The sequence below is a fragment of the Nomascus leucogenys genome, chromosome 13, assembly GCF_006542625.1.
Source record: "Nomascus leucogenys isolate Asia chromosome 13, Asia_NLE_v1, whole genome shotgun sequence".
In the NCBI taxonomy this organism is placed as follows: domain Eukaryota; kingdom Metazoa; phylum Chordata; class Mammalia; order Primates; family Hylobatidae; genus Nomascus; species Nomascus leucogenys.
The window spans coordinates 36,113,055-36,355,520 of NC_044393.1; the positions used below are offsets into that span (position 1 = coordinate 36,113,055).

The following is a 242,466-nucleotide window of genomic DNA, read 5'->3' on the forward strand; positions in this document are numbered from 1 at the left end:
TAAGGTACTTGCACTCAAATCCTTACCTTAGGTCCACTACTGAGCAGCAGGAGGAGGGGGACTATGAACTAAAACAGATAGAATAAGAAGTAATATATACCATGATTATTAGAATGCTCGTTACAACGTTGATTCTTTCCAAGTTACTCTGTGAATTAAATGCAATTTCGAACAAAATCCCAACAGAATATTTTAAAAGGAACTTTAAAAACTGATCCCTGGCAGGGTGCGGTGGCTCACACCTGTAATCCCAGTACTTTGGGAGGCCGAGGTGGGCGGATCACCTTAGGTCGGGAGTTTGAGACCAGCCTGACCAACATGGAGAAACCCCATCTCTTCCAAAAATACAAAATCAGCCGGGCGTGGTGGCACGTGCCTGTAATTCCAGTTACTCGAGAGGCTGAAGCAGGAGAATCGCTTCAACCCCGAAGGCAGAAGTTGCAGTGAGCCAAGATTGTGCCATTGCACTCTAGCCTGGGTGACCGAGCAAAACTCCATCTCAAAAAAAAAAAAAAAAAAAAAAAAAAGAAAAAAACCCCCTGCTCCCTAAGGTCATTCACAGGAAAGTTATTTGTGGAAAAGATGAACAAGGAGAGAGAACTTGCCCTACCAGATAGCAGGATTTACTATAAAGCTATTAGCAATTAAGATTTACTATAGGCCGGGTGCAGTAGCTCATGCCTGTAATCCCAGCACTTCGTGGAGGTGGGTGGATCACCTGAGGTCAGAAGTTCAAAACCAGCCTGGCCAACCTGGTGAAACCCTATCTCTACTAAAAATAAAAAAAAATAGCTGGGCATGGTGGCAGGTGCCTGTAATCCCACCTACTCAGGAGGCTGAGGCAGGAGAATCACTTGAACCCAGGAGGTGGAGGTTACAGTGAGCCGAGATCGCGCCACTGCACTGCAGCCTGGGCAACAGAATGAGACTTTGTCTCAAAAAAACAAAAATAAACAAGAGATACGATTATACCCATTAATTTGAGAAAATAATTTTAAGCTTGATATTTAATATTACCAGGAGACCAGCTTGGCCAACATGGTGCAACACCATCTCTACTAAAAATACAAAAATTAGCTGGGTGTGGTGGCGGGCACCTGTAATCCCAGCTACTTTAGAGGCTGAGGCAGGAGAATCGCTTGAACCTGGGAGGCAGAGTTTGTGGTGAGCCATTGTACTCCAGCCTGGGCGACAAGTGCGAAACTCAGTCTCAAAAAAAAAAAAAAAAAAGGTCAAATATACAGAGATAGAGAATAAAAGTGGCTACCAGGGATAGGGTGATGAGGAAGAAATTGAGAGAGATGTCAAAGGATCCAGAGTAGCAAATATGTAAAATGAACAAATTTCAAGATCCAATGTGTGATTCCATAAGGAATATAGTTTTTTGGTTTTGGGGGTTTTTTTGAGACAGAGTCTCGCTCTGTCACCCAGGCTGGAGTGCAATGAAGCAATCTCAGCACTGCAACCTCTGCCTCCAGGGTTCAAGCAATCTTCCTGCTTCAGCCTCCCAAGTAGCTGGGACCACAGGTGTGCACCACTATGCCCAGTTAATTTTTGTATTTTTACTAGAGACAGGATTTCACCAGTTGCCCAGGCTGGTCTTGAACTTCTGGGCTCAAGCGAGTCTCCCCACTTGGCCTCCCAAAGTGCTAGGTTTACAGGCATGAGCATATGCACCTAGCTGAGGACTATAGTTAATAATTTATTTTATCAGGATTTTTTTTTTTTTTTTTTTTTTGAGACGGAGTCTCGCTCTGTCGCCCAAGCTGGAGTGCAGTGGCGCAATCTCGGCTCACTGCAAGCTCTGCCTCCCGGGTTCACGCCATTCTCCTGCCTCAGCCTCTCCGAGTAGCTGGGACTACAGGCGCCCGCCACCACGCCTGGCTAATTTTTTTTTTTTTTGTATTTTTAGTAGAGACGGGGTTTCACCCTGGTTCAATCTCCTGACCTCGTGATCCGCCCGCCTCGGCCTCCCAAAGTGCTGGGATTACAAGCGTGAGCCACCACGCCCGGCCTTTATCAGGATTTTTGCTAAATGTGTAGAGTATAGTAGCTCTTGCCACTGTGGGAAAAATGGGTAACTATGTGAGATGATGGCTATGTTAATTTGTTTCACTATGATAAATATTTTACTATATATATATACATGTATCATAACGTTAACGCTGTACATCTTAAATATTCACAATAAAATTCATTAAAAAAAGAATTAGGATAGGCAATTCACAGATGAAGAAACTCAACGTATGTAAATATGCTCAATATCATTAACAATGAGGGAAAAGAAAAGTTAAAACAATGAGATGCTGCCCCGGCGTGGTGGCTCATGCCTGTAATCCCAGCACTTTGGGAGGCTGAGGCTGGTGGATCACGAGGTTAGGAGTTTGAGACCAGCCTGACCAACGTGGTGAAACCCTGTCTCTACTAAAAATACAAAATTAGTTGAGTGTGGTGGCATGTGCCTGTAATCCTAGCTACTCGGGAGGCTGAGGCAGGAGAATCACTTGAATCCAGGAGGCAGAGGTTGCAGTGAGCCAAGATTGCGCCACTGCACTGCAGCCTGGGCGACAGAGCAAGACTGTCTGAAAAAAAAAAAAAAGATACCATTATACCCATTAATTTGAGAAAAGAATTTTAAGCTTGAGATATTATTTAATATTGCCAGGATATGGAATGGGAACTCTCATACACTTCTGTAGGAAGTATAAATTGGTACAACCACTTTGGACAGCAATTTTATAATATGTGAAGTAGAAGATACATTGGCTGGATGTGGTGGCTCATGCCCATAATCCTAGCATTTTGGGATGCTGAGGCAGGAGGATTGCTTGAGCCCAGAGTTAGAGAGCTGCTAGAGAGCAGCCTAGGAAACATAGCAAGACCCTGTCTCAAAAAAAATTAAAAAGATACATATATGTCCCTAAAACCCAGAAATACCACTTCCAAAGAAACTCTCAGCTGGGCGTGGTGGCTCATGCCTGTAACCCCAGCACTTTGGGAGGCCAAGGCAGGCAGACTGCTTGAGGTCAGGAGTTCGAGACTAGCCTGGGCAACATCATGAAATCTTATCTCTGCAAAAAAATACAAAATTAGCTTGGCATGATGGCATGTGCCTGTGGTCCCAGGTGCTCAGGAAAATAGTTGGAGCCCAGGAGGTCGAGTCTGCAGTGATCCGTGATTGTGCCACTGCACTCCAGCTTGGGCGACAGATTGAGATGCTGTCTCAAAAAAAAAAAAAAAAAAAAAAGAAGCTCTTGCATATGGGAGCATGTGAAGTAAAACCAAAGATGTTTATCCATGTTCTTTGTAATAGTGAAACTGGCCGGGGGGTTGGGGGGAGGGATTTAATATCCATCAAGGGGGTCTCAAATGTGAAACATAAATCAAACATGGAAGAGTTATACAATGTAATATTATACAATTAAAATGAATTAATACGGTTGAATCTTAGAAACACAGGGTTTAATGTGCTATGAAAGAATATTTATAATTTGACACCATTAGTATAAATTAAAATAAACATAACCAGAACAATACTATGTATATAGCAAAGGTATAAAAACCATGAGTGGTTGTTCAGACTGGGAAGGTGAACTCAATAAGTACATTTTCATCTGCAATTTTTTATTATTTAAATTTTATTTATTAATTTTTTTAAGACACTGGGTCTTGCTCTGTTGCCCAGGCTGCAGTGCAGTGGTATAATCATAGCTCAACAAAGCTGCCACCTCCTAGACTCAAGCAATCGTCTCACCTCAGCCTTCCAAGTAGCTGGGACTACATGTGTGCACCACCACACCTGGCTAGTTTTTAAAATTTCTGTAGAGATGGAGTCTTGCTATGTTGCCCAGGCTGGTCTTGAACTCCTGGGCTCAAGCAGTCCTCCCACCTCAGCCTCCCAACATGCTGGGATTACAGACGTGAGCCACCATGCCTGGCCTCAATTTTTATTTCTTTAAAAACAGGTTTGATACAAATATGACAAAAATATCAACATTTGTTCATTTGGGTGATTGGTACCCAGGAGTTTGTTATATTGGCCTTTTTTCTTATCAGCATATTTAAACTTTTTCAAATAAAGGAGTACTTCTAAATCACTACAAAAATAAAAACACCCCCATCAAAAATGGCCAAATGATACAAAAAGCTAATTTGTTGCTAGAAAAAGGGGTCTTGATACAGACCCCAAGAGAGGGTTCTTGGATCTGGTGCAGGAAAGAATTCAGGGTGAGTTGTAGAGGACGGTGAGAAAAGATCATTTGTTAAAAGCTGCTCTGTTACAGAATTGGGAGTTCTCAGGAAACAGGAGGAACATGCTTACTTTTAACCTCTTTTTATATAGGAGTCTTGTCTATGTAAAAGCTAAACTAAATTATGGTTATGTGCAGGTGGGTTGACAGCATGACAAAATTTAGTACTTTGCTGATTTTAAAGAAGGCTATCCTTGGCATTTTAGTGCATCATTTAAAAAAAATATTGTTATTTGATATTGGGAAGTGTGTACATTCTGCCATTGTAGGAGTTTGTCCTTGCAAAAAAATACAAAATTAGCTTGGCGTGGTGGCATGTGCCTGTGGTCCCAGATGCTCAGGAGGATAGTTGGAGCCCAGGAGGTCGAGGCTGCAGTGATCTGAGGCATTTTAAAGCTTTCTTTTTTTTTTTTTTTTTTGTTTTTTTGAGATGGAGTCTCGCTCTGTCACCAGGCTGGAGTGCAGTGGTGCGATCTCAGCTCACTGCAACCTCTGCCTCCTGGGTTCAAGCGATTCTCCTGCCTCAGCCTCCTGAGTAGCTGGGACTACAGGTGCACGCCACCATGCCCAGTTAATTTTTGTATGTTTAGTAGAGACGGTGTTTTACTATGTTGGACAGGATGGTCTCGATCTATTGACCTCTTGATCCACCGGCCTCGGCCTCACAAAGTGCTGGGATTACAGGCCTGAGCCACTGCGCCTTGCCCATTTTAAAGCATTTTTAAGCTGTTTCCTCAACTGTAAACATCTTATGACCACCGGCCGGGCGCCCACCACCACACCTGGATAAGTTTTGTATTTTTAGTAGAGATGGGGTTTTGCCACATTAGCCAGGCTGGTCATAAGAAGCTGTGATTATGGGCGTGCGCCACCGTGTCTGGCTAATTTTTGTATTTTTAGTAGAGACGGGGTTTCATCACGTTGGCCGGGCTGATGTTGAACTACTGACTTCAGGTGATCCACCCGCCTCAGCCTCCCAGAGTGCTGGGATTACAGCTGTACTTTGCTAGTTTTAAGATGGATTTGATTATTAAACGGTGTCACCCTGGCTCCCTTATGCTCCTGTTTCCCGAACAGATTTATAGAGGAAGAAATACAGATGTCTCAGGAAGAGAGGAAAATACATTCAACCTGACTAGACACCAGGAGAAAGAAAATGGAAACAGCAGTGAGCTGTCTTTTTGCTTATTAAGTTGACCCAACCAGGCCGGGCGTGGTGGCTCACGCCTCTAATCCCAGCATTTTGGCCGAGGCGGGCGGATCGCCTGAGGTCAGGAGTTCAACAGCAGCCTGGCCAACATGGTGAAACCCTGTCTCTACTAAAAATACAAAAAAAAAAAAAAAAAAAAAAAAAAATCAGCTGTGCATGGTGGCTCATGCCTGTAGTCCCAGCTACTTTGGAGGCTGAGGCAGGAGAATTGCTTGAAACCAGAAGGTGGAGGTTGCAGTGAGCCGAGGTCTGCACTCCAGCCTGGGCAACAGAGTGAGACTCCATTGCAAACAAACAAACAAAATTGACCCAACCAAAAAAAAAAATAGTAACTAATGTGGAGAAATGAACACTGATATCTACTAAATGGAGTATAAATGGGTACAATTTTACGAAAGGGTGTTTTGGTAAAATACATGCAGCAGGTTCTTAAACTTATTTTCAATCTGTCTTAAATATTGGATTGGTTAGGATTACATTACTCTGTAAGTTTTACCTTGTAAGAGTTAATTAACAATAATTTGACGCAGGTAGAAGATTGTACCTTTCCATGTTGAAGGCGTGGCGACTGGGGTTCACAATGACCTCAGAACCAGACCCCTTTTGGACTGTGGCCCTTTTGGCCTTCACTCTCCAGATGACCTCACAGTTCTGTTCCTGCTCCAGCCATTACACATGCATTCAAGCCAGCAGGATGGAGGAAAGGGAAAAGAAGGGGCAAAGAGTAACACCAGCTGTCTCTTAAGGAAAGTTCCCGGAAGCTTCCATGTGATATGCCTGCCTTCATCTGGCGTCTAGAACCTAAATGTATGGCCCTGCTTAGTTAGAAGGGAGTCTGAGAAAGGTAGTTTTGATTCTGGACAGCTAAACTATCTTTTTTGTTTTTTTTCCAGGTGCAAGAAGGAGAGAGTTGACCGGGCACAGTGGCTCACGCCCGTAATCCCAGCACTTTGGGACGCTGAGATGGGTGGATCACTCGAGGTCAGGAGTTCGAGACCAGCCTGGCCAACATGGCAAAACCCCATCTCTACTAACAATACAAAAATTAGCTGGGTGTGGTGGCAGGTGCCTGTAATCCCGGCACTTTGGAAGTCAGAGACAGTCAGATCACTCGAGGTCAGGAGTTTGCAACCAGCCTGGCCAACATGGCAAAACCCTATCTCTGCTAAAAATACAAAAATTAGCTGGGTGTGGTGGTGGGCACCTGTAATCCCAGCTATTTGGGAGGCTGAGGCAGGAGAACTGCTTGAACCTGGGAGGCAGAGGTTGTAGTGAGTGGAGATAGCACCACTGCACTCCAGCCTGGGTGACAGAGAGAGACTCTGTCTCAAAAAAAATTTTTTTTTTAAAAAGTAGGAGAGAATGGATATTAGGAAATAGCAGTATTTGCTGTGGGTGTGTACTTTAATTTTGGTCTGATCTTTCATGAGCCATATGTATAGCAGAGGTCCCTAACCTTTTTGGCACCAGGGATCGGTTTCCTGGAGGACAGTTTTTCCACAGACCAGGGTGGGGGGATGGTTTCAGAATGATCTAAGCACATTACATTACATTTATTGTGCACTTTATTTCTATTATTATTACATTGCAATATATAATGAAATAATTATACAACCCATCATAATGTAGAATCAGTGGGAGCCCTGAGCTTATTTTCCTGAAACTAGACGGTCCCATCTGGGGGTGATGGGAGACAGTGACAGATCATCAGGTATTAGATTCTCATAAACAGCACGCAACCTAGATCTCTCTCATGCGCATTCATAATAGGGTTTGCACTCCTATGAGAATCTATGCCGCCGACAGGAGGTGGAGCTCAGACGGTAATGCTCGCTCGCCTGACACTCACCTCCTGCGTTGTGGCCCGTTTTCTAACAGGCCACAGACTGGTACCGGTCTGTTGATGTTAAGGCCATCCTGTCCAGATGGTCTTAACCAGCCAGGGTGTTAACCCCCAGCTGTTGTGAATTTTAGTTGCTCTCAGATCACAGCTTCCCCTTTCTCCAGGGAACTGTTCTTGGTCTACAGCTGTCTGTCACCTTACCAAGAAATGTCGGGGAGGTTATACCTGTTCTGGGGGAGAGGAAGACAGCCAATGACTTACCAACACAAGGTCAAAAAGCCCAGCTCTTGACTCAAGGGAGACATCCCTAGAGTACAATTCTTATTCCAATTTCCCGCGTGATCAGACTAGATTCCAGCTGAAACCACATTCTTCACTCCCTCCCTGATATGTATGATTCATTCCTGTTCCTTTCCTTCCTATTTTCTATACTTGTCTCACTTCTTGACATGTTCCTCTTGAGAACACACTCTTCATAAATTATGTACACAAGAATCCCCAAGACAAGTCCCCAATTACTGGGTAGCAAGGGAAAAAAAGTAAGTTTCAGTCCTGTCCAACGACCGTAGTCTAATACTAAAATTTGGTCAGTCCTTTAGGTAATGCCTAGTCTCTGTGGTAGATTGGATTATTGTTCCCAATTCTTCACTCCCTCTCTGATATACATTATTCATTTCCACCCCATTGAGTTAGAACTTAGCTCTAAGACTGACTTTGACCCATGGAATGTTAGTGGATGTGATGTGAGCCGAGGCTAAAAACGCGCCTGTGTGGTTTGGTTTGGCTCTTGTAATCCCATCCTCTGTTATATAAAGAGCATGTCACAGTCACTGCTGGTCCTAGAATGAGAAGACTTGTGGAGTGGACTTGAATCCCGCTCACAGCCTCGAGCCAAGCCCAGCTGATTCTAGTTGAAGCCAGAGCGGGGCAGCTGAACCTGTAACCTATGAGTAGAGAATCAAAGCTTGTTGTAAGTCCTTTTATTTCGAGGTAGTTATGCAGGAGAAGCATGACTAGTAGAGTATTTAAAAACAAATACTCAGGGCCGGGTGAGGCGGGTGGATCACGAGGTCAGGAGATCGAGACCATCCTGGCTAACGCGGTGAAACCCCGTCTCTACTAAAAATACAAAAAATTAGCTGGGCGTGGTGGCCAGCGCCTGTAGTCCCAGCTACTTGGGAGGCTGAGGCAGGAGAATGGTGTGAACCCAGGAGGCGGAGCTTGCAGTGAGCCGAGACTGCGCCACTGCACTCCAGCCTGGGCAACAGAGCGAGACTCTGTTTCAAAAAAGTAAATAAATAAACAAATACTCAGATCTTTGGGTTTTTGTACTGTCCCATTTTCAGACGGTATCTGGGTGAACAAGGAGAGGTGGGTTTATGTGTCTAGCTCCTACTTGCTGACATCTGTCACTGAGGAGATCCATCTTTTTCCGTTTGAGCTGGGTCTGATGACTTAGCCTCTCGTTGGCTTTCGCTTGTCCTGTGGACACCTCTGAGTCCTGGTTCTGCCCCCTCTGTTCCTGTCCATGCTGATCAGTCCACTCAGCACCCTCTGCAGCCCCAGGACAGACCTACTGACTCTCAGCATTTGCTCTACCAAGGATCATAGCAGGAGTCTAGTCGAGGCTGTAACCCTGCTTAGCCATTCTGCACATTACTCTTAAATGGATTCAAGCAGGGCCATTCTACATGGTGGCCTCCTTCCAGAATCCCAAATATGGAATAAATCAAATGCCTCCTTCCCTTGAAGCCCAGTTGAATTATCAAACTACCTCTGCTTCTTCATGATTCAGTCTAGAACAGAGCGACTAGGGCCCATGTATTCCATATTCATTCTCTGCTACCTCTCTTTCATTTTCTTCTCCATAATACCCTCAGGCTTACGCCTACGTTTTGAAAGCACACTATGGAAGAAATGCTCCAACCTGAGAGTCTTCATATGTCAAATGAGAACTAAAGGAATTTAGAAAACGATTTTCCTCTTGACAACATCTTGCTTTGGAGCCTATTGATTTGCAGCAAGACTCCACTGTGACTGTCCAAAGCTGCAAAAAAAATTCCTCTTTGCTTATCCCCTGCAATATATCAAATCCTCCCCACCACCCTGATGGAATGGATAAGTTGTGATAGACATAGAGATATGCGGCCCAGATCTCCCTTCAGGGAAGAACTTGCTACCCGACTGCAGAGAATGTGGTCAGTCCCTCCGAAGGTAGCCGGTGTGCAATGACTGAGTCGGGTGGAGGCATAAAGGCCCCCCTCTTTGGGGTCAACATGGGACACTTTAATGAGCAATTCTCACTCAAAAACTCCCTGCCGTGTTGGCTGAGGCTTTATTAGGCCTGCATCACAGTTTAACTTCTTCCTCTCCCTAGTTTGGCTTCTGCCCCCTTCTTTTCCATAATAAGCGTGTTTTGTTTGTTTGTTTGTTTGCCTGCTTGCTTGCTTTTTGAGACAAGGTCTTGTTCTGTCACTCAGGCTGGAATGCAGTGGCATGACATGGCTCATTGCAACCTCGACCTCCTGGGCTCAAGTGATTCTCTCACAGAGTTGGAATTACAGGCGTGAACCACTACACCTAGTCTTTAAATCTTTAAAGATTTGAAGTATAGACTTGGAAAAGAGGAGACAAAATTATCTAGATTTTCAGGGGATATCAACATATACTTGTAAACTCCAAGAAAACCTCGTGGTGGATAGAAAATACTCATTTCCACCCTCTCCAGAAGCCTCACTAAAATGGTGGTAAAGAGTTTTCTTAAAGATATAAAAGACAAAGATAAAGGATATGAACAAGGTGTACACATAAATAATGTTGAGCTGAGTGTAGTGGCTCATACCTGTAATCCCAGTACTTTGGGAGGCCAAGGCACGTGGATTGCTTGAGCCCAGGAGTTCAAGACCAGCCTCATCAACATAACAAGACTCTGTCTCTACAAAAAATTTAAAAAAAAATAGCTGGGCATGGTGTCATGTGCCTATAATCCCAGCTGCTCAGGAGGTTGAGGCAAGAGAATTGCTTGAGCTTGGGAGGTCGAGGCTACAGTGGGTTGTGTTGGTGCCATTTCACCCCAGCCCAGGTGACAGAACAAGATCCTGTCTCAAAAAAACAAAAATTAAATGAAAAAAGCAAGATGGAGAACACTTTACCTAGCATGCTATCATTAGTATAAACAAAAGACAGGTACAGTCTGGATAACTGAGGGGAGCAGGAGGTCCCCAGGAAGGCCTGTTTTCCAAGGAAAGAGGAGAAGCTCCTGCTGGAGGAACAGAGAGGACAATGAGGGTGAGGGCATCTGCTGTCCCCTAAATCTGTCACCTCCCCTTCTCTGCTTTGGCAGCCATTATGTCCATAGGTCTCTGGCTTGTCTTGTGCAATATACTTCCTTGTGTTAAACTCCAAGATATCAATGGGCTGATGAGAGTTCCAGCGTGAGCTAGATGACTGGATGGGTGCTTGGAATAAGAATCCCATGCCCCAGAAAGCATGACCAGCAAGACAATACTGACTAAGCCACTTTCCCCTGTAAGCCACCCTAGACCCACTTCTCAGTCCTAAGGAGAGAGAGATTAATGACATAAACTGGATGGTGGTCACATAAAAATCTTGGTGAGATGCTAGAAGTCTAAGGTGGTCCCTTTGGGATCATAATGTAAGAAAGTGGCTTCAAGGCATATTTCAGCATAGAGTAACCTTGGCATTGGAAGCACTTTGCAAAAACACAAGAGGCCATGCTAACTCTTTTCATACAACAAAGCCCTGGCAGGTGACATTTCCAGATGGAGAATGGAAGATTCTGAGAGCACTGCACAAGAGTCTCCCTTAGACACTTCTAGAACATATAGGAGGCTGTGGTAGAAGGGAACTGAAAGTTCAAAGTGTTGATCATGTGCACTGACTAAGCCTTTGTATTTAAAGTCAAGATGACATCATAATGACCTGATTTTCTTTCTTTCTTTCTTTTTTTTTTTTTTGAGACAAAGTCTCGCTCTGTGGCCCAGACTGGAGCGTAGTGGTGCAACCTCAGCTCACTGCAACCTCTGCCTCACGGGTTCAAGTGGTTCTCCTGCCTCCCCAAGTAGCTGGGATTACAGGTGTGCACCACCGTGCCTGGCTAATTTTTGTATTTTTAGTAGAGACAGGGTTTCACCATGTTGGCCAGGCTTGTCTCAAACTCCTGACCTCCCAAAGTGCTGGAATTACAGGCATAAGGCACCACACCTGGCCAACCTGATTTTCTTAAAAATAAATCTGGGTTCAGATTATTGGTAGAAACATTAAGTGATGTTGTATCTTCTCAGTGCATCACACCAGTCAATTTGTCACATTGATGGTGATGCTAAGTGTAATCTGATGGTCAACGTGGTGACCTTCAGCTCTCTCTGTGGTAAAGATACCTTTTCCCTTTTGCAATTACTAAATAGCCTGTAGGGTGATACTTTCAAACTTTATGAATATCATTTTTTCCAACCCCTTTCATCCTAATGGTTTTACATTCCATTGCTGATGCCTGCCCGAATCAATTATTAATAGACTGGTCATAAAATGATGATTTTTCCATTTCTGTCATTCCATCTGCACTCACAATTTGGCATTCTTTTATGAAGAAGAGCTTTCTTTTCTTTTCTTTTTTGAGATGGAGTCTCACTCTCTCGCCCAGTCTGGAGTGCAGTGACGTCATCTTGGTTCACTACAACCTCTGACTTCCAGGTTCAAGCAGTTCTCCTGCCTCAGCCTCCCAAGTAGCTGTGATTACAGATGGGCATCAGGACGCCTGGCTAATTTTTGTATTTTTAGTAGAGATGGGTTTTCGCCATGTTGGCCAGGCTGGTCTCGAACTCCTGACCTCAAGTGATCCACCCACCTCAGCCTCCCAAAGTGCTGGGATTACGGGTGTGAGCCACCTCACCTGGCCCTCTTTTCTACCCCCTTTAAAATTTTTGGTGTTGGCCAGGTGCAGTAGCTCACGCCTGTAATCCCAACATTTTGGGAGGCTGAGGTGGGAGGATTGCTTGAGCCCATAAGTTTGAGACCAGCCTGGGCAACATAGCAGGACCTTGTCTCTATTAAGAAAAATAATAATAAAATAAAATACCATTATTGGTTGTTTTATTTATTTATTGTGCTGGTTGTTGTTTTGAGACAGGGTCTCTGTCTGTTACCCAGGTTGAAGTACAGTGACATGATCATAGCTCACTCTAACCTTGAACTCTTGGGCTCAACTGATACTCCTGCTTTGGCCTCCCAAAGTGCTGCGATTACAGGTATGAGCCACCACACCTGGCCAAAATTTTTGGTGTTAAAATCAATACAGACACATGGATTCCTTTTGATTCAATATATAACAATCCATTCCTGCATTATTCATATGAGGCTGAGATTGTCCCAGATTTTGTCATGAGGCCCTCTGTAAAAATGTAAATTCCAGGCCACCTTCTCCTTCTCCTGCAGTGGGGCCTGGGATTCTGCATATGTAACTAACACTAAACTGAAATCTGAAACATCCACTAAATCTGAAAAGTTGAGGCAAAGCCCTTGCCAAGGACCAGCTGAGGAGTTTATGTTAAGAGTGGTTTCACACCCACCAGGCAATACAGCTAAAACTTGACAAGGGCATCCTCTGAGGCAAAGAAGGCCAGAATGCCAGCAAAAGAAGATGTGTCTTCTGGAGGTGGAAGGGGGTGAGGAAGAAATGGAGAGGTCAGGGCTGGAAAGGAGATGCTTATGGTTTTTTTCCTGCCTTGGGAAGACTATAGCAGACAAGATACCTACTAATTCTTGCAACATTACAGCAATGGTTTTTCTGAGTAATAGGAACAGTTTGCTTCTATCCCCAAAGGTGGAGAGCTCTTTGCTATTTGGAACCAAGCGTTGATATAGTTAGGAAAAGACCTGGATCAAGGGAGTACATAAAACACACAACTGTACACTGTCACTCTTGCTGAACACTCCCGGTGAAATCCAGAAAAGACATGAAAGAGGGAAAGTAATACATCTACAGCAGCATCAGGAAACTGAAAAGCCAACAGGCCAGGCATTTGATGAAAGTCCTGGACAATAGAGAGCAGGAGGAAATGTGGGATCAAAAAAGCAGAATTGGGCCAGGCTTGTTGGCTCACACCTGTAATCCTAACAATTTGGGAGGCTGAGGCAGAAGGATTGCTTGAGGCCAGAAGTTTAAGATCAGCCTGGGCAACATAGTGAGACCCTGTCTCTACCAAAAAATAATATAAAATAAAAATTTTTTTAAAGTGGGGAGTTGAGTTCATGCATTTGGGCCTACATCCTCTCCAGACCTCACTAAAATAACAGCTAAAAAATAAAAAGGACAAAACTCACAAGGACAAAAAGAACAGACATTGAAACAAGATTGAGCTAGTGATGTGGAAAATAAATATTTCAGATGTTCTGGACCAGGCATGGTGGCTCAGGCCTGTATCTCAGCATTTTGGGAGGCTGAGGCAGGTGGATTGCTTGAGCTTGGGAGTTTGAGACCAGCCTGGACAACATGGTGAAACCCCATCTCTACAAAAAAAAAAAAAAAAAAAAAAAAAAAAAAAAAAAAAATTACAAAAATCAGCCAGGCGTGGTGGCACACACCTGTGGTCCCAGCTACTCAGGAGGCTGAGATGGGACAACGGCTTGTGCCTGAGGGGTCAAGGCTGCAGTGAGCCATGAACGTGCTGCTGCACTCCAGCCTGGGCAACAGAGTGAGACCCTGTCTCAAAAAACAAAACAGAACACATATTTTAGACGTTCTTACCTGACACAGGTATTAAAGAGGAAATGATTCCACACTTGGGAAAATGGCAAAATTATGATTGCCTAATTCCTGAGATCTTAGGGGAACACTTTTTCAAACCCTTTTTCAATAAAAGCAGAACCTGCATCCTGGGAATTTACCCTCATGGGACACACAGGGGAATGAAATTCCATTGCCACAATGTATGTAATCAATCCATAATTATTGAAGAAACAGACAGTTTTATGGTTCTATAAAGTTATAGTTTAACTTTAGAGACTCATAGGTTCTATGTTTTTATAGCCTGGTTGTGTGGTTAAATACAATGATTTTATTGCCCTGTGGAAAATTAATCAGTCTTGAATTTAACCCAGCAAATTGTCCTTGGAATTCCTTTAACTCTAGCTCTGTTCATTTGTGCGAGCACGCGAGGGTACACACACACACACACACACACACACACACAGAGTTTTTCTTTTTTTTTTTTTTTTTTTGAGATGGAGTCTCGCTCTGTCACCCAGGCCAGAGTGCAGTGGCGAGATCTTGGCTCCCTGCAAGCTCCGCCTCCCGGGTTCACGCCATTCTCCTGCCTCAGCCTCCCGAGTAGCTGGGACTACAGGGGCCCGCCACCACGCCTGGCTAATTTTTTGTATTTTTAGTAGAGACAGGGTTTCACCATGTTAACCAGGATGGTTTCGATCTGACCTCGTGATCTGCCCACCTCGGCCTCCCAAAGTGCTGGGATTACAGGCGTGAGCCACAAGTGCCCAGCATACACACAGGAGTTTTTCAAGCTTGGGCAAACCACCTTCTTTTGTCTACCTGATAGTTCCTTCCTTAATTAGTTAAATAAAATTTTGATAAATGCTCAGAATCTCTTGATTGCAGAATTTCAAATATTTCTTTCAGTTTTCTCAGTTCTGTCAAGGAGACAAGGGTGGGAGTCTACAAAACGAAAACCAATTCGTGCTTTGGTGCCCCAGAAAGGCTGAAAGATAGGATTGGAGATACCACATAGCTCTGATGTCAGAGGTGAGGGCTGGTGCTGGAACAGAAGGACATAATTGAAAGTCTTGGTCCTCTTCTACCTGGGCAGAAAATTAGAGTTTGCCATCTGGAAAGGTTGGGCCCCAGAATTCTAGGCTTAGGGAGATCAGACATGGCTAAAGGTGAGGCTGCTGAAGCAGACATTGGGGGACTGAGTGAAGTCTGCATTCTGAACAGAGCCCCTGGCATCATCCCCTGCCAGAACCAGGAAAATTCCATCATTGTCCACTACCTAGCCACTTCCACTTATGCTCAAACCTCCTCCCACCAGGCAGATGATAGGAAGAGCCTTATCCAGAGAAGTTGACCAGTACAGAGAAAAGGGGTACAGAAGAATAGCTAACTGAAATCACGGTAGGGGGCTACCCAGCAGGAGATACACCCCCTGCCACAGACACCATCCAAAGTAGATAGAAAGACCCTCACCTCCACTCTTTCTGCCTTTCAGTCTCCTGCCAGTGCTTCCCAGAGGCCAAGAGAACCCGAGAAGCCTGAGTCAGACCCCTGTGAACACAGGAGAGGGAGGCAGAGTGTGGACTGTGAGGAAGCCCACACTTGACATGCCAGCTGTGATCAGACAGAGGGAGGGAGAGAGAGAGACAGAGAGAGAGGAGAAAATGAGGGAGGAAATTGCCAATAAGATAATCCCAATTTCCCAGAATCCTAGTGTTACCAGAAAAAGGGGTCTTGATCAAAGACCTCAATTCACGAGAGGGTTCTTGAATCTCATATAGTAAGGAGCTCAAGGTGAGCTGCAGAGTGCACTGAGAAGAGAGAGTTTATTGACGGCTGCTCAGTTACAGAGTAGGGCATCCTCAGAGAGCAAGTGGAGGAACATACCATGTTTGTTTTAAGCTTTTCTTATACAGCGGTCTAGTCTGTTTAAAGACTAAACTAAGCTGACTACATGCAGGTAGGCTGACAGCATGACAAAATTTATTCGTCTGTTGATTTAAAGAAAACTCTTCTTAACATTTTATTTTATTGAGATAAAGTCTTGCTTTGTCGCCCAGGCTGGAGCGCAGTGGCACAATCTTGGCTCACTGCAAACTTTGCCTCCCGGGTTCAAGTGATTTTCCTGCCTCAGCATCTGGAGTAGCTGAGATTACAGGCTCTCACCATCGCACGCAGCTAATTTTTGTATTTTTAGTAGAGACCAGGTTTCACCATGTTGTCCAGGCTGGTCTCAAACTCCTGACCTCAAGAGATCTGCCCACCTCGACCTCCCAAAGTGCTGGCATTACAGGCTTGAGCCACCATGCCCGGCCTCCTTGACATTTTCATGTGTGAGTCCATCAGAGCATAACTGTTATTATCTTTCTTCTCTTTTTTTATCTTTGAGATGGAGTCCTGCTCTGTCGCCCAGGCTGGTGTGCAGTGGTGCAATCTTGGCTCACTGCAACCTCTGCCTCCCAGATTCAAGCAATTCTCCTGCCTCAGCCACCCGAGTAGCTGGGACTACAGATGTGCGCCACCATGCCTGGCTAATTTTTGTTTTCTTAGTAGAGAGGGAGTTTCACCATGTTGGCCAGGCTGGTCTCAAACTCCTGGCCTCAAGTGATCCGCCCTCCTCAGCCTCCCAAAGTGCTGGGATTACAGGTGTGAGCCACCATACCCTGCCATAACTGTTATTATCTTGAAAGCGTGTGTTTTTATGGGTACTGGGACATCTGAACTCTCTGACGGAGGAGTGCATCCTCGTAGGTGTCTTTAGGGTCTTTCCTCAACTATAAACATCTGTGATCATGGGTAGTGACTGGCGAGGAATGTGCCCTGTTAGTCTCCAGATGGAGCTGAACTTTTAGTCTGGCTCTTCTAGGCTCCTGCTTCCCTAACACAAAGTCACAAGTTTCTGCATTGAAAGGTCTTACCAGGAACGCAGAACAATGAATTAATTAAAAAATATCCACACAGGCTGGGCACAGTGGCTCATGCCTGTAATCTCAGCACTTTGGGAGGCTGAGGTGGGAGGATCCCTTGAGGCCATGAGTTTGAGACCAGGCTAGGCAACATAGAGAGACCCCATCTCTACAAAAAATTTAAAACATTAGCTAGGCATTGTGGCATGTACCTGTAGTCCAAACTACTTGGGAGGCTTAGGCAGGAGGACTGATTTGGCCCAGGAGTTTGAGGCTGCAGTGAGCTATGATTGCGCCATTGCATTCCAGCCTGGCAACACAGTGTGACTCTGTCTCAAAATACATATATATACACACACACACACACACAGAGAAATTAGTATGAACTCATATTTATGTGTGTGTGTGTGTGCATATACACACACCCACAGATGGATAAATACAGAAATAACTTTAGAAATAAATGTGTGTCTAAATGGATTAGTATACACATACATATTCTAACCCTCTGCTAAGAGATCCTAAGAGCAGCGACACCCAATAAAACAAGCATATCCAGTGCCCAGATCTTGGTTTCTAAACACCATCCTCTGATTTTAAAAAACCAGGGCTTCTTGAAAAAATGACTGAAGCTATTTCAAGGCAAGGAAAATACAAGATGAGCCCAGAGCACCTTATAGACCAGAAGGCAAGGAAGTACTCAAGAAAAAAAAAAAGTCAGAGGGATACCAGAGCCAACTTTGAGGAGTTTCTAATGGCCAAAGCCGGACCAATTTGGGAACCAAAATAAATAATGTGGTATTGGATTGTAACCCAAAGTGTAAATAAGTATAGATGAGGCCATATTTACATAGAGAAAATGATTGAAAAATAAATGACAGAACAGGGACAAATTTCCTTATAGAAGAATTTCAAATGACACAAGTCGCTATGCTCTCCACCTTGCAAAAAGAAGTTTACTTCTTCTCCCAACCCCTTTGAGGGTAGGCTGGACTTTGTAGCTCACTTCCAAATAACAGAATATGGAAGTGGGAAAAATGGTAACTGTGTGATGGAGAAACCTGGCAAATACCACCTTAACCAAGTGATCATGGTTAACATTATCAGTAATAAGAGTATATTACTTGTGCTATTCTTCTCGAAATCCCATAAGCCCAGTCTAGTCCTGAGAAAAATACCAGACAAATGCAAACTGAGAAACATTCTACAAAATGCTGGATAGTACTCCTCAAAACCATCAGGGCTATGAAAACAAAACAAGACTGGGAAACTATCACAGACCCGAGGAGACTAAAGGGACATGATGAATAAATGCAGTATGGTGTCCTGGATTGGATCTTGGAACAGCAAAGGGGCATGAGTAGAAAAACTGGTGAAATTTGAATGAGGTCTGGAGTTAAGTGAATAGTACTATACCAATATTAGTTTTTTAATTTTCACAAATGTACCATAGTAATCTCATATGTTAACATTAGGGAAAACTAGGTGAGGGGTATACAGGAATTCTCTATATTATCTTTGCAACTTCTCTGTAATTTTTTTTTAAAATAGAGGCAGTATCTCACTCTGTCACCCAGGCTGGAGTGCAGTGGTGCCATCATAGCTCACTGCAGCCTCCATCTCCTGGACTCATATGATCCTCCTGCCTCAGCTTCCCAACTAGGTGGGACTACAGGCATGTGCTACCACACCTGGCTAATTTTTCTTTTTTGTAGAGACATAATCTCACTATGTTGCCCAGGCTAGTCTTGAATTCCTGGGCTCAAGTGATCCTCCCATCTTGGCCTCCCAAAGTGCTGGGGTTATAGGTGTGAACCACCACACCCAGCTGTAAATCTTAAATTATTGCAAAATAAAATGTTTCTTCACAAAAACATTTAGTGGCACAACACATAAAATTTCAGAATATTAGAAACAATGTATTGTATGAGCTTCCAGAGAAGAAAAAAAAGTAAGTCACATAAAAACAATCAGGAAACAAAATGGCATCAGATTGCCCATCAGGAACCCTGAAGCAATCCCCCCACAACCTGGGAGAAATTAGTCACCTACTTGCCTCAGCCTTGAACAGGGCAACCCTGTCACTGCATAGGTCACGTACTGCTTAGCCCCAGAGGTCACCCTGGACTTCTACATTAGGGCGGCCCTGGCTGTGAACTATGTTTGCATAATGATAATAACATAAATGCTAAATACCAGCATAATAATATATATTATAACTATCATTTGCTGGGAGTGTGATTGTAGGAGTAAAATTACGTGAGTATGTGAATGTGTCCGTGTGATAGGGAATAAGATAGTGCAAATTAAGTTTATATGGTAAGGAGTCAGATAATATTTAAGAATGAAAAATAAAAAAATAGGACTTCCATATCTGGTAGAAAAGACGAGGTAATTGAATCAATTTTATAATGAAACTATTTAAAAATGCTTAAGTATCTGTATCTATTTGTCTCTAGTTTTCCATTTATCTATCAAACTATATCTATCTATTTATATCCCTAAAAACATTGAGCTAAAAACATAAGGGGAAATACTGAGGTCAAATTTTTCTGTTTTGAGCGTAATATCAGATTACCAGAGCTGCTTCTGTCTTGCTAATACTGCATACTTGGGCTTTTGTTCAGTGATGTTGGGAGACAGGGCAAATGGATGAAAGTAGAGACTTATGCCGGGCACGGTGGCTCACACCTGCAATCCTGGCACTTTGGGAGGCCAAGGCGAGTGGATCACCTGAAGTCAGGAGTTTGAGACCAGCCTGGCCAACATGGTGAAACTCCGTCTCTACTAAAAATAGAAAAATTAGCTGGGTGTGGTGATGGTCGCCTGTAATCCCAGCTACTTGGGAGGCTGAGGCAGGAAAATCGCTTGAACTCAGGAGGTGGAGGTTGCAGTGAGCCCAGATGGAGCAACAGGAGTGAAACTCTGTCTCAAAAAAAAAAAAAAAAAAAAAAAATTTAGAGGCTTAGGGCTTGTTTAAGGCGGGTAGCCTCAAAGACCCTGTTCAAATCAAGCTGGGACCCCCCCACCAAAGGCCTATACTCTCAGGATAAGGGTAAATCAGAACCAAACTTGTTTCCTTCCACTACCCCAGAGGAGTTTGGAGAAGGCCGTCTTGGTCCTGAACAAAGAGAAAAAAAGATAGGAGAAACAAACAAACAAAAAATCTGTCTTTGAGAATTTGTGGCTACCGATCAGTCCGGACTTGTACCCGGAACAGTCTGTGCTACCTGGAGGGGACAGCTGTGAACTTAGTTTGAGGAAGTCATTGGGTGATGAAACAGAAGCAAAATAGAAGGTCTCTCTGGAACTTGATATATCCATTCTGGGCCTTAGGGAGCACCTAAAATAAATTTTCAAAGGTGATGACCAGCAGGAGGTCAAAGATAATAAACAAGAAAATAAGATAACATGAGAAAGAAACAGCAGAAACAACCAACTCTAGAAACAGATTCACACAGGCTTAGGATATTAGAATTGTTAGACAGATTATAAAAAGTACACTTACAATATTTAAAGAAATAAGCAAAAAGCCTGAAAAATATCTATAAGAGATAGCAAATGCTAAAAGTTGACCAACAAGTTTTAGAAAAATGCCAATTAAAGTTTCTAGTAAATAAAAACTAGAATAACTGAAGTTATTCTAATAAGTTATTCTAGTAAATTTTAGAATTTATAATAGTAATATTTATAGTATTATATTAGTATATTCAACATTATATTAAATATATTATATTTACTAGTAATATAATATAATATAATTATATAACTAGTAATATACTAGAATAATAATTTTCTAGTAAATATTAGTTTACTAGAATAACTGAAGTTATTCAGTTATTAGAGTTTCTAGTAAATAAAAACTGGAATAACTGAAGTTTAAAGCTCAATGAATGCTGGGTGTGGTTCATGCCTGTAATCCCAGTGCTTTGGGAGGCCAAGGTGAGAGGATCCCTTGAGGTCAGGAGTTTGAGACCAGCCTGGGCAATATAGCGAGACTCCATCTCAAAACAAAACAAAAAATTAGTCAGGTGTGGTGGCACATGCTTGTAGTCTTAGCTACTTGGGAGGCTGAGGTTGGAGGATTGTTTCAGCCCAGGAGTTGGAGGCTGCAGTGAGCCCTGATTGTGCCAATGGACTTCAGCTTGGGCGACAGAGCGAGACTCGGTCTTTAAAAAATAAAAAATAGAATTCAGAAACAAATACTTTGTCACCTATAGACCATAACTAAATGAAAGTATAAGAGGTGTGTTTCTGGTAGAAAGAAAATGACTCTAATATAGAAGACCAGAAATGCAGAAAGAAATAATGAGTAACAAAATGGAACATATGTGGGTAGATATAAGTGTAAATTGTGGGTAAATATTAATGTACATTGGTCATTTAAAATGATAGTCATGATGTTTTGTTGGATAAAAACTATATGTAGGCCGGGTGTGGTGGTTCATGCCTGTAATCCCAGCACTTTGGGAGGCTGAGGCGGGCGGATCATGAGGTCAGGAGATCAAGACCATCCTGGCCAACATGGTGAAACCCTGTCTCTACTAAAAAAAATACAAAAGTTAGCTGGGCGTGGTGGTGCGTGTCTGTAATCCCAGCTACTCGGCAGGCTGAGGCAGGAGAATCGCTTGAACCATGGAGTTGGAGGTTGCAGCAGTGAGCTGAGATCACGCCACTGCACTTCAGCCTGGTGACAGAGCGAGACTCAGTCTCAAAACAAACAAACAAACAAACAAACAAAACTATATGTATATGTGCAACAATGGCCATATGTCAAGTGTGTGTAAAAGGACTTAAAGTATTCTAAGGTCCTTGCATTGCCCAGGAGGAGGGTTAATGGATCAATTCACATTAGACTGAATGAGTCAATGATAAACATTATAATTTTGAGGGTCACTGCTAAATTACTAGAAAAAGATTGTTTAACATTCAAATTAGCAGAAACAAAAAAATGGAATAATGAACTATATTAATCAGTCAGAAGGAAAGAAAGGAGAGGAAAAGGTGTTAGAAAAGCTGAGACAGGCCAAGCACAGTGACTCACACCTGTAATCCCAGCACTTTGGGAGGCTGAGGCAGGAAGATCACTTGAGGCCAGGAGTTTGAGACCTACCTGGGCAACATAGCGAGACACGGTCTCTATATATTAAAAAAGAAAAAGAAGAAGAACTGAGACAAATATAAGACTCATAATTCACAATGATAAAATGTCATTTTGGCCGGGTGTAGTGGCTCACACCTGTAATCCCAGCATTTTGGGAGGCAGGTAGATCACTTGAGGCCAGGAGTTCAAAACCAGCCTGGCCCACATGGCGAAACCCCATCTCTGCTAAAAATACGAAAGTTAGCTGGGAGTGGTAGTACATACTTGTAATCCCAGCTACTCAGGAGGCTGAGGCATGAGAATTGTTTGAACCCAGGAGGCAGAGGTTGCACTTTGTGGGCCGAGATCACACCACTGCACTCCAGCCTAGGTGACAGTGAAAGACTCCGTCTCAGAAAAAAGGCGATTTTCCAGGAAGATGTAATAATTCTAAATTTGTAGGCACCTACTAATATCGTCCTCAAAATAAAATGCTAAATCAACAGAATTAGAAGTAGAAATAGATGTGTCTATGATCACGGTGAGACATTTTAACATATTTCTTGCAGAAACTGACAAAATAGATCTACAGGCTTGTTGTTTGCCATTCTTTCTTTCTGCCTATTCTTTTCTTCCTTTCTCTTTTCTACTCTGAAATACAGGGAGCTGCATGTCCTAGACTTTGGTTCAGCTGATAGGGGCGTTCTCAGAAAACTGGCAGGTAGGGGGGGAAAGCCATTTTCTCTCTACTTTGAGTGGTGTGTGTGTGTTTTCTCCACAGCCCCAGCTTCCACCTGGAAAAAAATTAATTAACTAAAAAACAAGCATACAAAAGAGAGGATTAATGAAGCCACACATTGGTTCTCTGAAAAGACTAATGAAATTGATAAACCTTTTGAGATTCTGATCAAGAAAAAAGAGAACAGTTTCAGGAATACAACAGAGGCATCACTTCTGATCCTATAAATTCTAAAAACTAAAAAGAGGATATTATGAACATATTTTATATCAATCAATTCAAAAATTAAGGTGGAAATCCTAGGGAAAATACAAACGATACAAGAAAAAATGGAAAACTTGAAAAACTCCTATAATTTTTAAAGTACCTGAATTCATAATTTAAAACTTCTCTTCAAAGAAAATTTAAGGCTCACATGGCTTTACTGGCAAGTCATATTAACATTTAAGGAATAAATAATTTCAGTCTTACACAGACTCCTTCAGGTAATAGAGAAAAAAGCATTTCCTTAATCACTACAGTAATGGAGCGTGATATTGGCTCAAGGTGGGACGACTCGTTCTACCAGATACCAAGACTTACTAAAAAGTTAGAACCTGGGTGTAGTGGCTCATGTATGTAATCCCAGCACTTTGGAAGGCCAAGGAGGAAGAATCGCTTGAGCCAAGGAATTTGAGGCCAGCCTGGGCAAAATAGCGAAACCCTATATCCACGAGAAAAAAAAAAAAACCGGCCGGGCGCAGTGGCTCACGCTTGTAATCCCAGCACTTTGGGAGGCCGAGGCGGGCGGATCACGAGGTCAGGAGATCGAGACCCTCCTGGCTAACACGGTGAAACCCCATCTCTATTAAAAATACAAAAAATTAGCCGGGCAAGGTGGTGGGCGCCTGTAGTCCCAGCTACATGGGAGGCTGAGGCAGGAGAATGGCGTGAACCCCGGGGGGCAGAGCCTGCAGTGAGCCGAGATTGCGCAACTGCACTCCAGCCTGGGTAAAAGAGCGAGACTCCTTCTCAAAAAAAAAAAAAAAACCAACCACAAAAATTAGCTGGGCAAGATGGTGAGTGGCTGTGGTCCCAGCGATTAGGAAGGTTGAGGTGGGAGGATCACGTGAGCCTGGGAGGTGGAGGCTGCTGTGAGCCGTGATCACATCACTGCACTCCAGCCTGGGTGACAATGCGAGACCCTGCCTTAAAAAAATAGTAGTAATAAAATAAATTTTAAAAAGTTAGTACTCAAGAACAGCATGGTATTGGTGTTAAGATAGAAAACTAGACCATATATAAACAATTTGTGATGAAGATGGCTCTGCAGAGCAGCAGGGAAGGAGAGCCTTTTCGGTTAAATGGTGCTGAAACAGAAAAGTTGGTATAAAGAAGTGGTTAGACAGGTGATGGAAATCTGAAAGATCAAAAAGAAGATAAGGTAACTCAGAGAAAAGTAACTCCAGTCTCTTCTAGCATTTAGGGAACAAATGTAGGGGAGGTGGTGCCACCAGAATCTAAGAGTGCAGAGAAAGGAGCTGGGCCCAGGGAGGAGAAGCATGTTGCCAGAGCTTCAACTTTGAAGGAGGGGCCTCCACTTCAAAGAGGAAGAAGGAAAGAGAGAAGAAAGGAAAAAGAAGAAAGACTTCTTTCTGCTGCCTTCTGATCTCCTGCCCATGTATTTCTTCTTGGAGAGCCTAATGGGAAACAACCAACAAGGAAGGCTGAGAAACATAATTCACAGGCCCCTGGTCCCAGTGTTCACAAGCAGAAAATGGAAAGGTAAATTATCAGCACTAGTATCCATATGGAGAAATGAAAATTGACTTCTTTCTTATACCATACACACTATAACATCTAAATATTAAGGGCAAACAATGAAATGTTCAGAGAAAAAAAATGTAGGAAAAATGTTTCACTGTCAAACAGTAGACAATTTTTTTTTTTTTTAGATGGAGTCTCTCTCTGTCACCCAGGTTACAGTGCAGTGGCACGATCTTGGCTCACTGCAACCTCTGCCTCCTGGGTTCAAGCGATTCTCCTGCCTCAGTCTCCAGAGTAGCAGGGATTACAGAGGTGCACCACCACACCTGGCTAAATTTTGTATTTTTAGTAGAGACGGGGTTTCACCATGTTGGACAGGCTGGTCTCGAATTCCTGACCTCAAGTGATCTGCCTGCCTAGGCCTCCCAAAGTGCTGGGATTACATGTGTGAGCCACGGCGCCTGGCCTGACAAATATTTCTTAAACAGGTCACAAAAACCACTAACTATAAAGGAAACAATAAATTCAAGGCCATAAAAATTAAGAATTTTTTTTTTTTTGGAGTTTGGCTCTTGTCCCCCAGGCTGGAGTGCAATGGCGTGATCTTGGCTCACCGCAACCTCCACCTCCCAGGTTCAAGCAATTCTCCTGCCTCAGCCTCCCGAGTAGCTGGGATTATAGGCATGCGCCACCACGCCCAGCTAATTTTGTATTTTTAATAGAGACAGGGTTTCTCCATGTTGGTCAGGCCGGTCTTGAACTCCCGACCTCAGGTGATCCGCGTGCCTCGGCCTCCCAACGTGCTGGGATTACAGGTGTGAGCCACTGTGCCCGGCTTTTTTTTTTTTTTTTTTTTTTTTTTTTTAAGAGATGGGTTCTCATGTTGTCCAGGCTGATCTTGAGCTCCTGGGCTCAAGCAATCCGCCTGCCTCAGCCTCTCAAAGTGCTAGGATTACGGCGTGAGCCACTGCACCTGGCCCTGAAAATTAAAAACTTATGTCCACCAGAAGATGCATTGAATAAAGAGGTAAGCCAGAGAGTGGAAGATATTTGCCATATATATGTCTGAGAAAGGACTTGTATCCAGAATACCTACCCATTTTTCTATTGAGTTGTTTGCTTTTGTCTAATTGATTTGTTAATTTATTATTTATTAATTTTATTTTTATTTTTATTTTTTGAGATGGAGTCTCACTCTGTCGCCCAGGCTGGAGTGCAGTGGTGCGATCTCGTTTCACTGCAACGTCTGTCTCCCGAGTTCAAACGATTCTCCCGCCTCAGCCTCCCGAGTACCTGGGATTACAGGCGCATGCCACCATGCCAAGCTGATTTTTGTATTTTTAGTAGAGACAGGGTTTCACCATGTTGGCCAGGCTGTTCTCGAACTCCTGACCTCAAGTGATCCACCCACCTCGGCCTCCTAAAGTGCTGGGATTACAGACATAAGCGACCACATCCAGCCAATTTGTTAATGTATTTAAAAGTCAAGAATTGGCACTATAGGCCAGGCGTGGGTGACAAGAGCAAAACTCTGTCTCAAGAAAAAAATTGGCGCTATAAGCATGTTCCTTGGAACTATGGATGTAAATGCAAGGAGAAATAATTTTTTTTATTAATTTTTTTTGCACACAAAAACAATAAACATTTTCTAAAAATACATACAAACAAAAAGATGCGTATCAAACATATTAGGAAGGTTACACATGGGAAGTCGGGGAATAGAAATGGGGGGTGGGAGTTAAAATAAATGAGAGAGGGACTTTATATGGATCAGTGATAATAACTCAATCCTCTATTTGACAAAGAAGAGGGAGAAGGAAGAGGAAGAAAAAGAAAGTGGGATAAAGGATCAGAAAGGGAGGAAAACAGAAAAAATTAGAGTATGACTCCAGGGTAGACCTGTTTTGTTGTCACTGAGTTGGTTGGTTGGTTTGTCTGTTGTATTTTTCATGTTTCGCCAAGTTGGCCAGACTGGTCTCGAACTCCTAGCCCGAAGTGATCAACCCGCCTCGCCCCCCAGAGTGCCGGGACCACAGGCGTGAGCCACCACGTCCAGCCCCCACATTGCTTCTGGCCTCCGTGGTAGACCTCCCAGACGGAGCGGCCGGGCAGAGGCGCTCCTCACTTCTTCCCAGACACGGGGCGGCCGGGCAGAGGCGCTCCTCACTTCCCAGACGATGGGTGGCCGGGCAGAGGCGCTCCTCACTTCCCAGACGGGGCGGCCGGGCAGAGGCGCTCCTCACTTCCCAGACGATGGGTGGCCGGGCAGAGGCGCTCCTCACTTCCCAGACGATGGGTGGCCGGGCAGAGGCGCTCCTCACTTCCCAGACGGGGCGGCCGGGCAGAGGCGCTCCTCACTTCTTCCCAGACGGGGCGGCCGGGCAGAGGCGCTCCTCACTTCTCCCGGATGGGGCGGCCGGGCAGAGGCGCTCCTCACTTCCTCCCGGACGGGGCGGCCGGGCAGAGGCGCTCCTCACTTCCCAGACGATGGGTGGCCGGGCAGAGGCGCTCCTCACCTCCCAGACGATGGGTGGCCGGGCAGAGGCGCTCCTCACCTCCCAGACGATGGGTGGCCGGGCAGAGGCGCTCCTCACCTCCCAGACGATGGGTGGCCGGGCAGAGGCGCTCCTCACTTCCCAGACGGGGCGGCCGGGCAGAGGCGCTCCTCACCTCCCAGACGATGGGTGGCCGGGCAGAGGCGCTCCTCACCTCCCAGACGATGGGTGGCCGGGCAGAGGCGCTCCTCACTTCCCAGACGGGGGGCCGGGCAGAGGCGCTCCTCACCTCCCAGACGATGGGTGGCCGGGCAGAGGCGCTCCTCACTTCCCAGACGGGGCGGCCGGGCAGAGGTGCTCCTCACTTCCCAGAGATGGGTGGCTGGGCAGAGGCGCTCCTCACTTCCCAGACGATGGGTGGCCGGGCAGAGGCGCTCCTCACTTCCCAGACGGCGGGTGGTCGGGCAGAGGCGCTCCTCACTTCCCAGACGGGGTGGCCGGGCAGAGGCGCTCCTCACTTCCCAGACGATGGGTGGCTGGGCAGAGGTGCTCCTCACTTCCCAGACGGTGGGTGGCCGGGCAGAGGCGCTCCTCATTTCCCAGACGGGGCGGCCGGGCAGAGGTGCTCCTCACTTCCCTGACGGGGCGGCCGGGCAGAGGCGCTCCTCACTTCTTCCCAGACTATGGGTGGCCGGGCAGAGGCGCTCCTCACTTCCCAGACGATGGGTGGCCGGGCAGAGGCGCCCCTCACTTCCCAGATGGGGAGGCCGGGCAGAGGGGCGGCCGGGCAGAGACGCCCCCCACCTCCCAGACGGGGCGGCGGCCGGGCAGGGGCTGCAATCCCAGCACCCTGGTAGGCCAAGGCAGGCGACTGGGAGGCGGAGGCTGCCGCGAGCCCAGACCACGCCACCGCACTCCAGCCCGGGCAACACCGAGCACCGGGTGAGCGAGACTCCGTCTGCAGTCCCAGCACCCCGGGAGGCTGAGGCGGGCAGAGCACTCGGCGTTAGGAGCTGGCGACCAGCGTGGCCAACATGGCGAACGCGCGCCTGCAGCCAAAGGAGAAAAAGCAGGCAGCGGTGGGGGGCGCCGGCAGTCCCAGGCAGTCCCAGGCAGTCGCGGCGCGGGCAGCAGCGAGCCGAGTAGATTGCAGCCTGGGCCACAGAGGGAAAGAGGAAGGAAGGAAGGAAGGAGGGAAGGAAGGAAGGAAGGAAGGAAGGAAGGAAGGAAGGAAGGAAGGAAGGAAGGAAGGAAGGAGGGAGAAATAATTTTAGCACTCACCTTGGGTGGGATTGGGAAAGGGAGTTTTTCTTTTCTTTCTTCCCCTCCCCCTCCCTCCCATCCTTGTCCCTTCCTTCCTTCCTTTCTTTTTCTTTCTAATAGGCTCCTGCTCTATTGCCCAGGCTGGAATGCAGTGGCATGACCAGGGCTTACTGCAGCCCCAACCTCCTGGGCTCAAAGAATCCTCCTGCCTCAGCCTGCTGAATAGCTGGGACCACAGGTGGGTGCCACCATGCCTGGCTAATTTGTCATTCTTTTGTAGAGACAGCGTCTCACTTTGTTGCCCAGACGGGTTACTTTTCAGTTTGAGCTTCACAGCACTATTTTACTTTTTAAACCATTTTCATTTGTTGCTTTGGTAAGAATTAACAATTAGAAATCAATTTTAAAATTATTGAAAAAATAAAGAAAAATTGGCAGAATCAGATTAATGGAACACAAGACCAGAGAGAATCAAAATATACCTGTTAGAAGTTTAGGATCAAGTAAAAAGCAGGGCTTCCCAATGAAGTTAACCAATAATCCCAGCAAACTTTGGGAGGCCAAGGCAGGCAGATCACTCGAGGTCAGGAGTTCGAGACCAGCCTGACCAACATGGTGAAACCCTGTCTCTATTAAAAAAAAAAAAAAATACAAAAATTAGCCAGTCATGGTGGTGTGTGCCTGTAATCTTAGCTACTCAGGAGGCTGAGGCAGGAGAATGGCTTGAACCCGGGAGGAGGAGGTTTCAGTGAGCCGAGATCGCACCACTGCACTCCAGCCTGGGCGACAGAGCGAGACTCCATCTCCAAAAAAACAACAAAAAAGAAGTTAACCAATATTTAAACAACAGGGAATTGTTTTTTTTTTTTTTTTTTTTGAGATGGAGTCTCGCTCTGTCGCCCAGGCTGGAGTGCAGTGGTGCGATCTCAGCTCACTGCAAGCTCCACCTCCCGGGCTCACGCCATTCTCCTGCCTCAGCCTCTCCGAGTAGCTGGGACTACAGGCGCTCGCCACCACGCCCGGCTAATTTTTTGTATTTTTAGTAGAGACGGGGTTTCACCGTGGTCTCGATCTCCTGACCTCGTGATCCGCCCGCCTCGGCCTCCCAAAGTGCTGGGATTACAAGCGTGAGCCACCGCGCCCGGCCAAACAACAGGGAATTGTTACATGCATAGAAGAACAGATCAGTGGAGCAAACTGCATAATCAAGAAACAGACGCACAGAAATGTAGAATTTAGCTTTAATGAATGCAGCATTTCCAACTGTTGGGAAGAAGAGAGTACTCAATATATGGTTTGGGGACAATAGGTTTTATATATGGGAAAAGAATTAAATTAGGTTTCTACCACATACCATCAATAAAAATAAATTCTAGGTGAAATATAGATCTAAAATGAAAATATCAAAAATTCTAAAAGCAAATATGTGAGAGGATTAAAAATTAAAATTTAGAGGGAGGAAAGTTTTCATAAGTGAGACACAAAAGGTTGAGATGAATATGGCAGCTGTTCAATACTTACAGGCTTTTCCTTCTTTCATTCTTCCATGACAAAACTCTTCTGTCTCGTGTGGAGCAGCTTGAGTAGTTTGAAATGCCTGATCCAGACACAGGAATGGATATACGATACATGTCAGTCAGAGTGCCCAACTTGGTTCAAAGACTCTTCTGGAATTCCTACGCCCAGTCTGTCATGATGGTCTCTCTCTTTCCCTTCCTTTGAAATCATGAAGTATAAGACTATGGGCCGTATTTCCAACAAGGTGAAGGGAACTTCAACAGAAAAGAAGCCCAGAGAACTGAGAGATTCAGAGACAAATAGTTCTGTTTTTCTTTTTTTTTTTTGAGATGGAGTCTTGCTCTGTCTCCAGGCTGGAGTGCAGTGGCACGATCTTGGCTCACTGCAACCTCCGCCTCCCAGGTTCAAGCGATTCTCCTGCCTCAGCCTCCTGAGTAGCTGGGACTACAGGCGCCCGCCACCACATCGGCTAATTTTTGCATTTTTAGTAGAGACGAGGTTTCACCATGTTGTCCAGGATGGTCTTGATCTCCTGACCTCATGATCCACCCACCTCGGCCTCCCAAAGTGTTGGGATTACAGGTGTGAGCCACCACACTTGGCCCTGTTTTTCATATTTACATATTTATTTATTTAGAGACAAAGTCTTGCTCTGTTGCCCAGGCTGCAGTGCAGTGGCCGATCGTAGTTCTCTGTAGCCTCAAACTCCCGGGCTTAAGCAATCTTCCTCCCAAGTTGCTGGGGTTATAGACAAGACCCACCATGCCCAGATAATTTTTGTGTGTGTGTGTGTGTGTGTGTAGAGACAGGATCTCACTCTGTTGCTCAGGCTGGTCTCAAACTCCTGGCTCAAATGATCCTCCTGCCTCGGCCTCCCAAAATGCTGTGATTGTAGGTGTCAGCCACCATGCCCAGTGAGAAATAGATCTAATGATATGGTTGGAATTATGATTCTGGTTGTGGCTTAATGCTAAATAACTCCAGAATTCTCAATTTTGTTACAAAAATTGTCTTTTTATTCAAATCAGAATGAGTTGGGTTTCCATCACCTTCAGCCCAAAGAACCACATCTGATAAATGCAGAAATGATGTGGGTTAGCTTGTCAATTTAGACCACATAAAATTACAGCCTTCTCAACAGTGAAAAATAGCAATAAACAAAGTCAAAGGTATGAGATGGAGTGGAAGAAATTACAGCAAACAATGGACAGAAGATCAATGTCTGGGCCAGGCATAGTGGCTCACACCTATCATGTCAGCACTTTGGGAGACCAAGGTGGGAAGATCGCCTGAACCCAGGAGTTTGAGACCAGCCTGGGCAATGTAGGGAGACCCCATATCTATAAAAATTTAAAAATTAGCCAGGCATGGTGGTGTGTGCTGTAATTCCCACTACTCAAGAAGCTGAGGCAAGAGGATTGCTTGAGCCTGGGAGATGGAGACTGCAGTGAGCCGTGTTCATGTCACTGCACTCCACCCTGGGCAACCGAGCAAGAGCCTGTGTCAAAAAAAGAAAAGGAAAAAAAAAATCAGTGTCCAGAATATATACAGTACCTCCAACTCAACAGAGAAAATATAAGATGACTCAAAGGAAAGACGAGAAAACTAAAAGGGTATTGTGGCTGTCAAAGCGCTTTCCTTTAGGAATGACAAAGCTTAACTCTTACCCTTTTAATGTTAAAAAACAAACAAAAAAAGGTGGTGGGGAGTGGATTTGTTGGTTCAATAATTGAATGAGAACCCAAGGGAGCAATATGCTTCAGAAACAGCAGGATCCTTGTTCTTGTTCTGACACTGCTCACAGCTATTGCTTGCTCTCTCTTCCTCTCTTGGTTCGAATTCTTTCCTTTTTATGAGTAGGTTTTATTGTCACCCAGAGTCTCTCCACATGGCAGTAATGTATTTTCCAGCAGCTTCAGGCTTGCCATCATTGCCGTCTATCAGAACTGTTTGGGTTGTGAGTGTTATAAAATTCATCGTAAATTAGCTTAAACAAACAAAATAAGAGAACTTACTAGCCTGTATAATCAAAGAGGTGTAATCTAGGATAGGGTTGGCTTGTAGGGGAGCTTAAGCTAAGAGCTCCAGCAATGTCAACCATTTGGGCTTATTTCACTCCCTTCATTAGGAGCCTGCCTACTGCTGTGTTTGTTGGCTTCATTCTCAGAACAGTCCCTCATGCTACCTTCCAGCAGCCCTAGGTTCTTCTCATCCTTGATGCTCTTAGTCCAGGGAAAAAGAGTTTTTCTCTCTCTTAACAATCCCATATTTCAATGGCTCTCATTGGGACGCAAGGCTATGCTAAACAATCTCTGTGGCCATGGGAACATGATTAATCAGATGTGGGTTACATGCCCAACTGTGGGCTCAAAGAGAATTCACCTCCACTCAAAGTAGAGGAACTGAGAATGAGAGGAAGGTAGATCCCTCCCCTTTCCTGCACAATGGGTGTAGTGTTATCAGGGGTGAAATATATGTTAGCGAGTAAAATTAACATACACCTACCACAATTTTCTTACATGTAGCTCATAACCTTAGAAAGAGACAAACCTGCTTCTACCCAGAGGCCATATCAACGCTCCAGAAGGCTGTAGCTATGTTGGGGTCATGTGTCTTCCTCTGGGTCAAGCCATCATTGTGTCCTACTGAAGCGGTGTCTTTGGCTGGGCATCTTAGAAGCAGAGCCTGAGACAGCAAATTCACTGCCCCTGATTAATGGAGGGAGTGCTCTCAGGAAAAACCTGTAATGGAGTGAGGGACGGATAGGGCAGGGGAAGGAGTTAGGTGAAGATGAGTCCAACTGAAGTCTAGCTTCAGCCTGATCCCTAGGAGAGCTCTGAAGCATCAATTGCTCTTATCCTTGTCCCCCAGTGAGGCAAAGGGGGCTGCCTTTTGTACCCCTTGTCTTTGGATGTGGAATGTCCCCTTGAGGGATGATCTTTCAAGCAAAGTGACCCTCTCCTGCTGAGGGCAATTTTCTGATGAAAGGTGCATCTGTGAGCCTCTAGCGGCAGCAGGCAGCACTTAGGGGAACTGGGGGCTGTGTGCTAGGGTGAGTAAAAGGGATCTGGCTGGGCCTCCAGCAGTGCCTATCACAGTGAACTAGCGAGATTGAACTGCTGGGGACATTTGTCAGTCTTGTGACAGAGGACGTGGTTCTTTTTGTTTTATTGTATATATTTAAGATATGCAACATGATATTTTGACATACATGCAGATCAGGGGTGTCTGATCTTTTGGCTTTCCTGGGCCACATTGGAAGAATTGTCTTGGGCCAACCATAAAATACACTAACACTAATGATAGCTGATAAGCAAAAAAAAAAAAAAAAATCGCAAAAAAGCTCATGATGTTTTAAGAAAGTTTATGAATTTTTGTTGGGCTGCATTCAAAGCTGTTCTGGGTCACATGCAGCCTGCGGGCCGTGGGTTGGACAAGCTTACTGTAGACAGTGAAATGGTTACTATAGTCAAGCAAAGTAATATATTTATCACCTCACATAATTACCCATTTTGTGTGTGTGTGGCAAAAGCAACTAAAATCTATTCTCTTAGCAGAAAATCTCAACTACAATACATTATTACTAACTGTAAATCTCATGCTGTTTGTCAGGTCTCTGGACTACTTAGTCCTACGTACCTACTCTTCGTATTCTTTGACCTACATCTCCCTATTTCCTCCTCCTTTCCCCTATAACCACTGTTTTACTGTTTTATTCTCTATGCATTCAACTTTTTTCCCCCCAGATAGGGTCTCTCTCTGTTGCCCAGGCTGGAGTATAGTGATGCAATCAAGGCTCACTGCGGCCTTGACCTCCTGGGCTCAAGTGGTCCTCCCACCCCAGTCTCCTGAGTAGCTGGGACTATAGGCGTGCATGGCCACATCCAGTTAATTTTTTAATTTTTTCGTAGAGATCAAGTTTCACCATGCTGCCTGGGCTGGTCTCAAGCTCCTAGACTCAAGCGAGCCTCCTGCTGCAGCCTCCCAAAGCACTGGGATTACAGGTGTGAGCCACCACCCTGGCCTTGCCTTTTTTTTTTTTTTTTTTTTTTTAAGATCCTACATATAAGTGAGATCATGCAGTATTTTTCTTTCTGTATCTGGTTTATTTTACTTAGCATAATGTCTTCCAGGTTCAACCATGCTATTGCAAATGGTAGGATCTCCTTTTTTTTATTTTTAATTTTTTTGTAAAGATGGGGTTTGCTATGTTGCCTAAGCTAATCTCTAACTCCTGGAATCAAGCATTCCTCCCGCCTTGGCCTCCTGAAGTGTCAGGATCACACTGCACCCTGCTGCATTTCACTTCTTTAACTGCCTGGTATTCACACATGTGTGCCTATCAATTTCAAAAATGCTAAAAAGTCCCCATTTAAGATAACATAGCTAGTTCGCAATTGAAGAAAAGCTCTCCCCCTTCTTGCAATAAACACTGTCATTGCTCTGCCTATACCCTTGTTCTTGCCACTTTAGTGCATTCTGGGCTGATTTCCAGCTGCCAGTATGTGCATTTCTTTGCCTAAAGGCTTTCTCTGACTGTTCCCTACTTTGCCACCTGCACAGCAGGCCAGAAGCACGAAGAATGAATGTTTCTCCCTCCTTGGGAGCTACTCTTAACCAATGGCTGATGGGAGTTGATGTATAAATACCGCAGCCCCCTCACTCCTTGTAGTGGGATAACACTGTGGCGCGTGTTCTATGCAGGCTCCCAGAGTCCCCCATGAGATTGTGCTCCAACTGTACACAGTGGTAACTGGCTTGATAATGCGCCCTATATTAGTTGTCTTACTTTCCCCCTCTACCATCAGTGTTTTCCTTTACCTCCCAAATAAACTCCTTGCAATGGATTCCTTGTCTCAGAATATGCTTTTGGGGACACACAAACAAAAACCTCCCCTCCCCAAAATGAAATAGCTCAAGTCAGGCCATGTCTGCTGTGGGAGGGAATGTGTATGTGTGAGGGGGTGGCTTCCATCACTTGTGTGTTAGCTGCATTCTTTTTATTTTTTTAAAACACATTTATTTTAAAATTTTACATAATCTTTGGGTAATTCAGAATTAGCTTGCAGGTTTCAGAAGTTTCTGAGACTGGTGTCTCAACTTTAAAGCAATAGCATACTCTAGTTTCTCTTCAGATCGTATTAATCTTTCATCTTTTACTAAAAATAAAGATTGAAATACACCAATAGGCTGGGTGCCGTGGCTCATGCCTGTAATTTCAATACTTTGGGAGGCCGAGGCAGGTGGATCACCTGAGATCAGGAGTTCAAGACAACCCTGGCCAACATGGCGAAACCTCATCTCTACTAAAAATACAAAAATTAGTCACAGTGGTGGCGGGCATCTGTAATCCCAGCTACTCAGGAGGCTGAAGGAGGAGAATCACTTGAACCTGGGAGGCAGAGGTTGCAGTGAGCGGAGATTGCAGCACTGTACTCCAGTCTGGGCAACAGAGCGAGAAAAGAAAGAAGGAAGAAAGGAAGGAAGGAAGGGGAGACAGAGAGAGAGAGAGAGTAAAGAAAGGAAAGAAAGAATGAAAGGAAGGAGAGAAAGAGAGAGAAAGGGAAGGAGAGAAAGAAAGAGAGAGGAAGGGAAGGAAGGAAAGAAAGAAAGAAAGAAAGAAAGAAAGAAAGAAAGAAAGAAAGAAAGAAAGAGAAAGAAAGAGAGAAAACACCAATATAAATAGCTTATCTGATTTGTGGAAGGATTAGAGAGGACCCCATGATCCAGTATGCATGGATGGCTATTGAAGAAGAGAGAACCCCATAGACAAAGGAAGCATTAAAACGTAATTTTTAGGCTGAGCGCAGTGGCTCACGCTTGTAATCCCAGCACTTTGGGAGGCTGAGTCGGGCGGATCACTTGAGGTCAGGAGTTCAAGACCAGCCTGGCCAACATGGCGAAACCCTATCTCTACTAAAAATACAAAATTAGCTGGGCGTGGTGGTGCATGCCTGTAATCCCAGCTACTCAGGAGGCCTAGGTAGGAGAATCCCCTGAGCCTGAGAGGTGGAAGTTGCAGTGAGCCAAGATTGCTCTACTGCACTCCAGCCTGGATGACAGAGAGAGACTCTGTCTCAAAAAAAAAAAAAGATGTTAATTTTAAATTATCTGCCGCAAATATTAAACAGCTCACCAGACCAACAATAACACCCATATCTTATTTGTATTTTACCAAAGTTCCCACATACAGATAGCATAGAAGTTCCAGAGCTAAAAGTTTTATACACTTCAGAATCATATTTAATCTGATCTCTTATATTAATAATAAAAACTAAAAACTAGATTCCATTCAGTGTAGTCTCAGTCTCCACACCAACATGTATTTACTACTGACAGAATGCCACCTTCCTCTGCACTCAGTGATCATGATTTATGATCTGATGTGTCAAATCAGAACATAAAAGAAACCAGGAATTCACGGGCCCAGAGAAGGGTAAAGAACTCGTCCCATCCAGCAGGTAAGCAGCCCAAGTGCTCTGCCCATTCCCAAGCAGAATCAGACCCGAGCAGCAGGCAGTGAGGAGGAGAGCACGTTCTTCCTTGTCCATTGCCTTGGGTGGTTTCTTGAGTGTCCCAAGTGGGGTAGTTGTTTCTTAATAGGAAAGTTAACTCTGTGAGGACAGGACCTCCTCCCACCTCCCTCACAGCAGGGTCCAGCCCAAGTGTGAGGAGAGAGCAGGTCCTTAATAAAAGATGGAAGGAAACCAGCATATACTGAGCACCGACTAGGTGCCAGGTACAGAGCCAGGACAGGTGCGTTCAGGTAATCCTCACAACAGCACGGGGGGTGGGATCGTCATCCCTTCTTTACAGATGTGGAAACAGAGGCCAGGGAAGGGAATCTGCCCAAAATGGCATAGCTAGTAAGTAGGGGAGCATCAATTTGAAAACCCAGGTCTTCTCACTCCAGGGCTCTTTCTCCTGCCTGTATAAGCTGAGAATTTGGCAGTAAATGAGGATCCCAGCTCCAAGGTGGTTGCTTTGGAGCTCAAACATTAGATCCCCTTGAGCGCATGGGGCCAGCCCTGAGAGTCCAGAGGCCTGGGTCCAGGAACCCTGGCTCTACAGCATGACTTCATGATCTTGAGTGAGTCCTTTAACTTCTCTACACCAGGGCCAGACTAATCCAGTGGGGTTCCCTACCAGGGAGAGGGGATTCAGGAAAACCATCGGGGGAGTATGTTTGCAAACCACAGGGAGCCAGCCTCTGCCCACAGACTCTGATGTTGTTCCCTTGCAGGGAGTACGTGGTGTGCCATACTCCACTACCAGATTGGCATAGCAATCTGATATCACACCCCTCACACCTGTTGAGAATCAGTTATGATCTCCATGGTTCTGACCTCCGAGAGTGTCATGAGTCCTAGGGAAGCACAGCCCCCACTCCCTGAGACACCTTTTGCAGGAGTCCCATGAGGTCAAAGACATTGGGGTCAGGATACTTTAAAGCCAAAAATGCTTAAAAGTAATTTGGGAGGGGAAGACAGGTTTCAAAGGGAAAAGAAAGGTGATAGGAGGAGGTTTGGGAGTGGGTATTAAAAAGAAAGGGTTGGAGTATGGTGTGCAAACCCAGCTGGTAGGATAGGGTCAGGCCAGGCTGAGCCTAGAGAAATCAGGTTTTAGGGATCTGGCTTGCCTGTTGTCTGCTGTGAGGTTGCACTCGCTACCTCAGGCATGGGTAGGGGGCTTTGTCAAAAACGTCTTGAGGCTGGGTGCAGTGGCGCATGCCTGTAATCCCAGCACTTTGGGAGGCTGAAGTAGGAGGATCACTGCAGCCTGGGCAATATAGGGAGACCGCATCTCTACAAATAACAACAACAACAACAACAACAACAACAATAGCCAGACTTTGTGCTGCATGCCTGTCATTCCAGCTACTTGGGAGGCCGAGGCGGGTGGATCAGTTGAGCCCGGGAGGTCGAGGCTCCATTGCACGGGGGCTTGTGATTGTGCCACTGCACTCTAGCCTGGGTGACACAGCGAGACCCTGTCTCAAAAAACATATATATAGATACATAGGTATATCCATATCCATCCATCCGTCCATACATACGTACATCTACTTGAGCCTCTAAGTTCAGGCAGGTCTTAGATAGTAAATATGGGAAGAAAGAAAAACACAACTCACACCTACTCAGACATAATCTGCTTGCCATGTTTCTCCTCTTCCTCTAAGACACACTCAAACGCCCCAGTGCTATGAAGCCTTGTCTGACCCACAGACACAGTAAGTGTGTGGCCCTCCTGGGTGCACTGACAGCAAGTCCATCCCTCTACAAGCCCCCGTGCAGTGGGCACTCTGAATCCTAACTGCCTGTTTAGATGTTGGTCTCTCACACTGAACTGTGAATAACTAGAGGGAAGGTGGACTAATCAAGCCCTTTTGCTTATAAGCACCCAGGCTAAGGACCAGCCCAACCAACCAGAGTGACAGGACCATGTTCCAGGGAACATGTTCAGGAACATGTGCATGGGACTCAGGAGCAATTTTGTTCTGGAGGAGTTGAGCATGTTTCTAATGCCTGTACTGTTTACTTATCCCCCAAGAGCCACCCTACAATGGGCATAATTGTAATTTGGGAGAGTTTCTTTAAAACATAAAATCATTTATTTACTTATTTATTTAGAGACAGAGTCTCACTCTGTCCCCCTGGCTGGAGTGCAGTGGTGCTATCTTGGCCCACTGCAACCTCCACCTCCCGGGTTCAAGCATTTCTCGTGCCTCAGCCTCCCGAGTAGCTGGGATTACGGGCTCCCACCATCACATCCAGCTAATTTTTGTGTTTTTAGTAGAGATAGAGTTTCATCATGTTGGCCAGGCTGGTCTTGAGCTCCTGGCCTCAAGTGATCTGCCCGCCTTGGCCTCTCAAAGTGCTGGGATTACAGGTGTGAGCCACCGCGCCTGGCCCACAACATGAAATCAATATCTAGGTGCAGATTTCAAGCAATATAGAGAATTGGTTTGTGAGAATGACAGCATTCAGTTGGAACAAAGTCCAGCTTTGGCAGCCCTGCTGGGAAAGGTAGATCTGGCATCTACCTGTGTGGAAAGCAGGGAGGATGCTGTCTGGAAAGAATGCTGGAGTGTGTGTGTGTGTGTGTGTGTGTGTCGCAGGAGGCTCTCGGCTCATACACTCTTTGTGACTATAGGGGAGGCTGGGCCTGACTTCTTGCCCTCAGGCTCCTGAATCCCCAGAGATCTTGCTGACAGAGGTCCCTAGAGTGCAAGAGCAAGCTGGGATTGTTCAGGAAAATGGGCTTCCCAGGCTGGGGCGGCCAAGAGACCATCCATAAAATACCAGGGAGCCCGTGCTTAGCAGTGAATGGCCTGGAAGCCAGGCAGTGTAGCTTTTCCAAGTAGGTAAGTGTCCTCATCTGTGCCCTCATTGAGGCACTTCACCAAATACAGCAGCAGGTGGTGGGCGCCCATCGTGCAGGTGCTATTGAAGAACTGCTGGTGGTAGCAGCCCCAGTCTGTCTCATGCTTGGATGGGAGGAACTCATAAATATCTACCTGGTCACACAGCATCATCATGATCATGACACCAAGTATCCCAGATGATGGGGGTGTCACTGAATCTCTTCTGAGGAGATTTCTTGCAGGATGTCCCACAAATCCCAAGGCACCTGGGGCTTGAGGATGTAAAGGGGCTGATTGGGGTGCAGCTTACGATAGCTCATGTAGTTATTAAAGAAATTATAGTCTGGATTCTGGTACCACTTTGAAGTATCTGAATGATATATAGATGCGTCCCATACAATCAGGATTCCTTCATTGTACAAACTGTCTTTGAGGAAATGCCTTTTTGTGGTGACCAACTGAGAGTTCAGCAGGTGAATGGTAGTTTTTGTGGCTACATCTTGACGGAAGTTGGCTGTGGGTGCCTCATTAAACCTCAAGACTGCATCATGATCATCTAGATCTCTGCCCGGTTGCGAGGACTTCAGAGATCCTGCTGATGAGAAAACAGCACACTTGCCCCAAGACCTGCCCTTGGTCCTAATGCTGTCCTTGGGCAGGTAACCCCCCTACTCAGAGGTACTGAAGAGAAAATCTGTGGTCTCTACTGTGGATACGTTCACGTGGTCCAGGAGGTGGCAGCGTGGGGCCTCTGCACTGAACTTAATGGTGGGCCCTGGCACCTTGTAGGACACTTTGTACTTTTTCATGCTTAAATAATTCTTCCAGATGGTTTGCAGCCTGGGGATAAGGTTTTTGGAAAAGCTGTCCTTGTTCCACACCTGGAAGGAGGCCTCTGGATAGCCTTGGCTGGGCCTCTGGGGTTGCTGAGGGCCTGGCTGCCCCTGTGGGGGTCCTGGGTGCTGCTTGAGGATGCAGATTGGGAATAAGACCTCATGGCCACTTTCCCCAGACTCTTCAACATCTGGAATTTCTTGGTTTGAAATTTAAGGGAATCATAGTAATTCCCTTTCTTCTTTTTCTTCTACACACAGATGACCGCAAACAGGAGAAAGGCCAGGACACAGCAGCTGAGGTTTTTCTGCAGGTTGGTGTGAGCCAGGAGGAAGATGTGTTCAGGTAAGCCACTTTGTTCTGAGAAGGAAAGCAGGAAAGCTTCTGGCTAGTTCCCCAGGGCTGTGGGCCCTCCAGGTCCTCAAGAACTAGCGCTATTCTCTATGGGAGAAAAGTTCGCTTTATTTGGCCTGGAGGCCAAGGCTTATTTTTCTCAAGATGATCAAAAACATCTCAGCTCTGGGATAGAACTCTGGCACCAGGGCTTGGGACAGGTTCAAGAGGACCAGTTCATTTCAGCTGGGCTCCATGACATTCACTGCTTTTCTCAGGACTGCTGGCTGCAGGGCTCTGCAAAACCAGTTCTGCCCTTGCTCCCTGCACTCTGGGCTGCAGAGGCTGCCGTTGCTCCACCCCACTTGGTTCTTGGTGGCTCCCTATGTTAACACTGGGAAGTGCCCCAGACGTCTTCCCCTGCCAGGCCCTGCCCAGGACTTCCCTTCCCCAGGTGCCTGTGGAATACGTGCTTGGCAGGGGCAGGAGAACCCGGGAGCTGGGCGCCCCAGAAGGGAATCCCAGAGAAGGGGTCTGCTGGGGAAGAGCTGCGCGGTGGAGAAGACCAGAAGACTGGGGAAGGAGGAGAGGCTGGAAGAGGGGAAGAAGAGTGAGGCAGAGGGGCAGGAAGCCAGCTGCATTCTTCTAATTTAGGTCCAGATGTGACTACCAATGGTACAGCAGATAAATAACACTCTCAGAAAAAAAAAATCAAATTGTTGAAAGAAGGATGGAAGAAACTCAATAAAAAATAACACTGTAACAGGAGAGAAGGAGAACATCAAAGGGTGGTCATGAGTTCACAGCACACATTACGTCCCTGCAACACAGGAGCAGCAAGCATAAGTGATTTTGGCTTGGGCAGCAGACACTGTTCTTTAGTTAGCCCATCTCATTGCCTCTGGGCTGCTCCCTTTGCCTATCTTCCTTGTCCATTGTCCATCTAAAGTGTACCTGGGATGGAGTCCCCTTCTGAATTCTGCACAACTTTAGCAGCTCATTTCCTGTTGATGCAAGATCTGAGGGCTGAGGATGCCTTAAGGTTATGCCGGCCATACTTGCCTGGTCAAAAGACTCATTTGGAGTGCTTATTAATACTTCAATTCCCAACACTACTTTTTACCCTAATAAAGGAGAAGATCCTGGGAAATTGTCTTTGCCTGGATTCCCTAGAGAACAGAGCAAGAGGCAAAGGTTTCATGGTAGAGCCTTAATGGGAGGCGCAATCTTAGGGTGACAAAACTTAGGGACCAGGGGAAGGAAGGCAGGCAAATGCAAGATGGTGTATTACTGAGCTGACCACAGCTGCACAAGAAAACATAGCTTGTTGCAGCCGGGCGCGGTGGCTCACGCCTATAATCCCGGCACTGTAGGAGGCTGAGGTGGGCGGATCACGAGGTCAGGAGATCGAGATCATCCTGGCCAACATGGTGAAACCCTGTCTCTACTAAAAATACAAAAATTAGCTGGGCGTGGTGGCACGTTTCTGTAGTCCCAGCTACTCAGGAGGCTGAGGAAGGAGAATCACTTGAACCTGAGAGGCGAATGCTGCAGGGAGCCAAGATTGTGCCACTGCACTCCAGCCTGAGCGACAGAGCGAGACTCCATCTCAAAAAAACAACAAAAAAGAAAACATAGCTCGTTGCTTACAGAGGCGTCTTCTTAAAAAGTTATGTCTTGGAATGTTCCACTGAGGGGTGAAAGAGAAAGATTATTTGCTGGTTCCCTCCTGTTTCTTATCTTGCACTGTTCAAAGTTCACCCATGCAGTGTTAACTCCCTTGTGGCCTAGCATTCTTTTCCACTCTTATAGAAAGGGATGCCAAGTTCCTGACTGACAGGTTACAAAATCATGGGTGGTAAGAGAATAGCAATTCCTCAAAATGAGGGAATGCAGGCAGAAAACAATTCACAGAAATTGAAGGTCATAGGGTAACAGGTAATGTTCAAGATATTTAACAATCAAGACATTACGGACACAGGTCAGTCAAAAATTACTGGCTGGGCACGGTGGCTCACACCTGTAATCCCGGCACTTTGGGAGGATGAGGCAGGTGGACCACCTGACGTCAGGAGTTAGAGACCAGCCTGGCCAACATGGTGAGACCCCGTCTCTACTAGTAATCCAAAAATTAGCTGGGCTTGGTGGCAGGCACCTGTAATCCCAGCTACTCAGGAGGCTGAGGCAGGAGAATCACTTGAACCTGTGAGGCAGAGGTTGGAGTGAGCAGAGATTGCGCCACTGCACTCCAGCCTGGGCAACAAAGCAAGACTCTGTCTCAAAAAAAAAAAAAATTATTATAGGTATGGAGGGCCGAGTGTGGTGGCTCATGCCTATAATCCCAGAACTTTGGGAGGCTGAAGTGAGAGGACTGCTTGAGGCCAGGGAATCGAGACCTGCCTTGGCAACATAGAAAGACCCTATCTCTAAAAAAAAAAAAAAAGTAGTGGGGTGTGGTGGCACATGCCTGTAGTCCCAGCTACTCAGGAGGCTGAGGTGGGAAGGTCGCTCAGTTTGAGCCTATGAGTTCAAGGACGCAGTGAGCATAATTGCACCACTCCACTCCAGGCTGAGCAGCGGAGGAGACCCTGTCTCAAAAAATAAATAATTAATTAATTAAACATTTTTTTCTAGCTCTGCATGCTAACACACAAAATACAACAAAAACAAACAAATCTCAAAAACAATGACCAAGACAATAAAAAGTATTACCCCTTAGCACCCAGATATAGTCTTTAAATATAATTTTTCCCTAAAAGGAACCATAGCTACTTGAAGAGATGTTAGATTTCATGTCTGGAGCAGAAGATATACAGGATGAACCTGAAACATCCTGTTGTATTAGAACTTTTAAAAAACTATACAATATGGCTGTAGAAGCCCACCTACAGTATGGGACAATTTGAGCAACAAGAATAGTAACTGCAGGCCGGGCACGGTGGCTCATTCCTGTAATCCCGGCACTTCGGGAGGCCGAGGCGAGAGGATCACATGAGCCCAGGAGTTCAAGACCAGCTGGGCAACATGATGAAAACATAAATACAAAAAATACAAAAGAGAGAAATAGTTCTGTTTTTCTTTTTTTTTTTTTTGAGACAGAGTCTTGCTCTGTCGCCAGGCTGGAGTGCAGTGGTGCGATCTCGGCTCACTGCAACCTCCGCCTCCCAGGTTCACGCCATTCTCCTGCCTCAGCCTCCCGAGTAGCTGGGACTACAGGTGCCTGCCACCATGTCCGGCTCATTTTTTTGTATTTTTAGTAGAGACGGGGTTTCACCGTGTTAGCCAGGATGGTCTCGATCTCCTGACCTCGTGATCCGCCCGCCTCGCCCTCCCAAAGTGCTGGGATTACAGGCGTGAACTACTGCACCCGGCCAATTTCTTTAGTTAACAATTAGAATACTTATCTGTTCTTATTAGGAAAAAAACCAATGTCTTCCTCTTGAGACACTCTCTTTTCTACTTAATAAACCCAATAAATCTGGGGCTTATTAAGTCTAAAGCAGCCAGTCCAGCTTCCAAACGAGTCAGCCAAGCCCGGGTTGTGTATCTAACTTGTGAAAAACAGGTCACCTGGAGGGGACACTGTCTGAGAGCCACCTCACATCTACATGGAGATGGCGCAAAGGAATGTTGCCAGTTATGGCAACCGTGAAAATTCATTGTTCAACTCTCCTGCTGTGGGGAGCGGAGTTGACTGGCAGCCCCAGCTGCTCCCCCTCTGGGTCCCCCACTGCATTTGTGCTAATGCAGGCTGATTCCTGCAAGATGCTGCTGCTCTGACAGACAAATCTGGCTCCAGGACTCCCCACTGGCCTGGAAGAGCCTTCACTGAAACTGCACTGAGATCTGACACTCTTCTTAACCAATGTTTTCTTCCCACTTCCTTCACAGCTGTCAGATTTTTATTCCTGTCTGAATCCTCTCTTGCCATTTCCTGTTTGCGTCCCCTTTATCCTTCACAGACGTTTCCCCCAATAAATCCCTTGTATGTCTAATTTGGTTTTGGCATCTGTTTCTCAGTAGACCTCCCAGGCATACATGGTGCTGGAGCTGGTTCCCACTGGCTTGTGAGGGCTGAGCCTATGTCTCTCTTTCCAATTCCACACTCAGTGACATCATGATGGGAGCTCGAAATAGGTCATGGTGGGAGTATTTACACCATAGAAATCAACTAGTGCTACGCATGAAGGCTTTTTCTTCTCAGTGAGCTGGTTGCTAAACATTTATCAGCAAACCTCTGGTATCTACCCAATAGAAATGTATGTATACTCACCAAAATACCTGTATTTGATTTCCAGATGATCATAGCATCATGATTCACAGTAATCTCAAACTGGAAACTGCCCAAATGTCCAGCAGGAGAATTAATCAATAAATTGTCATATCATGATGTGTGTATATAAGTTTCTATTTTATTTTTTTTAGACAGGGTTGCCCTCTGTGGCTCAGGCTAGGGTGCAGTGGTGTGATCACTGCAGCCTCAAACTCCTGGTCTCAAGTGATCCTCTTGGCTCAGCCTGTCAAGTAGCTTGGACTATTGGTGCATGCCACCATACTCTGCTAATTTTTATTTTTACGTTTGAGACAGCTTCTTGCTCTGTTGCTCAGGCTAGAGCGCAGTGGTATGATCATGGCTCACTGCAGCCTCGATCTCCTGGGCTCCAGAAATCCTCCTCTTTAGCGTCCTAAGTAGCTGGGACTACAGGTATGCACCATCATGCCTGGCTAATTTAAAACAATTTTTCTTTTGTAAAGACAGGAGTCTTGCTATTGTTGCCCAGGTTGGTCTCAAACTCCTGGCCTCAAGTAATCCTCCTGCCTTGGCCTACCAAAGCATTAGGGTTACAGCTGTGAATCACCATGCTCGGCCCATAGTACTTTTTTTTTTTTTGAGATGGAGCCCTGCTCTGTCGTCCAGGCTGGATTGCAGTGGAGCAATCTTGGCTAGCTGCAACCTCCGCCTCCTGGGTTCAAGCAATTCTCCTGCCTCAGCCTCCCGAGTAGCTGAGATTACAGGTGCCCACCACCATGCCCAGCTAATTTTTGTATTTTTAGTAGAGATGGGGTTTGGCCATGTTGGCCAGGCTGGTCTCAAACTCCTGACCTCAGGTGATTTGCCTGCTTCGGCCTCCCAAAGTGCTGAGATTACAGGCATGAGCCAGTGTACCCGGCCCCATTGTATGTTTATGCCACATTTTGTTTACCCATTCATCTGTCCACAGACACCTGAGTTGCTTCCACCTCCTGGCTCTTGTGAATAAAGTTACAATGAACATGGAAATACACCTATCTCTTCAAAATCCTGCTTTCAATTATTTGGGAAATATACCCAGGAGTGGTACAGCTGGATCATATGGTAATTCTATTTTTAACTTGTTGAGGAGCCACCATACTGTTTTTCATAGTGGCTGCACCATTTTATATTACCACTAACCGTGCACAAGGGTGTGGTTATTGGAATTTCTCCACATCCTCACCAACACTTGTTATTGTCTGTTTGTCTGGCTTTTTTGTTTTTAGGATGGGATCTTGCTATGTTGTTGCTCAGGCTGGCCTCAAACTCCTAGGCTCAAGCAATCCCCCCATGTTCGCCTCACGAATAGCTGGGACTACAGGAACACACTACCACACCACCATGCCAGCTATTGTCTGTTTTTTTCATGTGTTTTTTTTTTTTTTTGAGACAGAGTTTCTCTCTCTTGTTGCCTAGGTTGGAGTGTAATGGCGCGATCTCAGCTCACTGCAACCTCCGCCTCCCGGATTCAACCGAGTCTCCTGCCTCAGTCTGCTGAGTAGCTGGGATTACAGGCATGCGCCACCACACCCAGCTAATTTTTGTATTTTTAATAGAGATGAGGTCTTGCCATGTTGGCCAGGCTGGTCTCGAACTCCTGACCTCAGGTGATCCACCCACCTCAGCCTCTCAAAGTGCTGGGATTATAGGGGTAAGCCACCATGTCTGGCCTGTTTTTTTTTCTTTTCTTCTTCTTTTATTTTAAATACAGGCTATTCTAATGGCATGAGGAAAGAGGAATTTTGATATCCTTTTTCATTTCTGCCTCCCAGAACATAGATCAGTGTCTGGTATATAGCAGCCACTCAAAAAATATAAGTTGCTTAAATGAATACATTGAATGAATTGACTGCCTTTTTAGTGCGTGAAGTGGGCTGAATGGTGGCTCCCCCAAAAGATTTGTCCATGCTCTAATCCTTGGAACCTCTGGATGTTACTGTATTTGGAAAAAAAGGTCTTTGCAAATGCTGCCGGGCACGTTGGCTCATGCCTGTAATCCTAGCACTTTGGAGGCAAGGCGGTAGGATCACCTGAGGTCAGGAGTTTGAGACTAGCCTGGCCAACATGTGAAACCCCGTCTCTACTAAAAAAATACAAAAATTAGCTGGGCGTGGTGACAGTTACCTGTAGTCCCAGCTACTTGGGAGGCTGAGGCATGAAAATCGCTTGAACCCAGGAGGCAGAGGTTACAGTGAGCCAAGATCATGCCATTGCATTCCAGCCTGGGCAACAGAGTGAGACTCTGTCTCAAAAAAAAAAAAAGAAAAAAAAGTCTTTGCAAATGTAATTAATTAAGGAGCTAGAGGTGAGTTCATCCTGGATCATCCAGGTGGGCCCTAAATCCAATAAATGTCTTTATAGGAGATACACACAGAAGATGGACATAGAGGGGGACGTGATGTGAAGGTGGAGGCAGATATGGGATTTGTGACCACGAGCCAAGGAAGCCAAGGAATGTGGACAGCCACCAGGAGCTGGAACGGGCAGGGAAGGGTTCTTCCCTAGAGTCTCCAGAAGCCTAGCCTGCTGATACCCTGACTTCAGACTTCCAGTCTCCAGAACTGTGAGAGAATACATTTCTGTAGGTTGGTTTTTGTTGTTGTTTTAAAACTTTTATTGTTTTTAGCAATAATCTTGTGTGTTCATTTTAGGAATATGGAATACACAAGTAAGCAGATGAAAAAAATCTTTTATAATCCTCTATAGAGGGATTGTACCTTTTATCTTTCACCCTTCACGAGTTTTTATGTGCATATATGTAATATCTAAATGTACTCTTACCTTTCAAAAATGTTATTCACAACTGGGCGTGGTGGTGTGTCCCTGTAGTCCCAGCTACTAGGAAGGCTGAGGCAGGAGGATTGCTTTGGCCCAGGAGTTTGAGGCTGTAATGTGCGATTATCACATCTGTGAATAGACACGGCACTCTAGCCTGGGCAACGTAGCAAGACCCTGTCCCTAAAAACTAAAAAATTAAAACGATATTAACATATTACTTAGTAACCCTTTTTTCATTTTATATCCTATCGGGAACCTCTGTTTTTTTTTTTTTTTTTTTTTTTTTTTTACAAATGAGTAAAGCTCTTCTATAAAAGAGATTTGAAGATTGGTTCAAATATGGTAAACAATGAGATGTGGATAAATGATGCATCTAAAACCACTAACAGCAACAGGTTAAAAGTAGAAAGATGGACAAAGGTATATCAGAAAAATGCTAATAAAAAGAAAGTTATATGGCATTGTTAATATCACATAAAATAAAAATAAAAGTAAATTGCATTAAATAGAGGCAAGGATGGTTTTGATCAACCTTCCAGTACATCCCTGTAAGTTTGTTTCTTACTCTCCTTATCTTGTCTATTTCACCCACTTCTCTAAACATATCTTCATTGCTTAAATGCCTCTTACGTACATCTTTATATTCTGGAGAGATGGAATTAGGCTTTCTCTAAAAGTTCCTTCTGCATTTTCCTCCTCCTCTGGCTTTTCCTCAAAATTTGGTTCACTATTTTCTGGCCTTCCTTCCATTTTTGGACAGGGTTTCATCTCATGTCTGTGGGGCTTCTCTTTCTTCCTTCTATTCTTTCTTTCTTTTTCCTTCCTTCCTTTCGTTTTCCTTCCTTCCTTCTTTCCTTTCTTTTTTCCTGCTTATTCCCCTTTGAGTGCAATAACTTCTGACACTGATCAGGTACGTTTCTTTCTCCTCTTTGTCTAGCCTTGGATTGTGCTAAGAACAACAGACCTGCAAAATTCTCACAAGTTGACTCTTCCCTTCGTTGGCCCCCAGCACCTTGGCCTACACTGCTGAAGGAAGCTGGTACCCAGATGGGAACGAGAACCAGACCAGTAGGACTTCTGCACTGTCAACTCTTAAGTTTCTGTAGTTTTGTGCCACCAAGTTTGTGGAAATTTATTATGGCAATCACAGGAAACTAATATGTTATCTGTAATTAGGAGAAATTATAAGGGATTTTAATCCAAAAGGATGGCTTCAGTTTGGGAACTTCTCATTTGAAGTCCTTCATGGCCATATTTAGCAAAGTCATTTGTCTTTTAACAGTAGTACTGTTTTCATAGTATCTTATCTATACACAAGAGAAAATTTTTGTTCTCTGTTGTAGAAATTTGGGGGAGGGGGCATGAATCTAGCTCATCCAATAGAAATTTCAAGCCTTCTGCCTTTAAATTGATGTGCTCATCTCAGTGCAGGGTCTTGTCCCTTGAGCTGATATAAAGGTGAACTCCTGTACCTGTGGGCCTTGTCTGAGGAGGCCACCAGGAGCTCTGTCAACAGCTCAGAGGTATAACTTTATGCTCCCAGATCAGGGACTCCTAAACACTTTCTCTTACAGTCTGCCAAGGACTATTGGAATCTTATGCTGGTTGGTTGACAGTGGGATATCCATTGGAGCTTTCAATGCCTCTTTATTCCTACCTAGAACCCTCTCAGTTGTGTTTGTTCCAAACCTTCAGGATCAACCTCTTTCACAGGCAACATAGTACCTTACCTTCTAGGTGAGATTTTAACATCTATAATTAGAGAATTGCTTGGTCATACATTGACTAAAAGTATAAGGAGAACTTTGGGACAATAAACTATATCGATGTTTCAAATAGTACAGAATGAGGACCGGTGATGTTTGGGGGAAAGTCAGATGGTCAATCAGATTTTACTTGAGCAGTATTCAATCTTTGCTATCTAGTAGGTATTTGATAAACAAACATTTGTTATATGTATTACACATACATGGAGCTATCTATTTGTATCTATTGGTACCCCTCCCAAATTTCCTTTATAGGATCCTTCTTATTGCTGTGAATGTTGTCTGCTGAAAGAGATGTGTGTACAAAATGCTGCTCCCTTACCTCAAAGTGGAATCAATTCTCTGGTACAATTCATGCTCTAGGGCTCTCCATAGGATCAGGCTGAAGCTCAACTCTAGATAAGACCAGACCACATCTTTTCTCAACCCCCTCCTGGGCTCTATCTTTCTTCCTTCACTGTGTCTCTTCCGAGAGCAATCTTCCAATAAATTATGCACTCAGATCCTGTTTCAGGCTGCTTCTAGGGAATCAGACCGAAGACATTGCATGAGTAAAAGCCAAAAATTATAAAATCCATCTATGTCCATGACTTGGAGACAATGCAAGCAAAGATACAGGAAGGGATGACATGAAATCAGAGAAAGGGCCAAGGTGAGTAAGATGCCTTACTTGAGTGAAAAAGAATAGGCACAGGCACCGTCAAACCATCCTGCACTAACCAAGTGGATACAAACCCTTTTGGTCATGCAGTTGGCAAGAACTATGTTATTTTAGTGTCTGGACTTAGAGCAATTTGTATCAAAGCCTGGGTATTCTTTGCCACTGGCATTACAGTTTCTGGGACCTAGAAATGACCACCATGACAAAGACCGGTGGAAAAAAAGGGATTTCAGGCAGAACAGCTGCAGAATCTTGGTGATAAGGCATGTGGGGTCCAACAGAGGCACTTCTGAAGCTACGGTGACTACGGTGACCTCCTTCATGAGAAGCAACTGGACAATGATACTAGTGTATTACATATAGATGACTGGTTGTAGATTATATATTTATATACAGTTATACTGTCATTCTTAATTCTTAATCAAGTCCACATCACAAGACTTATTCTTGTCCTTAGAGGAACCAGGGTACAGAGTGTTCTGGTAATTTATTGTTGTGTAACAAACTGTCCCCAGTTGGCTCATGGCTTAAACAAGTACACTCATTTATTTTGCTTATGTATCTGCAGTTTGGGGTGGGTTCAGCAGGAACAACACCCCCCTGCTTCGATTGTCTGGGACCCCAGCTGGGAAGACTTGAATGGCTGGGGGCTGGCTTCCTCACAGCATGGTGGTCTCAGGGTAGCTGGACATCTTTTATGGCAGCTGGCTTTCCTAGAGCAAGTGTTCCAAGACACTTCAGGAGGAAGCTGCAAGACTTCTTATGACCTAGCATAAGGTCCCATTTCTGGGACCTCAGAAATCCCAGTATATCACTTCCACCATAATCTATCAGTCAAGCAAATCACTAAGGCCAGGCTAGATTCAAAGAGTGGGGTGGGGGTGGGGGTGGGGCCAAGGATTAGACCTGATCTCTCCATAGAAGGAACGTAAGAGAATTTGCAGCCATCTTTAATCTATCACACAGACGTAGAATGTGTAGGGGACTTTTTGATAAACGCAGTAAAGGAAAAAGAAGATAGCAGGTAAGATTTTGTTTCTTTGTTTATTTGTTTTTAGGGGTAGGGTCTTGATCTGTTGCCCAGGCTGGAGTGCAGTGGTCCAAAAATAGCTTACTGCAGCCTCAAACTCCTGGGCTCTGTGATCCCCCTGCCCCAGCCTCCTGAGTAGCTGGGACTACACGTGCACGCCACCACATCTGACTAATTTTTTAAAAAAATTTTTGTAGAGACAAGGTCTCACTATGTTGTCCAGGCTGGTCTCAAACTCCTGGCCTCAAGTGATCCTCCCACCTTGGCCTCCCAAAGCACTGAGATTACAAGCATGAGCCACTGCACCCAGCGTGTTTGTTTTTTAAGGACAAAATAATTTCACCATGTTTGAAAGCTAAGGAAAAAGAACCAGAGAAGGGAGTAGATTAAGGAAGAAAGAATGTTTGCTGCAGCAAGATTCTAAGGCTTCAGAGTAGCAATATCTAGTCTAGGGACTGCTGTTCTTCAGATGCACACCTTTTCTGTTATCCCTGAATGTTGGTAAAATCATGTGAAACTTCACAGTCTGGGTTCGGTCTTGCTGTGGGGAGGGAAGGGAAGGAAAGGGCTGGTTCACTTCTGGCCTGGAAGAGTAGGGGGAGCAATGTCTCCTATAGCTAGGGCATGGCCTATGCCAGCCTCCCCATCTGATGGGGTCCTGCCAGAGGGTAGGGCCATGTCTTCAATTTCAAAATCCTACATGGCAAAAACATAACCTACAAACCAGAATGTCAGTGCTAGGGCCTAGGCCAAACAATAGTTTTCCTGTAGGAATGGGGAGTATGTGTGGATGTAGAGCTGGGGGTAAGGCTTTTGTGCAATTCAGCTTCACCAGGCTTGAAGAAGATGCAGTGAGGACAGTCAGGACCTGAGTATGAGAGTGGGACCTGGGTATGAGTGTGGAAGTCCATCTTAGAACCTTAAAATTCCATACTCTGAGGTAAAGCTGAGAGGCTCCACAGGTCTATGAGGGATTTTCTTTGTTTCCCAGGGACTGTAAGGTGCCCAAATTCTGAGGTAGGTGCCACAGGAATATTCCTCATAGCATAAGCGTTATGTCGGACAATGTTCTGCTTATCTATTACTGAGCAACAAACCTCTCTAAAACTTAGAGGCTTAAAATAACATAAATTATAATTTATGAAAAATTGTAAACAATTCATCATTTAAGGGTTAAATGATAAATAAGTTATTTCTTAGGATTTTGGATAAGTCACAGTTAGGAAAGACCTGTTACTGTTGTGGGTAACATGGAACAGCCCAGATGGTTGGAATAACCCAACCCAGATAGCTTCTTCACTCAATGATTGATCCCTTAGCTAGGATGGCTCCACCAGCCCGAGTGGCCCAGCTCTCCAAGTCCAAGTGGCCTCTGCACGTGGTTTCTCTCCAGCAGGGTGGCTAAAGGGGTGCAGCTCATGACCACCAACAGCTCAAAATCAAGGCTGCCAGGTCTTTTTTTTTTGAGATGGAGTCTTGCTCTGTCCCCCAGCCTGGAGTGCAGTGGCGCGATCTCGACTCACTGCAACCTCTGCCTCCTGGATTCAACCGACTCTCCTGAGTAGCTGGGATTACAGGTGCGTGCGACCACGCCCGGCTAATTTTTGTATTTTTTGTAGAGACAGGGTTTCACCATGTCGGTCAGGGTGGTCTCGAACTCCTGACCTCGTGATCTGCCCGCCTCGGCCTCCCAAGGTGCTAGGATTTCAGACGTGAGCCATCGTGCCCGGCCAAGGCTGCCAGGTCTTTTTTAAGCTCGGAGCTAGAAACAAGACATTGATGCTCCTACCACCTTCTTCTATTGGTTAAATTGAGTCATGGTTTCTCATGGTCTCAATCATGACCCAGTCCAGATTCCAGGGTCAAGGACCATAAAAGGCTACATTGATGGAAGACATGTCTCATTGAGGGACACCAGAGTAACAACTACCAGACCAGAAGGGGCAGGTCTGTGTGAGCGCCAGTTCCTAATTCAATATTGCCCACTCTTCAGAGAAGATGGTTGGAGGGCAAATTGTGGGGAGAAAGGTAACTCCAAACTTTTACAGAATTAAAGGTAGGGGGTCTGGTCAGCTACAGTCCATCTGTTATCAAGAGGTCTGGCTGTGTGTCTTCATTCAGTCTATTAGGCATTTACTGAGCACAGCCTACATGCCAGGTTCTTCATTTCTTGACACAGGGTCTTGTGTTGCCTAGGCTGGAGTGCAGTGCTGCGACTGCGGCTCACTGCAGCCTTGACCTCTCCAGGCTCAAGCGATCCTCCTGCCTCAGCCTCTGGAGTAGCTGGGGCTACAGGCGCGCACCGCCATGCTCGGCTAGTTTTTGTATTTTTAGTAGAGACAGTGTCTCACCCTGTTGGCCAGGCTGGTCTCGGATCCCAGAGCTCAAGTGATCCGCCTGCCTCGGTTTCCCAAAGTGCTGGGATTACAGGCGTGAGCCTCCGCGCCCGGCCTATGCCAGGTTCTACATGTGTTCTTTCTTGACTCTTGTGTTACAGAGGCTCGAATGAAGCCTGGCTTCTACAGTACCGCACCCAGCACCACGCTGAGATGCAGCCTCCTGTGCCCTGTCCGTCCGGCAGCTGGAGTTAGGGCAGAGCGCCAGGTCTCTAGGAGGGCAACACTCAACGCGATCGGCTCCTAGGCATCCAGTGGGGCTGCAACTCCGCCGCCCGGGGCGAAAGGCGAAGTAGGAAAACTAGAGCTTTCGCCGGCCGGGACAGCGCGGCCGGGTTTCAGTTAGTTCTACGGTCCACGTCAGAAGACCGCCCCCCGCGCCGCGCGCGCCGGAGACCACTGTCTGCGTCCCCGCACGCACGCACTCGCGCACGCGCGCGCCGGCCCCGCCCACCGCCCTGCTGTGGCCCTTTGTGGACCGCACGAGCCACCGTCCGCACAGCCCCGCCCCGCACGGCCAGGCGAAGCGGAGCCGGCCGTGCGGTGTGTGTGTATGTGTTCGCGGGGCGCCGTCTCAGCCCCGAGAAGATGGTGGTTGCAGCGGCGGCGACTGAGGCAAGGCTGAGGAGGAGGACGGCGGCGACGGCAGCGCTCGCGGGGAGGAGCGGCGGGCCGCACCGGGACTGGGACGTGACCAGGGCTGGGAGGCCGGGTCTGGGGGCCGGGCTGCGCCTCCCGCGGCTGCTGTCTCCGCCGCTGCGGCCACGGCTGCTGCTGCTGTTGTTGCTCTCGCAGCCGCTGCTGCTGCTGCAGCTGCCCTGCGAGGCCGAGGCCGCGGCGGCGGCGGCGGCGGTGTCGGGCTCAGCCGCAGCCGAGGCCAAGGAATGTGACCGGCCCTGTGTCAACGGCGGTCGCTGCAACCCTGGCACTGGTCAGTGCGTCTGCCCCGCCGGCTGGGTGGGCGAGCAATGCCAGCACTGCGGGGGCCGCTTCAGGTGAGTGGCGGGTGGTGTCGGAGGGTCGGGCCCAACCAGAGGCTGGGGCTGAGGGGCGTTCGAGACAGCTCCAGGCCAGAGGGAGATGCTGGACAGAAACTGGAGAGGGTAGGGCCGCCCCATGGGGTTTGAGGGCCATTTGCTTCCGGGGAGATCATCGTCTCTGGCCTGGGATCTTCCTCTGTTGGAAGGTGAAAAGGTGTGGGGCAAGGGTGGGGGCACCCCGACGGTATTTGGGTGCTTGGGTTAGATTGGAAGAATGCTGAGGGACCCAAAGAGCATCAAAGCCGATCGCTCTAAAACTCGGCCTGTTTCAGCTAAACGAGGTATCCAAGGAAAGGTGAACTAGCCAGGTTTGCTTGAACATCTCCTTTTAACATCCACATGTGCTCTAGGACACGATGAGTTCCCCGATGCACTGGAGATGTGGGGTGCTCTGAAGAAACAGGGCCCTGGAAATGCTTTGTTGGCTGGAGATAAAAGGGAAAGGGTAGCATTGTTAAGATATTAGGGATAGAAGGACCAGTGGTCCTTCTAAAGGAAAGTGAGAAAACTAGTCATTTGGCGAAAGCTCACTGGAGGTGGCAGATTGGAACAGGGTCTGTGGTGAAGAGGGAATGGAAGGAGATTCCTATTTGCCTTGGTTTCTGGACAATATGAAGTTCTGAATTGGCCTGGTGTGGGCAGTTCCTCTTGGAGAAATCAATAAATTAATTAGCAGTTATCGTTATTTGCTTCAGTTGTGCAATGATTTTCCAGATAATACAGACAAATAGCCAGACTTTGGCCTGGTCCACAGGGAGTTTGGAATATAGCAAGAGAGAGATAATGTACGCACATAACCCTAGTCATAAGGGTTACAGAGTCATTCACGCCTTTGACAGGTATTTAGTTTAGTGAACACATGTCTGATGTGGGGGAGTGGGGAAATGTGAACAAGACAGACAGGGTCTCTGCTTTCATCGATCTTAACATTCTAGTGGGAGCAACAGGCACTTAACAAGTAAATAAATGAGAGAAATGAACATGGTAATTTCAGGTAATGGTAAATGCTATCAAGAAAATAAAAACAGCGTGGTCTGATAGAGAATTATAACCAGTGGTGACTCTTGGAGAAGGTTCTCATTTGAAATGACATTTGATCTGAGACCTGAATGAGGCAACAGGGAACTTGTGGGAATTCGGGGATGGAGAGGTTGTGGGTAGCTGGAGGGATGCAAGGAGGACTTTGAGGAGGCGGTAACATTGGATTTGAGCGTGTAAGGTTAAGTAGGATTTGGAAATGTGGAGCTGGAAAAAAATTACAGATGGAAAGAAGGGTGCAAACAAAGTTGTGGAGGCTGGAAAGTAAAGTTTTGCTGCTACCTATGTGGAAGAGAGTTGTGAGAGAGGAGTTTGGAGTAGCAAAATTGTAGACTTAGGTAATGTTAGGTCTTCTGAGGAACTCAGAGCTAACGTTGAGCAGATGAGCTCTTTAGTTTTATGGATGGAGAAACCAAGTGACTTCAGGACCACTATGCAGTGAAGCTGCTTTTGTAACTTAGGGTGTTCTGATTTGTGAATTCCATTAATCTACATGTATTTGTTGAGGGCTCCTGTGTTTTAGGTTGTGAGATACAGTGGTATACAAGACAGGCACAGTCCTGCTCTTATGGAGCTCACATTCCAGCTTGGGAGTAAAAAAATCCAACAAAAATTTTATTGTAATTTTGTTTAAGGCTGTGGAGGTAAAGAGCAGGAGATAAACAGAGGACTTGACTTAGCCTAGGGGTAAGGTAAGTCACTGAGGAAGCGATGTGAAGTCTGAGGGGTGAGATGGTACTACCTACGTGAGGGGTGGGGTGCTGAGGGGCCAGCAGGTACAGAGGCTTGGGGTTGAAGGGGATGATGGCAGCCTGAATGGAAGACCAGGTGGCAGGAGCAGAGAGAGCAAAGGGGAGCTTGGCAAGACTGGAGAGAAAGGCAGAAGCCAGGCCAAGTAGAGATGTTGGATTGAGAATTTTGACCTTTAGCCCAAGAGCTGTGAAATGGCGTAGTTCACTCCTATTTTCATGACATTATAGGCTTTTAGATTGGAGCCAGAATACAAATGGCCTTGAAGGTGAGGCCAGGGCATTTTCAATTGAGAAGCTTCCAAGATCACGTGAATGGGTGGTTGAGTCAGATGAGGATCCTTCAAGTTCTGAAAACCTGGGACACTGTGGTAGGCAGTGGGGACCCACAGTGTGGGAAGGGGACTTCATAGCAAGATCAATCTGTAATGTTCAGAATAGGTAGACTCACTTTGGGCATGAGAGATAGTGGGCAGCTAGGTGGGATCTGTTGGCATGGGTCAGAGCAGTGGTAATGAGAGCTTGTAGAGGTGAAATGGACAAGTCTTTTGTGTAAACTGGTTTGCTCTTGGAAAGGTGGGGGATGGTGAGGGAAAGAAAACTAGATCCTATCTTGGGTGATGGAGAGAACAGTGATACCATTAACAGACACAGGGACACAGGAGTAGGTGTTAGACATTTAATTGCATGCATGCTGAGTTTGGGGTGCTCTCAGAGTACACACCTGGCAGATGTTAAGTTTGGAGTCATCGACCTATGAGGGAGATTGCCAGGGAGCTCTCTCTGAGAGTCCACATGGAAAGCCCAGAGGATTGGAGAAGAGCTACTTGTTGCAGGGAACAGGCAGTCCTGACACTGGTTGTCTCAAATGGTGTCACGAGTGAGTGAAGGGACTCCCCTGCTTATTGTGGACATTCCCTTTGAGCTGGTTCTAGGTGATGTCCGTGCTGTTTCCTGGGTAGACAATTATGACTTTGGTCCTGATACCATTATATTTTGTGGGCTTTGGGATTTTGCATTTTTAAAAATGAAAGTAGGAGGAACTTATGACTCTGGTCCTTTAAAAAAAACTCAGTAGGGTGGGCGCGGTGGCTCACACCTATAATCCCAGCACTTTGGGAAGCCGAGGCGGCGTATCATGAGGTCAGGAGATCGAGACCATCCTGGCTAACGTGGTGAAACCCCGTCTCCACTAAAAATACAAAACATTAGTTGGGCATGGTGGCGGGTGCCTGTATTCCCAGCTACTCGGGAGGCTGAGGCAGGAGAATCGCTTGAACCCGGGAAGCGGAGGTTGCAGAGAGCCGAGATTGTGCCGTTGCACTCCAGACCACGCGATGGTGTGAGACTCCATCTCAAAAAAAAAATGTATATATTTAGGCGAAGTATTCTTTTGGGGGCAAGAGTGAAATGTTGGTTTTGATTGCAGTGGTTTGTATCTTGATTTAACTTACAAACCTCTTTGTTATTAAAAGACATTAAATGAATACCTTTCTGATTTAGAATGGCAATCAAGTTGGAGTGTTTTTTGAGCTTTTTAGGCCTGTAAATCCTGTGTTATAATTGCCGTTATAGGGTTTTTTCATTAATTGAAGGGAACGTAGGCTAACGAGGAGTGGATTTCCCTGAGGTTATCACTGAATGCATACCGTGTGCCACAGAGCATTTTCATGGACATTGTATTATTTAATCCTCAGGACAACTCTGAGGGTGTTATATAAAATTTAGATTATTGAAGTATTGTAGATAGTAACTTTTTTTCTAAATAAAAGATGACATAGAAATGACTGATTTTAAAGGATAAGTTAAAGGATGTCAGTTTAATAAAAATACCTATAGAATCTTTGGTGTGTGATTTCTAAGGCAGTACCACTTTCATTCATTCTTATGTGAATCTTCATAATTCAATGATCGTTTTTTTCTACTTGTAATGTCACCAGTGTAATTTTTCTTTGAAGGATAAATATGCCCATAGGATAAATTAAGCTCATTTTTGAATTTAATATGCATTCAGTTCTTTTAAGTTCCTGCTGTAGAAAATGTTTGGGAGAATTGAATAGAATAATCTGGTGAATTGGATTGAGCCTGATAATGTTAAGATGTACCTTCTGTAGAAAAAAAAGGAAATAAGCATTTATCAGACATCTGTTTTGTGCCCAGCACATACAGTAATAATAGTAGTGGCTGAGTATGGTAGCTCACACCTGTACTCCCAACACTTTGGGAGGCAGAGGCAGAAGGATCACTTGAGCCCAGGAGTTTGAGACCAACCTGGGCAACAAAGTGAGAGCTCCTCACTACCAAAAAAAAAAAGAAGTTAGCTGGGTGTGTTGGCATGTGCCTGTGGTCTCAGCTACATGGGAGGCTGACGCAGGAGGATTGCTTGAGCCCAGGAGGTTGAGGCTGCAGTGAGCCATAATCATGCCACTGCATTCCATCCTGGGCAACAAAGCGAGACCCTTGTCTCAAAAAAAAAAAAAAAAAAAAAAAAAAATATATATATATATATATATATATATAGTGCCAACTGCCTATTAGAAATAACTCCCTTTTAGTCCTTAGAGTGAAGTTACTCCCATTTCACAGATGAATAAACTTGGATGTACTGAATAACTTGTCCAAGGTCACAGAAGTTGTGCAGAATTGAGATTTGAACTCAGGGTTGTCTAATGCCCAAACCTGTGTTCTTTTTATTATACCATTTGGCATCTCATTTTTCTCTGAGTCCAGTCACTCTTTATGGATGCTCTTTGAAGGACTGACCTAATTCCCACAGACACTTTGAGAAACAAAGGAAGGAAAATAGATTTTTACAATAGGAAAGCTAACATTTTAAAAATCTTAAATTCACTTCAATCTCTCTGACTGACGATCTGAGGACATAAATACCTTTTTAACTAGTGAAATGAAAATTCTTGCCTGGGCGCAGTGGCTCACGCCTGTAATCCCAGCACTTTGGGAGGCTGAGGCGGGCGGATCGCCTGAGGTCAGGAGTTCGAGAGTAGCCTGACCAACATGGTGAAACCCTGTCTCTACTAAAAATTCAAAAAATTAGCCAGGCATGGTGGCGAGCGCCTGTAATCCCAGCTACTCAGGAGGCTGAGGCAGGAGAATCGCTCAAATCCAGGAGGCGGAGGTTGCAGTGAGCCGAGATTGTGCCATTGCACTCCAGCCAGGACAACTAAAGCAAAACTCTGTCTCAAAAGAAAGAAAGAAAGAAAATTCTCGAAAATAAAATGTGAAGAAGTAAAAAGTTAAAACATTTTTTTCTTATAGTAATTACTAAGTGATGTTAACCTCAAGCCGTAAATTTATGTTCACAAGTCCAATTTAGGCTTATCTGTTTTCCCCAGTACAATATAAGTTCCATGAGGGCAGGGGCCTGGAGCATAGTGAGCAGTAAATATCTGTTGAATGAAGGAATGAAATTCTGTAATTTACTTCTTATGACTTTTAAAAAAGTCATCTTTACCCACATGACTGCCATATATGTCTTCTGTCCTTATATTGCTCCTGAACTCCTCTGTCTTCCAATGTTTGGTGGGCATCTTTGCTGAAATGTTTTATTGTCACCTCATACTGAATCATGTATAACACCAAACTTCTATCCTCATTGAAAATAATAGTCTTTTTCTTTGTACTTCCTTATTTGTTTTAACTAAATCTAAATTTAGCTAACCAAAGGTCAAAACTTAGGAGTAATCTTTGGCTCTTTCTACCTGTTTGTTTTTTCTGCTCTCACACTGTATAAATTTGTTTCTTTCCATTTCTTCTGCTGCCATTCTAATGTACCTAACCCTTCACCTCATTGCTGACCTGCTTCTGTTGCACTTTTACTGTTTTCTTACACCTGCAGAGTCTGTTTCACGCTTTGTCATATCAGTCTTCTAAAAACGTATGTCTCTATGCACACATATGTTTATTGCAGCACTATTCACAATAGCAAAGACTTGGAACCAACCAAAATGCCCATCAGTGGTAGACTAGATAAAGAAAATGTGGCACATATACACCGTGGAATACTGTGCAGCCATAAAAAAGGGTGAGTTCATGTTCTTTGCAGGGACATGGATGAAGCTGGAAACCATCATTCTTAGCAAACTAACACAGGAACAGAAAACCAGACACCGCATGTTCTCACTCGTAAGTGGGAGCAGGGAGGGGAACATCACACACTGGGACTGTCGGGGGGTGGGGGAATAGGGGAAGGATAGCATTAGGAGAAATAGCTAATGTAGAGCATGGGTTGATGGGTGCAGCAAACCGCCGTGGCACGTGTATGTCTATGTAACAAATTTGCATGTTCTGCACATATATCCCAGAACTTAAAGTGTAATAACAAAAATGTGTGTCTCTTATTTTGCTTCTTTTATTACCTCTAAAATGATCCTCAGCAGAAGGATCCCATTCCTTTCACATCCCTTTTTTTCCTAACCAAATCTTTCTACTTCATAGTTTTTCTGTGTTTGCTAAATTCAGCACCTCCCTCCTCACTGCTCCCCCATTCTTTCTTTTCATCTCTACTTACCAAGGCCCACCTTCAGTTCTCTATGATCTATAATAGTTAGTTCTCCCAAATCATACCCTTTTTTTTTGAGAGACAAGGTCTTGTTCTGTCATCCAGGCTGGAGGGCAGTGCTCCTGGGCTCAGGTGATCCTCCCACCTCCGCCTCCCAAGTGGCAGGGACCACAGGCCAGGGTGCCCAGCCAATTTTTAAATTTTTTGTAGAGATGAGGTCTCACTATGTTGCCCAGGCCAGTCTGGAACTCCTGTCCCCAAGAGATCATCTTGCCTTGGCCTCCCAAAGTGCTGGGATTACAGGCATGAACCACTGCACCTGACGCCTATTATCTTCTTTTGAAATGAGTCGTCCGCTAATTCACTTCATAAATATCTGCTGAATATTATGTGTTAGGTACTGTGCCCTTCCTTGAGGATATGAAGGTGTGTAAGAATCAGGCCTTGCTTTCCCCTCAGAGGACTTATAACTATGAAGGGAAGACAGCTACGTGCACAGCAATTAGAACTTCATAATAAAAATACAGGCAATATGTGGTGCTGGACTAAGATGTGATCGACTAACTCTTTTGGGGGTTCTGGTGGAAGACAGCACAGAAGAGAGGACATTTGGGCAGGTCTGAGAGGTTTAGAGTGAGTAGACCATCTGGGGGAGAAAGGCATTCCAGAAGGAATGAAGAGTTGATGTGCAAAGGCAAAGAATTATGGATTATCATACTTAGTTTATTAATTTCCAATGGCTGTTACAGTGAAGTGCCACAAACTCATGGCATAAAACAATAGAAATTTATTCTTTCATAGTTCTGGGGACTAGAAGCCTGAAATCGAGGCACTGGCAGGGCCACGATCTCTCTGAAGACTCTCAGGGAGGATCTGTTCCATGCCTTTCTCTTTACTTCTGGAGTTGCCGGCAGTCCTTGGCATTTTGGCTTGTAGATGCATCACTTCAGTCTCTGCCTCCATCCCTTCAATCTCACATCACACTTTCCCTCCCTTTGTGTCTCTGTCTTTTCTCTTAAGGGTACCAGTCATAGTGGATGTACGAGCATGACATCATTGTAACTTTGTTGCATCTGCCAAGACCCTGTTTCCAAATAAGGTCACATTCACAGGGACCTAGGGTTAGGACTTTGACATATCTTTTTGGGGCACACAGTCCAACCCACAGCAGCTGGAGAACTGAATGAAGATGCATGTTGTTGGAACATAACTTGTGAGGGGTGTAATGGAAGGAAGATTTTAAGGTTATAATGGCCTCTTTTTGTCCCTTCCCAACAATCTCCAGCTTCCGGGTTTATGCTTGACTAGGATAAGCCCTCAGGGCATTCCAGTTTCTGGCCGTGCTGATTGTTTTGAAATGGGCTTATGATTGATTTTAGTGGACTCAATCAGAGTGAATCTCCGGACTTTTGTCGGAGATCCCTTTCCTCTGTGGGCGTTTAGAAGGACATATGTTGCCTTCTTTTCTGTGTGGCGAGGCCATAATGCCTAGAACTGTTAGAGTTAGCATTGCTGTTGTGAGGAATTCACCTCAGGTCAGAACAACTCCCAGAAGATGGAGGATGGCAGAGAAATGGAGCTGGAGACCTGATAACTTTCTGAATCTCTGGATCAAAACTTGCCTGAAGGTGTAATTTTTGGTTTGTGAAGTACTGCAGTCCATGTTTTTCTTAAGCCGGTTAGAGTTGGATTTCCTTCCACTTACAGTAGAACAATTCCTAACATACAGAGGGAGGGAGGTAGAGTCAGCTGACTAAGGTTAGTCAGTTAGGGCTTCTGTAACAAATTAACATAGACTTTACCTCTATGAAAGGTTCCCAAGATGGGCAGATGCTTTTTATTTACCACAGTATAGAGCAGAGGTACGTATGTAGGAGAAAAAGGAGAGTGTGTTTATGATCAAAACAGTTTTGATCATATAAATGTGATTAAGTGATTTAATACATTTGTAGGATATTTTTATCTTAAGAAATATGAAGTGAGTACCTAGTGTTATGATTGAACAGAAATCTTACACTGGTTTTTCTTTTTAGTACAATCATATCTCCAAAACTGTAATGAAACTATAGTTGTACTTTTTGAAATACTTGTGTCTGGAAATTGATCAGCCATTAACTTACTATGAAACTTGTTTCCCACTTAAATAATACTGTACTATTTTCTGTGAATTCCCAAATGCATTTTGGCAAGTGACTTCCATCTGTATACTATGTACTATTCTCATCTTTCATTTCATTAGTTTGTTCCTTCCATTTTCCCTTTTCTTTCTATACTTTCAAACTGCTCTGTTATTATTAATGTGACTTCCTTCTTATGATGGCTTTCTTATATTTGTCTTGCTTTTTTCCACTTTTCATTTTCTTTATGTCATATCTCTTTAACTGCTTTTCTTTTTATCACTGAGACCATGGTTCGATATCCTTTCAATTAAAACATTAAAAAAGTTTTTTTTTTCTTTTTCTGCTAGTGGATTGATCTTCGAGTATTTGAGACAGGGGCTTACCCTGTCACCTGTGCTGAAGTGCAGTGGTGCAATTGCTGCTCACTGCAGCCTCGACCATCTTGAGCCTCTGGGCTCAAGTGCCTCCCACCTCAGCCTCTTGAGTAGCTAGAACTGCAGGTGCGCACCACCATGCCTGGCTAATTTTTTGATTTTGTAGAGACAAGGTCTCACTGTGTCGCCCAGGCTGATCTCGAACTCCTGGGTTCAAGCAATCCCCTCATCTTGGCCTGCCAAAGTCTGGGATTACAGATGAGAGCCACCATGCTTGGACCCTTTAAATTTTTAATTCTTAAGTTTTCAGTTTTTTTCAGTTTACGTTTTGGGTGGACTTCAGTTCTAGCTATTTGTTTACATGCTTACCTATTGAGAATTTTCTGTTTTTCACTTAGAGAAGTTAATTTTAGTAATGGGTGAATTTCCTTTTTTTTTTTTTTTTTTGGAATTTGACATTAAGAGTATACAATTATTCAATGAATGAATTTTCCAATTAATTTCTCTTGGTCCTTTTTGTATTCTAAGAATTTTTTGATTGGCTTACTAATAAGCCAGTAAACATTAGGGGCTGGAATTCTGTCAGTTGCTGTTAAGAGTCACATAAGTAACCTCCCTTGACCTGTGTTTTCTAAATTTTTAAATTCACAGATCCTTTCACAAAAATGTATAATCTTATGGACTCTCGTAGGAATTAAAAAATAATAATCCTTTAAAAAATGTATCCTGTTTTTAAGATAATTTTAAATAAAGTAAAAGTAGTTTGTTAGTAAAGATTACAATGTATATTTTAAATATAATTTATAATGATATTCAAAGGAAAATTTGACCTTACTCTATTTAAAACATGGTGCATATATATATATATATATATATTTTTTTTTTTTTTTTTTTTGAGACGGAGTCTCGCTCTGTCGCCCAGGCTGGAGTGCAGTGGCGCAATCTCGGCTCACTGCAAGCTCCGCCTCCCGGGTTCACACCATTCTCCTGCCTCAGCCTCTCCGAGTAGCTGGGACTACAGGCGCCCACCACCACGCCCGGCTAATTTTTTGTATTTTTTAGTAGAGACGGGGTTTCACCGTGGTCTCGATCTCCTGACCTCGTGATCCGCCCGCCTCGGCCTCCCAAAGTTCTGGGATTACAAGCGTGAGCCACTGCACCTGGCTGGTGCATATATTGTTTTATGTACTTTAATTATGTAAGGAAAAGCATGAGTTGTAGACAAAAAAAAGACATTAAATTTTGGGATAAAATGTATATTAAAATAGAGATTGAGTTTAACTGTGTTTTGTGCTATTAAAAATAGTTTTCCTGTCCTAATGTTTGATATTCATAAATATGTGCTTTCACAATTATTTTTTAGAATTTTTTTGCGTGTTTTGATTCTGAATGATAAAATGATAGCAATTTTCAGCTATTTGTAAGCATTTCTCTGCAAATAGCACATTTCCTATTTGGATAGTTTTTCTCTAAATTGAATGAAAAGGCCAACCTGGCAATAATTGTCACTCAGTTTTCCCTTTTGAACACTCTTTTTGAAGCACTGGAGATATCTTATCAAGGATTTTGATCAGAAGGTTTGGCAAAGATGACCTTGAGACAGATCTGCAGAATTAGATTCATTTTATGCCTTCTCATAACTTATATATAAATATCATTGCGTCTTATGCTTCTCTTTTGATAGATGCCATGACTGTCTTTTAATGGGAGCAGTATTTGGACAACTCTTTGAGAAACACTGACCAATACTGACAAAATGTATAACTCATTTCTTTGAAGTGATGATATGTTTAGTAAGCTGGTTCAGTCTCTGAACTAACTATAACTTCATATTAATATGAAATATTTGAAGCCTATGGAAGAGATGCAAGGAATATCTCTGTACTTGCAACCTGGTTTTTCTGAATTTTCTTCATATTAATGTTATTCTAAAAAATAAAATGTTACAGATACTGACCAAGGTCCCCGTGTTACCACCCCTTCTTAATCCTGTTCACCATACCCTTTCCCCGGAGGTAACTAGTATGGTGAAGTTGATGTTTATTATTTCTCTTGCATGTTTCTACTCTTATTACAGAGAGTACAGAGAGATATTTCTGCAAACAATATCTTGTTCCCAAAAACATGTAGCATTTTTTAATCTTGAGATGAGATATGCTGGAGATTTATCTGTTGATAAATGTAGTTCTAGTGGATTCATAGTTAATATTAATTACAGAAGGATTCCAGTTTACTTACCCATTTTCCTGCTGATGGGCATTTAGAGTTTTCCAACTTTTGCTGTTACAAACAGTACTACAATTACATTTTTTGTTGTTGTTGTTGTTTTTTGTGACAGGGTCTCACTCTATCACCCAGGCTAGAGTGCAGTGATGCAATCACCGCTCACTGCAGCCCTGACCTTCAGGGCTTAGGTGATCCTCCCACCTCATCCTCTGGAATAGCTGAGACTACAGGCATGTGCCACCACACCCAGCTAATGTTTTGTGTTTTTAGTAGAGACCAGGCTTCACTATGTTGCCCGGGCTGATCTTGAACTCTTGGCCTAAGCAATTTGCCTGCCTGGGGCTCTCAGAGTGCTGGGATTACAGGTGTGAGCCACCATGCCCGGCCCAATTAACATTCTTTACCTATCTCTTTATGCATACATGTGTGATTTTTCTCTAGGGTAGTGATCTTCAGTCTTTTGAAGCACCTCCAAAATAACTGAAATTCTTTTTACTTCCTTGCTTTCAGGTTGACATGCAGTTGACACATATTATTAAAAAAAAAAAAAATGAATTTATAGAGTTGAAGAGATACAGTTTCTGTATGTTATAAATAGAGCTGCCGAAAAAAATCCCCTTTATACAGTATTACTTTAAAAATATATATTGAGTAGAATCCAAATTCCATAGCAGTTTAATAACCATTCTCATTTTAAAAAATACATGAGGCCAGGCCATGATGACTCACATCATAATCCCAGCACTTCGGGAGGCTGAGGTGAGAGGATTGCGTAAGCCCGGGAGTTTGAGACCAGTCTAGGCAACATAGTGAGACCCCATCTCTATAAAAAAAATTTAAAAATTGCAGGGCATGATAGCACATAACTGTAGTCTTAGCTACTTGGGAAGCTGAGGTGGGAGTGTCACTTGAGCCCAGCAGTTTGAGGCTGCAGTGAGCTAAGCTCACACTACTGCATTCTATCCTGCATGACAGAGACCTTGTCTCTTAAAAAAAAAAAAAACGAAAAAAACAAAACCCATATGTAGTAAATGTTATTATTCTTTTCCTTTATGGCTTACCCTTTTTGTGTTGTATTGTAAAATTCCTTTCCTGTACTGACCTTGTAAATATACTCTTCTATATTTTACTTCCTTAAAATTTAAAATTTTTGCTTTATTTCATTCTGATCTTTATCCACTTGTAACTTGTTTCTGTGAATGATTTGTTATATTGACCTAATTTAATTATCTTTATATGGTAAGCGGTTGTTGCAGTTCCATTTATAGAACAGTTTTGCCCCTGCTCCCCATTTGAATTGAATTGTGCTGTAATCATTTAAAACTTCAGACTTGTTTTGATTGTTCTTAACTCTTGGCTCCTCTAATTTCAACAAAAATCCCTGTTGATATTTTGTTTAGAATTTCACCTGATGTTGAGATAAGCCTGGGGAAATCTGTCATCTTTATAATAGAGGGTCTTTCCATCCTTCGCATCCTTCTGGAAAGATGCTTTATATTTCTAGTTATTTAGGTCTCTTGTATCTTTCAGTAAATTCTTATAGCTTTTTTCAAATGATCTGACACACTTTTATTAGATTTACTACTCGACGGAGAATTTTGTTATTACTAGAAACTAATTGATTACTATAGTACCTAGGAATGGATTTTAAAACTATTATTATTGCACTGAGTAATATTTAGCTCATGAGTATCTGTATTTATCTGGGTACCTCTCTGATGTCTAGTAAACTTATTCACCTGTCTGGATCTAGGCAGGAGGTTGACTGGGCTCAGCTGGTGGGGATGGGGGTGTCACAGCTGTCACATCTCTTTGTACCAGAGGCTGGCTGAGCCTCACCATCATGGTGATGGCAGAAGTGCAAAGGCAGAATTGATTTCCTTGTATTTTGAATTTGTATGTCTATGAATCCTTCCTAAGCTCTTGTAGTACTGGTAGCTTGTGCGTGGATTCTCTTGTTCCCCATGTTGATAGTCATACTGCCAATAAGTTGTGACAGTTTACTTCTAAACTGTATACACCTTCTTTCTTTTTCTTGTGTAATTAATGAGCTAGTTCATGTTGTTGAATATTATCATTGTAGGACGTTGTTGAATGGTCTTGATCCTGACTTTGAAAAGAATCCTATGGAATAGTTCCCTGCACATAGAAGTGGCCTGTGATCATATTGATTTTTGTCTTTTTATCTGTTAATGTGGTAAATTACACTTATATACTTTTTAATTGTTAGACCATCTTTGTATTCCTGAGTTGAACCCATTTTGGCCATGATATGTTTTTTAATACAGATTTTTATATTTGATTTGCCAATACTTTTTTTTGAGTTTTTTTTTGTTTTTTTTTTTTGAGATGGAGTCTTGCCCTGTTGTCCAGGCTGGAGTGCAATGGTGCAATCTTGGCTCACTGCAACCTCTGCCTCCTGGGTTCAAGCGATTCTCCTGCCTCAGCCTCCCAAGTAGCTGGGATTACAGGTGCCTGCCACCATGCCTGGCTTATTTTTGTATTTTTAGTAGAGATGGGGTTTCACCATGTTGGTCAGGCTGGTCTCGAACTCCTGACCTCATAATCCTCCTGCCTTGGCCTCCCAGAGTGCTGGGATTACAGGCATGAGCCACCGCACCCGGCCTGAATTTTTGAACTGTGCTTGTGAGCTTTTCTTTTGGCAAGCATGTCAGATTTTGTCTATTGTTTTATTTTGTCTTCACCGTTGAATGCTCATATAGCTGGGGCTGGAATTTAAGATTGATCATTGTTTTCTTTGAGCAATTTGAATATTTTTTTCAATGTCTTCTGATTTTTATTACTGATGTTTCAAAGTCAGCTGTCAGTCTAATTCATTCATAGGTAATTTTTTTTCTTTCTCTCTTTTTTAGCTTCTTATTCTGGAAAATTTCAAATAAACAAAAATTGAAAGTATAACAAGTCTGACGTGTCTGTCACCAGCTTCAACATTTGCAACTCATAGCCAGTCTTTTTCACTTTTACCACTGCCCCATTCCCATGCCTTCCCCTCCTCCCACCAGCTAGCATAGATTATTTTGAAGCAAATCTCAGGTGCCATTTTGTTTCCTTCTGGTTGTTTTTCTTTTCTTTTTTCTTTTTTTCCTTTTTATTTTTATTTTTATTTTTTTGAGACAGAGTCTTGCTCTTTCACCCATGCTGGATTGCAGTGGTGCGATCTTGACTCACTGCAACCTCTGCTTCCCGGGTTCAAGTGATTCTGGTGCCTCACCTTCCTGAGTAGTTGGAATTACAGTTGTGTGCCACTTTTTTATTTTTAGTAGATATGGGGTTTCACTATGTTGGCCAGGCTGGTCTCGAATTCCTGGCTTCAAGTGATCTGTCCACCTTGGCCTCCCAAAGTGCTGGGATTACAGGTGTGAGCCACCACACCCAACCATTCTGGTTTTTTATAAGTGCTCTTGCTTTTACTCATAGTCTATCTCTCTGTTATTTTTTCCTTTCCCTTTCTCTTTTGGTTAATTGTATTAATGTAGTATTACTATGATGTGCCCAAATGTGGATTTATTTTTATTTTGCTCAGTGTATGTGCATTCTTTATCTGAGGATTCAAGTCTGTCATCATTTCTGGGAAATTCTCAGGTATTCTCTTTTTAAAGCTTCCTTTACATTTTGTTATTTTCTCTCAGTATGACTCTTAGACAGACACGTGTCACCTATTCTTTTTATTCTGTTTACTTTCTACTTCTCATAATTTTTATCTATTTCCCTCTGTTGCATTCAGGATAATTTCCTCAGATCTGTTCTCTAGTTCACAAATTCTCACTTTAACTGTATCTAATTTGTGGTGTAACTTGTTAAATTTTCATTTTCAGTGATTGTATTTTTAATTTCTTGAGGTTTTATCTTTTATTAATAAAACTGGCTGCTTATTTTCATAGTGTTATTTTTTGATACTTTTGATCCTATTGTGCCTTTAAGCAATTTAAATTAATTAATTAATTAATTTTTTGAGACCCAGTCTTCTTGTTGCCCAGGCTGGAGTGCAGTGGCATGATCTCGGCTCACTGCAACCTCCACCTCCCAGGTTTCAGCAGTTCTCTACCTTAGCCTCCCGAGTAGCTGGGATTACAGGTGCGTGCCACCACACCCAGCTAATTTTTATATTTTTAGTAGAGACAGGGTTTCACCATGTTGGCCAGGCTGGTCTCTAACTCCTGACCTCAGGTGATCCACCCACCTTGGCCTCCCAAAGTGCTGGGATTACAGGCATGAGCCACCGTGCCTGGCCTTCCTTTTTTGTTTGTTTGTTTTGAGATAGGGTGTCACTCTGTCATGAGGAGAACCTACATTTAAAGGCTGAACGAAGGAACATATACTGGCCAAGGAGATTGAGATGCCCCATAGTCTCATGAAGATTGTACCAAGAGATGGATAAAGCTAGATCCCTGTAAAAGGTCTTCAGATGAGACTGGAAACACTGTTTTAGTGGCCCGCGTCGGCCTCCCAAAGTTAAATTTATGTTCTTTGTTGGATTGTTCTAGTAACTGAACTTTATAGGGTCTAATGCTGTTAGTTTGCTGATTTTTGTTCATGGTACATCGCTTCAATTTTGTCGAAAATTTGAGTTTCTCTTCAGTGAGACTTTATCAATGGACATATGTCTCTAGAGAGAGTTTGTAATTACTTCTACTAGATATCTTTGGGGGTATTCTGACCTGGGGCTACTTTCTATGTTAATTTTATTTTCTTATGGGTACCTAGAACCCAAGTGAGGGTAGTATGTATTAGAACTCAAATGGGTGTGGGACTCGTTATGAAGTCATTGGGAGGGATTTTCTCCTGCCTTGATCTATGCTGAAACTGCTTTCTTGTTGCTTTTCTGTGCCTAAGAGCTGGGTTTGGTTTTTAAAAGCTCTTTAAGGGTTCCACCCTTCTTGAAGGGCTCTCGATTCCAACTCACTGCCTTACATGGACCTAGGCCTCAGTGTCTTCCTTTTGAGCATTTAGATCCAGATTATTTTATAGAAGATGATATGCTCTTGGATCATGGGGATTGACAGCCTCTCACAGGACACTATGGAGTTGGCTAACATGCTCCCCGCTCTGATTTTCAGGTCTCTATTTTTGGCCTTTACTGATTTCTCTTACTTTTTTTCAGGTTCAGCTGGCAGTTAAAATGATGTTACGTTGCAGATTGCATTTATTTCTTGATTTTAACGTAGTGAAATGTGTTGATTTTTTTTCCCTTTTTGTGTCTTATTGAAATCTTTCCCTGTCCCAAGATCGTGGAGATATTCTTCTGTATTGTCTTCTGGACATTTCATTGTTTTGTCTTTCACACTTAAATCTACAGTCCACCTAGAGAAAGAGGTGTGTGTGTGTGGTGCGAGGTTAGAGTCACATTTATTTGCTTTATGCATATTCAGATTCACATTTATTAGAGTCACATTTATTTGCTTTATGCATATCCAGTCCCATTTTTTGACAAGACCTTTCTTTTCCCAGTGCTCTGTAGTGCTGCGTCTGTTATCAATCAGGTGTTTATGTATATATGATCTGTTTCTGGACTTTCTGTTCTATTCCTTTGGTCCGTTTGTCTGTCCTTATGCCAGTAATACTGCACTATCTTAATTAGTATGGATTTATGTTAAGTCACCTTACTTTATTCTTGTTCTTTTGCAAGTTTGTTTTGGCTCTTCTTGGTCCTTGGCATTTCCATATGGATTTTAGAATCACCTTGTTCATTTTTGACAAGAAGAATATCTTGAGAATATGATTAGGTTGGTAATGAACCTATAACTCAGTTTGAAGTGAATTGACAGCTTTTATAATGTTGAGTCTTCTGAACCACAAACATGGTGTGTACCTTTATTTATTTAAATCTTTTCCAATTTGTCTTAATGCTTTATAATTTTCTATGCAGAGGTCTTGTAGATCTCTTTCCAAGATATTTGATGTTTTTTTTTTTTTGAGATGGAGTCTCGCTCTGTTGCCCAGGCTGGAGTGCAGTGGCGTGATCTTGGCTCACTGCAACCTCTGCCTCCTGAGTTCAAGAAATTCTCCTGCCTCAGACTCCCAAGTAGCTGGGATTACAGGTGTGCGCCACCATGCCAGGCTAATTTTTGTATTTTTATTAGAGATGGTGTTTCACCATGTTGGCTGGGTTGGTCTCGAACTCCTGACCTCAAGTGATCTGCTTGCCTCGGCCTCCCAATGTGCTGGCATTACAGGGTGAGCCACAGATATTTGATGCTTTTTATACTTTTGTGAATTGTATCTTTAAATTTTTTTTTTGAACAAGGTCTGGTTTTATTTTTTGGCAGAATCTTTTAAAATATAAAACAGATAAAACACATCTCAACCCTGCAATCTGCCAGCATGCCTTGTTTCTACAGGATGCATGCTAGACCATGAGACTACGTAGCAAAGGGTCTTTAAGAGAATTTGGTTGGGAGACATAGAAAAAACAGATCTCGGAAGCCTGGGCTAGCCCAAAAGCTGAGCTACATCCCTGAACACTAGAGCAGTCCTTGTTTTTTCAGATCCTCATATGTCTTCTTATTCACAACATTCCCACTTGAGTCTTCATATTCTTCCTCAGTGTCAGGCTGCCATCATTCTGAAGCCTTCTGCAATTTGAGTTTGGCCCACAAGGAGACAGTATCTTCAATCTGTGTCACATTAGTAAAGTGAGCAGTGTTTGGGATGCCCAAACACCTCATGCCATGAGCATGATGCTATTGAGCAAAGTGTCACTGGAAGGCTTTGGGCCCTTGGTAGGTGTAGTTTCCACAGATCTCACAGTTATAGTTGGTATTTAGGCCATGAAGCTTATATAGCCAGTAGGAAATGTGTTTGCCATCCCAGCCAAGTGGCAGGTTTTTGGGGTTGTAAATGATCTCGTTCTTTTCATCTTCACTCTCACTGTCACTGATCTGCGCTTCTTGCTCTTCTCCTGTCCTTGCTTGCGTGCACTGTACATTTTCATGAGTGAGATGTTGCTGTTGCCCGAGAGTCAGAGTATTTATAGATCTGGGCTTCCAGAAAAGCAATGTCTTTGTTCCTCTCAGTGTCTCGCTTGGTGCCCTTTGATTTGGGATTTTTGGCAAACAAAGAGTTATCAAGTGACTCCAGGGACTTTCCTTTGGTGCTGAATAGTCTCTGGGCTTGCCCTTCTACGGTCCGCCACATTTCAAGCCTAAAGCTAAGAGAGCAGATTTCAATCTGTCCAAACCCAGAGAGGCCAACTCCTCCCAGAAGGAGAATGCGGAGAGGTCAGGATGGGCTCCAGCATGGGTCAGAGCGCTGCTTGTCTCTTTTGGCCATCCAGGAAGGTCCCATTCTCCCATTTCTTCTCAAACTCAGCCTGAATCTTCCCAAAAAGTTCATTCTGATCTTGGAGAGGCTTCACTCTATCTGTGTAATCCTGAAGTTACTCAAGCAGCATCTCTAGGTATCTCTTATACTCTGCATTCTTCCTTTCTTTAGGAATGTCAAATAATTTGTCAAAGATGGACAGGTATGTGATATAATCCAGCTTCTCAGATGCCTTCAGGTTAATGTACTTGAGGTACATTCGCGGAGATCGAGGTAACGACCATATCCTTCTTCATCTGTGAACTCCACCAAGTTTTGTGCCTCTTCACTTGGATTCTCTGAGCCTAGGAGCTCCTCAAATTCCACTGACGTTGGCACACAGATCTCGTTTGGGTGCTTCTGGTGGAATTCCTTTATTTACTCGAGTCTATTATAGAATTCAGCAAACTCATTGGGTCCTGAAATGGCATTGATTTCCTCCTTTCGTAATCCATCTTTATCATCATACAGATCCCTCAGGTTCCCACTGACCTCCATATACCTATCTTGCATGGCCTGAGTGCGGTGATCAGAATTGATCTGATCCCGGAGCGTGGACTTCTTAGTGAGCATCTGTTTGGCCATGACGTCCATGAGCGTTTCCTTCTCCTCATGATAGTGCTGCTGCTGCTCCAGTATTGTCTCCATCTTCCTTTAGCCACAGCCTCTCTTAAAAATGTTATGATTAGTTGTTTGCTGCTGGTTAAAGGAAATGCAGTGGACTTTTTGCACCTTTCCTAAAGTATTTTATTGATTCTAATAATTATCTGCAGATATTAGCTCTCTGGGGGAAAACAAAACAAAACAAAACAAAAAAAAACATTCTTTGATCCCCTGTGGCTTCTCCAAATGTGGCCTCATTTCTATGTTTCATTTTACAACAAAACTCCTGCAAATGAAATTGTTCTCTTGTTAACATCTCCTACTTCCTCACTTCCAATTTTCTCTTTACTTATGGCTGCCAGAGATCATAGGAGCAGCAGTGTCCACAGCTTGTTAAATCCAATGGTTAATTCTCTGGCCTTGTCTTACTAAACTTCATAACGTTTCACTGCTTCCTTTTTGAAAACTTGCTTCTGGATTTCTGGGACTCCATGCTCTCTCTCTTTTTTGCCATGCTTGACTGACTGCTCATTTGCAGACTTTGTCTTCTTCTGGCTTCTAAAAGTTAGAGTTCTTCTGGGCACTTGCTGTGCCTCTGCACTCAATCGTCTTCTGTATCTATACCTGAAACTCAGATGTTCTTCAGTTCTACAGTATTCTCTGGGGACTTCGAATACTGTAACATTGAACTTTTGATTTTTACTCCAAGCCTGTTTGACTCTCAGTTTTCTTAGCATTTGTATGAGACCACTCAGGCTAGAAACCTGGGTGTTTTCTTTATTCCCATTTACTCACTTGCAAACTATTATTAAATCTTGTCTGTTCAACCCCCAAAACTTATCTGAGTATCTGCTGGTATTCTTTTTTCTTCATTTGTGGGTAGAAGCAAGATTGTGTAGGTCTTTGTAGTCTTAAATAACCATAAAAAATTTCTGGAAAGTGTAAGGTTGTATGCAAATAAAAGGTATCAGATGGCTAAGAGGAGTGGAGTTAAATATCAGGATCCTTAAACTTCTTTTCTTTATCTTTGCCCATTGCCTTTTCTTTCATTGCTATATATTTACGTGGACTCTTTCAAAGAGATTATAGTTACAGAGACCTGATAGCCAACAGGTTGAATGTAAGCCTTATTTATGCTTGTTTTTGCCTAATATTCAGGGCCCTGTGAGAGATTCTGGTTGTTGAATATACGAGAAGGGTTGAGAGCATATTCTAGATAGGGGAATGTGTGTGTGTGTGTGTGTGTGTGTGTGTGTGTGTGTGTGTGTGTGTGTGTATGTGTCCGTCCTCCGGGCAGGGAGGGGGAATATGGTAGGAGCAAAAGCACCGGAGAGGTAAGAGTGGGCACTGAGTGTCTGGGGGACCATGAGAATTGGCTTCACAGGTGAGAGGAGAAGGATTGACATTCTTAATAGTTAGAATGTCAGGAACAGGAAGAGTTCAGACTTCATTCCACAGTCTGTGCAGAGTTATTCTAAATATTGACAAGGGTAGTGACATGGTGACATTGGTGCTTTAGGAATGTTGTTCTGCTGCAGGGTGCTTAGTAGGCTTTGTGGTCTCAGAAGCTGCTGAAGGTAGCCAGAGGTGTTGGCAATAAGACTACCATGAATTGTTTTTGAGCTTGGGGTAGAGTGGGAATGGAGATGAAGGAATACATCTAAGGAAGTCTTTGATGGCAGTTATATCATAAATTGTTCATATATGTGATGAATGGGATATCAAGTACAGGAAGAAACTAACAAAACTCACACCAACATTTTGCGCATGGGAGAATGGGGCTATTTTATCATTTCAGGTGGACTATAGTTGAATGGGAAGAGATAATTCTGCCATAAGATCAGGGTTGAGTTTTGTTGGTTCTGGAACTCAGTTTTTGCTGTTGTACTGTCGAGAGAGAGAGAGAGAGAGAGAGAAAGGGAGAGAGAGAGAAAGAGAGAGAAAGGGAGAGAGATATAACATAAAATAACTAATATATGAAAATACATATATATGTGGGTATATATATTATTTATTTATATATAATATACTATATAGATAATATATAATTATCTATAATTATGTAAAGTATATATTATAATTTTATGTTATCCATAATTACAATTATATAAAATATATAATATATATGTATTATATATTATATATTATATATAATTTAATATATATAATAAATATATATACATATGTAGGTACCTTTGTGTGTGTGTGTGTGTGTGTGTGTATAATTAAAAAAAATTTTTTTAGTGATAGGGTCTCACCCTGCCACCAGGCTGGAGTGCAGTGGCATGATCATAGCTCAGTGCAGCCTTGACTTCCTGAACTCGGGTGATCCTTCCACCTCAGCCTCCTGAGTAGCTAGGACTGCAGGTGTGTGCCATACCACACCTGGCTAAATTTTTTTTTTTTTTTTTTGGTAGAGATGGGGGTCTCACGATGTTGCCTAGGCTAGTTTTGAACTACTAGGCTCAAGTGATCCATCTGCATCAGCCTCCCATAGTGTTTGGGATTACAGGTGTGAGTCACTGTGCCCAACCTATTTTTATTTTTTTGTAGAGATAGGGTCTCGCTGTGTTGCCTAGGCTGGCCTCAAGCGATCCTCCCAGCTCAGCCTCCCAAAGTGCTGGGATTGCAGGCATGAGCCAGTCTGGCTAGCCTGAGTTTTTATTTCTATTTAGAAAAACATGAACAACCTTTATATGGCTGCTGTAAACCAATGGACTTTCTTTGTTCTTGAACCAAGCTAGGCATCCACACGGCACTTATTCATCTGAGGGGATAGAGTCAGTGTTCAGATGTCTTTGAAAGAAAGGTCCACCTGCAGTTCTCTAGCTTCTGAAATTTTTTTTTTTCCTATACTGTCATGGATACACATGAGATTGTTCTGGACTTCCTTTATAGTAAACTTTGCTCTTAATAAGAGCTTGAAAATTTTTGTTGTTGCAAAACTGTGTTAGAGTTGATACTTTATTTATTAGGCAACAAATGTTACTTGAATATCTACGATGTTTTAGGCACTGGCGAAAAAGAGGTGAATGAGATATATTCTTGAGAAAATCTTGGTAGCGTAGTGGGCAGAGATTATTCTCTATAACAGTAATAATCAAACCACATGATAAGTTTACCATGGAGAAGGCATTAATTAGCTTAGCACTGAAAACTTGGGGCACAGGTTCCCAGAGCTCCAAGGGACATTTGAAGTGAGATCTGAAAGGTTGGTTAGGAGAAAATAAGTTATTCTAGACAGAGAAGTCAGGCTGTGCTGAGCCACGAAGACAGTGCAGGTGAGTTGAGGAAGAAATACATAGTCAATATTGCCACAATATGGTCTGCTCAGTCTGGGGAGCAGTGGCTAGTGATGGAGCAGGAGGGGTAAGTTGGGGTTGGATTGTCACAGACCTTGCATGTTGTGCTAAGGCATGCAGAGGTTTCCAGGCAGGTTTTGACATGATCAGATTGCCCTTTATAACATTATAGAGAAGATGACAGGTGGCTCTGCAAAGAACTGTCCAGACGGGGGAGCTGAGCTGAGCCACAGTTAAGAGACTGTTGCAGTAGACTAGACTAGGAGGAGGAGAATTTGAATTAGAGCATTGGCGTTAGCAGGGGGATCAAAGAGGGAAAAAGATGAGATTGGTTTGTAGGCTGAATGAATGGAGGTGAAAGTGAAGAGAGTCAATAATTTTTGGAAGATAGGGTAGATGACAAAGTTGTTTAAAGAAAGCATATAAGAAGGGGATTTAATGACTTAAATTTTTGATATAGGGAATATAAGTCTGAAACATGGGTCTAGCCTTGAGCTGAAAATACAGCTTGGGCAGTTAGCAACATAGAGATGGTAGATGAAGCCATGGATGCAGATGGAATTACCTGTAGGAGTATCATGGAGACCTTGATCCAGCCAGGACAATTTCAGGGACAGCCCAGGATTTGAGCAAAGGACTTGTCCATTGCTTTTATTGAGTCTTTCAAGGTTGATTATTTTTTATTATTTAAAAATATGAGGGAGCCATATTATTTTATGGTTGTTTTAATTATCATTGTGGATGGGTATAGTAGAATCTCCTAAATATTAAAACATAGCATTCATTTATAATGTTATATCATTTATAATGGTTGTAGCTTTATTATTATTTTTAATAATTAGGACAAATGCTTAATATTTTACATTTTAGATCACTAGTATGAGTCAATATTCATGATGAATCTTTTTCTTTGTATTTCTTTTGAATTTAATAAATTAGATCAAAATTTTCTGATAGAGACGAAACTTTGGAATGCTGAAATATTTTTAGTATTGGTGCCAAAAATTTAAGTCACTTACTTTAACACTTAGAAATTACAAGATCATGTATGGAAAGTTTGTTATTGGTTTGGTGTATTAGAATCATTTGTGGAGCTTTTAAAGACACCAGTGCAGTGCTGGATTCCACCCAAGAGGGGTTCGTGTTAGGGCCACATCATTTGTATTTTTTAAAGCTCTGTGGATATTTTGATGTTAATCTGAGAACCCTGTATCAGGGGTTTGGGTAGGGGCTTTGTTAGCATATTTTGTGTCTTGCTTATATAGTTAACTTTTTTGTTTAAAGCTGTTAAAGCAAAGGCCAGAATACCAGCAGGTTAGCGATTTGGTAATCACAGTGAGACCATTTGAATTTTCATGTGAATTTAAACTATAAAACAAAATTCAATAGCAGTTCAGTCTGGGCTTGTATCATTAGAGGGCTGGTTAAATAAAATATGACATGTTCACAGAGCAGAGTACTATGTAGCTATAAAAGGGAAGGAGGAGTAGCTATATACTACTGTGGGGGAGAATATATTGTTAAATGAAAAAAAAAACCCACTGTAGCAGAACAGTGGTATTGTACACTATCATGTTTTAAAGAAAGGGGATCTATAAATCTATAAATATACATTGTTGTGCATGTATATAAACACACCAATGGAATGATAAACCAAAAAGTATAAAAATGATTAAGGAGAGAGAGGGAATGGGGTGGATAAAACAGGGATGGAGGCTAGACTTCTGAATGTACTTTATTTTGTGGATTACGTTTAGAACCATGCCAATGCTTTACCATATTATAAAATAAAAATAAATTAAAATGAGAGAAAAAGGCAATCTCTAAAAATCAAGTACAAATGGAATCAGTGAACCTAAATGTATATTAAGTTTGAGGCTGAAGCACATGATCTTTCAAATGACTTTGAAACATAGTAATTTGATTATACATTTCTAGAGGGACATATTCTCAAGGACAAAGAACTGCAAAAATATTGTAAACGGTTTTTAGTAATCGTATAACTGGTATTATTGGTATTGTTCTGGAAGCATGCATTGTTAAGTGAAACAAATGGATAATTATATTGGATTGGTGCCCTGGATTTTGGTGTGGAAAAGAGGAAATACAAAGGTAGAAACAGAGAAGTTGCTGATTAAGAATCTTGGGATCATAAATTTGAGTTGGAGATGTCCGTATGAACTCATGGTATTTTTTCTTTTTTGAAAATGTATTTTCTGGTTTTCTCTGCTGGAAAATCCCAGAAAGCAACCTAGGTAGCATTGAGCACTTCTAATGCCAGACTCTGTTCTGTAAGTACTAATTCCCACTACAAGGAACTTAGTGTACCTTAGAAAAATGGCTTATTTCATGTTGGGGTCAAGAATGCTATAAGATGATCCTGGAACATCTTTTTATATCACAAAACAGGCTACTAGGGAGATTTTCATTTCTGTCAGTGGTAGAATAGCTTTTTCTAAGCCAGTGCTCCAACTGAGAACAACTAGTAGAGAAGCTGGGAAATATTGTTTTAAAAATCTGCTTGAAGGCTTTGGAAAGTGAGCAAGGCAAAGAAGGGACTAGAGAGACCAAAATTTTGGAGAGAAGGTAAACTCAGGGGCGAGGGCCAACTTGTGGTACAGCTTTTCCCTTGGGGGGATTGGCCGATTTGAGATGTGCAGCTAAGAGATTGAGCACAAAGTAATGGCAGAGAGACTGAGATTCTAAGCAGAGTTTTGGTGGTTATGCAGCATCGGGGGACACAGTTGGATTTCAGGGGCTGCAAAGAAAGAAGGGGCACTGGAAAATATCTCAGGCTTTTAGTTGGGAACCCTGAAGGATGGGCTACACCCTGTGCTTAAGGGTGAACTCAAAATAGATCAGCTCTTACAAAGGCTGAAGCCCAGCTTTCACATTACCTCAATCCCTGATTGGATTAAAGAGTCTGCTCCTAGCCTTATTGTTTGCTAGAAGCAAATGTAAATCTGTGGAGGAAGACAGCATCAAGCATTGCCTCAAGTTATTATTATAATTATGTATAATATTTTATAACATGTAATAAATATTTACATATTTATAAAACTTAGTCTGGAATTCAATAAAAAAGAAGACTGAAAATTTAACAATTGACTGAAAATCAAGAGAGAAAACAGATAATTGAAACAGACTCATAGGGAGGCTTTTATTACAAATGAGATAATATAGACTCAGTTTTCCTGCTCTTCCTTGCTAAGTACAACTCTAAATCTTGGAATTGGTACAAAAGACACCCAAAGGAGAATTCTTGAAGTTTATAAGAAGAAAGTGAACTGACTTGGGATCACAGCATTGGAAGAACAACATAGTCATAGAGCATCTTGCATCCTCCCATCCATTACAAGGCCACCTAGACCCGGTGTTCCCTGACTCTCCCACCTAGCAACAGAGTGCAGGCTAGGTAGGTAGGCCCATTCCTCCCCTGAATCAAATGAAAGTCCCCCCGAAAACATCTGGCAAGGCCGACAGCATTGACAAAGGGGATCAGTTGGGAACTCTAGCCCTAATCTTAAACCTATAAGTGGTGAGAGGAAGCACATTCCTTCCTTGCCTGTCCTGAGATGTCCCTTTTCCACTGAGGCAGGTTGGCAGAACTGGTAAGAGAGACCCAACTATAGCTAGCAGTCCAGTTTGAGAAGACTCTTCTTCCCTGTGGATGTGAGATTTTCCTCTTCAGCCCAGAGACACCAGGGCAGGCACTGCCTGCAAAAAGGACATAGCCACAGCAAATGGCCTGGTCTGAGAAATCTTTGGCCATGTGGGCCTGAGCCTTTTCTCCCCTACCCAGAGATACGGGCAGGTAGGTGGAACTGGCAAGAGCAAGTGGCCCATTACAGAAGACCTCTTTGTCTCTGTGGGTTCAAAGCTTGCCTTTTTCTCTCCAGCGATACTGGGGAAGCTAGGAGTAACCTAGGACTACCACACCCTCTTCCACCGAGAGACAACTGGCAGCCTGGCTCGGGGAACTTCTTTACCCTCTCAGGCAGTGCCAGCAGAGACCAGTGGGAGCTCAATGGCACTAGATAAACAAAGCAGGCTAAATAACACTGCAAAAGCTGTGTAAATTAGTCTGCTATTGGAACGATAGCCTAGAAAAGTAGGCCAGGATTCTCGTGCTAAAACTAAACAGGGTGGCTAACTGTTAAAATAAAAGATTTAATAGAAGCCTATGTTAGAGACTTCTAACATAATAGACAAAATGTTCATGATATAATAGCAAATCACTTGTCATACCATCAACAAAGGAAACCACAAATTGAATCAGAAAAGACAATCAACAGTCACCAATACAAGATGAATCAGATGTTGGAATTTTCTGACAAGGATTTTAAAGCATCCATCATAAAAATGCTTCAAAATCAATTAAAATTATCCTGAAACAAAAGATATAAAAATCTCAGCAAAGAGCCATATAACATTAATTAAAACTAAATAAATGAAATACAAAAGCACCAAAATGGAAATTTTAGAACTGAAAAACAACAGGAAAAAAAATGCTTACTGGACAGGCTCAATAGAGTGGCAATGACAGAATCAGTAAACTTGAGGAAGGAACTATAGAATTCACTTAATATATTGGAAGAAAGCAAACTGCAAAAAAAATAACTTGTGGGGCAGTAACAAAAGACTTAATATTCACGTAATTGGATTTCCAGAGGAAGGGAGAGTAAGTAGGGCTAAAAGAGTGTTTGAAAGAAATAATAGTGGAAATCTTTTTTTTTTTTTTTTTTTTTTTTTGAGACAGAGTCTCTCTGTTGCCCAGGCTGGAGTGCAGTGGCGCGATCTCGGCTCACTGCAGGCTCCGCCCCCCGGGGTTCATGACATTCTCCTGCCTCAGCCTCCCAAGTAGCTGGGACTACAGGCGCCCGCCACCTCGCCCGGCTAATTTTTCGTATTTTTAGTAGAGACAGGGTTTCACTGTGTTAGCCAGGATGGTCTCGATCTCCTGACCTCCTGATCCACCCGCCTCGGCCTCCCAAAGTGCTGGAATTACAGGTGTGAGCCACCGCGCCCGGCCAATAGTAGACATCTTAACACCTTTGGCAAAAGAAACAAACCTAAGGACCCGAGAAGCTATGCAAACTTCGTACAGGATAAACCCAGTGAAACACCAAGATACATTATAATTAAACTCTTGAAACCTAAAGGCAAAGAGAAAGTCTTGAAAGCAGCCAGAGAGAAGTGATGCATTACCTATAGGGAACACCAATTCAAATGGCAGTAGATTTCTCATCTGAAAACATGGAGGCCATCTGAAATGTTGCATTACCTATAGGGAACACCAGTTCATATGACAGTAGATTTCTTGTATGAAAACACGAAGAAGGACAAGACATGATATTTTTCAAGTGCGGAAATAAAAGGACTGTCAATCGTGAAATTCTGTATCTGGTGAAATTGTGCCTCAGGAACTAGAGGAAAATAGAAACATTCTCAGATAATGGATACCTAAAGAATTTGTTGCTAGCAGAACAACCCTTAAAAATTGGCTAAAGGAAGTTCTTTAAGCTGAAAGGAAATGATAGTAGAAGGAATCTTGGAGCATTAGGAAGGAAGAAGGAACAATGGAAAGACAGAAATATGGGTACATAAAATAATAGACTGTCCCAGGCTGGGTGCAATGGCTCACGCCTGTAATCCCGACACTTTGGGAGGCCGAGGTGGGTGGATCACCTGAGGTCAGGAGTTCAACACCAGCCTGACCAACATGGTGAAACCTTGTCTCTACTAAAAAAAAAAAAAAAAAAAAAAAAAAAAAAAAAAAAAAAAAATTAGGTGTGGTGGCAGATGCCTGTAACCCCAGCCACTTGGGAGACTGCGGCAGGAGAATCGCTTGAAGCTGGGAGGTGGAGGTTGCAGTGAGCCGAGATTGCACCATTGCACTCCAGCCTGGGCAATAAGAGTGAAACTCTGTCTTAAAATAATAATAATAATAATAATAATAATAATAATAATAGACTGTCCCTTTCCTCCCAAGTTTCATCAGTCCTATTTGATGATAGAATAAAAAATATAAAACCATCTAACACTAAAGATGATGATATTTAAATCAAGATAAAGGACTTAAATGGAAGTGAGGTTTCCACACTTTGTTCAAAGTGGTAAAATGTTGTTACTAATAAGCAGATTATTATAAGCCGCATGTTTATATTGCAGTAATTGAAGTAATCACTTAAAAGCTATACAAAAAGATAAACCCAAAAACAATATAAACAAATCAAGCTGGAATCCGTGATGATTAATTTTAGGTATCAACTTGACTGGGTTAAGGAGGACCTAGATAGCTGCTAAAATATTCTTTCTGTGTGTATCTGTGAGGGTGTTTCCAGAAGAGGTTGGCACCTGAATCAGTGAACTGAGTAAAGATTACCCCTGCCTAATATGGGTGGCCACCATCCAATTGTTTGAGGGCGTAGATAGAACAAAAAGGTAACTCTCATTTCTCTTCTGGAGCTGCGACACCTGTCTTCTCCTCTCCTTGGAAATTGAAACTCCAGGCTCTCTGGCCCTCAGACTTCAGGACTAGCACGAGCAGTCTCCCAGGTTCTTGGGCCTTTGGCCTCAGACTGAGTTACACCACCAGCTCCCTTGGTTCTCAGGCTTTGGGCTTGTCCTGCACTGCACCATCGGCTTCCCTGGCTCTCCAGCTTGCAGACAGCCTATCGTGGGACTTCTCAGCTCCTGTAATTGTGTGAGCCAATTTCCCTAATAAATCCTCTCCCGTATACCCAATTTGTTCTGTTTCTCTGGAGAACCCTAATATAGGACTCTAAAAAAATGTTCAAGTGACCTATAGGAAGGCAAGAAGAGAAGAAAGAAAGACTGAGAACTTAAGCCTTAATGTATTGATAATTAACTTAACCGTAAATGGACTAAATATACCAATCAAAAGACAGAGACTGGCAGAGTGGATGAAGAAACATGACCCAACTATATATTGCTTATAGGAAAGTCACTTCAAATTGAATAATGTAGGTAGATAGAAAAGGATACAAAATTATACCATGCAAACATTGATTTAATAAAAAAGCAGAAATGGCTGTATTAATATTTGATAAATTAGACTTCAGAGCAAAGACAACTACCATAGACAAAGAAGGGCATAATGATAAAATGCTACATTAAGGGTTGCCAGGGCACAGGGATAGGAGGTATGCTGATTGCAAAAGGGCAATATGGGGAATCCTTATAGTGTTGAAACTATTCAGTATCTTGACTGTGGAGATAGATCCTTGAATCTATACAGGTGACAGAATTGTATAGACTTGACACACTGACACATATACCCACACACAAATGAGTACAAGTAAAACTGTAGAAACCTGAATGCAGTTGACTTATCAATGTCAATATTCTGGTTGTGATACTGTACTGTAGTTTTTTAAAATGTTGCCATTTGGGGAAACTGTTCAAAGTGTACAAGGAATCTCTCTGTATTGCTCCTTATAGCTACATGTGAGTCTGCTATTATCTCAATTAAAATTTCAGTTATTTAAGAAACAGACTCAAGGAGACTAAGAAGACATTAAAAGTAAACGCACTGGCCTGGCATGGTGGCTCATGCTGGTAATCTCAGCACTTTGGGAGGCCGAGGCAGGTGGATCACCTGAGGTCAGGAGTTCGAGACCAGCCTGGCCAACATGGTGAAACCCTGTCTCTACTAAAAATACAAAAATTAGCTGGGCGTGGTAGCAGGTGCCTGTAATGCCAGCTAATTAGGAGGCCGAGACAGGAGAATAATTTGAACACAGGAGGCGGAGGTTGCAGTGAGTCAAGATCATGCGACTGTACTCCAGCCTGGGTGACCAAGTGAGACTACATCTCAAAAAAAAAAAAAAAAGTAATGCACTGTGGGGTTCTGGATTGGATTTTGGAACAGACCAGAAAAGGCTGTTAGTGGACACACACACACACACACACACACACACACACACACACATACACAAGTCAGTTTTTAGAATGATCAGAAATAGACTTTAAAATAAATGATTAGTATCTTTATTAGCATGATCAGAAATAGACTTTAAAATAAATGATTAGTATCTTTAAGAATTTATATAACAAGATCAATAATTTCAGTAGAGAAATAGAAAGTATAAAAAGAAGCATTGGAAACTAGAAATACAATAATTGATTTTAAAGAGCCTTAGAAGAGAATTAGTTAACTATAAGATATGTTGGGAAAAAATACCTATATAGAAGCACAGAGACAAAGGAATGAAAAGTACTAGGTTGGTGCAAAAGTAATTGCGGTTTTTGCCGGGTTTTTTTTTTTTTTAAATGGCAAAGACCACAATTACTTTTGCACCAACCTAATATTTAATAATTGGAGTTAAAGGCTGGTCATGGTGGCTCATGGCTGTAATCCCAGCATTTTGGGAGGCCGAGGCGGGTGGATCACAAGGTCAGGAGTTCAAGATCAGCCTGGCCAAGATGGTGAAACCCCGTCTCTACTAAAAAATACAAAAAAAATTTAGCTGGGCATGGTGGTGGGTGCCTGTAATCCCAGCTACTTGGGAGGCTGAGGCAGAGAATTGTTTAAACCCGGGAGGCGGAGGATGCAGTGAACCAAGATCGCGCCACTGCACTCCAGCCTGGGACAGAGCGAAACTCCGTCTCAAAAAAAAAAAAAATTTGGAGTTAAAAAATGGTGAAAACTGCAATTACTTTTGCACATACCAAAAAGAGTGTGAATGATGTGGGACACAGTTGTAATTAGAACTCCAAAAGGAGAAAAAAAGAGTGGAGCAGAAGCAATACTTAATGAGATAACGTCCTAGAATGTTCACAAAGTGATAATATGCTTAAAGCTGCCAATTCAGGAAATGCAACAAACACCAAACAGGGTGAGGAAGGAAAAGCATACTCAGCATTTTTGCTAACAACCAAAGACAAAGTTAAAAATCTTTTTTTTTTTTTTTTTTTTTTTTTTTGAGATAGAGTCTTTCTCTGTTGCCAGGCTGTATCTCGGCTCACTGCAACCTCCGCCTCCCAGGTTCAAGCAATTCTCCTGCCTCAGCTTCCCGAACAGCTGGAACTACAGGCGCGCCACCACGCTCAGCTAATTTTTGTATTTTTAGTAGAAACGGGGTTTCACCATGTTGGCCAGGATGGTCTTGATCTCTTGACCTCGTGATCCACCCGCCTCGGCCTCCCAAAGTGCTAGGATTACAGGCATGAGCCACGCACCTGGCCAAAGTTAAAAATCTTAAAGCAACCAGTGGATTGAGACACATTATCTTTACACAAGCAAGAAAAAGGCTGGGTGTGATGGCTTATACCTGTAATCCCAGTACTTTGGGAGGCTGAGGCGGGATGATTCCTTGAGCCCAGGAGTTTGAGACCAGCCTGGTAGCATAGTGAGACCTTGTCTCTTTTAAAAATTTATTTCCTTATTAAAAAAAAAAAAAAGCAAGGACAAGACTGAAAACTACCTTCTTAATATAAACAATGGAAACCCAAACAATGGAATGACAGTTTTAAAGTGCAGAAAAGAAAATAAATGCCAGCATAGAATTGTATACCAAGAGTTGACAAACTTTTCTTTTTAAAGGGCCAGGTAGTACATATCTTAGACTCCTGGGCCATGTAAGATCTCTGCCACAGCTATTCTGCATTGTTGCATGAAAGCAGTCATAAACAATCATAAGCAAATGGGCATGGCTGTGTTCCAATAAAACCTTACTTACAGAAACAGGCTGCTAGTCCACGGGCTGTAGTTCCCTACCCTTCTATATCCAGTAGAAAATATACTTCAAAAATGAAGAACTAAAGATATTTTCAGATGAACAAAAACAGAGAGGATTAATCACCGGCAGCCTTACAGTAAAGGGAGTTCCGTAAGCAGAGGAGAATGATTGCAGAAGGAAATACAGAGATTCTAAGAGGAATGAGGAGCAGTGGAAAGAATAAAGTGTGGGTAAACTTAACTGAATGTTAATTGTGTGCAATAATAATGTCCTCTGGGATTTAGAATATAGAATTAAAATATACACCAACAAAGCACAAGCAGCTGGTATAGGTGGATGGAAGAAGTGAAGCTTAAGGTCCTTGAATTGCCCAGGAAATGGTGTATGTACTAATTTACATTAGGCCTTGGTAAATCAGGGGTGCAAGTTATAATTTCTAGGGTAATCACTAATAGTAGTAAAAGTAAAGGTAATAGCAAAAATAAAAGTAAATAGTAAAAGGATGCATAACATAATAGTTTATAAAGAAAAAAATGGAATAATAGAATATTTAATCCAAAAAAAGGTAAAACAAGATAGGAAAAGGAACATAGAGTAAGCAGGCAGATAGAAAACAAGTAGCGAGACAGTAGATTTAATCCCAGTTATGTCAGTACTGGAATGAAAACTGACTCAAGATACCAGTTCAATGACAGATTTGTCTAAGTGGGTTTAAGAAAACCAATGAACTATGATACAAAACTGTACGTAACTGTAATGAGTCAGAAATATTGAAAGCAAAAGGCTGGAGAAAAAGGTATATCACACGCTAACCCATGGACAGCTGGTTTATGTCTATATCTGACAAAATAGACTTAAGAAGGATTGCTAGAGGCAAAATAGGAACTTTTCATAATGATGAAAGCACAGTCTACCAGAAAGAATGATTCTAAATGTGTGTGTACCTAATAATGTAACCTTATGTTATATAAAATGAAAGATGTCAGAGTAAATGTTAACAATTTTTTTTTTTTTTTTTTTGGAGACGGAGTCTTGCTCTGTCGCCCAGGCTGGAGTGCAGTGGTGTGATCTCAGCTCGCTGCAACCTCCAGCTCCCAGGTTCAAGTGATTCGTCTGCCTCAGTCTCAGCCTCCTGAGTAGCTGGGACCACAGGTGTGCACCACCATGCCCAGCTAATTTTTGTATTTTTGGTAGAGGTGGGGTTTCACCACGTTGGTCAGGCTGGTCTTGACCTCCTGACCTCAAGCTATCCACCTGCCTTGGCCTCCCAAAGTGCTGAGATTACAGGCGTGAGCCACCACACCCAGCCACAAATTTTTTATTTGTAAATAATTTTAAGCTCACAGAAAAGTGCAAGAATAAAAACAGTGCAAAGCACAACTTTGTATTCTACCCAAATGCATTGTTAACATCTCGCTACATTTGCTTCACCCCTCCCTCCACATAAGTACACATACACAGATATGTGTGTGTATACATAATTTTTCCCTCTGAACCTTTCAAGGGTAAACTATATGTATCGTGGCTCTTGACCCAAAATACTTTAGTATGTATTTTCTGAGAATAGTGATAGTCTTAAGAGTCTTAAGGTACAGTTTTTACCTTCAATATATTTGACATTGTACAATGCTTTAATCTACTGTTTGTGTTTCATTCTGTCAGTTGACCTGCAGTGTCCTTTGTGTCATTTTCAACATGCAGTACAGGATCCAGTCTAGGGTTAGGTATTGCATCTGATTGCCACGCTTTAGTCTAGAACAGAGGTCAACAAAGGTTTTCTCTACAGGGCCTGATAGTAAATATTTTTGGCTTTGTCTGTGTCATAGATCTCTGTCACATCTAATCACCTCTGCTGTTGTAGAGAGAAGCAGCCATTGACTATAAGTATGTGAAAGGATACAGCTGTGTTTCAGGAAAACTTTATCTATATAAGCAGACAGCAGGCCTGATTTGGCCTGGCAACTGTAGTTTGCCGGTCCCTGATTTAGAATATTTGTGCTGCCTTTCTTTTTCTTTATTTTTTGTTTTTTAATGATATCGACATTCTTTGATTAATACATTTCCCCTCTTTTAATCCAGTTCCTTATTTTGCATTTGTTTTGTTTTCCCATCATTAGATTCAAGTTAAGAATCCCTGACGAAAATACTGCATAGGTGAAGGGGTGTTCTTCTTAGATCTGGAGGCATACGTTGCCCATCTGTTTGCTTTTTTTAATGTTGATTTTATTCTCCTGTTTGAGGTGCTGTCTTATTTTTCCATTATATAATTACTTTTTTTCCTATTTGCAATCAATAAGCAGTCTGTTGGGAGATGCTTTAAGACCATGCACATATGCTGCTGCTCATCAGAATTTCCTTCTACTTTTTAGCATCCACTGCTAATGGCAAAAGTAATTTTAATACTCTCTCAGTAGTTCATAGAACAAAAAGATTTGAAAACACTTGGCCTAATTGACATATACAGAACATTGCACCATATAGTTTCTGTATACTTCTAAATATTCATGAATCAAAGAAGAAATCACCTTGGAAATTTGAAAATGTTTTGAGCGGAATGGCAATGAAAGTATTATCTGTCAAACCTTTGAGATACAGCTAATGGCATTCTGAGAATTAAAATTATAGCTTTAAATGCATACATTAAAAAAGAAAGGTGAAGATCTAAGTTTTCAACTCCAAGTAGAAAAAGCACTGTGCAATATGTTCCTAAAGGGAAGAAAACAATAAGGATAAATTAGTTGAATATAAAACAGGTACAGTAGCGAGGATTAACAAAGACAAACGTTAGAAAAGACTAATAAAATTGATCAACTGCTGGAAAGATTGATAAAGGCAAAAAGAAAACAAATGACTGGTATCAGTAATAGGAAAGGGGAGATCACGGTAGATCTTACAGACACTGACAAAATCAGGAGGTTTTTTTAGTAGGTTTTTTTTTAATATAAGCTACATTTTCAGTTCATTTTGTTGTATAATTTTTAAACTATATGCCACAATACAGTAAATATTCATAGGAGGTCAATAAACTATACAAGAAACAATTGGAATAAATCTGGTAGATTGTTTCTATTTAGACATTAACTCTGTTTATCATTTGAGGAATTCTCCGTAGTTGTACCAGAGGTGATTGATTATTAAATCTATTAATTAGATACAAAATACTAATATGTTCTGTTCAAAAGAAGTCAACAAGGTGTAGTTATCACACAAATCAACAACGAAGAAAGACATGTTTTAGGACATTTGAAAAAATCACATGTAGCTTATTTTCTTGAGAATCTTTTTTTTTATTTTTTTTATTATACTTTAGGTTTTAGGGTACATGTGCACAATGTGCAGGTTTGTTACATATGTATCCATGTGCCATGTTGATTTCCTGCACCCATTAACTCATCATTTAGCATTAGGTATATCTTAATCATGACAAAACCAGGGTTTCACTGACTAAATATGAAATGTGTGGGGCATTTGTTTACTACATGTTTAAGCATGGTTAGAACTACAATCTGAAAAATGTTTTAATTGTACAGCCTTACAGTTATTTCAATCTAAATGTCAGAAGAGTTAATAACATCAATTAATTTCAAAATTATGCTTCTGTTTTTGTGAGGCCAAGTATAAACTGTTTTTGGCAAAAAGAAAAGCTAGTTTTACCTGACTTTTTTTTTTTTTGCAAGGCATGCCCTGGGTTATGTGTTCTTTTTTCTTTTTATATTTATATATTATATATATAAATATATATTTAGATATTATATATTATATAAATATATATTTATATATTATATAAATATATATTTATATTTATATTATATATAATATATAAATATATTTGTTATATATTATATATCATAGAACATATATCATATGTTATATATAACATAACATGTTATATGTTATATATAACATGTTATATGATATATAACATATATTATATGTTATGTATAATAATATATATTATTTATTATATAATATTTATTATATAAATATATATTTTATTATACTTTAAGTTCTAGGGTACATGTGCACAGCATGCAGGTTTGTTACATATGTATACATGTGCCATGTTGGTGTGCCGCACCCATTAATTCATCATTTACATTAGGTATATCTCCTAATGCTATCCCTCCTCCCTCCCCCCACCCCACAACAGGCCCGGGTGTGTGATGTTCCCCTTCCTGTGTCACCCCACAACAGGCCCGGGTGTGTGATGTTCCCCTTCCTGCGTCCAAGTGTTCTCATTGTTCAGTTCCCACCTATAAGTGAGAACATGCGGTGTTTGGTTTTTTGTCCTTGAGATAGTTTGCTGAGAATGATGGTTTCCAGCTTCATCCATGTCCCTACAAAGGACATGAACTCATCATTTTTTATGGTTGCATAGTATTCTGTGGTGTATATGTGCCACATTTTCTTAATCCAGTCTATCATTGTTGGACATTTGGCTTGGTTCCAAGTCTTTGCTATTGTGAATAGTGCTGCAATAAACATACGTGTGCATGTGTCTTTATAGCAGCATGATTTATAATCCTTTGGGTATATACCCAGTAATGGGATGGCTGGGTCAAATGGTATTTCTAGTTCTAGATCCCTGAGGAATCACCACACTGTCTTCCACAATGGTTGAACTAGTTTACAGTCCCACCAACAGTGTAAAAGTGTTCCTATTTCTCCACATCCTCTCCAGCACCTGTTGTTTCCTGACTTTTTAATGATCGTCATTCTAACTGGTGTGAGATGATATCTCATTGTGGTTTTGATTTGCATTTCTCTGGTGGCCAGTGATGATGAGCATTTTTTCATGTGTCTGTTGGCTGCATAAATGTCTTCTTTTGAGAAGTGTCTGTTCATATCCTTCGCCCACTTTTTGTTGGGGTTGTTTCTTTTTTTCTTGTAAATTTGCTTGAGTTCTTTGTAGATTCTGGATATTAGCCCTTTGTCAGATGAGTAGATTGCAAAAATTTTCTCCCATTCTGTAGGTTGCCTGTTCACTCTGATGGTAGTTTCTTTTGCTGTGCAGAAGCTCTTTAGTTTAATTAGATCCCATTTGTCAATTTTGGCTTTTGTTGCCATTGCTTTTGGTGTTTTAGTCATGAAGTCCTTGCCCATGCCTATGTCCTGAATGGTATTGCCTAGGTTTTCTTCTAGGGTTTTTATGGTTTTAGGTCTAACATTTAAGTCTTTAATCCATCTTGAATTAATTTTTGTATAAGGTGTAAGGAAGGGAGCCAGTTTCAGCTTTCTACATATGGCTAGCCAGTTTTCCCAGCACCATTTATTAGATAGGGAATCGTTTCCCCATTTCTTGTTTTTGTCAGGTTTGTCAAAGATCAGATAGTTGTAGATGTGTGGTATTACTTCTGAGGGCTTGGTTCTGTTCCCTTGGTCTAAATCTCTGTTGTGGTACCAGTACCATGCTGTTTTGGTTACTGTATCCTTGTAGTATAGTTTGAAGTCAGGTAGCGTGATGCCTCCAGCTTTGTTCTTTTGACTTAGAATTGACTTGGCAATGCAGGCTCTTTTTTGGTTCCATATGAACTTTAAAGTAGTTTTTTCCAATTCTGTGAAGCAAGTCATTGGTAGCTTGATGGGGATGGCATTGAATCTATAAATTACCTTGGGCAGTATGGCCATTTTCACGATATTGATTCTTCCTATCCATGAGCATGGAATGTTCTTCCGTTTGTTTGTGCTCTCTTTTATTTCGTTGAGCAGTGGGGTTTGTAGTTCTCCTTGAAGAGGTCCTTCACATCCCTTGTAAGTTGGATTCCTAGGTATCTTATTCTCTTTGAAGCAATTGTGAATGGGAGTTCATTCATGATTTGGCTGTTTGTCTGTTATTGGTGTATAAGAATGCTTGTGATTTTTGCACATTGATTTTGTATCCTGAGAGTTTGCTGAAGTTGCTTATGAGCTTAAGGAGATTTTGGGCTGAGACGATGGGGTTTTCTAGATATACAATCATGTCATCTGACAAGCCCCAGTGAGATGAACCCAGTAGCTCAGTTGGAAATGCAGAAATCACCTGTCTTCTGCATCGCTCACGCTGGGAGCTGTAGACTGCAGCTGTTCCTATTCGGCCATCTTGGAACCGCCCTCAGGAGGATATTATTAATGACTATTCCAATACGTTGAAAATTTTAGATGAAATGGCAAATTTCTAGAAAAACCAACTTATAAAAAGAAAACTCCAGGTCCAGATAGCTTCACCAGTCAGTTCTTCCCAACTTTTATAGGCATTTCGCCAATCTTACACAGACTCTTGCAGAGCATAGGAAAATAGGTGAAATTCTATTCTTGTTTTTATACAACCAGCATCATTTTGTTATAAAAACCTGAAAGAAAAGGAAAACAGCAAGTCAGTCTATCTTATGAACATAGATGGAAAAAATGTAAACAGAATATTTGCAGACTGTGTTTAGTGAAATACTGAAATCATGACCAAGTGGGTTTATTTGAGAAATTTAAGGTTGATTTAATATTTGAAAATAACATTTACAGCATAAATGATTATTTTAGTAGATAGGTAATTTAAAAAAAATAGAATTCAATACGTTAATGATAAAAACCTTTAACAAACTAGAAATGGAAAATACTTCCTTGGCTGGGCGAGGTGACTCGTGCCTATAATCCTTACACTTTGGGAGGCTGAGGTGGGAGGATTGCTTGAGGCCAGGAGTTTGGGACCACCATGGGCAACATAGTGAGACTCTGTCTCTACAAAAATAACAAAATTATCCAGGCATGGTGGTGTGTGCCTGTAGTCCCAGCTGTTGGGGAGGCTGAAGTGGGAGGATCACTTGAGCCTGGGTAGTTGAGGCTACAGTGAGCCATGATCCCACCACTGCATTCCAGCCTTGGTGACAGAGCAAGCCCCTGTCTCAAAAAAATAAAAGAAAAAAAGATACTTCCTTAATATATTCAGAGCTTGTACAAAGAATTTAGGATAACTATCACACTGTATGGTGAAGTACTGAAAGCTTTTCCCTGAGATTGGGAATAAGACAGGATACTTCCATCACAAGTTCTTTTCATTTTCAGTATTGTAATGAAGGTCTAAAACAGCTGCAGTAGGGCAAGAAAAGTACTAAAGTGATAAATGTTAGAAAGGAAAAATGGAATTTTTTAAGCAGATGTTATGCTTGCATTATTCCTAGTTTTTACTTGAAATAATCAGGAGAATGGTGTTACCATTCTAGAGATGAAAATTTGGTTGTTAAAAATGTATATAGGTGGTATGTAAAGCTTTGAGACAGTGTGAGATCACCTACCTAGTGAATTAGGTAGAGAAACAGTCTTTAGATACAGAAGCGAGGCTACATTTTAGAGATTGGGAAGGCAGGTAGATTTACTAAAGTGAACTGAGAAGAAGCTGCCAGAGAATCCAGAGTGGAGGGTTTTGGGGACCAGGTGAAAAGGGTTTTAAGAAGAGAGTTACTAGATTTTTGAATGCTATGAGATTTACCTTATGTACCTTAACAAAGGGATTTCAGAAGAGGGTAAGGGTTAAAGTCCAGTTGATGTTGGTTAAGAAATTTGGTGAGAGCGTTGAGTCAAAGTAGACAACTTTCAACAAGATTTTTTATATGAAAGTGAGAAGAGAAGTAGACAGTGGCCTGAAGAATATGAGCAGAAGGGGGTTTGTTTTTTAAGAAGAGAATGCAACAGCTCGTCTGTAAGCTAATCCAGCAGAGGGTAAAAGTATTGGGTGAAAGTTAGAATTGGGTTTGCTCTGGTGATGCCCTTGATTGGGTGGAGTTTGAGAATTCTGGACCCAGGTAGACGATGCAACTCTGAATGGGCTTAAACCATTTATTCTTTGTAACTAGAGGAGAGGCATAGTACATGCATTTAGTAGTGGGAAAAAAGTATATATAGTTCTCTCCTCATTAGTTATTTTTTCTACAACTATTCACTGAGTGCCATTAGAATGCCAGGCATACTTTTAGGCACTGGAAATAGTCAACAGAACAGACAAAAATCCATGCTGTTGTGAAGTTTACATTCCACTGGAAGAAAGTAGATATGAAACAAGTAAGATAATCCACTAATTATCAGCTAAAATTGAAGAGAGGGAAGAAGGTTTAGGAAATTGAGAGAAAATAAGGTGTAAAAAGTGAATTGACCAGGGAAATGAATTATTGATTGACCCACAGTGTGGAGAGTCTATATGAGATGTGTGTTTATAAGTGTGAAAAGAGACCAAATAGCATAATATTTTGTCTCTAGCCTTATCTAGCTGCTCGTTGGTATATAGAGTAAGCAGAGAGTTGGGCTCCTCCAGGTTTAGAGTTGCCATATGTATAACTGCAGCTTACCAAGGTGCCATTGAGTGTAAAATGCACTGTTATTTTGTGAACTGAGAAAAAACACTGTCATTTAAACTGTGGCATACCATAGATTTTATAATATATCCTGATTTCTGAGCTATTAGTTTTAAAAGTGTTCATTTTAGAATTGGTAAAATAAGTAGTTGGGATACTTTTGATTGGAAACAACAGAAAACCCAAACTCAGATGCACGTTAACAATAAGGAGGAGCCAAGGGGGATAAGAAGAAAATGGCAGCCTGAATGAGGCCTGCTTCCTTGACTCCCTCAGCTACCTACTAGTGCTCTGGTTCTCTTGAGCCAGCCTGCTGTGGGGCCCTACAGAAAACTGTAGGATCTGGTTCTGTAGTGATCCTTCCAAGCAGAGAGAACTGGTGTGTAGCTGGCCATTGTAGCAAGGGTCAAGGACCATGAAGCTGCAGATCCTGGAAGATGGTACATAGCGCCTATATATGTAGTGTATATGTAGGCCTTCTTGATCTCTACAAGGCCAATGTATTGCTGAATGGATGGGCAGAGTCTTAACCTGTGCTTGAGGCTGAAGCAGTACTGGGAGATCTGAGAACAGAGAAGATTCCTATAGGTTAACACACAGTGTACTCACAGCCTGTCTACTTGAATACATCCATGTGAGACTGGCTTTCCAATTTTTAAATTAAAAATCTAGAACATTTAAAGAGAGTTAAATATACTTTTTCAACCAAATAACTTTCTGGAGCTGAAATCTATGATTTCCTCATTAAACAATTCAGCAAATGAATTAAAAGAGGGGCAGTGCAAGAAATTTTTGGAGAGCAAATATATAAAGAGATAGAAATTATGAAAGCAAAGAAACTTGGAGGAGAAATTTGAGATGTCCAAAATTTGAATAATAGGACTTCCAGAAGGAGAGAAAGAAACAGATGGAAGAAAAGACTACATATTGTGTACAGTGTACACTGTTTGAATGATGGGTGCACTAAAATCTCAGAAGTCACCGCTAAAGAACCCATCTATGTAACCAGAAACTATCTGTATCCCCACAGCTATTGAAAAGAAAAGAAAAGAAAAGAACAGAAAAAAGGAAATGGATGGAGGAGTGGCAGTAAGCCACAGGAGAAAAAAAAGACAGGCATCACATTTCAAATTTGATAACTATAGCTAAAAAGCAGTGAATTAGCATCTAGAGCTACTGAGAGAAAAATGACTGCAATCCAAGAATACTGTACCCAGCCAAGGTATTTATCTGTACAGGTAAAAGAAAGATGTTTAGGGATCTATGTAAATTCAGAGTATACCACTCGAGTATCCTATTTGAGGCAAATAAATGAAGCAGAACAGAGACTATAAAATTGAAGAAGAGAGTGAAGAGCGGTGAACAATGAACTTGGTTTTATATTTAAAATTATACCTTAATGGATGAGGTTGGGCTGGGAATATATAAGTGCTACATTAGACCTCTTTAATAGAATGGACATAAGGAAAAGTTTTGAATGAGTATTGAGCTGTCTCTGCAAAATATAGGAATTAGGGTGCTCTGCAGAAAAAAATGTGCCAAAGATGTCATAGAGTAGAGAGGGAAGGGAAAGGAACAAAGGGTAGATGTCTCTTAGGAGTCTCATTTTTGGGGTTGGGAATAGGAAAGGAGTGGGTAAGTGTGGAGTATTTTTGTAGGGGAAATGTTTGACATCTTGTTTATAAATTATAGTAAAGACATATGCTTTCAACAGTGAAAGGCAGGAAAGGGAAGATAACCATGATAAGATGGAAAAGTTCAGTAGTATTTCCAGGTAAAGGGGGAAATTAAATGAATGACAACTTTTTTTTTTCTTTTTTCTTTTTGAGGCAGAATCTTGCTCTGTCATCCAGGCTGGAGTGCAGTGGTGGGATCTTGGCTCACTGTTATCTCCGCCTCCTGGGTTCAAATGATTCTAGTGCCTCAGACTCAGAGTACTTGGGATTATAGGAGTGTGCCACCATGCACAGATAATTTTTTGGTAGTTTTAGTAGAGATGGAGTTTCGCCATTTTGGCCAGGCTGGTCTCGAACTCCTGGCCTCAAGTGATCTGCCTGCTTCACCCTCCCAAAGTGCTGGGATTACAGGCATGAGCCCGCGTACCCGGCCTGCACCCCAACTTTATCACACTAGTAAAATAAGGAAAAAGAAAAAAGAAGATAGCAATGTAAACTAAGCAACAAACAAAATATAGATGGAAAGAACAAAATTAATATTTAGGTCATCTACTAAATGTGAATAAATTGTGTAGTCTCAAAAAAAGAAAACTGGAGTGGCTATATGAAGATCGAAGTCAACTTCATGTGAATTAACACAGGAACAGAAAATGAAATACCGCATGTTCTTATAAGTGGGAGCTAAACAATGAATACACGTGGACACAAAGATGGGAACAATAGACACTGGGGACTACTTGAGAGGGGAGGTTGGGAGGCGGGGTTGGGTTGAAAAACTACCTGTTAGGTACTATGAGTACACACAGGTCAAAGGAGAAATAAGGGAAATTAGAAAAACATTTTGGAATGAATGAAGGTGTATGCAAAGTATTAGGTACTTTGCGTACAAAGGATTCTTTGTACATCAGACCTCAGCAACACGCAATTTACCCATGCAACAAATCTGCACACATACCCCTGAATCTAAAATAAAAGTCAAGAGAAAAAAAAAAACCCCAAAAACAAAGTAGATTTCACATAAACAAGGAATATTAACAGAGATAGAAATATTTCATAAAGACAAACGTGTAAATTCATCAAGAAGACAGAACAGTCCTACATTTGTAGGTGTTTAGCAACAGAGTTCTAAAATACATGAAGTACAAATGGTCAGAACTAAAATGAGAAGGGTGCAAATCCACAATTATAGTTGCAGATTTCAACATTTGCCTTTCAATATCGATAAAACAAGTATACAGAAAAATAGGAAGGATATAGAAGACGTGAATAACGCTGTCAGTTAACTTGACATAATTGGCACTTAGAGAACATGATACATATCAACTGCAGATTACACCTTCAAGTGCCCTTGGAACATTCAGTAAAATAGACTATATGCTGGATAATAGAACAAGTATGCATTTAAAAGGTTTGAAACCATATGTCATGTGTGTTCTGTTTTGAAGACAGGGTCTCACTCGCTCTGTCACCCAGGCTGAAGTGTTGGGATTGTAGCTCACTGCAGCCTCTATCTCTGGGCTCAAATGATTCTCTCACCTCAGCCTCCTGAGTAGCTGGGACTACAGGTACACTGTACCACATTCAGCTAATTTTTTATTTTTAATTTTTAGTAGAGATGAGGTCTCACTATGTTGCCTAGGCTGGTCTCAAATTCCTGGCCTCAGGTGATTCTTCCACCTTGGCCTCCCAAAACGCTGGGGTTATAGACGTGAGCCGGAGTTTCTGTGGAATTGCAATATAAATCATTAACAAAAAGATAACTAGAAAAATTCCCCAAACATTTGGAAATTAAGCAACATCTAAATTAACATAGGTCAGAGGAGAAATAAGGGAAATTAGAAAAACATTTTGGAATGAATGAAAGTGTAAACACAGTCTGTTACATTTGTAGAATGCAGCTAAAGCAGTATATAGAGAGGAATTTGTACCTGCTAATGTTTTTATTAGAAAAGAGAAAAGATATAAATGATCTAAATTTCCGTAGCCAGATTACCTCTCTAGATTCCTCCTCTCTGATTAGGGCATCTCTGAAAGAAAGGCAGCGTCCCTAGTCCGGGGCTTATAGATAAAACTCCCATCATCCTGGGACAGAGCACCTGGGGGAATGGGCGTCTGTGGGCGCAGCTTCAGCTGACTTAAACGTTCCTGCCTGCCGGCTCTGAAGAGAGCAGCAGATGTCCCAGCACAGCACTCAAGCTCTGCTAAGGGACAGACTGCCTCCTCAAGTGGGTCCCTGACCCCCGTGCCTCCTAACTAGGAGACACCTCCCATCAAGGGTCAACAGACAGCTCATACAGGAGAGCTCCAGCTGACATCTGGCAGATACCCCTCTGGGATGAAGCTTCCAGAGGAAGGAACAGGCAGTAATCTTTGCGTTCTGCAGCCTCCAGTGGTGATATCCAGGCAAACAGGGTCTGGAGTGGACCTCCAGCAAACTCTAGCAGACCTGCAGCAGAGGGGCCTGTTAGAACAAAAACTAACAAACAGAAAAGAATAGCATCACCATCAACAAAAAGGACATCCACGCAGAAACCCCATCCGAAGGTCACCAACATCAAAGACCAAAGGTAGATAAATCCACGAAGAAAAACCAGCGCAAAAAGGATGAAAATTCCAAAAACCAGAACGCCTCTTCTCCTCCAGAGGATCACAACTCCTCGCCAGCAAGGGAACAAAACTGGATGGAGAATGAGTTTGATGAATTAACAGAAGTAGGCTTCAGAAGGTGGGTAATAACAACTCCTCCAAGCTAAAGAAGCATGTTCTAACCCAATGCCGGGAAGCTAAGAACCTTGAAAAAAGGTTAGAGGAATTGCTAACTTGAATAACCAGTTCAGAGAAGAACATAAATGAGCTGATGGAGCTGAAAAACAAAGCACAAGAACTTTGTGAAGCATACACAAGTATCAATAGCCGAATCAGTCAAGCAAAAGAAAGGATATCAGAGATTGAAGATCAACTTAATGAAATAAAACATGAAGACAAGATTAGAGAAAAAAGAATGAAAAGGAACAAACAAAGCCTCCAAGAAATATGGGACTATATGAAAAGACCAAACCTACGTTTGATTGGTGTACCTGAAAGTGATGGGGAGAATGGAACCAAGTTGGAAAACACTCTTCAGGATATTTTCCAGGAGAGCTTCCCCAACCTAGCAAGACAGGCCAACATTCAAATTCAGGAAATTCAGAGAACACCACAAAGATACTCCTGGAGAAGAGCAACCCCAAGACACATAATCGTCAGATTCACCAAGGTTGAAATGAAGGAAAAAGTGTTAAGGGCAGCCAGAGAGAAAGGGTCGAGTTACCCACAAAGGGAAGCCTATCAGACTAACAGCAGATCTCTCAGCAGAAACCCTACAAGCCAGAAGAGAGTGGGGGACAATATTCAACATTCTTAAAGAAAAGAATTTTCAACCCAGAATTTCATATCCAGCTAAACTAAGCTTCATAAGCGAAGGAGAAATAAAATTCTTTACAGACAAGCAATTGCTGAGATATTTTGTCACCACCAGGCCTGCCTTACAAGAGCTCCTGAAGGAAGCTCTAAATATGGAAAGGAAAACCAGTACCAGCTGCTGTAAAAACATACCAAATTGTAAAGACCATGGACACTGTGAAGAAGCTGCATCAACTAACAGGCAAAATAACCAGCTAGCATCATAATGACAGGATCAGATTCACACATAACAATATTAGCCTTAAGTGTAAATGCCCCAATTAAAAGACACAGACTGGCAAATTGGATAAAGAGTCAAGACCTATTGGTGTGCTGTATTCAGGAGACCCATCTCATGTGCAAAGACACACATAGGCTCAAAACAGAGGGAGGGAGGAATATTTACCAAGCAAACAGAAGCCAAAAAGAAAAAAAAAGGCGGGGGGGGGTTGCAATCCTACTTTCTGTTAAAACAGACTTCAAACCAACAAAGATCAAAAAAGACAAAGAAGGACATTACATAATGTTAAAGAGATCAATGCAACAAGAAGAGCTAGCTATTCTAAATATATATGCACCCAATACAGGAGCACTCAGATTCGTAAAGCAAGTCTTTAGAGACCTACAAAGAGACTTACACTCCCACACAATAATAGTGGGAGACTTTAACACCCCACTGTCAATATTAGACAGATCTATGAGACAGAAAATTAACAAGGATATTCAGGACTTGAACTCAGCTCTGGACCAACAGGACCTAACAGACATCTACCGAACTCTCCACCCCCAAGCAACAGAATATACATTCTTCTCAGCACCACATAGCACTTATTGTAAAATTGACCATATAATTGGAAGTAAAACACTCCTCAGCAAATGCAAAAGAGTGGAAATCATAATAGTCCCTCAGACCATAGTGCAATCAAATTAGAACTCAGGATTAAGAAGCTCAGAACTGCACAACTACATGGAAACTGAACAACCTTCTCCTGGATGGCTACTGGATAAATAACGAAATTAAGGCAGAAATAAATAAGTTCTTTGAAACCAATGAGAACAAAGACACAACATACCAGAATCTCTGGGACGCAGCTAAAGCAGTGTTTAGAGGGAAATTTATAGCACTAAATGCCCACAGGAGAAAGCAGGAAAGATCTAAAATCAACACCCTAACATCACAGTTAAAAGAACTAGAGAAGCAAGAGCAAACAAATTCAAAAGCTAGCAGACAAGAAATAATGAAGATCAGAGCAGAACTGAAGGAAAAAGAGACATGAAAAACCCTTCAAAAAAATCAGTGAATCCAGGAGCTGGTTTTTGAAAAGATTAAGAAAATAGACTGCTAGCTTGACTAGCAAGAAAAGAGAGAAGAATCAAATAGACACAATAAAAAATGATAAAGGGGATATCACCACTGATCCCACAGAAATAGAAACTGCCATCAGAGAATACTATAAACACCTCTATGCAAATAAACTAGAAAATCTAGAAGAAATGGATACATTCCTGGACACATACATCCTCCCAAGACTAAACCAGGAAGTTGAATCCCTGAACAGACCAATAATGAGTTCTGAAATTGAGGCAGTAATTAATAGCCTATCAACCAAAAAAAGCCCAGGCCCAGACAGATTCACAGCCGAATTCTACCAGAGGTACAAAGAGGAGCTGGTACCATTCCTTCTGAAACAATTCCAAACGATAGAAAAAGTGGGACTCCCCACTAACTCATTTGATGAGCCCAGCATCATCTTGATACCAAAACCTGGCAGAGACACAACAAAAAAAGAAAACTTCAGGCCAATATCCTTGATGAACATCGATAACGAGAATCCTCAATAAAATACTGGCACACTGAGTCCAGCAGCACATCTAAAAGCTTATCCACCACAATCAAGTTGGCTTCATCCCTGGAGTGCAAGATTGGTTTAATATAATGGAAATCAATAAACGTAATCCATCACATAAACAGAACCAATGACAAAAACACATGATTATCTCAATAGATGCAGAAAAGGCCTTCGATAAAATTCAACAGCTCTTCATGCTAAAAACTCTAAATAAACTAGGTATTGATGGAACTTATCTCAAAATAGTAAGAGCTATTTATGGCAGACCCACAGCCAATATCATACCAAATGGGCAAAAGCTGGAAGCATTCCCTTTGGAAACCGGCACAAGGATGCCCTCTCTCACCATTCCTATTCAGCATAGTATTGGAAGTTTTGGCCAGGGCAGTCAGGCAAGAGAAAGAAATAAAGGGTATTCAAGTAGGAAGAGAGAAAGTCAAATTATCTGTATTTGCAGATGACATGATTGTATATTTAGAAAACTCCATCGTCTCAACCCCAAATCTCCTTAAGCCGATAAGCAACTTCAGCAAAGTCTCAGGATACAAAATCAATGTGCAAAAATCACAAGCATTCCTATACATCAGTAACAGACAAACTCATGAGAGCCAAATCACGAGTGAACTCCCATTCACAATTGCTACAAAGAGAATAAAATACCTAGGAATCTAACTTAGAAGGGATGTGAAGGACCTCTTCAAGAACTACAAACCACTGCTCAAGGAAATAAGAGAGGACACAAATGGAAAACATTCCATGCTCATGCATAGGAAGAGTCAATATCGTGAAAATGGCCATACTGCCAAAAGTAATTTATAGATTCAATACTATCCCCATCAAGCTACCATTGACTTTCTTCACAGAATTAGAAAACACTACTTTAAATTTCATGTGGAACCAAAAAAGAGCCCATATAGCCAAGACAGCCCCAAGCAAAAAGAACAAAGCTGGAGGCATCTTGCTACCTGACTTCAAACTATACTACAAGGCTACAGTAACCAAAACAGCATGATACCAAAACAGATATATAGACCAATGGAACAGAACAGAGGCCTCAGAAATAACACCACACATCTACAACCATCTGATCTTTGAGAAACCTGACAAAAACAAACAATGGGGAAAGGATTCCCTATTTAGTAAATGATGTCGGGAAAACTGGCTAGCCATATGCAGAAAACTGAAACTGGACCCCTTACACCTTATACAAAAATTAATTCAAGATGGATTAAAGACTTAAACGTAAGACCTAAAACCATAAAAACCCTAGAAGAAAACCTAGGCAATACCATTCAGGAGATAGGTATGGGCAAAGACTTCATGACTAAAACACCAAAGGCAAAGACAACAAAAGCCAAAATTGACAAATGGGATCTCATTAAACTAAAGAGCTTCTGCACAGCGAAAGAAACTATCATCAGAGTGAACAGGCAACCTACAGAATGGGAGAAAATTTTTGCAATCTGTCCGTCTGACAAAGGACTAATATCCAGAATCTACAAAGACCAAATTTACAAGAAGAAAAGCAAACAACCCCAACAAAAAGTGGGCAAAGGATATGAACAGACACTTCTCAAAAGAAGACATTATGCGGCCAGAAAACATGAAAAAAAGTTAATCATCACTGGTCATTAGAGAAATGCAAGTCAAAATCACAATGAGATACCAGTTAGAATGGCAATCATTAAAAAGGAAACAACAGATGCTGGAGAGGATGTGGAGAAATAGGAATGCTTTTATGCTGTTGGTGGGAGACTAAATAAGTTCAACCATTGTAGAAGACAGTGTGGCGACTCCTCAAGGTTCTAGAACCAGAAATACCATTTGACCCAGCAATCCCATTACTGGGTGTATACCCAAAGGATTATAAATCATTCTGCTCTAAAGACACATGCACATATATGTTTGTTGCAGCACTGTTCACAATAGCAAAGACTTGGAACCAACCCAAGTGCCCATCGATGATAGACTGGATAAAGAAAATGTGGTACATATACACCATGGAATACTATGCAACCATAGCAACAAATGAGTTCATGTCCTTTGCAAGGACATGGATGAAGCTGGAAACCACCATTCTTAGCAAACTAACACAGGAACAAAACCAAATACTGCATGTTTTCACTCATAAGTGGGAGTTGAACAATTAGAACACATGGACACAGGGAAGGGAACATCACACGCTGGGGCCTGTTGGGAGGGTGGGGGGCTAGGGGAGGGACAGCATTAGGAGAAATACCTAATGTAGATGACGGCTTGATGGGTGCAGCAACCCACCATGGCATGTGTATACCTGTGTAACAAACCTACATGTTCTGCACATGTATCCCAGAACTTAAAGTATAAAAACAAACAAACAAAAAAACAACCAGAAGTCCGGGCATGGTGGCTCACACCTCTAATCCCAGCACTTTGGGATGCTGAGGTGGGTAGATCACGAGATCAGGAGTTCAAACCAGCCTGGCCAAGATGGTGAAACCCCGTCTCTACTAAAAATAGAAAAATTAGCCGGGCGTGGTGGCAAAAGCTTATAAATTGTACACATAAGTGGCTGAGGTAGGAGAATCGCTTGAACCTGTGGGGCAGAGGCTGCAGTGAGCTGAGGTTGCACCACTTCACTACAGCCTGGGAGAAGTGGCTGCATTTTATTATATGTAAATTACTTTTCACTAAGATTGATTAAACATTTGGTTGGAAGGAATCAAATTGGTATAGCAGTCATTAAACTAAATGCAAACAGATTATGTATTGTGCCAGCAAAATACTGTCAGGTTAGTTTAAGAAACAAAACCTAACCAAGTCCTGTTTCGAAGAAGCAAACTATTGAAAACTTGATGAGTAAAGCTGAAAATAAAAGAGTTGAATAAAGATCAAGGTACAGGAAAATAACCAAAAGATCAATAATTATAATAATATTAGACAAGGTGAAATTTAAATATCAAACTAGGTAAGTGGATTGTTACCATTGTAAAAGGCATATTTTATGAAAATCCAATGGCCATAATCTTGTATGGCTAAAAAGCTTAACACGTAAAGCAAAAATAATCTGAGTAGTGTGGTAGAGTAGGCATGGTATGGGATTTCTATATATATATATATATATATATATATTTTTTTTTTTTTTTTTCTTTTGGAGACAGAGTTTTGCTCTTTCTCCCAGGCTGTAGTGAAGTGGTGCAATCTCAGCTCACTGCAGCCTCTGCCCCACAGGTTCAAGCGATTCTCCTACCTCAGCCTCCCGAGTAGCTGGAATTATAGACGCTTGCCACCATGCCCGGCTAATTTTTTATTATTTTAATTTTTTTTATTTTTAGTAGAGACGGGGTTTTGCCATGTTGGCTAGGCTGGTCTCAAACTCCCGACCTCGTGATCTACCCGCCTCAGCCTCCCAAAGTGCTGGGATTACAGGTGTGAGCCACTGCACCTGTCCAGGATTTCAGTACATGTTTATCAGAATTAGGTCTAGTAGATGAAAATACGAGTATAAGGAATTGAATAGTGCATTTAATAAACTTAATTATATGTGTGTAGAAATAGTGTTTTAAATTCCTGGAATAGATCTTTTTTTAATGTCCAAGGAACTGTGGTCAAAGTTTAATGTCCAAGGTACTTGACCATAAAGAAAATCTTAACAGATGAGAAAAGTTGAGATTTTATAGGCTGCGTTGTCTGGTAATAATACTGGTAAAGTAGAAAGAAATAACTGTGAGAAGACTCCCTGGAAACCTGCCTCCTGTTCCCCTATTCTCTCTATATTTGTTTCCACTGCAGAATTACCTCAGTATTCTTGAACTAAGAAATTGGTGGTGGCAAGGTTTTTATTCTTCATATTTCTAGCCTTGCATTATTGAAATGCCTTTCAGTTTGATGCCTTTGTGTGACTGCCAGTGAACTAGGTTTTCCTAGGGTACAGGTGTTGCGCATGCCCACACCTAGATTATCAATGATACTGTAAAACTTGACCTGAAATTTTAGGTTGATATTCCTGGACTTTCTCTTTCAAATTCCTTTAAACTTTCAGTAACCACTTTTTGGCCATTTATTAGAACACAGGGAATTTTGAATTAAAAACTCACATAATTTAAAAGAAACAGGAACATCTAATGCTGAGAGGATGTGGGGAATAGCATATTCTCATACATTGCTGGTGCAAATGTGAATTGTTACAGGCTTTTGGAAAATAATTTGACAGCTTGGTTAACAATTAAAATTCATATTCCTTTTGGTCTAGTATACCTCCTCTTAAGATTTCTATTCGTAGAAATAAAAGCCCAAGTAAGGCCATATGTATAGGGATATTTATTGCAGTGATGTGCATATTGTCAGCCAACTGAAAACAAAATGAACATTAGTAGGGAAAGGCAGGAAAAATGATACCTTCATAGGTGGGATATTATGCTACATAAAGAAAAAATAAATTAGACTAATACCAGATTAGTTTGAGAAATTTCCATAAGGTTTTGTTGAATGAGCAAAGAAAGATGCAGAAAAGTATATAATAAGTTATGTAACCAAAAAACAAGAGAACTGTGCCTATATCATAGGGTCGTGAGTATGAAGAAAAGTATTTAAGAATTCCTCCTAGGTGGTTAAATGTTTACCTTGGTCAAGGGTGGGTCAGAGTAACTGGGGAAGTAGGTTAAAACAACAACAACAACAAAATTTGTGATCATATCTATGCATTATCTGTAAAATTATATAAGTATATATGTTTAAAGATACTAAGTAAACATTTAAAATAAAACTGACCTATTTCCCAGCCTGGGCAACAAACATAGCAAGACTCATCTCTAAAAAAAAATTAATTAAAATGAATTAGCTAGGCATAGTGGTGTGTGCCTGTAGTCCCAGCTACTCCAGAGGCTGTGGTAGGAGGATCACTGGAGCCCAGGAGTTTGAGGCTGGAGTGAGCCATTGAGCTTGCCACTGCACTCCAGCCTGGGTGTCAGAGAGATTCTGTCTCAAAAACAAAAAACAAAAAGCACAAATATTTGTTTTATAAAACTGATGCTGATTTGCAAACCTAAGTGTTCATGTGAAGTCCACTGAAACTCTTAGGAGCAGAAGAAGCACAGTGGAGAGCTATAAAACCTTTTATGTTAGGCCCTAAGACAAAGAATCAAGGAAGTGTGTACACACACACATGCAATAAAACAACCAGTGGGAAATTTACCTAAGAAACTAGAAGCCTAGAGTAAGGTGATTTTTGTGGGTGGTCGACACTGTTTTTCAGGGACTTTGCATTCGTTTGATTTGTCATTCTTGGTGTTGGCTTTGTGTTCAGGCATAGCACAGGCGTTGTGTTCAGGCTGTAGTACTTCCAGCTGTAAAATCCAGCCATAGCAAAGTCCAGACAGAGAAGAATGGTCTCTTCTTGGATGTTTATCATAGGTTGTTTTTTTAAAAGCATTTGCTAAGGCTGAGTTTGGGTTACAACTTGATTATAGTATTGTAGAGGAAGGTGTTATTGGAAGGAAAAGCATAATTAGGCAAAAGAAGAAGTTGAGCTCCAATGCAGGCCTGACAAAGGGGAACTCTGGGGACGGGATTGCTTATTTGAGTTGTCCCATGTTGGATTGAAATGCCTGGGCCTTTATACTCTTTTTTTTTTTTTTTTTTTTTTTTTTTTTTTTTTTTTTTGAGACAGAGTCTCACTCTGTTGCCCAGGCTGGAGTGCAATGGCGCGATTTCGGCTCACTGCAAGCTCTGCCTCCCGGGTTCACGCCATTCTCCTGCCTCAGCCTCCCGAGTAGCTGGGACTACAGGCGCCCACCACCATGCCCAGCTAATTTTTTGTAATTTTAGTAGAGACGGGGTTTCACTGTGTTAGCCAGGATGGTCTCGATCTCCTGACCTCGTGATCCGCCCACCTCGGCCTCCCAAAGTGCTGGGATTACAGGCATGAGCCACCATGCCCGGCCTATGGTATGGGCCTCTTTATGGTATGGGCTGCCATGGGAAGGGCATGACCTGCAGCAAGGCAGCCCCTGAATAAATTGATGTTCTGCTGACCACATTCCCTGCTGCTGCTGGCAGCAAGTCCTTCCTTGAAGAGGAGATCTAGGTGGCATGTCTCCCTGTCCACACACTTTCTTAAGAATAAGAAAATATTTCCTGGAAGTCATCCATCAGGTGTGCCCTCACATCTAAGTATTAGATTACATGCTGTGTCAGAGATTCATGGTTACACATCATCGCCTTTTTCTACTTCTCTAGTAAAAAGAATTCTGATTTTTTGATGGGTACGTGATCATCTGGGATAACAGCTACATTTTTCAGCCTCCCTCTACTTGTAGACATGTCAGTAACTTCTGACTAATCGAATGTAAGTTAAATTTTCATGTGCGACTTAACAGAGGGAGAGAGGGTGTACCCCCCCGTTTTCTTTTCCCCCTTCCTGCTGGGTAGAATTTGGGTATAATAGCTGGAGCCTGAGCCGCTATCTTGGATTATGAGGTAGAAGCCACATGTTGGGGATGACAGAGCAATAGTATAGAACAGCATTAGGTCCCTGATGATCATGGAAATGCATTACATGCTCTGGATTGCTTACCTTTGGATTTTTTTATCTTGGTGGTTAGTCCATTACTATTTAGGTTTTTCTGTCAGTTGCATTAAAGCCTAATCTTTTTTCTGCGTCTATGTCTATATATGATGTATATCTATATCTATACAGATATATATATTTTTAAAAATAGAGATGAGGGTGTTGCTGTGTTGGCCAGCCTGACCTTGAACTCCTGGCCTCAAGCAGTCCTCCTGCCTCAGCCTCCAAACTGCTGTGATTACAGGCAAAAGCCACCATGCCCAGCCCACACCTAATTTTAATTGATACACATTTCTAATCAGTCAGTGGCAAGGGGCATGAGAAAACATGATTGGCTTCGACTGACATTTTGGGGTGGAATGGATTTTGGGGAGTACGGCATGGATACATCTCTATCAGGCAAGTACAGCAGAGGGAGAGAAAGGCAACAACATCAAGGAGTTTGCAGGATATGATTCTTGTGATGGATTATGGAGTCTTAACTAGGTATGTGAGAAAGTGAAATGTGTGGATGGTAGGTGGTGAACAGTGAAGAAATGATAGTTCAGTGGATTGGTGGTCTCCATGGGGCCGAAGTCTCATTGGAAAGGGGAAAATAGGCTAAATGAACTGGAGAGATGAGATAGTAGTCAGAGGTTAGGGTGCTTTTTTTGTGGTAATGTTGTTACTGGTAATAGCAAGGGCCAGAGAAGGGGATGGCTAAAGAGGGGTGGAGGAAAAGATAGTGGTGAGGTTAAGAAATGGAGAGACTGGATTTTGGATGGAACATCTTAGATGTTGATGCAGATGAGTGGAAGAAAGTGAACGATTTGTTAATATCTTTAGTGCATTAGGAGTAGCTGGGAGATGACTCAGAAGGTAAGGGAGGCAGATGCAGAAGCGAGCATGTGTTCAGAGTGGTGATGTTGATGAAAGAGGGAAGAAAAATATCTGGAAACAGCCATGATGAAGGAAATAGCATCCTTCTTAAATATTAAAAATTTTTATACAGCAACAGATACTTGCTGGTTGCAGTGCTCATGCCTGTAAGCCCAGCATTTTGGGAGGCCAAGACAGGAGGATTGCTTGAGGCCAGAAGTTCAAGCCTGGGCAACATTGTGAGACTGTCTCTACAAAAAATAAATTTAAGAAATTTATGGCTGGGTGTGAAGGCTCAAGCCTGTAATTCTAGTGCTTTGGGAAGCCGAGGTGGGAGGATCTCTTGAGGCCAGGAATTTGAGACCAGCGTGGGCAACATAGTGAGACCTGTCTTTACCAAAAGGAAAAAGGATGACGTAAAATTAAGATAAGATTTAGGTATGTTTTGTTCATTCCTGTTGGTTTTAATATTTTTCTGTCTTCTTTTTTAATGTACGTGATAAGTATTTGTTTCATCTAAATTTATGGAATCTGAATATAACTAGTCATTTTCTACTGGTTATAGTATGTGTTAATGTACCCATTATGTTTAATTTGTATTATGTTAAGAATTAAGAAATATTAATATATGAAAATATATAAAATACATAGAAATATATGAAATTAATATAGCAGACTTAAGTTTTCTTTCTTGATTTAAATTACAGACTAACTGGATCTTCTGGGTTTGTAACAGATGGACCTGGAAATTATAAATATAAAACGAAGTGCACATGGCTCATTGAAGGACAGTAAGTAGAAATGGCTGACTTAATTTTTGTTTTTTTTAGCATAGAAGTCAGTGTGACATTAGTTTTCCCACAAGTAAAATTAACAATCTGTAGCATAAAGTTCTTAAAACATTACTTGATAACCTTTCATTTGACAAGTAAATTTTATCTTAGCCTTCATTAATTTAAAAGTTTCATGTTGATTTAATGCTGCAAATGAATTGTACACACCACAAATTTGTGTATTTCCAACTGTAATAGTTCAGAAACGGTTATATATATATATATATATGTATATATTTTTTTTTTTTATGAGACAGAGTTTTGCTCTTGTCACTCAGGCTGGAGTGCAGTGGCATGATCTCGGCTCACTGCAACCTCCGCCTACCAGGTTCAAGCGATTCTCCTGACTCAGCTTCTGAGTAGCTGGGATTACAGGTGCATGCCACTACGCCAGGCTAATTTTGTATTTTTAGTAGAGAAGGTGTTTCACCATGTTAACCAGGATGGTCTCGAACTCCTGACCTCAAGTGATCCACCCGCCTCAGCTTCCCAAAGTGCTGGGATTATAGGCGTGAGCCACTGCGCCCAGCCATAGTTAACATATTTTTAATGGTTTGCTTAAAGCATTAGAGAATTACAATATTGTGTTATTTTTCCAAGTATCTATTTTTGTTGTGGATAAGAAAATTGTAATAACTATTATTGCCTAAATGATCCCTTCTCTGGACCCACTGTGTCCCTCTAGCTGTTGGCCTTTTTTCTCCTTGTCTTCACGGGAGACTTTTAAAGCAGTACTTCTCAGACTTTTTTGGTCTCAGGACCTCTTTACACTCTTAAACTTTGAGGATTCCAAATAAGTTTATTTATTATTTTTTATTTATTTATTTTGAGATGGCATCTCGCTCTATGGCCCAGGCTGGAGTGCAGTGATGTGATCTCGGCTTACTGCAACATCCGCCTCCCGGGTTCAAGCGATTCTCCTGCCTCAGCCATCCGAGTAGCTGGGATTACAGGCATGTGCCACCATGCCCAGCTAAGTTTTTGTATCTTGTAGTAGAGAGGGTTTCACCATGTTGGCCAGGCTGGTCTCGAACTCCTGACCTCAACTGATCCGCCTGCCTTGGCCTCACAAAGTGCTAGGATTACAGGCGTAAGCCACTGCACCCGGCCCCAAGTAAGTTTATGTTTATCTATCTGTGTTCACCATATTAGAACTTTTACAACCAAGAAATATTATTTATTCATTTAAAAGCAACAATTATAAGCCATGTTAGTACAAATGATATTTTAATGAAAAAAAACCTATATTTAAAAAATTGTAGTGAAAAGAATGGCATTGTTTTACATTTTTGCAAATCTCTTTAATGTCTAGCTTAATAAAAGACAGGTGGATTATCATATCTTGTGCATTCACTTTGTTGCAGTATGTTATTGTGGTTGAAGCATGTCAAGAAGATGAGGCCTCACTTGAATAAGAAGTAGGAAAAAAGATATTTTAAGAGTACAGTATTTTAAAATGATTGTATATAGTCTTCTTTGATACCATATCAAAACTTAACAAGTAGTAATTTCTTAAAAGTAAATTGCAATATGGAATCTGAAACTATGTTAAGGAACTTTTGGTACTTGTTAAATTAAAATCCATTGGTTTTCTTGCACTGAATGGATCTTTTGCCCATCCATGTTTTGGTAACATGATATATATAGGTCATTTGGAAAACAACAGGTCATTGAATTATGCAGATCTTCCATATGTTGATATATTTATTCCATTACATAATATTTTAAAAATCACATTGGTTAGTATCACCATCAGTCTCCTCAAAAAGTTCTAAGTATGGCAGATAACAAATTTTCCAAAATTCTAATTACTACTTGAAAGCTTGTAGTTTATCTTTGGCAGCAAAACTGTCAGTTGTTTTCTTTGAAGTGGCAGGCTTGCTTTCCTCATTTTTAAGAAAATGTCTGCCAGATACCCAACTCTGAATAACCATAGTTTGTTGATTGTTCTTTCAAGTAAACGTGGTAAATGGTGTTCTAAGAAAAAAGTAGCTAGTTCAGCTAGCAACTTAAACAGTTGCAAAAGTGGTTTTCATTGAGAAAACCACTGTGCTTCTATTAGGTAAAAGAAGTGTTTTATATTTACTTTCCATCTTGTCGGAATATTAAAGAGATGTCTACTAATTGGTCAGGATTTAATAACATTAGAAGTTTTTAACTGCTTAATCAAGATATCCTTAAATGAAACTGGCAGTTTTTCTTTTTTCTATGAGTGGTTGGTGGTGAAGAATAGCAGTGATCACTAGTACCATTTGCTGCTGCTGTCTGGATTTGTTCTAAGATGCCCGCAGTTTCACCCACCATTTCTCCTTGAACCATTAGTAAATGCCAGCATGGTGATAAAATATATGCTATCTTAGTTTTACTGTGAATATAGTTTTGACCTCCTGGGACCTCCCATAAGGGTCTCAGGGCCTGTAGCATTTTGTGGACTTCATTTTGAGAACTGCTGCTCTACGAAGCTCTGCTGTGTCCTATCAGTTCATTGCCACCTGATGCCCTCCTCCACTGTTTTTCTGAATGTGCTCTCAATGGTTGTTCCTTCTCAGCATAAGTGAAAAACTAAGCAACAAACTCTCATTCCTCCTTTTCCTTATTCCCCACGTTTAGCCTGTCAGTAAGTTCTGTCAGTTTTCCCTTTAGAATGTCTCCCCAATCCATCACCGGACAGCTTTTCACCTCCATCTCTACAACTGGGAGACCTACCATCGTCTCTCTCCTGGGCCACATAATAGCCTTGAAATTGGCCTCCCGATTTCTGCTTTTGCCCCTTGCCCACCTCCCACTTCTCATCTCTTGAGGTGTTCTCTGTTTGCTGTGTTTCAGGCATGCTGATTTTCTTCATGCTGCTTGGACACATCAACCTCTTTCTCCCTTAAGACTGTGCTGTTCCCTCCGTCTGAAACGTTTTTCCGGCGCTTTTCACGTGGCTTGTCTCTTGTCATTCTCATATCTCCAAAGCTTACTGGCCTATCTCCCTACTACTTTTTGTGCTGCCACATCACCTTCTTTTAATTTCTTCACACCACTCATCACCATCTGAGTTTACTTGTTTATGTATTTATTTAGTTGTTAACCTAGAGATGTTAGAAAAGTGTGGGGTATAGGAAAGGTCTAAACTGGAGAAATAGAATTAGGCATAAGCAGGATATAATGATGTTGATATTCCCAGAGCTTTCTGAGTGGAGTGTTGGGCTGAAGCCAGGTTAGAGAGTGAAGGGGTGAGTGAGATAGAGGCACTGGAGAAAGCAAAGTCTTCTGCGAAGTTTTACCTTTTTAGGAGGAGAAAGGGTAGGGCAGGTATTTGGTAGAGGGAGAGTTGGGATTTGAGGCTTTTTGTTTTTATTTTTGTAAAATATGTGATACTTAAGCAGATTTAAATGTGGATGCAAAAGTTCCAGATGAGAAGAGATGTCAAATATTTGAGAAACAGAGAAGCAGATAGGTATAGAATTTTGGAAAATGGGAATTTTAAGGTTTTTTGTCTGGTTGCTGAGCATAAGCAGGGAGGTGGGACTGGGTGGTTTGAAGTAGTCATTGAGAGTAGCAGTTGTGGAGAGGGAGAGAGAATTGGTAGGACTGCTGTCAGAATCTAAGTGCCATTTGCAGTTGGAGAGCAGAGACCATTGCTGGAACCAGTCTACCCAGTGGTGTGGTATAGAAGTATGGCTTTCTTCAATACAGCTTAGTTTTTTGTTTTTTGTTTTTTTTCCCTCCACCGCCCCCTCCCACTTTTTTTTCCTGATTAAATCTTAGAGCAGATAACCGGTTTCCTGTAGAACAGAGCTTTTGCCAGCCAGTGTCGTGAAAAATCAGAGGGGCTGGCAAATTTAGAGGATTGGCAGGCATGTTTATGAGATGACGTAGTGTGGAATCTGAAGTTGAATAAGGAAGTGCAGAAATGGAAGGGCTAATGGGTTGGTTCAGAAGCCGTTAAAGAGTGGCCACTGAATGGACTGTAAGGCCCAGAATCATGGACCACATCAGTTTTGTTTCCCATTGCATGTTTAGTAGTCTCTTGCACATGGAGAGTACTAAATAAATCTTTGACAAATGAAGGAATACTGATGGGGCAGTTGTTAGACTGTGTTACATATTATTAATTTAAAAATCTGAATTTTTATATTCTCAAATGTCTGATAGTTGTGATAACTTTATTATAAATTACTTTTTTTTATTCTTTTCAGGCCAAATAGAATAATGAGACTTCGTTTCAATCATTTTGCTACAGAGTGTAGTTGGGACCATTTATACGTTTATGATGGGGACTCAATTTATGCACCGCTAGTTGCTGCGTTTAGGTAAGCTCAGTCTTACAAGCATTCTTTCATCATTGATTTCTAAATTTAAACATCTCTTCTGGATTGCATTCTTACTGGGTTCACCTTTATTATCACTTAACACATTTATTTAATGGAAAGAATACTAGTTCTTGAGTCCCATCACTTGTGTGTTAGTGCTAACTTGGTTTCTGTAGCCCTGGGTAAGTTTCTAGGCATAGTACTTGACTTCTCTTTTCAGTTTCCCGATCTGTAAAATTGTGATAGTTCTATTAAGTTCACCTGCTCCTTGTGGTGGTGGTGAAGTTTATCGTTACAAAATGTTTTGAGAGTGATATATTGAATGATACTATTTCTGTGAAAAATTTGAATCAGGAATAATATCCATCATGTTCCTTGTGTGTTGCCCACTGCATAGGCCTTCAGGAGTTATTTGTTGAATTCAAATATAATTGTGTGTGTGTGTGTGTGTGTGTGTGTGTGTGTGTATGTGCATCATGAGTGAGGGAAACTTTTTGGAACAGTACACATAAAATGAACAGTGGCTACCTGTGGAGAAATGAGGAACATACTTATTATATATATATTTTTTCAATAAGTACATTTACATTAGTAGTTAAACAGAAGCAGTTTAACACCAAATATATGGACTGTTATGAATTGTTTGGGTGTTTTACTTTTGATTAGCAGCAAGTAGCTGTGTTGTTTATTATGTTTTTGGCCACATGGGAATTCAAAACTATCTCTAGTTTTCTTCCTTTTACTTGATAGAAGAGTTTAAGATACAGTCATGTGTCACTTAGCAGCAGGAATAGGTTTTGAGAAATGTGTTATTAGATGATTTCATCATTGTGTAAACATCATAGGGTATATTTATACAAATAGATGGTATAGCCTACTGTACACCCTGCTTATATGGTACAGCCTATTGTACCTAGGCCACAAATCTGTACAGCGTCTTTACTGTACTGAATACTGTAGGTAATTGTAACCCAATGGTAAGTATTTGTATATCTAAACATATCTATACATGGAAAGGTACAGAAAAAATACAGTATTATAATCTCATGCAACCTCTGTCATATATGTGGTCCATTGTTGACCATATGCCATTATGTGGTGTATGACTGTATATTTTTCTAAAATGCATATCCCCTTAGGAAACCATAGTTTTCAGTTTTTCACCTGCAACTGGCTTTCTAAATTTCTTTGTCTCAAATATTTTATTTCCTTTACTTTAAAAAGAAATCAGTTCAATAAATATTTTTTGTATTTCTCACGTGGGGCTTGTCTCGCTGATGTCCCATGTGGGTGAGGGAGGTAACAGGGAGCAAACAGTACATAAGGACAGGAGATCAGGCGACTGTTGTGCCCTCGTGTTTTTCTACCCGCTTTGGCTTAGAAATCTCTCTGACATATCTTTGAACTGAGAACCAAGGCCATTTTCTGGGTTTTAAAGGTTCGCTTACAAGGCCAAAGAGCAGGGTGGCTGGCTATGCTGAGCATTTAAAATGGCACTGGCCAAGTGTTGGAGTGTATATCTTTATGCCAGCATTTGAAACATAACTTGTAGCAAAAAGCACCCCAAACTTTAATACAAGCCCCAAAACTAAGTGTGATGTTATCATAATAATACTTGTTGGGGATTCACTTGTTACTGTGTTTGTTAATCAGAATTCACAGAGCTCTTGTATGCCAGGCACTTTGAATCAGCTTATCAGGAGGCTTGTAGGAACATGAGCCAAGCAGGTAAACATCACTCTGTGGTTCACCTGGACTGTGTATTTGATAAACAGTGGTAGCGGTGGTAGAGCAGAGAGAGTGGTTGAGAAAATTCTTCAAAAGAACATTATTCCTTTTAGAGTTTTTTTTTTTTTAGGAAAGTTATATGCTGGTGGGGCAGTTGTTAGACTGTGTGATCTAGAGGAACCCTTCCCCTTCCCCCTTCCACTTCCCCTTCCCCTTTCCCCTTCCCCTTACCCCTTCCCCTTTCCCCTTCCCCTTACCCCTTCCCCTTTCTCTTCCCCTTTCCCTTCTCCCATCCCCTTCCTCCTTCCCCTTTTCCTTCCCTTCCCCTTCCCTTTTCCTTTTCTTTCTCCCCCCAGGCTGGAGTGCAGAGGCAGGAACGTAGCTCACTGCAGCCTCAACCTCCTGGGCTCAAGAGATGCTCCCACCTCAGCCTCTCCAGTAGCTGGGACCGCAAAAATGCAACACTATGCCCAGCTAATTTTTGTGTGTTTTTTTTTTTTTGTAGAGATGGGGTCTCACCATGTTGCCCAGGCTGGTCTTGAACTCCTGGGCTCAAGCAGTCCTCCCACCTTGGCCTCCCAAAGTGTTGGGATTACAGGTGTGAGCCACTGCACCCGGCCGAAGATTGCTTTTGACATACCTGTTTCCAGGTGGCCCGGATCTTGTCAGTACTTATTCCTTCTGCATTTCAAGGGATTCTGGTGTATATAACCAGTGAAAGCGTGATGATGGTTAACCCTTCATTTACATCTCCAATCAAATGTCACCTCTTCCAAGAGGCCTTCCTTTCACCCTTTCTAAAGTAGCACCTTCTGTTCTTTCCCTCTGCTCTCTTTCCCTAGATAGCATTTGTCTCTACCTGGCATTACGTATACACATACCTGTGTGGGGAGTATCTGGGCTTATCTGTTGTTTTTCTAATGTGAACTACATGAAGGCAGGGACATAGTCTTATTCACTGTTGTATTCCTGGTACCTAGAACAGTGACTCACATGTAGTAAGTGCTTAGTAAATATTTGTTAGTTGAATACACAGTAGAAAATGCATCAGTGTTTTGTAACTCCTGGAGCACCAGAGTTTCAGAGTTCCTAGAGTTCTGTCTTCATATTAAAAACTGAAGGGCCAGGCGTGGTGGCTCACATCTGTAATCCCAGCACTTTGGGAGGCCGAGGTGGGAGGATTGCCTGAGGTTAGGAGTTCAAGACCAGTCTGGCCAACATGGTGAAACCCCGTCTCTACTAAAAATACAAAAAAAATCATCTGGGCATGGTGGGGTGCGCCTGTAATCCTAGCTACTCAGGAGGCTGAGGCAGGGGATTTGCTTAAACCAGGGAGGTGGAGGTTGCGGTGAGCCGAGATTACGCCACTGTGCTCCAGCCTGGGTGACAGAGCGAGACTCCGTCTCAAGAAGAAAAAAAAAAAAATTGAATGAAGGGCCAGGCACAGTGGCTCAGGCCTGTAACCCCAACACTTCGTGAGGCTGAGGCAGGAGGATTACTTGATCCCAGGAGTTCAAGACCAGCCTGGGCAACAGGGTGAGACCTCATCTCTACAAAAAATCTTAAAAATTAACCAGCCATGGTAGTGTGTGCCTGTAGTCCCAGTCACTCAGGAGGCTGAGGTGGGAGGATTTCTTGAGCCCAGGAGGTCAAGACTGCAGTGAGCTGTGATCATGCCACTGCACTCTAGCTTGGGCTAGACCTTGGGTCTAGACCTTGGGTGAGACCTTGTCTCAAAACAAAAGAAAGCAAAACAAAAGGAACGAAAATCCCTTCCCCTCCTCATTTTCATTCCTTGCTTATGGACTCTTCCAGCCATTTTTGTATGCATTTATATAGGTATGTGTAAGTGTACACATGTACGGTCCATTGTTTTGCAGCTTGCTTCTCCCCCATGCCCTTATCAGAATGCCTGATGAGTTTCTCGTTAGTCCTGCAGACCTATGTAATATGCAGTGACTCATGCAGTCAGATTTCTGGGCATGAGCATTTAGATGAGTTTCAACCTGTTGCCATCTGAACAGTGCTGTGGTTAGTATTCTTGTATATTGGTCATTGTGTACATGAGCAAATATTTCTTCTACAAAGAAATAGAATTGCTAGGTCAGAGTGAATGAGCATGAGATTGTGTGTCTGGGACAGATTGTGTAGGGCCTGGCAAGGATCTAGGCTTTTACCAAATGTGATGGTGGTGGTGAATCAATAATGGGGCAAAAATCATGGACATATGAAGAAATGCAACAGCAGGTAGACATAAGAAAAACGATTAACCTCAGGAGTAAAAAGAACTCAGAACTACAATTTAAAAATTGCTTTTTACTTATTAAATTAGCAAAATTAAAATAGAACTAGTAGTCCTTGCTGTTGGCAGAGTGAAGTGGGATGGACCCTTCATTCTGTATTGATACGATTTCAAATCACATATCTCTTCTGGAAAGCAAGTTGGTATTATGGCTCTAGAGTCTTAAAGGCATCATTTAGACCCTTTTACTCAGTAATTTTTTTTTTTTTTTAACCAGTCACACAACAAATATTTAGAATCTGTCATGTGCTGGGTTGTGAGTGAGGTCCTAAGGAGAACCTAGGGAGCTTTTAATGATATAGAAAATGCGTAAGTTTTATTTGTAAAATAGAATATACAATGTAAATAATATCAATTAGGCTAAGAAAATGCATCAGAATACTAACAGTGTTGGAGTTATGGGTGTTTGTTTATCTAGCTTCTTCATATTCTTATATAAATACTTTATATAAAATATTTTGGGCGCGATGGCTCACACCTGTAATCCCTATATTTTGGGAGGCTGAGGTGGGTGGATCACCTGAGGTCAGGAGTTCGAGACCAGCCCGGCCTACATGATGAAACGCTGTCTCTACTAAAACTATAAAAAATTAGCCAGGCATGGTGGTGGGCACCTGTAATCCCCGCTACTCAGGAGGCTGATGCAGGAGAATCGCTTGAACCCCGGGACGCAGAGGTTGCACTGAGATTGCGCCACTGCATTCCAGCCTGGGCAACAAGAGCATAACTCTGTCCCAAAAAAAAAAAAAACTCATGTCTTTCAGCAATATATGTGTGGTATTCATCACTCATAAAATTTGTTACTTTATGTGATTGTGGAGGTTTATGTTTTCAAAGAAGCACTATAAAAAGTTTTGTAAGAAAAAGAATAGGGCCATTGATTTCAAATCTCATTAGAAATACAACTCAGAATAAAGGAAGCCTAGCAAGAGATTCAGATCTGTTCCTCAAGGATTCAGAACTAATAGGGTAGCACTATGTGTTTATCACAGGAATTTGCCTGTCTTCCTGGATGTGGTTTTTAAATTATAAGGACGGATTTGTTTTTAATTTCTGTCTGCTACAATTTGACATGTCTGTGCTTGTGCTTCCCTCTATAAGAAGTGTGTTTTCATTTCAGTGGCCTCATTGTTCCTGAGAGAGATGGCAATGAGACTGTCCCTGAGGTTGTTGCCACATCAGGTTATGCCCTGCTGCATTTTTTTAGTGATGCTGCTTATAATTTGACTGGATTTAATATTACTTACAGGTAAGATACTTAAGTCTAGTATTTGTGATTTCATTCAGGAGACTATCTACTATGTCTTAACAACAATAATGGCTAACATAGATTGAGAGCTTACAGTATGCCAGGCATAGTGTCAGGCAGTTTACATGGATTTTCTCATTTAAAATTCTTCTATAAATTCAGTGAGGTCTGGGCTCTGTTTTTCTACTCATTTATAATTGAGGAAACTGGCAGGAAAAGGTTAGTAGATTGTCAAAGTAAGTGATGGGACCACAATTTAAACCCAGGTGTTGCTGCTATTGAACTTCTCCTAGAAGAGAGGGACTTTTCTGCTAATGGACAAAAACGTTGGAATTTTACAAAGTACAGCTCAACAAATATTACTAGTTGTCATGTACTCAATAGCAGAAGAAATCTATGCTCATTAAAGTACCTTGATAGTCCATTTATCCCCCCCTTTTAAATTCTGAATTACATAGTTTCAAAGCACTGTCAGTATAATTATCTTGTTATTATGAGATGCGTTATAGTTCAATTCTTTTTTTTTTTTTTTTTTTGAGACGGAGTCTCACTGTGTCACCCGGGCTGGAGTGCAGTGGCATGATCTCGGCTCACTGCAACCTCCACCTCCTGGGTTCAAGCAATTCTCCTGCCTCAGCCTCTTGAGTAACTGGGATTACAGGCGCCCGCCACTATGCCCAGCTAATTTTTCGTATATTTAGTAGAGACGGAGTTTCACCATGTTGGCCAGGCTGGTCTCGAACTCCTGACCTTGGGATTCGTCCACCTTGGCCTCCCAAAGTGTTGAGATTACGGCTGTGAGCCACTGTGCCTGGCCATAGTTCAATTCTTACATTAAGTTAAACTAGCCTGCCTTCTTCCATCTGAAGTGAGTAGATAAAATTACTAAGGAATTTTAAATATACCAATCTGGGCAGTAACCTTAAATTCTATTAAGTACAAATTTTCAGAGACTATACAGAGGAATATGTACCATGAGGATGGTAGTTTATTGTTGGCAGTTTGTTTTATTCTTTTCCTTCCCAGACTTCCAAGCATGAATTCAGCAACTCTGTAAAGCTTATCATTAGGAGGCTACCAAGAAGAATAGGATAGTCCTCCCATCCTTGAGGAGCTAACAGTTCTGCACAAATCTCCTACCTCCTTGTAATTTCTTTGACTTTATGAGTTATTTATTCTTATCCTCTTATTATGAGAATCCACGAGGGTTGATTTGATTTCATTACTTGTACTCAGGCTCTAGCTATGCAGTATTGAGCAAACCCATTTGGACTGAATCCTTAAGTACTGCAGTTACACTTGTGAATGAACTGAGACAGTGAGATTCTTAAACCTGTGTGGGAGGAAGTTATGCTAGGTTAATCGAAGCGTTGCGTTATGTTAATGTAATTTTCCCTGCTATTTTTACAGTTTTGATATGTGTCCGAATAACTGCTCAGGCCGAGGAGAGTGTAAGATCAGTAATAGCAGCAATACTGTTGAATGTGAATGTTCTGAAAACTGGAAAGGTGAAGCATGTGACATTCCTCACTGTACCGACAACTGTGGTTTTCCTCGTCGAGGCATCTGCAATTCAAGTGATGTCAGAGGATGCTCCTGCTTCTCAGACTGGCAGGGTAGGAGCTTCTTTCATTTTTATTTTTTCTTCCATTTATAGAACATTCCCACTAAATAAACTATAGATTGACTTTATTCTTAGCACCTATATAATTCATATTAATCAAATACCCGGTAGCATTTAAGCTTGAAACATCCCTCTATCTAGCTGCTTATGAATTTCAGTTTCATACATGTGTGGTCGTGGTCTCTAGAATTATGGAGGGTCAGCCATTTTTTGCAACCTGTTTGTGAAAGTTGAAGAACTTGGACTCAGTCATAAAAGAATGTAGCAGAGAGCCAAGCTGGGAGATCGGACAAGAGCTGACAATAATGGTATTTCCTCAGAAACACACTCTAAGTTGAGAGAAAATTGGAGTCAGTTATATATTAGAATCTTAAAGGAGTTAGCTAATAGTATTCTCTACAGAAATAATTAAAGAAGCTTTAGGGAATTATTTAAGGGGTGAGTGATAATAACTGTTATTAATTTGGTGATCTTCCTTGTAAACTTACCCCTTCCTCAGAACCTTTTTATTTTGAAAGGAAACATGCTTGTTTAAATGCCTTAGTTTGTTGGGTTTGGCTGACATTGTAGAGTTAATAACTGAAGCATTTCAGTATCTACCATTGTACAAATATTGCAGCAGAAGCCAAACCTCCCAAGAATGGAGTCTGTCTCTTCAATTTGTTTAAGTTTCTTGATTTACCAGAAGATGGATAGTTTGTATGATTGCTCCCAGGTCTAGTTATCACACTTATTTCTCCATATCCATAAGTTCTGCATCTGCAAATTCAAACAACCATGTGTAGAAAATATTCAGGAAAAAACCACAATAAAAGATAATACAGATTGGGTGTGGTGGCTCATGCCTGTAATCGCAGCACTTTGGGAGGACAAGGCAGCTGGCTCACTGAGGTCAGGAGTTCGAGACCAGCTTGGCCAACATGGTGAAACCCTGTCTCTACTAAAAAATACAAAAATTAGCTGGGCATGGTGGCAGGTGCCTGTAATCCCAGCTACTCGGGAGGCTGAGGCAGGAGAATATCTTGAACCCTGGAGGCGGAGGTTGCAGTGAGCCGAGATCATACCACTGCACTCCAACATGGGCAACAGAGCGAGACTCCGTCTCAAAAAAAATAATAATAATACAAATAAAAGATACGCATATTAAAACAACCATTTCCATAGCATTTACATTGTGTTAAGTATTATAAGTAATCTAGAGGTGAGTTAGAGTATATGGCAGGATGTGTGTAGATTATATGCAAGTGTTACATCACTAGTTTATATTAGGGACTTTGAGCATCTGTGGATTTTGGTACCAAGGGGGTCCTGGAACCAATCCCCTGTGGATATTGAGGGATAACTGTATATTTTATCCTTAAGATTTTTCATGTGAGTTAATTATTTATTTATCTGTGCTTTCTCCTGAGAGTTGCTTAAGCAGGTATTTCATTACCAAAAAAACCCTAACCTGGATATAGTCAAGTCATCATTGGAAAGTAATGTGATTTACCCTTGGTCAATACCCTGAATAAATTAAAATAACAAATTAAAGGATTTGTCTGATATTTAAATTCTAAAGGAAAGACTATTATTTAAATATTTGTTACATTTAGATAATTAAAACTTGAAATGCAGTAAGCTTTAAAGTGTCTTTTGTGAAGCTAATTCATTATGTTTTTATTAGGTCCTGGATGTTCAGTTCCTGTACCAGCTAACCAGTCATTTTGGACTCGAGAGGAATATTCTAACTTAAAGCTCCCCAGAGCATCTCATAAAGCTGTGGTCAATGGAAACATTATGTGGGTTGTTGGAGGATATATGTTCAACCACTCAGATTATAACATGGTTCTGGCGTAAGTTGTTTTAAACATTTTTGCAAGAAGCTTAGTTTTTTTTTTTTTTTTGAAAATTTATAAAGCACAGATAAACAAAAATAAATCACCAGTAATTCTACTACCTAAAGAAAATCCCTGTTAATATTTTGGTAGTAGTCTTTCAAATTGTTTTGACGTATGTTGAGTTTTTAAAATTGAATGCTACAAAAAATTCATTGTCATGATAAGCATTCATTTTTTTCAAATACTGTCTCTGATGTTTTGCTTTAAGTATATGTAGTAAGTTCTATATAAGTAGGGATTATTTTATCTTTTAATTTAATTAATAGTTCCAAGGTCAAATGGTTTGAATTTATAGTTTGCTAGTGGAAATTATACCATTGTCTGATACGTCCCAGGGTTCAAGGTCTATTTGCTGATCCCGTGCTGCTCATTTTTTAGGGAGAATGTGTGTTGTCATAGTGGAATTAGCTATGGAGGTGGACTTGTAGAAAAAATTTATGAACATTTAATCTTGCTGATTTTATTATCTGAAACTTTTTTCTAGGCATTTTCTATTAATGAAGATTGTCAAAAAAAACCCAGCATCTGTTCATTAAAGGATTCTGGAAATATGGCAGTGGTGGCCTAGTTTCTGCATCCCCCCAAACATAGTCGTTAAAACACATCACACAACTAGTCTAGCAAAATCAGAGAAACATGAGCAACATCTATAATAAAACTTGGTCAGGCTAGGTGCAGTGGCTCACGCCTGTAACCCCAGCACTTTCAGAGGCTGAGGTGGGCAGATCACTTGAGATCAGGAGTTTGAGACCAGCCTGGCCAACATGATAAAACCCCATCTCTACTAAAAATACAAAAATTAGCCAGGCGCGGTGGCGGGCACCTGTAGTCTCAGCTGCTCAGGAGGCTGAGGCAGGAGAATTGCTTGAACCTGGAGATGGAGGTTGAAGATCAGATGGTTGTAAACGTGAAGCCTTATTTCTGGGCTCTCTATTCTGTTCCATTGGTCTATGTATCTGTTTTTGTACTAGTGCCATGCTGTTATTGTTACTGTAGCCCAATAGTATAGTTTGAAGTTGGGTAACCTGATGCCTCCAGCTTTCTTCTTTTTGCGTAGGATTGAACTGGCCCAATCTCTATTCCCATTGCTGCTGCCTTTGTTCAAGCCCTTTAATTTCTGATGAGACTCCTGCAATGGTCAGGTCAGGTTAGTAGTTTTCCTCCAGGTTCTTTTCTTTCCCCATACATAGATTCAAACTATTTTCTTTGCCTGGAACACAAATGCTTTCCTGAATATGAATTTAAAGTCACATCTTACTACAGTTTTTAGGTACACAGATTTTAGGCATTTTCATGTTTTTCATCAGAAGAGCTGTTTGCCAGCCCTGGGAGTGGCACAGGTGGCACCCAGAGATCTTGTAGGAGATTGGATCTCTACAGAGCTTTTCTTACACATCCCCCTTCCCTCAGGGAAAGAGAGCTGTCAGGCTGTATTCTTTCTTAGCTGGACAACCCAAAGGAAGCCCCAGAGTTGTTCAGGGGCTCATGCTCTTTCCAGACTCTACCTCAGCAAGTCATTTGTGTGGGCACCTCTTAGACAGTGTCATTATCAATAACTGCAGCCCCTCCATAATCTCATTTCTAAACGTTCCACATTCCACCCTGCTTCTTCTGTGGTGGACACTGTTGGTGCAATGCACCCAGTCACCTGATGCTGTGCAATTTGGCTGTTGTCAGTTCATAGCTGACCCTTTCTCTGAAGAATTCTCTCAGCAGATTGGAGCTGTCTTACCCAGGAACACCTAGAATACTATGCTCTATCCGCAGGATGTCCCCTAGTGTAGTGACCAACCAGTTTGCCTGGAACTCTCCCAGTTTTAGCACTGAGTCTTGTGTCCCAAGAAACCCCTCAGTACTGGACGAAATGGGATGGTCACCCTGGCCCCCAGCCGCTGACTGGCTGGATGGAGGTACATGAGTCTGACCCTGCTTCTACATGGGAAAATTCATGTTCCAGGGCTCCCCTTGGGATCAGGCCGAAGCTATACTTCAGCTGAGACCACCTTTTTGCTTATCCTCTCCTTCTTCCTACTACCTTGCTTGTCTCACTTCCTGATGTTTGTCAAAAGAGCATTCCCTCAGTAAATCACTTGTACAGGAATCTCTGTCTCCAGCTCTGCTTGCCCGGGATCTTACCTGAGACATTTTCCAATCTTTTCAGATCTTTCTCTCTAATACCCTAACAGTTTTTGATCTCCACGTGGGTCTATAATTCATTGATTCTTTCTCTCTCCCTCTCCTGTTCTCCTTCTTAACTCTAATATCTTCTTTTCATTTTTCAAATTCCTACCACCTTTTCTTCTGTTTTCATTCTCAGTTAATGGCCTTGCTTCCTGCTTCTCTTTTGAAAGATAAAGGTCAGAAAATGATTTCCACAAACTCCTACCACCACATTTCCCCTTCACCTACATCTGTGCTCCTTTATTGTCTTCTTTTCTGTAGATCAGTGCTGTCTCATAGAAGTTTCAGGCATCATGAAAATGTTCTGTATTTACCCTGTTGTGCCACTGGCCACATGTGGTTATTTCACACCTGAAATGTGGCTAGTGTGAGTTAGCTGAATTTTTTATTTTCCATTCTTAGTTCTCATCTTACTTGATCTGGCACCAACATTTGATACAGTTAATCCTTCCCTCCTCTTTTAAACACTTTCTTTAGTTGGCTTCCAGGACACCACATCCCCTTGATATTTTTTTAAATTCCATATTCTTTCTCAGCCTCTTTAGCTGGTTTCTCTTCAGCTGACTGACTTCTGAATGATGTCAGACCAGGGCTTAACCCTTGGTCCATTGCTGTCTGTTTATTCACTCTTTTGGTGACCTCATATAGTATCTTGGCCTTTATACTTGGTGACTCTCAAATTTGTATTTGCAGCCAAGACTTTTTACCTGATCCCCTATCTCCAGCTCTTTAATTGATGTCTCAACCTTCTGGCTGTGTACTAGGCATCTTATGCTCAGCATGTCCCACACTCATCTTTTTCTCAAGGCTGCTCTTCCCCCAGATGTCCCTATCTCAGTTAATGGCCACTCCATCCTTCTATTTACTGAAGGCAGAAATCTTGGGTCATCTGTGACTTCTTGTTTCTTCACACCCCATGTTGGTATATTTATTAGTTATCTCTCGCTACATAACAAATTACCACAAACTTAGCAGCTTAAAACAGTTGCATTTATTATCACCATTTCAGTTGGTCAGGAGTCCTTTGTAATCAAGGTGTCAGCTGGCCTGCATTCTCATCTAGAGGCCTGAGTGAGGAAGAATTCATTTCCAAGCTCACTCAGGTTGCTGGCAGAATCAATTTCCTTGTGGTTATAGAACCGAGGGTCCCAGCTTTCTGCTGGCTATTGACTTGAGGCTGCCCTCAATTTACGGAGGCTGCCTTCAGCTCCTAGAGCTTACCTCAGTTCCTAGAGGCCACCCAGTTTCTTGTCAGCTGGGCTTCACCAGTATAGCTGCTTACTTCATCAGGTCACAAGGAGAGTCTCTAGACTGAGTCTGCTAGCAGGATGGATGTCACAGAAATGATATCCTATCATCTTTGCCATATTCTGTTGGTTAAAAGCAAGTCATAGATCCTGCTTACCTCCTAGGGGAGGGGATTGTACATGGGTATGAATACCAGGAGGTGGACATCATAAGGACTACCCCAGTGTCTGTCTGACACAATAGGTCAAATCTTGTTAGCTCTACCTTTAGAATCTATCCCAAATCTGATCACCTCTAATGCTGCCACCATGAGAAGAGAAGGTAAAATTAAAGGCACGAAAGTGATTGTGCCTTCTGCTGTTATACTAGATGTTATGAAAGGCACATATTTACCATTATGTGATTTTACCCTAACATCCTCCCTGTCTCTTGAAGCAAGAAATCTGGGAGTCTTTAGATATTTCCGTATGTTCTCCTCTTCATACCATAATTTCATATTAAGCCCCCTCAACTCTGTCACCAAATACATGTCATATTTATTCTTTTATCTTTATGTACAGCCTGCTGTTATCTCTTACTTAGTCTTCAGCAGTAGGTTTCTATCAAATCTGTTCATTTCCATTTATTCCTATTAATCAAATTGCTAAACATGAATTGGGGTGCCATTTAACAATATAAATAATATCATTTACTACCTTCTTAAAACCCATCAGTGTCTTGCCTTTGGACTTAATGGCCCTGCATGATGTGACCACTGTTTACCTTCCCAGACTCAGTCTTTTCCTCTCCTGCCATCATTCACAGCACTCCTGCCCCACCAACCTGCTTTCTTACCCAAAACGTACAGTGTACATCATTACCTTAAGAGGCTGTGTGTTTGCCATTCCCTTGGTCTAGACTGTTCCTGCTGTTGTGCCTCAGGGCTGGTGTCTTCTTACCCTTTAGATCTCAGTGTGGTTTTCCCAGAGAGATCTCTGACCATCCAGTTCAGACATTTCTCCCTGTTCTTCTTCATTTTCTTTACGGCAGTGTTAGTGATTTTTTGTTATGTCAGTGCACGCTGTTGTACTTGCTCTTTGTCTGCCTTTGCCAAGTTCTTCAAGGTTAGGGACCTTATTTACTCACTGCACTCAGAGCTTAGCTCATAGAAGGTACTCAGATAAGTATCAGATAAACGGGGGAGTAAATGATTTATTTCCTTCACAAACATCTGTTCCTGGAAATATTAATATCACCTATTACTTTTTTTTGACTGATGTACTTCATGAGCCACATTGTTTTTTGATCATAACTTTTTTTCTTCTTGATCAAAACATGATTTTCTACAGCTTTATTTGTTTCATGTAAATATTAGCATAGTTCCAAATAATGAACTTTCATGAAAATTTAATTTAGTGATTCATTTTAGAAGTAGTGTTTCTGGAACTTAGATTACAGATTTTTATTTATTTATTTATTTATTTTGAAATGGAGTCTCACTCTGTCATCCAGGCTGGAGTGCAGTGGTACAGTCTCGGCTCACTGCAGGCTCCACCTCCCGGGTTCACGCCATTCTCCTGCCTCAGCCTCCCGAGTAGCTGGGACTACAGGCCCATGCCACCACGCCCAGTTAATTTTTTGTATTTTTAGTAGAGACGGGGTTTCACCGTGTTAGCCAGGATGGTCTCAATCTCCTGACCTCGTGATCTGCCCGCCTCGGCCTCCCAAAGTGCTGGGATTACAGTCGTGAGCCACTGCGCCCAGCCAGATTACAGATTTTATAGTCATTTATACTCTTACATAAAAGTATTTTAGGAATTGCTCTTCTTATCATTTTCCTCACAGTCCTGTTAACGCAAAACTTTTTAGTTGCATTAAAAAGCAGTTCCCATTTTGTTACCCAATGGTCCTCTTGTGAAATAAGTGGTCTTGGTCCCCTGGATTAAGATTGCCAGTTGAAACTTCATTACCAAGTTTCCTTCTCTTGAGCAGAAAAGTTTTTTTTTTCTTTTTTTTAAGTTTAAAAAAATATATTAGGAAATCAATCAGCGGTCAAACAAATAAGCAAAGTAGCATCACCGAATCCAATAAATGTTAAAGCAGACTCATGGAACACCAAGTGTGACCTGACCTCTTACGTACCCCACAGAAACCACACTGGGGGAGATTCTGATAATTCTCGGTGATAGCCCAAAATCTAGAAGGAAGCAAACTGAGTGAGCATTGCTGTTTTTGACTGTAACTGAAGAGTAGGAGACATAGTTGCTGGGGAGGATTAGGTGAAAGGGGGAGAAACTGACCAAGTGGCTGATTCCCTACCCAGAACTCAGGGCTTCTATTTAAATTAGAATATGATCTGAGCACTGTGGTAGACCACAAACAAAATCTCAGAGGCGAGTCTGGATATTTTATTCTAACAGACTGCACTCTCATTTGAGCCCTAACATTTCCTTAGACTTCAGAAGAGTAGATAGAACATAAAATACCAGCCCTCACACTAAAGCTATGGAAAGGATAGAAATTCAATAAACTTGTCTTAGATACGGTGGGAACAGAATTAAGAAATCACCCACACTTTGCAAATAAAATGTTTGGAGAGCTATGTCTAACCTCAAACAAGATGAAAGAAGTGGCATCGTAGCTAGTGCAAATATTCTATGATGAAAAAATAAAGAGGAAGAAAGACTGCAGCCTGTAAAATCTTAACAAGAACCCATCATGGAGGAAAAGCAGCTTCAAGGAGCAGAAGGAGATTCCTTCCAACTGCTTCATGCTGCAGATCAACTTAATGAGAATTTGAATTCAGAAAAACAAGCTAGAAGACAAGGTGATAATAACAGAAGAATTGGGAGGTTATAGGCCTAAAGAAATACGAATAAATTAGATACAGCAAAAATTAGAATGAAAATTTAATTACTGACAGGTTGGGATAATTGTAGTAATACATTGGAAAAATAAACAGAAAAGCAAAAACACATGAAGGACAGGAAGTGATCAAATAGAACTATAATTGCTGTCACTGAAGAAAAGAACCTAACACACGTAACAGTTGGATTGAAACAGCACAAGGTGTTTCAGAAAAATTTTATAGTTTCTTCATGACAAAACCTGATTTGATCAAGTTATTGAACTTTTTGTGCTTGGAGTGTATCCAAGAAAAATAAAGTCATTGAACTTTTGGGATAAAGGACAAATTATTATTTGGGAGGCCTCAGGTAGTTCTGTGCTATCTGCTGGCTGGGGTCATGTCTAGTCTCCACAGAGCCTTTGCCTTGGTCTTTAGGTGGCCCGATTGGGTTACCAGGCCATTATGGAGTTTGAAACCTGTACCCTGTGGTACATGATGGTCATTGGCTTGCCAGCCATCCTAGAGGGGTCAAGGGAGGTGCTGTCACTCTATGGAAGCCATCTTTTTCTGAATTTCTGGAATCTATCTTTGCTTATTTGCTTGCTTAGGTCTTAGAATTAGTTGTTCACGATTCTGTTATCTTGGATTCAGCTCCCAGAAGGAGCATTTATCTGGTACTTGGAATTTATGTTTTATTGCATCAGTATTGTTCTTGTCTTATGTTTTTTTTCTCTGTGTTGAGAGATGATTAACAGCATGTTGTTTAAGTGTCTTCTGATAGTTCACCTTAGCCAGATTATGGGGACCTGCCAGCACCTAAGTGTCTCTAACAAGCTCTTGGTCTGACTTGTTGACAGAAGAGGAGCAAAATACATTAAGAGACAGATTGGGCACTCTCCGTGCCCTTTGACAGAAATGTGGAGACCTGTTTCTGTGCTTCCTCTGTTTCTTTCCTTTCTTTGAAACGTACAGAAACAAGCCTCTGGCTTGAACATAAAGTCTATATGTGTAGTTGGAAGCTATATGAGTCCTTCTCAGGAAACACCTTTCATAGCCAGAATTCCACAAAAGCTTTGTAGTGGTATGCAGTCCATTTTATAAAAACATATTCCTGGATGGATTTATTTCTATTTGAAGTAAAATACAATATCATGTCATAAAAAAAATAGAGGTTGCGGGTAGGCAGAGAAGAGAGAATGAGAATGATTCAGAATTCTTCAGGCTTCCAGGCAGAAAAGCAAACCATGAAAAAAGAGGGAAATAAGCTGGCCACAGACTTCTCCGTAGCAATATTTTCAATACCAGCAGTGTTCAAGGGAGCAACATCTGCAAGGTTCTGGAGGAAAAAAAGGATGGTCCAAGGATAGTGTACCCAGCCAAGGTGTCATTCTGCTGTAAAGCTGGCAGGCGGAGATTCTCAAACGAGTTAATTCAGGGAAAGAGTACTATGAGCTCTACTTAAACAAAACAAAACAAAAACCCACTTGACAGTGAAATCCAGAGGAGAATTGAAGAGCTCAAGAAAGAGAAGTTGTGGTAAAAGGACTATGAGGAGATTGATTCAGCTAAAATTCAGGACTATGGAATTACCGTTACCGAATGTAGTGTAAATGTTAAGGACCTGGACATTGTAAAAATTTTATAACAAAAATTGGAAGAAGAAATGAGAGGCAATGTGAGTGCTAAGATTTTTCAGCTTTCAAAGCAAGAAGTTAGTGAATTCTGTACAAAAACAAATTGCATATAACTTTAAATTCAACCTCTAAATAATTTTTCATGTATTTTTAAGTATGCAATATTCCAAAAATATATAAAATAATAGTTATATGTGCAATTCATATTTAGTAGTTGTCACCATTTGTTATATTTGCTTCAGATAGTGTATAAAATATTTAAGATAAAAGGAAAGGCTTAGAGAAAATTAATACCAATGGATTCACCACCGGGTTAGAAAATAGAACACTGCTAACACAGATGAAGTCCCTTGCATGTCCCTCCAAAGTCCCAGAGATAACCTGTATCCTGATTTTGGTGTCAGTTGTTCATACTTTCATATATGTTATACTTTACATATATGTTATACATTACATATATATGAAAGCATAGTAGAATTAAATTTTCTGTTTTTAGTCTTTATAGTAACAACATTCTGCAATGTGCTATTTTAGCTTAACATTGTTTTGAGATTTATGTTGACATATCTTGCTGGAGTATATTTTTCATTCTGTATACTTATTCTTTATGTTATCTATCTGGATATTTTACCATTTATTTGTTGATTTTCAATGGATGGACATTTATTTGTATTCTTTTTTTGCTATTGTGATAAACTTTCTTATACCTTTGTGCTTATATATGATAATGTTTTTCAAAATTTCTTAAATACTTGGAATATCCAGGTAAACTTTTATAGAAAAGAAACATTTACTTAAGATATAACAATATTGTTTCTTTTTGGTTTATTTTTTTCCATTTTATGAAAATAATTAAAATTAACACTTTATTAACAGTATTCTCTTATATGCATAGAAAGATGTCTGGAATGATGTTTACTTAATGATATTTATTTCTAGATCATGGAATGTGGGATCATTTTAAAAAACTTTTAGCTCTTTATTCTTTGTATTGGTTACATTATTTATAATGAACATGTAGGATTTTTATAAAAACAGAGTTTTTCTCAAAAGCAAAAACTCAAAAGTGAGTACTTTAAGATATTGAATGTGATTATTCAATAATGCATGAATAAGTATAAATTGCATGGCAGGATTATAAATTATTTTCTTTTTGGCGTTTTTGTATTTTAAGGTCTTTATATTCATAGTACAAGTGAAATGCTATAATGGTATTCTGGCTTTTGAAAATGTGTTTTTAGTCAATTATATAAAGAAAAGGAAAGATTAGTAATGTTCTTTTACTTAATTATCATCCCTTTTTTGGTACCTATCTTCAGTTTCTCATGATTAAATAAAAGTTATTGTAATAAAATTTTGAGTCCCTTGAGTACAATGCAACCTATAAACGATTTAGACTGTGTATAGAAGTGGTTTTCAGGAAGTGTTAGAACCTTCCAGTAGCTTTGTATTCCATTCTTTTCCCAGGATTTTGTAGTCCAGCTCCTCTTCCTGAGTTATCACGTGTCCAGTGGGCCCAGGTGTCAGGTTTATTTGTGAAGGTGACAAGTGCCCCCCTGCATCCATGGTAGATTTAGTGAGCATCTCCAAACTGGATTATGTCACAAATAAAATAGTATGAGATGTTCTGTCCTACTCGTTGGGTGAAAATATGATCTGTTTGTTTTGTAGGTATGACCTTGCTTCTAGGGAGTGGCTTCCACTAAACCATTCCGTGAACAGTGTGGTTGTTAGATATGGTCATTCTTTGGCATTATACAAGGTAAAGCATCTCCACTCTGTGCTAAGCAAGAAACTAAGTTTTCCTCAGTTACTTCATATATTACATAGTTGAAAAGCTACCTCAGTGTTGGTTTTTAATTGGGGAAAACTTTTTATTGGGGGCTTTATATAATTGGCTAAGTTATAAGTAGAAATTAAAATGGAAACTTTTTTAACTCAAGAGATTTTAATGGCTTCAAACTGTAATGGGATATTATAATTATGGCACTAAATGGTTAAAGATGTAGATTAAAAAGTGTAGATTAGCTTTTATTTTTATAAGCAAGTTTAGCCAAGAATAGCCACATTGTAATGTGGCTGAATAAACATTTTCATTTCCTCATTTTTATAGATAGATGGTAGGATGAGGCAACTTTATTTTTCCAAGTCCTTTTATACCGTAAAAGATTCGTGTGAGGAAGTCCAAGAAAACCGGTGAAGTATTAGAGATGTAAATATGATTAGTTTTATTTCCCTTTTTCCTTTTTTTATCCTTTTCCTGGTAACTCAATGAAAGGCGCCCTATGCTAACCCTTAAAATTTTTTAAATTTATTTTTTATTGAGGTAAAATATACATATATAATAGTACCATCTTTACCATTTTTAAGTGTACAGTTTGGTGGTGATAAATACATTTACATTCTTTTTTTCCTTCTTCATTCTCCCCCGCCAGCAATGCCAGCCTCTGGTAACCAGCAGTCTACTCTCTATCTTCATGAGATCCACTTTTTTAGCTCCTACATATGATTGATAATGTGATATTTGTCTCTCTGTGCTTGGCTTATTTTACTTAACATAATGACCTCCAGTTCAATCCGTGTTGCTACAAAATGACTGGATGTCCTTCTTTTTAACGGCTGAATAATGCTCCATTGTGTATATATACACCACATTTTCTTTATCTAATTATCTATTGATAGACACTTATGTTGATTCCATGTTTTGGCTATTGTGAATTGTACTGCAATTAACATGGGAGTGCAGATATCTCTTTGATATGTTCATTTCCATTCTTTTGGATATATACCCAATATCGAAATTGTTGGATCGTAGGGTAGTTCTATTTTTAGTTTCTTGACTAACCTTCTTTAAGCTGAGAATAATATTGAGCTTTTGTTCTTCTCTGTTCTCAGATTTAATCTTTTCAATGTTTTTAAAAATTTTGTTTGCATTTTTTTCCTAGGATAAAATTTACATGTATGGAGGAAAAATTGATTCAACTGGGAATGTGACCAATGAGTTGAGAGTTTTTCACATTCATAATGAGTCATGGGTGTTGTTGACCCCTAAGGCAAAGGAGCAGTATGCAGTGGTTGGGCACTCTGCACACATTGTTACACTGAAGAATGGCCGGGTGGTCATGCTGGTCATCTTTGGTCACTGCCCTCTCTATGGATATATAAGCAATGTGCAGGAATATGATTTGGGTAGGTATATTTTTTCCAGTAGATGCGTTTTGAACATCAGATTTAAAACCTCTAAGCTTATTATTTTGACTGTTTAGAAAGGTTCAACCTAATCTTAATTCAGTACTTTATCTTGAAACACGGTAAACACTGGGCCCAGGCGTGGTGGCCCACTCCTGTAATCCCAGCACTTTGGGAGGCTGAGGCGGGCGGATCACCTAAGGTCAGGAGTTCAAGACCAGCCTGGCACCAACATGGTGAAACCCTGTCTCTACTAAAAATACAAAAATTAGCCTGGCCTGGTGGCGGGCACCTATAATCCCAGCAACTCAGGGGGCTGAGGCAGAAGAATCACTTGAACCCAGGAGGTGGAGGTTGCGGTGAGCCGAGATTGCACCACTGCACTCCAGCCTGGGGGACAGAGTGAGACTCCATCTCAAAACAAACAAACAAACCCAACATAGTTAACATTGATGTATTACCAGTGAAATGCAGATTATTGATGCTCCTATGTAGTATGTATTTGTTACTGTCAATTTGGTAAGGAGCCAAAGATGATGCAAAGTGCTTTGGGTATTTAAAATAAATAAATAAAAATGGTACAAAACAACAAATATTGAAGAAAAAAAATATTTGCCTAGCCTTCTAGAGATTGGTTTAGTGGAGTATGATTTACCCTTAATAAAAAATATTTCCTTTGGTTAAATTTCATTGTATCTGTTGTTGTGCAGTAGGAATACCAGGTATAATTAACATTTTGTGGCAGTAGGCCTATAAAATATATCTGTATATTGGTCACCAAAGGTTGTAGGGAATTACGTGTTCATTTGAGTGGAATCTGATCTTTTTAATAAATTGAGACAGGATCTTGCTCTCTCACACAGGCTGGAGTGCAGTGGCACAATCATAGCTCACTGCAGCCTTGATGCCCTGTCCTCAAGTGATCCTCCCACCTTAGCCTCCCTAGCAGCTGGGACTACAGGTGCATGCCACCACTCCTGGCTAATTTTTTAATTTTAGTAGAGATGGGGTCTTGCTATGTTGCCCAGGCTGGCCAACATAGCAGGCCTCAAGTGATCCTCCCACCTTAGCCTCCCAATGTGCTGGGATTACACACATAAGCTTTGCCTGGCCCTGGGTGTTTTAAATTTAGTTAATTCTTTTCCTACATGGCATATTAGAACATCAGAACATAGAACAGACTGGAATTAGGCCACATGGCTTTGTTATAAGTTTTAGGTGGCTTTCTTTAGAATATAAAGATAAAAAAGTGTATGTATCAGGTCTCCTGAAATCCATTCTCATGCCCTAAGCTCTTTGGACATTTTCAATAGTAGAGAGGAGGAGCCTGCCATGCTTGCCTTTAACTGTTTTTCCTTTCCAGATAAGAACACGTGGAGTATATTACACACCCAGGGTGCCCTTGTGCAAGGGGGTTATGGCCATAGCAGTGTTTACGATGACAGGACCGGGGCCCTCTACATTCATGGTGGCTACAAGGCTTTCAGTGCCAATAAGTACCGGCTTGCAGATGATCTCTACCGATATGATGTGGATACCCAGATGTGGTGGGTACTTTTTCTTGAGCTTTCACTTTAAGGTGTAAATTCTGTAGAGGCAATTGTTGAGAAAATATGGTGCTAACTTTCTGTTTTCATTCCTGGCAGATAATTCTGTTCAGCATTATATATAGAGAAACTGGGAAATAAACAGAGGGTAATAAAGTAGCTAGTATTTATTTTGTTGCATTATTCTGTAATTCTGTAGTAGGTTGGTTAGAAAATACTTGAGTTTTTTTTAACAAATGTAAAACAAATTTGAGTTACAAAATAATGTAATTATAAAGCAATGGTTTCTCTTCTTTTTCCTCACATATTTGATACCCTGCTATGGATACTATTTTATATTCTGTCTGTCATAAAAATTATCATTTTTAGTAGCTGTGCAATACTCCATTTTTTGGGTATGCTAAGACTGTGCAGGTGAAAGTTTTGGTTTTTTTCTAGTTTTTATGTTATTAAGAAACCATTATGCATTAAGCTTCTGTCAGTATTTCACAAGATTTCTGCCCAGAAATGGGAATTATATAGCCACAGGGTATGAAGAGTTTAAGGTTCTTAATATATTTTGCCAAAATTCTTACAAGTCTTTAAAATTGTATATATTTATTGTTGAAAAACTTACTTATATGTAGGGAGAACTCTGGAAGGATTTGTACATTTGAGTCTGAGGTTAATAAAGTGGTTGTGCTTGCATTAGCAGATACATAAATATTCTTTAAAAACTAACCTTGTATTTATTATTTCTAAATAAACTCAAAAGGACCATTCTTAAGGACAGCCGATTTTTCCGTTACTTGCACACAGCTGTGATAGTGAGTGGAACCATGCTGGTGTTTGGAGGAAACACACACAATGACACATCTATGAGCCATGGCGCCAAATGCTTCTCTTCAGATTTCATGGCCTATGACATTGGTAAGTTTCCCAAAACCATTTTAGCTTCAGGCATCTTTTTGTCTATAAGCAACATTTAAAAGGAGACTGAAAATATTGCCAGTTCAAAATGATCAGGCCATTTGAAAGAGGTCCAAATGGTATTTTTTGTATTCATTTGATGAATGTTACACATCTGGTAAAAATTATTTCTACATTAAATTCTTTTTGAAATCACTCCTGTTAATTGCTTGAATGCTAATTTTTAAGGCTGAGTTGAGGTGTCTAGTCTCTCCTTTGTAATGTTATGCCTACCTGGTAGTGTTACATAGTTGGAACCACCAGCATTGTGTTAAAATTGGTTCACATATTAGCTTTATCTCATTCCCTAGAAAACTGGTTTCTCACATGGTCTTGGTGTGGCAATATACCAGACCAGAAGAGGGCAGTATTTGTTCATGCAAGGCAAATGCATACCGGATGATCTCTTTCATAAAAATCGTCAGATGTTCATTTTAAACAAATTATTATTTTTTTGGTTGTGGTAAAATACAAATAAAATTTACCATCCTAACTATATTTAAATGTCTAGTTTAGTGATATTAAACACATTCATAATGTTATAAATCCATCACCGCCATCCATCTTCAGAACTGTCTTCATCTTGTAAGACTGAACCTCTATACCCATTAAACAATAATGTCCCATTTCTTCCTCCCCACAATGCCTGGCAACCACTATTCTACAGTCTGTCTCTGTGATTTTGACTATTCTAAGTCAGACATTCATTTTTAACAGACGTTTTGTGTGCCAGCCACTCAGTTTGTACATTGAGAAGATCAGATGAATAACTTAAAGCCCTTAGCCTCAAAGTAGAAGAGGTAGAGAAATGAGCAGACAATAGAATTGCACTTCAGGGTGTTTCTGGCTGAAAAGAATGTATAAGAGCACCTCTGAGTACCCTTTAAGTCACGGAGGGTAAGAGTGATAAACAGGGAACACTTTCTTAAGGAGGGGCCATACCCTCTGGATCCTTGGGGACACTAGGTGTCAGGTAGGTGAAGTTAGGCAGCACTCTCCAGGCAGAGGAAACCCACTTTGCAGAGACACAGAAGTAGAAAAGACCAGCACATATTTAAGGGCTCAAAGAGTAAGACACTGAGTGTGAGGTTGGCATGGTATAGCAGCACCAGTTGGTATTAGATCCAGAAGAGAAGTTGCTAGTATGGGTCACAACAAAGGAAAATTAATCAATCTAGGGGATCTAGGAAAGGACTTTTTACAAATTAGATAACATTTAAATTTTTTGAAATTTCATTTTCCACCTTTATTTTTCCATTTTAGCTACTAAATTTGGGCAAATCAATATAGAAAAGAGTGGAAAATAATTATGAAACCCATATGTTTTGCTGACATAAGCTTTGTAGAATGTAAAGTTTGCTTGCTTTAAAAACCATTCTTGGCTGGGCGTGGTGGCTCATGCCTGTAATCCCAGCACTTTGGGAGGCCAAGGCGGGTGGATCACGAGGTCAGGAGATTGAGACCATCCTGGCTAACCTGTCTCTACTAAAAATAAAAAAAATTAGCCAGGCCTGGTGGCAGGCGCTTATAGGCCCAGCTACTTGGGAGACTGAGGCAGGAGAATGGCGTGAACCTGGGAAGAGGAGCTTGCAGTGAGCTGAGATCACACCACTGCACTTCAGCCTGGGCGACAGAGCGAGACTCTGTCTCAATTCTAGTGCATCAAACTGATAGGCAGTTGGGTGAGTGATCCAAATGTCATGGATTTTGGGTGCATTTGCTAGTTAGAATTGCGGTATGATCCCGCCTTTCTTCCATGCCCTGTTGCTCTGCTGCTGCTGCATTTTAACCCAGAAATGATGTTGTAACTGAGAAAATTGAGAGGCATGTTTTATGAGGTTCTCTTTGTTGTAGTATTCTTCCCAAAGAAAATGTCAGGTCCTGTTGATTAGAAATGGTAGTCCCTTTTAAAATATATTTTTCTTTCTCCTAGCCTGTGACCGCTGGTCAGTGCTTCCCAGACCTGATCTCCACCATGATGTCAACAGATTTGGCCATTCAGCAGTCTTACACAACAGGTAATTGGAGAAGAAGTGATTGCTCCTTTTCTTTTGTGTTTAAAATGAAAATAAAGGGCCCGGTACGGTGGCTCACGCCTGTAATTCCAGCACTTTGGGAGGCCGAGGCGGGTGGTATACGAGGTCAGGAGATCGAGACCATCCTGGCCAACATGGTAAAACCCCATCTCTACTAAAAATACAAAAATTAGCTGGCCTTGGCAGTGTGTGCCTGTAATCCCACCTACTTGGGAGGCTGAGGCAGGAGAATCACTTGAACCAGGGAGTTGGAGGTTGCCATGAGACGAGATTGCACCACAGCACTCCAGCCTGGCAACAGAGCAAGACTCTGTCTCAAAAACAAAGAAAAAAAGAAAAGTAAAGTGGAATTGGACTTAGCATATTATTCACAAGATTCCCTCATCCCAGTAGTTTTTTTACAGGATTATGTGGGTATAAATTTTCTGATTTATGTTTAAAATATTTGATGTGGAGGTGAATTACTTTGAATGCCATGTTTATTGATCTGGTTTTGTTAGCATGCAAGAGCATGCTTTTTGGTGTGGTCTGAGTGCCTGGGGCAACAAAAGTTAAGTGCATGCCATTGTCTTACGTCCTTTGTTATTGTTTGTGGTATTTAGGTTGTCAAGTTTCTAGTAGTTGTATCTGAATAGTAAGAAGTTTGGAAAAGAGGAGAGAGGACACTTCAGATGGGGGGGATAAGGTAGGAGAACAGAGGTGGAGAGATTGTGAGGCTTAACATAGATCAAGTCTGTAGGTTCTGTATAATCAGAAGTCTGCAGTTCATTGCATTGTATCGCTCAAAAATGCCTGACCCAAACTACCAGAGCTCTTAAAAAAATTGGCCCTTGGAGAAGTCTCAGTCAAATAAGGGAGATTCAGAATGGCCACTCTACTTGTTCCTTATAGTGTGCTTTAAAGATTTTTAAGAAGTTAAACAGCCTAATCACATTATTAATTTTTCTCATTCAGTTTCTGCTATTATTACCACTGTCTACTTTCCCTTTTTTAAAATTCTAAGCCATATAAATCCTAAGGATGTTTAAGTGTTACAATGCCTGCATCATGTTAGAATTCCTTTGGCTTTTGAAATTTCTGTTGTAACGATGAAAGACAGATGAGGTAATTTAACTTAGATTAGGAAAGATGAGAAGCTGGGCACGGTGGCTCACGCCTGTAATCTCAGCACTTTGGGAGGCCGAGGACGGCAGATTACTTGAGCCCAGGAGTTCGAGACCACCCTGGCCAACATGGCAAAACCCTTGTCTCTACTAAAAATACAAAAAAATTAGCCAGGTGTGGTGGCAGGCGCCTGTAGTCCCAGCTACTTGGGAGGCTGAGGCAGGAGAATCGCTTGAACCCAGGAGGCGGAGATTGCAGTGAGCCAAGATTATGCCACTGCATTCCAGCCTGGGCGACAGCGAGACTCCGTCTCAAAAAAAAAAAAAAAAAAAAAAGGAAAGGTGAGAAAGTGACATATTTTGGAGATGTTGTGAAGGAAGAGTTGAGACAATTTAGGAACTAGCTACTAGGAAAAGGTGCTATCTTTTATAAGGTAATTATTTAGTTTTTTAGCAATGTGTATGGTTTTACTATGAGAACATTTGACAATTAGAGACTAAAATGGAAGGATTTCTGGCCACCTTGCTAATTTGAAGTGTTATTATAAATCATAATCTGGAACTTCCTCAGTACAGAAGACCCTTAAAGCTTTCTAGCAAGTGCCTCTTGAGATTTTCATCTGGAACGTGGTGGGACCATTTTGTCATTATCATGCCTGTGGGAGCCTGGCCTCAATTGTCTTCGTTTGTGTTCCTAGTTCTCCTAGCACAGGATTTGGCACATAATAGACATTTGCCAAATGGCAGGTATTAGTACAGTAATAGCTAGCAAACAAATGAATCTTTTATAAAACATTCTTAGATTGTATTCAAACTCAGAGAAGTTGAGACTTTACCATAAAATATAATTTAACCATGAGTCAAAATTGGGAATGCCTTCCCTGAGTTGTAATGTTTTTATTTTTTGTGATTCCAGTGGTGTGTTTGAACCCTGATATGTAAGTATCTGTGTGTGTGAGACAGGATTGGGTAGGTAGCAGGAGACCCTGAGGGAGGCCAGCTAATAAAAGGCCATAGTTTTGGTTTAATTTTATGAAATAACTTACGGAAAAAGAAACTTTGATTCGCATCATTTCTTCATGCTTTAAGTGGATCAACAGCATTGGGTGAGCTGTGCCTTCCTTGGTTGTCATTGAGGTTTTGAGGGAGGCAGGAAGGAGGAGGAAAGATGGCTGTGACCAAGGCCGCAGGAGATGCAGCTGTGCCTCTCAGTTGCCTGCTCCATGTGTCTCTGAGGGACTCTCCCTAACTTTGCAGACTCTCCCTGTGCAACCCGATGGATTCACAACTGCTGAGAACACCAACTGTACTGGGAAGAGGAGGTTGCTTATTTGGTTTAAGCAACAAATTAACTAGTTGAATCTAGCCTGCTTACTGTGGTACTGAGTAAGCCGATAGCAAGGTTAAAAATGAAACCTAGCCGGGCGTGGTGGCTTACGCTTGTAATCCCAGCACTTTGGGAGGCCGAGGCGGGCGGATCACGAGGTCAGGAGATCAAGATCATCCTGGCTAACACTGTGAAACTCCATCTCTACTAAAACTACAAAAAAATCAGCTGGGCATGGTGGCAGGCGCCTGTAGTCCCAGCTTCTCAGGAGGCTGAGGCAGGAGAATGGTGTGAACCCGGGAGGCGGAGCTTGCAGTGAGCTGAGATCCGCACCACTGCACTCCAGCCTGGGCGACAGAGCGAGACTTGGTCAAAAAAAAAACAAACAAAAACCTGATATTAATTTTTTAGTTTTTGAAATCTACCAGTAAATATTTCAGATTAGGCCGGGAATGGTGGCTCATGCCTGTTATCCCAGCACTTTGGGAGGCCAAGGTGGGAGGATCACTCGAGCCCAGGAGTTTGAGGCTGCAGTGAGCTATGATGGCACCACTGCACTCCAGCATGGGTGACAGAGTGAGACCCTAACTCAAAAAAATATATATTCCAGATTACAATTTATTTTCATTATTCACAACTCTATAAAGTAACTATAAACACTGAATTCTTGAATATTGAATTATTGCTCCTAGGGGAAATACAGGGTTATGTTTCTGTAAGCCTCTGATGACAACATTTTCATCAACCAGTCAGCATACATAACTTTCTTTTATGTGTGTTTCTATTTAAAAACATCTTATTTAATATATATTCTTGATTTATTAACATTGAGCTCACAGCCAACAGCACTTTAACTCATGCCTGAACAAAGCTTATGTAACACACGTATTTTCTCAGTAAGGCTCATCACAGCCTTCTTACACTTAGGAACACTAGACAGCACTTCAGCAGCACTGCATGGGGGCCATTTTCAACAGTGAAAGCACTAACATAAGGCACAAAAATGCATAAAATATGGCACTAGATACATCATGGAAGGGACACTTGTTTGTAGTATGATAGTTGAAACAAGAAGGGAGAGCATCTCCTTGTTTGACCTTAGCCAGGAATATGCATGTGTGTCAACTCAAATTTTTTGCCATTCTGTGCACACACATGCTAGTAAATGACCATGAAACTACTGCAAGTATTGATTTTGGAGTTAGAAATAGATTTTGTAAGTAGGCAAATTTGCAAATATGGAATCTACAATCTGCAGATATGATCATGTGTCGCTGAATGATAGGGATACATTCTGAGAAATGCATCCTTAGGCAATTTCATCATTGTGCCAACATCACAGAGTGTACTTATATAAACTTAGGCTACACATCTAGGCTATATGGTATGGCTTGTTGCTCCTAGCTACAAGCCTGTGCAGCATGTTACTATACTGAATACTGTAGGTCATTGTAATGCAATGTAAGTATTTGTGTGTCCAGGCATATCTAAACGTAGAGAAGGTACAGTAAAAATGCAATATGAAAGATAAAAAAATGTACACCTATACAGGCCACTTACCATGAAGGGAGGGAACATGCAGGACTGGAAGTTGTTCTGGGGAAGTCTGTGAGTAGACTACACTACTGTAGACTTTGTAAACACTATACACTTAGGCTACACTAAATTTATTTTAAAATTGTTTTCTTCAATAATAAATTAACCTTAGCTTACTAGATGACAGCCATTGTACATGCCATCCATCATTGATGGAAACATCATTATGCAGAACCACATGACTATAATGAGGATTGGCTGTCTTTTAAAGATGAAGACTTAATTTTTAAAACACAACCCCTATACAGTTATCACACTTTTTAAGTTAATTCTTTAAGCGAGGTGTGGTGGCTCACGCCTGTAATCCCAGCACTTTGGGAGGCCGAGGCAGGAGGATTGCTTGAGTCCAGGAGTTCAACACCAGCCTGGGCAACACAGCAAGACCTCATCTCTACTAGAAATACAAAAATTAACTGATCATGGCGGTGCGTGCCGGTTGTCCCAGCTACTCAGGAGGTTGAGGTGGGAGGATTGCTTGAGCCCAGGAATTTGAGGTTGCACTGAGCTATGATGGTGCCGTTGCACTCCAGCCTGGGTAATGGAGCAAGACTCTAAATCAAAAAAAAAAAAAAAAAAAAAAAAAAAAGTTGTTCTTTAATATCTCTCAGTGTCCATTCAGTGTTTACATCTCTTAATTGTCTCAATTTTTTTTTTAATATTATACTTTAGGTTTTAGGGTACATGTGCACAATTTGCAGGTTTGTTACATATGTATCCATGTGCCATGTTGTTTTGCTGCACCCATTAACTCGTCATTTAGCATTAGGTATATCTCCTAATGCTGTCCCTCCCCCCTCCCCCCACCCCACAACAGTCCCCGAAGTGTGATGTTCAAGTTTAGTTTGTTCAACTCAGAATCCAAATAAGATCCATATGTTACAATTGGTTAAAATGTCTCTGAAGTTTCTCTTGATCTGTAGGGACCCCATCCATAATTTTCCCCCTTACTTGTTAAAGAGACTGGGTTGTTTGTCCTGTAGAGTTTCCCGTAGTCCAGATTTTGATTATTGTATCCTGGGCTTTCATATAACATATTGGTCTCTCTCCTAAACTTCCTACAAATTAACTTGATCAGATTCACTTCAGTATCTTGGCAAGATCACTTCATAAGTTTATTTCTTTCCCTTTGTTTACCAATTTTCAAAATAATGTACTAATTTCTTAGCATTGTCCAAAGATGACAAAGTAGGTTTTTTTTTTTTTTTTCAGGGGATGGGAGATGTGTATCATTATGAACTCATGGATTTAAAAATATTTCGTGTGTTTTAATCTCTTGTAGTTTGTGTTTTTATTAAATTTCAAACATTTTCCATCTTTAGCCAGTGAGGGCATCTTTATGTTAGCTTTTGAGTTTATCTGATACTACCCTAGTCGTCTTTTCTTTCCGGTATAACAAGACCTGCTTGACTCATTGTGAACGGTTCTTCATCCAGACATGAAATTAGGTTTTTCTCTAAAAAGTTCTAGTTTTTAAGGGGTGACAGGAGGGAGAAAGAATGGTTTTTAAATACGCACAATCTAAGCAGTAGTTGTATTCATTGCTCCTGGGTTGGCTATTGTTTCTAGGTTTTTTAAGAAGGCAGGTTAAAGAGAAACTGTGGTGTTCTTCTTTTTAAAAAGGAAAATGAATTATTTGTGCACATTGGCGTGTTTGACCTTCTTGTTCCCTCGATAGATAAATGGCTACATTGTTTGAATACCTTTCTCTGCGTTCCATTTTTTCCCCCACATAACAGTATATACTGGTGCTCACTCCACAGACGTATGTAGAAATTTTCCTCATGCCTTTTACATCTGCCTAATATTTCATTATGTGAATGTATTATAGTTTGTCACATCCTCAACTGATGGACATTTGGGGCTGTTTGAGTCTTTTGCTATTATCATTAACCCATTTATGCCTAGTGTTCCATTATTGGAACGATAAGCTTGTGGGAGTTATTTATATCCTGCTGCTCAAGGTCATCCCTAAGGTCTGATTTTTCACAAAAAAATATTGCCCTCTGGCATAAGTGGGTTAATGCTGTAGTGAATAGCCTCATGTACTTCTTTTTGTATTTTTGCTATTCTATTTTTGTGCTAGACTTCTAGAAATGTGATTTCAGGTTCAAAAAGTAAATGCGAAGTTTTGTTAGAGCTTGCCAAATCCCTCTGTAGGCTGCACCATTTTACATGCCCAGCAGTAGTGTGTGAGAGTGCCTTTTGCCCCATAGTCTCATCAATCCATATATTGTCAATTTTTTGTGCTTTTTTTTTTTTTTTTTGCTAGTCTTATAGGTGAGAAATGCTACCTCAGTGTAGTTTTAATTCGCATTTTTCTCACACTGAAATTAGAGCATCTTCTCTAAGGTCATTTGCATTTTTTTCTCTGCAAACTGGCTGAAGCCCCCCTCTATGTTAGGGATAGTCCTTTACCTATAACATAACTTGTAAATCTTTTTTTCATAGCATATCATTTGTTTTTTTTACTTCGCTTATAGCATTATTTCCACGTAAAATGTCTTTTTAATTCATATGACCAGATTTTTCAATCTTCTTTTCCCCTACCTTCTGGATTTTAAGTCAGTTTTTTTTCACCATCAGGTTATAGAGAAATTCACCCATTCTTCTACTGCTTGTGTGTTTTGTTTTTTTCAGAAGATGCTCTGATCCATGTGGAATTTATCCCAGAATATAGAGAAATAGATTCAATTTTTTTTATATGTTTAGTTATCTTGATACCATTTACTAAAAAGACCATCTTTTCCCACTAATGTAAGATGCCACTTTTACTGTGTACTAAATGTACATGTGTGCTTTTATCTGTTTATGATTGGGCTCATATTCATGTACCAGTATGACACAACTTTAATTACAGAGGCTTTTACCTGTGCTTTAAATTTGTACATTTTTATTTTTAATATTTAAAAAATGAAGATATAGAATTGCTGTTTAGCATTAAAAGATGTGAGCATATCCTGACACTAAAATTTTCCAGTGACTCATGGTTAGAAGTCACCAGGCTATCATGAGAACTTTTTAATACAGTAGCTATGATGAGGAGGCAGCTTATTGGAACTATTCTGGGTGTGTTATAGGCCAGGATGAAAGGATGGAATTTGGAAAGGAAGGGAATAAGAATGTTTTTTAAGACCTTGAAAAATAATTTCTTAGAAGACTTATGATATGTAAGATTTGTTTGAAGATTGTCTGTAAAAAGTGTATCATGGTAGCTGGATGTGGTGGTGTGTGCCTGTAGTCCCAGCTACTCAGGAGGCTGAGGCGAGAGGATCTCTTGAGCCCAGGAGTTTGAGACCAGCCTAGGCAACAGAGTAAGATCCTGTCTCTTAAAAAAAAAAAAAGTATAGCATGCAATTGTTATCTGAGTCTCTGATAAATTTCTTCTCTCCCTTTTTCCTCTTAGCACCATGTATGTGTTCGGTGGTTTCAATAGTCTCCTCCTCAGTGACATCCTGGTATTCACCTCAGAACAGTGTGATGCGCATCGGAGTGAAGCCGCTTGTTTAGCAGCAGGACCTGGTATCCGGTGTGTGTGGGACACAGGGTCGTCTCAGTGTATCTCGTGGGCGCTGGCAACTGATGAACAAGAAGAAAAGTTAAAATCAGAATGTTTTTCCAAAAGAAGTATGCTTTTTTTTCTCTACTTAGATTTTAATGAATTTGAGACCTCATTTTATCTGAATTGTGAAAGAACTTAGCATATGTATACTTTTTATGTTCACCTTATTATCCAAAATTATTCAGTAATAACTTGTACAAAGTGTTTTTGGATATTTGAAAATTGGTTAGTAAACATCTCGGATGGGAACATGCCATGTGGCTCCTGGAAGCTGTCTGCGAGTGATAGAGACATAACCTTCTTGGCATTGCATAGGCTTTGCATACTGACCCCAGATTCTGGCTGCAGTTGCTCTGAGGCAGTGCCATCCAGTAGAACTTTATTTTTGGTGATGGAAATGTTCTGTGTCTGGACTGTCCCGATATGGTAGCCACTAGCCACACGGGCTATCAGATACTTGAAATGTAGCTAGTGTGACTGAAGAACTGAATTTTTAATTTAATTTTAATTTAAAAGACATTTGTGCTTACTGGCTACTATATTGGATGCAGCTCTAACATCAAGGATGAAGTTAGGAGAGTCAGCCCAGAAAAGCCATGTTGAAGTAAATTGTTTTGGTGGAGAGAGGGAGAGCTGCTGTCCTTGCAAAGTATTTTTGTCTAGCTTCTCTAGTTGGATACAACAGTGATATCAAGACAGACAGTTACTGAGGATGGGCGATGATCCCTGCTTCTAGAACCTCCCGTCATGTTTTCCAGGCTGTTTTCTTCCTTCTGCCTGCTTTGCTTCTTGTCTTATATTGCTGTGACATAGAGCACAATGCAGTACAGTGAAGCAATATATTAAAAAGTTCTTTTTTATTTTATTTTATTTTATTTATTTATTTATTTTGAGACGGAGTCTCTGTCGCTCAGGCTTGAGTACAGCAGCGTGATCTCAGCTCACTACAACCTCCGCCTCCCAGGTTCAAGTGGTTCTCATGCCTCAGCCTGTAATCCTCGAGTAGCTGGGATTACAGTCACCTGCCACCATGTCCGGCTAGTTTTTGTATTTTTAGTAGAGACAGGGTTTTACCATGTTGGCCAGGCTGGTCTGGAACTCTTGAGCTCAAGTGATCTGCCTGCCTCGGCCACCCAAAGTGTTGGGATTGTAGGCATGAGCTACTGTGCATGGCCAGAAAGTTCTTTAAAAGTAAAAATGTTGTCTCTACATCAATTAATTTAAAGTATGTTGGCTGAATTTCTTACTAGTAGGATTGGTGTTGCAGTTAACTTGAGAGTTATGATGCATAGAAGCAGCTTTCATTCCTGGGATGCTGCTCCAAGTTAAACTTTTCATGAACATAAATTCTCAGTAAGAACACCCAGGGCCGGCCACAGGGGCTCATGCCTGCAGTCCTAGCACTTTGGGAGGCTGAGGCACAGGGATCGCATGAGCCCAGGAGTTCAAGACTAGCCTGGGTAACATAGTGAGACCCTGTCTCTACCAAAAACACAAAAATTAGCCATTCATGGGCGTGGTGGTGCACGCCTGTAGTCCCAGCTACTAGGGTGGCTGAGGCAAGAGGGCTTGAGCCCAGGATGTTGAAGCTGCAGTGAGGCATGAGCGTGCCACTGCACTCCAGCCTGGGTGACAGAATGAGATTCTGTCTCAAAAAGAAAAAAAACAAAACCAGAAACAGAAAAACAGGCCACCCAGGCAACCCACTCAGGTTCATTGGTGGGCTGGTGGGTGCTGGAGAACCAAGATTACCAGAACTTAGCAGGGTTAGCTCGTCTCTTGAAAGGGATAAAATCAGTGAAATAGTCAATTTTTAAACCAAATTTTAAGTTCAAATTAAATGTGCATGTTTATAGGAAATAGTGTTGAATTACCTTAGGTGTTTATATCAACCCATTTGCTCTCATCTCACCTGAGACTTCAGTTCCCTGTTTCACCCCACTTTCTGGGTGGGCCCAATCCTTGGGATAATGACCAGGACAGGAAGAGCAGCCTAAGGAGCCAACTGCTGGGGTCTTTGTGAGGGTGGCACCTGCCTTTTCCTGTTTGTGAATTCCCCCATGTGCCATGTCCACGAGATGGTTGAACAGATGAGACAACATGGTTGTGCAGCTTCTCTTTTTTTTTTTTTTTTTTCTTTTCCTGAGACAGTCTCACTCTGTAGCCCAGGCTAGAGTGCAGTGGCGCAATTTCAGCTCACTGCAACCTCCGCCTCCCAGGTCCTGATTCAAGCAGTTCTCCTGCCTCAGCCTCCTGAGTAGCTGGGATTACAGGAACGCGCCACTATGGCCAGCTAATTTTTCTATTTTTAGTAGGGACGGGGTTTCACCATGTTGGCCAGGCTGGTCTTGAATTCCTGACCTCGTGATCCGCCCGCCTCGGCCTCCCAAAGTGCTGGGATTACAGGCGTGAGCCACCGCGCCCGGCTGTGCAGCTTCTCTTTTCTAGAGTCAACAGGAGATGCAGCAGGTCTGTAGTAGTCCAGAAGTTCTCAAACTTGCACTCTTGAATTTACATGTATGTACAAAATGCAGCTCAGCCTAATGCCTCCTGTGCAGTTCTGTGGTGCTGCCTACTTCCTGTGCCCAAATTAGCCTTGCATTTATAACTAGGAGGAATGACTTGGTATCCTACAATATTTTGGCTCCTGGACTTCTTTGGTGTTCATTCTATTACTAGTTGTTTTTTTTTTCTTGGAAGGAAAAGTATTCAAAGAGCCAGAATTTACTTTCATTATATCTTACAGTTGTTAAATTAGCCTGTCCTTGTTTTCACTTTCTGTGTACTTCTTTCTTTGGGGTACAAAACAGTGTTTCTTTAGATTGTCTATTTCTAAATATTATTTTAACCAGAACATACCAAATATATTTTCCTGCCAGTTTCATTCTTCATTTTACTTCTTAACCATTGTTACGATTTTTTTTTTTTAACTTCGGTCTCAGATTGTGCTCAACTAAAGTTGTCCCAGTTGATGAGATTTTCCTTTCTTTGTAGCTCTTGACCATGACAGATGTGACCAGCACACAGATTGTTACAGCTGTACAGCCAACACCAATGATTGCCACTGGTGCAATGACCATTGTGTCCCCAGGAACCACAGCTGCTCGGAAGGCCAGGTCAGAGGCTGTTTCTTAAGGATTTCAGAAAAATCCTAATTTGTCATAGGTTTAGCTTTTGTAGTATATATGGTATACATAATGGCCCAGAGTTACTTTTCAAATGGGTTTCTATTTGGATTTTATTCTCCCTGAGGTTCTCCTTTAGGAAGAGATGTTCTGTATATTCCAAGGGTCCTACTAGCCCTGGGAATTTGTGTATTGTGTTTTAGAAGAAGGTAGGACTGTTGTCCCTGGGCATGGCTGTGACTAAGCACTGGATCCTTGGTTTGAGGCATCTAATAGTGACCTCACTTTACCAGTGCCAGGTTTTGATAAAGTTAGGGTTTGAGACTGAGAGTGAGTCAGGTGTATAGCGGCCCATATTGAACTGTGGAAATGACAGACTTTGCAAAATCTCCTTGTTTTATATCTTGGTTTGGCATAATCTCACTGCTCATCATATATAGATTTTTAAATTTAAGTTATAAGATGACCCAGGCTTTTATAGTTTTTGACAGCTTACAAGACTTTTTTTTTGTTGGTCTCATGCAGTTCATAAAATAGAAAACTTTCAGACTTTTGAAGTGAGCATTTGAAAAGCATCAAGTTCAACATTCCCATTTTACAGATGAGCAGGTTGAGGCATGGTGTTTAAAAGAGTGGGCTGCTTCCTTGCCAGTTAAAAGCATGTCCTTGAGCAGAACATTCCATTGCAGTGTTCCCACTGCAGAGCTACTGCAACTTATCTATCTATCTATCTATCTATCTATCTATCTATCTATCTATCTATCTATCTATCTATCTATTTGCAGTTTGCTTCCTCAATTAGATTTTGTTGTCTATAGTATCCTGTTGGTCCTCACCATAAGTTCTCTCTGTGGATACAAGAGAAAAGCTTTTGTCCACTGTGTTCTAGATCTCCATTTTTAGGTATGAGAATTGCCCCAAGGATAACCCCATGTACTACTGTAACAAGAAGACCAGCTGCAGGAGCTGTGCTCTGGACCAGAACTGCCAGTGGGAGCCCCGGAATCAGGAGTGCATTGCCCTGCCCGGTAGGCCTTGCAGGGTCATCTTGGTGTGTGTGGGTCCAATACTTCACCCCGCTTCCCCCAACACTGTGCAGCCTAGGTTGAACCTAGCAGAGGGGAAAAGCTAATTCTGTCCATTCATCCCCCACAGCAGTATTATGGGATTTTTTGTTTTTAACTAAAATACAGTTGTTAAGTATTTGCTCCTACTGTCCTTTGAAATAAAGTGAAACATCCTTCGCTGCTCTGTAGAATTGAGTGACAGCTTGGTTCTGTATCACTGAGGCTGCTCCTTGTCTCTTTCCCATCCACCTTTGATAACCTGGGACTAGACCATGATGTCTCAGCAGCCAGTCTGCTGAGCACTTTATGGAGAGTACTTCTTATTAACCACTGGGATTTAATTGTTGGCACCTGCTAATGGGCCTTCTCTGAGAAGGAGGGGATAGATACTTCTGTCAGCAGCACCTTTTAGGGGTGATCTCCAGCCCTGAAAACCTCAATATATTCTACTTCTGAGGTTCAGGATGATTAATTCAGGGCCTGAGACCAGCCAGCCATGATCGAACCACGGTGATATATTTGGACCAGGATGGTCCTGGAAGGGTAACTTTCTTGTCTCTGCACAACATCTGAGCTTGTTCAGGGAAGTTGGTTTGGACCAGGCCCTTTTTGAATGTCCCTTGGAAGTTTTTGATTCAGCTTGCAGAGTGGGACTCTTTTCTGTATCTCAGTGTGTCTCAAATTTTAAGGTACAGTAAAAGACCTGGGAATCTTGCGAAAGGCATATTCTGGTGCAAGTGTGGGGTGGGGCCTAGAGTGTGCATTTTATCTAGTCGACTGCTACACTGTGAGGAGCAAGTCTTTGTCTGTTCTTAAATGATCTCTTTCCCATGATACCTTTCTTTTATCTCAGTGACTGTTACTGTTAATGAACATTGTTGCTGTCTCCGAAGTACTTTGGTTTTGGTGAAGTTGCTTTGTTCTTTCATTGTCTTCCAGGAAGCATTCATAGCTTCTGTGCAGTACCTTGTGTGGGTTCAGGATGATCACAGGTAGCAGATTACAAGCTTGCCTTGTATGCTATAGCCATATCACTTGGGTTGTTTCTCAAGAAGGACCTTCTCACCTTGCTTTTGGGATGCTTTGTACACTTGATTGTACCTTCCACCTGATGATATGAAAACAGTGCAGCTTTTGGAGACTATAGATTTGTTAATTCCTTGATGCATTTCCATGCTTGCAGTTTTTACTCCAGCCCTCCAATATACATATTCATTTGTCTGCTCTTCACTTAGGATTTTAGTTTTCTTTCTAATTGTTCTTCAGAAGGAAGTGTACCAGTCTAATATTGGCATCAAACTAGTATTTTCCTCTAAGACATAGGATAAGTGGCCTCAGAATATGCTTTTTAGGATCCGGGAGATATCACTAGTAAACATTTTAAAATTCTTTTATTCTACATTTGGTCCTTAATAATGTGTCAGAGGCTCCCACATCCTAATGAAGTACCTAGAATTTACATAAGAAAGGCCATTTCGGTATTCAATAATTTGAACTCATAGTAGTTTTGTCTGATTTCTAAAACTCTTTTTTTTCTCTTTTCCCCTTAATGAAAGAAAATATCTGTGGCATTGGCTGGCATTTGGTTGGAAACTCATGTTTGAAAATTACTACTGCCAAGGAGAATTATGACAATGCTAAATTGTTCTGTAGGAACCACAATGCCCTTTTGGCTTCTCTTACAACCCAGAAGAAGGTAGAATTTGTTCTTAAGCAGCTGCGAATAATGCAGTCATCTCAGAGCATGGTGAGTTAAAATCCTCAAAACTTAAGTTTCTGGTATCCACCTTTCTACCAAGGGCATGACTTCAGCTTGCATGTGAAAGGCTGTGGATACGTGTGACGTGCTTGGCAAGAAGGGGAGTGCTGGTGAACGCAGCCTGAGGGACTGTGGGTTTGTGCTGTCAGAGTCTCTTCCTCTTAAAATTTTTAATACTTTGTATATATAAGATCTATGAATAATTATATGGGGAACGAATTGTAACATGTATATGTGTACATAATCTGGTGACATCAGTAGATTATTTCATACCTGTTTTACCTCTGGATTCTGCTAGGGGAGAAAGAGAGGTCACTGATAATTAGCTAGGTTGGATTAAGCCACCTGAGTTCCTTGGAGTTAAGGTATTATAATAGTGCATAAGACTGTATAATTACCACTAAGAAATGTACATCTCAGCCAGATGCAGTGGCTCACACCTGTAATCCCAGAACTTTGGGAGGCTGAGGCAGGTGGATCGCCTGAGGTCAGGAGTTCAAGACCAGCCTGACCAATATGGTGAAACCTCGTCTCTACTAAAAATACAAAAATTAGCCGGGCATGGTGGCATGCGCCTGTAGTCTCAGCTACTCAGGAGGCTGAGGCAGGAGAATTGCTTGAACCCAGGAGGTGGAGGTTGCAGTGAGCCGAGATTGCGCCACTGCACTCCAGCCTGGGCGACAGAGCGATACTCCATCTCAAAACAAAAAAAGAACAACAACAAAAAACGAAATGTACGTCTCCTTGGGTCTTTCATAGCCCAGCCATCTCAAAAGAAGAGAGCACCTTCTTGTCAAGAGTTTCTAAGCCCAGAAAGGCTCAAGTTCTTTGCCTGTCCACCCAGTGCTCTCAGGGGGCTTATGGTCGATATTCCATGATCACATTTTGTCATTTTTAGTCCAGAGTCATAAATTGTGATCCTACCCTCAGTTAAGTAGACTCATAGAACAAAGCTCTTTCAGCAGTTTTAGCTGTGGTGCAGAAACATTTAGTGGAAATGCTCTTACCAAGCAGGGAGGAGTTGAGGGCAACACTTCCTTGGGTACAGCCTTTTTCATGTGAAGGTATGGAAATGTGGCCTGGGCCTTGGCTGCCTGTGGCCTCTGTGTACCACCTATAGGGCCATTCTGAGACTGGTAGGAGGTGCCCTGTATTTACTTTTCTCCAATTAGTCCCTTTTTTCGGTGCAACTTAGATAGGGTATGGACACTCAAACATTGGTGATATATTCTTAGTGTGTTTACCTCAGGCTGCTGTGACCACATTTGGTATTTCATACTATTTTGATAGCTTTTTCAGATTTCAGAATCTCCATTGGTGACTGTCTCTGTTGTTTCTCTTTCCATGTCCAAATGTGGGTCTCTTCCACATTCTATCCTTGGCTGGCAGCTGACCTTTCCCATAGTCATTCACTCCCTCAGAAAATGGATGGCACCCAGCTTTGCTTATTACCCTGGCATCTCTAACAATGACTCTCAAGTCCACAGAAGTTAAAAGGGTTCAACCAGGTGGCCACAGATACACTTCTGGTACCCTTTCTCTCTTCCTTAGGTTTTCTAACTCTAAACGTTTCTGGGTATTCTCATCTGCTGTGGCCACGTTTATGAAACAGAAATTCACAGTCTTAATGATAAGACTGACAGATGAGAGACAACTGAAGTGTAATGTCCTTCCACAGCTATACCTCTAGATGTAACCCAGTTGGTAGGGCCCAGATTTTTATGGAAAAACAAGAAAGGGCACCTAACCTAACCTTTAGGACAGAGACTGCCTGGTAGAAAGCTGGAAGGAGGTGACCCCTGAAGGTGAGAAGGAGTGAATTAGGATGTCGAAGAGGGAAGGGCTTCCTGTGCATTAATTAGTGCCCCCATCTGTGAGATGTAGAGGGAGATGATTAAGGGAGTGGTTCTTTGAGTGAGCTGCAGGTAAGTTTGCATGGTTGGCTGCAGGCTGGATGGGAGGGGATTTTTATAGTTGAGCCTCAAGAAGGAACCAAGGCCAGACCCTGCGAGGTCATGGCTACAATAGTAATGGATTTGAATTTTATCATGAAGGCAAAGAAATTATTGAAGGGCTTTTAAAAAGTATTTTTAATTTTCTTTCTTTTGGATCTATTTATTTTTTAGGTCTTTTAGTAGGCATGTGTATTTTTTCCTCTCAAAAATGGAAATAGGCTGGGTGTGGTGGCTCATGCCTGTAATCCCAGCACTTTGGGAGGCCAATGAGGGAGGATTGCTTGAGCCCAGGAGTTCAAGACTAGCCTGGGCAACATAGGGAGACCCCATCTCTACAAAAAGTTTTTTTAAAAAATTAGCTGGGCATGATAGTGGCACATACTTGTAGTTCTGGCTACGTGGGAGGCTGAGGCAAGAGGGTTGCTTGAGCCCAGGGGTTTGAGGCTGTAGTGAGCCATGATCATGTCACTGCACTCCAGCATGGGCAACAGAGCGAGACCCTGTCTCAAAAGAAAACAAAGGGAGGGAAATACAGTATATCTTTTGTTTTATAACTACCAAAATTAGGAATACTTACCATTTCTTGGCTAAACTTTATATTTTGATTTTTAAAACTTGTTAAAAATTGCAATGAGGAGGAAATTTCAGGAGAGCAGAAGACAGACTGTCCCAGGTGTCACTGTCCTATTATTCCCTATAAAATCCAGTGCCAGGATAGTTGAATGGATAAAGCAAATGTGGTATAAGTTGAATATCCCTTATCTAAAATGCTTTGGACGAGGAGTGTTTCGAATTTTAGAATATTTGCATTATGCTAACCAGTTCAGCATCCCTAATCTGGAAATCCAAAATGCTCTAGTGAACATTTTTCTTCAGCATCCATCATGTTGGCACTCAAAAAGTTTTAGGTTTTGGAGTGTTTTGGATTTCAGATTAGGGATACTCAACCTGTGTTTGGGGGTAGCCATCTCTTCCTATAGACATTTCAGAACTTAAATACTGCTTTGCTATAATTTCTGTGAATTTTTGATATATTATCTTCTCTGAGATACATTTTTATCCTTTATAAAATGGCCATATTGAAGTGATGATGTATCCTAATCTACCATGGCTGAGTCAAGGGATAAAGAGGTTTTCCTGTGTCTGTGGGGTATACTTAACTTGGTGGTTTTTATCTAGAAGCTTGTTTTGGTCAAGATGTTGCTTATATTCAGGCCAGGCATAGGGGCTCATGCCAGTCATCTCAACACTTTGGGAGGCCAAGGTGGGAGGACTGCTTGAGCTCAGGAGTTTGAAACCAGGCAGGGTAACATGGCAAGACTCCATCTCCAAAATTTAAATTTAAAAAAAAAAAAAAAGATACTAGTTGTATTCATAATTGTGTCTCTTTTGCCTTTAGTCCAAGCTCACCTTAACCCCATGGGTCGGCCTTCGGAAGATTAATGTGTCCTACTGGTGCTGGGAAGATATGTCCCCATTTACAAATAGTTTACTACAGTGGATGCCATCTGAGCCCAGCGATGCTGGATTCTGTGGAATTTTATCAGAACCCAGTACTCGGGGACTGAAGGCTGCAACCTGCATCAACCCACTCAATGGTAGCGTCTGCGAAAGGCCTGGTAAGTTCACGGGTGAATTAGATGGTATTCAGAGTTTATTGTGAGAGAAACCATAGGAGGCATAGTTCATTGCTGAGATGCGCGAAGTAGTCATGAAAACAGATGAAGTATTGATTTCAAGCATGCAAAGAAGAGTATAACCCAGATTTCAGAAGCAGAAGGAAATATTCTGGGACCCTGAATAGTTTTAATTATAAGCAAAACCAAAAATAACTAACACTACTCAAAGAAACTGATATTCTAATTAACAATGAGATTGATAGGTTTATTGACCAGAAAAAGTATTGAGAATCGCTCTGAAAAGCAAATTTATTGGTGTTGGCAGAGAAATGCTGTGGAAGAAAAAACAAAAAAGGAAAATAAAAGCAAAGAAAAGATGAGTAAAGCAAGCAAGTCACTGCAGGGACAGTGTTCAGAAAGGTAGTGTCAACAGAGAGAAAAGTGATGAGAGCAGTTCTGTAAGCGAGGACAGAAGCAACCCAGAACTGCGCGAAAGCTGTGGGAGAGTACTGAGCGGACAGACACTCGGAGTAGCTTCCCAGCTTTCAGTCTCTCTGGGCTACATTTCGGCTAACTAAAGGCAGGCCCAGGGGTAGCTGCTGCAGCATAAAGACAACCCAAAATAAGCCTCCTCCTCCTGCAGAGGGACTCACAAGCAGTCGGTGGAATTGTGGGTTGTTTTGGGAGGCCGGACTCCATTTGCATTGTGTCCAGTTTTGGGAAAGTAATTTGAGGAATTACAGAGGTGTAGAAGAGAATTCATAGCATTGTAGATTTCTAAATATTGATTTCTAAACTTCTCTAGGGGAGCTGCCCAGCAGCCTTTCAGAATTCTGAATCCTTTGGTGAACTTAATGAATGCCATGGACCTTCTTCCCTCCAAAATTGCAAACATGAGATTTTACATATTCAAGTGGATTGTAAAACCCCTGAAGTTCATCCTGGGTCCCCAAATTCTAAGGGGCTTACAGCCCTACTTTTATGGAAAGATTCACTGTTTCCTCATCTTTGTCCTTAATGCTCTTTGAAAAGAAAATTTATTTTTTCCACAAGTGTGTAAATACACTTGACTAAACAGTACTTGATGACTTTTATTGTTTTGTATTTTCTCTCATTTAATTGATTTCATGGCACATTAATGGGTCATCACCCACATTTGAAAAGTCTTGGCTGGGCACAGTGGCTCACACCTGTAATCCCAGCACTTTAGGAGGCCAAAATGGGTGGATCACAAGGTCAAGATATCGAGACCATCCTGGCTAACATAGTGAAACCCCATCTCTACTAAAAATACAAAAAATTAGCCAGACGTGATGACGCGTGCCTATAGTCCCAGCTGCTTGGGAGGCTGACACAGGAGAATCACTTGAACCGAGGAGGCGGAGGTTGCAGTGAGCCGAGATTGTGCCACTGCACTCTAGCCTGGAGACAGAGTGAGACTCTGTCTCAAAAAAAAAAAAAAAAAGAAAGAAAGAAAGGTCTTTGACCTTAGCAGACATGGTGGGAGCTCTAAGTGTCTCTCTTGGGTTTCATTCCCAGCAAACCACAGTGCCAAGCAGTGCCGGACACCATGTGCCTTGAGGACAGCATGTGGAGATTGCACCAGCGGCAGCTCTGAGTGCATGTGGTGCAGCAACATGAAGCAGTGTGTGGACTCCAATGCCTACGTGGCTTCCTTCCCTTTCGGCCAGTGTATGGAATGGTATACAATGAGCACCTGCCCCCGTAAGTGAAAAAGGGAGCCCCAGGCACTTATGCATGCCCTCTGTATAGGCAACAACTCAGCCATGAGGCTGTGCTGTCAAGCCTCTGAACATTTCAGAAACAAGACTGGACATGACCTCTGCTCAAACCTGACCAGAGACTGCCATCGAGACATTGCTGCCTATTGAGAACCTTCATACAGAATCAGGCACACTGACAGTAAATAAATGTAGGATAGATCACAGAGTACAGAAATAACTTGTCCAACTTCGTATTGCTCAATCCATGTAATATCTCCATATCTGAATTTCCTAATTTGTAAAGTAAATGCTTTCCAATAGATAACCTCTAAGGTCCCTTTTGCCTTCAACATCCTGGGATTGAGAGAGGAGGGAAGGGTCATCTCTGTTATGTATTGGGCAAAATACTGGGCTCTTTACATTCCTTATCTCTTTTAAATAATCAAGACAAAATAGTATTTTTTACTCAAGCCAGTTGAATAGTCTGTTAAAGAAAAATGTAATTTAAATACAGTGAATTCAGATCTACCTGTGATAGTCAATTGCAACTTTTTTTTTTTTAATAGCTGAAAATTGTTCAGGCTACTGTACCTGTAGTCATTGCTTGGAGCAACCAGGCTGTGGCTGGTGTACTGATCCCAGCAATACTGGCAAAGGGAAATGCATAGAGGGTTCCTATAAAGGACCGGTGAAGATGCCTTCGCAAGCCCCTACAGGAAATTTCTATCCACAGCCCCTGCTCAATTCCAGCATGTGTCTAGAGGACAGCAGATACAACTGGTCTTTCATTCACTGTCCAGGTAAGATGCCTTGCATATCCAAATTCAAGTGTTTCACTACCGATTTATGAAGAATAAAACCTTGAAAGCTATGTTGTGTATATGTAACTCCCTCCCCTCAGCCCCTTCCCTTCCTCCTAATGGTTGGTACAAGAAGGAATAGACCAGAAGCTGGTCCAAGGCCTGACCTGGACCTGCTGGGAGTGGTGGTGGGTTCCTAAGAAACCAATTCTAAGAAATTGGCCTTTGATTCAGACTTGAAGTGACCACTCAGCAGTGTGTCTGTGGGCTTCTAGAACAATTGGGAGAGGCTGGGCTGGTGCAAAGACTCCTCAGAGATTAGCGGGTCAAGAACTTCTCTTAAGAGCCTGTCAGATAGTGCCATTGACAACAGGGCTCTTTGTGAGGACTTTGTAAGGGAAAGTCCACTGTAAACAAAGCTAAAAGGGCAGAGACAGACCGGGAGAAAATACCTGCACTGTATGTAACAACTGATGATCATCCAGAATATATAAACTCCCACCCTCCAGGGAAAAAATAAGAAGCTAAATGTGAACCCAACAGAAAAAGTGGTTATTGGAGATAAAGAAGCCATTCTCAGAAAAGGAAATAGAACAGGAAAATGTAAACTAACACCGGGAACCAATTTTTTGTCTACTAAACTGGATCAAATTTTCTGTGTTCCCTTTTTTCCATACTAAGATATGGGGGACCTGCAATTCTGTTTTTAATCCACTAGGAGTTAACTTTTTAACGAAATATTTAAATCTCTGCTTTTTCATTAATATCAAGAATATATCTGGTAAAATGAAAACCCAGAGAATGGAAGAAAATATTTGCAAAGTATATATCTAGTAAGAATCTAATGTCCAGAACACGTAACTCTTAAAACTCAACAATAGAAAGACAGCCCAATTAAGAAATGGATAAAGGATTTAAATAGACATATGTCCAGAGAAGAAATACAAATGGCCAATAAGCACACGAAAAGATAATATCATTCATCATTACCAAGAAATGCAAGTCAAAGCCACAATGAGATACCACTTTACACCCACTGAGATGGCTATAATCAATAAAACAGGTAATAACAAGTATTGGCAAGGATATGTAGAAATTGGAACTCTCATGCAGGTTGGCAGGTCCTCAAAAAGTTAAATATAGAGTTATCATATGGCCCAGCAGTTTTACTCCTAGGTACATACCCAAGAAAATTGAAAACGTGTATTACCCAAAAACTTGTGTATAAATGCTTATGCCTGTAGCATCATTCTTCGTAGCATCGTGCTCATAGCAACATTATTCATAATAAGCAAAAGTGAAAACAAGCCAAATACCTGTTAGCTGGCAAATGGATGAACAAAGTGTTGTATATTCATACAGTGTAATGTTACTTGGCAATAAAAAGGAATGAAGTACTGACATATTTTCTGACATGGATTACCCTAAAAAAACATGCTATGTAAAAGAAGCCAGGTGCAAAAGATTATGCATTGCATGATGCCATTTATATGAAATGTCCAAAGGCAGAAAGTAGATGTTTAGTGGTTTCCTAGGGCTGGGGATGGAAACGAGGAATAATAGGCATGAGGTTTTCTAGAGTAGCTGCACCATTTTATGCTCTCACCAACATCATATGAAGGTTCATGTTTTTCCACGTCCTTGCCAACACTTGTTACTGACCATCTTTTTAATTAAAATTGTTCCAGTGGATGAGAAATGGCATCTCACTGTTGTTTTGATTTGTATTTTCCTGATAACTAATGAAATTGAACATCAACTGCATTAGTTAGCCTTTTGTATGTCTTCTTTGGAGAAATATTTACTCAAATTCTTTGCCCATTTTTCAGTTATGTTGTCTTTTTTATTATTGAGTTGTAAGAGTTCTTCATGAATTCTGAAGTCCCTTATTGGATATATTATTTGCAAATACTTCCTCCCATTATATGAGTTTCTTTTCACCTTCTTAATATGCCTTTTGAAATCAAAAGTTTTCAGTTTTGATTAAGTTCCATGTATCAATGTTTTGTTTTATCCCATGTGCTTTTTGGTATTGTATCTAGAAAATCAGTGCCCAAGTAACCCAGGATCACATAGATTTGCTCCTAAGTTTTCTTTGAAAAGTTTCATAGGTTTGTGTGTTACATTAGGTCCTTGATCCATTTTGAGTTAATTTTTGTGTATGGTGTGAGGTAGGGGTCCAGACTCTTTTTGCCTGTGGATGTGGTCCCTGCACCATTTGTTGAAAAGACTTTTTTTTTAACCATTGAATTTTCTTGGCACATTTGTTGCAAATCAATTGACTGTGAATCTGGGAACTTATTTCTAAGCTCTCATTTCTGTGCTGTTGACCTACGTTTCTCCTTTTGCCAGTATTACACTGTTTTTATTACTGTGGCTTTGTATAAGTTTTAAAATTGGGAAGTCTAAGTCCTCCACCTTTGTTCTTATTTTCCAAGACTGTTATAGCTATTCTGGGTTTCTTGCATGTTCATATTAATTTTAGGATGAGCTTGCCATTTTCTGCAACAACAAAAAGCCAACTGGCTTGATAAGGTTTGCATTCAATCTACTGACCAATTTGGGGTATATTGCCAGTTTGTTTGTTTATTTGTTTGTTTGGTTTGTTTGTTGAGAGAGGGTCTCACTCTGTCACCCAGGCTGGAGCGCAGTGGTGCTATCTTGGCTCACTGCAACCTCCGCTTTCCCAGGCTCAGGTGATTCTCCAGCCTCGGCCTCTCGAGTAGCTGGTACTACAGGCATGAGCTACCAACACCCAGCTAATTTTTGTATTTTTTTAGAGACAGGGTTTCACCATGTTGCCCAGGCTGGTTTTGAACTCCTGAGCTCAAAGCAGTCCTCCCGCCTCTGCCTCCCTAAGTTCTGGGATTACAGGTGTGAGCCACCACGCCTGGCCCTTGCTGTCTTAACAAGGTTAAATCTTCTAGCCTATGAACCTGGAACGTCTATTTATTTACCTCTTTACTTTCTTTTGGCATTGTTTTGTAGTTTTCAGTGTACATCATTGTCTTGTTCCTTTTTTTAGGAGAAAATAATTCAGTCTCTATTAAATATGATATTGGTTTAGATTTTTTTTTATACATGCCCTTTATTGGGTTGAGAAAGTTTCCTTCTATTCTAGTTTTTTGAGGGTTTTGGAACGAATGAGTGCTAGATTTTGTCAAACACTTTTTCCGTGTCTACTTAGATGATCATGAAATTTTGTTCTTTATTCTATTAATACTACGTATTACATTAATTAAGAATGTTAAACCAGTTTTGCATTCCTGGGATAAAGCCCATTTAGTCATGATGTATACTTTTTATCATGATGTATAATTTTAATCTGCTGTTGGATTCTATTTGCTAGTTGGGGATTTTGTGTGTACATTCATGAGGGGGATATAAGTTTGTGGTTTTCTTCTTTTGTGATTACTATCTGGCTTTCATAGCAGGATAGTACTGGCCTCCTAGAGTAAGTTGGAACATATTCCTCCTCCTCTATTTACTGGAAGAGTTCGTCAAGGATTAGCATTAATTCTTCTTTAGATGTTGATAGAATTCCCCAGTGAAACCAAATGGGCCTGGCCTTTTTCTTTGCGGGAAAATTTTTAATAATTCAATCTGTTTGTTATAGATCTATTCAGATTTTCTTTTTCTGAGTGAGTCAGTTTTGGTAATCTGTGTTTTTCTAGGAATTTGGCTATTTCTTCTCAGTAATCAAATTTGTTAACGTACAGTTCATAGTATTTTCTTTTTTTTTTTTTTTGAGACAGAGTCTCACTCTTTCACCCAGTCTGGAGTGCAGTGGCGTGATCTCTGCTCACTGCAACCTCCGCCTCCAGGGTTCAAGCGATTCTCCTGCCTCAGCCCCCCAAGTAGCTGGGACTACAGGTGCACACCACCACTCCTAGCTAATTTTTTTTTTTTTTTTTTTTTTTTTTTTTAGTAGAGACAGGGTTTTACCATGTAGACCCGGATGGTCTCGATCTCCTGACCTCGTGATCTGCCCGCCTTGGCCTCCCAAAGTGCTGGGATTACAGGCGTGAGCCACCGCGCCCGGCCAGTTCATAGGATTTTCCTGCAGGTTGCTCTTTAGCAATATGTAGTCTCCTATTTAACCTGTTAAGGATTTTTTTTTTCTGTCTAATTTGGTTTTATTTATTCTTATACATTTTGCAAGGGCTCTAAATATTGTGAGGGTTTTTTTTTTTTTAAGAGCTTGCTCTCTTATGTTGTGGATGCAATAATTTAAGCCTTGTTGAATGTACTAAAATTTGTGTTTTCCATTCTCTCATATTTCTTTCATTAACCCTTCCTTCAGGATTTGTTGCTGTGCATGTTTATCCTGGTGGTATTCGGAGATTGAGAGTTTTCTTATACTGGTTAATCCTAAAGGTTAATTTGTATTAATACCTAAACGTGTAGATCTGTCAATATTGGTCAGTGGTTGGGTGTGCCGAGCTGTTGTGAAAGTGTGGTATGATGTCCTGGAAAAGCTAGCAAGCCAGCCTCAGGACACTCCAGCTCTGGTCCACGTGGACTGTTGTTGACTGGTGTGCGCTTCTCCCTCATTGGAAGAAGGAAGGAGCAATGGACCTAGGTGGCTGGGTGCAATTGGCATGTTCATGGGTGTGCCAAGTGCCTCCCAGCCTTGGGTGGTAGGGCCACCTAAAGATAGCTGGCACATTGCCTTGAGCTTTCTTTCTTGCTTGCTTGCTTGCTTTTATTTTTGAGATGGAGTTTCACTCTTGTTGCCCAGGCTGGAGTGCAATGGTGCTTTCTTGGCTCACTGCAACCTCCGCCTCCCGGGTTCAAGCGGTTCTCCTGCCTCAGCCTCCCAAGTAGCTGGGATTACAGGCACCTGCCACCACATCTGGCTAATTTTTTGCATTTTTAGTAGAGACGGGGTTTCACCGTGTTGGCCAGGCTGATCTCGAACTCCTGACCTCAGGTAATCCACCCACCTTGGCCTCTCAAAGTGATGGGATTACAGGCATGAGCCACCACACCCAGCTGAGTTTTCTTTCAAACACTCAAATACTAACAGGTGCATAAACAGAACAAGTACAAGGCTATGGAAGGTTGCCAAGATGGTGGAAAACTACATCACACTGATCAACCAAGGCAGATCTGAAGAATCAGATTTTGCTTACAGTGCAGGTTGTGCACTATGTAAATGTCTCCCCCATCCTATTCCCCCCTAGAGTTCTGCAGTGCACAGCCTGTGCAGCTGTCCTGAGCAGTCCTCAGAGGTCCAAGCTTCATATACCTTTCTAGTTGTAAAGCCCTATATCCATTAGGAGTCTTAGTAATCCCACTTGTGGAAATGTTTATCCATAAAGATGGTCATTTTTCTAATAATGAAAAATGTAAAGCACACTAAATATTAGAATATAAGGGAATGGTTAAATAACTATTAAGATTCATCAAAATCATTCTGCCATTTGAAGTTTTGTTTATAATTGATGAAATAAGGTGGTAAAATAATTGTGATCTAAGTTAAGAAAGGTGAATGTTAATATGAATATAATTGTGCAAATTACGTTCTTCTGGTATTTTTCTATACCAGAAGAAAACATATCAAATGTGAACAGTGGTCTCTCAGTGGTTGGATTGTATATGATCTTTCCCCATCCTTCTATTTTTTAAATATACCGTCATGAGCATACGTTATTTTTTAGTGAATAACAACAAAAAATATTTTTTAATATCACTATGGGCTTTCACCTTGCTGTGATACATTTTCAATTTTCCTGGACTAACTCTTCTTTGACATTTTTTATCTTATTTCTCAAATCAGTTTTTAGTGGGCCAGTTTTGGTGATTTATCAAAGATAAATTAACTACAGAGATAGTTGCAGATAAATCTTACTGAACTTACTACATGCAATTCTTCTGTGGTACAGACCCCTTGAAACTCTTTTTCTTCCAGCTTGCCAATGCAACGGCCACAGTAAATGCATCAATCAGAGCATCTGTGAGAAGTGTGAGAACCTGACCACAGGCAAGCACTGCGAGACCTGCATATCTGGCTTCTACGGTGATCCCACCAATGGAGGGAAATGTCAGCGTAAGTCAAATTGGTCAGGTTTACTCATGGCAAGTCGGTGTGGAACACAGCACTTCTATTTGACTTGAATATCCAGGAGGAAAAAAGCCACTTTGTTTTGGATACCACATTTCTTATTAAATCATACTGGTCAGAAGCTCAGCTGAGCTGGAAGAAAGAACCAAGGTTTCAGTGTAGCTGGTTAAAGCAACAAGCCAAAAATGTTAAGAGTCAAGCCTTTGACCACATTCTGCAGTGGTATAAGCAAGGGCCCAAAACCAAAGAAAGTGCCAACTTCCCCTGTTTCCTTTCCTCCCATTGAACAGGGCACAGGTCAATAGTCAGGGATCAGCTCAGACATGGAAGTCTTGGGGCTCGTCTCACTGAGGCCCGGACAAAAGGTTCCAGCAGTATATGGACACTAAGGTTGTGGAAAGGGCAAGGTGTAAGGGCTAGGAGTGGGAAAGTCCTGGGTTGGAGTCAGAGTTAGGAAAGTGTCTTCTGAATTCCCCCTCCTCCCTGCCTCAGGAGTCCTTGGTGCCTGAAGGAGACCTCAGCCCAAGGCCTCAGATAGGGAGCCTGGGAATGAAGGCTCCAGGGCTAGGAATGTAAACATGTGAAGGAGCGTGACCCATGAGGTAGACCTGAGTCCTTAACTGCACCTCTCTCAGAGCCCCACACAGGCCCACCTCACAGGTCACGCTCTGCCTGTGGGGAGGGCCCCCTTCCCCCTGGGCAGCCAGGTAAAGGCTGTGTCATTGCGTGTGGTCAGGCCTGAAAAATCACACACAGGCTTTTTAACCAGGAGACAGACTCCTCAATACTTATAGTGTGTTTTAAAGGTTTAAATAGTCCCGTGTTGGCTGGGTGTAGTGGCTCACGCCTGTAATCCCAGCACTTTGGGAGGCCAAGGCAGGTGGATCACTTGAGGTTAGGAGTTTGAGACCAGCCTGGCCAACATGGTGAAACCCCATCTCTACTAAAAATAGAAAAATTAGCTGGGCGTGGTGGCGGGGGCCTGTAATCCCAGCTACTCAGGAGGCTGAGGCATGAGAATTGCTTGAACCTGGGAGGCGGAGGTTGCAGTGAGCCAAGATCACGCCACTGCACTCCAGCCTGGGCAACAGAGTGAAACTTAGTCTCAAAAAAAAAAAAAAAAAAAAAAAAAAGTCCTGTGTTTCCCCATTTATGTCAAATGTCAAATAGAAGCCTGCAAGCAATAGGACATTTTATTATGAGAACAAAAATTACGACAAGTGATATTAATGAACTGCTTTTTTTATTCTAGTTTCCAGCCAAAAAACATAATGAGTACTATAGTTGAAAGACTTTTCAAAGTTCTGAGCAGGAAAAGTAAACAACATAGGGAAATCTCTACCTACTCCCCAGATCCCAACTCCAAACTCTTTGGCATGGCCCTTCAGAATCTGATCTGATCCAAGACCAGCCAGGAGAGAGGCAGGGTTCTAGCTGTGTGTCCCTTACTCTCCCTGGGGTTCAGTTTCCTCCTAATAATAGGGTGGTTGTTAAGATGAAAGCAGAGCAGTACATGACACATGTTCCTCAGGATACTAGTCAATACTCGGTAGATGTAGGCAATTCTTATTACCCTTCTAATGCCATTCCCCACTACTCCTAAGTAAAAGTTCTTGCTCAGATTAAAAGGTATTTGGTAAAAATGTTTTCCCCACTCTTTGTGAATAGATTTAATCCGTTAGACAGTAACCAGAGTACCTAACAGAGTGGTGGAGTGTACAAGGCATTGTGCTGTTAGCCACTCAAGATACAGGTGCTTTTATTATCCCCAGGATCAAGTAAACTGCCCAGGGTCTCACAGTGAGATGTGGCCAAGCTGAGAACCACATCCAGTCTGTGCTGACCTTAACTACTGGGCTGGTTGTGCTTCCAGATGCCATCAGACCCACATCAGCAGCTGCTATCTAGAAGCATCACATTTTCCTCTGTGAGATCTACAGGGCCTGAGTACAATTTGCCTTATTTTTCAGAGTCCTAATCCACGGTAGAAAGCGTGGTGTTTAGAATACTGCAAATGGCACCAAGTCTTTGATGTTTTCTTCTTAAAATTGTATAGTCCTTAGGTAAGGATAGTAGCCATGATTTCTTGAATGCTTACTGTGTTTGAGACATCATATACATATCATCACAAACACCCCTATGAGATAGGTACTGTTGTTATCCCCATCATATGGACAAGGAAGCTGAAACTCAGAAAGGTTAAGTAGCATTCCCAGAGTGACAGAAGAGCCAAGTAGAGGATGCTGGATTCAAACCCAGGCAGATGGACGTAAGGCCTTTGCTTTTCACCATACATTACACACCTTCCCCCAGTCTCAACAGAGTCAAGCGTCAGACACTCATGATTCTGACTTCAGCATCCATTCTGTTAATCTCTGCACTATTCTGCTTTATAGTTTTCTTTGGGTGATTCCAAAGGATTTATTTTTAAAGCATACCTCTCTCCAGCTCAATGCCTTTCATTTATTCACCAGCAAAACAAGGTATAAAGTGAAAAGTTGTTGACCAAAAAGGCTTTCACTTTTTTCAACTGGAGTATAATATTTATCACAGCTTGTATTATGTTGGATGATAAAAGGAGAGATGTTGAGATGGCCAGATGAGGGAGATGGGAAGAGATATTTTCTATAAAGGCAAAGGAAAAGGTGAAGCAAGGGTGGCGCGTCCTGAGGGCCCCTAAAACGCTGACCTTGGCATTGGATCCTGGTTCTGAGCCCTGCGGTGATTCCAAATGTGGCCATCGTGGAGAAGGCACCTCAGCCAAGACCAGCCCTCCTTCAGAGGACAGTCACCTCCAGAGCACCTCCCTAGGGGCAGCGGCTATATCTGTGTCCCCACACCCAGCACCTGGCATTCTAGAGATGCTTCACAAATATTTATTGAATGAATGAAAGAATCATAGCAGTGAAAAAGAGAGTCTATTGAAAAGATCAAAATAGTCATTGCTTCAGAAGGCAGTGGGTACCAGCATTCACTTTCCTCCGTCCTTTGTTTGGTTCCTTTAATGTTACCTATACATTATTATCATTAGCTGAAAAATCATGAATCTTACCCATTGAATGCTCTTTAATCTGTCTTTCCTACTGAACTCAATTCAGATAAAATTGCTTGTTTTGGAAAAAGTCTCCAATAGTCAGAATTTTTTAAGTCAGTCGTGACCTCTGTTCCTTTTTCTTCTCTGCAGCATGCAAGTGCAATGGGCACGCGTCGCTGTGCAACACCAACACGGGCAAGTGCTTCTGCACCACCAAGGGCGTCAAGGGAGATGAGTGCCAGCTGTGAGTACCATACTCCCTGGACCACCAGGGAAGGACCAAGAGGCTGTGCAGCTGCCTGAACCCCACCCTGAGAGCCACCCACTTCGCTGTGTCTTGTTGCTGTGGGCTCTGAGGGATCCCTGGGTTGATTAGTTTGAAATTTTGCCCATTCTATTTCAGACAGGTCAATCCCCAAAATGAGGAGGTCGTCGAGTTAGCAGCAATTCCTTAATGGCTCTTGAATTCACATTTTTGTTTAAGTGATACTGACATTTCCTGGGTTGTCCATTTGGATTAGTCATTTTAACTTCAGCAACTACTTGATTTTTGTCATGTCAAGAGATTATACTGTTTCCCAAAGAGTAGAGATGGAAGAGCTGGTGTTTTGGTGATGGCATTTATTTGGCGTTTGGTTGTCTGATTGTGGAAATGATCCTCTTACCTTTAACATTTCTCGTTACTCTAGCATTTTCCTTGTTGAAGCATGTCAGGCATCTTCCTGGAGAGGGTTTGAAGTCCCCATCCATGAGGATGCAGGTGCAGCAGCATCAGGCACATTTAAGGTTTCAGACCTGGCCCTGCCGCCACTGAGCAAGGTGCTCTTGAGGCAAATCACTGTTCCCCCCATCTGTCAGTAGTGGGACTAGCAATATTTGTTTTTGGTATCCTGGTAAGTTGAAACAGGAAGGATAGTTCCTCAATCAATGTATACCGGGCTGTCTCACTGGGAAACCTCATAAAATGCATGTATCCGCATTTACTCATTCTCAAGAAGAGACTTAAAAGTGTTTAGTGTCAAAACACTGAGCCTATTAATCATTGTAAACATCATTATTTCTTAAATAACAGTAGTAATAATGCCACCAGTGATTGAGACATCATTGCTAGTGCTACTCAGCAGGGTTTGGTCTGTCTACTTTTTTAGTTTATATCTGCGTATATATTTACTAGTTTCATGTTGCCCTAAAGCGAATATGTGAAGAAAAGTCTAATCTAAGGTTAAATTTAACTTTTAGGTCCACATTCCCTTAAACAGAAAAATGCGATCGAGCAAAATTAATCACTCTTACCCTCAGTTAGCTGATGCAACAAAGACATGAAGTGGCATCAAGTAAGACTTTCAAGTTCCTTCGAGATCACAGATGTAGGCAGGTGCTGCTCATCACCCTGGCTGAAGGGAAACACCATGTTTGCCTGGGAAAGGCCGTCACCCGCTTCCCGCCCTTTCCTCTTTGTGCATAGCTGTTGTGTTTACCTAAATGCTTCATGAAGTGGGAGGCTGGGTTTATAGATGATATCTGTGGGGAAATTGTTTTCTGAGTAGAACATATTTTTTTTCTACAGACTGGTGAACACTTGTTCCAGGGTTTAAAAAAACAGTGATTCTTGGTATTTAGTCTTCTTTCACTTGTGTTTAAAGAAGAGAATTAGTTTACCCAGAGAACATAGGAAAGAAGTGAGAAATTAGTATTTGAAAAATGTTTTGACTGCACTTTTAGAAGAATATGTAGTCCATACAAAATTGAAAATGTTTTTCATTATAGTAAATAGGTTTATTACATTTGGATTTCTCTCATTGCTTTGGCAAATGCTTGTCAATTGTCCTCATATAGTTGGTGTGTGAACTGCTGAGCAGTCAGTATTGAAACGTTCATGCATGCTCTTCCTAGACTACCTGAGCTGAGTTATGGTGAAGGATGCAATTATAATGGCTCCACACTCTCTGTACTTTAGATAAAAGGATCTGCTTGGTTTTAAAATGAATTCAGTTTCTGTTTTAAATAGCAATATAAAATAGTCTTTTTTCCCCCCCCAGATGTGAGGTAGAGAATCGATACCAAGGAAACCCTCTCAAAGGAACGTGTTATTGTAAGTGGTTTTGCAATTCTTATTTCTAGAAGCAAAGTAGTTCAGTAAAACTTCATTGTTTAAACTGGTTTGAGAATGATAAGTGCTATAAGACTATAGCAGCCACCAATGAAGTGTTCCCTGACTTGATATGTTTACATTCTGTTAAGTTTACTACATATAGGAGCACTATTTTAAGCTGTTTTAATTGTGTTTGGGGTTAACATTAATGTGTCCATAGCAGATAGCAGGAGAGAGTAGAGAGGCATGCATCTCTGTCTTTCCACGTTTATGTTCTCTTAAAATTTTATTTGCCATTACCTAGTTGGGGTCATCATATTTCGTGTTTTAGGATATAGATCAAAAACAGAATTCTTACAATATGGTTGAACTTTTTGTCATTCTGTCTGGAACTGATTTGTGTTAACCACCTTGGGGTGAAAGGTGAGTCTGTCAAGGTGACCAGGTTTTTACGGGTAAATGTGTTTTCTCTTTATGGGAGAATCCACATGGTAGACCAGAGTATGGGACCAGAAAAAAGGAGTTAATGTTATGGCATATCCACTGTAGTTATATACCTGCTGTACTGGGTTGAATAACATCCCTTCAAAATTCATGTCCACTTGGAACCTGTGAATGTGACTTGATATATATTTATAAAACTTCTAAAAGAAAACAAGAGAAAAACATCTTGACCTTGGGTGAGGAAAAGTTGTTGGATATGATTCTAAAAGCATAATTCATAAACAAAAAATAGACTAATGAAACTATATAAAAATTTAAAACTTGTAGGAAAAAACCATCCAAAACATAAAAAGCCACAGACTAGAGAAAATGTTGACACATCATCATATATTTGATAAAGAGTTTGTATCCAGAATACATGAGGAACTCTTACAACTGAATAAGACGACAATTCCAGTTAAAAACAGGCAAAGATTTGAAAAGACATTTCATGAAAGAAGGTATTACAGTGGCCAATAAGCACATTAAAAATGACTTAACATCATTAGTTATTTGGAATGGAGATACTAAAACCACAGTCAGATACAGCCCTAAAGTGATTAGAATCCAACGCTACTGCCATGACTTTGTAGAAGACAGTGGTAATCTCTTGTCTGCTTCTGCTTTCAGTCTGTTGCAGTACATCTTTTTGGTTAAACACATGAAAAAAACCTGGCCTTACCAGACATGCAGTTGGAAAAGGGTATAGTAATGCCCTTTTAATAGCCTTTTCAGATAATTACGGATGTTACTTGATAATTATGCTGAAACTGGACAACTGGTCATTTCTTTAAAGCGGTTTGATGGGTTAACCCAAATAAAATGATACTGCCCACTGACTTGATTTTCTTTGAGGAACCTGGGTACAGCTGAGTTAAAGTGCTTTCCTCGTCACTTAATTTATAAGAAAAGCAGCCTGTATCTCTAAAGACCTGTTCTATTTTGTGTGTGTGTGTTTAGTTTTTAAATATGCATTTCTTTCTTTCCATAGACACTCTTCTTATTGACTATCAGTTCACCTTTAGTCTATCCCAGGAAGATGACCGCTATTACACAGCTATCAATTTTGTGGCTACTCCTGATGAAGTAAGATTTTTTAAAGTCTTCCTATTTTGTTTTGAATTTGTATGGATCTTTTTCTTGGTCATTATGGATAGAAGTACTGCCTTAACAGTACTCTCCAGACTGGAGTACACGAGATGATCTCTAGAGGTATAGGAAAGAAATGTTAGAATCGGCCGGGCACAGTGGCTCACGCTTGTAATCCCAGCACTTTGGGAGGCCGAGGCGGGCGGATCACGAGGTCAGGAGATCGAGACCACGGTGAAACCCTGTCTCTACTAAAAATACAAAAAAATTTGCCGGGCGTGGTGGCGGGCGCCTGTAGTCCCAGCTACTTGGAGAGGCTGAGGCAGGAGAATGGCGTGAACCCGGGAGGCGGAGCTTGCAGTGAGCCGAGATGGCGCCACTGCACTCCAGCCTGGGTGACAGAGCGAGACTCCGTCTCAAAAAAAAAAAGAAATGTTAGAATCTACGTTATCTCTTTTCCACATAAAAGGCAAAAGTGGTGTTAATAAGATTACCAGGATCTTAGACACAGACTGACATTGATTCCACACATACTTACTCTGCCTGTCAGCCCATCGCGACCTCATACAGAAAGGGGACTCCACCATCAGAGGGCAGATAGCAGAGCCTGGATTTACTCTCTCAAGAGTGACCAGAGGCTTAAAGACACTGCTGATTGAAATGCCAATGATGCAGCCCCAATCAGACAGCAAGGGAGGGGACACTTCTGCTCCTAGAGTGAGTTCTTAGCCTCATTAAGAGGCAAAACAGCAAAGACTTAGTTGGGTCCATTAAGAAGTTAGCCAGGAATAATTTAAATTGTTAAAATATGTATGTAAAATGTGGATTTTTTTTATCTGCTGTCATTAACGATGAAGCCCAACCTGCCTTAAGGTATTACCTAGTGGTGGAAGGAAGCCCACACTGCGTGACATTTAAAACTGAAGCATCCAGAACACGAAGATGCATCTGTACAGTTTCTTCAATGAAATATAAAGCCATGCAGTACCCACTTCAGTATTTAAAGAAATTTTGCTAAACTTAATGGTAAATTATTTAGGAACTTCCTCGGAGATTTCTTACTTCTCATGAACATACACAAAGCCATTTACCATTACAAAATTCCATTGACAATAAATGTGACAAATAATACATGGAAAACAGTATGGCAGTAAGCCAAAGTATATTGCTTTGTTAACAAATGTTATCTATAAACATTGCTAAATTTAATTTTAAAAGTAGAACAAAGTCTATAGTGTGGTATGTTTACTATACAAGTAAATGAAAATAGGATTTGTTTTTAATATTCTATTTGAATGATAAAATTAAGAAAAAATGTACTAGAAAAGATACATTCTCAAAAGTAAATTGCTTTTTAAGTAAAAATAATAAATTACTTTAAATGAATTATTTTATGGAAAAACTATAGGTATTAATATATCATTTGAGTGGCTGTATTGACTGGAATTTTTTTCTTAAAGATTTTAGAATAAGATTATAACAAAAGTACCACATATGAAATGTATTCACTGCCTCATAAGCAAGCGTTTGAAGCGCTCGAAATCTTTCAGGATGTACTTGATGCCATTAATTTCATTAAAAAAATAAATATAGTAGAATCTTTGTAATACTTCTTAACCAGGTGGGAAGTAACCATGAAAGTATTTGGATCTTTCTGGATTTCCCAGTTTATCTTACAACAGAATACTTACTAGAGTTATCCAAATGCATACGTTCTTTCTTCTATAAAAGTACAAGGATTTTAAGTTTATTGATTCTTTCTGTGGAAAGACATATAGTTGACCCTTGAGCAATACCGGTTAAAACTGTGAGGATCCACTTATACGCAGACTTTTTTCAACCAAGCGTGGAATGAAAATATAGTATTTGCAAGATGTGAAACCTGAGTATACGGAGGGTGGACTTTTCATATGCAAGGGTTCTAAGGGCAGACTGTGGACTGGAGTATGTATGTGTGGATTTGGGCATGCTCAGGGGGTCCTGGAACCGATGACCCACGTATACCAAGGGATGACTGTAATTGTTAGTTGTGTGCTGCCAGCAAATACTAAATACAAATAAGTAAACACTTGAGCTGTCCTTTCAAGATGAAGGTGAGGTCTTATCAGTAAATGAGAAGGTAAATGCTTTGTGAGAGAAACTTCTGGTTTAATGATCACGTTTTAAAAATAGCTGTTTGGAAATGTTTCCATTGTTGTGATTTTGCGCTATTAAAATGATCAAAACAACACCCTTAAAAATCTTATTCTAACTTCTCTTAAGATCTTTTAAAAATGAATAATTTCAGTACAGTTGGATGCATCTGTAAAAGATAAAAATATTGATTAGTTTGCAAAAATAATTGTTTGACCCCAGTTAAGAGATGTACTAATCAAATTTCAGTTTGACTAATTATTATTGTTGTAATTTACCTAACGTCACCAACAGTACACTTCCTCCATTGGCTTAACAGATTCCTCAGCAATATCTTTATTAGTCATTAAGACCAAGGATCAAAATAAGTTAGATTAGCCCTGTGAACTGCTATATCTCTAAGTGGTAGACAGGGTTTTCAAAACTAAGAAGCCATACTCAATCATATTTCTCTTGAAGTAATATTTTTAGTAAGAGAAAAATATTTTTCAAATCATGAATATAATAGAATTATTTTATAAATTAAGTACATTTCAGCTCTATATGCCTTTTTTAAAGGCTGTTTCCAGTTTTGGAGAAGTTTTACACTGTATGTAATCTATGAGTTTAGAATTATATGGGTTTCAGTTATAAATAAATATAATTTAGGCCACTTGATCAAGTGTTTTATTGGTAGGAGTGAACTTCAGACATTTGAAAACAGCTGCCCAGAGAATCCTTAGGAGGGTGATTCCCCAACACAGGTCAGAAGATGCAAATCATTGTGCTCTGATAGGGGTCTTTTTAAAAGGCACTTTCTCATGCAGTTAGGCATTTGATAAAGCATTAAATTATGTATACTTTAATGGGAGGGAATAAAATTGTATTGGGATATATTGCTCGTATTAAGGAAAATTGGTTAGAAATTTTGCTAACTCTTCTGTGAGTTTCTCTAAAGACATCATAAAATATTTGTGATTAAGAACGTTTAGAGCAGTAAACTCTTGCTTTATTTTAAAATCTAGAATCTGTTTTAATTAATTTTCTAATAATTTGTACCTCTCATCAGCAAAACAGGGATTTGGACATGTTCATCAATGCCTCCAAGAATTTCAACCTCAACATCACCTGGGCTGCCAGTTTCTCAGGTAAAGACATACCTAGAGAAGACCCCCCATATGGAGGTGTGATAGATTAAGAAACATAATATAGGAATTGAGAAAGCGAGCTCAGGAGACAGATTGGTTTGAAACCCACCCTTGCCACTTACTAGCTATGAGACCTTGAACAAGTATCTAAATCCCTCTCTAAACCTTAGCATTATTTTATTCATCTGTAAAGTGAGGATAATGATACTTACCTCTTAGAACTGTTGTATAGATTAAATTAGGTTATACCTACCAGAGCTTGCTGTGATGTCAGGCTCAGTGTGTGGTTACTACCCTAACCCACCACCACCGTTTCTGTTCTTGCTGTGGCCACTGGTGCTACCATCATTGTCTACATCTGTGCTTCGGAAGTGAAAAATTCAAATGACTCGTTTCAGTAAATGAAAACATTTTAAATAAAATGAGATTTTAGTAGGTGCAGAGAAATGTAACTTGGGAATTACATCAAGCTCTAAAAGCACAGTTCTTGCTGTCTGCCTTACTGTGATTCACTGAAGATCTACTGTATAGAAAATCTAAAGAAATAAAGGATGAAGGCCACGTGCTGTGGCTCATGCCTTTAATCTCAACACTTTGGGAGACTGAGGCAGGAGGATTGCTTGAGCTCAGGAGTTTAAGACCAGCCTGAGCAACATAGTGAGACCCTGTCTACAAAAAAAAAAAAGAAAACCAGGTGTGTGGTGATTCATACCTGTAATGCCAACTACTCAGGAGGCTGAGATGAGAGGATCACTTGAGCCCAGTGGTTGGAGGTTGCACTGAGCCGTGATCGTGCCATTGCACTCCAGTGTGGGCAAACAGAGCAAGATCCCATCTCTTTAAAAAAAAAAAAAAAAAAAAAGAAAGAAAGAAAAAAGGATAATCACTACTTAACTTGATAACTCAACAAGTAGATATGGGTTTGAAATTTGTCCATTAAATTTACTTGCACCGTGCTGTTAGGCAAGTTACTTAAGGTTTCTGAGCCAGTTTCCCCATGTATAAAGTAGGATAGTAAAAAACACCATCCTGGCAGGGCGTGATAGCTCATGTCTGTAATCCCAGCACTGTGGGAAGCCAACATGGGCAGATCACCTGAGGTCAAGAGTTTTGAGACCAGCCTAGCCAACATGGTGAAACTCCATCTCTACTAAAAATACAAAAATCAGCCAGGCGTGGAGGCGCGTGCCTGTAATCCCAGCTACTCAGGAGGCTGAGGTAGGAGAATCGCTTGAACCTTGAAGGTAGAGATTGCTGTGAGCCAAGATCACGCCACTGCACTCCAGCTTGGGTGACAGAGTGAAACTCCATCTCAAAAAAAATTAAAAAAAAACACCTTCCCAAGTAGAGTGATGTGAGAATTAAATGAGATAATAAATGAAGTACTCAATATAGTGCTTGAAATGTGGTAAATGGTAACTATATTTTGTCATTATTACTATTACAATACTGTTTTTTTTATCAAAAACACAAACCAATTAGAGTGATGCAAAATAAGAATATTGCCTTGTGCATGCCACTTATGTTTATCATCTTAAAACATTGTGTAGAATTTGAGAAAAGTTCAGAAACTCACAATGAGGAGAGACTTTTAAGAAAAAGTCTGAATTATCAGAGTATTTGGAGAAAGGCAACATCGCCAGGCATGTGAAAGATTTGCAATGAGCCGGGCAGTGGCTCATGCTTGTAATCCCAGCACTTTGGGAGGCTGGGGCAGGTGGATTACCTGAGGTCAGGAGTTCAAGACCAGCCTGACCAACATGGTGAAATCCCGTCCCTACTAAAAATACAAAATTAGCTGGGTGTGGTGGGGCGTGCCTGTAATCCCAGCTACTTGGGAAGCTGAGGCAGGAGAATTGCTTGAACCTGGGAGGCGGAGGTTGCTGTGACCCAAGGTTGCATCATTGCACTCCAGCCTGGGCAACAAAAGCGAAACTCCATCTCAAAAAAAAAAGAAAAATTGCAGTGAGTGTCTCAATGAAGACCTGATAATGTGGGCTGTAGTCACAGGGTCTAACTCAGACATGGAAAAAAGTCCATTTCATTAATCTTTATCGGCACTTGAATTCCTGGCTAAGGGAGAATGTGGAACGTTGAAGGACTCTCTGGGAATAGGATGGAGTTATACCAGATTAGGGGGACTTAAATACTGTGGTAGCTGGCGGTAGAAGGGAGGACTGAGTGACCCCTTGAGCCCCTCTTCCCTGCTACTGTGGGTTAGGCAGTGAGAAGTACATCAGCATTACTGGCATGGGAGTCTGGCGCATTGCCAAGGAGGTGTAAAGAGGAAATGCAAAGGAATTGAAATGGTGTGGACAAAGTGAACGCCAGTGCTTGTTAATAGGATTCTAGTGGTATCTGTATTTTCATGATCATGTGTGTCGTCTGTTTGGGGGTGGCGCAAGGGTGGAAGGGAGTTACATGGATTCCTGGTAAAACCATTTTTTTTTCTTTTTTTTTTTTTTTGAGACGGAATTTTTCTCTTGTTGCCCAGGCTGGAGCACAATGGCGCAATCTTGGCTCACCGCAACCTCTGCCTCCCGGGTTCAAGCGATTCTCCTGCCTCAGCCTGCTGAGTAGCTGGGATTACAGGCATGCGCCACCACGCCTGGCTAATTTTGTATTTTTAGTAGAGATGGGGTTTGTCCATGTTTGTCAGGCTGGTCTTGAACTCCTGACCTCAGGTGATCCACCCGCCTCGGTCTCCCAAAGTGCTGGGATTACAGATGTGAGCCACCACACCCGGCCAGTAAAACCATTTTGGTTAGGGACATAGGCTTTTGTATATCAGCCTGCCCAGCTTTAAATCTTATCTCCATTTCTTGCTGGCTGTGTGACTTGAGGGAAGTTACTTAATTTCTCTGAACCTCAATTTCCCAGTCTGTAAATGAAGATAATAATAGGGCAGCTGTGAGGATTAAATGAGATTGAGCTCTTAAAGGCTATTACTGGAACACAGGAAATGTTTGATAAATGCTATTGTCCTAATTATTAATGAGGCCGGATTCTGTTCTCCCCCTAGCCCCCCAAAAAATGTCTCTTCTCTTTCATGTTTTTCTTTTAACAGCTGGAACCCAGGCTGGAGAGGAGATGCCTGTTGTTTCAAAAACCAACATTAAGGAGTACAAAGATAGTTTCTCTAATGAGAAGTTTGATTTTCGCAACCACCCAAATATCACTTTCTTTGTTTATGTCAGTAATTTCACCTGGCCCATCAAAATTCAGGTAAGAAGAGGCTTTTGGTCTCATACCTGCAAAGGTGGTGAAATCTCTTTAGTAAGACTAAATTTGCTAATTTGGAGCTTGTGGTAAATGAGATGTGCAATGTGGCTTTGCCTTTGTAATGTGTATGGCAGAGGAGTGCTGAGCACATGCATGCTACACAGAAGATTGGAGTGGGGATGGACTGTATCACTCATGAAAGACATTTGCAAAAGCACTGTTGAAAGCAAGTTGGCATGTAACAGGTTTGGTCATTATATACGTATTCACTTCTTCAGTGAGCATTTGCCATGTGAAAGCCTGTAGGGCTACACAAAGAACTTCAATTCTAGAGTAAGGTGGATGTAAGTGAAACAAACCCACATATAATGAGTGAAAGTCAGAGTGTGGAAAGTGACATGAGATGATCCCAGAAATGCTATCAAAGTTTAAAGGAGGACAAATGGGGAGACTATGTTGAAGAACATCAGCCTTGTAGTCAGACAGAGGTGGTTTGATTCCTGGCTCCTATACAAATCATACAGCCTTTCCAAGTCTCCAATTCTCTGTGCATGTGACCTGAAGGGTAGTTGTAAGGGGCTGTGCGGCTGCTGCAGTGTCTTGTTGTCAGCCTGCTCCTTTCCTCTGTTCCCAGGGGACCAGTGTACTCCCTCTTGTCCGAGACCCGTGGCCCCATTTTAGCTTTTTATCCTCATGTGCCCTGGGGCCTTTCCTCAATACCTTCTGCTTCTTACCTTCTTCATTTAGATGAATGTGGAGGTTAGGGATAGGTGGGCTTTCAAGGACTGGTTCACCTTTAACCATGGAAGCATGGTCACTGGACGGAGGCTGTTGCCGTTTGCCAATGTTCAGAAGCATAATCAACCTCAGAAGCAAGTCATCACAAACATATGAAAAAAGTTCAACATCACTGATCATTAGAGAAATGCAAATCAGAACCACAGTGAGATACCATCTCACACCAGTCAGAATGTCTATTATTAAAAAGTCAAAAAAGAACAGATGCTGGCAAGGCTGTGGAGAAACAGGAACATTTTTACACTGTTGGTGGGAGTGTAAATTAGTTCAACCATTGTGGAAGACAGTGTGGCACTTCCTCAAAGACCTAGAGGCAGAAATACCATTTGACCCAGCCATCCCATTACTGGGTGTATATCCAAAAGAATATAAATCATTCTGTAACAAAGATACATGCACATGTATGTTCATTGCAGCACTATTCACAGTAGCAAAGACATGGAATCAACCTAAATGCCCATCAGTGATAGACTGGATAAAGAAAATGTGGTACATGTACACCATGGAATATTATGCAGCCATAAAAAGGAATGAGATCATGTCCTTTGCAGGGACATGGATGGAGCTGGCGGCCATTATCCTCAGCAAACTAATGCAGGAACAGAAAACCAGGTACCACATGTTCTCACTCATAAGTCGGAGCTGAGAACACATGGACACATGGTGGGGAACAACACACACTGGGGCCTGTTGGAGGGTGATGGGGAGGAAGGAGAGCATCAGGAAGAATAGCTAATGGATGCTGGGCTTATTACCTAGGTGATGAGATGATGTGTGTAGCAAACCACTATGGCACACGTTTACCTATGTAACCTGTACGTCCTGCACATGTACCCCTGAACTTAAAAATTAACAACAACAAAAAAAGCAAGTTATCACTCATCAATTAGGATGCCTTGGGACTGTGACTAAAGAACAGTTGATCTTTCCATTCTGGAAATATGGAGGACAAAAACTATGTTGTAGTTTTTCTCACCACCCTCTCTCCTTTTTCCTGTCTCCATGGTCTAAGATTTGTTAATCCTCTCATCGGCTTCTCCCTTTGCCCTTGCATACTCCCTGTGTCCCTCCTCAGCCAGTCTTGTAAGCATCAGCCACGCTTCCTATTCCTGTTTTCTCTTGTCTAGTCACACATCTGCTCACAATGGTCTGGCCTCTTCCCTCACCACATCCTGAAACTGTCCTGTCATAGTGGGCCCCAGTGATGGAATTTTTCAGTCCCCTTTTTCTCTCATTGCATGGCTTTGAATCATCATCTTTCTTGTCTTCCTGGATTTTTCTTTCCCTCGTTCTCTGGCCAGTCTTTTTAGGGAATCCTCTTCCTCTTCCTTAAACACTAGGCTTGTCTAGGATTCAGACCTGGTCCTTTTCTCTCGTCACTCTGTTTCCTGCATGTGGGACTTGTGGTGCCACATCTATTCTGGTGATTCTCAGTGCTGTCTCCAGACCAGCACTGGCAGTTGCTGCCTGGACAGCCCTACCTGGGTAGTCAAAGCTCCCTGCGTTCGGTGCATATTCCTTCTTGTGATCTTAGCCCCAGACTTCCATGCTTCCTTTCTGTATAAACAGCACCACCATCACAAGCTGTTGCACAAGCTAGGGCCTGATGATCATTTGCATTCCTGGGATAAACCCAACTTGAGCATGACGTATTATTTCCTTACTTTACACATTGTTGGATTCAATTTGCTAATATTTTGGTTAGAATTTTTATCTATTTCATGAGTAAGAATGTCTGATAATTTTCCCTTCCTGTCCTTGTTACGGTTTTGGCATCATGTTAAACTAACCCTTAATAATTATAATTTGAGGAGTTTTCACTCTTTCTCATCTCTGGAGAAGATATAAGATTGGAGTTAACTGAACCTCAAGTACTTGGTAGCTCTCTCCTATAAAATCATTTGATCCTAGTGTCTTATTTGTGGAGATATTTTTTAGCTGCTGATTCAGCTTCTTTAATAGTTATAGGATATTTTGAATTTCCTCTTTATTTGATTCACTTTTTAATATTTTTTCTAGGTTTTTATATCATGTTTTTAAATGTATTTTTAATTTTACTTTTTAAATTGATACATAATTATATGTATTTATGAGGTACATGAGATATTTTGATACATGCATACAATGTATAATGATCAAATAAGAGTAATTAGGATATCCATCACCTCAAACATTTATCATTTCTTTGTGTTGAGTACATTTCACATCTTCTAGCTATTTTGAAATAATAAGTTATTGCTAACTATAGTCATAATGACTATTGTGCCATTGAACACTAGAACTTATTCCTTGTAACTCTATTTTTATACCCATTAACCTCTATCTCCCCAGCCCCCCGGCAGCTGGTAACCACCATTCTACACTCTACCTCCATGAGATCAGTTTTTTTAGCTCTCACATCTGAATGAGAAAACATATCTGTCTTTGTGTGCCTGGCTTGTTTCAGTTAACATAATGACCTCTAGTTCCATTCATGTTGCTGCAAAGGACAGCATTTCATTCTTTTTGTGACTTAATAATATTTCATTGTATAATATAGACAGCATTTTATTTGTCCATTCATTTGTTGATGGACACGTAGGTTGATTCCATGTCTTCACTCTTGTGAATACTGCTGCGATAAACATTTAGAGCATGCAGTATCTCTTCAGTATACTGATTTTCTTTTTTTTGGATATATACCCAGCAGTGGGATTGCTGGATCATGTGGTGGATCTGTTATGAGCAATCTTCATACTGTCTTCCCTAGTGGCTGTACTAAATAATTTACATTCCCACTGGCAGTGAACTAGTATCCTCTTTCTCTGTATCCTCGCCAGCATCTGTTATTTTGTCTTTTTAATAATAGCCATTTTAACTGGGATGAGATGATTTCTCATTATGGTTTTGATTTGCATTTGCCTGATGATTACTGATGTTGAGATTTTTTTTCATATGCCTGTTGGCCATTTGTATGTCTTCTTTGGACAAATGTCTATTCAGATCATTTGCCCATTTTTAAATCAGGTTTTTTTTCTATTGAGTTGTTTGAATTGCTGGTATATTCTGGTTATAAATCCCTTGTTAGAAGGATAGTTTCCACATATTTTCTCCCATTCTATAAGCTGTCTCTTCACTCTCTTGTTTCCTTTGCTTTGTAGAGCTTTTTGGCTTGATATAATCCCATTTGTCAATTTTTGCTTTTGTTGCCTGTGATTTCGACGTCTTACACAAAACATCTTTGCCCAGACCAATGTCCTGAAGGATTTTCCCAATATTTTCTTCAAGTAGTTTTATGGTTTTAGGTCTTATACTTAAGCCTTTAATCCATTTAAATTTGATTTTTGTATGTGGTGAGAGAGAGGGGCCTAGTGTTATTTTTCTGCACATGGATATCCAGTTTTCCCAGCACCATTTATTGAAGAACCTGTCCTTTCCCCCACTGAATATTCTTGACTCCATTATTGAAAACCAGCTGGCTGTGAATATGTGGATTTATTTCTGAGTTCTTTATTTTGTTCCACTGCTCTGTGTATCTGTTTTTATGCTGGTATCATGCTGTTGTGGGTACTATAGCTTTGTAGCATATTTTGAAGTAAGGTGATATGATGCCTCCAGTTTTGTTCTTTTTGCTCAGAAATGCTTTGGTTGGCTGAGTACAGCGGCCCATGCCTATAATCCCAGCACTTTCGGAGGCCGAGGCTGGCAGATCACCTGAGGTCAGGAGTTCGAGACCAGCCTGGCCAACATGGCAAAACCCTGTCTCTAATAAAAATACAAAAATTAGCCATGTGCAGTGGTGGGTGCCTGTAATCCCAGCTACTTGGGAGGCTGGGGCAGGAGAATCTCTTGAAGCCGGGAGGAGGAGGCTGCAGTGAGCCAAGATTGAGCCACTACACTCTACCCTGGGCAAACAGAGCGAGACTCTATCTCAAAAAAAAAAAAAAGGAAAAAAAAAGAAAGAAATGCTTTGGCCATTTGAGCTCTGCTGTGGTTCCATACAAATTTTAGGATTGTTTTTTCTATTTCTCTGAAGAATGTCATTGGTATAGAGATTACATGGAATCTGTAGGTAGCTGTTGGTAGTATGGTTTTTTTAACAATATTAATTATTTCAGTCCACAAACGTCATGTCTCTTTCCATTTTTTTGTGACCTCTTCAATTTCTTACATCAGTGTTTTATAGTGTTCCTTGTAAAGAGGGCTTTCACCCCCTTGGTTAAATTTATTCCTACGGTCGTTTTTGGAAGTTTTTAAAAAATCTATCGAGAATGGGATTGCTTTCTTGATTTCTTCTTCTGCTAGTTCGTTGCTCCTATATAGAAATGCTTCTGATTTTTGTGTTTTGATTTTGTATCCTGCAACTTTACTGAGTTTGTCAGTCCTTAGTTTTTCGGTGGAGCTTTTAGGGTTTTCTGTATATAAGATTATATCATTTGCAAATAGGGACACTTTGACTTCCTCCTTTCAGTTTGGATGCCCTTTATTTCTTTTTTTTGCCTAGTTGCTCTGGTCAAATATGTTGATAACTTGTTGATGCTGTCCTCTAATCCTCGCAGCATCTGTGTTCATGAAACGCTTTGTTGTATTCCAATGTTGATAGCATTATTCACAATAACCAAAATGTGGAAACAACCCAAATATCTATCAGTGGATGAATGGATAAAGAAAATGTGGTGTGTGTGTGTGTGTGTATATAAAATGTTATTCAGCATTAAAAAGGAATGAAATTCTGATACATGCGACAACACAAGTGAACCTTGAAAACATGCTAAGTGAAATAAGCTAGTTGCAAGAGGACAAATATTGAATGATTCCACTTAACATGAAATATCTAGAGTACACAGATTCTTAGAGACAGAAAGTGGATTGGAGGTTACCAGCAGCTAGGGGGAGCGGGAAATAGGGAATTACTGCTTCATGGTTATTAAAGATTTTCCCTTTGGGGTGATGAAAAAGCTTTGGAAGTAGGTAGTGACATTGGTTGCACAGAATTGTGAATGTAATTACTGCCACTGATTTGTACACTTAAAAATGGTTTAAGTGATTTTATATCTTACTACAATAAAAAAAGTCTTTAAAAATCACAGCAAGATGTTTTTGTAGATATAGACAAGCTTATTCTGAAATTTATATGAAAGGGCAAAAGTTCTAGAATAGCTATAACAATTTAGAAAAAGAAGAATAAAATGGGAAGAATCAACCTCCCCAATGTTAAGGCTTACTATCTAGGTACAGTAATCAAGACATTGTTTCAGGTGGAGGGGTAGACACACAGATCAATGGGATAGGCTGATCTATAGATCCCAGAAATAGAACCACATAAATATGTCCAACTGATTAGGACTTGATTTTGTTTTTGGTGTTTTTTTTGAGACAGGGTCTCACTATGATGTCCAGGCTGGTCTTGACTCCTGGGCTCAAGTAACCCTCTCACCTCAGCCTCCTGAGTAGCTGGGATTACAGGTGCACACCACCACGCTAGTTCCAGCTGATTTTTTTTTTTTTTTTTTTTTGAGACAGGGTCTCAAAAACTTTGTCGCCCAGGCCAGAGTGCAGTGGTGCAGTCACAGCACACTGCAGCCTCAACCTCCCTGGCTCAACTGATCCTCCTGCCTCAGCCTCCCAAGTAGCCAGGACTACAGGCGCATAACACCATGCCTGGCTAATTCTTTTTTTTTTTTTTTCTTTTTGGTAGAGATGGGATCTCCCTACGTTGCCTAGACTGGCCTCAAACTCCTGGGCTCAAGTGATCCCCCCGCCTTGGTCTCCCAAAGTGCTAAGATTACAGACATGAGCCGTTGCACCCAGCCCCCAGCTGATTTTTGACAAAGGCGCTGCAAAGGCAATTCAATGAAGAAAGGACAGCCTTTTAACAAATAGTGCTAGAGCAGTTGGACAACCATAGGCAAACAAAGGAATCTCTAAATCTCACATCTTATATAAAAATTAACTCAATATTGATCACAGATCTAAATGTAAAACATAAAACTATAAAACTTTAGAAAAAAATATAGGAGAAAATCTTTGAATCCCAAAATGAAACAAAAGGTTTTTAGACTCAATACTGAAAACATGATTCATAAAAGGAAAACTTGATAAACTGGACCACATAAAACCAAAAGTTTTTGCTCTGTGAAAAACCCTGTTATGAAGATGAAAAGGCAAGCTATGGACTGGGAGAAAATATTTGCAAACCATATTTCTGGGAAAGCACTTGAATCTAGAATATAAGAACTCTCAAAACTCAACAGTAAACAAACAAACAATTCAGTTAGAAAATGGGCAAAAGACATGAATAGACATGTAACCAAAGAGGATATACATATGGCAAATAATGACAAAAGATGATCGGCATCAATAACCATTAGAGAGGCCGGGCGTGGTGGTTCACACCTGAAATCCCAGCACTTTGGGAGGCCAAGACAGGCAGATCACCACTTGAGGTCAGGAGTTCAAGACCAGCCTAGCCAACATGGCAAAACCCCGTCTCTACTAAAAATACAAAAATTAGCCAGGCATGGTGGCACATGCCTATAGTCCCAGCTACTCAGGATGCTGAGGCAGGAGAATCACTTGAACCTGAGAGGCAGAGGTTACAGTGAGCTGAGATCGTGCTACTGCACTCCAGCCTGGGCGACGGAATGAGACTGCCTCTCAAAATAAAAATAAAATAACCATTAGAGAAATGCAAATTGAAAGCACAGTACACACCTATCAAAATGACTAAAATTAAAAATAGTAGTAACACCAAATATTGGAGAGAATGGGGAAAGATTGGATCACTCATACATTGTTGGTGGGAATGTAAGATGGTACAGTCACTCTGGAAAATACCTTGTCTGTTTCTTAAAAAACTAATGTTATACTTATCCTATAACCCAGCAATTGCATTCTTAGGCATTTATCCTAGAGAAATGAAAACCAGTGTTCTCACAAATATCTGTACACCAGTGTTTACAGCACTTGAAAGCAATATTTAACAGCTTTATTTATAATAGCCCAAAACTGGAAACAAGCCAAATATTCCTCAACAAATGAATGCTTAAATAAATGATGCTACGTACACACCATGGCCTAATACCCAGCAACAAAAAGAAATGAACTATTGATATACAGAAACACAACAAATTTGATAAATCCCAAGCAAATTTTGCTGATTGAAAAAGAAAATCTTAGAAATTTATATACTGCATGATTGCGTTTATATAACATTTGAAAATGAAAATTTTAGATCTTGTATACCTATGCACATATTGAATATGTATCCTGAAGCTTCAAATTTCTCTGACTTCTTAGGACTCTGATCTCTAGACCCTGTTTTAAAGGAGCTTATCTGATTAGGTCAGGCCTACCCACACAGGAGGAGGGAAGATACAGAGCGTCCCCATCAAGAGGTGGAAATCTTGGGGGCATTCTTAGAATTCTCCCTGCCATAGGCTACATTTGGAATAGAGCTTGCAGGGGTTTCAGTTTCTCCAATCCGAAAGAGGTTGAGCTCTAGGTTCTAGTCAGTATAATTTCAGTTTGGCAACATCTCCTGACATTATTAAGATATAGATTTTATATATTTGTTAGGTTATTTTCATGTAAAACACTTGATTAGGGTTCTAGTAAATAAAATTTATTTACTCATTTTAAGTTGAGATTGTTTTTGTACTGACATACCTCTCCATATTCTCAATCTAATTGAACATCATGCTTTGTTGCTTATAGCTGACAAATGATTAATACTTCTTAGATTCTTAGTGAAAATCTTGACTTATGCTGCTGACACTTTTCCCAGTCTGTGCCTAAAGCAGGCTTTTGTGCTGGAGATAGCCGTACTTGTTGCCAATGCCGAGTTTTAATTTTTTTCCTCCCAGTTCCCTATTGCTCCACCCTCTGAAAGTTACTGAAATGGTTTTAGAGCTTTCATTCTAGAGGGAGCTCTTCCCCACACTTACTTCTAAGAAGTAATAATTTTAAGTTTCATAATCAAGGAGATGTTGATTTTCTTCCTGGTTTTTTGGTGCTCCTTATCTGTTCTGGATCACTAACTTAAGATCCACTTACGAACACTGCATTCAGGAGCACTTGTGAAAATAAACGATGGCATGCCCACCATTTAGTTTGCCAAGCTTTCCTTGAAAACGCAGGTAAGTTCTATTGCAAATGTGTCTTTTTGCTGTTTGGTACAAATGACTGCACTATTCACTGTGACTAGACCCGTGTCACCGTGTGTTCTCAGTCCTCTCACGAGATCCTGGTTGACACTGGTTCTCTCTGCTTTGGGGACCGTATCTGGCTGTGCGCTATGTGGAGGGCTGAGCTCATGTCTTCCTGGGTGAATACATCATGTTCTCAACAAGGGCTGCGTGTTTCTTTATTGCTGTTTTTTCCCCAGAGACTTAGCTTTTCTAGGTGTGTAGCATGGCTCTTAAATACACACATTTAGCAACTGCAAATTCAGTAAAAATGGAGAGACTTATTTAAGGAAGAGAGTAGGGAAGTGTCTAAATAGTGTAGTGTAGGCCATTCAGTTAAATTTCAGTATGGCTTTCAATGCAGGCAAAGCCGTTTTGCCTTTGATTCTCATTTTTTAAATGAGATTTTAAAAATTGAGATTCTCATTTTTTTAAAGCAGAGTAACTGAGGAAATCTAATTCTCTACTTGGAAATTTGTGTAAGCATTGGGGCTTTAAAAATGGTAATACTAAACTCAGGTTCCTTCACTCTGAACCAATCCCAGTATTCTTTTCCATAATTAGGAACAGATCAAAACCTATAACTGCTGAGGGAATGTGGAACTGACTATAAAAATCTTTGTAGATGCAGCTAAAAAACAAACAAAACCCACAGACTGAAAAGTCCTGTTTCTGGGAGGGTGGCGGGTGTGTTGGGGCCGGTTGTGCCTGTTTTTTGATCGGTTGTTCCTGTGGGTGAGCACCCTTCCCTCTGCGCCTGCTTTCTGAAAGCTATCCTAGTTGTTCTCCCCAGTAAGCCGGGGCTCAGCCGGCTTCAGCTATGTCCATAGTTTGGGGGGGTGGGGGGTAGGTATTCAAGATAGGAGGTGGATGGGCAGAAAGTGTGTGAGGTGGGAAGGTGGGGTGGTGAGGCTCTGGCTTGTTCCCGACTCTGCAACAGAGGTTGTTACTGTAATGTGGAGCTAATATAGAAGCTGTCTGCATGCTGGGTGTTTCATCTACTGTTTTATGTAAGAGGCCAGTGTTCACAAGTAAAGGCAACACAGAATTGGTATTGAGAACTGGGCATTCATTTAGATTTTAGAGTTCTGTTTATGGGTGCTAACAGGATCGCTATACTGAGCAAGGGATGTGTGAAACTTTTGTTCACTTGGATGTGCTTTTTTTCTTATAACAGCTTTATTGAGACATAATTTACATACCATACAGTTCACTCATTTAAAGTACACAATTCAGTGGTTTTCAGTATATTCACAGAATTGTGCAGCCACCCATCACCACAGTCAATTTTAGAATATTTTCATCACTTCCAGAAGAAGCACCTTAGCAGTCAGTCCCCATTCCTCCCTCTTCTGGCAACCCCCAGTCTGTATTTCCTGTCTCTATGGATTTGCCTATTCTGGACATTTTATATAAATTGAGTCACATGATATGCTGTCACTTAGCATAGTGTTTTCAAGGTTCACCCGTGTTTAGTGTGTTTCAGTACTTATTCCTTGTCATAGCTGAATAATATTCCTTATATGTATATACCACATTTTGTTTATCCATTTTTCTATTGATGGATACTTGGGTGGTTTTCACTCTTTGGCTATTATGAATAGTGTCAGATATACTTTTAATGTTTATATTTATTGTATAATAACAATGCGTATCTATACCTCCTGGTGTTAGTTATCTGTATCTTAAGAGTTTTAAGAATTATAAAGTCATGCTGTAATTCTAGCACTTAGGGAGGCCGAGGCAGGCAGATCGCTTTAGCTCAGGAGTTTGAGACCAGGCTGGGCAACATGGTAAAACCCTGTCTCTACTAAAATACAAAAAATTAGCTGGGCGTGGGGAAGTGTTCCTGTAGTCCCAGCTACTCGCAAGGCTGAGGCACGAGAATCACTTGAACCCAGGAGGCAGATGTTGCAGTGAGCCAAAATTGCACCACTGTACTCCAGCCTGGGCGACAGAGCGAGACTCCTGTCTCCAAAAAAAAAAAAAAAAAAAACCTTTTTCTTTATGATGAAACCCACAAGGCTGTATAAGAACCTTAAATATAGTTTGAAACAAAGAAAGACACATGCTTTAAGTACAGTTTAATTCTTTTTTCTTTTTTTTGGAGATAGAGTCTCGCTCTGTCGCCCAGGCTGGAGTACAGTGGTGCAGTCTTGGCTCACTGCAACATCTGCCTCCTGGGTTCAAGTGATTCTCGTGCCTCAGCCTTGCGAGTAGCTGGGACTACAGGAACACTTTACCACGCCCAGCTAATTTTTTGTATTTTAGTAGAGACAGGGTTTTACCATGTTGCCCCCATCATTCTCAGCAAACTATCGCAAGGACAAAAAACTAAACACCGCATGTTCTCATTCACAGGTGGGAATTGAACAATGAGAACACATGGACACAGGAAGGGGAACATCACACACCGGGGCCTGTTGTGGGGTGGGGGGAGGGGGGAGGGATAGCATTAGGAGATATACCTAATGTTAAATGATGAGTTAATGGGTGCAGCACACCAACATGGCACATGTATACATATGTAACAAACCTGCACGTTGTGCACATGTACCTTAAAACTTAAAGTATAATAAAAAGAAAAAAAAAGAAAAATGTATTATTCCTTCGTCTCGAAAGTCTCCTCTCCTGCATTTCAGCTTTGGCTTTGGTTGTCTCTTGTCAGCTCTTTAATGCTATTGTTCCCTTGGGTGTCATCTGGACTCTTTTTCCCTGGGTAATCTCATCCACACCATCTGGGAACATTGCCTGTGGCTGGACGGGTAAATCTTTGTCTCTAGCAGACTTCTCTCCTGTGATCTCCAGAGCCAGGAACCCACTAGACTTCCTTAAAATTCATTCAGCCAGTAGACTTTCTGGTCCAGAGCAGCAGCTGTGAGTGGACAGCAGTCACCTCCATTAGAAGCTCGGTGTTGGAGGTGTGCCCATGCATTCCTGGGAGCCATGAGAGGGGAGGGGAGTGCCCTGTGTCACCTGAGTCCGGGTTAAGAGAGACCACACCAGAGCTGATTCCTAAGGAGCATGGGGGTGGGGGGAAGGGGGTGTTCGTGGTGGGGAAAGGGAGTGACCAGCCCTTTCAGGAACTACCAGAAGTTTAGCAGAGCTGGTGACAGTGCTGTGAGCAAGAAGGTGGAGAGCTGGGGAGGGCCATTATGAAGAGACTGGAAATTGCGGTCTGTGAACTGGAGTCCTGATGTGACTGGGAATCGTTGATATGTTTTAAGCCTAAAAGTCACCGACGATCAGTGTTTAGAAAGACCCCACTGGCAGCATTTGGGGTGTGGATTGGAAGGAGCCAGGCCTAAGTTGGGGAGTCCAGGTGGAATTCTTGTGTAGAAACCCAGGGAAGGGGACCATCTGATGACACACATCCCATAGCAACTTCCTTTCCTCCTCTGCACCTCCACAGTGGAGTGTCTGTTTTCACTATACGAAGATTCCTTGATGGCAAGGATCGTATTTTATGTCCTCAGTGTCATGTGCTAATCAGTTGGAGGCACTCCCTAAATGTATGCCAGATGAGTATATAGTTGTTAGTACAAGGGCTTTACGGTAGGTATCAGAACTTTTTCTTTTTTATAACTTTTATAACTCTTATAAAGGAGCCGACACCTTTTTCTGATATTGTCAGAACAATTGCTGACCAGTGCTATGGGCTGGCTGAGGTTGGCAACCAAGAATCTATTATCTCAGTCTATGCCGTGCAATTAGAAGATTGGATTGTTCTTGGTTAGAATTTTGTCCAGAGAGTTAGAAGAAAAGGGAGGGCTGAGGACATAAACATCCAAATTTTACAAAGAAGAAAGTTCAGTGCTCCTGTCTATATTGAAATAGTTAAGAGGGAAATGATTGGAGGTCTGGGGTATGCTTCAAAATAATATGATCATAGGGAAAGTAAGTGTAGTGCGGATGAAACAAGGTTGGCCTTGAGCTGATAATTTACTAAAGCAGGATGGTGAGCACATGAGGTTCATTATAGTGCTCTTTCTACTTTTTAAAAAGTTTAAGATTTTCCAAAATGAAAAAGAAGCTGGGCATGGTAGCTTATGCCTGTAATCCCAGCACTTTGAGAGCCTGAGATGGAAGGATCAGTTGAACCCAGGAGTTCGAGACCAGCCTGGGCAATATAGTGAGACCCCCATCCCTACTAAAAAAGAAAAAAATTACACAATGAAAAGAATAATACAGGTGGTAGAAGAAGAAATAAAGGTATGAGTATATGATTTGGCTTCCTAAAGACAGCTACAGGAGCATGCCTCTGCTGGGCGGGCCTGCAGCATAGTGCACCCTGGAGCTGAAGTTCTGTTCGCCTTTACAGGAAGTACACAGCATTGTACGGGGGTTTTATCAGTTACTGGTGGGCAGTCTCTAGAACACTCAGGGGTCAGGGGCAAAATTCCCTCTCCCTCAAACCAGCCCACCTGTCTTGGTGAGAATGGAAAATGGAGCTTCCCAGCAAGCCTCCTGCCTTCACCCCCACGCACAGGTGCATCAGGGTCTGAGGGCTCCTCCCTGTGGGGCCTGGGAAGCCGCCCTTCAGTGGGCTATGGCTGCGTTGTCTTCTGATCTTGTAGCTGTGTGTGGGTAACAGTCACATCGTCTCTGCATATCCCAGAGAGTTATGTCCATTTCCTCTCTGGCGGCATCTTTCCATCACTGTCACCCTCAGGATAATGGCACAGGAACTAACAGAGGCACTTAAGAGCAGTGATACATACTGGAGAGAGGGGCGGGGCTGATGACCAAAATCACCTTCTGTTTCAGTAAGAAGTTGGTTAAAGTGATGCCTAAAATGGATAGAATAGGAAATAACAATAAAAACATTAATGATAAAAAGGCAACTCCCAGAAGAACTGAAAAGTAACCTAGTTCAAGGTGGGGGCCCCTGGAGAGAAGCCTTCAGAAGAGCAGAGGAAAAGCAAGGAACATTGCTTTTCATGACTAGCCTTTCAGTACCTTTTGATATTTCAGCTAAGTATGTAGTTATCTAATGATTTCTAAATTGTTAATGAGTGTGATAGAATAGGAATTCTGGAGAATGGTAAAAAGGAATTGCTAGGAGAAAATTAGGGAAAGAAAGCACAGAGCAGTATTGAGGTGGGAGGCTGGGAGCAGACAGATGGTGAGTGTTCGTTTGCATGGCAGGAATGAGTGGCTGAATGGTATTAACTGGCCATGGGGCTCTGACCAGAGCTTGGGTATACAGTTTCTGTGCCAGCACAAACCAGCATTAGGTTCGTGGTGTGTGAGGCCAGGTGATGGTCATGTGGATCTGGTCCAGAGCTGTGGTCTTGACATAGAGTTCCACGTATGAACTTTGGTGGTGGTGGTTGTTTTGTTTCGTTTTTTAAGAAAAAAGGAAGAGGTGTTTTATGTCACAGCAAAACTCAAGGAGGTGACAGCACAAGACCCAGGTTAGAATACACTCAGCCAGGGCTCACAGAATCTTCCATCCTTTGCAAAGCCAAGGCGTGAGTAGAAAGGCTGTTGGCTTACAGGGCTAAGCTCTTATGGGAGGAATCAGTCCTCTTCTGGCTTCCGGCCTTGCAGTGTCCAGAAAGGAAAGATCGGCATGGTCAGACCAGGAGCCCTGTGGCAGCCATGGGCACTTAGGCTCTCTCTGGTTTTGATGTGAGGGATGGACATTCACGAGGTCTTCAGAGTCTGCAGACACTGGCCTCAAGGAGAGTAGAGGAGCACATGGGCTCCTTCTGGGCTGGGCTCTCACCCTTGGTGGAGCCAGTGGTCCCAGGGGACCATGGGAGCCTGCGGAGATTCTGCCCAATACACACATACCTTGCGTTTTCTCAGAGCCTGACAGGTGCTGCCCTGAAGCGGAAAGACTTCATCTCACAGGGTGGCCAGCTGTCCTTTCTCTTCCTCTCCCTGTCTTGCGTGCTCATGATAATGGATAGACAGACATCTCCATGGTAGAAATAATGCAGCCCTTTCTGCAGTCCATGGTTCCACAGCATATGGTCAGTAGACTTAGATGAGTGCTACATAAAGTATAATTAGTTCTGCACCACAGGGTCTTACCTTCCAAAAAGGAAACTCTAATATTGACTTAGAAATGCCAGTTTTGGGTGGAGCCAAGATGGCCGAATAGGAACAGCTCCAGTCTCCAGCTCCCAGCCCCAGCGACACAGAAGACGGGTGATTTCTACATTTCTGCTTGAGGTACCGGTTTCATCTCTCTAGGGAGTGCCTAACAGTGGGTGCAGGACAGTCAGTGAAGCGCACTGTGCGCGAGCCGAAGCAGGGCGAGGCATTGCCTCACTCGGGAAGCGCAAGGGGTCAGGGAGTTCCCTTTCCTAGTCAAAGAAAGGGGAAGCAGACGGCACCTGGAATATCGGGTCAGTCCCATCCTAATACTGCGCTTTTCCAACGGGCCTGGAAAACGGCACACTAGGAGATTGTGTCCCGCACCTGGCTCGGAGGGTCCTATGCTCACGGAGTCTCGCTAATTGCTAGCACAGCAGTCTGAGATCAAGCTGCGAGGCGGCAGCGAGGCTGGGGGAGGGGCGCCCGCCATTGCCCAGGCTTGCTTAGATAAACAAAGCAGCCAGGAAGCTCGAACTGGGTGGAGCCCACCACAGCTCAAGGAGGCCTGCCTGCCTCTGTAGGCTCCACCTCTGGGGGCAGGGCACAGACAAACAAAAACTCTGCAAGAACTTCCACAGACTTAAATGTCCCTGTCTGACTGACAGCTTTGAAGAGAGTAGTGGTTCTCCCAGCACGCAGCTGGAGATCTGAGAACGGTCAGACTGCCTCCTAAAGTGGGTCCCTCACCCCTGAGCAGCCTAACTGGGAGGCACCCCCCCAGTAGGGACAGACTGACACCTCATTCAACCCGGTACTTCTCTGAGACAAAACTTTCAGAGGAACTATCAGACAGCTGAATTTGTGGTCTCACGAAAATCCGCTGTTCTGCAGCCACCGCTGCTGACACCCAGCCAAACGGTCTGGAGTGCACCTCTAGTAAACTCCAACAGACCTGCAGCTGAGGGTCCTGTCTGGTAGAAGGAAAACTAACAAACAGAAAGGACATCCACACCAAAAACCCATCTGTACATCACCATCATCAAAGACAAAAAGTAGATAAAACCACAAAGATGGGGAATAAACAGACCAAAAAAACTGGAAACTCTAAAAAACAGAGCACCTCTCCTCCTCCAAAGGAACGCAGTTCCTCACCAGCAACGGAACAAAGCTGGATGGAGGATGACTTTGATGAGTTGAGAGAAGAAGGCTTCAGACGATCAAACTACTCTGAGCTACGAGAGGAAATTCAAAACAACAGCAAAGAAGTTAAAAACTTTGAAAAAAAATTAGAAGAATGGATAACTAGAATAACCAATGGAGAGAAGGGCTTCAAGGAGCTGATGGAGCTGAAAGCCAAGTTTCGAGAACTACGCGAAGATTGCAGAAGCCTCAGTAGCAGATGCGATGAACTGGAAGAAAGGGTATCGCTGATGGAAGATGAAATGAATGAAATGAAGAGAGAAGGGAAGTTTAGAGAAAAAAGGATAAAAAGAAATGAACAAAGCCTCCAAGAAATTTGGGACTATGTGAAAAGACCAAACCTACGTCTGATTGGTGTACCTGAAAATGATGGGGAGAATGGAACCAAGTTGGAAAACACTCTGCAAGATATTATCCAGGAGAACTTCCCCAATCTAGCAAGGCAGGCCAGCATTCAGATTCAGGAAATACAGAGAACGCCACAAAGATACTCCTCGAGAAGGGCAACTCCAAGACACATTATTGTCAGATTCACCAAAGTTGAAATGAAAGAAAAAATGTTAAGGGCAGCCAGAGAGAAAGGTTGGGTTACCCACAAAGGGAAGCCCATCAGACTAACAGCTGATCTCTCAGCAGAAACTCTACAAGCCAGAAGAGAGTGGGGGGCGATATTCAACATTCTTAAAGAAAAGAATTTTCAACCCAGAATTTCCTATCCCGCCAAACTAAGCTTCATAAGTGAAGGAGAAATAAAACACTTTACAGACAAGCAAACACTGAGTGATTTTGTCATCACCAGGCCTGCCCTAAAAGAGCTCCTGAAGGAAGCACTAAACATGGAAAGGAACAACCGGTACCAGCCACTGCAAAAACATGCCAAATTGTAAAGACCATCGAGACTAGGAAGAAACTATAGCAACTAACGAGCAAAATAACCAACTAACATCATAACGACAGGATCAGATTCACACATAACAATATTAACGTTAAATGTAAATGGGCTAAATGCTCCAATCAAAAGACACAGACTGGCAAACTGGATAAGGAGTCAGGACCCATCAGTGTGCTGTATTCAGGAAACCCATCTCACGTGCAGAGACACACATAGACTCAAAATAAAGGGATGGTGGAAGATCTATCAAGCAACTGGAAAACAAAAAAAGGCAGGGGTTGCAATCCTAGTCTCTGATAAAATAGACTTTAAACCAACAAAGATCAAAAGAGACAAAGAAGGCCATTACATAATGGTAAAGGGATCAATTCAGCAAGAAGAGCTAACTATCCTAAATATATATGCACCCAACACAGGAGCACCCAGATTCATAAAGCAAGTCCTGAGTGACCTACAAAGGGACTTAAACTCCCACACAATAATAATGGGAGATTTTAACACCCCACTGTCAGCATTAGACAGATCAATGAGACAGAAAGTTAACAAGGATATCCAGGAATTGAACTCAGCTCTACATAAAGTGGACCTAATAGACATCTACAGAACTCTCCACCCCAAGTCAACAGAATATACATTTTTTTCAGCACCACACCACACCTATTCCAAAATTGACCACATAGTTGGAAGTAAAGCTCTCCTCAGCAAATGTAAAAGAACAGAAATTATAACAAACTGTCTCTCAGACCGCAGTGCAATCAAACTAGAACTCAGGACTAAGAAACTCACTCAAAACCGCTCAACTACATGGAAACTGAACAACCTGCTCCTGAATGACTATTGGGTACATAATGAAATGAAGGCAGAAATAAAGATGTTCTTTGAAACCAACGAGAACAAAGACACAACATACCAGAATCTCTGGGACACATTCAAAGCAGTGTGTAGAGGGAAATTTATAGCACTAAATGCCCACAAGAGAAAGCAGGAAAGATCCAAAATTGACTCCCTAACATCACAATTAAAAGAACTAGAAAAGCAAGAGCAAACACATTCAAAAGCTAGCAGAAGGCTAGAAATAACTAAAATCAGAGCAGAACTGAAGGAAATAGAGACACAAAAAACCCTTCAAAAAATTAATGAATCCAGGAGCTGGTTTTTTGAAAAGATCAACAAAATTGATGGACCGCTAGCAAGACTAATAAAGAAGAAAAGAGAGAAGAATCAAATAGATGCAATAAAAAACGAAAAAGGGGATATCACCACTGATCCCACAGAAATACAATCTACCATCAGAGAATACTACAAACACCTCTATGCAAATAAACTAGAAAATCTAGAAGAAATGGATAAATTCCTCGACAAATACACCCTCCCAAGACTAAACCAGGAAGAAGTTGAATCTCTGAATAGACCAATAACAGGTTCTGAAATTGTGGCAATAATCAATAGCTTACCAACCAAAAAGAGTCCAGGACCTGATGGATTCACAGCTGAATTCTACCAGAGGTACAAGGAGGAACTGGTACCATTCCTTCTGAAACTATTCCAATCGATAGAAAAAGAGGGAATCCTCCCTAACACATTTTATGAAGCCAGCATCGTCCTGATACCAAAACCTGGCAGAGACATAACCACAAAAGAGAATTTCAGACCAATATCCTTGATGAACATTGATGCAAAAATCCTCAATAAAATACTGGCAAACCGAATCCAGCAGCACATCAAAAAGCTTATCCACCATGATCAAGTGGGCTTCATCCCTGGGATGCAAGGCTGGTTCAACATACGCAAATCAATAAATGTAATCCAGCATATAAACAGAACCAAAGACAAAAACCACATGATTATCTCAATAGATGCAGAAAAGGCCTTTGACAAAATTCAACAACCCTTCATGCTAAAAACTCTCAATAAATTAGGTATTGATGGGACGTATCTCAAAATAATAAGAGCTATCTATGACAAACCCACAGCCAATATCATACTGAATGGGCAAAAACTGGAAGCATTCCCTCTGAAAACTGGCACAAGACAGGGATGCCCTCTCTCACCACTCCTATTCAACATAGTGCTGGAAGTTCTGGCCAGAGCAATCAGGCAGGAGAAGGAAATAAAAGGTATTCAATTAGGAAAAGAGGAAGTCAAATTGTCCCTGTTTGCAGATGACATGATTGTATATCTAGAAAACCCCATTGTCTCAGCCCAAAATCTCCTTAAGCTGATTAGCAACTTCAGCGAAGTCTCAGGATACAAAATTAATGTACAAAAATCACAAGCATTCTTGTACACCAATCACAGACAAACAGAGAGCCAAATCATGAGTGAACTCCCATTCACAATTGCTTCAAAGAGAATAAAATACCTAGGAATCCAACTTACAAGGGATGTGAAGGACCTCTTCAAGGAGAACTACAAACCACTGCTCAATGAAATAAAAGAGGATACAAACAAATGGAAGAACATTCCATGCTCATGGGTTGGAAGAATCAATATCGTGAAAATGGCCATACTGCCCAAGGTAATTTATAGATTCAATGCCATCCCCATCAAGCTACCAATGACTTTCTTCACAGAATTGGAAAAAACTACTTTAAAGTTCATATGGAACCAAAAAAGAGCCCGCATCGCCAAGTCAATCCTAAGCCAAAAGAACAAAGCTGGAGGCATCACGCTACCTGACTTTAAACTATACTACAAGGCTACAGTAACCAAAACAGCATGGTACTGGTACCACAACAGAGACATAGATCAATGGAACAGAACAGAGCCCTCAGAAATGATGCCGCATAGCTACAACTATCTGATCTTTGACAAACCTGACAAAAACAAGAAATGGGGAAAGGATTCCCTATTTAATAAATGGTGCTGGGAAAACTGGCTAGCCATATGTAGAAAGCTGCAACTGGGTCCCTTCCTTACACCTTATACAAAAATTAATTCAAGATGGATTAAAGACTTATATGTTAGACCTAAAACCATTAAAATCCTACAAGAAAACCTAGGCAATACCATTCAGGACATAGGCGTGGTCAAGGACTTCATGTCTAAAACACCAAAAGCAATGGCAACAAAAGCCAAAATTGACAAATGGGATCTCATTAAACTAAAGAGCTTCTGCACAGCAAAAGAAACTATCATCAGAATGAACAGGCAACCTACAGAATGGGAGAAAATTTTTGCAACCTACTCATCTGACAAAGGGCTAATATCCAGAATCTACAATGAACTCAAACAAATTTACAAGAAAAAAACAAACAACCCCATCAAAAAGTGGGCAGAGGACATGAACAAACACTTCTCAAAAGAAGACATTTATGCAGCCAGAAAACACATGAAGAAATGCTCATCATCACTGGCCATCAGAGAAATGCAAATCAAAACCACAGTGAGATACCATCTCACACCAGTTAGAATGGCCATCATTAAAAAATCAGGAAACAACAGGTGCTGGAGAGGATGTGGAGAAATACTGTTGGTGGGACTGTAAACTAGTTCAACCATTGTGGAAGTCAGTGTGGCGATTCCTCAGGGATCTCGAACTAGAAATACCATTTGACCCAGCCATCCCATTACTGGGTATATACCCAAAGGACTATAAATCATGCTGCTATAAAGACACATGCACACATATGTTTATTGCGGCACTATTCACAATAGCAAAGAGTTGGAACCAACCCAAATGTCCAACAACGATAGACTGGATTAAGAAAATGTGGCACATATACACCATGGAATACTATGCAGCCATAAAAAATGATGAGTTCATGTCCTTTGTAGGGACATGGATGAAACTGGAAAACATCATTCTCAGTAAACTATCGCAAGGACAAAAAACCAAACACCGCATGTTCTCTCTCATAGGTGGGAATTGAACAATGAGAACTCATGGACACAGGAAGGGGATCATCACACTCCGGGGACTGTTGTGGGGTGGGGGGAGGGGGAGGGAAAGCATTAGGAGATACACCTGATGCTAAATGACGAGTTAATGGGTGCAGGAAATCAACATGGCACATGGATACATATGTAACAAACCTGCACATTGTGCACATGTACCCTAAAACCCTAAAGTATAATAAAAAAAAAAAAAAAAAAAAAAAAAAAAAGAAATGCCAGTTTTATCCTTCTGACCAGAGCCCAAGTCCTGAATGAGGCCAGAGGCAAATGAGAGGTCCTTTCTTCTCTCTTTTCAAATCTGCTGTATTAAACAGTGACTTTTCCTAGTCATTCAGTATTCATTCATTCATCCATTTATTCAAGCTTTTGAGTACTTTCTTTGTGGATGGCACATAGTAGATGCAAAAATACAATCATTTTTAAAATGGAAAGCATTTGTTATGTGGTAGTGGAATATAAGAAATGCCATGCTTCCTTATTTTTATGGTAATCTTGGACTCAGGTTCTACCCACCATACTTAATTAGAAATTCATTCTCAGCCTCTGTTTTGGCAGAGACCCATTCTCTTCCCTCAGGAACATACAGAAACCTCAGGGCTGAACTGACCTCAGAGGTTGGGGAAGGCCCCCTGGTCTGATCTTCAGTCGCTGACTGCTGCACCCGATTCCCTGGCCCCTCACTCTTGAGGGCAGCATCCTCACTCTTGTGTGGCACAGGCTTGGACACAGAATGACACTTAAGCACCAGAGCCTCCCTAGCCTGCCACAAGGACACCCTATATTCCCAGGCACTTTCAGAATGCGAAACCTCCCCTCCATTCCCTCCCTGTCCCTGCCTCCAGGTTTGGGCCCTGCCTCTCCTTTTGTTCCCAAGCACCATCCTCTCTTCCTCTACCCTTATCCTTCCCCATCTCCCTCCCACTCCCCAAAAGAGCCAAACTAATTATGGGACTTTAACCTTCCAAGTAAAGGCGAGGGTTTTTTTTTTTTCAATGCAGTTCCTGAAATGCTAAAGAAATTGTCCAGGGAAAGGAGCACAGGAGGAGTTTTGTTTTGTTTTGTTTTGTTTTGTTTTGTGACAGTCTCGCTCTGTCGCACAGGCTGGAGTGCAGTGGTGCGATCTTGGCTTACTGCAACCTCTCCACCTCCTGGGTTTGAGCAATTCTTGTGCCTCAGCCCCCCAAGTAGCTGGGATCACAGGTGCACACCACCACGCCAGCTAATTTTTGTATTTTTAGTAGAAACGGGGTTTTGCCATGTTGGCCAGGCTGGTTTCGACCTCCTGGCCTCAAGTGATCCACCCACCTCAGCCTCCCAAAGTACTGGGATTACAGGCATGAGCCACTGCATCCAGCCTGATGTTTAAATAATTTCTTACTTCAGAGTTTCCTGAAGTGTGGCCTATGGAGACTAGCATCAGAATCACTTGAGCTTAAAGTTATAGAGATAGGGATAGGGCCTGAGATTCTGACTTTGTTGTAAGATATCCAGAGTTTGAGAGCCATGGCCTAGTTCTTGGAATACAAAAGTGTATCTGCTGTTTTATGGGAGGTAGGGAGTTACCTTTTCATTCATTCATCCTACAACAGTAATTTAAAAGTTAGGAATTGGTATCTTCATAGAAGAATGCAGGAATCCTCTTCTCAGGATGTCTGTCTGTACACAGCCATGGTATATGGTAGACCAAGTTTGTCCAACCCATGACCCGTGGGCTACATGCAGCCCGGGACAGCTTTGAATGCGGCCCAACACAATTCATAAACTTTCTTAAAACACGAGATTTATTTTTTTTATTTTTTTTTAAGCTCATCAGCACTATCGTTAGTGTTAGTGTATTTTATGTGTGGCCAAAGACAATTCTTCCAGTGTGGCCTAGGGAAGCCAAAAGATTGGACACCCCTATATAGACCGTAATTATCACACGCCCTGAGAGGGGAGCAGATCAATGGTAAGGGAGCGTAGAGGAGAGCCTGCCAGAGTTTCCAGTGGGGCCGGGGATGCTTAAAAAGGTAGGCAGTGATGTGCTGAGCCAGGAAGGACAGGGAGGACCCCCATGCACACAGGCAGGGAGGCTCTCTGGTGACCATCTGCTGTCAGGTACAGTAGTACAGTAGTATAGTGAGCAGAAGCACTTTTGGCTGAAGCGCAACATTAGTGATTGAGGAAGTGCAGGTCCATAATATCTTACCCCAAATCCTGGGGCTCACTGAGCTTCCAAGTTCAGAGTTTTTCAGAATTGATGAACACATCCAAAAGGCCCATGGGGCAGATACACCTTAGACATATTGATGAAAGTGGAGTTGGAATTGGGTTGTGGAAGTAGTAGGATGTGAATTCTAGGTCTCTTGGAGTGTGGAGTGTGGTGTCTACTATTTGGAAACAGAGAAGAATGACATTATGAGTTTTATTTATAAAATATAATTAGAATTTCTTCTTTGTATTAAAATAGATTTTTATGTAGGAAATTTTCATTGCCTTCAGTATCAGAAAGGCCCCCAAATCCATTTCACCATTTCCATAATAAATTATGAAAGAAAGATTTGATTGAGATATTGTCTTTAAGAATGAAACCAAAAAGTATGGGAAAATAATTTTAGAGTTAACAAAATTTATAGTTACAATCATGAAGCAGGTATGGTGCTGCTTCATGAGCCAAGTTCATAAAAGAAAAAAAAATCAGATCTTACTGAGTTCTGTGAGACAGATCATTTTTCTTATTAACATATTCATTTATTCAGCAAATGTTTATTAAGTGCCAATTAATGTATCAGTGGCTGCTTTAGGCACTGGAGATATATGGTCAGTGGGATAAGGGGAAGTCTCTGTCTTCAATCCTCACAGATCTTATTTTCCATAAGTAAGTGTACAGATACGGGCTATAAATTAAATAGAGCAAGATAAAGAGATGGGGGTGTGGCTTCAGTTGTGCACATGGTGCCCAGAAATCTGATAGCTCCATCATGGAGTCCTTCACTTGAGACTTCACAGCAGGATGTAAAAAGCAACAGCCAGGAAACTCCTCAGTTTTCCCAAAGTCCTCCCTTAATCTCGTTCAGAGAATTATGAAACACTTCCTATGCCTTCATCCTTTATCCCTTCTTCAGTTGATAACTGAAGGGCTAAATCTGCGAAGTCTTCCTTTGCCAATGGTTTTGTGTGAACAGTTCTCCAACAGCGCTTCCACTAAAATCTTTTGCAAGATTGATTTTACAGTTGGTTGGCATTGTATGACAGTCTGTGAGTAGGGACAGCACAATTTATGCTTGTTAATCAAGTTTATGCTTTTTACATTGAGTAATTTTTAATTATCTAGTGTAATTTGTAACAGCACTCCCCTTCATTTTCAGAAATGTTCAGTTTGAACAATAAGTTCGTCATCTTATCAGCCAAAGATTGACCAACAAAGGCTGACAACAGTGGGCGGGGTATTCAGCAGGGTTAGATGTTTCTCAGTGGTCAGTGCATTCATAAACATTTTCACGTTTTAACTTTTGCCTCCTCACACAATCTTGTAACTATGGAGACTTAGATGATCAAGATTCAACTAAGAGGATCCCTTTGAAGTCTTGGGTACCAGCCATACTGGAAGCTGTTTTATATGAGGTTCTTTATGATTATAATTTGGACATGAACATGGAGTGGTCCTGCTTCAGCAAGAAATCAGGCTAATAACCATTAGCATCCAGTGTGGGGAAAGGCGGGGGCTGCCCTGAGGAGTGTTGTGTGGCACAGGGCACATGAACACCAGATAGGTCCTCAGACAGTGCCCTTAGCATCCAGCGGTTTTTGGCATCTAGCAGGGAGTAAAAGTATCTCATAGATTCTTTAAGTGTAAACACCGAGGACACACTTAATGTTTTAAAAGATTGAAATCCAGACAGGGCTGGGGTGGACTCTAATCTGTTTCCTTCTCTCTCTTTATGTGTTATAACTTGGATTCTTCATTCCCCAAGATGACCTTGTTTATATAATTCTCCAATCTTTTTTTTTTCTTTTTTTTTAATTATTATACTTCAGGTTTTAGGGTACATGTGCACAATGTGCAGGTTTGTTACATATGTATCCATGTGCCATGATGTTTTGCTGCACCCATTAACTCGTCATTTAGCATTAGGTATATCTCCTAATGCTGTCCCTCCCCCCTCCCCCAACCCCACAACAGTCCCCGGAGTGTGATGTTCCCCTTCCTGTGTCCATGAGTTCTCATTGTTCAATTCCCACCTATGAGTGAGAACATGCGGTGTTTGGTTTTTTGTCCTTGCGATAGTTTACTGAGAACGATGTTTTCCAGTTTCATCCATGTCCCTACAAAGGACATGAACTCATCATTTTTTATGGCTGCATAGTATTCCATGGTGTATATGTGCCACATTTTCTTAATCCAGTCTATCGTTGTTGGACATTTGGGTTGGTTCCAACTCTTTGCTATTGTGAATAGTGCCGCAATAAACATACGTGTGCATGTGTCTTTATAGCAGCATGATTTATAGTCCTTTGGGTATATACCCAGTAGTGGGATGGCTGGGTCAAATGGTATTTCTAGTTCTAGATCCCTGAGGAATCGCCACACTGACTTCCACAATGGTTGAACTAGTTTACAGTCCCACCAACAGTGTAAAAGTGTTCCTATTTCTCCACATCCTCTCCAGCACCTGTTGTTTCCTGACTTTTTAATGATGGCCATTCTAACTGGTGTGAGATGGTATCTCACTGTGGTTTTGATTTGCATTTCTCTGATGGCCAGTGATGATGAGCATTTCTTCATGTGTTTTCTGGCTGCATAAATGTCTTCTTTTGAGAGGTGTCTGTTCATGTCCTTTGCCCACTTTTTGATGGGGTTGTTTGTTTTTTTCTTGTAAATTTGTTGGAGTTCATTGTAGATTCTGGATATTAGCCCTTTGTCAGATGAGTAGGTTGCAAAAATTTTCTCCCATTCTGTAGGTTGCCTGTTCACTCTGATGGTAGTTTCTTTTGCTGTGCAGAAGCTCTTTAGTTTAATTAGATCCCATTTGTCAATTTTGGCTTTTGTTGCCATTGCGTTTGGTGTTTTAGACATGAAGTCCTTGCCCACGCCTATGTCCTGAATGGTATTGCCTAGGTTTTCTTGTAGGATTTTAATGGTTTTAGGTCTAACATTTAAGTCTTTAATCCATCTTGAATTAATTTTTGTATAAGGTGTAAGGAAGGGATCCAGTTTCAGCTCTCTACATATGGCTAGCCAGTTTTCCCAGCACCATTTATTAAATAGGGAATCCTTTCCCCATTTCTTGTTTTTGTCAGGTTTGTCAAAGATCAGATAGTTGTAGATATGTGGCATCATTTCTGAGGGCTCTGTTCTGTTCCATTGGTCTGTGTCTCTGTTGTGGTACCAGTACCATGCTGTTTTGGTTACTGTAGCCTTGTAGTATAGTTTGAAGTCAGGTAGCGTGATGCCTCCAGCTTTGTTCTTTTGGCTTAGGATTGACTTGGTGATGCGGGCTCTTTTTTGGTTCCATATGAACTTTAAAGTAGTTTTTTCCAATTCTGTGAAGAAAGTCATTGGTAGCTTGATGGGGATGGCATTGAATCTATAAATTACCTTGGGCAGTATGGCCATTTTCACGATATTGATTCTTCCAACCCATGAGCATGGAATGTTCTTCCATTTGTTTGTATCCTCTTTTATTTCATTGAGCAGTGGTTTGTAGTTCTCCTTGAAGAGGTCCTTCACATCCCTTGTAAGTTGGATTCCTAGGTATTTTATTCTCTTTGAAGCAATTGTGAATAGGAGTTCACTCATGATTTGGCTCTCTGTTTGTCTGTGATTGGTGTACAAGAATGCTTGTGATTTTTGCACATTGATTTTGTATCCTGAGACTTTGCTGAAGTTGCTAATCAGCGTAAGGAGATTTTGGGCTGAGAGGATGGGGTTTTCTAGATATACAATCATGTCATCTGCAAACAGGGACAATTTGACTTCCTCTTTTCCTAATTGAATACCCTTTATTTCCTTCTCCTGCCTGATTGCTCTGGCCAGAACTTCCAGCACTATGTTGAATAGGAGTGGTGAGAGAGGGCATCCCTGTCTTGTGCCAGTTTTCAAAGGGAATGCTTCCAGTTTTTGCCCATTCAGTATGATATTGGCTGTGGGTTTGTCATAGATAGCTCTTATTATTTTGAGATACGTCCCATCAATACCTAATTTATTGAGAGTTTTAGCATGAAGGATTGTTGAATTTTGTCAAAGGCCTTTTCTGCATCTATTGAGATAATCATGTGGTTTTTGTCTTTGGTTCTGTTTATATGCTGGATTACATTTATTGACTTGCGTATGTTGAACCAGCCTTGCATTCCAGGGATGAAGCCCACCTGATCATGGTGGATAAGCTTTTTGATGTGCTGCTGGATTCGGTTTGCCAGTATTTTATTGAGGATTTTTGCATCAATATTCATCAAGGATATTGGTCTGAAATTCTCTTTTTTGGTTATATCTCTGCCAGGCTTTGGTATCAGGACGATGCTGGCTTCATAAAATGTGTTAGGGAGGATTCCCTCTTTTTCTGTCGATTGGAATAGTTTCAGAAGGAATGGTACCAGTTCCTCCTTGTACCTCTGGTAGAATTCAGCTGTGAATCCATCAGGTCCTGGACTCTTTTTGGTTGGTAAGCTATTGATTATTGCCACAATTTCAGAACCTGTTATTGGTCTGTTCAGAGATTCAACTTCTTCCTGGTTTAGTCTTGGGAGGGTGTATTTGTCGAGGAATTTATCCATTTCTTCTAGATTTTCTAGTTTATTTGCATAGAGGTGTTTGTAGTATTCTCTGATGGTAGATTGTATTTCTGTGGGACCGGTGGTGATATCCCCTTTTTCATTTTTTGTTGCATCTATTTGATTCTTCTCTCTTTTCTTCTTTATTAGTCTTGCTAGCGGTCTATCAATTTTGTTGATCTTTTCAAAAAACCAGCTCCTGGATTCATTAATTTTTTGAAGGGTTTTTTGTGTCTCTATTTCCTTCAGTCCTGCTCTGATTTTAGTTATTTCTAGCCTTCTGCTAGCTTTTGAATGTGTTTGCTCTTGCTTTTCTAGTTCTTTTAATTGTGATGTTAGGGTGTCAGTTTTGGATCTTTCCTGCTTTCTCTTGTGGGCATTTAGTGCTATAAATTTCCCTCTACACACTGCTTTGAATGTGTCCCAGAGATTCTGGTATGTTGTGTCTTTGTTCTCGTTGGTTTCAAAGAACATCTTTATTTCTGCCTTCATTTCATTATGTACCCAATAGTCATTCAGGAGCAGGTTGTTCAGTTTCCATGTAGTTGAGCGGTTCTGAGTGAGTTTCTTAATCCTGAGTTCTAGTTTGATTGCACTGTGGTCTGAGAGACAGTTTGTTATAATTTCTGTTCTTTTACATTTGCTGAGGAGAGCTTTACTTCCAACTATGTGGTCAATTTTGGAATAGGTGTGGTGTGGTGCTGAAAAAAATGTATATTGTGTTGATTTGGGGTGGAGAGTTCTGTAGATGTCTATTAGGTCCACTTTGTGCAGAGCTGAGTTCAATTCTTGGATATCCTTGTTAACTTTCTGTCTCGTTGATCTGTCTAATGTTGACAGTGGGGTGTTAAAATCTCCCATTATTATTGTGTGGGAGTTTAAGTCCCTTTGTAGGTCACTCAGGACTTGCTTTATGAATCTGGGTGCTCCTGTGTTGGGTGCATATATATTCAGAATAGTTAGCTCTTCTTGTTGAATTGATCCCTTTACCATTATGTAATGGCCTTCTTTGTCTCTTTTGATCTTTGTTGGTTTAAAGTCTATTTTATCAGAGACTAGGATTGCAACCCCTGCCTTTTTTTGTTTTCCATTTGCTTGGTAGATCTTCCTCCATCCCTGTATTTTGAGCCTGTGTGTGTCTCTGCACGTGAGATGGGTTTCCTGAATACAGCACACTGATGGGTCCTGACTCCTTATCCAGTTTGCCAGTCTGTGTCTTTTAATTGGAGCATTTAGCCCATTTACATTTAAAGTTAATATTGTTATATGTGAATCTGATCCTGTCATTATGATGTTAGTTGGTTATTTTGCTCGTCAGTTGATGCAGTTTCTTCCTAGCTTCGGTGGTCTTTACAATTTGGCATAATTCCCCAATCTTATTTAAAACTGTTATGTGAGGACCATGGCTCATATTCCACAGCTTTCCTTCTCTCAAGGAGCTGGGACTGGTTATTGTGATAAATGAAGGAAAAGAAAAGAAAGTGGGTTTCTGTTTATTGTATGAAATTGATGTAACTTTGTATTTCTGATTATAAATGGTAGCCAGAGGGAGGACACAAAAACGTCAAATTCCAAGCCCCATAATATATTATGGCCTGAATAGTGTTGGAACTTGTTTATTTATGGAATGTCAGAAAGAAAATAGGGCCATCGAGGCCGGGCGCAGTGGCTCATGCTTGTAAGCCCAGCACTTTGGGAGGCCGAGGCGGGCGGATCACAAGGTCAGGAGATCGAGACCATGGTGAAACCCCGTCTCTACTAAAAATACAAAAAATTAGCTGGGTGTGGTGGCGGGCGCCTGTAGTCCCAGCTACTCAGAGAGGCTGAGGCAGGAGAATGGCATGAACCCGGGAGGCGGAGCTTGCAGTGAGCCGAGATTGTGCCACTGCACTCCAGCCTGGGTGACAGAGCCAGACTCCGTCTCAAAAAAAAAAAAAAAGAAAATAGGGCCATCAAAAAAGCAAACAGTGGAAATCTATTTTCTAGGCCCCTGTGAGTCTGGCTCTAAAAACAGTGCAAGGGGTTGGGGTTTGGTGGGACTAGGAAAGCAGATGCTCGTCATTTACCTTCCTGTGTTTGTCATGAGAATTGTCTGTACTGGGATTGTCACCTTGGTCAGTAATTGTTTCGTTTATAGTACCATTGTCTCTCCAAAGAGGGCTGAGTTCCCTAAAAAAAAGGCAATGCACCACAACGTCTGGCTAGTAGCACGTATATTTTTTTTTTTTTATTATACTTTAGGTTTTAGGGTACATGTGCACAATGTGCAGGTTTGTTACATATGTATCCATGTGCCACGTTGATTTCCTGCACCCATTAACTCGTCATTTAGCATTAGGTATATCTCCTAATGCTGTCCCTCCCCCCTCCCCCAACCCCACAACAGTCCCCGGAGTGTGATGTTCCCCTTCCTGTGTCCATGAGTTCTCATTGTTCAATTCCCACCTATGAGTGAGAACATGCGGTGTTTGGTTTTTTGTCTTTGCGATAGTTTACTGAGAATGATGTTTTCCAGTTTCATCCATGTCCCTACAAAGGATATGAACTCATCCTTTTTTATGGCTGCATAGTATTCCATGGTGTATATGTGCCACATTTTCTTAATCCAGTCTATCGTTGTTGGACATTTGGGTTGGTAGCACGTATATTGTAGGTGATAGTAAGGACACAATTCTCGTTTTAATCAATTTGGAGGTATGCATTTTTTCATGGGCTAATATCCCTGAAATCATGATGCGTCTTATGGTCAGTGACTTAAAAAGCATTATGTCATAGTTAAATTGACAGTGTTTTTCCTAAATAATATACAGAATAATACCTTTTTCAGCCAATGTTATTTTAGAGTTGATGAAATATGTTATATTTTTATATTCTTGGTATGAAGACTATTAACTGTATAATAAAATTATTTAAGTTCTGATAGCGTATCGTCAGATGATGTTCAGTGTAGCAAAACGTGAGGCACAATTTTTTGTAAAAAGGACAATGTCTTGCAGTCAGTACACACTGAGTACATAAGTGTTGACCGAATGAAGAGCACAGAATGGGGCTGCCCACCTGGAGGCAGAGCCATGAATCGGTACTGAGGCAAACAAGGAGAGCTTTGTGTGGGTGGAGGTGCAGGGAGGGAGCGCCAGGCTTCATGGAGGCGTGCGAGGGTCTCCAGGGTCAAATGGAGGGAACCTCAGAACTGGTGTGAAGCTTAGAAGGGGCTGCAGGAGGCTGTGCTAAAGCCTCAGTGTATTGCTATGGGACTGGCAACTAAACAAGAAAACTAAAGGGGTGAGGTACTTTTCCTTAAGTGAAAAAAGTTTCCTTAACTTCTTTAAAATGTAAACTCTGTTTTCAGCTTAACTCTTGAAATGAGAAGCCTGAATCCGTGGTGGTTTCATGACCTGCATAATCACACTACCTGTTTTTCTGTCACAGATTGCCTTCTCTCAGCACAGCAATTTTATGGACCTGGTACAGTTCTTCGTGACTTTCTTCAGGTAATTTTGCTTATACAGACTCTCTCTGTTCTTTTGATTTAGGCCCTAGATCCATTAATAGAGTATCAGCTCCTAAAAGATAAAAGAGTAATCCTGTGTTTCCACCACAGATTAAATTTATTTCATATGTGTTCCTGAAAAGTTAGATGTCAGTTACAGTAATATAAACTCAATCTAGCATGACAAAGTGAAAACATTTGGTTTGTATGTTCTGGCTTCCAGCGGGGGGCTTTGCATGTATCCTGTATTAATTTTGCATATATCCTATAGATAATTTGGCTCTTCATATGGGGAGAATTTGGGACTAAAACAACATTTAATTAATAATGGTTACTGATGTGAGCGACATATATGCTTATTCTTGTTCAAGAGATGATTCTGGTGATTATCCAAAGTTTTAAAGCTGAAAGTGATTTTTTAGTGCCCTGGGATTTTCTTTTATTTCCATAGTTTTTTTCTTAGTTTAATTTTATCTTTATGAAAATACTGTATACAAATAATTGAAAAAGACAAAAAAAGTGCTGCAGTTTTTAAAACAGAAAGCAGCAATAGCCTGCCTTGCACCTTCCCCACCCCACGTCCCCCAATTTAAATTGTTTTAATTATTTTTTACTTCTCTGTGTTTACACTTGGTTTTTCAGTTAAGTTCTTTTTTGATGTCCTACTGTAGAAGATGAGGATATACTGTGTTACATGGCCTCCCCTAGCATCTCCCCTCACACCACAAAAGCATACAAAAGCCCCTTCTCTTTCACTTAATACCATTGTATCACAATGCTTGGCTAAATCAGTGATCCCTATCTATGTTATGGCCATAAAACTCTTATTCACAGCTGCATTGAACAGTGATTACACTACCACATTTTTTGGGTAGAAGGATCATTCTTTGCTTATCCTAAATGTAGTATTTGCCATGTTTTGGCTTTTTAATTGTTTGATTTTTCTATGTGCCTGCCCCTGATTTATCACTATACTCTTGCTGATGTACCTTTAGAACAGTAAAAAATAAAATAAAGTATCATTATACTGTGACAGAACTGAGAAATCTCACAATGGTCACACACAGGAAGGTGCTCTCTTGGTTTGAATTTCTCTTGGAGTTGCCCACCCTAGAACCCTCCCACCTCCTGCCCCCAAGTGCACTTGTTCCTGGGGCCTGCTGCACAACTGTCGTTTGGAAACTTCCTTTGCCTTCCTCCTATATTGAAGTCTCTGTTTCCCAGATCCCATGTCTTCATCTTCCTATCCATTCCCTCTTTTCACTGGAGCACATTCTCCAGATTTGTGAGAAAAGATGCCTGGGAGATAACTTTTCTGTGAGCTCTCCTGACTAAAAATATCTTTATTTTATCCTACAATTTGATTGAATTTCTGGGGGCAGGTGCTATGGCTCACACCTGTATTTCTGGCACTTTGGGAGGCCGAAGTGGGTGGGTCACTTGAGCTCAGGAGTTCGAGACCAGCCTGGACAACATGGCAAAACCTTGTCTCTACAAAAAATACAAAAATTAGCTGGGTGAGGTGGCACAAGCCTGTAGTCCCAGCTAATCAGGAGGCTGAGGCAGGAGAATGGCTTGAGCCTAGGAGGCAGAGGTTGCAGTGAGCGGAGAATGCACCACTGCACTCCATCCTGGGTGACAGAGTGAGACCCTGTCTCAAAAAAAAAAAAAAAGTCTGACTACAGAATTCTAGGTTCAAAATCATTTTCCATTAGAATTTAGAAGACATTATACTATTTTTTCTAGTGTCCAATATAATATTGAGAAGGCTAGTGCTGTCATAATTCCCACTCTTTGTATGGAATCCATTTTCTCTCTTAAAAAGAAAAGTATATTTAAGTGTAATATAAAGTTACAGAAACATTTGCAAATCCCATGTATGTAGCTCAGTGAATTATCACAAATTGAACACTTCTAGACTATTGGTAATATTATCTCTTGTTCACCCAGAACATTTCAGGCTTCTTATTTCTTCTGTGTCAGTTTTGGCAAGTTGTATGTAGTTTTCTTCTAATGATCCCATTCCATCTGTTCCATTCTCTTGTTCACTCAGAACAAGAGTTAATATTACCAATACTCTAGAAGTTCCTCTTGTGTTTCCCCATCTCACAACCCCCTGCCTCTTCCCCAAAGGTACCATTTACCTGACTTCTCAAACCATACATTGCATTTGCTATTTTTGAAATGCATATAAATTATTTCTTTTTTTTTTGAAACTTAGTCTCTCTCTGTCGCCCAGGCTAGAGTGCAGTGTTGTGATCTTGGCTCACTGCAACCTCTGCCTCCCGGGTCCAAGCAATCCTCCTGCCTCAGCCTCCCAAGTAGCTGGGATTACAGGCACGTGCCACCACGCATGGCTAATTTTTGTATTTTTAGGAGAGATGGGGTTTCACCATGTTAGCCAGGCTGGTCTCAAACTCCTGACCTCAAGTGATCCGCCCGCCTCTGCCTCCCAAAGTGCTGGGATTACAGGCATGAACCACTGCGCTCAGTCAAAATGTATATAAATTAAATCACAACATAAATTTTAAGATGATTTGGTTGATGAAGAAAATATTGAAAACTTGTGGGATGCAGTTAAAGTTGTACTTAGAAGTTATAGCTTTAAATCTGTGGTTTTCAACCTTAGCTGCACCTAGAATCACTTGTGGAGCTTTTGATGTCCAAGCCACTTTTCAGACCATTTGACTCAGAACCTCTAGGGGTGCACCCCAAACATTTGAAAACTCTCCAGGTGATTCCAATGTGCAGCTAAGGTTGAAAATCACTGCTTTAAAAGCACATATTAGAAAAGAAAAAACATTTCTCTCAGTAACTCAGAAAAAGAACTGCTAATTAAACATAAAGAAGTAGAAGAAAGAAAAATATAAATAAGAGCAAAAATTAATGATCTAAGGGAAGAAGTACAGTAGAGAGGATCTTAAAAACTGTGAATTGGATCTTTGAAAAGAGTAAGAATATTATTGGCAAACCCCTGGCAAGATTAACCAAGGAAAAAAGAGAGAAGGTATATAGTATATGTAGCCAATATCAGAAATAAAAAGGGGGCATTCCTCCAAATCCTGCAGACTTTTTTTCCTCCAGAAGGGTATTTGATGAACAACTTTATGTGAATGAATTTGAAAATGAAACAGATAGAATGGGACCATTAAAAGAAAAATATGCAGCTTGCCAAAACTGACACAGAAGAAGAAGCCTGAATAGTTCTTTACCCATTTTTAGAACAATACTAATTTAAGTTTTGCCATAGTGAAAACTCTAGGCCCCAGGTGACTTCATTGGTAACATAACCTTTTTTAGGCCGGGTGCGGTGGCTCATGCCTGTAATCCCAGCACTTTGGGAGGCCAAGGTGGGCGGATCATGAGGTCAGGAGATTGAGACCATCCTGGCTAACAGTGAAACCCCATCTCTACTAAAAATACAAAAAATTAGCCGGGCGTGGTGGTGGGCACCTGTAATCCCAGCTACTCAGGAGGCTGAGGCAGGAGAATGGCGTGAACCTGGGAGGCAGAGCTTGCAGTGAGCCGAGATCGCACCACTGCACTCCAGCCGGGGCGACAGTGCAAGACTCCGTCTCAAAAAAAAAAAAAAAGGAGAATACTGTGATCATCTTAATCAATGGAGGAGATAAAGCATTTGATAAAATTTAATACCCATTCATTTTTTAAAAAACTTATTAGAAAACTAGAAAGAGAAACTTCTTGAACACTAATAATGGAACAACATAAAAAGTCAACAGCAAACCACTTTCTTAATGGTAGAATGTTAGAAGTTTGAGTTTGGGAACAAGACAGAGATCCACTTTCCACAGTTTCAGTTACTCAGGGTCAACCGTGGTCCAAAATCATTAAGTGGAAAATTCCAGAAATAAACAATTTATAAGTTTTAAATTGTACTCCATTCTGAGTAGTGTCATGAAATGTTATGCCATCCCGCTTCGTCCCACCTGGGATAGGAATCATCCCTTGGTCCAGTGTATCCACGCCCCTATGCTGCCCGCCCGCTAGTGTCTTGGTTATCAGATCTAAAAATCATAGTATATGTAGGGTTCAGTACTATCCATGATTTCAGGCATCCACTGGGAGGCTGGGAATGTAACCCCACAGATTAAGCAGCACACTATATTGCCAAATCCAAAGGATACTTTTTGGTTCTCCTCTTCTTGACTTCTCAGTGGTATCAACCAACCAACTGACTGCTTCATGAGCGAGACTCTTCCAGCCATCTGTGACCCATGCTGCCTTACCGCTGCTTCTTAGCCTCCCTAGTGTGCAACCTTTTCTATTCAGCCTCTCACTGTTGATTTTTTCCCAGACCTTGACCCTGGCCATCTTCTCACTCTGTGTTCTCTGACTGGACTCTGCCTTCCCCATCTGCAGCACGATGTGCCCAGAAGTGACCAATTCCATCCTTCCTCACCAGTGTTCCCCACCTCACTAACTGGCAACATGGCTCTGCCGGTTCCAAGCCACTTCTCTTGCTTTCACTCAGCAGGCACTCCCTTACCAGGCCCCAGAGCTACGGCCGTCAGTGCACTCTCCACCTCCACTCCCCACCCCACCAACCCTAGCATCAGTCTCGCCTGGACCTTTTCAGTTGACTTTGGCCCCTCCAGAATCCACAAAAAGTCCAGAGAAGACCTTTAAAGATCGTGTGTCTAGCCCCTTACCTTCCTGTTGTATCTAAAATAAAATTCAGCGTCCTGGGTGAACTGGCCTCCGCTTCTCCACATTCAGCTTGCACTCTTCTCTTCCACATTCTCCTACCAGGGCCATCTCCTGTGTCCTCAAAAGCACAAGCTCTTTCCCTACACTGAGCATTTGTACATGCTTATCCCATTTTCTGGAACACTCTTCTCACTACCCTTCATTCTGTATAGTTTCATACCTTGCTTGATTTTTCCAGACAACAACAAATTCTCCAATTCTCTGACACCAACTCAGTGTCTCACAGTTCAGTTCCATTCCGACACTACCCATAGTTGGAACAAATCCTGCAAGTTAGGGGCTCAGTCCCACAAGACTGCTCCCACTTCAGACACTAAGCACAAATGGGTCCCCAGGCTACCTCACTGCTACTGGGCCAACTACGAATTCAGGGCTTCTGGTGACTGCTCACTCCAAGATTTGACAATTTGTTAGAACAGCTCACAGAACTCAGGAGAGCACTATACGTAGAATTACAGTTTTATTATACAGGGTACAACTCAGGAACCACCAAATGGAAGACATGAATAGGACAAGGCGTGGGGGTGGGTGAGCACAGCTCTTTCATGGCATCTCTGGACAAGCCTCCTCCCTGCACGTGGATATGTTCATTATCCCGGAAGCTCCCCCAAGCCTCATCATTCTGAGTTTTTTTATTGAGGTTTCATTACATAGGCATGATGGATGAAACCACTTTCTATTGGTGACTGAACTCATCTCCAGCCCCTTTCCCCTTCTTGGAGTTTGGGGGATGGGGCTGAAAGTTCTAACCCTCTAAACACCTAGTTGGGTTTTCTGGTGACCAGCCCGCATCTGAGGCTCTTTAGGCACCTCTCCCCATGAGTCATTCATTAGCACACACAAGACACTCCTGTCCCTCTGAAAATTCTAAGGGCTAAGCTAAATTGTCTCCCCTTGTTCCTTTCTCCCGTAGAACTGTATTATTTTTCATCGTGGTATTCATCACAATTTGAAGAATATATTCATATGTTTACTTGCTTAATATCTAGGTCGGTAGACCAAGCTTCAGGGGAGCAGGGCACTGTCTCTCGTTCACTCCTATACACACACACCTTCAGTATCTAGTACATAATCTAGTAAGATATTTGTGGGAAGTAAACTTAGACTCTTCAGGGTAAGTGCAGAGTGAGGAGGAACCATAGGCACTAACCTCTCAGGGAAAAAAGCTTGTGTCAATGGCTTGCTTTTAAGGGATGTAGGGGCTGTATTCTAGCTCCACTTAGTAGACATCCTTAAATTCTTGGAGCATGTGTATGGAATAAGATGGCCCTGCTGCCAGGTACCAGCCTGGTGAGGACCGGCCACTTCTACTGGACATTCAGTCCCTGGACAACCAAATGACACTATCAGAATAGGTCGGGGAAGTATTTTTCAGGCCCATGGCCTCTTGTGTAGTAAACAAGGACAGATGGCGTTTTCATCGCTTCTCCCTTGTGGGGGTTGAACTTCTGGAAAAGAATCCAGAACTTTGGTTTTTCTAGACGATGTTTACTAACTAGCGATGATAAACTTTTAGCTAAGAATAGAGTTACTTTCATGGCATGGGGAAGAAAATATTTTCCCAGGACAAGTTAACCATGTCTAAAAGAATTTTTTTAGCCTTTTTTTTTTTTTTGAGATAGGGTCTCTGTTGCCCATGCTGGAACACAGTGGTGCAATCATAGCCCACTGCAGCCTCAAACTCCTGAGCTGGTCTCAAGCAGTCCTCCTCACCTCAGTCTCCCAAGTAGAGCTGGGACTGCAGGCATGCACCATCATGCCCAGCTAATATTTTCTTTTCTGTAGAGTTGGGTTCTCACTATATTGCCCAGGCTGGTCTTAAACTTCTGGCCTCAAGCAGTCCTCCCATCTCAGCCTCCCAAGGTGCTGGGATTACCAGCGTGAGCCACTGCTCCCAGCCTGGTCCAAAAGAATTTTAAATGGAGCCTATAAGGAAAAGGGGAAAGGTACCAGATAATCCTAAGCACTCTGAAGAATGGCTCATATAATATATGGAAAAGAGAACAAAAGTCAGGGGGAAATTCGATGATTCAAATGAGAAAATCAATGTAAGGTGAGTTAGAAAAAGTATTTCCAGACTCAGCACACAGAGAAGTAAACTCTAGGTCCTGACACAGTCTGTTGAGACCTCTTTGTGTGCTAATGAGGTGCTTTTCCAGCCTCAGGAAGGAGCCTCTATAAAGAGGGAAATAAGAGACTCTCCCCTGCTTGCTGTTCTGTTGCTTCTTGTAGCTGGAGCAGCAAGTAGAAGGAACTGGGTAACGGGTGTTGTCAACAGATCTGCATTGATTACAGAAGGGCCCTCTCACCCTCCCTGAGGCCTTGAGGGAAGCAGGCACAGACGGTATTACGGGTGGACCCAAGAGAGGCTTCTGAGTGATACCAGGGTCCTCGCCTCTCAGCAGCAGCAGCAGGCTCTTGACCAACTTAGAAGCTGTTCCTGTTGGCTTCATGCTCTTCCTTGTGGATTTGCTGCCTCTTTATGTTTATCTATTAGAATAAAAATAACAAAAATCAGGATTATGCATGGAAGCCAAGAAAGACTGAGAAGGTTATTCTCAGACCTCTTTACTGGTTCTTCCTGTTCTCCTCAACTTCTCATTGTTAGGGTGGCGCCAGGACATTCTCATCTATGTGTATACACTTTCTTGGTGACCGTGGCCAGGTTTATTGCTTGAAATACCGTATATATCCTGATGCCTTCCAAATGCCATGTCCAGCCCAGACCTGGCAGCCAGCCTCCAAGTTAGAATATCTGCCCAGGGCATCCGTGGGCTGTCCAGTAGATATCTTAGGGCTCTGCATGTCTAAAATGGATCTCCAGATATGTCCAGATTCCAAAGTGCTTTTCACACCCATGCTTCCACCGCCCTGGTTTGAGCCACCATCATCTCACCTAAGCTGCTGGTCTCCCTGATAATGCCATTGCACCCCTAGTGGTCTTCTCAGCAAATGTTAAATCACAACACTTCTGTGTAAAAACCTGCACTGGCTCTTTCTCTCCCAGTGCCCTCATAATGCCTGCAGTGCCCCACATGATCTGCCCTTCACCCTCACCCTTCTCTCTGCCTTTATATCTGGCCTTACACACCCCACTCCAAATATGCTGGCCTCCTGAGGCTCCCCAAGCCATCCCAGGCATGGCCTTGCCTTGGGCTTTGCACTGACTACCCCTTTTTCCAGATGCACTTTTGCAGGCATCCATGAGCCACCTCCCATACCTTCTCCAAGTCTTTGCTCATATGTCACCTTCTGAGAAAGAAAGGCCCACCCACTCTGACCATCCTGCTCTGGAGTGCCACTGGTACTCCAGAACCCCTTGCTCTTACCATCTTTTTTTTTTTATTATTATACTTTAGGTTTTAGGGTACATGTGCACAATGTGCAGGTTTGTTACAGATGTATCCATGTGCCATGTTGATTTCCTGCACCCATTAACTCGTCATTTAGCATTAGGTATATCTCCTAATGCTGTCCCTCCCCGCTCCCCCAACCCCACAACAGTCCCCAGAGTGTGATGTTCCCCTTCCTGTGTCCATGAGTTCTCATTGTTCAATTCCCACCTATGAGTGAGAACATGCGGTGTTTGGTTTTTTGTCCTTGCGATAGTTTACTGAGAATGATGTTTTCCAGTTTCATCCATGTCCCTACAAAGGACATGAACTCATCATTTTTTATGGCTGCATAGTATTCCATGGTGTATATGTGCCACATTTTCTTAATCCAGTCTATCGTTGTTGGACATTTGGGTTGGTTCCAACAGAGAATACTATAAACCATCTTTTTATTTCTGTAGCACTTACCTACCTTTTGACATGCTCCGTAATTTGCTTATTTACTTACCGTTTGTCTCCACCTGCTGGAATGTAAATTCCATGGGACAGTAGTCTTTGCTCTGTTTATCAGTGTTTTCCATGAGCCTAGAATAGGACCTGACCCAATTAAAGTATTGATTAAAAAGACAATGTAGGCCAGTCATGTAAGGCCTGTAATCTTTGCCAAGGCAGGCAGATCACTTGAGGTTAGGAGTTTGAAACCAGACTGGCCAACGTGGTGAAACCTCATCTCCACTAAAAATACAAAAATTAGCTGGGTGTGATGGCTCACACCTGTAGTCCAAGCTACTCAGGAAGCTAAAAGAGGAGAATAGAATCACTTGAACCTGGGAGGCAGAGGTTGCAGTGAGCTGAGATCGTGCCACTGCACTCCAGCCTGGGTGACGGAGCAAGACTCTGTCTCAAAAAAAATGACAATGTAGACTGTCAGAGAGAAGAATTGGCAGTGTCCTGATAGCAGAGAGGCCTAGAGATGAAGACTTTACACCAAGTGATGATCCTGGGGGGGCTGGAAGGCAATCCTATCGAATTGCCTTTTGTCAGGGCACCCATTTGAGGGGTCTGCACCCTTGTACCCCTTAGGGAGGCAGTGAGCCTTGAGGAAGCCTTGAGATAAGGGCAGTTCAGTCATCCTAGCATCTTAGAGTCCCTCTCTCCAGCCAGCCCGGGAGGGCTGTGTTGGTGTCAGCACTTGGGTGCACTGAGGTGCCATTCATGAGGCTGACCCCATCCTACAAACGCAGAGCTCAGCCAGCAAGAGAGTACCTTGATGACATTGGCAGAGAGCCTTATGTCTGCGTGTAGCACTCTGGAAAAATACCCTGTAGCTAGCCCCTTTTACAAGTTAATGAGTAAAAATGCAGTTATAGCAGTTATCTATTTTTTTACTTGTTAAGCTTATTCTTCCTTTTAACCGCAAGTCAGCTATTCTCTTTGCCATCACTGTAGCTTTTCAAATCATTCCACACCTGGTTTATACATGAGAGAGCATTGAAATCCTCTGCAACTATTAAGGCCACTGGGAGTTATTTTCTCTTAATATTTTTAAGAAAGTTGTTGGCTTGGGTTTGATCATTTCAAATGTGTTTTATTTTACTTAAAAATATGTGTTTGTAAAAATATTGAATATACACTAATAATTACACACATTTCTTCTGTTTGCCTCTCCCTTATGAAAAGTTGATTGTTACTTTAATAATTAACTTTTTCACCTTCTTAGATTTTACCAGTAAATATTTGCTAACTTGAATAAACAGCATGACTAATATTTCTTATAATTATCTTAGAATTACTTCTCTTATTTGGGATAAGCCACTGTGGGCCATTCTGATAAAAGCCAAGTGGAAGGTCAGGGCTGTCTCTGAGTACCACATGGGAACGATACAGTCTAGAGGCCTGGTTAGGAAGCCTGGCTTACCGAAGTTGTCTCACTCATTGCCTCCTGAACCGGCACATTGTTGTGACAAAGCATCAGAAGGGAGCCCGGAGGTGGCAATTGGGAGCTGTTTTCACTGCCTGGCCTGAGGTGTGGGCAATGATGGAGCTGATTCTGGGGGCTGGGATAATAACTCAGTACTTTCCTTTCTCACAGTTGTTTCCTCTCTTTGCTCCTGGTGGCTGCTGTGGTTTGGAAGATCAAACAAAGTTGTTGGGCCTCCAGACGTAGAGAGGTAAGCTTCAGTGGGTAAAGATTAAAGAATCCCTGGAAGAGCTTTTTCTCTTCCTTTTTCTCTTAAGCAAGTGGCTTTTAGCTATTTAGTGGTAATGGACAGACAGACATCTCCACGGTAGGAATAATGCGGCTCTTTCTGCAGTCCATGGTTCCGCAGCATATGGTCAGTAGACTTAGATGAGTGCTACATAAAGTGTAATTAGTTCTGCACCACAGTGTCTTACTTTCCGAAAAGGAAACTCTGGTATTGACTTAGAAATGCCAGTTTTATCCTTCCGACCAGAATCTGAGTCCTGACTGAGGCCAGAGATCCAAGGGCTTATTAGCACAGCGCAGCCACCATGTGATTAGGCACCGCCTTCACAAGAACTTTTCATGGGAGAGGGAAATCAGACATTTAAGCATCTCAAAAATTTTTCATTATTCAAGGAAAGATAAATGTGTGTGTAGTTAAGTTTTTAACTTGAGTTTTATTTTTTAATAAGTCTCGACTTGTTTCCAGAGCTTCATTCCAAAAGTAATAAGCAAATATTTACAGTTGACAAATTTAAATAAATAAACTTGGTTGAAAATTACAACATATCAAATGCCCATCAATCAATGAGTGGATAAAGAAAATGTGGGATGTGTATGTGTATGTGTGTATATATATATTTATATACATTTGCAGCAACCTGGGTGGAATTGGAGACCATTATTCTAAGTGAAATAATTCAGGAATGGAAAACCAAACTTCATATATTCTCACTTATAAGTGGGAACTAAGCCCTGAGGATGCAAAGGCATAAGAATGATACAGTCGATTTTGGGGACTCGGGGGAAAGAGTGGGAGGGGGATGAGGGATAAAATACTACACATTGGGTACAGTGTACATTGCTCAGGTGATAGGTGCACCAGGATCTCAGAAATCACCACTAAAGAACTTATTCATGTAACCAAACACCACCTGTTCCCCCAAAAACGTATTGAAATAATAAATAAATAAATATTTTTAAAATAACCACCATTGAAATAATTACAACATAAAAACTTTGTTTATTGCAACTTTCACTTTCATCATTACTTTGCCTTTCATTTAGTCATGCCTGTTGCATTGTTGCTAATGGAAATGCTCACGTCTATATAAGATCTAGACAAAGAAGCTGTCTGGGGTTTTTTTGGATCTACTCGTGCCTTTTTCTATATAAAAATGTATTTATAGATAAGATTTAGAATAGAAGGGAAGTATCTAAAATCACAACTCACAAGCACTCAGCACTGTTGACAGGATATTCATGTCTGAATAGGGTTAAGACAGGCTCCAGGATATGGGCCTCTTGTTGTGGGCCACAGTACCACCTTTTCTGACCCACATACAGATGATGTTATCGTAGAGGGAATGTTGCACACTCTTTATTATTATTTTTTAAATAAGGGGATAGCTTATTCAATGGGTTTTTTAGATAGCTGTGTTACTGGTGTACTTTAAAATCCTAATGAATTACGTGATGTTCTGAAAAAATTATATTTTCAATTTAAATGTATATTCACAATGGAGTAAGAAAGAAGTAAGAAGCCACAGTAAACCAGTTATCAAGATAGGAGTTGAAAACTTTGTCTGAGTGCTACTCTCTCCAAGAAGGACATTAGACCCAGGGAGTTTCAAGGTTGAGATGAGCTTATGGAGATTACGACAGCCTATTCCTCCCTGAATGCTTATGAGAATTAATTGTTTCTAAAATCTGTAAAGCAAAGGAACAGATGGAAAGCTTGAAAGAGTCCGAATTGATTTTACACACAGAAATCCTGGTACCAAAACCTGACAAAGGTAGCACCAAAATACAAAGGGCAACTGCATAGTGAATGTACATGCAGCAGTCTAATTGCAGTGTAATGGAAGAGTCACTTAATACCAGAAAACCTATTAGAATATATCATGTCAAAAAAAGAATATATCATATCAATGGGGAAAAAATAACACCTGAATTCTTCCTAGAGGCCAAGAAATCATTTTGTCATTTATTGAAACTCAATATCCATTCCTAATTTGAAAACAAAACTCACAGTAAAATCAAAAATACCTTTTTAACACTATGAAGAATATCTGGATAACCAGCATCATTCATGATAAAACAAACAAACACCAGAGGTTGTATCCAGGCAAGTTAGTTTTAACAAGAGCTGACATCTGAGCATTTAAAAATTCCAGGCACTGAGTTCTAAGTGGTTTTACATAGATTAACTAATCCTCGTCTCAAACCTATGAAACAGGTATTGTCCCTAGCTATGTTTTATGGATGAGGGGACTGAGGCTCAGAAAGGTGAAGTGACTTACACCACATAATTAACTAAGAGGCAGAACGAGGCTTTAACTAGGGACTTCTGTCTTCACAGCCCAAGTTCATTATCTTTGTTTAATCCCACAGTCACTCAGCTTTGTGCTGGATGTTCTAGACTGTGCACTAAGTGAAAGGGCACTAAGAAGTGTTGTTACTATTGGAAAGGAAACAAAATTATTATTTTCGTATAAAGTTATTAAAACAATATAGTAGAGATTTGCCTGCATAAAAATGAAGGCTTAAGTATGTCAAAAAATAAATGAATAACACAGAAGCTGAACAATCAACTGGAAATTGTTTGCAGTGTGCATGAGAGAAAGTAAGATGCACAGCCTATAGGAAAAAGATTAAAATATATATATGTGTTTAGTATGGAGTTGGTCATCTAATAAACTATGATTTTACCCATGTGATTTGGAATTTCTCTGTAACTGTGAAGCTGACCATTCAGAATATATTTCATCATTTCGAAAATGTCAGCCATTATTTATTCCCTCTCAGAACTGTAGAAGCAATGATGTGATGTTATTTTTTAAAACAATAGTAGTAGCGGCTGACACTGTTTAGTCCTTGCTACACACTAGCCCCGGTTTTAAGTGCTTTTACACACGTTGCCTCCTGAACCTTGTCTTATTGTGACCCCAGCACTTAAGCACAGACCCCAAGGAACATTGCTGCATATATTAGTCGAGTAAATGGACCTACAGCTTTATAAAATGTAGGAATGTTGGTATTTTAAGAAAATACTTATCATAAAAATGCCCTTCTAGAACAGAGCCATATCTATCCAGGCCAAGATTCTGTCTTCTACAGTAGTTCCAAGGAGGCAGTTTGAAGTAAGGCCTACTTGTCTCCCAAGGCATAACCTCAAAGCTTCAGCATCATGCTCAGAAGATCTCTAATATCCTTAAAGATACGTGAGCGGCCGTTCACCATGTGCTAGGCACTGTGCTGTAGTATCTCATTTGATCCCAGTGACAACCTTATGGGCTAGGAACACATTTCAGAGGGAGGGCACTGATGCCCAGAGACTTCAAACACCTGTCTTAAGGTCACACAGCTGTAGACTATTGGAGCAGGAGTTCACATCAAGCCTCCCTAAATCCCGAGCCCCTGTTTGTCCCTCTCCTCTGCAAAATTTCACATTTATGTTTTTAGCTTATACCACCTCTCTGAAGGAAGGGTTCTCTCAGTTCCTATCTGCCGTATAATGAGGCATAGGTTTTTGTTGTTGTGTGAATCCTTGGTGCAAGTTTCAGAAGGAAGAAAGCAAGCCTGACTTTAGTAGTAGAAATACGAGGAGATAGGGCCACACCATTTTATGTATTTGACAAGTCGACATCATAGCATTAAATCCACAGTACTTTTATTTTTATCTTTATTTTCTTATTTTACTTCGAGTTCCGGGATACATGTGCAGAACATGTAGATTTGTTACATAGGTATACATGTGCCATGGTGGTTTGCCGCACCTATCAACCTGTTATCTAGGTTTTAAGCCCTGCATGCGTTTGGTATTTGTCCTAATGCTCTCCCTCCCCTTGCCCCCCACCCCTGGCAGGCCCCAGTGTGTGATATTCCCTTCCTTGTGTCCATGTGTTCTCATGGTTCAACTCCCACTTAAGAGTGAGGACATGGAGTATTTGGTTTTCTGTTCCTGTGTTAGTTTGCTGAGACTGATGGCTTCCACCTTCATCCATGTCCCTGCAAAGGATATGAACTCATTCTTTTTTATGGCCGCATACTATTCTATGGTGTATATGTGCCACGTGTTCTTTATCCAGTCTATCATTGATGGGCATTTGGGTTGGTTCTAAGTCTTTGCTATTGTAAATAATGCTGCAGTAAACATAGTGCTTTAATATGTATCTCTAACAGGGGCTTTTTAAAAATATAAGGACAATGGTGTTATCACATCCGACAAAATTTAGTAATCCCTAATGTTATCTAATATCAAGTCTAAAAAGTATCATTTTGGACTTGATTTGTTTGAATCAGGGAGGATGAGGTGTTTTTAACATGTAGCATTAACTAATAAAACCCCCTCGGTACTCATTCCATTAATGGCTTTGCCATATTATTTATCAGCAACTTCTTCGAGAGATGCAACAGATGGCCAGCCGTCCCTTTGCCTCCGTAAACGTCGCCTTGGAAACAGATGAGGAGCCTCCTGATCTTATTGGGGGGAGTATAAAGGTGAGAATGTGACTCAGAAGTCCCTATAACTTGACTTTTTAAAACTTAGGCTCCTAAGTCTGGGAAACCAGAGAGAGCAAAAGCCCTATTCCATTACCTCCTTTTTTTCCTCTCTTTCTTTTTAACAATAAGTTAAAACCTGAAGTTGCTGGGTACTCTTTTGCTTTTGTTTTTCAATCTTTGTTTCATGTCGCTGAGCAGTCTTGTGTTCAGGGGATTTTAAAACCTAAATGATTTGTCTGCTCTTCTATTGAGTATTCTGTGGCATACAAAACTTTTATTTGAAAAGAGCTACATTGAACATCGAATCATTGTTTTTTTGTTTGTTTGTTTTTTTTTGAGACAGAGTCTTACTGTGTCACACAGGCTGGAGTGCAGTGGCATGATCTCGGCTCACTGCAATCCACCTCCCAGGTTCAAGCGATTCTCTTGCCCCAGCCTCCTGAGTTGCTGGGATTACAGATGTGCATAACCACGCCCAGCTGATTTTTATATTTTTAGTGGAGACGGGGTTTCACCATGTTGGCCAGGCTGGTCTTGAACTCCTGACTTCAAGCAATCTGCCCACCTCAGCCTCCCAAAGTGCTGGGATTACAGGCGTGAACCACCACGCCCAGCCTATTGTTCTTTATATTTTGGGGAATTTTTTAAGCAGCAAAATGATAATACACTATGTATTAATACTCTGTGGAAAATATTTATCACCCCCCTCCCCAAAATGATGAAGAAAATGGTAAGACTTTCTCCTTGGGCAAAATGATGGAATATTTAAGATATGCTAGAGAAATAGCTATGTATCTTGAATAAAACATACTTACTTAAAGTGTTACTGAGCTCACAGGAAGTATGTAAAATCTCCAGGGAATACTCTCCTTCTCTACCCTAAAAAGAACAAACCATAAACCAAAACCAGAACCATGATTTGTCCTAAGTGGTTCCAGATGGTAAACACAACACCCACCTGAATAGATGGAAATCCTCTCTATAGAAAAACATCTTCAATTCAGCACTGTTGGAGTCCCACAGATCAAGATGAAGTAATTAAAGATCACCAGGGACAAGAGGCAAGCCACCATAAATAAGAGTAGCAGAAACAACAGATGATTGATGTGGACAGGACTCCAAGTGTTAGAATTGAAATCTAAAGAATATAATATAACTGTGTATGAAATGTTTAAAGAAATAAAAGATGAAATCATAAAGATGAGAGTCAAGTATGGCCAAGCAGATCTGAAGAAGAACCAAATGGAACTTCTAGAAATGAAAAATATACTTGTTGAAATTTTTTTAATAAATTCAATTTACATGTTAAACAGCATATCAGACATAAGAGAGAATTTACAAAGTGGAAGATGAATCTGAAAAAAGTACACAGAATGCAGCTCAGAGAGACAAGGAAATAGAAAGTACAATAGATACTAAGAATATGGAGGATAGAATGAGAAGATCCAACTCATGTATTTCCAGAATCCCAGAACAAAGGAGAGGCAATATTCAGAGATGATAGCTTTCCAGAACTGATGGAAAACATGAATATACAGATTCCAGAAGCAAAACATATTGTAAGCATGATTAAAGAAAGAAAGGGAAGGCAGGAAGGAAAGAAAACAAGTTGGATTTCTCATAATGAAATTGTGTAACTCCAAAGACAAAGAGAACATCTTAAAATCAGCCAGAGAAAAAGTATCACATACAACATGGAGAAACTGGAACGTTAGTGCACTGTTGATGGAAGTATAAAGTGATGGAGCCACTGTGGAAAACAGTACCACTGTTCCCCCAAGAATTAAAAATAGAATTATACATGATCTGGCAATCTGGGTTTATACATAGAAGAACTGAAAGGAGAGTCTCAAAGATGTATTTGAACATCAGTGTTCTTGGCAGCATTATTCACAGTAGCCAAAAAGTGGAAGCAGCCCAAGTGTCCATGGATGGATGAATGGATAAGCACAACGTGGTCTATGCATCCAATGGAATGTTATCCAGCCTTCCAAAGGAAGCAGATTCTGACCCATGCTACAATATGATGAACCTTGAAGACATACTAAGTGAAATACGCCAGTAACAAAAAAATAAACATTGTATGATTACGCTGTTAAGAGATACACTTGTAGTAGTCAAGCTTATAAAGACAGGAAACAGAACAGTGGTTCGCAGGGGCTGGGAGAAGGGGAAAATGGGGAGTTAGTGTTTAATGGGTACAAAGTTTGAGTTTTACAAGATGAAAAGAGTTCTGGAGATGGATAGTAATGATGGTTGCACAACAATGTGAATATACTTAATACCACTGAACTGTATATTTTTAAATAGTCAAGTTGGTAAATGTTATGTGTATTTTACCACAATTTTTGTTAAAAATGGGAAAAGAGGCTGGGTGTGGTGGCTCACACCTGTAATCCGAGCACTTTGGGAGGCTGAGGCGGGTGGATCACTTGAGGTCAGGAGTTCAAGACCAGCCTGGCCAACATGGTGAAACCCCATCTCTACTAAAAATACAAAAATTAGCCAGGCATGGTGGCACGCATCTGTAGTCCCAGCTACTTGGGAGGCTGAGGCATGAGAATCATTTGAATCTAGAAGGCAGAGGTCGCAGTGAGCTGAGTTTGCGCCACTGTACTCCAGCCTGCGCGACAGAGCAAGACTCTATCGCCAAAAAAAAAAAAAAGGGGGGGGGGGAAGATCACCTGCAAAGGAATGACAAGCTGACCGCTGACTTCTCAGAAGTCAGAAGAGAGTGGGAGAATGTCTTTGAAGTACTGAAAGAAACCTCCCAACCTAGAATAGTGTGCCCAGTAAGCACCTTCCGAGAACAAGGATGAAATAAAGGTATCTTCAAATTAGAATAAAAATTGAGAATTTGCCACCAGCAGACCTGCACAAAAGAAATGTCTGAAGGATGTGCTAAAATGAAGGAAAATTACCCCCAGGATGATAGACTAAAGTATAAGAAAGAATAGTGAGTAAATGAAAGTATAATCATATATAGAAATGTAAACAAACATTATCTTGGTAAAATAATATTTGTGGGATTAAAAAATAGACAAGCCTAAAGTATTGAACAACATGATATATGTCAGCAGCATATGACACAGTTAGTTGCTCCTTAAAACATTTTCTTGATTTTCTTCCAGGACACCACACACTTGCCTTCTAGCTGTTCTTGCTCAGTGGTCTTTGCTCAATCCTCTTCATCTTTTGACAGTGGTGTGCATCAGGCCCTGTCTTTGTCCCCTTCTTGTGTCTTTTATACCCACTTCTTCAGTGATCTTCACTATCACAGGTTTAAGCACTATGATCCTCTCACCTAGACTGCTCCCATGAGCCTCCAACACAAACATCAGTTGCCTACTCAGTGTCCCCACTTGGATATCTTAACATGGCCATGGCCAAACTGAGCTTTGGATGTTTATTTCTCAAACTTGCTCCTCTGACATACCTTCCGCCTTTCAGCACATAACACCTCCATCATCCTAGTTGCTCAGGCCAAAATCGTGGAATTGTTCTTGACTCATTCTTGATGTCATGTTCTCATTGGACAGCCAGTCTATCAGCAAATCTTGACTCCATGTTCAAAAATGTTTCCCAGCCACTGTGTCCCACCTCTGCCACTATTCCCACTTGATCTAGGCCACTGCTGTCTCTCACCTGGATTCTTGCAATTACTTCATAACTGATCTCCCTGCCTCTGCCATTCACCCATCTAGTCAGTTCCTTGTCACAGCAGAGTGGTACTGGAAATTACTTTCTTCAACCAAATTGAAGAAACTGATGACATTTGTGGGTATAGTCAGCAGAATTCTAAAGGTGGCCCTCAAGATTTCCATCCCATGTTTATTCAGTCACACACTACTCTAGGTACTGCTAGAGGGATTTTGCAGATGTAATGAAACAAGGGAGTTGACTTTAAGATACAGAAAGTTTCTCTGGCTGGTGGCAGAAAGAGGAAGCCAGAGAGGTTGGAAACATGAGAAGGACTTGACACACCATCCCTGGTTTAGAGATGGAGTGGCCACAGAAGTTTTTTTGTTTTTGTGAGAGAGAGTCTGGCTGTGTCACCCACACTGGAGTGCAGTGGCATGATCATGGCTCACTGCAGCCTCAAATTCTTGGGCTCAAGGGATCCTCCCTCCTGAGTCTCCCAAAGTGCTGGGATTACAGGTGTGAGCCACTGCGTAAGCCCTGAATGCGTTTCAAAGCAGAGTCTTCCCCAGAATCTCCAGATAAGAGTCCCATCCAGCTGACAACTTGACTTCAGCCTGGGAGACCTCAGGAGATAGCTGATAATTCCCCAGAACTCATGGAAGACATGAACAGACCTGTCCCTCTCGGCAGAGAACCCTACAGAGCTTGCTGGGACTTCTGACCTCTAAAGCTGTGAGATAATAAGTGGGTGTTGTTTTAAGCAACTAAGTTTGCAGTAGTTTGTTACACTAATATAAGCTGGGTGCGGTAGGTCACACCTTTAATCCCAACACTTTGGGAGGCTAAGGTGGGAGGATCGCTTGAGACCAGGAGTTCAAGACCTGCCTGGACAACATAGTGAGACCCCATTTCTATTCTTAAAAAAAAAAAAAGAAAAAAGAAAAAGAGAAGAAACTAATATAGGGGACAAATCTCATCTAAAGGCTGCAACGGAAGCTGAAGACATATTTTCCAGAGCCAAATGCATCCAGAGAGTAGACAAAGAGTCCACTTGGTCAGCCCCCAGCTTTTACAAGCTTTTACATCCAGCAGGCTTGTCTACTTAGTGTCTAAAGGACAGACAAAATAAAATGTTTTTTAAGTCTCCATGATATCTGCATCTGTGTTTGAGCCAGGTATGCAGAACTGTCTGACAAATCTACCAAGCACTCACCACTGCCATTCCTGTGACCTACAATTATGAGTTAGAATTTCAAATTGAGCCAAAGTACAGCATCCAGAAGAAACCCACTTGGCATGGCCCCTTCCCTACAGTTCAAGCAGCCCTCTGGAAGGGGACTGTGAGACCTCAGTGGAAGGCAGCAAGCAGTACCACCCATGTCGCTGGTGCTCAGAGAGCACTGTGAGCTCTCTCCTGCCCTTTTTCATTATCTTAAAAACTGCAGTGTACCTTTTTTATATACCTAAAATTGATGGTTCTTATAAGCGCAAATGACGGTTAAGTTGTCTGTGTACATTAAAGCTTGAGTATCACTTAAGGTAATTTTGTTTTCTTCCGCCAGACTGTTCCCAAACCCATTGCACTGGAGCCGTGTTTTGGCAACAAAGCTGCTGTCCTCTCTGTGTTTGTGAGGCTCCCTCGAGGCCTGGGTGGCATCCCTCCTCCTGGGCAGTCAGGTGAGTAGATGCGGTCCAGCGAAAGACACCTTCTAAGCATGTGAGGGAGCGAAGCATGGGATACTTCCCTTTCCTAGAGAACAAGGTTATAAAGGTGATAACCAACAGTGCCTGCCCATGTCATGGCAAGGATTCAGTGAGATAACCCATTTTCACCTATATGCCCAAAACTGTTTTCCCGAGGTCATCGTCCCTTCCTGGGGGGATGTCCCGGGACCTCCTCACCGTTCTGGCCTCCCCAGCCTCTCAGTGCTCACGGATGCCTTTGACCAGACCTTCCTTTGCTGTCAGAGTTTCTGGTCCCCCTTTGCCTCTGCTGCTCTTTCCCTGTCTCTTTTGCCCTGTCCTGCCCCTGAATCTGGGTGTGCTCCCTTCACCCTGCACGTTCTTCCTCAGTTGCCTTCTCCACTCCACAACTTCCAGCCATCTCCCCTGGGCTGGTGTTTCTTCAATTGGTATTTCTAGCCCTCCTGCATTTCTTTTGCTTTTTCACTGTTTTAAATATAAGGCATAAACACAACAATAACAAGGAGATGTCTGAAAATCCACGCACAGTCCTGCTATCCCACAACCCACCAATTTTCATTGTTCTGTGTTCTTTCCAGCCCTGGCCAGCAATTTAGTTGAATTGATTGTATAGATCTAATTTTTGGCTGGGCGCGGTGTCTCAAGCCTGTAATCCCAGCACTTTGGGAGGCCGAGGCGGGCGGATCACGAAGTCAGGAGATCGAGACCATCCTGGCTAACACGGTGAAACCCCATCTCTACTAAAAATACAAAAAAAAAAAAAATTAGCCGGGCGTGTTGGCAGGTGCCTGTAGTCCCAGCTACTTGGGAGGCTGAGGCAGGAGAATGGCGTGAACCCGGGAGGCAGAGCTTGCAGTGAGCCGAGATCGTGCCACTGCACTCTAGCCTGGGGGACAGAGCAAGACTCCGTCTCAAAAAAATAAAAAAAAAAAAAGATCTAGTTTTTATTCTGCTTTTTTCATATAACTATCTTAAACATTTTTATAGCCTACTACATAATATTTTACCAATGCATGTGACACTTCTCCATCAAATATATGAATCATGATTATATAAACTCTTATTTTGAAGACAGAAAATATGGAATACAGTTTTGAAAGTATCTCACTTAATTACAGAGTGCTTTGGAGGATGCCTCAATGTGATCATTTTAGACAACTTTCAGTTGAGATGATTCTGGAGTCAGGGTTACCTTAGCCAGAGAGAACCCTGTGTCTGGTGGAAAGGCTGCCCCAGGATACTGGTCCAGGCCCTGAGCTCCACTGTCCCTTCAGTGCACCCTCAGACCCAGAAGATCCTCCAGCCCAGCTTTAGAACGGTTAGGATCTATAGTATCTTCACGAGGGAGGCCTTTTGGCATGGCTCGGCCAGGATTCGTTGTCTTCATCTCACCTAGGGATTCCTGTGAGTTGAGCCCCTAACTCGGCCTTGCCTGTGTTGAGGACAGGACAACTCTCTCATCTGTCACTCAAGTGCAGTTTGTGTCTCCTGCCACCACCCAGCCCAGCAAACAGTGGCTGATGCTCCCTGAGGGCAGGGTGGCGGCTGGGGCAGCACGGTGACAGGTGTGCAGCCCTGTAGCCTTTCCTGCTCCAGCCTTTGCCTGATGTGCCCCAACCACCTGAAACACCTGCTCAGTGCTTGAGACCCACCCAACAGTGGGGCCGTCCTTGCTGCCCCTTCTGTACCGCCTGTTTTAAGTGGTGCCCTTTTCTAGACTCCCAGAGCATTCCCCACTGTGTGCCAGGCACTTGCAGCTATCTATCCCCCCCGCCACTCCCCTTCACAGGCTCAACAAGGCAAGTAACACGCTCCACTAACACAGCTCCTGGCAGGTCTCAGCAGAGCTCCGAGCCTGCGCTGGCCATTTCCCATGTGTATTAGGAATCCAGCTCCCCCAGAACCGTGCCTTCCCTAATGGATGTCAGATTACTCCGTTACCAATACAGGAAGGAAAATGGGATTGCAAGTCCCCAAAGCAAAGTGGGCGGCGGGGCAGTGATGAGCATAAAGGGTAGTTGCCATTGATTGTTGGTTGCTGCGTGCCAGATACTAAGACTTTATGCATGCCAGGTACTAAGACTTTATGTCAATCTTATTGATTCTTCACACTAGCCCTGTACTATTATTATCCCCATTTTACAAATGAGGAAACTGAGGCACAGGGAGGTTAAAGAACCTTGCTTATTCCAAAGCCTGGCCCCAGAGCCTGCCGTGCCTGTATCGTAGTATGGAATGGAAGTGACTAATGCTGACTGAGTGATGTGGGTGAATCTGAATCTCCTCATAAAGTGTGCTGCTGTTTCTCGGCTCCTTTTGGAGGAAGGCAGGAGAAATTGGGCACTTAGCACATGTCTACAATTTCATTTATATGTTACCACCACCAAGCAGAGCACTGTGCTTGGTTGATGTGCTGAAAAGCAAACTACACCTTTTGTGTAAAAAGTAGGGAAAGGAGAAGAATATGTATTTGTATTTGCATAAGTATACCCTCAAAGAATACATAAAAATTAGTGAAAGCATTTACCCAGATGGAGGGGAAGGTGGAGGGGGGGTCAGGGTGGAAGGAAGACTTTTCCCTGTGTATGAGTACCTTTTTGGGGTTTTTTTGTTATGGTTTTTTGGTTTGTTTGTTTTGCACCATGGGATTGAAAAATAAATGTTTAAATTATTTTTTAAAACAAAATAAAGCCAGCTGCTCCCAACGTATGTTCTCTCTGTGGTTCTCCCAAGGTCTTGCTGTGGCCAGCGCCCTGGTGGACATTTCTCAGCAGATGCCGATAGTGTACAAGGAGAAGTCAGGAGCTGTGAGAAACCGGAAGCAGCAGCCCCCTGCACAGCCTGGGACCTGCATCTGATGCTGGGGCCAGGGACTCTCCCGCGCACGAGCTAGTGAGTGGCACACCAGAGCCATCTGCAGGGAAGGGCGTGGCGGGGAAATGGCTGTGCGGTGCGGGGCAGAAGACTGGAAACCCTCAAAGCATCTGACTCACCTGCATGATCACAAGCTTTCTTTGACGGTTTCTCCCATCTGTGTTCCAGCATCTAACCTTTTACTTTTGCATAGGAAATACTTGATTTAATTACAGGTCCAGGGATGAGCTGATGGTTGCTGGAGGAGGCCGGTGTAGAGCCAGTGAGAGAACTAGGAATGACACTCAGGTTCACTGTGGAAAACTGTTCTTGGGACTGTCTCAACTGTGCAAAAAACAAAAGATGGAGTGTTTACAAGTAGACGTTCATCATCAGTTGTTCTTGAACATGGTCTTTTAAAAACTAGTCGGATGAATTAACTTGTTTTCATCTGAAGCCTGCTATCTTTTTTAAAAGATGTGATATTTATTCTTGCACGATTTAGGCAATTATCTCTCTTCCAGGGAGTACCTTTTTTTCTAGTTGAGAATTAATAATGGTCCATCTCTTTTGATCATATCAAGCTAGGATAGAAGGGGGGCTATTTTAAATGTCAAGGTCAGCAGTGTACTTTGAATGTAAACTGGTATAATAGGTAGTTTTCTATAGCAACTTGATTAATTTAGTCTTAATCCATTTGAAACTCTCTCTTCCTTTCTCTCTGCCTGTCCCTCTCCTTCTCCATCTCACCCTCCCTCTCTCACACATACACACACAAACACATACACACAACACTAAGTGCCTAGACTTTAAATAGATCTAGCAATTGGAAAGTTAGTAAGCCTAAGTTTTTACATAATTGCATTCCTACATTCTTGTAAAATTTAAATAGCTACCATTGGCAATCTGCTTTTTTTCTAAAATCTGATTTGCAGCCAGGAAAGAATTTTCTCACCCAAGGAACGTTTGACCTAGCAGCAGGGTTGAGAGGAAAGCAGAAATGAATGAACTGTGAAAGCTCCTGTTTTTATTATCAAAAAGGACACTGTCAAGAAGGCGCCCCCTGCCCCCACCCCCGTGTTACCCTAGGCCTGTTAAGTGATCAGAGGAAAGGACTCATTCATGTCACATTTCCTTGAGCAGAAAAGAGCACTGAGAACACTTGGGACCCCTGGATCAGAGAGCAGCTGTGTGTCCTGCAGCCTCCTCTGAACTTGTGGTTCATTCTCAGGCTGGGGTGGACTGAGATGCCAGGAAAGGGACAGCCTCCCATTGTCAGGCAGAAGCTGCCCAAAGCCTGGAGAAGGACCTGTTTGCCCTCTTTCCCCCAGGAGGGGCTCAACCCACCCACCCTCCCTCTCAGACCAAGGTGGTGGTTGTGAGGAGGGCAGCAAATGCTGACAAGGATAAAAAGCACATGGAAAAAAAGGACGAGGAGGGAAAACTCTGCCAAATGGAAAATGACCAAATTTAAGAGGGTGGGACAGTCCCCTGCTCCTCTCCTAGAGGGCGCTGCCTGGAAATTGTGTTTTCCCCATTTATGGTGCTCTGTATTCTGGCATTATGCAGCAGCCTCCCAGAAGCTCTCTTCTGCTTCAAAACCTGGAATCTCTGGCATTACTCTATTGGGATGGACCGCTGGACAGCAATGCTCGAGTTTGTGAGTTTGGAGAAATACTCAAAAGAGCTAAAACTGTGGGATTTTACCTTTAAATGCAGTGCCTAGAGAGAGAGTATTGTCTCTTCCCCAACACTAACCCCACTCCCATGAAGAATTGCCTGGAAAGATGTTTTCAAGGAATTTGAACCATAAAACACTATCTGATGCACAAAACACCTCTACTTTGAGACCCACCTCTCATAAAGCTTCTTTTTCACATTATTGTTAAAGAGCAGACCTTCTAGAAAAGACCCCTCCTCTCATGAGATCCCCCATCCCTGCTGCAGAACACAGCACCCATGGCGCCTGCAGTGGACTGGCCGCTCAATTCCCACAGGCCCCCCTGGCAAGGCAAAAGGGAGGCCCCTGGGCATTGTCCTCCTACAAGGAAGATCCTCTTTGTTTGTTCAAAGGACCAGTTTTCCTTGGCCAAAGAAGTCTCTTCCCCGTGTTAGTCCTATGCCTTGAAATATCATGCACCATGACCCACAGCCATCTGGTTATGTCTTATTTTTTTTCCTAAAAGATAATGTTTATTTTTAAAAAGGAAGGAAGGAGCAAGTTAAGTTTCATTCTGCTCCAGCGGTGGGGAAGCCGCTGAATCCACCTGCTTCTCCTTTGCAACCAACAGCAAACAGCTTTCTCCGGCCTCAGGGCAGAAAAAGGGAATGGCAGGGAGTAAGAGGCGCTGGGCTCGGAGCCTGTTACCAAGAAGGAATTGGTTGTCATCTGGCAATGTTGCGCGTCACAAGAGAGCCTGTATATAAATTAAAATAGTCAAGACAACACTGACCTTGCACTTGTACATAACTATACAGTAGTGTCCAGAATGTTCAGACATTCGGAGTGTACATAAAACAGAAAAAATCTTCATGTATTTTTATTAAATATAACAATGTCTGAGTTTCACCTAAGATGTTTTTGTGCCATATGCTGGATATCCAGGTTCTCGCCAGGCCCCGATACATGAATAACAAACCCAAGAAACGCATCCCCATTGTGTGATGTGTTCAGATGCATCTGGCACCAATTAGGTATTTCTTAAAACAGGACTCATCTGTCAGAGTGCCTATGAAAAATCAGGCAGGGAATCGAAACGCTTGAGGAAACTCAGGAAGCAGAGGTGTCTCTGCCGCTGCCCTTGGCCCTGCAAGCACATCATGACCCTTTCTGGCGGCCTCTTGGTACTCTGGGTAGTGAGCGATGACCAGTCTTGTCCTGAGAAATGTTTCTCTTAGTCTTTAAGTTCAAAGACTATAACCTGTGGCAATCAGACTTTCCAAAAGGGGATTCTCCATTTTTTGTAGTTTTGTCTAAATTTTTAATGACCATTTCCTGGAATCAGTTTATTATACTGAAAACTGGGGGTGGGAGTAGGGAGCTAGTTTGTTGATAAATAGTTCCCATTTCCCCGTGGAGAATTTGACACACCCTGAACTCCTGTGTGCCTCCTGCCGTCCCTGCACACAGCCTGGGGAGAAGCCTGTGCCTCCCTGTGTGGAGAAAAGGCAACCCCAGATCCCCTGAGCTAACCCGGAGGAAAGGCAGTCCTGGACAGAAGACTGTCAGCAGAAGGAAAGTACTGGACTACCCGTGGGTAAGGCCTGCCATTCAAGAATGGAGACACCTGGGAAATGAAAAGAGCAGAGCACTGCCGGTGGGAAGAGGCATTTTACCTTCCAGTGCAAATCCTGCTCCTTTGATTTAATGGGGTGTACTGGGGCCAGGGGCTGATTCACTTTCTTGGGAGATGGTGGTGTTTTCATGAACATCTTTGATCCTTCCATTTCATTTATTCATCCATCCATTCAACAAGTATTTGCTAAACACTAACCTAAGCCAATGCTAGGGTAGTGACTGAGTGTAAAAATACATTTTAGAATTAAAACAAAATCCAAGTCCTCACACCCCTGTCATCCCAGGAGATCTTTCCTTGTGGTGGTTTCTGTGAGAATTGGCCATCCTGAGGACAGAGCCAGGATGGCAGAGGCCTCCTGTCCTCAGGGCATGCCCTGCCTACTTTCTGAAATGTTTACCCCATTGACCAAACTTGGCTTCAGCCACTGCGGTGGTTTCTAGATAGCCGGGCCCACCAAGAGACATTGCCCCTTGATGAGAGTCAAACACCCTGCCTACAAGGAGATGTTTTGAAGTGGAGAGGAAAATTGGCGCCTTCTCTTTTAAAGGCAATAATGGAATTGACTTTCAGTAACTGAATTTGTGCACAAAACATTCTAAACACTAGTGAAGCCTGTTTCGTTGAACTAATTCTGGCTCTGGAAATGTTTTTGTTTTATAGTTATTTACGATTTCGTTTATTTGGATTCAAGCTTAGTCTGTTAATATGTATAATTTAGCATCTATTACACTCATGTAAATATGGAGTAAGTATTGTAAACTATTTCATTGCTGGGGATTGTGGGTGTTATACATACATTTAGGACTGCAATTTTTTGGTATTTTTTGTATTGTAAAATAACAGCTAATTTAAGCAGGAACAAGAGAACTAAGGGAGGTCTGTGCATTTTAAACACAAATGTGAAGAACTTGTATATAAACAAAAGTAAATACTATAATACAAACTTCCTTCTGAAATAAAAGTAGATCTGGTAAAATTGTGGCTTTCGTTCTGAGTGTTTCATTTTGATTTTGCATTGTTTTGCCTATATTTACATTTTGGTCATTAGAAACTTAAGGAAAAAAAAAGCGTTTACCAGTTTTCAGACTGCCTCAGAGGGAGCACTTGACAGTTACGGAGATGAGAGTGAAAACCCCTGGCAGGTACCTCAGACACCCCTCCAGGCAGCTTGTGAGCCACAGACCTTCCACAACAGCCTTTGTGTGCCTACAGGGCAGCTGGGCCCGTGGGGGCAGGGAGAGATCTGAGCAGTGAGGTATGGACAGCGTGTCACTCCTCCACTAACCACGCCACTGTCTCCAGTGGTGCCGTTATCCTTCCACTTTGTGCTCTCCTCATAGGCTCCTGAATGTCCCTCTAGGTTGTCTCCAAACTGCTAAATCTCAGGTGTGCTGACAGGTCTCAACCGTGGCCAGTGTTTTCCTTGGCCTTGAATTTTTGATGAAGTTATTCCCATTGGCAAGGCCTTGTTTGGGGGCTTCCTGTGCGTCCTGCCCCATTTTATTTGGCTCCTGCCCTCAGAATGGGTCCGTCATGCATTTCAGTGCCCCAGTGCAGAGTGCAGATTCCCAGTGCTAACAGTTCCTTCCAGAAGGATGAGGTCATTGAAAGAAGGAGGAAACACAAGACGGTCACTCCTATAGGGGAAGGTGGCAGGGTACTAGGGCCAGGGCCTGAGGTGACGGCAGGATCCTGGGGAGGCCTGCCCACCAGAGCTCAGGTCTGGCTTAGGGAGGGAAATGGCTGGACTAGTGGCCGCAAACCAGTTGAGAAGGACCTTGAAACTCTTCCAGGGAGGGCTGTGGGAGCCACCAACGGTAACAGGATAGAAACCCTGTGACTTGGTGGTACTGTGGCAGAGACAATGCTGTGTTTCCCAAACCTACTGGGCCCACAGCTCATCATTTCCCGGCCTCCCTGCAGTTAGGTTGGGACCAAACTAAGCCATGGCCAAGGAAAGCTTGGAAGAAGTGATGGGCACCAATTCCAAGCTTGGCACACAAATGCTCCCACAGGGGACTCTCCTAGGGGCCATATGTTAAAGACACTGGAGGGACTGTGGGTCCCTGAGTCACCCCTTAGAGGCCGGCCACCTGATCAGTAAGAGCTGTGCTGGCTTTGCATCACTGGAAAGCAAACTCACTCTACTGATCCACTGAGATTTGGGGTTTTGTTACACCAGCTAGCTTTTCTGATTCTCACTAATACACAAATCAGCACTTTGAAGTGTAGTGCACCTGTAACCAAACCCTTAAGTACATGGCACTGGTTCAGCGTGAGGCCAGGTGGCGAGCAGTGAGAAGACAGGTGCAGCTGGCAGGACAACTGAGGTCCCTGCCAGGCGGAGCAAAACATCTGGTAAGGCTGTTTCGCTCAGTAACTTGGAAAGCAAACTCCATGTCTGCTGACTTTTTGACTTGAGGGGAATCAACAACAACAACAAAAACATCCTATGTGTTGATTGTTACTGGCTGCTTTTGGCGAGGCATCACAAGAAAAAGTTTACTTCAGGAAAGAATTAGCCAGTTTACAAGCAGAAGGGAAAAGGGTGGAAAGATGTCAACCAGGGCCTTGCAATTCTGGAAAAGCCAACTGCTTCTAGTCTCCAACCAGTGAAAGGTGCAGGTGAGCAACAAAGGCCCCATGAGACTTAGTTGAACACAGTGACTGGGCCTCATGGTGAACATCCCTGGTCTTCCCACTGGAGCCTGGAAACTGCAAAGCCACCAGCTTGAGGGAGGGGCATGTGGTTAAGGAAGCAAAGAAAAAGCTGACGTGAGAACTGTTTCCAGGAACAAACCACGAGTGTAGTCACTGACCTGGACCTGCCTGGAAATAAATAAAGATGTAGTAAGTTTAAGAAACCATTAGCAAAACCTTAAAAAAAAAAAAAAGCGATTGAGGAAGTCTTAAATCCACCTTCAGGCAGGAAGATGGTTGTGAAAGCTGTGTCCAGTGAGGGCTTTACAAGCTCAGATGTGGGCCCAAGAGCAGAACTGGGCCTGAGTGAGGACTCCCCCCAGCCCAGGACAGGGCCCAGCAGGATTGCAAAAACACCACAGAGCAGCAATTGCTGCATCTGCACCTGCTCCTTCCTGGGCAGGAGGGCTTAGAAGGGTGTCCTGCCTGTTCTCATCACTACCTGCTGGGTATGAAGTGGAGTAAGTTGTCTTGTTAATTCAGGATTATGGACTTCAAAGAGCCACCTGAGGGAGGCTGCATCACCTGGAGGTCTGGTGGGATGTGACCTTGTATTGTCCCCCTAGGAGAGGGTGTCTGTGACCCATGTAGGAGAGGAAGCACAAAACTGGTTTTGGTGATTAGAATAGCAAACTGGGCCAGATGCTTACCACACATTTCCTCTTCCTGAGTCCACAGCTTCGACTGCATGGCCTGGGCCCATGGCATCTGGGTAGAGCCTTGGGATCAGCCCTCACCAATGATGTGTCATTTCAAGGCCATTCAGAGTGACAGTGTCTCCTCCACTGTCTCCATCAACCTTGAAGGCTTATGTTGAAGATGGTAATACAACAGGACTGAAGGAGACTGGGTCCCTGAATGACTTTGTGGAACAGAGCACTATAGTAGTAGAATTAGGTATCTTGTTTTACCCTGCTTAAGTGAATTAATTAATTCTCTAGATTTATTCACCTAGTTATCCAACAAATTTTTATTGAGCACATCAGGGCTAGGCATTGTGTCAGGACCAGAGATTTTGCAATGAACAAAACAGAGAAAACTCCATGTCCTCCAGGGGAGTCGATAATAAAATGTCAGATAAGCTCTATGAAGAAAGGTAAAGTAGGGTTGGGGGTAGAAAGTGCTGGGGGGATTGCTACTTAACATAGTGTGTCTAGGGAAAGCCATTCTGCTAAGGTGACAGCTGAGCAGAATGATGAGTGGAGGGGGCAGGAAGGAATGTGGAGGTCTGGGAGAAGAGCATTCCAAACAGGGATGGCAGGTGCAGAGGCCCTGAGGGGGCAGCATACCTGGTAGGCCTGCTGGATATTTCTGAGAATGAAAAAGTCTGTTCCCAGTTGTTTGCATGGAGAACCTAACTCAGTTATAAACACAAAGTAACTTGAGAGCTGGTTTAATATACAGCCAGCTTTCCAGCAGTGCAACTACCATGTACATCAAGGGAAAACTGAACTTCGTTTTCCTTAAAACTTATCACCAGCTGGTCATCATTTTGACATTCTGTCGACAACAGCAATGTCATTCCTGGCATCTGTATGGGTCGCATCTGAACAGACACACGCCCTGCAGCCCTGCAGGTACTGGCTGTATAACAAGAATTCCCTTCCACCCTGTGTCCTGGAAACAAGAAAGTGATTAGACCGGAAGATCCCAATGGCTGTCTCAAATGTGCTGGATGGAGTTGCCAGGGCCCACTGGTATGCCCTGTAAGCCTTTCCTTCCACGTTTGGTTCCTGCCCCTTGAAGACTCCATTTCTGAGTTTGTGTGTGTTTTACTTTCTAGTATGTGTCCTCATCTTAATTTTTCTCTCTCTCTTCTGCATTGAACTGAAGGTTCACTTGGGTGTGGAGAGACATGACCCCAGCAGAGCAGCTTCCCAAGGCATCCTCCAACCCAGGGCTTCCCTGCAGCCTGGCAAAGCAGGGCCATGCATTTCTGCATCAGCTCACAAGCATGACAGGCTCACTGCAAGCTGCTGTCTGGTTGAGGAACTGCTTCTAAAGCCCTGCACAGCCCCTGTCCTCCTAGCCCTCTGGAAATTTCACCAACCCGTGTCCACATTTCATGCAAAAATGAGCTGGTTCTGTGAGCACGGCCTGGCCTGACTTGCTTGGTGGGCGGTGAGTGGTTTCCACTTCAACCTTGCACCTAATCACTGGGCTCCACACCAGGATGGGCATTCATGAGCCGTGAAGTTTCCAGCAATAAATCCACGGATGCTTCTAGCACCTGCCTTTTTGCATCACCCCCACTCCCAGCCACCTGCCAGGCAACAGGTAACAGAAAGACCCAGTCACAGGAGGGTAGTATGGGGGCAGGACTGCAGTCTCCCAAAGCCCTTGCACAAAAAGCGACAGCTCCCTGGCAGGACAAGGAGGCTGACATTCAGATGTGGAGGAACAAGGCATGACCCATTCCCGGTCATAGGGGCCACAGCTGGACTCAGCCTTGAGGCTTGGCCAGACAACACCGTGTATAAACCAGGACCTTTTTAGGTAGAAGTAATGGAAGCCAAACTCTAATGATCTTAGACAGTGCTATTAATCTCCTGGGGCTGCCAGAACAAATTACCACAACTTCAGTGTCTTGAAACAAGAGAAACTGATTCTCACAGTTCTGGAGACCAGAAGTCTGAAATGCAGGTGTTGCCAGGGCTGTAGTCTCTGGAGGCTCTAGGGGAATCTGTGCCTACCTCCTCCAGCTTCCGGTGGCTCCTGACATTCCTTGGCTTGTAGCTGTATCACCCTAATCCCTATCTCTGTCTTCCCCTGGTCTTTTGCTCAAAATGTCTGTGTTTAGTTTCCCTCTAGACACCTCTTCATCGCTCTCATAAGATGCAGAGGTGCGACATATAGGTGTTGAGAGCCCACTCGGATAATCCGGGATAAGCTCCTCTCAAGATCTCTAACTTGGCTGGGCACAGTGTCTCACGCCTGGAATCCCAGCACTTTGGGAGGCCAAGGCGGGAGGTTCACTTGAGGTCAGGAGTTGGAGACCAGCCCGGGCAACACACAGAGACCCTGTCTCTACTAAAAATAGCCAGGTGTGGTGGGACACACCTGTGGTCCCAGCTACTCAGGAGGCTGAGGTAGGGGGATTGGTTGAGCCTGGGAGTTTGAGGCTGCAGTGGGCTATGACTGCACCACTGAATTCCAGCTTGGGTGACAGAGTGAGACTGTCTCAAAAAAAAAAAAAAAAAAAACATAAAACATAACTTAATCACATCTCTTGCCACAGAAAATAATACTCTTTTGCCTACATATAAGGTAATATTTACAGGATCCAGGGATTAGGATGTGGACATATCTTTGGGACCACTGACAGCCATGAAGCAATCTCATAATTTTCAAATAGGTTCTGTCCTTTTTATCTTTCCAATCTTTTGGAAAGCATATGCCTATATTTTTAATCCACAATTCTATTTTTATTTCAGGTCATTTCATTTCTGGTTTTTATTTTTTATTGAGACAGGGTCTCACTCTGTCACTCAGGCTGGACTACACTAGCACAATCATGGCTCACTGCAGCCAACCCCTGGGCTGAAGTGATCCTCCAGCCTCAGCCTCCTGAGTAGCTGGAACTACAGACACACATCACCATGCCTGGCTGATTCATTTTTTAATTTTTTCTAGAGACAAGCTCTATGTTGCCCAGGCTGGTCTCAAACTCCTGGCCCCATGCAAACCTCCAGCCTCGGCCTCCCAATGTGCTGGGATTACAAGAGTAAGCCACCTGCCCAGCCTCCAGTTTTGTTTTGTTTGAGACAGAGTCATGCTCTGTCACTAGGCTGGAGTGCAGTGGCACGATCTTGGCTCACTGCAACCTCTGCCTTCCGGGTTCAAGCGATTCTCCTGCCTCAGCCTCCTGAGTAGCTGGGATTACAGGCGCCCACCACCACACCTGGCTAAAATTTTGTATTTTTAGTAGAGACGGGGTTTCGCCATGTTGGCGAACACAAAGTATTTGAGAGCTGGTTTAATATACAGCCAGTTTTCCAGAAATGCAACTACTGTGTACATCAAGGGAAAACTGAACTTTGTTTTCCTTAAAACTTATCGCCAGCTGGTCATCATTTTGACAAATTCTGTCAACAACAGCAATGTCATTCCTGGCATCTGTATGGGTCACATCTGAACAGACACATGCCCTGCAGCCCTGCAGGTACTGGCTATATAACACGCCTGGCAAGAATTCCCTTCCACCCTGTGTCCCGCAAACAAGAAAGTGATTGTGATCCGCTCACCTCAGCCTCCCAAAGTGCTGGGATTACAGGCGTGAGCCACTGCACCTGGCTTCCTCCACTTTTTTTTTCAGGGCTTATATTTTACTCTAATTAACTGAGTCAAAAATGGAGAATAGTTGAACACACTTTCATGTAAGGTGAATCATTCAGCCGATATTTAATTCTGCATTTGGGCTACCATGCCATTGTGGTTAGCAAGGCAAGATGATGAGCCCTCTCTCAATGCGCACACCCCGCCTCTCCCCAACCCACTTACAGGTGTCCATCCCCACGCAGGTGTGGGTGCCTTAGAGTATTCCTTCTTCTTCGTAAAGTGAGAATGGGCTGGACTCAGCTTCACTGCCCAACAACCCTTTTTTTTTTTCCTTTGGGAAACTGTCCTTCCTGTTCCATGTAACCATGGTGGGCTGAGATCACTCACTGAGCTACAGGAAGAGGCCCATTACCCATGCTGGGCCCATCAAGGTTCTGCCTGGGACAGTCCATAAACTCTGGAAGAGAGAGGTACCTTTCCCTACTGAGGCTGCTAAAAGAAGACACTGAAAACTGGGGCTGCCAGTGGCAGTCTTACCCTCTCGGTGAAAGCCTGCCCGGCTGCAGGGGAAACCAATGCACAGACCAGCAGGGGCAACATCATTTTAACCCCTGGAGACAGCTGTGCCTGAAGCCCGCATGGCTGAGGC

General features: G+C 41.8%; 1 protein-coding gene and 3 pseudogenes across 3 annotated transcripts; 1 reads left to right on the forward strand and 3 right to left on the reverse strand.

Moving 5' to 3' along the window:
* Positions 1-39,114: 39,114 nt before the first annotated feature.
* Positions 39,115-41,265, reverse strand: LOC100595247 (annotated as a pseudogene).
* Positions 41,266-47,906: 6,641 nt separating this feature from the next.
* On the reverse strand, positions 47,907-48,169 carry LOC105740688 (annotated as a pseudogene).
* Positions 48,170-53,747: 5,578 nt separating this feature from the next.
* ATRN (attractin) lies at positions 53,748-234,109 on the forward strand. 3 transcript variants are annotated; one of them, XM_030825442.1, is made up of 29 exons: positions 53,748-54,249; positions 109,647-109,730; positions 113,960-114,073; positions 119,224-119,352; positions 120,763-120,968; positions 122,643-122,811; positions 132,418-132,508; positions 133,692-133,935; positions 135,299-135,482; positions 136,237-136,391; positions 138,364-138,448; positions 145,896-146,116; positions 149,046-149,167; positions 150,066-150,204; positions 151,800-151,990; positions 155,357-155,576; positions 157,116-157,301; positions 157,867-158,100; positions 164,015-164,152; positions 167,352-167,445; positions 169,241-169,293; positions 170,768-170,862; positions 174,047-174,125; positions 177,193-177,350; positions 208,527-208,588; positions 218,743-218,821; positions 223,231-223,338; positions 228,546-228,660; positions 231,421-234,109. In XM_030825442.1, the coding sequence occupies exons 1-29, from the start codon at positions 53,843-53,845 to the stop codon at positions 231,543-231,545; spliced, it is 4,287 nt and encodes a 1,428-aa protein (XP_030681302.1). In that variant the 5' UTR covers positions 53,748-53,842; the 3' UTR covers positions 231,546-234,109. The 3 variants fall into 3 exon arrangements, with proteins under 3 accessions (XP_030681302.1, XP_030681303.1, XP_030681304.1); XM_030825443.1 differs by lacking the exon at positions 119,224-119,352 and having other exon boundaries at positions 231,421-232,385; XM_030825444.1 differs by lacking the exons at positions 218,743-218,821; positions 223,231-223,338; positions 228,546-228,660; positions 231,421-234,109 and adding an exon at positions 211,217-211,257 and having other exon boundaries at positions 53,759-54,249.
* On the reverse strand, positions 71,602-73,398 carry LOC100581439 (annotated as a pseudogene).
* Positions 234,110-242,466: the final 8,357 nt, after the last annotated feature.

Excerpts from the sequence above, each read along its gene's own strand:
- ATRN (XM_030825442.1), top strand. The coding sequence starts at position 53,843 with ATGGTGGTTGCAGCGGCGGCGACTGAGGCAAGGCTGAGGAGGAGGACG. Across the intron at positions 122,812-132,417 it reads GATTATAACATGGTTCTGGC|GTATGACCTTGCTTCTAGGG; the intron begins GTAAGTTGTTTT and ends TTTGTTTTGTAG. Across the intron at positions 169,294-170,767 it reads TCTCAAAGGAACGTGTTATT|ACACTCTTCTTATTGACTAT; the intron begins GTAAGTGGTTTT and ends TTCTTTCCATAG.